General features: G+C 51.3%; 3 protein-coding genes and 1 pseudogene across 5 annotated transcripts; 2 read left to right on the top strand and 2 right to left on the bottom strand.

Moving 5' to 3' along the window:
• The first annotated feature begins 19,086 nt into the window (after positions 1-19,086).
• Positions 19,087-118,288, top strand: CDC42BPB (CDC42 binding protein kinase beta). 2 transcript variants are annotated; one of them, XM_070358024.1, is made up of 37 exons: positions 19,100-19,659; positions 62,687-62,778; positions 68,383-68,466; positions 71,224-71,319; positions 73,677-73,825; positions 79,344-79,437; positions 81,265-81,465; positions 83,100-83,348; positions 84,742-84,821; positions 87,111-87,277; positions 87,353-87,472; positions 88,181-88,314; positions 88,678-88,920; positions 90,994-91,104; positions 92,107-92,351; positions 92,426-92,531; positions 92,906-93,030; positions 93,409-93,514; positions 97,412-97,560; positions 98,789-98,883; positions 100,728-100,807; positions 103,793-103,882; positions 104,160-104,237; positions 105,386-105,491; positions 105,989-106,125; positions 106,649-106,788; positions 107,920-108,001; positions 109,107-109,323; positions 109,437-109,499; positions 110,423-111,019; positions 113,323-113,420; positions 113,496-113,580; positions 113,664-113,781; positions 113,856-113,973; positions 114,323-114,428; positions 114,522-114,592; positions 117,082-118,288. In XM_070358024.1, the coding sequence occupies exons 1-37, from the start codon at positions 19,485-19,487 to the stop codon at positions 117,211-117,213; spliced, it is 5,139 nt and encodes a 1,712-aa protein (XP_070214125.1). In that variant the 5' UTR covers positions 19,100-19,484; the 3' UTR covers positions 117,214-118,288. The 2 variants fall into 2 exon arrangements, 1 of the variants encoding a protein (XP_070214125.1); XR_011461580.1 differs by lacking the exons at positions 113,856-113,973; positions 114,323-114,428; positions 114,522-114,592; positions 117,082-118,288 and having other exon boundaries at positions 19,087-19,659; positions 110,423-110,835.
• A 1,725-nt stretch (positions 118,289-120,013) lies between these two features.
• On the bottom strand, positions 120,014-131,792 carry AMN (amnion associated transmembrane protein). The gene is made up of 12 exons (XM_070358564.1): positions 131,750-131,792; positions 130,910-131,028; positions 130,765-130,809; positions 122,171-122,258; positions 121,858-122,075; positions 121,588-121,725; positions 121,297-121,405; positions 121,094-121,176; positions 120,737-120,914; positions 120,463-120,649; positions 120,257-120,350; positions 120,014-120,185 (listed from the first exon to the last, which is right to left on the bottom strand). Exons 1-12 carry the CDS (start codon positions 131,790-131,792, stop codon positions 120,099-120,101), a joined length of 1,389 nt encoding a protein of 462 aa, XP_070214665.1. The 3' UTR covers positions 120,014-120,098.
• Positions 131,793-139,433: 7,641 nt separating this feature from the next.
• TRAF3 (TNF receptor associated factor 3) lies at positions 139,434-257,901 on the bottom strand. Of its 2 annotated transcripts, none has more exons than XM_070358023.1 (12): positions 257,653-257,901; positions 193,382-193,502; positions 169,842-170,087; positions 168,185-168,236; positions 165,181-165,285; positions 164,409-164,576; positions 159,616-159,696; positions 157,033-157,107; positions 155,193-155,285; positions 150,382-150,522; positions 145,213-145,387; positions 139,434-144,654 (listed from the first exon to the last, which is right to left on the bottom strand). In XM_070358023.1, the coding sequence occupies exons 3-12, from the start codon at positions 170,084-170,086 to the stop codon at positions 144,083-144,085; spliced, it is 1,707 nt and encodes a 568-aa protein (XP_070214124.1). In that variant the 5' UTR covers position 170,087; positions 193,382-193,502; positions 257,653-257,901; the 3' UTR covers positions 139,434-144,082. The 2 variants fall into 2 exon arrangements, with proteins under 2 accessions (XP_070214124.1, XP_070214123.1); XM_070358022.1 differs by lacking the exon at positions 257,653-257,901 and adding an exon at positions 255,582-255,674.
• LOC102276106 (ferritin light chain pseudogene) lies at positions 211,625-212,317 on the top strand (annotated as a pseudogene).
• Positions 257,902-264,395: the final 6,494 nt, after the last annotated feature.

Raw genomic sequence — 264,395 nt, 5'->3', positions numbered from 1 at the left:
GGCAGGCAGGTCTTCCAGTCAGCTATGTGCTGAGACGGGACCCCCATACACACATCCACCTCCTCACTGGACAGAACTTGAACCTCAAGGATGGTGGGATGCTGTTCTAGGGTCATGCAGCAATGCTGGGGCAGGCTCTGGCTGCAACTACACCATCGCAACACCCTGGCACCCTGTGTCAGGAGAGTGCCTGCTGGCATGCCCCCACCACCACCCCATCCCCCAAAAGGCCATGTCACTTCCTTTCCACCTGGGCGGGATTTTCTCTCCCTCCTTGTTAACGAGGGTGTCAGCTGTCACCCAAGGTGCTGCCTCTCACCCAAGGTGTTAGCCGACAAGGGCTCCTAAGAGGGCTCTCGGGAGGTGCTCAGGGCCACTGAGGCTCCAAGCCCTGGTGGAGGAATAGCGGAATGGGGACAGGGAGCCTCTTTAAAGACAGACCTGGAGGCCCAGAGCTGAGCCCACAGCGGCCATCTTTGGGGCCGGTCTTTGCCTCCAGCCTCCAATTCTGCTTCTCCCCCTCCCTGCTGCCCTCCACCGTGGGCCCTTCTCCACTAGGGACAGACAGATCTGGAGGAGGGAGCTGTGTGTCCCGGTGGCGCCCTGCCTTCGCTGTGTGCCCTTGGGAGGCCCTGCCTGCTCTGGGCTGTGGTGTTCCTGCCAATGCAGTAAGAGAGTGTTGTGCCAAATGAAGAGTAAGGACCAACCATCCCTGAGGCTCCCTGGCCTCAGCGAGGCTGCAGTTCTCCTACCGGTCCCCTCCCCTACACGCACCCTCCAAAGCTTGAATGGAGGTGATGGCACCGCGCCGCTGGGGGCACTCAGAGTGGGTGGAGGCCTGGCTCTGGGACAGGGAGGTTTGCTCTTGGCGCCCTCTTGTGTCAATTCTCGTGTAAAACACCCCAGACCACAAAACAAGAGCAAAGGGAAATTCCGGTGTTAATTTAAAGTGAGCACCATGGTCCAGGGCTTCCCTGGTGGTTCAGACTGAAGAATCTGCCTGCAATGCAGGAGACCCAAGTTCGATACCAGGGTTGGGAAGATCCCCTGGGTGTAGGGCAGTGGCTACCCACTCCAGTATTCTTGCCTGGAAAAGCCTGGCGGGCTACAGTCCCTGGGATCAAAGAGTCAGATACCACGGAGTGATGAACACTTCACTCTCACCTCGTTCCTATACTTTGTCCTCAGGTGCTGATCCTCTGTGAGAGGCAGGGCTGGGACGCACTGCCTCTGCCCTTGGTGGGCTGCTGGGCGGAGGGTCCTAAGTAATGACCCCAAGGGAGGAGTGGACCGGCCCTGGGGATGGGTTGACAAAGAGGCAAGAGACAGCTCCTGGCCGGAGCTGGAGGGAAGGGCCCTGAGGAGGGATTTCCAACTGTCTAGCTCCAACACTGAATCCCCAGCCCCTAAATTAGACTGGCTGACCGCACAATGTTTCTGGACGTTTCTCTTTAACGTAAACAATCCGATTTCAGCCTTTTAAATGCAGTAATAAGGGAATCACACCAATAGAGGCAGCCCCTGGAGGCACCGGCGCCCTTCCCTGCGGCTCAAGGTCCCCAGGAGCTGCCGACGTGGCCATCAGTCCCATCACAGCACCCCTCGAGGCCTGTGACGTGTCCCCCCAGGCTGAGAGCCGCACCAGGACAAGTGGGGGCTGGGGGAACCTGTCCTCCCAGTGAAGCTGCAGTGGGGATGGGTGGGGGGGACCCGGGCCTGCCCCCAGACCCGAGCTGCCCTCCTTGACCTGCACTGCGGCTGCCCCGAGCCTGAGCGGGGTCCGGGCATCTTGGGGTCCTGAGTCACGCGTCCGCCGAGCAGGCCGACGGCCCCGAGGCTCTGGGGTGCGGGCGGGGCGGTCCTCGGGGCCGCGGGCCTTCTCTCGAGCGCGGGCTCCTAGCCGGCTCCCTGCGCGGCCCCGGCTGCTCGCACCCGCGAGCCCAGACTCGGGACAGGCAGCTTGTGGGCTTGGGGGCCTGGCCCGCCTCCGACGGTGGGGGCGGGCGGCGGAGAAAGCGCCCAGCGCCGCCGGACACGCGCTCTCGGCTTGGACGTGGGCGGCCCGGAGTCTGTCTCCCTGTCTGTCTGCGGGTCCCGGCCCCCGTTTCCCTCCACGGGGCGGGGATTCCGGTTGCGGGAGCCAGAGCGGGGGTCGGGCTGACCTTCCTTCCTCTCTTAGCGCCGCAGCCCTGGCCCGTCCGGAAAGACAGAGGCTCGGGGAGCGCGGGTCGCCTGGGAACCCAAGGCGGAGCCGCACGGGATCCAGGGCCCGGCGCCCTGACACCCCGCCCTCTGGCCGAGGAAGGGCTGGCTCCCTATTTCAGAGCCCTGGGGTGCTTGCTCGCCCCCGCCCCCCACCCCCGACCCGCGCAGGGAGCTCCGCTCAGGAGGAGAGGGGGCGATTGGGGTATGGCTCCACCCGCCGCGCCCGGAGGACAGGTGACCTGCGACGGGGAGGTGGGGGGCGTGGAGGGGGTGGAGCGGGTATGGGAGCGAGAGAGGCCACGCGAGAAGGGGAAGGCACCGCGCGGGCCAGGGGGCGAAGGGACGCTGCGGGGGGTCCAGAGCCCGGGCCACCGCGGTGCTGACCGAGGCCACCGCCGCAGGGGCCACCCGGTCATCCCGGCCACGGTGCTCCGCCTGCAGAAGGGACGGTGTTAGCGCCTGCCCCTCTTTCTGCCTCACCACAATTCTTCACGCTGTCCGCAGGGCGAGGATGGGGTTGGGCAGGGCTCCTGGTCCTGGGTTTTAGTCTCTAGAGCCTCCCAAGGGCTCGCCCACGGCCAGGAACAGAGGGCAGCACGCAGCAGGCCTGCACCCCGGAGGCTCCAGGTCTTGCCCCACGTGGCCACCCCAGCTCAGCCGCAGTTTCTGCTTCACAGGTCCGGGGGGCAGATTGCTCTTCAGGTGAGCGTGTTCCACCTGGCTCAGGTGTGTCCGACTCTGTGTAGCCCACCAGGTTCCTTTGGGATTTTTCCAGGGAGGAGGACTGGCATGGGTTGCCATGCCCTCCTCCAGGGGATCTTCCCGACCCAGGGGTCCAACCTGCGTCTCTTATATCTCCTGCATCGCCAGGCGGGTTCCGCTAGTGCCGCCTGGGAAGCCCGGCCGCCCTGGTCTATGAGCAGTGACTGTCCTGAGCCTGGTGTGTGCTTAGTTCCTAAGCTCAGTCTGACTCTGTGACCCCACGGATTGTAGCCTGCCTGGCTCCTCTGTTCATGGGATTCTTCAGGCAAGAGTGGGTTGCCATTCCTCCTCCAGGGGATCTTCCTGACTCAGGGATCGAACATGCCTCTCCTGCGGTCCTGAGCCCCTTTGTGTAATAAACAGAAAGTTTAAAATCTGTGCCCTTTTATGCATGTACATGTTTGTACAGCATTGAAATGTTCTGCAAGTCCAGCGATATTCTAGCTGAGCCTGCTTGGCTCTTCCTGTGTACAAGGCACGGTTTGGTGCTTTGCCAAGCTCATGTAATCTCGGAAACCCTGTGAGATGGTATCTTATGACCTCATCCTACACATGAAAAGACCAGGCGCAGAGAGGCTGAGGAACCTGCCCGGGGTCACAGAGCTGCGAGGCGGGGCTCTGCTTTGAGTGGGCACGTGAGACTTGCTGCAAACCCCTGGGCTAGGCTGCTGTCCTGGGGTGCGGGGCTCGAGCGGGCAAGGCGGCACACCTCTCCCCACACATCCATTTAACACTGTCGGGCCACAGGCTGGTCGGGGCCAGCCAGTCCGGTGGGTCCTCCAGATATCACAGCAGCCTGGAATCGAGGGGCTTAGACACCGCGACCAGAGACCAGAGCGGGAAATGGCTTGCCCCAGGGCTCCCAGCACAGAACCCAAGCTGGGACTTGAGTCTTCCCAGCCCCTCCTGCCTTCCAAGGGGAACCCTGGAGTCCCCCCGCTTCCCCCCACCATCCCTGCCCCAGGGGTGACCAGTCACTGCGGCTAACAGGATGGACGTAAAGTCCTTGACCTTGTGGAAACTGCCCACTCCCGTCTCCCTCTCCTCTGTTTACTGGTTCTCCAGAGCTGGACTCTAAAAGCGACTACAGTGAGATGTCCCTGGCAGGCCAGTGGTTAAGACTCTCCGCTTCCGCTGCAGGGGATGTGAATTCAATCCCTGATAGGGGGCTAAGAGCCCACAAGGTGCGCGGACAGAAAATTTAAAATAAAAAAAAAAGCCCCGGAGTGACTGCCCCGGCTACTCGCCTGGGGGCAAAGCACTGACTGCTGGAGCAAGTCCTGAGCAAAACCGAGGTGGGCGCCCGTGGAGAGCAGGCGTGGGCCGGACTCCTTTCTGGGACCCAGCCCTGCCTGCCGGTAGGGCGGAGCAGGGTTCAAGGCCCGGAGGCCTGGCGGAGCTGCAAGCCCGGGCCCGGACACCAGTCTCCCCGCTCCCAACGCCACGCCCACCTCCCGCTGGTCCTTCAGCCTCGGGGCCACCGTTTCCTCCTGCGTTCCTTCACCGAGAACCAGGGTGACATCCGCTGCTCCGGGCGCACCTCGCCAGTGGGAGCAGAGGCCCCCTAATCCTGCGCCCCAGGACCCCGCGCTCCTGGCCCTTCCCAAGTTGGGCGGGAGGGTGGGGGAAGGCTGGAAGAACTGCTGGGAGGGGTGACCAGGCAGCAAGTCCCCTGAGCTGAGACCCCCAGACTCAGGGGAGTCAGCAGGGGGCCCGGCTCTGGGTCCTGAAGGCTGCTGTAGGGAGATTATCCCTGAGCTCTGCTAGCAGCCGCGGAAGGTGGGGGGTGCGGGTGTTAGTTCCACCGTAAAAATAGCGATTTTAAAGGTAATACGGCCGACACCACCCTAATGGCAGAAAGCAGCGAGGAGCTAAGGAGCCTCTTGATGAAGGTGAAAGAGGAGAGTGAAAAAGTTGGCTTAAAACTCAACATTCAGAAAACAAAGATCATGGCACCTGGTCCCATCACTTCATGGCAAATAGATGGGTAAACAATGGAAACAGTGATATACTTTATTTTCTTGAGCTCCAAAATCTCTGCAGATGGTGATTGCAGCCATGAAATTAAAAGACACTTGCTCCTTGGAAGAAAAGCTATGACAAACCTAGACAGCGTACTAAAAAGCAGAGACATTACTTTACCGACAAAGGTCTGTCTAGTCAAAGCTATGGTTTTTGCAGTAGTCATGTATGGATGTGAAAGTGTGAAAGTCCCTCAGAAGTGTCCGACTTTTTACGATCCCATGGACGATACAGTCCATGGAATTCTCCAGGCCATAATACTGAACTGGTAGCCTTTCCCTTCTCCAGGGTATTTTCCAAACCCAGGGATTGAACCCAGATCTCCCATATTGCAGGCAGATTCTTTACCAGCTGAGAAACAAGGGAAGCCCAAGAATACTGGAGTGAGTAGCCTATCCCTTCTCCAGCGGATCTTCCCAACCCAGGAACTGAACCGGGGTCTCCTGCATTGCAGGTGGATTCTTTACCAACTGAGGAAGCTGCATGGATGTGAGAGATGGACTGTAAAGAAGGCTGAATGCTGAAGAATTGATGTTTTTGAACTGTGGTGTTGGAGAAGACTTTTGAGAGTCCCTGGAACTGCAAGAAGCTAAAACAAGTCAATCCTAAAGGAAATCAGTTCTGAGTATTCATTGGAAGGACTGATGCTGAAGCTGAAGTTCCAATACTTTGGCCACCTGATGCAAGAGCTGACTTATTAGAAAAGACCCTGATGCTAGGAAAGATTGAGGGCAGGAGGAGAAGGGGACGACACAGGATGGGATGGTTGGATGGCATCTCCGACTCGATGGACATGAATTTGAGCAAGCTCTGGGAGATGGTGATGGACAGGGAAGCCTGGCGTGCTGCGGTCCACGGGGTCACAAAGAGTCGAACACGACTGAGTGACTGAGCAACACCAACAATGGTGATGGAGAGGTGGTTTAGGAGGAGTCCTTTGTGCCCACTCCACCCATTACCTCCCTTACTGCTCACAACTTTGGGAGGTGGGGACGTGCAGCAGGGAAGAGGGATTGGCTGTCAGGTGTGATCATCCCTCGGACTCAATCAAGTGAAGTGGGGACTGGCTGGGCCGTGTCCAAACTAGATGTCCCCCCAGAGGTCACCGGGGCTCCCCCCTCTCCTTCTCACTCAGCTCTGGGGGACTGAGGGGGGTAGGCGGGAGGTGAGTGCCCACCAGGGCCCAGGGCAGAGGCCCTGGGAGGAAAACAGCTCCTGGCAGTCCCCAGGCTTGATCATGGAACAGAATGGCGTGGCGGCCCCTGGCCTGGTGGTTCTGGGTCCTCAGGTCTGGGATGCATTGGTAGCAAGTTCCCAGGGGTTAGACGGAGCCCTGGCCCCTCCATCCACTCCGTGTGCCCCCACACAGGCCTCTCACCCACTCTGAGCCAAGATCTCCTTGTCTGCAGTGGGGAAGAGGACATGCTGTGTGCAGATAAGTGCGAGGCCCTGTGGAAAGGGCTGGCACGCAGATGGCACTGGGGCTAGCGTTCCTCACCCCCAGCCTGGGCTAGAAGGAGGCAGGGAAGGCAGCACAGCAGTGGGCCAGGGTGTCTGGGCTCTGAAGCAGGCCCTGCCATGTCCCAGCAGTTACTTCACCTCACCCAGCCTCAGTTTGCACCTCTGGAAAATGGGGTGACTCCTGCCCCTGCTTCATTGGGTTCTTAGCAGGTTAGTCTGTAAAGAGCTGTGCATCAGGCGCGTAGAGTGCTTGTAGTCTTTGCTGTGACACCTTGAAGTCCCCCGAAGCCCCTCCACCCTCACCCCACCCCGCCCCACGCCTTCTCCCTGACTTCCTGGTCGGCCCTCCACACCAGCCTCTGGCAGGGCAGTGCTGTAGGCCCTGGGAGGGGGTGGTTGAGTTGCTCAGACGTGTCCGACTCTGTGCGACCCCATGGACTCTAGCCCACCAGGCTCCTTTGTCCATGGGATTTCCCAGGCAAGAATACTGAGTGGGTTGCCATTTCATTCTCCAGGGGGATCTTCCTGACCCAGGGATGGAGCCCAGGTCTCTTGCATTGCAGGCGGAGTCTCTACCGACTGAGCCACCAGGGAAGCTCCTAGATTAAAGGCTCAAGAGGGCACCCTTATCCTTGAGGGAGTGGGGAGCCATGGAAGCAAGAGAGAGCTGTGGTCAGAGCCCACCTTCGGAAAGATATGCGTGGCAGCCAGTGGCGGGTGGGGGACTCCTGGCCCCAGTGGTGGGAGCAGGGGGAGAGGGGGCCGCCTCCGTCTCTCGTCTTCCACTAGCATCACTGTCGTTAGCTCTGGCCTGGTCGTGTGACCGGGCGAGCTGCCATCAGGTGCCCAGTGTGGCAGCAGGCTGCACCCGTGACTGCGAGTCAGGGTCTCCAGCCCCCTTTCAGACGGGGAGCTGGGTTCCCAGAGTTGGCCCGGGTCTCGTGCCCTCACCCAGCCCGTGGAGCATCCCGCGTGGGCAGCTTCGGAGGATGGCTGGGGGGGACGGGTGCTTTTGGATGCAGAGAACATTCCAGGCGTTTCCTGCAAGGCTGTGCCTGAGGGGACCAGTGGGGCGGGGCTCACAAACCAGGCCTGGGTCGCTGCCCCGCCCCACCCTGCGCCCCCACTCCCCACCCCATTGCTTCCTGCACACACATCCAGGGGGCACTTTTTTCGGGTCCACCCTTGGCAGAGGACTTGTTCATGCCCCTGACCTTCAAAGTCCTCCACGTCGTCAGCTGGGAGGCTGAGAAAGAGGAAGAGAAACACCCTTCAGGAAGAGCTGTGGCCTAGTGAGCCAGGCAGCAGGAAACCTCAGGAACCCCTGGCGGGGTCGCCGTGGCCAAGGGACCCAGGTGGCGGCTGGCAGGGAAGCGGGAGTCGCTGGGCCTACCAGCCAAGACCCGCCATGCACATGCAGGCCTGCCTGCCTCTCTGCTGGGCCGCCTGGGCCGCCTTCGGTTCCTGCTCTGAGCCGGGAAGCCTCACGGGGCTGCTTCTGCTTCCTTTCCATTCGCATCTCAGTGACAGTGTCCTGGTGGCAGGAGTCGCCCCCATCTGCAAGGCAATCCCCCTACCCCCGTCTCATCACCGTGAGCACGTCCTCACAAGCCCTCACTCTCTGAGATGCTCTCTTTCGACTCCTCTGTGCGCTGCTCTGTAATCTGTCCCTGGACCAGAGAGGACGCTCTGGTGACAGTCTTGGCTCTTGCCATATCTTCAGCGTGTGGCATCTCAACAGGGATCGAACCCTCGCCCCCGGCATTGGGAGCATGGAGTCTCAACCACTGGACTGCCAGGGAAGTCCCTGTTTCATTTTTTTGGTGGCTCCATGGAATTTCATACTTTGGAGGTACCATTATGTACCTATTTATCTACTGAAGGACACTTTAGTTTTCATTCTTTTAATTGTAAGTAACCGGGTCATGAGTATTACTGTACGTAGGACTGCACTGATCAGAGTCCCAGCAGAGGCCCACGGAAGCGGGCGAATCCAGGAAAGCATAAAAGTGGGTTTATTTACTGGGGTCTGAGCAGGATCCCAGATACTCGGGGAGGGACGGCGGCTCCGAAGGTGGTGACAGGTAGGTGGGGAGGGGCCGTGGAGGGAGGAGTGGCTGGAACCTGGGGGCAGGTGTGTCAAAGAGGGGCCCGGGGCAGGCTGTGGCTGCAGCCATGGGACGGGGGATGGTGGGGACAAGATCCCAGTCTTCCTCTCCTGAGCTCCCCCTCCCACGGGTATGGCCCGTCTGGAACACAGAGCAGGCAGAAAAGGGCGGAGAGTGGCCCTGGAGGGGCACCCAGCCCACAGCCTTCAGCATCCACCCCTGTTCCCTGGGGGACACGTGTCCTCAACACTCAGGACACACGGGCTGCACCAGCCTCTGATCACCTTGGGTGATAACAACCAGGAAGGGGGCTGGCCTGAAGCTGGAGGCACCCCCCCCAATAAGGTCTCAGGGGGTGGAACCGGACAGCTGGGAAGAACACAGCCACCCCCCACCCCTCCCCGGGGGGTGCTTGCTGGGACAGAGCCTGCTTCTGACATGCTCTGCAGCCGCTGAGCCCTGGGTCAGGCCTTCAGTGGCACTTTTTTTTTTTGCAGCTTTATTTATTTATTGGCTGTATTGGGTTTCGTTGCTTCGAGGGCTTTTCTCTAGTTGCAGTGAGTGGGGCTACTCTCCAGTTGCGGTGCGTGGGCTTCTCATCGCGGTGGCTTCTCTAGCTGTGGAGCACGGGCTCTAAGTGTACGGGCTTCAGTAGCTGCAGCTCACCGGCTCAGTAGTTTTGGGGCATGGGCTTAGTTGCTCTGTGGCATGTGGAATTTTCCCGGACCAGGGATCGAACCCGAATCCCATGCATTGGCGGGTGGATCCTTATCCACTGATCCAGCAGGGAAGGCCAGCAGCGCTTATTTTTTAGCCTTGGTGGGATGACCCAAACTTTTGTTCCCTCGGGACCTGAGTGCTTTCCGAGCCTATCTTTAAGGAGCGCCCTTCCTTTTGCCCAGTAAAAAGCATTGAGCGCCACAGTGAAATCCCAGGGTGCCACACGTAGTCCACCTGGCCCCAACATGTAGCTCAGATCAGATCCCCTCTGATGACTGGAATCAATATGCCCTTCTCTGCCTGCTGGTTCAGTGGCATGAGGAACCAGAAGTACCCGGTTGGGGGAGGAGACAGCCTCAGCTTTAATTCATCCGAAGCATGAATGCATTTCCTGATGGAGACATTCCTTTCTTGGACACTAGTCCAAGGTCACAGGAAGGAAAGCAAAAATTCCTCCAGTGTGTTCTTTGGTGTAATTGTGGGAGGGACGACTCCCACCTCCACTGCTGGATTCCTGGAGCCAGGCGTTTGGGCTGTGGGGGAAGGGCGCCCTGCAATGCCTGGTGGGTCAAGGCGTACCCCACACCCTGGAGAGCAGCACTTAGACCTTGCAGGGTGTTGTCTCTCACCCAGCATGGTAAGTAACCTCTGCAGACCGTCCCACCGTTCTCCCAAGCCAGCTGCTTCTGGAGGATGGGGCATGGGGTAAGTCCAGGGAATTTCTTGGGCAGGAGCTCTCTGCCTCACTCTCTTCATCAGAAAGCGAGTCCTTCAGCCCGAGGCGATGTTGCCTGGGTTGCCATGGTGATGGATAAATAAAGCATTCTCCCAGTCCGCAAATGGTGCTGCCGGTAGAAGAAATGTGACTGGAAAGGCCTCACCTGAAATTCCCAAGGGCAATTTGCTGCCCTTTCCATGATGAAAGGAGTCCTATGTCATCAAGCTGACCACCAGGCACCAGGCTTGTCCCTCTGGGAAATAGTACCACATTAGGAACTCAGTGTGGGTCCCCACTGGTGACAAAGTGGGCACTCAGCCATAATGGAAGCCAAGTCAGCCAGGGTGAGGGCAGTTCATACGGCCGAGTCCCTGCATAGACTCCATTTCTGCCCTCTTGGTCACTTGTACATGTACCTGATGAGCAAGCACTGGGGCAGGGGAGGGGAGAGGCTGACGTCCTCAGAAACAGATCGCCTTGTTCACTCGACACTTGAGAACTTGCTCCCTGGCAGATGTCCTTTGGTGTGTATTCATTCTCGATTTGTGCCCTTTCTGACAGTTCCATCTGTGTGCCTTTCCCCCAGATCTCCAAGGAAAAGTTTATTCTTTCCAAGTCTCTAATCAGCTGGCCAACCTGTTAACCACTGCCCATGAGTCCACATCAGTTCAGTTCAGTCGCTCAGTCGTGTCCAACTCTTTTGCAGCCCCATGGACTGCAGCACGCCAGGCCTCCCTGTCCATCACCAACTCCTGGAGCTTACTCAAACTCATGTCCATTGAGTCGGTGATGCCATCCAACCATCTCATCCTCTGTCATCCCCTTCTCCTCCTGCTCTCAATCTCTCCCAGCATTGGGGTCTTTTCCAATGAGTCAGTTCTTTGCATCAGGTGGCCAAAGTATTGGAGTTTCAGCTTCAGCAGCAGTCCTTCCAATGAATATTCAGGACTGATTTCCTTTAGGATGGACTGGTTGGATCTCCTTGCTGTCCAAGGGACTCTCAAGAGTCTTCTCCAACATCACAGTTCAAAAGCATCCATTCTTTGGCACTCAGCTTTCTTTATAGTCCAACTCTCACATCCATATGTGACTACTGGATAAACCATAGCCTTGACTAGACAGACCTTTGTTGGCAAAGTAATGTCTCTGCTTTTTAACATGCTGTCTAGGTTGGTCATAACTTTTCTCACAAGGAGTAAGCATCTTTTAATTTTGTGGCTGCAGTCACCATCTGCAGTGATTTTGGAGCCACACAAAATAAACTCTGTCACTGTTTCCAGGGTTTCCCCATCTATTTTCCATGAACTGATGGGACCGGATGCCATGATGTTAGTTTCCTGAATGTTGAGTTTTAAGCCAACTTTTTCACTCTCCTCTTTCACTTTCATCAAGAGGCTCTTCAGTTCCTCTTTGCTTTCTGCCATAAGGGGAGTGTTATCTGCATATCTGAGGTTATTGATATTTCTCCCGGCAATCTTGATTCCAGCTTGTGCTTCTTCCAGCCCAGCGTTTCTCATGATGTACTCTGCATATAATTTAAATAAGCAGGGTGACAATATACAGCCTTGATGTGCTCCTTTCTCAATTTGGAACCAGTCTGTTGTTCCATGTCCGGTTCTAACCGTTGCTTCCTGACCTGCATACAGATTTCTCAAGAGGCAGGTCAGGTGGTCTGGTATTCCCATCTCTTTCAGAATTTTCCACAGTTTATTGTGATCCACACAGTCAAAGGCTTTGGCATAGTCAATAAAGCAGAAATATATGTTTTTCTGGAACTCTTGCTTTTTCAATGATCCAACTGATGTTGGCAATTTGATTTCTGGTTCCTCTGCCTTTTCTAAAACCAGCTTGAACATCTGGAAGTTCATGGTTCACGTACTGTTGAATCCTGGTTTGGAGAATTTTGAGCATTACTTTACTAGTGTGTGAGATGAGTGCAATTGTGCGGTAGTTTGAACATTCTTTGGCATTGCCTTTCTTTGGGATTGGAATGAAAACTGACCTTTTCCAGTCCTGTGGCCACTGCTGAGTTTTCCAAATTTGCTGACATATTGAATGCAGCACTTTCACAGCATCGTCTTTTAGGATTTGAAATAGCTCAACTGGAATTCCATCACCTCCACTAGCTTTGTTTGTAGTGATGCTTCCTAAGGCCCACTTGACTTCACATTCCAGGATGTCTGGCTCTAGGTGAATGATCATACTATCCTGATTATCTGGGTTGTGAAGATCTTTTTTGTATAGTTCTTCTGTGTATTCTTGCCACCTTTTCTTAATGTCTTCTGCTTCTGTTAGGTCCATACCATTTCCATCCTTTATTGAGCCCATCTTTTCATGAAATATTCGCTTGGTATCTCTAATTTTCTTGAAGAGATATCTAGTCTTTAGAATCAACATATTTGCCTTCTGGAAGAATTGCTCTTCACCATAGTCTTTCAGGGCTTCTCCTGAGTGTGTCTGTAAAGCCACAGCCATCCATCTTTTGTGGGAGTCACCACACCAGGCAGACCAATCTTTAAATCGGACATGCATGTTTTCATCCTCCATTGATTGATCACAACACTTCCCATGGGAGCATAGCTGTGGGGTTTTTAAGAGTTGGTAAAACAGATACCATGGAGTCTAAGTCACCTACTCATGAAGTTTACTTGTTCCTTCCAAGTCTGTTTGGGATCAGTTTCATTTTACAGTGGAATGCTATGTACATATCTACATTTAAGATTTAGTAGGTAAGACAATATCTATTTTATGATGGACATCTTGAGTCATAGTTTCTTGGTTATCCATGGTTAGGCATTAAGTCTCCATCTAGACCCAACAGCAAGCCAGGAACAGACCTTGAAATGGAGAAGAGTTGTTGGCAGAAGAAGACATGGTCTGCAGCTTCCCTGGTGGTCCAGTGGTTAAGAATCGACCTGCCGATGCAGGGGACCCAGGTTCGATCCCTGGTCCTGGAGGAGTCCACATGCTGTGGGGCAGCTAAGTCTGTGCAGCACAACGGCTGAGCCCACGTGCCACAATGACTGAAACCCCCACACCTTAGAGCCTGTGCTCCACAGCAAGAAAAGCCCTGCGTGCAGCAGCAAAGACCCAGCACAGCACTCTCCCCACAGACAAGCAAACAAACCCAGGGTCTGTTGGGTCTTGGGGCTTAACTGCTTATGTGGCAGGGCAGTTTGCACCAAAGCCTGGACCTGCATTGTTCTGAATCCACTTTTTCTCTGGGCTTCCCTCAAAATTGACAGTCTTCATGGGTACCCAGCAAATGAATCAGAGAAGCTTACCCAAGTGGTAAACATATCTAGAAAAGCCAAAGAAGGCAATCAGGTACTGTTCCTCTGCCTTCTTGGTGGGCCTTCATATATTTGAAAATGTCTTTATTTCCACCTTCATTTTTTGAAAGATATTTTTGCTGGGTATAGAATTCTGGGGGTGGCAGTTATTTTGCTTTTATTTTGGTACTTTAAAGATGCCACTCCAATGAGACGTCTTCTCATTTACACAATTTCCAATGAGAAATTTGATGTCATCTTTATTCCTCTGCATATAATGTGTCTTTTCTCCCCTCTGGCTGATTTTTTTTTTTCTCTTTATCAACAGGTTCTGAGCAATTTGATCATGATGTGCTTTAGTATTACTTGTTTGTTTGGGGGGTTTTATTGTTTTTTCTTATGTTTCTTGTGCTTGTGATCACTGAACCTCTTGGATTTGTTATTTATGGGTTTGATCAAGTTTGGAAATTTTTCAGCCATTACTTCTTCAGATTTTTTTTTTTCTGTCCCTTCTCTTTCTTGTTCTTCTCCTTTGGAACCCCAATCCATATATTGGATCACTTGATATTGTCCCACAGTTCAATGATGTTCATTTTTTTTAATTAAAGATTTTTTTTTGGCTGTTCAGGGTCTTCCTTGTGGCACACAGGCTCACGAGCTGCGGCCTGGGCTCAGTAGTTGCTGTGCAGAAGCTTAGCTGCCCCACGGCTTGTGGTGGCTCAGTTTCCCCACCAGAGATAAAACCCACATCTCCTGCTCTAGAAGGCAGACTCCCAACCACTGGACCACCAGGGAAGTCCCTTATTTTTTTTGTCCTCGCTTTTTAATTTTTTTGGATAAGCTCTACTGCTGTACCTTCAAATGCAATAATATTTTCTTACACAATGTCTAGTGTGGCATTAATCCCATACAGTATGTTTTTCATCTCAGAAAGTATAGTTTTAATCTCTAAAAATTCTATTAGGTTTTTTTAGAAAATGTCTTTTATGATTCTACTAACGTTTTGAACATGTGGAATACAGCTATAACAACTGCTTTAGTGTCGTTCTCTGCTGATTCTAACATATGTGGAAGTTCTGGGTTAGTTTTGATTATTTGATAATTCTCTTCATTATGGGTTGAGTTTCCCTGACTGTTTGCCTAGAAGTCTTTGAATAGATGCCAGACATTGTGATTTGATCTTTTTTGGGTGCTGGATAGTTTTTGTGTTCTTATAAATTTTCTGGAATTTGGTTCTGGGATTCGGTTAAATTACCCGGAAACAGTTTGATACTTTGGGGTCTTGTTTTTATGATTTGTTAGTAGGCAGATCTGGAGCAATCCTCAGTCCCAGGCTAGTTTGCACACCCAAAGCACAAACTTCTAGGGAATTCTGCCCAGTACTGAATTATCGAGCTTTTCTAGTCTGGCTGCTGAAAACCAACACTAGCTCCAGTATATGTGAGTACCAGGCGCTACCTGCTGCAGCCCTTTGAGTGCTCCTTTCCCCAGCCTTTGATAGTTTCCTTCTGCACAAGCACTGGTCGGTATGCTGCTGGAAACCTGGGGGACCCCCTGCAGATCTCCAGGGGTCTCTCTCAGTGCAGTTCACTCCTCTTGGGTACTCTGTCCCGAGTCTTCTACTTGCCAGACTTTCAGCTCTGCTTCCTCATCTCAAAACAGGTTTCCTTGCAGTTTCAGAGCTGTGTAAAGATGCTCTTAAGACACACTGTTCAATTCCATGAGAAAAGAAGTTGGGGGAGAGTGTTCCGTGAGTGTTGACTGCCATACCTGTCGTTACCTTTATTAGGCGAAACTGTACTATTGGACGGAGGAGCCTGGTGGGCTACAGTCCATGGGGTCGCTAGAGTCGGACATGACTGAGCGACTTCACTTTCATGCATTGGAGAAGGAAATGGCAACCCACTCCAGTGTTCTTGCCTAGAGAATCCCAGGGACGGGGGAGCCTGGTGGGCTGCCGTCTATGGGGTCGCACAGAGTCGGACACGACTGAATCGACTTAGCAGCAGCAGCAGCAGTACTATTGGAAGACTTCCCGGCAAGAAATGGCACGTAGGCTGTTTCAGAAAACTCAAATACTTGAAAAAGTTGTTGTTGTAAAGAAGAGAAAAATGAACCTGTGTGTTTTTCTGGAAGGAGTGAGGTTGCAACTATCCAGCTTTCACGGGGGAAACACTGCTTTTGGAATCGGGCCCCCTTTCTCAGGTTCACAAAAACAAGTTTCCCTACAGTTTCAGAGCTGTGTAAGAAGAGAGGTCAGGCGAGAGTGTTCTGTGAGTGCTGACCTGTTGTTACACTCATTAGGTGAAACTGTGTTGTGGCTTGATTACTGTATGTTGTGCATGTTTCAGGGCCTAGGGATAAGGCTAGGCTTAGTGTGATATTTAGGAGGTGGGGCTTTGGTAAATGATTAGGTCATGAGGCTGGAGACCTTGTGAATGGATTAGTGCCTGTTTATAAGAGGCCAGAGCTACCCTTTTCCATCATGTGAGAGCACAGAAATACAGCCTTCTGTAACCAGGGACAGTGCAGTCACCCAGAACCAGACCACACTGGCATCCTGATCTTGGACTTCCAGCCTCCAGAACTGTAAGAAATAAACTTCTGTTGTTTATAAGGCACCCAGCCAATGGTGCTTTGTTATAGCAGCCCAAAGTGATTAAGAGACACAGAGGAACCTCAAGGATGGATGCCTGAGGACACTGGGATTCCCTGCTTTGGGGAACCCAAGACACTCCACCCATAAGCTGGTCACAGAGCCCCTGCCCCTGGTTTTAGATATAACAATTCTAGTGCATGACACCAGCTATCAGTGTGTGAGCATGTGAGCCAAAAGGCAGTTCAAGGTGCTCTTGGGGTATTAATTTAGTTCTTCCAGAAACTTACTGAAACACTGGAGTAGGTCCTATTATCATTCTCTTTCTTATCTTTGAAGAAACTGAGGCACGGGAAGATTTCTAGTATCCTGACTAATGGGCAAGACTCACGGGTACCCACTTTGCCAAGTGCTAAGGAAAACTATGGAGTGGTGCCTGGGGAGTTAGGCAAGGCAGCCCTGAAAGGACAATTCTGAAACAGATTTGCTCTGAGCAGACAAAGTGAAAATGGCCAGAGAGGGGCACCCAAGCTGAAGGGCTTGGCAAGTGCAAAGGCCCCGAGGCAGGAGGGAGCAGAAACGGCAGAGGAACAGCAAGCAGGCAGTGAGACTGGAGTCAGAGACCCAGGAGAAGAGAGAAGGACAGGGCTAGAGGCTGTGGGCTGCTGTCTATGGGGTCGCACAGAGTCGAATATGAATGAAGTGACTTAGCAGCAGCAGAGGACTGAGCAGGCCCAGGCCACCCGTGCTGTGTCTGGGGATGAGAGAGCATACTGTATAAATGGGGGCATGGCGGGAAGGAAGGACATTGTTATATGTACGCTGGGACAATGGCAAAAAATGGGGACTGTCCCAAATTCAGACATTTGATCACTTAAAACGTAAGGTGTGCAGCAGAAACTAACACAGCCTTTTAATTCAACTCTACTTCAACAAACAAACAAAACCAGGTAAGGTGAAGAGTTTGGTCTTCACCCAAAACCAGTGGGGCGTCTTTGGTTTTGGGCCTTTTGCTGGCTCGGCCTTTTTTTTTTAATTGAGGTATAATACATGTGTTTGTGTGATGAGTTGCTTCAGTCATGTCCAACTCTTTGTGACCCTGTGGACTGTAGCCTGACAGGCTTTTCTGTCCCCGGGATTCTCCAGGCAAGAATACTGGAGTGGGTTGCCAGGAGGTCTTCCTGGCCCAGGGATTGAATACGCATCGCCTGCATTGGCGGGTGGATTCCTGACCACTGAGCCACCTGGGGAAGCTCCATAACACACACGAGAGTACAATATTTAAGAGCATGGTCATTGCTTTGTTTTGTACCCTGGTGGCTCAGTCGGTAAAGAGTCTGCCCACAGCAAGGGAGACTGGATTCGATCTCTGGGTCAGGAAGATGCCCTGGAGAATGAAATGGCAGCCCGCTCCCGTATTCCTGCCTGGAGAATTTCACGGACAGAGGAGCCTGGTAGGCTACAGTCCATAGGGTCACAATGGGTTGGACAGGACTAAGTGACTTCTAAAAATTTTTTTTTCCTTTTTCTTGATTAAACTTTATGTATGTATAGACCCATATAGCAAGATGGATCAAGATACAGAATGTTCCTAGTCCTGCAGCACATATTTCCCCTGACGTATCCACTACTCTGACCTCTAACACCAAAGATTGTTTATGCCTGCTTTTTAAAAATTAAGGTATGATAGCAGTGACGTGCACTACTCAAGTGTACAGTTTAAGACTGTTCTTTATATGGAGTCCTGCATAAGCACCATCCAAGTCAGATTACAGAACATTCCTAGAAGCCCACAAGGCTCGCTGCTACCCATGGCCCTCAATGCCTCCCAACAAAGGTAGCCGCTATTTTATGTCCGTAGGTTAGTTTCCTCACAGGCTTCTTTAGTGCGCTGTCTTCAACCTCGTCTGCTCCGCCTGGTTGGCCCGGCTCCTCCTGAAGCTGCCCGCTCGCCCCTCCTCCCATTTCAGGGATCCCCTAAGTTTGGGTGAACTCCGGGAGTTGGTGATGGACAGGGAGGCCTGGCGTGCTGCAATTCATGGGGCCGCAAAGAGTCGGACACGACTGAGCGACTGAACTGAACTGAACTGAACTTCCGACGCCATTGGAAAAGACCCTATGCTGGGAAAGATTGAAGGCAGGAGAAGGGAACGACAGAGGATGAGATGGCTGGATGGCATCACCGACTCGATGGACATGAGTTTGAGTAAGCTCCAAGAGATGGTGATGAACAGGGAAGCCTGGCGTGCTGCAATCCATGGGGTCGGAGTCGGACACGACTGAGCGACTGAACGGAACTGAACCCTATATCCTCAGTAGGGTTCCTCACTGTGATCCCCACGAGTTCTAGGCTGCCCCTCCTCTTCCGATGCCAAGGGTTTCTCCGGATGCAGATATTCACCATCACCCTCCTTCCCCAGACACACGCAATCTGAGTACCAGCCCAGAGGGAACGGCAGGCCGCTTCCTACCAAACTGCCACCCCAAGGCATCTATCTGCAAGGGGGGACGGTCGGCAGTAGAGTTTGAAGCGGGTGCATCACGAATTCATGGGGCGCCGGGTGGCCCCTCTCCGGCAACCCCACCCAGCCCGGGCCTCAGTCTCCCGCCCGTCAAGTAGGAGCAGGGCCCGCCTTTTCCCAAAGGCCGCTCCCAGCTCAGAGGTGGCCCGGCTTTAAAACACCCCGTCGTGAGGTCGACGTCGCCAGCACTGCGGGAGCGGGGCAGCCTTGACGCTCGCCTCAGCGCACCAACCCCGAAGCCCCCGGGCAGGCCAGAGCCCGCGGGCGTCGCCTCGCGCGCCTCGGGGCCCCTCCTGGAGCCGCGGCGCGCGCACGCGCGGCGGGAGCGCGGGCCCCGCACATAGGCGCCGGATCCCGCACCACGCGCTGGCGCGCGCCGCCCGGCCGCCCCCTGCGCGCGTGCCGGCCCCGCAATCTCGGCGGCTCGCTGGCCGCTCGCTCGGCCCGCCCCCACCAGGCGGTGCTGCCCTCCAACCCCGCCCGTCCGGCCTTCCCAGCATCCCGGCCCCGCTACGGCAAGCGGCGAGGTCCGGCCCCGCCGGGAGCCGGGAGCCGGGAGAGCGGGGCGGGGCGGCGCGCTGAGGTCAGCGCGGCGGCGGCGGCCGGCCCCGCCGTGGTTGGCTGCGCCCGAGCTGGCCGCGCCCTGGTTGGCTGCGGGCCGCGGGGCTGGGCCGCCAGGTCGGGGCCTGGGGTCGAGGCTCGGGCGCCGGCCGGGCTTTGCGCAGCAGTGCTGGCCTCCGCGCTGCTCCAGGCCGACGGCGAGCTGCGGCGGCGCGCGGCGGGGAGGGCGCGGCCGCGGGTGGGGCCGCGGGGCGCGCGGCGGGGCGAGGCGAGCGGCGCCGGGCGGGGCGGGCGGCGGCGGCGAGGGGAGGGGAGCGGCCCATGGACCCGCGGGGCCCGGCGCCCCAGACGCTGCGCCGCCGGGCCCGAGCCCAGGAGGTCGGCCTAGGCCGGGGCGCGACGACGCGGACGGGGCGGCGGCGAGGCGCCGCGGCTGCCGGGGCTCGCGGCCGCCGGGCCCCCGCGGGCGCGCCCTGACGGACCGGCCGAGCGGGCCGGCAAGAGGCCCGGCGTGTTGGGAGCGGGCCGCGCGGCACCATGTCGGCCAAGGTGCGGCTCAAGAAGCTGGAGCAGCTGCTCCTGGACGGGCCCTGGCGCAACGAGAGCGCCCTGAGCGTGGAGACGCTGCTCGACGTGCTCGTCTGCCTGTACACCGAGTGCAGCCACTCGGCCCTGCGCCGCGACAAGTACGTGGCCGAGTTCCTCGAGTGGGGTAAGTGACCGGCGGCCCTGCGACCCCTGCCCGGACGCGCCCTCCCGGTCCACGGGCGGCCGCCCGTCCCGCCTCGTCACCGCTCCCAGGCCCGCCCGGCCGCTGCTCGCGCCCTTGGCGGCTCTCGGCCCGTCCCTGCCCTCCTCCCCGGCCTTCGCACGTCCGCGCTGGGCCGTCCCGCCCCCTCATCCTGCCCCTCGGAGCCACATCCTCCGTTCCCACCCCCGCCCCCACCGCCCCGCCGGGCCCGCGCCCCGGCCGCTTCCTAGATCCACCCTCCACGAGCCTGGATATCGTTTCCTGCAGCCCTCCCCGGGATATCCGTCCCCGGCCCCCGCCTTTGGGGTCCCGAGTCCGCGTCGAGTTATTCGCTCCCCTCACGCCACTCGCCCTCCTGGGTCGTATGGGCAGCGGCGCGTGCCTTCTGCATCCGCCTCCCCACCCCGCGCGTCTCCTGGGAGCCCCTCCTAGGTGACAGCCTGTCCGCATCCCTTGGTGTCCAGGGCCTGAGCATCCATTTCACTGTACCACCTCCAAGGGAGTTTTAAAGTTGAAAGCCTTGTTTTGAAACGCCATGGGAGAGTCGGTTGATTTTTTTCATTGTAATTTTGCCAGACCCTGGTAATGCTTGGGGCGGGGAGGGCAGCTGGAACTGTTACTCTATGGAAGGCACTGTGAAACTTTCTTCACCAGACCTCTGCATGCTTTTTAATAATTGGTCAGCTAAATTATTATGTTCTACTAGGACAGAAATTTGATTAAGCTGTGTAATGGTTAGAACCCCAGAAACAACTACACGTGTAAAGCGACATCTTATCTTTCTCTCTCTCTAACTTGGGCGTCTTGTCAAGACCCTCAGCCTCGTTTAAAACTGCCTAGAAGGAAGATGACATGCTTCTGTTCAGGGTTCAGGTCAAAGCTATGAAAATCTTAGCCTTGGGTCGTTTGCCTCGTTGGACTCAGACTGTGTCGTTTGGACCAGTAATTTCTAACCTTTGGGGCTGATAAAGCTGACTTTTTTACATAAAGAAATGAATGTGTTCTGTAGTTAGGACCCCTGGTCTGCCAAAATGGTAATTGGAATTTGGGATTTTGTTTACCAAATAAAACTTAAGTTGTTACATTTTTAGAGAGCTTTCTCTTCTTCCCTCTTTAGTGAAATTTTGAAATTTTTTGAGAGCAGCAGGAAAAGGAGGCCCACAGCCCCAGGACAGCCTGCTTGGCTTTGCTTTGGGCTTCGTTTTGGTGCTGACCACCCTTCCTGGTTAGATACAGTATCAATAAAATGAAAGTACTATTCATTTTCTGGCGTCCTTCATTAGTGATGTGACCGCCAGTTGAATAATGAACTTGACTTCACAGTTGCTTTAAAAGTGAAGTCTTTGGGGCCTCTTACATCCCAGCCTTCTGAGGATCCTGTTTGCTCTTCCTTGCTGAGCATTTGATCTTGGAATCCAGACAGTTTCACAATCAGGTTCAACTCAGTGCTTGGCATGTGAGTCAATGTGTGACTGAAAGGAGGAAGCAGATGGAAGCTTGAGTTAGCAGGTGAGGTGTGGTCCCAAAATCCTCTGGCCTGGGAACCTGCAGTGCCTAGGAGGGGCTTCCTTATCCCGAAGGCTGAGCCAGTGGTTGCCGCGCAGCCCAGCCACTGTGAACTGGTGGGTTTCATTGGAGGAAGCTCTCAGCATGTGAGGAGGTCTTATTTTATGAGGTTTGAATTTTCCCAAGTCTAAATAGAAGCTGTGTGGTGTAGTATAGAAATATTTTGACTCTTTGGAAATTATGATTACAAATAAATGACATTATCTCCTAAGAATTCGGTCTGCATTGAGCTTTAAATTACAGAGAAGAGGAATGGACTCTATTTTAGGTGACATTTTTCATGGAATAGTAATATATTTAAGAAGCAGCATTTAATGTCATGTGTGTTAACATATGCACCATTGTAACTCCACAGTGTGTATCACTCGTTAGGATGTGGGCGGTCATTATTTAGTGTTGCTCGGAACGCCCAGTTATTGCGTTGGAAAGCAAAGAGTGGTCTTTCAAATGGAATTGTTTGTGGAGCATTATTAGGTACTCTGACTTCCTAGTGGAATTACTTCTACTCTACTCAAGAAACATATATATAGGCTGTCACCCTGCGAGTTGTTGATTTATACCTGCATGATGTTTGCGACCTCTACTGTATCGAGTGCTGGCATGCAGAGGACCAACCTTGGTAGGTATCTGCTGACAGTTATGTAGAAGTCTGGAAGCTCAGTGAAGAAAAATACCCGATTCAGCCCAGATTTGAGAATTATTGGGGATTTTTGAGGAAATCTGGAAGGTATAAGTAATAAAGTTTTAAAAGAGAATTTTCTGCAGTGGTTGCATGGGACTAGACTCATCCTAGCCTTCACTGTAGGTTTTGCCTTTAATTTTCCCTTGATTATGTTTATAGTTTGATTAGTTTCCTCTATGAAATCCTGGACCTTAATTAAAAGTTGGAAGTACCCTGCTTTGCATGTGTATTTCTTTAAGCTATTTTTCAAATGCAAATTTGATACCGTTTGAAGCAGAGCATGTGAAACACTTTGAAATTTCCACAAGTAAACAGCGACAAATATGGACGACTAGATGAGGTGAAGTTGTCTTTCATCTTCGTTATATAAAAATACTTGTACATGTGTTAAAATTTTTTTCCCTGACTTAAAAAAATAATGCCGGCTATTATGTTTGGACAGAGCTGATGTTGGAAGTTCCGGCCGATTGGCGTTGGATGGACCATGGTGGTCCTCTGCCCCGGCCCCCATGTGGCTTGCAGACCAGGCCGGAGGCAGGCCTCAGCCTGGTTCCCCGATGCCCAGTCCAGGCCCTCTTCTCGCTCTGTGCCACCATACTTCCTCTGGAAGGGGTAGAATTCATCTCTGTAGCCCTCTGTTTAATTTCCTCATTGGTGATTTTTCTTATGAATGAAGCATTACCTTGTCGGAGTTCTCTCTCATCTGTGTGAATTCCTGTAGCTTTTGGCATGGGGATGCTCAGCACCTAGTGTGAGTGGGATGTCTCTACCAAATTGAATGTGTTCAGGGCTTAACTGATGGTGCTAAATATCTCAACATACATTTTAATCTTAAGTGGCTTCTCGAGATAGAATTTTTGCATGACATGGGAACACTATTTTCTAAAGTAACAGATATTGAGAAACATTTTTTGAATAATAAGATGTAGCTTAGTAGAGGAATACTGGGATTGTGTAATAAAAATTAGGTTAACACAATTTGGATTGTAAATAGCTATTTGAAGTACAGAGCGATATTGACTAGGCACTGTGACGGAACAGCTGAAACCGTTAAACATTAACCAGCCAGCCTTACCTTTTCTCTCTTGAAACCTCCTCCACTGACAGTTGGACTTTAGCAGTGTCTCTGTTAAGTCTAGACCTGCGGTAAATGAAACTGGAGTTGGAGCGAGTTGCCCTCACTTGAAGATACCACTGCCTGAAAGAGCTTAGGAGGTGTGGTGCATTGCTCTTCAGTTGCAAATGCACGTAAGGCGGAAACTCCCAACACAGTGCAGTGTGGACGGGAGCCCCCTGGCCTTGCCCTGCCTGCTGCTGTAGCACCTGCTGCCCTGGAGCCCCCCTGGCCTTGCCCTGCCTGCTGCTGTAGCACCTGCTGCCCTTGAAGTCTCGTCCTGTCTGTGCTGACGTCAGTGATGCCGGATAAACATGCGAGCAAACAGGACTGTTAATTCCAAACTATATTAAGTACAACAAAACTGTTAGACTCTTTTCTTGGTAAAGAGGCAAAACGTATTTTTTTGAGAGTAATAAAGTGAAAGGATCATGCTGGAAGAAACCAAATACATATTTTTACCCTTTTTCTTCCCCCATCAAAAAGGTGATAAAATGCAAGTAAAGAAGATTTTGAAAGAATTAAAAAGACAAAATTCCCTGTAATTCCCTCACCCCAGCCCCCATAATATGACATCTTTTAGTCCCTGTCCTGAATTTGATTCTTAAGTTCCAAATGACAGTATGTTAGTGTTACCTGAAATTTGTGTGAGAAGCTCTCTTGCTAATGAAAATGCATGAGAGGAAAATACACTTTCCTTAGATTTAAAATCATAAGTATTTGGGGACTTCCCTGGAGGTCCAGTGGTTAAGACTCAACCTTCCATTGCAGGGGACGGAGTTCCACCCCTGGTTTCGGAACTGAAGTCCCGTGGACCTTGAGGGTGTGGCCAAAATTTTTTTTTTTTTTAATTAATAAAATCATGAGTGTTTGGCCAACATAAACTTTGTATGGTAATTTTTGAAGGGTTTATTTAGGTTTAAAATCTATTGGAGAAATTTTATTAAGTCAATAGAAGCTAAGTCACTTCAGTCGTGTCCGACTCTGTGACCCCATAGATGGCAGCCCACCAGACTCCCCCGTCCCTGGGATTCTCCAGGCAAGAACACTGGAGTGGGTTGCCATTTCCTTCTCCAGTGCATGAAAGTGAAGTCGCTCAGTTGTGTCCGACTCTTAGCGACCCCATGGACTGCAGCCTACCAGGCTTCTCCGTCCATGGGATTTTCCAGGCAAGAGTACTGGAGTGGGGTGCCATTGCCTTCTCCTTATTAAGTCAATAAGACAGATACTATGTATGAGATGAGGGTCACACGTGATTTTAAATGTGTTTCATATTAGGTATTTGGTCAGTGTTATTAAGTGGTAGGTAACTGCCAACAAAATTGTTTTCAGATTAAAACTTTGTGAAAAGGATCAGTATGTAATATAATAGGAGACTTTGGATATTTTGTTATCTTTAGGAAAGAATTAGAGATTTGAAGAAAAATTTGAATTAGATTTGAAGAAAAATTTGAATTAATATAATTTCTTTTAATATAAATTTATTTATTTTAATTGGAGGCTAACTGCTTTTACTGGAGCATCTTTGAAGACATATGAGATTTACTCTTCTAAGGGCACCACTGACATTACTGATGTGATGATGCTTCCTGTCGCTTCCAAGCTATGGGTTTGAAAACTGTTGGGAATTTGAGAGATGGCATGGTCTGTCCACCACCCACATCTCCCCTCTCTGTTGGGTAAACCAGGCTCTGGACTTTTCCCCTGAACATTTCTGAGCAGCTCGCTCTCCAGCCAGGGTTTCTCTCCTGCATGGGCTCCTGGTCAGCCGTGGGTTGCCTTGCCGGCACCTGCTATGTAATATCTCTGTTTTATTTTAACCTTTTTTTTCCCTTCATTCCCATCCTCACTGGCCTAGCTGAAGGTCTTAAGACCTAAATGAAAGCCTTTCTCCCTTGAAGATTTCAGTATCTCTGCTTGATTAGTCTTCAACACTGCCTTGCATTTCATCCCTCGCCTTTTCAAAACTTCTGCTATAACTGTGGATTCTGTTGCCTTGAGAAAAATTAGATCTGAAATCTGCAGTCCAACGTTGGAATTTAAAATTGAACTAAAGGGGACTTCCCTGGTCGTCCAGAGATTAAGAATCCACTTTGCAACGCCAAGGCCTTGCGTTCTATCCCTGCTCAGGGAACCGAGATCCCTCATGTTGTGGGGTGGCTTAGCCTGTGGGCCATAACTGCTGAGCCTGCACACCCCAACCCAGAGCCCGGGAGCCGCAGCAGAATATCCTGCAGACTCAACGACGACCCTGAGTGTTGCAGCTAATACCTGCTGCAGCCACACACACAAAAATGGATGAATGAACATTACTCTTTCAAAGTAAATAAATAAAATTAACCTGAGAGACTTCCCTGGTCCAGTGATGAAGACACTGCACTCCCAGAGCAGGGCATGGGTTCCATTCCTGGTTGAGAAGCTAAGATCCCGCACACCGCACAGCACAACAGAAAAAGAAGAGAGAAGAGTAAAGACCTAAAGAGATACAGCTAATCCTAGTTTTAGACGTTGAGATGAACGGCACATCTGACCATACCCTGTGGAGTGATTTTCTTTAAATGTAATTTTACTTTTATCAAAGTAATGCATTTACTCAGTTTTAAAAGTGAAGTAGTTCTACAGAGTTAGGATGAAAGACAAAAGTCCCTTTACCAGCCGGCCTGCTCTGGGTTCTCACTTCTCAGAAGCAACCAGTTTTAACCATTCTATTTCTCCTTATAATCAACTGTCTTAGGCTGCCAGTGACAGAGAACCAGATAACAGTGACCTAAACAAAATCAGGGCTTCCCTGATGGCTCAGTTGGTAAAGAATCCACCTGCAATGCAGGAGACCCCGGTTTGATTCCTGGGTTGGGAAGATCCACTGGAGAAGGGATAGGCTACCCACTCCAGTATTCTTGGGCTTCCCTTGTGTCTCAGCTGGTAAGGAATCCACCCGCAATGCGGGAGACCTGGGTTTGATCCCTGGGTTGGGAACATGCCCTGGAGAAGGGAAAGGCTACCCACCCCAGTATTCTGGCCTGGAGAATTCCATGGACTGAATAGTCCATGGAGTTGCAAAGAGTTGGACATGACTGAGCAAGTTTCACTTCACTTCAAACAAAATCAAGGTTGATTTGCCTTTCATGCGGCTTGTGAGCAGTCCATGGCTGGTTTGACAGCCTCATTCCAAGAAGTCTTCAGGGACCTGCCCTTTCCTGCTCAGTCCACTGTCTGGTCTGAGGGTGACCCTCCGACCTACATTCCAGGCAGAGGGTGAAGGTGTTATTAGGTCAGGCAGAGGGTGAAGGTGTTATTAGGTGGATGGGGGAAGAGCCTTGGATGCTGATGGTGGGGGTTGTTGAGTCGCTAAGTCGTTTCCGACTCTTTGCAACCCCATGGACTGCCGTACACCAGGCTTCCCTGTCCCTCACTATCTCCTGGTTTTTGCCCAAGTTCATGTCCATCGAGTCGGTGATGCCATCCAACCATCTCATCCTCTCTTGTCCCCTTCTCCTGCCCTCTTTCCCAGCATCAGGGTCTTTTCCGGTGAGTCAGCTCTTCGAATCAGATGGCTGAAGTATTGAAGCTTCAGCATCAGTCCTTCCAGTGAGTATTCAGGGTTGATTTTCTTTAGGATTGACTGGTTTGATCTTGCTGTCCAAGGGACTCTGAAAAGTCTTCTTTAGCACCACAATTTGGAAGCATCAGATCTTTGGCAGTGATGGTTACTTATTTAGCAATTCCTGCCTCAAATTTCATGCATCTCTGTAGCATGCTTATGTTGCTTATTTCTGATTTTCCATTTCATATGCTATCTGTTAACTTCTCCTGTGGAAGAGAAGGCCATAGAATTTTAGGTGTCTCCTCCCCTGCATTGCCGAGACACACAGACCCTTCCTTCCTCTTTGTTTTTCCAAATCTGGCTAGATAATAATTACTGTTTAAATTGATATTCAGTGTTTGTTACCATTGGGTAAACATCTTAATGGCTAAGCCACATAGGATGCAGTTAATTCCCAGTCTACTAAGACAAGGAATTATTTTTGTGTTAATTGGGATGAATTACTTTTTCTCTCCCTTAGTGTGGATGCAAATGTATAGTCATGAATTCAGTGCAGGTTTTAACTAGAACTCCCCAGAGCAGTCAGCCACCTCGAGTGATCTCTCACTTTTCAGCCCTTGGAGAGCCTTTCATTTTCCTGTTCCACTTGAGGCTGTGTCTTCTCTAGGCCCGCTGCTTCGCTGCCATCTTGGGGTTTCTCTTCATTCTTTATGGGAATTCTTTCTGTGCCTCTCCTCTGTTGAATGGGAATTCCAGGACCCCATGTCTTAGGAGGAAAAGGGGACGACAGCGGATGAGATGGCTGGATGGCATCACCGACTCGATGGACATGGGTTTGGGTGAATTCTGGGAGTTGGTGATGGACAGGGAGGCCTGGCGTGCTGCAGTTCATGGGGTCGAAAAGAGTCGGACACAACTGAGCAACTGAACTGAACTGAACTGAATGTCTTATGTTGTGGTGGCTTCCCTGGAAAGAGTCCATCAGAGAGAAATTTTTTGGAGAACTAAACTGTCTGAAGATGCCTTTTCTTCCTTTGTATTTGAATGGCAGTTTACCTGCATACTGAATTCTAGGTTAAAAGTCATTTTCCCGCAGAACTTTGAAGGCCTGACTCAGATGTCTGCTGGCTCTTGTTACAAGGGGAGGCCTGAGACCGTTGTGATCCCCACGCCTTGGTGAGATTTGTTCATCCCTAGTGTTCCTTGGGGGTCTTTCTGGGGGGGGCTGGGCCACTTGGGTCCTTCAGCTCTCTAAAACTTTCCTGTATTCTCTATGAGCTCTGATTTCTTCATTCTAGCCTTTTTGATCGCCTGTTACTCATATGTCAGATCTTCTGAGTTTTCTGTTAATTTCCTTTCTCCTACTTTTTTCTAGCTGTTGACCTTTTATCCTTCTTTTTCTGGGAGAGAGCTTCGACTTTATCTTCTTGTCCTTACATTGCAGTTTTATTTCTGCCATCATCATATCTTTCATTTCTAAATGTTTTTGTCCCTAGTATTCCTTTTTATAACATCTTGTTTCTGTTTCATGAAGGCAGTCATCTTAAAAACCATTTCTCTTTGTTGTTCATTCGCTAGGTTGTGTCTGACTCTTTGCAAGCCCATGGCCTGCAGCATGCCAGGCCTCCCTGTCCTTCAGTATCTCCCAGAGTTTGCTCAGACTCATGTCCATTGTATCAGTGATGCCATCCAACCCTCTCATCCTCTGTCGTCCCCTTCTCTTCCTGTCTTCAATCTTTCCCAGCATCAGGGTCTTTTCTAATGAGTCAGTTCTTTCCATCAGGTGACCAAAGTATTGGAGCTTCAGCTTCAGCAGCAGTCCTTACAGTGAATATTCAGGACTGATTTCCTTGGGGATTGACTGGTTTGATCTCCTTGCTGTCCAAGGGACTCGCAAGAGTCTTCTTCAGCACCCCAGTTCAAAAACATCAATTCTTCGGCACCCAGCTTTCTTTATAGTCCAACTCTCACATCCTTATACGACTACTGGAAAAATCACAGCTTTAACTAGATGGACCTTTGTTGGCAAAGTGGTATCTCTACTTTTTAATATGCTGTCTAGGTTGGTCATAGCTATTCTTCCAAGGAGCAGGCATCTTTTAATTTTGTGGCTGCAGTCACCATCCACGGTGAATTTGGAGCCCAAGAAAATAAAGTCTGTCCCTGTTTCCATTGTTCCCCCATCTGTTTGCCTTGAAGTGATGGGACCGGATGCCATGATACTCGTTTTTTTAATGTTGAGTTTTAAGTCAGCTTTTTCATTCTTTTCCTTTCATCAAGAGGCTCTTTAGTTTCTCTTCACTTTCTGCTGTTAAAGTGATGTCATCTGCGTATCTGAGGATGTTGATATCTATCCTGGCAGTCTTGATTCCAACTTGAGATTCATCCAGCCCAGCGTTTCGCATGATGTGCTCTGCATGTGCACACACTTGAGTTATGTAGATGTTTCCTTTTGTTCCCTTCGTTGTCTCTGTTTCTTCTGAGTCCTTTTTATCCGGTTTCCTACTTTGGTCTTTGTCTTTGATGTCAGAAGCTCTTCAAATGCCTGGTGATTATTGGCTGTCTTCCACAATTATGAGCGGACTGATTGGAAACTCTCTGTGCATAAACTGTAAATGTGAGCCTCACCATTAGGAAATGGGACGGGGACCTGGCCCATCTGAGGGGCACTAGCAGAGTTGCTAGAGTAGTTCCTTCTCTGGGCCTGTCGGTTTTCCCAGAGCAGGGCTTCTGGTCTCCAGCCTAGATGGTGGCGAGTGTGGTACAGGCCCAGCTGCCAGCATTCTGGGAAAGTAGGGCGAGCTGGGGATGGGGGGCAATAGGTTGAGGGTGGGAGATATCTGGAGTGTAACTGCTCCTCCTGCAGACTGACAGCCCGTTCTGTGCCCTGTCGCTTACTGTTTGTGTGTTCAGTCACTCAGCCCTGTTTGACCCACTGTAGCCCGCGAGGCTCCTCTGTCCATGGAATTCTCCAGGTAAGAATACTGGAGTGGGTAGCCATTGCCTTCCCCAGGGGATCTTCCCCATCCAGGAATTGAACCCACGTCTCCGGTGTCTCCTGAGTCGGCGGGGGGTTCTTCACCGCTGTGCTGCCTGGTGACACTCACCTCTGTTTAGTCTGCAGAATACTGGTGCTGTGGGTGATCGCTGTTTCTTCCCCTCCTTCGCATGGTTAACTTCCACTTTTCTGTCTTCGCTGAATTAGATGCTGCTTGTCCATTTCTTCTGTGCAAAACTGTGTTGACTTTTCTAGTCTTCTAGAAAAGTCACGTCATCTTCTGTCGTTTTTTCAGCAAGTACTCTTTAGGACTTAAGGAGTGCCCAGGCACCGCAGTGATGAACAGAATTCCTGTTCTCTGCAGCCCATGTTATCCTTGAGGCTACGTCCCATTGTAATCCATGCGATCACTTTAGTCGGGCCTCCAGATGGTGCAGAGATACGGCTCTTCTGTACACTAGAGGTAACTGAAAGGTACCCTGGTTTTCATCTCTAAATGAAGTCAGGGTGTATAGTTTCCATTTTAGTTTTATTGGCCAGATTGTGTTTCTGGTACATTGACTCATTTATTAGAAAGCTTCCCCTCTAAGTAGAAGGGAGAAATGCAAATATGGGAGGGCAACATTTTTTTCCGGTAATTGCACAGCATTGGAAGAAAAAGAAAGGAGAAAGAGTAAAACGATGTGAAGACAGGGGACTTGGATGTTTTGAAAGCTGGAAAGTGGCTGGAGGGACGCTGGGGCGGCGCCCTGGGTGGGCTGGGGCCGAGGCAGGGGTGGTGTCTGAATTGGCCGCTTGTGCCTCAGGGACCCTGTGTGTGAACTTGATCTTTCTTGAAGTGATACAGACTGGTTCTGTTTAACTCCAAGGCTTTTGGTACGTAGGAAGAAATCACTAATTTAAAACAAAAAATAGAATAAATGCTCTTGCCAGTCATGATTTTCTAAAACCATAAATAAATGAAATCCAAAGGTAGACAGGCCTCCCTTAACCATGACACCCAAACTGCATTTTAAGACTGTTGTTCTCTTGTGCTTTACTCATTCATATGAAATAATTCATTTGAAAACACTGAGTTACTCTCTTTCTTTGTTTAAAAAATTTAAATTAGGGGGCCAAATTAATTTTTTAACTTACTATTTTTAAGGTGAAATAGCATTTGTATTGATTCTTTGTTGAGAAAGGTGTTGATTTTATAATTAATGGGTTTGCAGCAATTCTTAAAAAAATAATTTTGCAGCTCAGATTTGTTTCTTTTTAAACTCTGTTTGAAGTCAGATTGTTGAAACATCTTTAAGTATATTAACAAATCATCTTTCAGATGAAGCTGGGAGAATGCTGATGAAGTATTGCTTTCAAATATGTAGGATATATTGTCTAATTGGCAGCAGATTGGGAAATTATTGAGAATGCTCTATGCCAGTTTCACCAATTAAGCTGTCATGGGTAGCATTTATATTAGACTGTATTAGGACATAAAAAATGTTCTCAAAACGTCAGGCATTATTGTGGTTTTATGTAATCAAAGTGATAAGCCTGGATAAATTTTCTTCTACAAATATATAATTTTTTTTTAAAAAAGCAAGATTTGTGTTCATGAAGAAGTTTTGATAATCCTTGTGAAATGATATGTTAAGGTTACTGAACAGAAACAAGAAGTCTGTCGACGATATGAAGCTTGAATTGAACTGTACAGCTAACTGATTATTTTAGTGAAAAGAAGATTTCTCTGCCATTTACAGTTACCAAATGATTTCTTTTGTTTGTAACAGTTTTATTGAGATACAATCCACATGCAAATTACCTATTTAAATTGTAGAGTTCAGTAGTTTTAGTATTTCACAGAATTGGGTAGCTATCTCTGTTATTTATTTCCAAATATTTTCATCACCTTAAAAAGAAATCCTAACCCCTTTAGCTATCAGTCCTAACTCCTCCTTTCTCTCACCACCCCCAGGCAGCCACGCATCCAGTTTTATTACATACTTGCACATTCTGGCCGTCTCCTACAAAGGGAGTCATTCAGTGCGTGGTGCTTTGTGACGGCATTCTTTTCACTTAGTGTGGTGTTTTCAAGGGTATATCTGTGTTTGCTTCCTTTTTATTGCCGAATAATGTTCCGTCGTATGGCTGTGCACATTTTGCTTGCACATTCATTCCTCAGTTGATGGGCATTCGGGCTCTTTCTACCTTGGAGCTGTTGTGAATAACGCTGCCGTGCACGTTAACGCGCCAGTTTTTACGCGACACGTTTTCCTTTCCCTTGAGTGTGTGTCTGGAAGTGGAGTTGATAGGTCCTCTGGTAAGACTATGCTTAGCACTTTGAAGACCTGCGGGTGGATTTCCACAACAGCTGTCCCAGTTTACATTCTCACCAGCAGCTTCTCCTCATCCTCACAGACGCCTGTCGTTGTTTGTCTTTCTCCTTCTAGCCATCCTGGTGTGTGTGTGAAGTGGTGTTTCATTGCGGTTTTGTTTTGCTTTTTGCCTAAAGGCCAGTGATGTTGAGTATCTTGGATATTGTTTTGTTATTGGCCATTTGTGTATGTTCTTTGGAGAAATGTCTGTTCCGTTTCTTTGCTCATTATTTAATTGTGTTGTCTGTTTTGTAAGTTATGTACCTTCTGGATACAGATCCTACATCAGACGTGATTGGCAGATATTTCCTCCTGTAGGTTGTCATTTCACTTTCTTACAGGTTTCCTCTGAGGCCCAAGTTACTAATTTTGATGAAATCCTATTTAACTTTTGCTGTGTTTGGTGTCATATCTAAGAATCCGTTGCTAAATCCAAGGTCACAAGGATTTTATACCTGTGTTTTCTTCTAAGAATTTCATAGTTTTATAGTTTTAGCTTTCACATTTAGGTGTTTAATCTGTTTCGATTTTTTTCTTAGAAATAAGGTGTGAGATGGGAAGTTCTAATTCATTCTTTTTCATGTAGCTCTCCTGATCTCCCAGCAGCATTTGTTGAAGAGACTTTTTTTTCCCCCATTGAATAGTGTTGGCCCCCTTGACCATAAATGTGTGGTCTTATTTCTGGGCTCTTAGTTCTGTTCTGTTGATGTATATGCCTGTCTTTGTACAATATACTACCACACTCTCATGATTACTGTTGCTTTCTGCTAAGTGTTGGAATCAGGGAGTTTGAGTTCTCCAACTTTGTTCTTTTTTAAGAGTGTTTCACTATTCTGGGTTCCTTGACTTTCCATATGCATTTTAGGATCAGTGTGTCAGTTTCTATAAGGAAGCCATCTGGCATTTTGAGAGGGATCACGTTGAATCTCTAGATCACTTTGGGGAGTATTGCCGTCTTACAGTATTAGCTTTTCCTGTGCATGAACATGACATGACTTTCCGCTTAATTACATCTCCAAATTGAAATGTGTATATATATATTTTTTTTGTAGTTTTCAGAGTTTAACTTTTTTTTACTTTTTTATTGTGGTAAAATATATATGATACAAAATTTGCCTTTTTAAGTGTTCATTTAGTTGCATTAATTTCATTTTGCAATGCAACATGTAAGATTTGTACTTATTTTGTTAAATTATTCCCAAATGTCTTTTTAAAAATTCTATTATAAGCAGAATTGTTTTCTTAATTGCATTTTTGGATTGTTTGTTGTAAATTTATATAAGTACAATTAAAAAAAAAAGTGATTCTGTATACTGCAAAATTGCTTAACTTTTTTTATTAGTTCTAGTGGATTTTTTAGTATTTTTATATACAAATTCATTTTATATACAAATTCATGTCACCTGTGAATACAGGTTGTTTTATTCCTTCCCTTCCAAAAGTTTGGGTGCCCTTTGCTTATTTTTGTTGCCTATTTGTCCTGACTAAAACCTCTAGGACAGTGTGGAATAGAAGTGGCAAGCATGGGCATGCTTATTCCACCATTAAGTATGCTTTTTTCTGTGTTTGATAAAAGTCAGCTATGAAGCCAGCTGGGCTTGCTTTGTGATCAGTCTTTTGATTACTAACTCCGTCTCTGTACTTTTAGATCTGTTCACGTTTTCTGTTCCTTCTTGAGTCAGTTGGTAGGTTTTGTCTTTTTAGGAATCTGTTCGTTTCGTTCACGTAGTTTGTTGGCATACAGTTGTTTGTCGTATTTCTTAATCCTTTTATCTCTGTAAGATCTGCAGGAATGTCCCTCTTTCAGTTTTAGACATTTGAGTCTCTTTTTTATTTTTTAAAAAAGATTAAAATGGCAACTTTTATGTTATATATCTTTTACCCTAACAAAAAGTAATTGCAAGTAAAAGTAATTGAAATCCATCCACGTTATTGAGTGTAAGTAACAACAGCTAGTTCTTTCTGGTTGCTGTATTCCACTGAATTCCTTCCCCACAGTTTATCCATGCATTCACGGTACATCTCAGCTATCCAGCTTGGGGCTATTAATGAAGAGTGATCCTCCCAGAAATTGTTTTGGCTTTTAAAATTCTCCAGAGAGAATGAATGATTTTTCTAAATCCACTGCCTGTTTCCCTTAATGTTGAATTCTGTTATTGTTTGTGGAGGGTGGACACAGACGGTTCAAGTCACAGTTCTTTGTCATTTAGGATTGTCCTTTGTACCGAGTATTAAAAATGTCAGCACCTGTATCACAGAAATTGTATTTGGCCAGTACAGTTTTTATTTTAATAGTGTTAAAATTATAAAAAATAACGCATGCTCATGCTTTTAGTGAATTCAAGCAGTATAAAGGGTATGTCACAGTAAAGAGTCTTCTTCCCTCCAGTTGTGTTACAAATGTTTTAACTTCTTTTTAGATTTTAGAGCATAATCTAGAGTTTCCATTAAAATTAAATATTGACTTGAAAGGTTTTTTTTAACATCAAATTTGTTTATATTTATTTAAAATTTTTCATAAGAAATTAATGTTGGAATATGGCTTCCCTTGTAGCTCAGCTGGTAAAGAATCCACCTACAATGTGGGAGACCTGGGTTTGATCCCTGGGTTGGGAAGATCCCCTAGAGAAGGGAAAGGCTACCCACTCCAGTATTCTGGCCTGGAGAATTCCATGGACTGTATATAGTCCATGGGGTCGCAAAGAACTGGACATGACTGAGCGACTTTCACTTTCACCAATTTTATGTTGTCAGTTTATAGCATTTATGTTATGTTGTGACTTAGAGAAGTCTTTTTTGTTTTGTCTAAGTTGGTTGTACGATTTGGAAACTAATAAATAGAATTTAAAATATGCAACGGCACCCCACTCCAGTACTCTTCCCTAGAAAATCCCATGGACGGGGGCCTGGTGGGCTGCAATCCATGGGGTCGCTGGGAGTCGGACACGACTGAGCGACTTCACTTCCACTTTTCACTTTCACGCATCGGAGAAGGAAATGGCAACCCACTCCAGTGTTCTTGCCTGGAGAATCCCAGGGACAGGGGAGCCTCATGGGCTGCCGTCTGTGGGGTCGCACGGAGTCAGACATGACTGAAGCGACTTAGCAGCATAGGTATGTAACTGTTATCCACTGTAAAACCCAGCTGTGTGACTGGACCCAGAGAGAAGGCACCCGTCCTGTGTCTTGAGCGGGAGAGTCATCTAGGTGCTGGTGTTGAAGAGTCCCTGGACTTCCTTCCTAACTTCCTTTGCTGCTTCTGGGTCATACACAGCTGCCTCTGTTTCTTATGCTCACGTCACTTTCTTGGATTCTTTCATTTTGATGATTGGCTAGAGCCTTTTCCTGGTGGACTAATGCTGAGTTGCTTCAGTCGTGTCCGACTCTTTGTGACCCCATGGACCGTACGTAGTGTGCCAGGTTCCTCTGACCATGGCATTCTCCGGGCAAGAATACTGGAGTGGGTTGCCATTTCCTCCTCCAGGGGATCTTCCCTACCCAGGGATCGAACCCACATTCTCTTAGTTCTCCTGCATTGGCAGGCGGATTCTTCACCACTAGCGCCACCTGGGAAGCCTTTCATGGTTGTTGGGGGGAGGGGGAGATATGTATATGTTACACATACACACACACATAAGTGTATATAGCATTTCCCCCCATGTAGGATCAAGGGTGGTAATCTTTCCAAGTTACTGCATTTCTAAAAATGTCTTCCCTTACCCTCATTTTAGTGGTGTGTGTTTGACTGAGAATGGAACGCTGGGGTCAGAATGTCTCCCTCTTGGAGAAGACACTGCTCTATGATTGTGGTGAGGTGCGGGGTGGTAGGAGGCTAGAATCTCTCCTCTTTCTGAGAATATTAATCAGATTTTTTTTTTTTTTTGGCTGCACTGGGTCTTTGTTGCTGCAGGCGGGCTTTCTCTAGTGAATGGGGGCTACTCTCTAGTTGCGGGCTTCTCTTGGGTTGTAGAATGTGGGTTCTAGGTGCATGGGCTTCAGCAGTTGTGCATGGGCTCTAGGGTGCAGGCTCAGTAATCCCGGCCCATGGGTTTAGTTGCTCCACGCATGTGAAATCTTCCCAGACCAGGGATTGAACTCATGTCCCCTGCATTGACAGGCATAGTCTTAGCCACTGGACCACCAGGGAAGTCCATTAATTAGAATTTTTTAAAGTTTTCTTCTTCCCGATTTATCTGTTTTCTCTGGAGTCAGTTCTTTGTTCACCTTGGAACTTTTCCTCTTAATGATTTTCCTTCAATTACTGATAATCCTTGGTTGTTCTTTTTGCCTGTAGTATTTAGAAAGCTTCCCTAAAAATAATATAGAATTACTAGTTGTCCCTGTTGAGGGGTGATGTTTTTGAGTACTTCTAGATCCTTAGTCCATCAGGTTTGATAGTTTTTCTTCTCTGATAGCATTTTTGTAACAACTCTAGTTTGTAATGTAGATAAAACTTCATAAGAATAAAAAAAAAATTCATGCCATTCTTAATGTCCATTTCGCAGTACCACGCGTGTATCTTATGACTTATTTTTTTCCCTACTATAGTAATTATTTTGGATTGTATTGTAAGTTTAATGATGCTTAAAATATTACATTTATTATCTGAGAAAAATATCTGGCAATAAAATGAATTTTAAATGTTTTTTAAAATGAAGTTTGGAGTGGAGAAATTTAACTGTTTTCCCCACTTTTCCCATAGCATTCTCATTTCTCCACAGTGAAGGGGATCCTTAGGTAAACATTGAGCGGTCAGAGCATCACCTGGCCCTTCTGAAAGTGGAGTCTAGAAGACTCAGTGCTCAGCTAGCATCAGTCAGGTCAGGGGAGAGATTTGTTACACCGAATACTGAAGCTGTTAGTCATGGCAGCTTTTCAGAGTTTGTATGAAATGTTTACCAGCTCATAAAACTGTTTTATGACCCAGAAGGAATTCCAGCAATAAAGCAAACGAACTCATAACAAATAACCTGAGCATGTAGTTGATTTTCGTGCCCAGATACGCTTCCAGTGAGGAAAACTGCTGTGTGGTTTGTGACAAGAGAAGAGCTCTGGTGATCTGGATTCATTCTGTTTGGAATTCAATTGGTTTGAGTATTTGTAAAAGGAAACTAATTTTTCAAAAACTTGTAACCTAATATCCCTTGTCATGCCTTCAACTGTCCTCCATTTAGATATGAAATAGTCAAGGACACCATGTTTGAAAACGTCATTGTTCCTTTTTGGAGGGGCTTAAATTTTTCATATATTGATACTCTGTTTTTATAATTAGTGTTAATAAAAGTGATAGCTATTAATTATAATTCCATTTAAAGTTTTTATTATAGGGACTTCCCTGGTGGTACAGTGGATAAGAATCCACCTGCCAATGCAGGAGCCACAGGTTCTGTTCCTGGTTCGGGAAGATCCCACCCGCCATGGGGCAACCAAGCCCATGTGACGCAGCTGTTGAGCATGTGCTGTAGAACCCTTGCTCCGCGACAGAAGCCACCACAGTGAGAAGCCTGTGCGGCACCAGGAAGAGTAGCCCCCGCTCACCATAACTGGAGAAAGCTTTGCACAGCAACAAATACCCAGTGCAACAAAAAAAAAAATTATTATAGGAATCTTGAACATGTTAAAAAGTAGATCAGATCAGATCAGTCGCTCAGTCGTGTCTGACTCTTTGCGACCCCATGAATCGCAGCACGCCAGGCCTCCCTGTCCATCACCAACTCCCGGAGTTCACTCAGACTCACGTCCATCAAGTCAGTGATGCCATCCAGCCATCTCATTCTCTGTCGTCCCCTTCTCCTCCTGCCCCCAAGCCTTCCCAGCATCAGTCTTTTCCAATGAGTCAACTCTTTGCATGAGGTGGTCAAAATATCGGAGTTTCAGCTTTAGCATCAGTCCTTCCAAAGAACACCCAGGACTGATCTCCTTTAGAATGGACTGGTTGGATCTCCTTGCAGTCCAAGGGACTCTCAAGAGTCTTCTCCAACACCACAGTTCAAAAGCATCAATTCTTCAGCGCCCAGCCTTCTTCACAGTCCAACTCTCATATCCGTACATGACCACAGGAAAAACCATAGCCTTGACTACACGGACCTTTGTTGGCAAAGTAATGTCTCTGCTTTTGAATATGCTATCTAGGTTGGTCATAACTTTTCTTCCAAGGAGTAAGCGTCTTTTAATTTCATGGCTGCAGTCACCATCTGCAGTGATTTTGGAGCCCAGAAAAATAAAGTCTGCCACTGTTTTCACTGTTTCCCCGTCTATTTCCCATGAAGTGGTGGGACCGGATGCCATGATCTTCGTTTTCTGAATGTTGAGCTTTAAGCCAACTTTATACTCTACACTTTCACTTTCATCAAGAGGCTTTTGAGTTCCTCCTCGCTTTCTGCCATAAGGGTGGTGTCATCTGCATATCTGAGGTTGTTGATATTTCTCCCGGCAATCTTGATTCCAGCTTGTGTTTCTTCCAGTCCAGCGTTTCTCATGATGTACTCTGCATAGAAGTTAAAAAGTAGAGATAGTTGACCAATGAACCCTTTGTTTCAGTCACTCCCTTCAACAGTTGTTAAGTCACCCCGTCTCCATTTTGATACCCTTTTCCCCCAAAAAGAGTGATTTTGAGGCAAATCCTAGACATGTGTCACCTCATTTGTGAGTATTTCCCTGTGTGCCTCAGGAAGATTAGGCCCTAGCCATATACACATAACATAACACAGAAACGTAGTAGTGTCACGTCACTGAAAACATGACCATAAGTCCTCAGTACAATCAAGTACGCAGTCAGGGTTTAAATTTCTCCTTTTTTGCTGCTGTTTTCAGTTAATTTGTTCTGTAGCAGCCAAAACAAAGTCACTCGGGGCGTTTGGATTGCCCGCCTCCCGGTTCTCCTTTAATCTATAGGCCCCCTCTCTGTCTTCTCCCCAGTTGCAGTTTATTTGTTGAAGCAACCAGGCCACTTGTCTTGTTATACTCTTACCATTCGAATTTATTTCTAGCTGGACAAATTTGGCTTTTGGCAAATCATTTCTATACTATTGGCCCTGTATATTTTGTGGAAAATAGAGCTATTAGGGGACCAAACTGATGTAAAAAAATAAGATACTTCTTACTTCGTTTGAAATCCCCCTTTTGTGAGGAGTATTGCAGTCAGTACCTGACTTGGCCTAAGATCCTGAGTGTGGGCTGGGTGCCCGAGGGTGCTGTGCCAGAGGTCAGTGGTTAGCATTCTGGGTGGTGGTGCAGGGGCTTGGTGGGGGCTGGGGCAGTTATTGCCTCCCTTCCCCTCGGTCCCTATGGAGACGTGGAGGCACCAATTTGGCAGTGGGCACCTGCCTTTCTCTGGAGCCCATGTGTCTGATTTGCCCCTTCTGTCCCCTTGCCCCTCTCCCCCAATGAACACTGTGTGACTATTTGAAGAGTTGACTAGTGTCTAGCTGACATCCTTCCCCTTTCTCCACACTTCATATTGGATTGTTGCTAGAAATTTCTTAAAACTTTATGTTCTACCACTACTACTACTACTACTACTACTACTAAGTCGCTTCAGTCGTGTCCGACTCTCTGCGACCCCAGAGACGGCAGCCCACCAGGCTCCCCCGTCCCTGGGATTCTCCAGGCAAGAACACTGGAGTGGGTTGCCATTTCCTTCTCCAATGCATGAAAGTGAAAAGTGAAAGGGAAGTCGCTCAGTCGTATCCGATTTTTCCCGACCCCATGGACTGCAGCCTACCAGGCTCCTCCGCCCATGGGATTTTCCAGGCAAGAGTACTGGAGTGGGGTGCCACTGCCTTCTCTGTTTATGTTCTAATATTCCCTAATATATCCCTGTTATATTAGAGGAATTAGCCTAGCCTCTTTTCTGTATTTTGTACTTGATAGTTTTCCTTTGGTTTTTGTCAACACTTATTGGTGTTTTGTTCTTACTTTTAATACTGCAAGTTGAAGTGGAGGGTGCCAGGGTCTGACGTTTCCTGTTCTGGCCCCTTCCTGTGCCGTATGCTCCCACTTCCTGTACCGAATGCTCCCACTTCCTGTGTCAGATGCCCCACGTCCTGTGATGGGTTCCCCCACTTCCTGTATCAGATGCCCCACATCCTGTGGTGGGTTCTCCCACTTTTGTGTCAGATGCCCCACTTCCTGTGGTGGGTTTCCCCAGTTCTGTGTCACATGCCTCGCTTCCTATGGTGGGTTCCCCCACTTCCTATGGTGGGTTCCCGCGCTTTTTGTGTCAGATGCCCTGCTTCCTGTGGTGGCTTCCCAACTTCCTGTATCAGATGCCCCACTTCCTGTGTCACATGCCCGCACTTCCTGTGGTGTGTTCCTCCACTTCCTGTGTCACAATCCCCGCTTCCTGTGGTGGCTTCCCCACTTCCTGTGTCCGATGCCCCACTTCCTATGGTAGGTTCCCCCACTTCCTGTGGTAGGTTCCCCCACTTCTGTGCCAGGTGTGCCCCGCTCCTTTTCCGTGCCGGATGGTGGGTAGGCTAGGCCCTGTCACCAGCTCCCTTAGCAGCTTCCTCCATCTGGAGGAGAGGCCTCGCTGAGGTGAGCTAGTCCCAGGGGAAGATGGAGTTTTGCTGGGTGGTGGGGAGCGGGGTGGCGGGGGTGACTGTAAGGTGCCAAAGAGGTTCGTGGAGGTACAGCCTGGGAGGCAGGGAAGGTGGGTCAGGGCAGACGGAGGAGCGAGAGCCGTCCTCACAGGGCGGCAGCCACTTTGGGAGGGGAAGGAGGTGTAGACAGGTCTGGAAGCCACTGCCTGCCTCAGGCCCCCGCGTGTGGCAGCCAGGCCAGCCCCAGGTCATCCCACCTGCCGTCCCCCGGCAGTCGCTCCCTGAGGGACCCTGGGGTGATGGGAGAGGAGGTGGCACCGCACACCCCCTCACCCGACTCCAGACTCCCCTCTGCCAGTTCTAACTGCTAGCCCGCTCACGCCAGTGTGGCCCCTCTACTCGGGTCTGCACCTGGGGGTGCCCTCTCCGCCCGTCTTCCTCTCCGTCTTCCTCTAGGCTTCTGGAGGGCTGCGTGGGATGCAGGGCAGACCGGAGCCCAGCCGGAGGCGGCGGTAGACGGGGCTCGGGGTCCCTCTGTGCCGCCTGCCCACCCCGCCGCTCAGCGTCCAGTGTCGGTCGGGTGCTCCATTCCCCGACCCGCTGCAGAGGTCCAGGGCCTCTGGGCGTGCGGGGGCTTGTCCCACGGGGAAGTCACCGTGACTCTCAGGCTCTCCTCTCACACTGGGGCTCGGATGGTCAGGGTCAGGATGGGACGAGTCCGTGAGGCCGGTTGGGAGGTTGAGCGTGTCATCTGCACCTCCCCATGGGGACTGGGATGGCGTCCTGAGACCAAGCCCCAGCGTGAGAAGCGAGAGGTGCGGTGTCGCTTCCCCCGGGTCCTTCGTGTCAGAAATTCCCGCGCTGCCCTTTCAGATGCTTGTTCAGCTTGGGTGACCGGCAGGGAGCTCTGAGAGACACCCTGGGCTCATAGCATCAGATATTTTTTTAATACAAGACAGGTCTTACACGGAACATAACAGTTGTTTGCTGGAGACACTTTGGAATTAACATTGTGACTTCTCAGTTTTTAAAACATCTTAAGGTTTTGTCTTTTTAATCTGACTTCCGAAAAAGTGTTTCCTACTTGTCGGTGTCTGACAGTGGTGCTGTACCCTGCAGTGCATCCAGGTCTTACTTTTTCTTTAATCCAGCTCTGAAAAGTCAACAGGCCGGACAAATACTGTGCTCTGGAAATACTAGGACAGCCGGGCCGCTTCCTGCTGAGAACATTCAGGGGAAGAACTAAGTAGGAGTGTGTGTGCAAAGTCAGTTCATTCAATCACCAGACATCCTGGGAAAGCATGTTTCAAAACAACAACAAAAAATCGACTAACACTTGTAATATAAATCTTTCATTTTTAACGAAGGATTGTTTAAGAAGAAGGCTGTTTTTTGATTGGTTCTTAGAGCATGCAAATGTAGGCTGCACAAAGCTAAGTGTTCTTTTTTTGAAATGTTAAACATGTGCCCACCTTTCAGTAAAATTCTTTTGATTTATGGGAAGTTTTTGTCATTTGCTAATTTTCAGTGTGTCTCATCTCTGGCCGCCTAGTGGGAAGATGACCAGCTTACCAATGGCTGGATAAAACCAGAGTGACACTTTAAAAAGTCTTATGTACAGAACAGCTTTCTTCCTACATACTAACTCATTTATTTTGTGATGGTGAGCTAAAGATAAAAGACAAAGGAAGGCATTTACCCTCTTTCTCTACTTCGTGGCTTGATTATTTTCCTTTGTGTTTCATTCTCTTTATGCTGACATTTTTTTATTAAAAAATATGAAGCAGGGGGCTTGTTTGCTTATTTTTTAAAAAGTGCCTCAGATTTTTAAGGAATCTCCACACTGTTCTCCATAGTGGCTGTACTAGTTTGCATTCCCACCAACAGTGTAAGAGGGTTCCCTTTTCTCCACACCCTCTCCAGCATTTATTATTTGTAGACTTTTGGATCGCAGCCATTCTGACTGGCGTGAAATGGTACCTCATAGTGGTTTTGATTTGCATTTCTCTGATAATGAGTGATGTTGAACATCTTTTCATGTGTTTGTTAGCCATCTGTATGTCTTCTTTGGAGAAATGTCTATGTAGTTCTTTGGCCCATTTTTTGATTGGGTCATTTATTTTTCTGGAGTTGAGCTGTAGGAGTTGCTTGTATATTTTTGAGATTAGTTGTTTGTCCGTTGCTTCATTTGCTATTATTTTCTCCCATTCTGAAGGCTGCCTCTTCACCTTACTAATAGTTTCCTTTGTTGTGCAGAAGCTTTTAAGTTTAATTAGGTCCCATTTGTTTATTTTTGCTTTTATTTCCAATATTCTGGGAGGTGGGTCATAGAGGATCCTGCTGTGATGTATGTCGGAGAGTGTTTTGCCTATGTGCTCCTCTAGAAGTTTTATAGTTTCTGGTCTTACGTTTGCCTTATGATCCAGAAATCCCACTGCTGGGCATACACACTGAGGAAACCAGAATCAAAAGAGACACGTGTACCCCAATGTTCATCACAGCACTGTTTATAATAGCCAGGACATGGAAGCAACCTAGATGCCCATCAGCAGATGAATGGATAAGCAAGCTGTGGTACATATACACAATGGAGTATTACTCAGCCATTAAAAAGAATGCATTTGAATCAGTTTTAATGAGATGGATGAAACTGGAACCTATTATACAGAGTGAAGTAAGCCAGAAAGAAAAACACCAATACAGTATACTAACGCATATATATGGAATTTAGAAATATGGTAACAATAACCCTGTGTACGAGACAGCAAAAGAGACACTGATGTATAGATCAGTCTTATGGACTCTGTGGGAGAGGGAGAGGGTGGGGAGATTTGGGAGAATGGCATTGAAACATGTATAATATCATGTATGAAACGAGTCGCCAGTCCAGGTTCGATGCATGATACTGGATGCTTGGGGCTGGTGCACTGGGACGACCCAGAGGTAGGGTATGGGGAGGGAGGAGGGAGGAGGGTTCAGGATGGGGAACACATGTATACCTGTGGCAGATTCATTTCGATATTTGGCAAAACTAATACAATACTGTAAAGTTAAAAAATAAAAATTAAAAAAAAATAAAAAGTGCCTCAAATGCCTAGGTTCATCAGATAATTCAGTGCAGATAGTGTGGCGTCCAGTCGTGGACACATCTAATTGTTGATGTTCAAATGAACAGTACTGAACATGAGTGAAGCTATTTTTGTCACATGTAAAATACAACTTCTCCTTAAACAAGCTTCTTAAAAAAAAAAAAAAATCACACAACTTTGTTCTTCTGTACATTCATGAGCATTTTGAAAATGCACGGTTTCCATCTTAACCTTGCAGGGCAAAGGTGTTGAAACTGCCTTGAGCACCCAGAAGCACAGGCCTGTGTGGGACTGAGGTGGGTGACAGCCGGTGAGAGGTCAAAGCCGCCGGGGCAGGCGGAGGGGCCGGCCGCTCCTCATTTCCCGCTGTGGGAAGGGAAGTGAGTTCGTTGCTCGGAGGGCTGCTTGCTTGGTTCTTCCTCTGGTTCAGAAGCAGTTGCCTTGAGAGTAGGTTAACGGCTGCAGTTGCTGGGCAAGTTACCATTGCTGTTTTGAATGTTTTTGTTCTTCATGTCTGGCCACGGGGGGCTTCAGGCTACCGTAATTTTGTCTCCTGAGATGTCTCACATAGGATTCGGTTCTGGAAGATGCATATAATTTTTGGTAAAAACACTTATTTTCCTTCCAGAGATAGTTATTCCTTGTGTAAAAATATACAAAACTAGTCACTAAGTGTGGTAAACAGCTTAAACGAATTTTGGATAAGAGAAGATTACCTGTGAAAAGATTTAACTTTTTTTTTTTTTTTTTTTTTAACACCACAGTACTCCTTGCAACTCAGAGACTTTGTCAGATTGGACTTGGATCATTTAGTATTCAGCTCTGTACAGTTGTTATGAACACTGATGTTGTTTAGGTGGAGAAAGTTTAGGAGCTTAAATAACATGTCCTGTTGGTCTCAGGACGTGTGCTAGAAATTTTTTTTTAGAACCGTGACATAAATTTGTTTTTCTGTTGTTTTCAGTTGTATGAGTTTAAGAATAAATAACACTCCTGTTAACCAAGAATTCCACACACTTGCGCCCAGACAGGAGAGTCCACGACATATGCACAGACCACCAGTACAGAGTATAAAGAGGGTTACACGGTGGTGTTGGGAAAGCCTTCTTGGAAGCAGTAGATTCTGCTTTATTCAGCCTGGGTCAGCGCTCAGGGGCTCTTCCTCAGGGCCGGGCAGGGAGTGGCCCTTAGCAGAGCAGAGCGGAGCAGGCAGTGCCGTGGGGCCGGGCGGGGCTTGATGCAGCAAGGCAGGCGGGGCCCAGGACACCTCCCTGGGCGTGGGCTCACCCTGGGAGGAGAGTCGAGGTGGGGGGCACAGTGAGTCTTCTCTGGTGAGCCTGCGATCACACACGAGTATAGGGACCCGAGTCTGGAGACACTGAGCTCATGGTCTCCGTCCATGGCTCTCGTAATTCTCCTGATAATCCTCAGTCCTGCATTATCCCTAATTTGCCATTGAGGAAGCCGGGGCTCGGATCACACATCCTGCAACACCAGTGGGGCATCTAAGTCTTAGCTCAAGTGCATGCTGTCAGTCACTGTCTGCTTCATCTCAGTAATTTTTTTTTTTTTTGGCTGCACTGGGTCTTTGTTGCAGTGCACAAGCTCTCTGGTCATGGCAGGCAGTGGCTCAGTTTCCCCTCGGCACGTGGGATCTTAGTTCCCCAACCCAGGACTGAATCCACGTCCCCTGCACTGGAAGGTAGATCCTTAACTAGGGAAATCCCAGTAGTTTCCTTAAATATCCCTAATACCTTGTGAATGAATGAATGAATGAGTCAGGGACCCACACAGGCTCTGCTGTGCCCTCTTCACCCCTCAGTGTACGACTCTTCCCCAGAGTGGGGAGCACTGTGTGACCTGCATCACACGTTAGTTAATGCCCGGGTTTTTTTTCAAAGTTTATTTTTTTCATGTGTATACAATTTGGTGTTTTTTTCTTTTTTTTATATTCACAGAGTTGTACAACCATCACCACTGCCTAATTCTAGAACATTTTCATCACCCCTCAGAGAAACGCTATACCCATTAGTAGTCACTCCCCATCCCCCTGCCCCTGGCCCTCGGCAGCTAGTAGTCTACTTTCTGTCTCCATGGGTTTGCCTGTTCCAGGCATTTCATATAAATGGAATCATAAAACACGTGGTTTTTGAAACTGGCTTCTTTCACTTAGCATAACATTTGTAGGAGTCATCAATGTTGTAGTGTATATCAACATTTCTTTTTTATGGCTTACTAATATTCCGTTGTATGGACAGACCACATTTATCCAATTAAAGAAACAGAAAAGAAATTTTCCTTATAATATGATAAAGAGGCACAAACTTTCAGTTACAAAATAAATGAGTCACGGGTATGAAATGAACAGTATGGGAAATATAGTCAGTAATTATGTGTAATTATGTATTCTAAGCAGAGAAGGCAATGGCACCCCACTCCAGTACTCTTGCCTGGAAAATCCCATGGATGGAGGAGCCTGGTAGGCTGCAGTCCATGGGGTCGCTAAGAGTCGGACACGACTGAGCGACTTCACTTTCACTTCTCACTTTCATGCATTGGAGAAGGAAATGGCAACCCACTCCAGTGTTCTTGCCTGGAGAATCCCAGGGACTGGGGAGCCTGGTGGACTGCCGTCTATGGGGTCACACACAGTCGGACACGACTGAAGCGACTTAGCAGCAGTGTGTATCCTAAGAGTTCTCATCACAGGGAAAAGTACATTTTAAAAAATTTGTTTAATGTCCTGTCTGTATGAGATGATTGTTGTCACTCACCTGTTAAGTCATGTCCTACTCTTTGCAAACCCCTAGACTGCAGCATGCCAGGCTCCTCTCTCTACTGTTTCCCGTAGTTTGCTCAGATTCATGTCCTTGAGTTGGTAATGCCATCCAACCATCTTATCCTCTGTCATTCCCTTCTCCTCCTGCCTTCAATCTTTCCCAGCATCAGGATCTTCTCCAATGACTCAGTTCTTCGTATCAGGTGGCCAAAGTACTGGAGCTTCAGCTTCAGCATCAGTCCTTCCAATATTCAGGACTGATTTCCTTTAGGATTGACTGGTTTGATCTCCTTTCAGTGCACGGGACTCTCAGGAGTCTGCTCCAACACCACAGTTCAAAAGCATCAGTTCTTCGGCGCTCAGCCTTCTTTATGGTCTAACTCTCACATCCATACGTAACTACTGGAAAAAACATAGCTTTAAGGACCTTTGTCAGCAAAGTGATGTCTCAGCGGTTTAATACACTGTCTAGGTTTATCATAACTTTCCTTCCAAGGAGCAAGTGTCTTTTAACTTCATGGCTGCAGTTACCATCTGCAGTGATTTTGGAGCCCAAGAAAAGAAAGTCTGTCACTGAGATGTCCATGAGATGATGGATATTTACTAAACCTGTTACAGTCATCATTTCACACTGTATGTAAGTCCGATCATTACTCTCTGCACCTTAAACTTGAAAAGATTTTAAAAAAGGATTTACTCTTAACATCTTGCATATATAATGTACAGCAATGTTAGTTATATTTATAATGTTGTACATTGCACCAGAGTACTTATTCATCTTAGGACTGGAAGCATACATTTTTAGTTTTGATGAAGCCTAATTAAAATTTTAAAATATTTTCTCACTTGTGCTTTCAAAAATTCATTGCCTAATCCAAGGTCACAGAGGTTTATAGCATTTTTTCCCTAAGAGGTTGATAGTTTTAGCTCTTACTTTAGGTTTTTGACCCACTCTTAGCATCCTTAGTTGGTTTTCGTCTTTGGTCTGAGGTAGGAGTACAGTTGTTTTCCTGCGTGTGGTTGTCCACTGTCCTGCACCATTGGTTGAAGAGACTTCTTTCAACCCTTTGAGTTTTCTTGAAGTTGTGTCTGTTTTGAGCTTCATACAATGAAATTGAGTATTTTGTGTCTGACGTGTGTCTTTTTTTAAAAATCATAGTGTGTGCTTTATTTTTGGCTGTGCTGGGTCTTCCTTGATGCTCTCAGGCCTTCTCTGGTTGGAGCGGGGCGGGGGGGGCTGCTCCCCAGTGGCGGCCCCTGGGCTCCTGGCAGTGACTTCTCACCGTGGAGCACGGGCTCTAGGTGTGCAGGCTTCGGTAGCTGCGGTGCCCGGGCTCTAGAGCCCAGGCTCAGGAGTCATGGCACACCGGCTTAGCTGCTCCGTGACATATGGGATCTTCCCAAGGCGGGGATCAAACCCGTGTCTCCTGCATTGACAAGCGGGTTTTTTTTTTTTTTTTTTTTTACCAATGAGCCACCAGGGAAGCCCTGTGTCTGACTTCTTGAGCGTCCCGCTCTGCCTTCGAGGTACATCAGTGCTGTGTGCCGCAGCGGGTCACTCTTTCTTCTTGATGAGAAGTATTGCACTGCAGGAATAGGATTATTGTATATTATATATTATAAATAATATAATATTGTTAAATCATTATTATTATAGTAACAACCTGTTATCACAGATTATTCTCCATTCCCCTGTTAGCGGACATCTGGGTTGCTTTCAGTTTTTGAGGGTTATAAATAAAGCTGCTGTGGAAATTCTTGTATCTTTTTGGTAGATGTAACTAACTAGGTCATAGGGTATGTTAACTTAAGAGATACACAAATGGGGGAATGGAAGGACAATAAATCAAATACTCTGTTTAGAGGATAGTGAAAGAATTGTTTACTTGGATTACCAGTTTTCAAAGAATTTGAATGAGACAGTTCGCTTTCACCTAAGATGATACTGGCTACCATTGACTGTTAGTTCCTCAGAAGCTTTACTAATCACGAAATTAGAAGCAGCTATTGCTTTCCTGTACAGAAAGAAAACCAGGCTTTTCTGAATTGCCAGCAATAGTACACAAAATTTTGATAAAATGCTACCTACTCAATGATTAAGTTAAGAACAGCAAAAATAGTGGAGTTAATTTTTTCCTTTGATTTTTAAAATTGAAAATTTTTAATGTTTATGAAACATGAAGAGTCACTTATGTGGGAAATAAAGATAAATAACAAGGGGATAAAAATGCTGTATATTTATATGAACTTGGGCTTTGTGTTTTCAGTTTTTTTTTTTTAATCAGAAGCAGATGGTATCTATCCTGCAGGTTTTAGAGACTATTTTATGAAATTCTTGAAACGTATGTAGATGTTCAGAAAGTGGTGATGATTTTATAAACTATTTGGGGTGCAAGAGAGAGTAAAAGACAAATTTAAAGTATTAAGTCAAGATTTTATGTTCTTAGGTTTCTTAAATTGAACCATGCCGTAAGTTTGATGTAATCATAACGGAATGCCAGTGGATATTTTTGGTTGCTAAAAGTTCCCCCAAATGACTGATTACTGAAAATAAGTTGCCTTCTTTTCAGTGTATCAATTTGCTGGTGATTTGCAAACTTATTATTTCACTCTTCCCACTCCTTCTTAGTTGCCCTTTTTTTCCCAGATAGTATTTTTTATCAACGTCCTTTGTTAAAGAGCAGTGTCTTCTAGGAATGTGCCAGCAAGGCTGGGAGTTGGGGGCCAGGAAGAGCGAATGAGGACTCGCTCTGGTACAGGGTTCTGGGGGTGGGAGCTTTGAGCTCCTGTGTCCTCCTGTCTCAGTCTGGCGGGCTTTGTGAATCCGACGCATCCTGGGAGGAAGAGCTGCAGACACCCCCCTCCTTGTCCTGCTCACACCTTCTTCCTGCCTGCGGGTCGCCGCCCAGTTGTCAGTGCGTGGGAGGGCGGCGGGTCTGGCTTTGTGCTGGGAAAGGGTGAGGAATCAGGGATTTCTCTTCCTGCTCCGCACAGCACTCAGCTCATTTCCTGATCCCTCTTCCTGGTGACGGCCTCGCCCTTGGAGGGCGTCTCATCCTGGGCGTGTTCCGCCTCCTGACCAGGTGACCTGCAGGGCGTCATCTGTCACCACAGGGTGCACTCGGTGCTGCCTTCTGTCTCCGTGGGTGGTGGTAATAGCTCAGTCGTGGTTCCCACACGACTCTGTGACCCTGTGAACTGTAGCCCAGACTTCTCTGTCCATGGGATTTTTCCAGGCAAGAATACTGGAGTGGGTTGCCATTTCCTTCTCTAGGGGATCTTCCCGACCCGGAGATCGAACAGGAAAAACTGAAGAAAAACAATTTGTAAAATCACTCGTTTCTCCCCCAAGGCTCTCGGGAGGGTGCCTGGGCAGGAGCCTGACGCAGGCTAGCAGGCCTATCCGGGAAGGGCACTGCCAGGCTCTGGCGCTAGCCAGAGACGCATCCTGGGCCAGAGACGCATCCTGGGCCGTTGAGTTCGTTTTAAAGAAATCGCTGTGTTCTGTGGGTTGCTATGGTGGGAGCTTGAGACATTGATCTTTGTAACCTAGAGTCATGCCAAGCCAGTGAAAATGAACTTTTTGTTTACAATCTCTGATACGTCAGTAATACTCACCCCAGCCCCATGCTGGTGGGCTAGGTGGTCATTGTGATGCCAGCACGGGTTTGGAGTAGACGGACTTTCCCCCCACTCCAAGATGAGTGGGGATATGGCCTGAGGGATCTTAGGATCCCCACCAGGAACTGGACCCCTGGCCTTGGCAGTGAGAGCACAGAGTCCTAACCACTGGATCACAGGGAGCTCCCCTCGTTCCTTAACAAAACATTTGGTGAAAATGAAGTCAGACATTTAAACTAGGCTCCCCTCCCCCCGTTTTTTTTCTTTAAAGCAGCAAGCTCTGTGGAGTTGTCTGTTCTGTATCTTCACTCCCGCTTCCCCATTCGCAGCCTAAGTTTAATCAGACTGCTGCCCCCTCAGACCTTAGTCAGGGCCGCTGGTGGCCCTTAGTTCTCAGCCTCAGGTTGGAGTCCTGGCTTCCTGCGCCCATGCTGGCCGCTCCCCCAGGCTCCCGCTGCTTCCTTCTCTTGGCCTGTCCTCCTCCTCCCAGAGCTCCCTGGGCTCCGTCCTTGCTCTCCTCCTTTGCCCCACTGACTCCCCGGGGCCTCGTCCAGGCTCCTGACCCTGATGCAGTTGGGTCCCAAGACCCCAGTTCCCACCCCCAGCCTGGTCTCTCCAGAATCCACACTTGCAGCGGCCACCTCAGAGCGCCCGCTGGACACAGCAGCTCACCCCTTGGTTCGAGCGCCTCATCCGAGGCAGCTCCCTCCTCCTGCTTGCTTAGGCCACGCCTTGGATAATTCTCCCGGACATCTAGTCCAGCAGGAAATCCTGTCGGGTCTACCTTCAGAATACAACCAGGATCCGACTGTTGAGACCACTGTCACCCTGCGAGCTGTATGTGAATCTCCCTGCCCCACCACACTCCCATTTTCCCTGCCTTTTTTTTTTTTTTAATCCAAAGGGTTTACTATTTTCTGTATCATCTACTTGTTCCTTATACGTGTTTTTTCTTTTCTGTCTTATTCCACTAAAATGTAAGCTTGATGACGTTAGGGATTTTTGTTCACAGGTGTATTCACGCCGCTTAGTGTCGTTCTCTGCAAGTAGTGGGCGCGGTCCTTTGTAAAGGCTGTTGTCCCTGCTCTGGTGATACAGTGGCTACCACCTAACCAGTAAGAACCCAAAGGGCTTTGTTTACACATCGCAAAATCAGAGTCCATTAAATAGATATTTATTAATCGCCCACCTTCTTTTCCGTTATGGCTTGTCCCAGGATGGTGAGTCTAGTTCCCTGTGCTGTACAGGAGGACCTCACTGTCTGTCCATCCTGTACGGAATAGTTTGCATTTGCTGATCCCAAGCTCCCAGGCCAGCCCTCTCCCAGCCCCTTCCCCCTTGGCAACCACAGTCTATTCTCTGTTTCCCTGATTATGTTAAATTGTGAAAACTTTTTGAGTTAAATTCTGGAATGGGGTACATTAAAGGGTAACAAAACCTAAAGCTTTTCTCCATTTATATCTGTTTTTCCAGTGTATCCCCCAAAGCCAGAAGGTAGCTTGGGTGGTCTCTTGGGGAAGATTACTAGAACTGACCCTCCTGACTCGGCCCTAGCACCTCCTAAGCTTCTAGCTGGCGCCTCGTTTTTCTTCCGCTGGATTATCTACGACACAGAAGGGCGAGACAGCGCTCCCACCAGCCCCGGAAACCTGACCGCAGGGCCCTGAGAAGACCCAGGCCTGAGGCGCTGCGCCGGCTTTGGCTTTGAGAAGCTCTCGGGTGAGGGTGCAGATCCACACTCCTCTCGCTCATAGGACACGGTGAGGCTGCCAGGCTTGTGGGGCGGCGGGCGTGGGGCTCAGCCCATACCTGCCCAGGTCTGGCGCCCACTCAGGGCTGCCGTTCAATGGCCATTCGGCCGCTGGCTCAGCCGAGGACATGCTAGGAAAGTCTGAGTCGGTGGGGTCCTGTTTCACAGTGACGCTTCCTGTAGACTTCGCCCTCTTCTCTGCCCTCTACCTGTCTTACCAAAATGAGGTCAAACAGAACAGAAAGAGAGCTAAAACTTTTATATCAGAAATTCTATTTACTGCAGAAAAAAATACAAATCTCTTGAAAGGTTTTTGTCCCATTTTCCCCATAAAGCAGAAGGGCGACGTACCCGCTGTGCTCCTTCAGGCCTGTCTGCAGCACCTGCATTTTGCTGGTCACCATACTGTGATTAATGCCGAGCCTTTGAGCAGGTCTGGGAAGCTGACAGCGGCTGAAAGCCCTGACCCAGGGGCCTATCGGTCTCTGCCTCAGGCAGAAGTTTAACTTTAGTGACCCTTTGTGTTTTAGGTTTAGAAATAGATTCTTAAACTGAAGGAAAGTAAGTCACGTGTGTGGAGATGTGAAGGTCATTACAGCAGTCAGAAGGTTCTGCCACGCCTCCCACGAGTCAGAGCTGCTGTGCTGTGTCCAGTGCGGGCAATAGAAAAGCTGATTAAAGTGGGGGGTCAGCGACGCTAGTTCCCTGGGGGTGGGGGAGGCAGAAGGGCGCTGTCGGTGGTCTGGACCTTGCGGGTGAAGTTGCCCTCCCTCCACTAACGTGGCAGCTCCGCTCCATGGCAGCACTGCTGGGTAAGGCGTGCCTGTGAGTCGCATCACACCCTTCTCCTGGAGACCATCCTCCAGGGCTGTGTAGGGCCCTCTTGGAGTACTTGGTTTGCAGGGCTGCTCAGTGGCAGTTACTGAGTGCTACCCAGGAGTCTTCTACATGTAACCTGCCTGGTAGAGCTTGTTCATAATGCGTGTACCTTCTTGGTTGGTAATATAGCTGGATTCTAGGATAATGTAGGCGGTGGCATCATTTGTTGATTTGCTGGTTGTAGTTGTTCAGTTACTAAGCCATGTCCAGCTCTGTATGACCCCATGGACTGCAGCACGCCAGGCTCCTCTGTCCTCAGTGTCTCCCGGAGCTTGCTCAAACTCATGTCCATTGAGTCGGTGTTACCATCCAACCATCTCATCCTCTGTTGCCCTCTTCTCCTTTTGCCTTCAGTCTTTCCCAGCATCAGGGTCTTTTCCAATGAGTCGGCTCTTTGCATTGGGCGGCCAAAGTATTGGAGCTTCAGCATCAGTTCTTCCAGTTGAATATTCAGGATTGATTTCTTTTAGGATTGGCTGGTTTGATCCCCTTGCAGTCCAGGGGACCTGTTGGTAAATATGACATATAAACAAAAACAAAAAGAGACGTGTCACCCAGTAGTAATGGCAGAGCTCCCGAGCAGTGAGAATGCGCCGTGTGCTGGCCCGGTGCTGACAGCTTTGTGGGTGGATTGGGTCTCACGCTCCTGTAACTCCTTGGGTGCGCACTCTTACTCTCGGTCTGCAGGGGAGGAGACAAGCTCGGGGATGCCTTGTGAGTCTGCCAGGCTCCTGCAGCGGCCTGTGCTGTTGGGGCTTCACCCCTGGACCCACAGTGGTTGGAGTTGGCCTGGCCACATGGGTGTGCATTCCACTGAGTGACGGGAGAGTGATCTTCAGCGAGCTTCCCCCTCCCCCGCCAGCTGGTTACCCACTATTCATTCTGTACTCCTGAATTTTCTTTTTCTTAAATTTAGCAGGTAGGTGGCCAGGATGACTATGGCTCAGATGGAAGGGCCTGGACGTGCACAGTCTGCATGGTCCACCCATCGAAGCATCGTGCAGTCGTCTCTTGTTCTTAGGTCACATTTTTGCAACATGTGCACAAGTGTTCCCTGCTCGTCAAAAATTAGGTTTTTGTGCAGGACCTACATTAGTACCTGTTCTTGGTAACGAAGAGAAATTCTAGGACAGTTTTCATGCTTAGGAAAAAAAGTCAGAAAGTGAAAATACTAAAGAGTGTTTGTGTTGCAGAGCACCATTTATTGAGGCAGCACCCCCAGCAGTGAGGGGGCCCCGCCAGGCTCCCTCCCCAGGAGCCCCCCAGCTCTGCAGTGTCTGTGAGTGTCTCTGCATCGTCTCTGTGGATCACTTAGCAGACGTGTCCTGAGGCGATGGCATCTCAGCTTAGGAAAGATTTCCATTCCCTTCTCCAAGGGGATCTTCCCCACCCAGGGGTTGAGCCCAGTGTCCTACATGGCAGGCAAATTCTTTACCATCTGAGCCATCGGGGAAGCCCCAGGGAAGATTTCCTGGGAGCACTCTCTTTTGGGTAGGGGGGAACCTGTGTATGACAGTTGGCTTTTTCATAACGTGGCATTGTACACTGGGATTTTTTTTTTTTTTTTTTTTAACAAAACATATATTTGTATTCACATCCTCAAGGGATCTGGCTTTAGAAAAGAGATTTGTGTTGTGAAGGTCACTCACTTTACACAGGTCTTTGCTTTGACAAAGGAACCCTAAAGGACAGGGCCGTGGCGCTCGCTCGGGGAAGACTTCGTAGTCTCAGAGTCACGGCCTCCTTGACTGGGAGCTGCAAGCAGGAAGGCAGGCAGTTCTGAGTGATGCCTGTCAGTGAGGCAGCAGGATTTTATTGCAGTGATGTCAAAGCAAGAGGGACCACATGAAGAGGAATTGAGGAAAGCAGTCCATCAACTCTGGAGTGGAGGCAAGGATGCAGGGTCACGTGACTGACCCCAGGGTCAGTCTGGGAAGGCTCGCCGCCTTCACATGACAGCAGGCAGTTGGAATGAGATTTTTCCTGGTTTTCTGTTGACTCACTGTGGCCTCCCACCCCTTCCCCACCCCTGCTTCTCAGATTTTCACTGACTCAGTCTGAACCTTACTTGTCTTCTGAGTCAGAGCATTAAAGGACTTCCTTCTCAGTCCTCTAAAATCTTACACTGCCTTAGGTTAAAATTAATGTGTGTTCACTTCACAGTATTGTAGTCCCTGATTATCAGCTTATCTGAAGAGTTCATGGTTGGAGAACTTTTATTTGGGAGTTAACAGGGTTTCTTGGAAGCTTCCACTTTCTCAGCTTCTTATGAAGTATAGTATTCTGTCATTTAACAAAAGATCATCGTTGCTACAACAAGTAAAGTCCATTTAATGTAACATAAGCACATTTTCCACAAACTCTGGGACAGGTGTGACTCCCATTGGGGTGTCGGATCTGTGCTGTGGGGACAGACTTCACTCTGTCTGGGAAGCATGAGCTCCCCGGAGCCAACGGACCTCCCCAGGATTGGGGCTGACTGTTCGCAAAGGAAGCAGAGCTGCCCCTTGCATCCTCTGCGTGTCTCCTGGCCCTTGGGCTCGTGTTTCCTCCCCAGTACGTGTACTGTTTGGACTGGGTGATCTGAGAGGCCGTTGCCAGTTCCCCGGGTGTGAGTGCCACGGGGCTCAGGCCGGGCCCGGGGGTGGGGGCCCAGCATGCCCCACCCTGCGACACCAGGCCGCCCCTCCAGGCACCCCTTCCAGTTGGTCTGCTCTTTCCTCTCTAGATAAACAAACCAGAGGGTGGGGCATCAGTTTCTCATTTCACATTTTGAGTCAATTTCAGCTAAAGTGTCTCCCTCTGCCCCAGTCCTTCCTGGTAAAGCCAGTCTCTGTTTAGAGGGAACATGGGAATCCCCGTTTTCCCTTGCAGTTGGGACCTCACATTTGCCAGTGGTTGTCGTTGCTTGGTTGATTGATTCATTGCCCTTTAGAATCATGAGAAGTTCTGTGAAAGAGTCTTAGATTGTAGAATGAAGAGAATAGGAAAATTTTTTTCCTAATCAAGGTTTAGCTGTCTAAGGGCTAAGCTTTATTCTGTCTTTTTTGCTGGAAAATATCCCAAGTTGTTGAATGTATTCTTAGAAAAAAAATAAAGGCGCTCCCAGTGGAGATGGTCACCTTTCCTGAAGACTGGTTGCTGAGGCAGCTGTGTTTGCTGGTTCCCTTGTGTTCCACTTGTGGGGGGCGGGGTACCCCTCACAGGGCCCTGCTTCGGAACACCACATTCAGGCCCGAGGCACTGAAAGGTGGGTGTCGTGGAACTGAGGGGGAGGGGCGCACGGGGTGTTGTGGGGGAGGGGCGGCGGCAAGCTCTGTTGACGGATGTTCAAGAGTCTGCAGCAGGGAAGTGCTGGGACGGTGCTGGTTTGGGAGAAGATGGTGCTGGGGGCTGGAGGGTGCATGCAGGCCAGCACCGGAGGGTGGGGTGGTGGCTTTGTCACTGCCTGATGGGGTGGGCTCTTGGGGGCGTCTCAGGCCGCAGCTGCAGGTCACCATGCGTGTGGGGTGGGGCTCCAAGTGGTGCCCACCCCAGCAGTCGCTGAGCGAGGGTCCCCACGGGCCGGCCAGCCCGTGCCCGCGGCACTGCCTCAGTGCAGGGGCCCTCCTGTGTTTGCCGGTTGCTGGCATGAGAGGAGAGGTCACCTTACTCTTTCTAAGGTTTGGAGTATTTGTGTTGTTTTACTTCAGAATCTACGGGTTCATTATTACTGTGAAAAAGCAAATGTTATCTTAAGCATTATAATGAATCTGTTTTCTTCAAGCTACCCATAATATCTGACTTTGGAGAGAATCTTAATATAAATTATGTTTAAAATGAATCCCTAATGGTGTTTTGGTTGCTGTGATTTTGCTTTGCAACCTGTCTGTTTTAAGAGTGTCATGACAAGCTGCTTGCTCCCCATTGGGCACAGCTCATAGAATCCTGGTCTTGTATTCTGAGGAGCAGCGGAGCTCTAGGCTTAGTCAGTCAGTGGAGCAGCCTTCAAAATGCTGCTGCCCGGCTCCCTCCCAGTGAGCTCCAGTTTCCTCCCAATAGGAAGCCACCCTGGGGTCAGCTGGCTGCTCTGAAGTGAGACTCTTGTTTGAAAACATGAAACAGCAGTAGACTCTTGTGAGAACAGTGCGTTTGGTCTCGTCTCTGTCTCCGACTCTGCAGCAGAGTCCATCACTGCCCCCCCCCCACTCGCCCTGGAGTCTCCCCTGCTCCGCCCACGTCGCAGGCAGTGCTCTTCCAGAGCGTGACCCGGTGCAGCATCGTCAGCCTCAACTGTGCTCCGTCTCGTGGTGGGAGGCGGCCCCCCCACCCCCGCCTGCCCCACAGCCGCACCCGCTTTCCAGATACCAGCTGATGATCTTTAAAAAGAGGTTAAATTTTTTGGAAACAGTCTCAAACTTACAGAAAAGCTGCAGATAGCGGTATAAAGAATTCCCTCAACAACTTGAGGGTGAGTTGCTTACATAACCCCCCCCGAAGGTTGAGTTGAGTGTGTGTTCCCTGGACCCCGTAGTCTGCACCCCCAGATCAGGACTGTAGCACTGCACTCCCCCAGGCCCGCCGTCCCGCCTTCTCCCGCAGCAGAGGGGCTGAGATCCCAGCCCTGCACTTCCGTCCTGTCCCTCCCTCGCTGGGGATGTGCCTGGCCTCGCCTAACTGTCACAGCTGAGCCCTCTGTAAGCCAGTCATTTCCTGGACTGTCTCCACAGCTTAGGCTTCCGTCCTGTGTCCTCGCGATTGAATTCAGGGTACAGAACTCGGTGATTCTCGTTGTGTCCCCTGGGTGGCGCAGTCTCACTCCGATCCCCGGGTCGGCGGCGTGTCGGCCAGGCTGCACTGTGAGGTCACTGTTTCTCTGTTTGATCCATTGGTATCCGTTTGGATGTACTTTATTTTATTTATTTATTTTTTTTGGATGTACTTTAAAACTGTAAATATCCCATTTCTCATCAGATTTTAAAACTTCTTGATGAATTTATTATCCATGTGTATTCCTAACCTTGTTTTATTTAATGGGCGGGATGATCTGTGACTGTTTCCATTCACTCTCATTCGAGTGCTTGCTTACTTTTGGGCACAACAGGGGGCTCCAGGCTCACCTGTGCTTGCCTGACCCAGCTCTGGAATCGACGGAGGAGCCCTTAGCTGGAGGTTCCTTAGCTGGAGAATGGTGTTTAGAAACCAAGATCTTTCCCTAATGATGCTTCTTGTTGAGGTGATGCTGCCTCCTGGCCCTCCATGGAGACAGAGCGGGGGGGTGTGTGTGTGGGGGGGTGGGTGTGGGTGTGTGTGTGTGTGGGGGGTTGTGTGTGTGTGGGGGTGTGTGTGTGGGGGGGGGTGGGGGTGGGTGTGTGTGTACAGCCATTACGTCCACACATTGAAAGCCATGAGTTCTCCCTGCTGCCTCCACTGCTAATCCAGTACTGCAGGACCTTTGTTCTCCCTTTTCTGACAGTCGTGACCCTGGCTCCCATTGTCCTGGGGCTGGTCACTGAGGGCATGAGGCTTTCCGTGTGTAACAAGCCCCCTGTCCCTGCTGTTACCATGTCCCCCGCACGGATGTCTTCCTCACCCCAGTATCACCCAGTTTGGGCTCTAAACCTGCTCCTTGTTGGGCTCTGCCCAGGGCGCACCGGAGGGAGACGGAGAGGGCTGGAGGAGGGAGAATGGCCTGGCAGCTTCCTGCCGGCTCCTCTTCCTTCCAGGGGCATTTGTGAACCCTGGGCAGAATGCTCCGCACAGCTGAGACTCCTTCCCGAGTTTCAGAGTTGAATCTGGGCTCACCTCTGCAGGGGACACCTGGCCCCCAACTTCCTCCTGGCAGGAAGTGTCTTCCGGTCGTGGGCCGCGGCCCCGGTTTGGGTGTTTTCCCACGCTTGCAGAGACCTCAGCAGCAGCTGGCCAGTGTCCCTCTCAGCTTGCGGGCCTCCAGCCCCTACAACCTGCCTTTGTGCTCAGAGACGCTGGCAGCCAGCCCCAGCCGCCGCCCACCCTCCGAGTCCCGAGTGCGGAGCCCTGTGCCCGGCCTCACCAGTCCTGCTTCTCCCCGTGGGTCTCCTGGTCCCCGGGTGTATCGGCTGCTTCCTGCTCCTGCTGTTTCATGATAATCCCATGCGCTTCCGTCTTTTTGGTTACCTAGCCACCAGCCTTGTCTGTTACGTTTTCCTCAAACACCCCCGTGGGCTCTGTCCCTAGACGCTGCCCGGTCCGGACGGCAGGGTCCCCTGGTCTCTCCGCTGACACTGGCGCCCTGTTGGAAAGGTGCCTCTTTCCCCTTTCCTTGTCTTCCTCGGTCCTGTCCCGCCAGAGCAGTTTCTGGCCTCAGTGCTGCTGTGGTTTCAGGGGTCTGCTGCTCTGGTGTGATTCTCTGTTCAGGCTCCAGCTAATGCAGTCTCAATGGTTGTTTTTTTAACCTAGCACTGTAATATTTTTACTGTGTCTTCAGAACTGTTTGAAAATATTTAGGATTCTTCAGAGATGACACTTTCCTTCTGGATTCTTTTTAGTGCTCTTTATTTTAAAAATTAGATTTTTTACCTAGTTAATTTCCTATTGCTTGAGTTTTACTTCCTTTATCTTTTCAAGCTTTCATTTGGGGTGTTTCCATGTTTCTTCCCCTGTTTATCAGGCTGGACCTTGTAAATCCGTGTTCATGCATTTCAGGGAAGTTGTTCAGAGCTGTGTAGAATGCATAAGCAGTAAAATGGTTCCATCAAGAGAGTAAGAGGACACCTTGAGGAACATCAGGTAGGACCGCTGATGCGGAAAGAAGAGACGCCGAGAAAGCCACCCGGGGCTCCTCTGCCACAAGGGCCTCCTGCACCCCTGCCTCAGCCCTCGCTGCGGATGGGTCCCTGAGGAGGAGGGGCTTTTTGCCTGTTCTATGGAAAATTTAGTCAGAGGAGCAGATGCCTTTTCTAAGGTAGCAGGGCTACCAGTGTCCCACTTTGAACTTGACTCCCCTGAATGGAAGGAAACCAGGACTTTCCCTGGTCCCCGCAGCCGCGTGGCCGCCTCCTGCCCATTTGGGAGGAGTGATGTTTCCCAGAACTCGGGATGTTTCCCTGGACCGTTTACGTGCTTATAGATAGTCACCCCTGGCAATCAAGACAGACACTTCACACCAGGTTCCGGAGTGCTCTGAGCGACAGATGAATGGTGGGTTGACTGTTGTAAGAAACCGTCTAGCCAAAAGTAGGGTTGACTATCAGATCTTTATTAAAGAGTTACAACTTTCTAAGCCCTAATAATAGGATTACAGGGAACGTGAAGTTGGTTTTATTAAAAGTAATAATTGCTATAAAATAAAAATAGCGCAATTCAGATGAAAAGAGGCAGCAGAGTGGAGGCCTGGCGTTTACCGTTGTACATCTGACAAAGCCAAAGTAGAGTGCTGGAGTACAGTTGATTCAAAAGGGTGAAGCAGATGTCATGAGATCAATGAGCAGATGTCATAAATGGATAGTTAACATCCCAGGGCATACAGCCGGATATGGGAGAACATTACCTCACCAGGCGTCAAAGAATCTTTTAATTTCAAAGGGAGACGAGGCATCATTGTGGGGTGAAAGGCAGGTTAGGAACAGGATAAAATGTTAGCACCCAGAGGAGAGTCCTGGAATTTCATCCTAAAAATTAACTTAAAATAGTTAAAAAAAAAAAAAGAAAAATCTGTGTGTATGAAAAGTTTATTGCAAATTTATTCATCATAAGGAAATAATTTTAAAGAATTAAACCTTTAACCTCTGCATTAAGTAGACACAATTTTAAGTTGTGGGTGTGTCAGCTTACTGAAATGTTATGCAACTGTTAAAATGATAGTTGAGTGGTTTAGAAACATGAAAAATGTGAGAAATTGAAGACAAAATATGAAAAATAGCTATATGAACACTTACTGTGTCTACAATCAAGGGCGGGAATGGGAACAGGGGAAGTTACAAGGATTTGCAGCACAGTTAGGGGTGGAGTTGCCTTTGACCTCCATGAACACTGCCTTTGGACCTGCGCGTTTATGACAGCGGCCAGCAGGCTGCGTGAGTCTTCGGGGTTTTTGCAGCAGAGTGCCGCGCGCCCTGCCAGGAGGAGTGTCTGCCGGGCACATGCCGCATGCGCGAGGCTCAGCTCCTTCCCAGGAGCGCCGCAGCATCGCCTTCCCAGGCTTGCTCTCCTGCTGGGGGAGGATGTGCTGGGCACGTCAGCTTTGCCGGGAGTGTCTTCTTCACGGTAAAACGAAGGTACCATGTGGTTCCCCCAGAAGATGCCGAGAGAGGTGATGGTCTTCAGTGGCTGTTGAAAGTCTGCATTTCCATGAGGATTCCTGGGAATGGATATTTTGGGTGATGTTTGAAATAAATCATGAGGCGCCATAGGGGACCTTTTAAGTTCTAGCTCAGGGGTTTTCTTTAGCCTTGCTTTTTGCCCCTACATAATTCAGACCTGGTGTGTTCTGTTCCCTAATCTCAGTGCTGATGGGTGTTTACAGTGGCGGCGGTGGTAATTTACTACCAGCAGGAGCCAAGAACCTTCTGCTGCTCTTTGTTCCTTGGATCAGCAAACCTTGCTTGTCAAACCTTGGTGGACTAAGCAGCTACTTAAGGAGAAAATAATTGAGTTAGATTAAGAATGTGGAGCTCAATTGGAAGTCCAGAAGAGATGAGATTTGCAGGATTTGGGGGGAGATAATGTAGGTGCACATGCAGTTATAACAGACAACCCAGAGAGAACCTTCATACGTGTGCCCACGTTCCCCCAGGGCAGTGCTCGTGAAGCTGTCATCGTGGAGGACCTGAAAGAGAGCTGTGGAGAACAAGTCCAGGTCGGCCGGACACAGGGCTGTAGGCCTGAGGGTGTGAGCACTGTGACAGGCCAGGCGAGGGCGGGGCGGACGGCGGTCACGCTGCGTCCTGCGTCGGTGGGCTCCCGGCCCTGGGGCTGCTCTGACAGCTCACCACCAGCTGGGGGCCCCAGAGGAGCAAGAGAGTTCCTGTTCTCCCACAGCTCTGGGGCCAGAAGTCCCAAGTCGGGGTCAGCAGGGCCGTGCTCCTTCTGCAGGCCCTTGGGGAAAGCCTGTCCCTCCCTCTCCCAGCGACTGGCAGCAGCAGCAGTTGGGGGCGCCCCTTGCTTGTCGCTGAACCCCTGGACTCTGTGCCTCCATCTTCACGTGACTCCCCTCATCATCTCTCTGGTTTAGGTTTTTTGTATGCGCCAGTCATGCTGGGTTTAGGGCCCACCCCGTTCCTGTTTGGGACCTTCTCTTAGCTTGATGACATCTGCAGAGACCGCACTTCCAAGTCAGATCACATCCACAGGTTGTTGGGGAGACACTATCTGACCCAGTCCATGTTGCACAGAAACCTGGCTCCATTTTCTTCTCCCTGAAGCGTGGGTGATCACACAGTGAACCTCGAGAATGGCGTGCGGCCCGTGTCGGGGTGCAGTGTTCCCAGCCTGCCCCCGGCACCGCCAGGGGCTCCAGCAACTCAAGGTGGTTACCGGGAGTCCCGCAGGCTGATTCTTGGCACCCAGAGCTCACGGACCTGGTCCGCTGGCCTGTGCTGCCCTGTGGGAGAGTTGAGCGTCCACAGCTTGCTCGGGGGGAGAGCCCCACTGCCCCGAGTTTCCCAGGGGGCCGTTGTTGTGATGGTGTTTGTTATGACACATGCTGAAGTGCGTGTCCAGTACGGATGCCCACCTTAGTCTGGTGTACTCGCCGACTCTCCAGCTGTCCATGACTTCTCAAGTGTTGGTGTTAGGCGCCACGTTGTGTCTGACTCTTTGCAACCCCACAGGCTGTCCATGGCATTTCCCAGGCAAGCATACTGGAGTGGGCTGCCATTTCCTTCTGTAGGGATTGAGCCCACTTCTCCTACGTTGGCAGGTGGATTCTTTACCACTGAGTTGCCAAGGGAATCCTTACAGATATATTACATGTTTTAAAAAGTATTCATTTACAAAGTAAACTGCTTCTAAGTAAAATATAACTTCTTAGAATGCCCCAATGATAAAATCTTTATCTGTTATCAACTTACTAGAGTAAACTGTTAATTTGACTTCTTTTCGTTTGTAGCAAAACCGTTCACACAACTGGTGAAGGAAATGCAGCTTCATCGAGAAGACTTTGAGATCATTAAAGTGATCGGAAGAGGCGCTTTTGGTGAGGTGAGCTGGGCTTCTTCCTCCCTCTTCCCTTCCCTCCCATCCTTCAGTTTTGCCTATCAACTGTTAGCTAGCGTTTCCAGGGTCCTGTACGTTGATTTTTGAGATGAGGTAATTTATTGGTATCATTTGGAGAGTTCTTGGTGGATAAAATCTGAAAGATAGAATTAAGGAGAAAAAAAAAAAAAAAAGGAGAAAAAAAAAAACAAAAGGTGGTGACTGGTGAATTACCCTAAATATTGTCTGGACCAGAATAGTTCTTTCTGACAGAGTAAGTTTTTAAAATTATCCATTTGTCAGCTGAAAAAAGTCTTGGCAGCCATTTTAGAAAAAAGGAACGATCGTCTCGGCAGTGCTCACTGTTGGTAGCCTGCCCGCCGCCCGTCTGTCCTTGTGGGGTTGAGTCCAGGCCTGTGTGTGTGGGGGGGGTACAGATGGGAGCAGCCTGTGCACCCGGGCCAGAGCCGCTGACCTCCTGTCTCAGCACCCAGCAGCGGGCCGGGATCCGGTGCGTTCGCAGGGGGCCCTTCACTGAACGGCAGTAATGCCGCTCCTTCAGATTTGCTTCAGTGCTCCTGGGCCGGGAGCTGTGTGTGTTGGTGAGCCAAGTGCCCTGTCACGTCCCAGCCACGCGTGTGCTCTGCTCGCCAGTGACTCTGCGTGCACGGCGTACACTTCACACTACACGCGGAAGGAAGCAGAGCAGGGTTTAATGAGATGGCTTCTTTGCCCTGGAGCTTCTCATGACTGCTGCGGACTGGCATCTGTTTTAGAAAACATCTCAGCATTTTTGATGATTCTTGCGCTGCCAGCACCTGAGGACAGCCCTGCTGTATCTGCAGGGCTTGAGTAGAATACACAGAAGGAGACAGCTGCGATGAAAACGCCTTCAGAGTACCTGCGTGAGAAAGCCTGGCCTGCTGGCATACACGTGGGTGGCTGTGTGTCGCGCTCTTTTTCTTCCGTGGAAACCCCCGGCCTCGCGTCAGGCCCCGGCCCACGCTCTGTGGGGGACCTGTCGTCCTCATACCTTCCTCTCCCCCCGAAGACCTGAGAGCAGATCTCTCCAGGCTGCAGAGGGAGGGGGAGGCCTGCCACTGGGGGCAGCTCTGACCCGGGGCGACCCCCGACCGGCTATAGGCTGGGGCGGGACGGGGACGTTGGCTGTTGCTTTCAGATACTGAGGTGTACCTCCCCATGAGATGCATAGATCTGGGTGAACGGTTCTAGTTACGACAGTCATCTGCTCCTCTGCAACCAGCTCCCCAGTGAGTATGGAGCATCCTGTTCCCGGAGAAGTCCTTCCCCTTTCTCCCCGGAGCCCCCACCTCCTGGGAGCCCTGCCCTCCCCCAGCAGGGAAAAAGAGAGCTACACGGAGAAACAGCAGATCTCTCTTCAAACTGAAACCCAGCTCAGTTCAGTATACCCTTCCACCGACTGTCTCCCCTGTGCCAGGAGCGGGGTGGTCTGCTGGGCACAGCGCTGGCCACGCAGAGCTCCACACTGACAGCAAGCCCTGTAGGGTGTCAGGGTGGGGGGCAGGAGGAGACCCCAGGGCAGGACAGGGATGGCCTTCGGGAGGAGAAAACAAAAGCACCAGGGGGGACGTTGTTGTGCCAGAAGACTTGACAGTTATCTTCAGTGCTCTTTTTTGCCAAAGAACTTAATGCAAAAGTCAGTTTCCGATTTTCATAGAAGATAACGTTGATCACTTTTCAGTTCCTCCCGGATCAAGAGAGATGCATCCTTGGAGTCCAGCCTTGGCTCCCTCTCCAGGTTTAGCAGCTTCTCTGTGAGAGGTACATCGTCAGCCCTCCTGGGCTCTGTGGCCTGGGCCCCCACACCAGCCCTCCTCACCCAGCTCCCCCGGCCAGGCGTCCTGTGTCCGTCGGCCCGCCTGTACACGGGCGCCGCCCTCACCAGCGCAGCTGGAGTTCTGGGCTCTGCGGCTCCCCTTCCCATCACCGACGTTCCTCCCAGGAGTGGTCTTGTCATCACGTGCCTGAAATGTGGCCCCGTTTCAGCTCCTCTGTCTCCAGAGCACCCAGCGGATAGTGGGAATGGGAATACCCTAATCATTGTTGTGTCCTGAGTGTTCTTCACACGTGGTTCTAATTGAATGATTGCTTCCTCGTGACAAGCCAGGGATGGGGGAGAGTCTGTGTGCAGATCCGCCTTGTGTGTGCAGCTGTACACAGATAGGTGTGTGTACCGTGCGTAGACAGGTGTGTGCACCTGTGCCTCTGACACCATGGCGGCACTGTTCAAGAGCCCTGCCTGTAGAAAGAACTTGCAGAGTCCGCTTGGAGTGGAGTATGTCCCTCTTATCTCAAAATTGTAGCAGAGCTCAGTGAAATTTCTAGGTTATTATTCAGCCAGGGCTTGGAGTCTCAGGGTGTTGGCTTGTTGCTGAGCTTTGAACACGTCTCTGTCCTCCCCTCAGTGTGGAGAAGTGGCCCGGGAGGTTCTTCCGACCCTGTACTGCAGTGGGGGCTTACTCCCCAGCTTCCGCGGTGCGGTGCCCAGGGCCATGGCTTTGGACGTGACGGCAGGTCCCTGAGGGTGACCGTGTGCTGGGCACCACAGGCCTCACATGCTTTCATGGACATGGAGAAGGTGCGAGGCTGAGTCGCAGAGCGGGGGCCTGGCCGCAGGTGGGCGGTGGGGGGCAGCGCTGACCCCTGTGCCTGACGCAAAGCCCGCGTGTCCAGCCACCCTGCGCTGCTGCCTCTTGTTCCTAGGATGACTTAAAGAAGCAGAGCTGTGAAAGCTTTGTTTAGAAACAGGTTCAAATTAAGAGAACAGCTGTGTGCATAGAGCGGTTCAGAGACCGGTCCAGCCCTTTACTCAGATACCGTTTTGTTGGCGTTTCATCTCATTTTCTTGATCGTGGCATAGCTGTGCTGCTCTCGCCTGCGCTCCCTCCCCCTCCTCCCCTGCCTCTGTGCGCGTGTACTTTATCAGAACCGTCCTGGGTGCTCTCTGAAAGCTTTCTGTGCCCCGGCAGGGCTCCTCTCGAGAGCCGCGCTCTCTTGTGGTCTGCGTGTCGTTCCTGGTAAGGTCTGGGTCGTCACTGATGCTTGTCGTTTTCAGAATCGCGTTCTTTTTCTCAAAGGTCAGCAGCTCTGCCTTGCTTACCAGGTTAAACTGTTTCTGTACTAAGTACTAGCAGGTTTTTTTCCTCCACTTAATATCTTACCCACCCAGATTATAGCTGATTCCCAGGAAGAAATAGACACTCCTCAGATGATGACAGCGTGTGCTCAGAGTTCCTGTCCTTAGACGTGTTGGAGAGCCCACTAAATGTTCATTTGTTGTTGTTCTTAATTTATTCAGAATTGTAGTGAGTTTGGTCAGTGATTTCTGAATCGGCAGCGGACAGACAGCCGCTTAGGTGTGGTGTGAGGGGAGCGGCCCTTGGAGTGGCGGTGACGAGGTGAAGGGGGTGAGGGCCAGAGGGTGGTTGTGGGCACTCATGCGGAGGGGACCCTGGCTGGGAGCCCAGCCGTGCAGGGCACGTACCTCCGACCCTCTGCAGGCTCTGGGAGGATTATATCTAATTGTGACCATTGTGCTAAGACAGTCCTTCCCAGCACTCACCTGTGGGAATGAGGCTCTGCACCTCAGATGGCACACCTGTGACGGTATTAGAAGGAGCCATCATCTAGGACTGGAGAGGGCGAGCTGAGGGAGAGGGTCTGCTGCTCCGCACAGCCCGGGCACAGGCGGTGTTCTGTGCATGTCACCCCTGTGGCCGCTGCGATGATGTTGCTGTGTGGTGGTGATTAGAAAGCAGGGGAATAAGTGGTTTGCTTTTGTAACTCTCTGTCCTATCCCTGTGTGTGGCAGTCCTTGGCAGCAGAGCCCAGGTGCAGGGGTCAGTATCACTGCTTATGGTTTTGTGATGGGGACTTAGGGCAACGAGTGAGTGATTTGTTTATATAGGGTAGGAGGCGCCGTACGACGGTGCAGACCTCACACCTCATGTGCAGCAATGGAAGGGTTCATTTCAGATTTGATGGGACCAGGAGAAGGCACTGGCGCCCACTCCAGTACTCTCACCCGGAAAACCCATGGACGGAGGAGCATGGTGGGCTGCGGTCCATGGGGTCGCTAGGAGTCGGACACGACTGAGCGACTTCACTTTCACTTCTCACTTTCATGTGTTGGAGAAGGAAACGGCAACCCACTCCAGTGTTCTTGCCTGGAGAATCCCAGGGACGGGGGAGCCTGGTGGGCTGCCGTCTCTGGGGTCGCACAGAGTCGGACAGGACTGAAGCGACTTAGCAGCAGCAGCAGCAGCAGCAGTCCAAGAGGACTTCCTGGACGAGGTGGCATTTGAGTTGTACCTTGACGAATATGGCTGACAGCCAGCATGTTGAGGGCTAATACCTATGTTCCTAAACCACCCTGAGCCGTGTTGAGCGTGTCGAGTCTTGATTCACACGGCAGGCTTAGGACAGTCCTGCTGTTGTCCATTTCCTAGTTGTAGAAACTGAGGCACAAAGAAGTGAATCTGCCCAGCTTACACTTTGGAGCTCCCTGTAGGAAAAGAGCAAATTAGCCGAGACGGTGGTGCTCAGGCTATCTTGTCCCACAGCCTCTCACCCTCGTTTTGTAAATACATGGTTATGTAACAGCTGAGACCACATACAGCACCGCACGTGCGTGTCGCGACATACCTCATGGGCCACTTTTGTTCTGTAAACGTGTATAAGCTCCACCTGAAAAGCCCTTGGAGCTACATGATGGTCTGCGGTAGGGCTGCTGCACCAGCCCAGAGAGAGCACCAGCTGCTCTGCCCAGTGCGTCTTGCCCACACTGGGTTCAGTGAACAGTGAGATATAGGAAGACATCCCCTACCCCAGTTACTCACTGCCCTTGTGAAGAAAAAATCCCAGAGGCAAGTCCTGGCATGTGCAGGGCTGGCCATAGGACTGAGAGGTGGAGGGGGGTGGGTGTGCCGGGAGATGAAGCCCCAGAATGCAGGAGGGGAGCTTGGGAGCCCCTGACAGAATGCAAAGCCATCGCTGTGTAAATGTGCAGACCCCAGAGAGAGGCCAGCAGACCACGTGCTCTGGTGCTTCAGCTCCGAAGTGATGGGGGCTGAGCCGGCGACGGAGGTCATTCAGGCCGCATGTGGCTAGAACCGACTTTCTTTTTAATCAATTTATTTTTATTTTTGTTTACACTGGACCTTTTTTGCTGCTCGGGCTTTCTCTAGCTGCGAGAGAACAGGGGCTGTCTTGGGTGTGGTGCTCAGACTTCTGCGGTGGCCTCCCCTGTGGCCGAGCACGGGGCGTGGGCTCTGGGGTTTCGCATCGGGCTGTAGTTGCCCCGAGGCACATGCAGCCTTCCCAGGCCGGGGATTGTCCCCGGCGTTGGCAGGTGGGGTCTTACCCGTTGTGTCACCAGGGAAGTCCTAGAATCGAGTTTTGATGCTTAAAAGGGCAAATCTTCACTTAAATAGAAAATTTTACTTTCCTTAACAGCTCATTTTCCAGGGTTTCCAGGCAGTTAAGTTTTCTCTGTAATTAATGAAATGTGCTGCTGACCTTTTGTGCTTCGTTAACTGAATTTTTGTTGAACTCACATTTGTATGACAGGTTGCTGTTGTCAAAATGAAGAACACTGAACGAATATACGCCATGAAAATCCTTAACAAGTGGGAAATGCTGAAAAGAGCAGAGGTAAGTGAGGCGCCTTAAATAAATCCATAAACAGGCAGTTTCTATGTCAGGAAAGGTCTGACGGAGCCCAGATGGTGAGAACCACAGTCCTTGCACATCTGGACCTTCCTTCTTTCTGTCTGTCCTTCCTTCTGTCTGTCCGTCCTTCCCTTCTTGACAAGAGCTGCTGCTTTCTGTCAGCAGGCCCTCAGCCTCTCCCACCCATCCCTCTCGGTGTCGGCTCTGGCCAGGTGCCTCTCTCTTGAGAGCCCCCTTGGGTGTGTCTGCGGGGGCAGCAGTCCAGTGGTTAGGACTCCCAAGCTTCCACTGCACAGAGCGTGGGTTCAGTCCCTGTCAGGGAGCTGAGATGTCACGGGCCTGATGCAGCCAGGAAAAAACCCTCAGGCATCTTATCTCAGTTCTGCTACCGGTGCAGAAGGATTCTTGAATCTGGGAATGTTTTGCCCTCCCTCCTCTAGAGGAGGGAAGGTTATAAATAAAAGTAGGTGACCACTGCAGGGCAGCCTGTTTCTTTTCCTTGTCCACCTGGGTGGCGGCTGTTTCATGCCCCTGGCCTCACTCTCCCCGCCCCGCCCCCATCCCCCCCCCAGGCCGCTGCTGCCCTTTGTCTGCCCCGGGCACTCCCCTCCAGAACCACCCCCTCCTCCTCTGGAAATTCCTTCTCATCCCGTCACTCTGATGCCTCCTGGTAACTCCAGGTGGCCCCTTTGCTGTTTTCATGGATGTTTACCTGCTGATGCTAGTGGCCACGCCGTGTGGACAGTACACACGAGGCTCTCCTGAGCGCAGGCCGTCCCTCCTCCCTCACCAGTGCTCCCGCCTCAGCTCCCTGCTGGCCACCCAGCTCTGTCCTTTTAAACCACATGCTGCTTCTCCCCTCCCCTGTCCACACTCGTGTCCTCTTTCCATCTGCAGCTGGACCCGTCACACGGCCTTACACGTGTCATTGTTCAAACGTGTGTTGTCACCAGTGTCAGGGTCACCCGACTCGAAATGCAGGCGTCCCGTGACTCGGCCTTCTCTGCCCCCTTCTTGGCCCCACCCTGTCCACTCCGCGTCCCCCCCCCGGCCCCACCCTGTCCACTCCTCGTCCCCCCATTTACCCTGTCCACTCTCGTCCCCCAGCCCCACCCTGTCCACTCTGCGTCCCCCTCCCTGGCCCCACCCTGTCCACTCTGCGTCCCCCCCCCCTGGCCCCACCCTGTCCACTCTGCGTCCCCCCCTCCCTGGCCCCACCCTGTCCACTCTGCGTCCCCCCCCTCCCTGGCCCCACCCTGTCCACTCTGCATCCTCCCCCCTGGCCCCACCCTGTCCGCTCCACGTCCCCCCCCCCGCCCCACCCCGTCCACTCCTCGTCCCCCTCCCCTCCCTGGCCCTACCCTGTCCACTCCTCGTCCCCCTCCCCTCCCGGCCCCGCCCCGTCCACTCCACGTCCTTCCCCCAGCCCCGCCCCATCCACTGCGTGTCTCCCCTCTCCGTCTTTATCCATCACCAACGGCCCCAGCAGCCCTTCTTCCTGTCATCGCTGGCAGGTCAGTGAACACAGGAAAGTCACTGGAGCATTTCTCAGGGGAAAAGATACTGTTACATGAAAGTTTGGGGACTGAATAAAGTACTCGGGGAAAGAAATACTAGTAGCAAATTCTATTGAAGTTTAAGTTTTTACGGAAGGGATTGACTTATGAAAGAAGCTAGTTGGGCCACATGTAATGTAACTTGTTACGTTAATCTCTAGTGACGTATGTGTAAGGTAAACATTAAAAATTATAAAAGCTTTAGGCGTAGATGACTCACCTTATCACACTGGTCATGGTGCGTGAGCACATTTACAGAGTTGAATATTGCTTTCTAAATTTAAACCTGGTTACACAGAACCTGTAATTGGCATACTGTGCACCAAGTCCAAGTGTGAGCTGGGCTGAATCTCACGTGTTGGCCCTGGAAGGGGCGTGTGGAGGGGTGGGTGCGAGCCCCCTGCGGGGAGGTGACTTCTCAGCAGCCCCAACACACTTGGGGTGGGGCCACGGGGGCAGGAGAGAGCAGAGATCCCGCTGCTGCTGTGGGAGCCCTCACGGGGAGACGCCATGCGCCTGGTCCCTGCGTCCTGGGGGGTGGGGGGTGGGGCCGTGGTCTCGGAGCCAGCGTCCACTCAGAGCCTCCGTCCACTGCAGGCCTGAAGGGCGGGGGCTGTGGCCTCAGAGCCAGCGTCCACTCAAAGCCTCCGTCCACTGCAGGCCTGGAGGGCAGGGGCCATAGCCTCGGAGCCAGCGTCTGCCCAGAGCCTCCGTCCACTGCAGGCCTGGAGGGCGGGAGCCGTGGCCTCAGAGCCTGCGTCTGCTCAGAGCCTCTGTCCACTCAGCCTGCATCCGCTCAGAGCCTCCGTCCACTGCAGGGCGGGGGCCGTGGCCTCGGAGCCAGCGTCCACTCAGAGCCTCCGTCCACTGCAGGCCTGGAGGGTGGAGGCCGTGGCCTCAGAGCCTGCGTCTGCTCAGAGCCTCTGTCCACTCAGCCTGCATCCGCTCAGAGCCTCCGTCCACTGCAGGGCGGGGGCCGTGGCCTCGGAGCCAGCGTCCACTCAGAGCCTCCGTCCACTGCAGGCCTGGAGGGTGGAGGCCATGGCCTCAGAGCCTGCGTCTGCTCAGAGCCTCTGTCCACTGCAGGGCGGGGGCCGTGGCCTCGGAGCCTGCGTCTGCTCGGGGCTGCGCCCTGCAGGCGCCATCCCAGTGGACACAGCCTGGCTTTCTCCCCACTTCACAGACGGCCTGTTTCCGGGAAGAGCGAGACGTGCTGGTGAACGGGGACTGTCAGTGGATCACCACGCTGCACTACGCCTTCCAGGACGAGAACTACCTGGTAAGTGTGGGCCCCGAGGGCCCCGGCCCGTGACGTCATGCCAGGGGTTCTGACTCTTGTGTGCCAGCACTGAGAATGAGCAAGGCTCTCTGGGACTGTCACTGCCCAAACGTGCATCTGACGATAAAACCGAGGGTTGGTTGCAATGTGATCATGCAGGTGAACTTCTTCCCTCTGATCATTAGATAGCGTGCTTATTTTCTTCACTTGGTTTATTATGAAATGGGGGTTTTCTGTCTTGAATTATATGTAAGAATAAGAAACTGGGAATTCAGAACATTGGCGCCTTGACCTGAGTGGCTTTTCCGTCGAGTTTCCCTGGCGGGCGCGTCGAACAACAAATGCTGGTTTGCAGCCCTGCCCACTGGGGCTGCTGACATAGGTTTGGGGGTGACTCTTGGTCCCCGTGTTCTTGTCAGCTGTTTGTTCCAACTGGAGCTGGGGCTTACTTGCAGTGTCAGCTCATCACTTTGTGACTCGTGCGTGTGGGTAGCATGAGCTTGGACGTGTAAGAGAACAGGTGCAGAAGACACACAGATAACTAACAGACACGTGAAAAGATGCTCAGCATCATTCGTTATCAGAGAAATGCAAATCAAAACCACAACGATGTACCGTCTCACACCGCTCACAACAGCTGCTATCAATAAGTCTACAAACAGTAAACGCTGGAGAGGGTGCAGAGAAAAGGGAACCTCTTACACTCTTGGTGGGAATGCAAACTAGTACAGCCACTATGGAGAACAGTGTGGAGATTCCTTAAAAAACTGGAAAGAGAACTGCCGTATGATCCAGCAATCCCACTGCTGGGCATACACACTGAGGAAACCAGAATTGAAAGAGGCACGTGTACCCCAGTGTTCATCGCAGCACTGTTTATAATAGCCAGGACGTGGAAGCAACCTAGATGCCCATCGGCAGACGAATGGATAAGAAAGCTGTGGTACATATACACAAGGGAGTATACTCAGCCATTAAAAAGAACACATTTGAATCAGTACTAACGAGATGAATGAAACTGGAGCCTATTATATAGAGTGAAGTAAGTCAGAAAGAAAAACACCAATACAGTATATTAACGTGTATGTGGAATTTAGAAAGATGATAACGACAATCCTATATGTGAGATACCAAGAGAGACATAGATATAAAGAACAGACTTTTGGACTCTGTGGGAGAAGGCAAGGGTGGGATGATTTGAGAGAATGGCACTGAAACATGCATATTACCATATGTGAAATAGATGACCAGTTCAGGTTTGATGGAAACACGGCACTCACAGCCGGTGCACTGGAACCACCCAGAGGGAGGGGATGGGGAGGGAGGTGGGGAGGGGGTTTGAGATAGGGGGCACACGTACGCCTGTGGCTGATTCATGTCGATATATGGGAAAAACCACCACAACATTGTAAAGTAATTAGCCTCCAATTATAATAAATTAATTAAAAAAGCGAACAGGTGCAGGACAACCAGTTTGGAGTGAAAGGTAAATCAGACCTTTGGCTTGGGCCCCGAATGACTCATGATGGCTTTGTTAGGACTTTTAACTCTGAGAAGGACTTGCCAGGTTTGCCTGAACCTGGAAATGTCCACGCCACGGAGCTCTGAGTGGACGGAGTCTGCACGGACCTCGGGGAAACTGGTCTTAGCCCAGCTCCTCCGCCCGGGGAGCGGCCGGCACGTTTCCCCAGCCGTGGCCGCACGGGACTTGCAGGGCAGGGCCTCAGGTGACATGTGAATTCACTCTGAGTGGTGGACTCCATGTGCTTCCAGGAAGTGGAGTCATGTAGAATTTCTTTCATTTATCTTAAAATAATCTCTTTCAGACCTCAGAGAAATCCATTAGATTCAGTAGGCCAGGACTAGGTAACATGGTGTGTTAGACTGTTTAGATTCGAAAAAATACATGTTTGTTTTGAGGGGGACAGCTGGGGTTTATTGGGCACAGCCTGTTGGTTATCAGTCAGTCTTCCCAGTGGCTGGGCGAGTTAGGCATCCATGGTTTTTCACCATTGTATGAACAGTTTCTGGGTCCAGGGTTAGGGTTAAATCAACAGTCCTCTGATCAATTTGTAAATTGAGTGTGGTTTCTGTATTGATACCATCTGGTTATGTTGTGCAGGCAGAAATTTTATTGACAAGAATAGATATTTACTGAGCTCTGTTCCCTGGTGGATGTGTCACTTCACACCCAGAGTGCCTCAAGGTCCACATTCCGGGGGCGCGTCCTGGGCAACAGGAGCCACTTGGGTGCCGTCCCTCCAGACTCCGCGGGTCCAGAAGCTCTGCGGCAGGAGCGTGGCCTCTGATCATGAGGTCTGGTGGTGATGGATGCTGTCTTCCCTGCCTATTTGCAGTACTTGGTCATGGATTACTACGTGGGTGGCGATTTACTGACCCTGCTCAGTAAATTTGAGGACAAGCTTCCAGAAGATATGGCAAGATTCTACATCGGTGAAATGGTGTTGGCGATCGATTCCATCCATCAGCTTCATTACGTACACAGGTAATCACCTTGTTAGGTGTTTTATGGAAACCACCATTAACGTGTTGAAGCATTCCTTTTAGAGCCCCATCGCCAGGCTCTGCGGAGAATTTGGGAGGTTGGGGTCCTCCCTTTGGCTGCCACAATGTGGGGTGCCTTCCCGGGTCACTGCTCTGTGGCAGCTGCTGTCAGCTAAGGTCACCTTGTCCTTTGGTGTCTGCCTGCCATTGGCTCCTGCTCTGCCCTGCCCGCCCCCCCAGAGCTCGTTCCCGGTCACCCACAGAACATTAGGGGGGTTGAGTTGAGGGGGCTCCCATCACAGCAGTATAAAGGACTCGAACGAGTGTAACTGCTCCTGCGTGGCAGACGGGGGTGGCAGCGTGGGACAGGCCCCCTGCTGCTCGCCGCACGGCCCCCGCCGCCAGGACCGCGGCCTTAGTCGTTGCCCAGCCTGCACCTCTGTGTCCGTCTCACTCTGCTGTTTAAGACAGGGATTCAGTCCTGCGGGGTTGGGTGGTGGTAGGGGCAGGGGTTGTTGGTTCTGTTTTACTTCTTTTCATCAAAATGTTTCATGGCGGTAGTTTTAGAAATTCAAATAGTTGTACAGGGCTTATAACAAAACATGAGTGTTCAGTCCTGCTCCACACTGACGCCCCTGCCATAGGTAACTATCGTCAATTTATAGTTGTTTCTTCTGGTATTTGCCTGCATATTTCCAACTAACAGAAATGTGTTTCTATTGCTGCTGCATTTTGTGGGGTGAGGGCGGGGGTCTCAGAGCACGTCTGTTTAAGTGGAGGTTTGACTGTTTTACATAAGTAGGTACATCTCTCTCATCCCTCCTTCCCGCCTGGGCCCAGTTAGTGTCACGCGGTTCCCCCTCGAACACCGTGAGTGTGAACTGAGTGTGAACTGCACGGGTCGCAGATTCTACACCGGCTTCTTTCACTAAGCACTTTCCACGCCTCTGAGCCTCTCAGGGATTTTCCTAACCAGATGCAGCTCGTGCTTCTAGGGTGGCGATGGTGCCCAGTGTCAAAGGAACAGCCCTTCAAGCCCTGCCATGAGTGGGACCGTGTTGCCCTGGGAGGGGGCAGCTTTCCAGGGGCCACGCGGTCCTGCCCGGGCACTGGTCTCTGTGCCACGGGGAGCCCGGGGTACTGCCCCCTAGCGGGTGGTGCTTTCAGGGCACCGAGGTCTGGGCCAGAGGTGCTCTTCCCTCTCCTGTGTCCTGTAATGTCACTATGCCTGCTTTTATAACAGTCACTGTTTCTGTTTTCAACATCAGATTTTATACTCTTCTTGATGGAATTTTGCTTAATTCACTACGGAGAGATGAATGTCTTTGTAGTTGTCACAGATCTCCAGGGAAATTAATTTGACTGCCTTTTGAACAGTTTATTCTTTCCTGTTTTTCCCTAAGTAGAAGGCTTTCTGTTGATTTTCTTAATTGGTTGTGTAGAAACTTTGCTCTATCTTTTAACTTCAGGGCATAGTAGGAAACATTAAAATGCATAATTTGACATTCTTAAAGTCAACGCAGTATTCAGACCAAGTGCTTGAATGACCTAGTCTAACAACACAGTTCGCAGAGTTAGATAGAACAGGAAGTCAGTCCTACCCCTGTCTCAGGGGTGTGCCTGAGTAAGTTAAGGCTGCCTGTGGTGGGGCCGGAGGTGAGTGACTCCCATCAGAATGACGGGAGGTTCATAACGGCGGGTTCAGACCATAGCTTTGGGCCCCTTTCTCATGGGAGGATGTGGGCCATGGCGACTTCTTAGGGCAGTGCCCACTGCCCCCGAGCCGGGCTCCTGCAGACAGAGCGGCTGCGCCCCGCCTTTGGCAGCTGGACCCCTTCGAGGCTCACTGCAGGAAGCAGCGGTGACCTCCGACCTGGCCGAGCACGCCAGTGGGCACCACCGTTCCTAGGAGGTCAGCCTCAGAAACCAGCAGAGCAGAGACCCAAGAGGCACAGGCTCCCAGGGATTGTAGCCTGGCAGGGTTTTGTTTTTAATTTTAACATTTCTATTCAACTCTTTGTTTTAAAAAAAAAATTGTTTATTTGGCTGTGCTGGGTCTTACTTGTGACACGAGGGATCTAGTTCCCTGATCAGGGATTGACCTCAGGCCCCCTGCACTGGGGGCCCAGAGTCTCAGCCACTCCAGGGAGGTCCCACAGGCAGGTTTTGTAATGTATTAAATTTATTGGTTGTTTTCTTCTAATGGTTTTATTTTTTACATAAACTCCATTTGGAGTTTATTCTTATATAAAGAATGGATCTGATTTTATCTAATTAAAAGGCTCTTCGGTTGTCCCAGCACGAACTTAGATGTCTTTGCCCACTGATCTGAAGCAGCATCTCCATGATACGCTCAGTTTCTCTGAGTTTGGTCTCTTCTGGATATGTTATTCTGTTCCATTGTCTTTCTGTCTCTGCTCTGGGACCACATCATGGAGGCTTGAAATTCCATGGGGCCAAGTCTCCCATCACACCTCTTTCTTTTCAGTGTTTTCCTAGCTGTTCTTACATGTTGGTTGTTCCATATCAGCTTTCAATATCAACTGGTCTGGCTCCAAAAAAAGCAGGACACTTACTTATTTTTAAATTTGATGAGCCTTTCAGTCTGTAGATTCAGGTCTTTTTTTTTTTTTTTTTAATGTCTGGAAAGTTGTCTTGGGTTTCAGGTTCAGATATGATGTTTTATTGTTTTGATTCTTCAGGGACTCTTGTTATGTATATGTTGTGCCTTCTTTACCTGTCTTCCATTTCAGTCTCCAGCTGCTTTGTCCCTGACCCTTTTTAATTATTTGTCCCATTTTTACTTTTTCAGATCCTTTCCTCCGTTTCTTCACTGCCTTTCATTTGATTTTTTTTTTAATTTTTTGTTTATTTTTGGCTATGCTGGGTTTTGGTTGCTGCACAGGCTTTTCTCTGGTTGCAGAGCGCGCGGGTGGACCTCATCAGGCTATCTTCTCTCGCCACGGAGCGCGGGCTCTAGGGCACGGGGCTTCAGGAGCTGTGGCGTGCACACGGGCTGCGTTGCTCTGAGGCACATGGGCTCTTCCCACATCAGGGATTGAACCTGTGTCTTCTGCATTGGTGGGAGGATTCTTTACCACTGAGCCGCCAGAGCAGCCCTAGATTTTTATTTACATTGATTCTTCTGTGGCATCTTACACTTTAGTTTTCATTTCTGTTAAGATCGTCTTTTTCTTCTATTTCTCCCCTGGGTTAAATCAAATCTCTTTTCTCTTCTCCTTATTTTTGTCTAGTTCTGTTCTTTGGTTTTGCCATGACTTGTCACAGGTGGGATCTTAGTTCCCTGACTGGGCATCAAACCTTTGCCCCCTGCAGTGGAAGCTCAGTTTTAACCACTAGAACAGGAAAGTAGTTTTTATTTTTCTGAGTCATCAAGGGATTCTTTTTTTTTTGGAGGAACTGGTTCTTTATTTCAAAAAGACATTTATCAATTTTCAGTATCAAAACGGTTACACTATTGGTTTTTTTTTTCTCCCAGTTGGTCCCCAAAGAGACACCAAAGGAGAGAACATTTTAAGCCAATTAAGCTGCAGGATGCACACCTAACAGACCTCACTGAAACCTCATCAAAAAAGGGGGATTGGGTAGGGAAAGAAACTTTAAAAGATCAGCACACTGCTAGCCCACAGACTGTAGAGAGCTCTTACAGGCAGAGGGGTGACCAGTGTGCCTCAACCCCAAAGAAGCAAAGTTCCAAAATAATATAAAATTTAAAAGTTTTGTACATATGCTTTTCAAGATTTCTCCAGCACTAACCGATGCAAAGCACAATGAGATGGCACTTTTAGAGACAGCAGCTTCAGACCCAGAAAAGGGTGATGAGATGAGTTTCATATGGCTAAATCAGTGGCAAAACATAATTTTCTTTCCTTTCTTTCAAGGAGGCAGGAGAGCAAATAAGTGGCCACTTCAACATAAGGGGCACATGATCCATTCTGTGAGCAGTTGGGAACAGGGTAGAGCTGGGACAAGGATTTGGTCTCAGAGGTTTCACCATCTTAATTGTTTGGTCGCTTCTGATGAAAAAAGAAAGAAAAGGTTGTCCAGAGATACTGTAAAGCTGAAAACCTGAACAGCACTTTTTTTTTTTGGCTAACTCCTCCTGTAATCATCTTTCTGGTTTGGCAGGTACTTTTTACAGGGCACTGAGGTTTCCCCAAATGGAGCCTTTCTCTGGACTGCTAGGCTCTCAGTAAGGCAGGCCCAAGCCTTTTCTCTTTCTCTCTGGAGAAGGCAATATGCATTAAGCTGAAATGTACCTTCCAAAAGTGAGAAAGGGATTAGACTGCTGCTTCAGAACTACGGAATTATCTGGAATGTTTTTTTACAAATGGTTGTTTTCTCTTTCGTACTCCTGAGTATTTATTTAAGATTTATTTCAGTCTGGAGTGCTTGGCTAGAGGGATTTTGGGTTTGTTTTTTTTTGCTTTACTTTTTTTGGATTAATCATCTTTTGCTCACATGTGTTTGTGAGACTTTCTGTGTTGTGGGAGTAGCAGGGGCTTTTGTGTGTTTGCATCAGGGTGTAGCATTGTGTCAGGCCAGAGTGGCCCGGCTTCTGTGTCCCTTCTGCAGGGGGACTTGAGGTGGTCCATGCTCAAGCCCCCTTGCAGAAGGTGGGCCTTGTCACAGCCCCTCTTGGCGGCTGTTACCAGCTGTGCTGCTGGGAGCATCCTTGCGGTCTTCTTGGTGAACACCTTCCTTGTAAAGTTTGTGTTCCTTGTCATGCTGTCTGGTCACACAGACTTATTCTGCCAGGAAGGAGGACTAGTCCCTTGAAGTCCACCGCACCGCCCCCCACTCCCCGCCCGGTGTTGGCCAGTACACAGGACGGTCGGTAGGATGACGGCTTGAGTGAGAGACTTCCCTTTCCTGTGCGGGGTGACTGGCAGACTGCTGCGCTCTGAGCTTCCCTGTCATCGTCTATAACATACACTTGGGGAGGGGCCCGTGGTGCTCCGGGATACACGTGCGACACCGTCCTGCCCCGGCTCCTCATGCGACCCGATATGCATCAGGTCCCGCCCAGGCGTCTCCTCGGTGGCCTCGGCCACCTGGCCCCCTTTGCACGCTGTCCCTCTGCCTCCTCTGTTCGCTTGTGTCTCTTTGTAGCAGTTGCCACACGGCTTGTGCCTTGTGATGCCGAGGCCCTGTGCAGCTGTGCCTGGCGTGTTCATGTCTTGACATCCTGGCCGGAGGGAGGCTTCCTGAAGGCAGGAAGTGCTGTCCAGCCCCTGCTGTGGGCCCGGTCGAGAGCAGCGCCCAGCATGCGGGAGGCCTGGGCTGGCGGGGGCGGGGGCGGTCCGTGACCAGTCCCAGCGGTTAATGGGGGTTCACCATTAACTGCTGCACGCCAACCACACCGCCCCAGGGGTGCTCTCCTAGGTCCTGTCGTGACGAACTAGCGCTTCCTGTGGTGATTCTCTACTAGTGAAGGGCTGTGACCTACCTGAGTGTTGCATGGAAACGGTTCACCTGTGTATTTATTTTACTAACAGAGACATTAAACCTGACAATGTCCTTCTGGATGTAAATGGTCATATCCGCCTGGCCGACTTTGGATCCTGTTTGAAGATGAATGACGATGGAACTGTAGGTATTTTTGTTGAAACTTTTCCATTTGGTTTTGTGTTTTGCTTGCAGTTAGAAGGGGCTTGTTTGCATTTTCAATTTGAGATACAATTAAGAAACCAAGTTTATTAACGTAAATTAAGAAGACAAGTCCATTTAGAAAACAGTTGAAATTTTCTATTTACGGTTAAAACATCTTGATTGCTTCCTGTGTTCGAGAAAGTGATCTGTGTGCCTTCTGCAGAGAGGAGTTCAGGTGTCCTCAGATCCCCGGGGCCACTCCCGGGCGCCGACCCCACGGTGAGAGAGGGGCAGCCGGCCAGTGGGCAGACCTGAGCTGGGTGTTGGTGCCTTCTCGTTTCTGTCTGGGGCAGGACTTCCTGAATGGGGGTACCCCCCTCCCAAGGGCCAGCGGACGCTCCCTCTGCAGAGCGGGAGGACACCCCCAGAGTGGCCATCCCGAGCCCGATGGCCAGGTGGCCTCGGTGGGCCCCCCGCCTCCCTCGGCTGGCTCCAGCACGCAGCTCCACTGCGTCAGGGACTCGTCTGCATCCTTCCCGGTGGCCCCTGTCGCAGTTTGGGTTTTAGGTGTTTTGGGAGTCTTTTAAAAACCTACACGAGTCATAAAGTCTACTGTAACTGCTTCTCCAGAGAGAGCAGCCCCTGCCCCACCCCTTGCTGTAGGTTTTCAAGCAGCAGTAAAAGAACATAAAGCTGGCAGCACGTGACAGTGTTTTAAAAAGAGCGAGTCGGTTAACTCTCTCCACAAAGCCAGTCTCTTATTTCTAATGTGATGGGTCTATTGGTGCTGTCCCCAAAGCCAGTCTTCTAACGAGGGAGCTCTGGCCTTGGTCTGAGCCCGCGCGCTGGGCACCTTTCCCCGGGGGCTCACCCACCTCACCTCCCGGTAGCTGTCCCCTGCTGCCCTGTCCGACTCCTGAGGACTCCCCACTGAGTCCTGCCACCGGGCCCTGGGCTGTGACCAGGGAGAGGCTGGTCTTTTCGAGGACAGGCCTTCTTGGCTGTTGTCGTCGCGTCTTGCTGACCCCAGTCCTTTGGACTCCACATGCTCTGAGGCCGGTCTGTGGCCTCTCAGCACACCCAGCCCCCACGTTGTCTCCGTGATGGTTGCAGCTCCCCACGGAGGGCGTGTCCAGCACCCAGCGGGTCCCTGGACCTACTTCCAGATGTTCCAGTTTGGAGCTCGAGGGTAGGGTGTGGGTGATCAGCCCGAGCTTCCCCTGGGAGCGTGTCAGAAAGGCAGGATCTTAGAATCTCTCTCGCAAGCGTGTGGTGTCCATGCACGTACAAGTCTGAGGCGGCCTGGCCTGGACGCACGGGGTGCCTGGACTGCACTTTGAGCCGCGATGGGGAATGTGGGGCTCCAGTGCTGTGTGGGGCTGGGTGGGCATCTAGGGATTGAAAAACCCGGCGGGCAGGAGAGTCTGGTGCATTCTGGAAACTGTCCGATGTTTAACGCTATAAAAATAGCTCTAAGTTGTCTCTGACTCTTGCGATCCCATGAACTGTAGCCCACCAGGCTCCTCTGTCCATGGAATTCTTCAGGCAAGAGTACTGGAGTGGGCTGCCATTTCCTTCTCCAGGGGAACTTCCCGATCCAGGAATTGAACTCAGGTCTCCCACATTGCAGGCAGATGCTTTACCGACAGAGCTACGCGGGAAGCCCCGGTTTAGTGCTATAGGAACATTTATTTGCATTGAATTTTTCATTATGAGGTTTTTAAATCATGACCATGTGCCAGGTTTATCCTGTGATTGTTTCTTCATCCACTGTCTCCTAGAGACGTCCTCGGGTTTCCCTTCACCTTGCCTGCCCTCTCCCCTAAGGTGCAGTCCTCCGTGGCCGTGGGCACCCCGGACTACATCTCCCCAGAGATCCTGCAGGCGATGGAGGACGGCATGGGCAAGTACGGCCCCGAGTGCGACTGGTGGTCTCTGGGCGTCTGCATGTACGAGATGCTGTATGGAGAGACCCCGTTCTACGCCGAGTCCCTTGTGGAGACCTACGGGAAGATCATGAACCATGAAGTAAGCCGTCGCACTTCCACCCCGTGTGTGTTCGAGTCCCTGGGGAAGAGGGATGGGTGGAGCAGGCTGGGCGGCCAGACGGGTGTCCAAGTGGGCTGCTGACCCGGGAGACGAGAGCGGAGGGGGACGCTCCCGTTCCCTGGTGGAGGGTGGTGGGTCCATTGGGCCAGAACCCCTGCAGGAGATGTGGGCTTCGGGAGCTAGACACAGGTCCGTGCGGGGCCAGGTGGGCGGGAACTGCCCAAAGGGGCTCTCGGGCCCCTGCCGCCTGTGTGCCCGCCCTTCCTTAGGCGTCAGCTCTGCCCCTCCAGCCTGTTTGCCCCGAAGTCGTCAGGAGTGGATCACACGTCTCAGCACAGTAGTGCTCTTAGTCCTTTCTTGAGCCTGTTTCTTTTCCTCCTGCTTTCCCCCCTTTTCCCAGGTACTCATTTTTCACTTCTATTTCCCTCATTTTCTGTTTATTATTTCTTCTTCCTTCTAAGATTTTTGTCATCTGTGTTTTTTCTTTTTACACCTTTCCCCATGTCCTTCTGACTCCAGGGTCAGCCTCTCTGCCGGTTGGCTCACAGCACCCTTCCCCACCTGCTCGGTCACTCACCCAGACAGGTGCTCACTTGTCTGCTCTCTCCTCCCAGCCTGGTCTCCCAGTATTTGCTCAGATAAGGAGCAGATTAACATTAAAGTCCTAAAGCATCTTTCTCTTAACTCAAGAAAAGTTATTCCTTAAAAAATTTGTTTTCAAAGTAGGAGTGTATTTTTATTTATAAATTAATATATACTATTAAAAACTTCAGACATGCCGAAGTGCATGCAGTAAGTTGATGAAAGGCACCCTGTGAACCTCTGGTGGTAAGCGTGGTGAAGGGAATAAGTGGGACTTGCTTGCATTCTAAGGCCCGCTGTCTCCCTGAGCGCCTGCCGCCTGTGGGCACCCCCACCCCCACCCCGGTGGTCTCTGATCATTTATTCCGTCTCCGCTGCAGCCCCGTGAGGCAGCGCTGCCGTCCCTTCTAGAGATTACAGGTGAGGCCTGAACCGCAGGGGTGGCTCAGCACACAGGCCCACGGTGCCCTGGTGCGTGTGTGGCCTTGTGAACCTCCTAGCATGTGGGAGGTGGGGACTGTTTAAATAAATGGGATCTCGGTCACATATGGCCAGGGTTCCGCTCGTCTTTCTCCTCAGTGCTCAGAGGCAGACCTTACTTACCGTGTGTATGTGTGCAGTGTATCTCGTTTTAGCAAGTCCCTCTGTGATGAGCTTTGAGGTACTTTTCAATTTCCTTGGTCAGAGCAGAATGGCGTCACGAGCATGTGTGTGTTCTCATTGATGCTGTGGGCAAAACGCGTACTGGAGGTGTGCCCGTTTTTCGCCCACCTGCAACCTGCTGTCGGTGTTCTTTGCCACCTTGATAGGTGGGCATTTATCACCGTTTTAGTTCATGTGCAGGGTGATGACAAGTCCACCGTGACTAACCAGCGAGACTGAGGGTTTTCTGGAATGAAGCTCCATCAGCTTCGGCTGCGCTTGGCCACCGGGATGCAGAAAGGGACTGTAGCGCTGCAGCTGCGCCTCTGCTCTGTTCCCCGTGATGCCTGCGTGCCGCGAGTCCCCTGACTGCCCCCCTGCCCCCCCAGGAGCGGTTTCAGTTCCCGTCCCACGTCACAGACGTGTCCGAGGAGGCCAGAGACCTCATCCAGAGGCTGATCTGCAGCCGGGAGCGCCGGCTGGGGCAGAACGGGGTGGAGGACTTCAAGAAGCACGCCTTCTTCCAAGGGCTGAACTGGGAGAACATCCGGAACCTGGAGGCGCCCTACATCCCGGATGTGAGCAGTCCTTCCGACACGTCCAACTTCGACGTGGACGACGACGTGCTGCGGAACATCGTAAGTGTGGCGGCACCCTGCCCTCCATGCCGTGTCTCAGGTCTGCGTGCACACGGCTTGCTCATCAAGGTGGCGAATCTGAGAACTGTGCCAACTTCCGAAACTGTGGCGGTTGTCTCAAGGAATGCACCTCTCATTCTAGCCTTCAGCTTGGTCCTTAAAGAGATGGCTTACTCAGTTTTAAATAGCTGTTCTGTTTTAGGATTCATCAGAATTATTTGATGCTTTTGTGCCTTTGTGAACAGTGTCACGTTCTCTGTTGCATCAGAGTGTCCCTTCTGCCTTGTCCCCCTGCCAGGGGCCTGCCCGTGGCCCCACGGTGGCATGGGTCTCTGGGTCTCCGCTCCTCCTCACTGTCCTTGTGCTCGAGGACATGTCCACTCTTCTGCCGACACGTGTGTTCAGCATGTGCGTGACCGTTTGCTTGCATGGCCGGAGGTCGGGAGCAACAGGGATGAGAGGCCGATTTTGAGGCGCTGATATCTCAGGTCCTGAGTTCTCCACATTGGGTGCTGGCCGTGGGGCCCACCTAGTGTATGTCTCAGATTGTGGTTCTCCACGTTGGGTGCTGGCCGTGGGGCCCACCTGGTATCTGACCTGGTCTCACAGGGCCGCTGAGGAGCTCTTCATTGTACTTTTTGGGCCCGGAGAGTTTTGCTCACGTGTTGTGAAATTATTTTGGTCTCATCAGACTCAACATTCAGTATGTGTTACTTTAAGCCCTTTAACATGAGTGTTGGGGATAGAGAAACTGAGGTTTAACCAGGGAAAAGAAAACTGTGTTTGATTTAGAGGCTTTAGAGGCTCTTTCTTAGTAAAATAAGAGTGGAACTTTAGATGATGTGAGAAAAGACCGAGGAAAGTATTAATATTATTTTTGAAAGGATTTTTCCTGAACTTCAGATAAACGTATTTCCACACTGAAATTTCCCAGGTAAATAACTTTGCTTTTATTTTTAATAGAGAAGGATCCTCAAACTGAAAAATAGCAGTAAACCCATGTAAAACAGTCTCCCCTTGGGTTCCAGACCCCGCTTCTGGCCTGTTTCAGGGCAGGAACCCAGCACCCCTGCCTCCGCCCCGTGTCCCCCCTGCTCAGGGTCACGGTGAGCAGCGGCTCCTGCCGCTTTAGAAGGTTTGCAGTTACCTGATCCCACTTCAGCCTGAGCATCGCTGTCTCAGAAGCAGTGTGTTTATCCCCTTCACAGCCTCGTGCTTTGGCTCAAGCTGGGAATGAAGCGGGAACCGGCCGGCACCCAGCCCCGCGTGGGCAGTGTTCTGAGAGGCCCTGTGGGGCTCCCCGCTGCACCGTGACTCCCCTGGAACGCTCTCCCCTCCTGTTCTCTGTTGGTTTGAACATGGTTTTGTTCACGTCGGCTGTGTTCTCCTGCAGGAAGTGTTACCTCCTGGTTCTCACACGGGCTTCTCTGGATTGCACTTGCCGTTCATCGGGTTCACGTTCACCACGGAAAGGTGCGTCTTCGTCTGCCTTCCCCGCAGGTGGGGGTCTTCCCGTGGGGTGGAGGAGCCTCCATGTGGGGCAGAGCCCCGTCAGAGCCAGGGACTTGGACGTGTTCTGTGCTTGAGGGAACTTCTCTTTTAACAACCCATTAAAAGTGGAAAAGCCGTTTTTACCTCAGACTTGAGGGGGTTCAGCCTGCAGGCCCTAGTTTGCTGGCCATGACCTCTGCTGGCCACTCAGCCAGACAGGGTTTGCGCGAGGTGGGACACCGGGGGCCCTGGCCGGCAGCAGGTTGTCTGGTCACCCCTGCTGAGCGTCCCCTTCATCTGGGCTCTGCTGGCTTTCGTGGGGGTTTTTGCTGCAGCCCTGGGGTTCCCGGGGGCACGGGGAGGGGCTGTAGATGAGAGCTGAACCCCGCCTGTGAGCACACCCGCGGGAGCCCTGGCTGGGGGTCGTGTGTGTGGCCTGTCTCCAGGGGCTTCTGCAGAGTTGTGGTGCCCATGGTGCTCTAACTCGATTTTAAAAGGACACTGGGCCAAGCAAAGGGGGCTGAGGGAGAAAGGCAGTAAAATAAGACAAATGGGGCTGCCTCGGCGCCTGGAGCGAGGTCACTGAGCTTGGTTCCTGGCTGCCTCCAGCCACGGGTGCCTAAATGGGTATAAATTTCTACGGAAGCGGCCTGCTGCTGCTGCTAAGTCGCTTCAGTTGTGACCGACTCTGTGCAACCCCATAGACGGCAGCTCACCAGGCCCCGCTGTCCCTGGGATTCTCCAGGCAAGAACACTGGAGTGGGTTGCCATTTCCTTCTCCAATGCATGAAAGTGAAAAGTGAAAGTGAAGTCGCTCAGTCGTGTCCGACTCTTAGCGACCCCATGGACTGCAGCCTACCAGGCTCCTCCATCCATGGGATTTTCCAGGCAAGAGTACTGGAGTGGGTTGCCATTGCCTTCTCCGCGGAAGCGGCCTACTTCTGCCCTAGCTTGTGAAAGCTCTCTTCAGGTGTGATGCTGGAGTTAGTAGTGCTTAGACCAGAGTGACGGCAGATGCCTTCCAGCCCAGTGGCGGCATTCTGGGTGTGCTGGACGTGTTGACTTGTTAGCCCCTCTGCAGAGGCTCTAGGCCCTTCCACCTCGTTCAGCTCACTGGGTGCCTGTCACACCTGCGGACCTTTGGCCCCCAGGGAGGCTCCAGGTTTGGCAGGTTAACCCAGGGACCTCTTCCTGAAACAGACCCCAGCAGTGCTGGCCGGCCCAGCACCCTTGGGCCGCCTTTGAGAAACACCAACCAGGCCCTTCTGTGAGGGAGAGTGTGTGTGTGTGTGTGTGTGTGTGTGTGTGTGTGTGTGTGCGTGCACGCACAGTCACTGTAGAACTCAGAAAAACGTCCCTGACTGTCCTTCTGTGTATGTGTGTGTGCACACTCACTGTGTAGAACTCAGAAACGCCCCTGACATTGTCATCACGTTAAAAGCAAGAGGAGCTAAGTGGCTTGTCCCCAAGTTCAGCTCTGACGGAGAGAACCTTCCTCAGCCCGAATCTGTGTATCAGAGTGCGCTCGTGCAGAGGCGCGTCGTGAGTGGCTGCTGGTTGGTGAGGACCTGGGCTGTGCTGGTCCAGGGGCTGGACTGGAAGGAGCCATGCAGGGTGCTGACAGTATTCGGGGGACGACAAGCCCCAGAGGCTGAGGGGACGGTCCCGGTGAGGGCAGAGCCAGCGTGCCCTCGCCCCTCATCATGCTGCAGCCGCCACTGAGCATCAGGGCACCTCTGCCCACAGCCCCCCAGGCCCTGCCAGCCCAAGCCCTCGTGCAGGAGGCCTTCTCCCTCAGTTCATGGTTAGGTGTGCATGGTGACTTAGAGATTACACTCGGCGCCATCACAGTGAAGTGAATCCACATCGTCTGTTCAGTGACTAAGTCACGCCCAACTCCTGCAACCCCACGGACTATAGCTCACCAGGCTCCTCTCTCCGTGGGATTTCCCAGGCAAGAATACTGGAGTGGGTTGCTATTGCTTTCTCCAGAATCAACTGTACTTCAATAAAAGAAAGAAAGAGAATTATACTTCCCAGCCCTGCAGAGGTGCTCTGTCTAACCAGCCCTCTCACTACCCATTGCCACCCAGTGGTTTGGGGCAAGGAAGACTCTTGTCTGGTTTTGGCTCCATAAACAATAGTTTTTTCACAGGTGATTTTGTTTGCCAGTTTGAAAAGGCTTATCTTTTACCCCAGAAAGTTTCTAAACATTAATGAAGTCCCCGTAAAGTCTCCGTGGGTGAGAACATGCTGTTGCTTTATCTGCAGCTGCTTCTCTGACCGGGGCTCTCTGAAGAGCATCCTGCAGTCCAGCACACTGACCAGAGATGAGGGCGTGCAGCGCGATCTGGAGGCCAGCCTGCAGGTGGAGGCCTACGAGAGACGCATCCGGAGGCTGGAGCAGGAGAGGCTGGAGCTGAGCCGGAAGCTGCAGGGTGAGGGGTGGGGCCTCTGCTCGGGGACCGCCCTCTGCCCCCCACGGCCCGTGCTCACACGTGTCTCCTCCCCAGAGTCCACACAGACCGTCCAGTCCCTCCATGGCTCAGCCCGGACCCTGGGCGGTGCAGCCCGGGACAAAGAGATCAAACGGCTGAACGAAGAGATCGAACGTTTGAAGAATAAGATAGCAGGTGAGTGTTCTAAGGTCACCCTGCTTAGACTCTCTGTTCTCAGATCTTCCTTTCTGCAAAGAACATTCTCGGAGTCCTTTCCATTGGATGGAAAAGCAGGAAAAATTAAACTTTAGCAAAGTTTTGCCAGTTTATTTTAAATGATTTCTCTAACGTGCCTAACTTTAACACTATAGGAACTGATTTGAGCTGTTAGAATTAATGCTTTATATATATGAGACAGAACAGCCATAACTCTCTCTTTCTGGAGCTCTCTCCCACAGCTGGGCTTCCTCTTCAATGTTAAAGTGCTAGATCTGGTGTCACCAGAGTCATGTTTTGTGGCTCCCAGTTATCAGAGCTTCCTGAAGACTCAAGGCACCGTTAAGTCCCAGCCCTTAGCCTGACATGTGGGTCGGTGCTACACCTGACTCATCTCAAATCAACCCTGAGTCAGTGGCCGTCTCTCTGCTTCCTTCTGGGACCCACCTTCCTGATCCGAGAAGAGGCTGCCATTGAGTGCCTTACTCACCGAGACCCTCCCACACTGCCCAGCTGTGCTCGTCTGTTACACGGGAGCGAGGGCCAGACGGGCCGCAGGTGCCCCGGGGCTCATGTCCCCGGGGAGAGGGTGTGGACACACGTCAGAGCCAAGTCTGGGGGGTCTGTCAGATGTGCTGGCGGCCACGCGCGTGTAAGGGATCCCGGCTTGTTTCCTGTTTCGCTCAGATTCCAGTCGGCTGGAACGGCAGCTCGAGGACACGGTGACTCTCCGCCAGGAGCACGAGGATTCCGCGCAGCGGCTGAAGGGCCTGGAGAAGCAGTACCGCGTGGTGCGGCAGGAGAAGGAGGACCTCCACAAGGTAGGCGGGCCCGTCTGTGGGAAAGTGCATGGCTTCGCGGAGTGTGCAGTTGCGTTCGTGGGAACGTCGGAGACTTGCAGGCCTTCATCCACCTCTGTGATGGTGTGATGACATGGGAGAGGTCGGGATTCCTGAGCCAGGCAAGCTTGGGCACCTCGTGGGCTCCCTGGGCCCTGGTGGCCTTCAGGCTGTGCTGGGGCCGACAGAGGGCCTTCCCGGGGAGCTCAGTTTTCGAGGCTGAGGCTGCAGCTTTTCACCAGCATTTGCTGTCACTTCAAACCCTTGACACAGCAGCAGGTGATGCTTCTCACCTTCCGGTCCTTGTTAGGCAAATGTAAACAGCCTGTAACTCCTTGTGTTCAGCAATTGATCGAGGCTTCCGAGCGGTTAAAGTCCCAGGCCCGAGAGCTGAAAGACGCCCACCAGCAGCGGAAGCTGGCCCTGCAGGAGTTCTCGGAGCTCAACGAACGCATGGCCGAGCTGCGCTCCCAGAAGCAGAAGGTGTCACGGCAGCTGCGGGACCGAGAGGAGGAGGTGGAGGCGGCCATGCAGAAGATCGACGCGCTGCGGCAGGAGGTCCGCAGGGCCGACAAGGGCCGGAAGGAGGTAGCGTCTCGCGGCATCGGGCTGTGTTGATGGGGTGTCTGGAGGGTCCCGGTAAGGTGGCTTTGAGAGCTCGGGCTGCATCCCGTAAATCACTGGGAAGTAAAATGGATCTTAAATTTCATGTGAAGCCAAGTAAGTTTCTCTGCCAAGTGTTTATCTTGTAGTAGTACAAGATACATACATACATTTGTGAAATTATTAAAACTGGTCTCTGTAGTACAAGATACATACATACATTTGTGAAATTATTAAAACAGGTCTCTATAGTAGTAAAGTTTTAAAGTAAAGTAGAGGGCTTTGTGCCCCAGAAGTACCATAGAAACATGCCGTGACATGATGTGGCATGGCTTCCAAGAACTGAAGGCTAGAAGCGGGTGGAGGGCCCATCTCAGCCCAGGGACCGAGACTGACTCTGGGACCCTCGACACTCAGAAGGTCACCAAGGCCCCAGGGAGCTTATGTGTATTTGGTTACAGGCCTTAATGTTTAACAACTTAGAAGTTAAAACTGAAAAATGTTCACATAACCACAGACTGATTCAGTTCAGTTCATTTCAGTCGCTCAGTCGTATCTGACTCTTTGCGACCCCATGGACTGCAGCACACCAGGCTTCCCTGTCCATCACTAACTCCAGGAACTTGCTTAAACTCATGTCCATCGGTGATACCATTCAACCATCTCATCCTCTGTTATCTCCTTCTCCTCCTGCCTTTAATCTTTCCCAGCATCAGGGTCTTTTCCAAGAAGTCAGTACTTCGCATCAGGTGGCCAAAGTATTGGAGTTTCAGCTTCAGCATCAGTCTTTGCAGTGAATGTTCAGGACTGATCTTTAGGACTGACTGGTTGGATCTCCTTGCAGTCCATGGGACTCTCGATAGTCTCCAACACCACAAAAGCATCAATTCTTCAGTGCTCAGCTTTGTTTATGGTCCAGCTCACATCCATACACGACCACTGGAAAAACCACAGCTTTGACTAGACAGACCTTTGTCGACAAAAGAATGTCTCTGCTTTTTAATATGCTGTCTAGGTTCTTAATAGCTTTTTTTCCAAGGAGCAAGCATCTTTTAACTTCATGGCTGCAGTCACCATCTGCAGTGATGTTTGGAGCCCAAGAAAATAAAAGTCTCTCACTGTTTCCATTGTTTCCCCATCTATTTGCCATGAAGTGATGGGACTGGATGCCATGATTATTTTTGTGCATTTCTTTAATGTCTGATTTAGTAGAAAGCACCCAGATTCTCATATGTGTTTCTGTGTTGTCTGTAGTGATAACCTTTGCTGTATAATTTACATGAAGAAAACCTAGCTCCTAAGATAGGGAATTAGAGGAGGAAGGCCTTGCAGATCCTCAAGGGCCTCAGGACCCCACTTTGAGAACTGCTATCCTAGAAGGTTCGATATGTTCTGCTCTTAACAGGCAGCATATTTCCTGCAGCCCTACCTATAAATTTGTTGGGGTTCCCTCAGTACACTGCCAGGAGGGCCTGAAAATACCTGTTCTGTTCATTCATGTTCAGGGCTCTTTGTCCTTTGGCCTCAAGATGGCTGTGCTTTCTTCTTAGACAGTTGGTTGTGGAACCCCAGGACACTTGTGTTAATAATTACAGCCAACCACAGCTCTCTTCAGTGAACCCCTGGTTGGGCACAGCCCTTCTGGTTCTGGGGATAGCCCTGCAGCCAAAGCAGCTGGGCCCGGGGTGCTCAGCTTGAGGCAGGGTCATGGTACACAGACCTCCTTACTCTCTCCATGCTGGTGTGTGTTTGGAATCTCCCCTTTGGACAATGAATCTGTGTTCTGCAGGCATCAGAAATCCTTGTTTTCACAAACTTGTATCTTTTCTTGAAATTCAGTTTCAGTGTATCCGTTTAAATTAGAATTTAAGCTAACCAGCCATTCTAGTTAAGTCCCAATGTGTATTTCTCAACCATTAACTTGTGATGGAATCTGAGGGAGCGTGAAGAATCAGGAAGCTTTCTGGAGACTCGGTTCCCTGGGACTGCCTCCCCAGGAGGGCTCCAGCCACGGTGGGCCTGGCGGGTTGCGGTAAGCAGCGCTCTCTCCCTCCTCAGCTGGAGGTGCAGCTCGAGGACGCGGTGGCCGAGGCCTCCAAGGAGCGCAAGCTGCGGGAGCACAGTGAGAACTTTTCCAAGCAAGTGGAGAGCGAGCTCGAGGCCCTCAAGGTAGCGCTGCGAGTCTCTCCTCACCGAGGGAGCGGGGCAGGCCGTGGTCCTTGGCAGCCGGTGGGTGGGAGTCCCGGGATCCCGACGTGGAAGCTCGTGGGAGCTTTTCGCTTTTCAGAACCAGATCCTTCACTTGACCTCCTAGAACCAGCCCTCGTACACTGACACCTCTTGCTTTCTCTGTGTCTTGGTCTGTGAATTCAGTGCAGGTCATTCTGGAAGGGCTCCTCACAGCCCATGTCCTGCTGGTTGTCCGCAGGGGGCTGAGGTGGGGTGGGGCTGTAGGAGCTCCCTGTTAGCTGAGAGACCTCAGATATGGGCCTCCACTTTCTGAGCCTTTCTCCTCATCTGTGCGATGGAGACAGCAGTCTCCTCCCTCTCATAGCTGGCCCTTCGCCTAGACTTGGTGCCGTGACTGCGTCTCCCGGTCCCTCTCTTCACCTCTGTAGTCTGTCCTCTCCAGGCAGCGTGTCACTCCAGAGTCAGAGCCCGTCACGCCTCTACTGGCCGCTGATGGCTTCCTGCGCTCTCCAATAACCCCGACCCCACCTTCCAGCCTCCCGACGCCCTCCTGTTGTCCAGCCTCGTGCAGCTCGCCCCCCACCCCGCTCTCCTCACCCCCTCACCCCTATGACCCTCCTAGCCTGACAGCTCAGTGCCCACGTCACCACCCATGACAGCAGAAACCCTGTGTGACCCTGTCAGCAGGAGGTGCCTGACTCAGGGCCCTCCAGAGAATCCTCTGGTGTGAATGAACAGACCACATGAGGAGACCTTGAGGGCCACTCACGTCAGAGTGTGAGCAGGGCCTTGGGGTCCAGGCAAATCTGGACTCAGCCTTTCCAGGGCAGAACCCCCCACCCCCGCAAAGCCTGCCCTGCAGCCGTGGGAAGGATCAGTGTGTGCCGTCGGGAGCCTTACTGTGTCTGCTGTGGGCGGGGTGAGGCGGGGCCCTCGAGGAGGATGCAGAGATTTCTGATCTGTCCCAACCTTTGTCCTCAGATGAAGCAGGGGGGCCGTGGGCCAGGTGCCGCCCTAGAACATCAGCAGGAGATTTCCAAGATAAAATCTGAGCTCGAGAAGAAAGTCCTGTTTTATGAAGAGGAGCTGGTGAGACGCGAGGCCTCCCACGTGCTGGAGGTGAAGAACGTGAAGAAGGAGGTGCACGACTCCGAAAGCCAGCAGCTGGCCCTGCAGAAAGAGGTGATGGTGCTGAAGGACAAGCTGGAGAAGTCCCGGCGAGAGCGGTGAGTGCGTGCGTGGGGGCAGGGCCGGGGGCGCGCCGCGGCCGGGGGCCCTGACGCCTGTCCTGCGTCCTCAGGCACAGCGAGATGGAGGAGGCCGTGGGCACCATCAGGGATAAGTACGAGCGGGAGAGGGCGATGCTGTTCGAGGAGAACAAGAAGCTGACTGCCGAGAACGAGAAGGTGATCGAAGGGCTGAGTGTCGCTCTGTGGAAGCTGCCATTCTTTTCACTCTTGAGTCTTAGAAGTTGGGGTTTTAAGTAACTTAATTTCTAAATGATGGAATACGTTTAGTCTTCAAAGTGGAATGTCTTCATTTAGTTACAAGCTGCTGATTATCTGTAACCACTAGCTCTGATCACTTTGGCACTCACATTTCTGTTGAAGCAGGGCTTAAGTTACATATGGCCAGGAACCCCACATTGGAAGTTAGGTTGGCAAACCCTCATAATGGTGAATGAAAATGTGAAGACCTTTCAAAAGAGCCTGCAGTTTTGCGGTGCTGACGTCATGTGTAAACGAGTAATGAATCGTGTGTCCCGACCGTTTCCCGCCAGCTCTGCTCCTTTGTGGACAAGCTCACGGCTCAGAATAGGCAGCTGGAGGATGAGCTGCAGGATCTGGCAGCCAAGAAGGAGTCGGTCGCCCACTGGGAGGCCCAGATTGCGGAAATCATCCAGTGGTACGTGCCCGAGGGCCTGGTCACGGTTCCCCAGCCACCTCCCCCGCCTCCACACCTCACGCTGCTCCTCTGCGGGCTCGGTACCCAGTTCACCTCGTCTCCCCCAAATCGGTAACATCCGGGGGCAGGAGTTCAGTCCTGTGACCGTGACGTGGGACTGCAAGTGGGAGGCAGCACCCCACCTGGCCCACGGTGTGGGTCGAGCTGGCCCCGCATGTGGCGATGGAGCAGAGCTTCCAGGAGCCCAGAGAGTGAGCTGGGACTGTCCTGACCAGGGGTCAGCAGTCACGGTGCCTGGGTGGTGAGGTGCGGAGCCTCCATGTCTTGAGGAGGGACAGCAGGCAGTGCTCGCTCACAGGACGGCCCTTTCCCCTCTAGGGTCAGCGACGAGAAGGATGCCCGGGGTTACCTCCAGGCCCTGGCCTCTAAGATGACCGAAGAGCTCGAGACGCTGCGGAGCTCCAGTCTGGGGTCGAGGACGCTGGTAGGTCTGGGTCTGGAAGCCTCGTCTGTGTTGCTTTGTGACTGTCAGTGGCTCCACCTTAGTGTGAGTTCAGTGACATCAGAGGCTCCTGTGAGGCCTGCGTCTTTTCTAATTTAGGAATCGATGGCTGTGTGGGGTCTTAGTGGCGGCACGGGCTGCTCTCTGGTTGCGGTGCGTGGCCTCTCGCGGGGCGGGCCTCCTGTGGAGCACAGGCTGCGATGGTTGCGGTGCGTGGCCTCTCGCGGGGCGGGCCTCCTGTGGAGCACGGGCTGCGATGGTTGCGGTGCGTGGCCTCTCGCGGGGCGGGCCTCCTGTGGAGCACGGGCCGCTCTCTGGTTGCGGTGCGTGGCCTCTCGCGGGGCGGGCCTCCTGGCCTCGGGCGCGCTCTCTGGGCGGGCCTCTCCTCCTGTGGAGCACGGGCGCTCTCTGGTGCGGTGCGTGGCCTCTCGCGGGCGGGCCTCCTGTGGAGCACGGGCTGGGCCTGGCCTCTCGTGGGGCACGGGCACGGGCTCTCTGGTTGCGGGCGTGGCCTCTCGCGGGGCGGGCCTCCTGTGGAGCACGGGCCGCTCTCTGGTTGCGGTGCGTGGCCTCTCGCGGGGCGGGCCTCCTGTGGAGCACGGGCTGCGAGCACACAGGCGTCAGTAGTGGTGGTGCACAGGCGTAGCTGCTCTGCGGCAGGTGGGGTCTTCCCAGACCGGGGGTCAAAGCCACGTCCCCTGCGTTGGCAGGCGGATTCGTTACTGCCTGCAGCCAGCACCTTGTCAGTTGTCAGGGGATCACAGATTGCTTCCCCACCATTCATTTGTCTAGCAAATCCCTGTTGAGTTAGCAGGCTTAAGTTAGCATGGGACTCTGCCCTTGTATGGAGAAGGCAATGGCACCCCACTCCAGTACTTTGCCTGGCAAATCACACGGACAGAGCCTGGTGGGCTGCAGTCCATGGGGTCGCTAAGAGTCGGACCAGGGACTTCACTACTTCACTGCATTGGAGAAGGAAATGGCAAATCAGTGTTCTTGCCTGGACCCAGGACAGAGCCTGGTGGGCTGCAGTCCATGGGGTCACAGAGTCGGACACGACTGAAGCGACTCAGCAGCAGCAGCGCCCTTGTAGCGGGTGCTTCGTCAGTGTGATGATCCGGTGTCCGGTGGCCCGTGTGACTCTGTGAGCCCAGAGTGTGGCCAGCGCCAGGCTGCTGGTGCTGGTCCCTCTCCTCTGTCCCCCTTGTTAAACATGCGAGTGTGAGAATCGCAGAGTAAGAGTGCAGGGAAAGAGGAACAACCTCATTAGAATTCCAGCTAGAATTAAACTTCGTGGACCCACAGTTTTATTCTATGTTCTGGTTTGAGGCGGGGGCCAGGGAGACCGAGCTGCCTGTCCCAGCACACAGAACCCGCAGCACACCCGGCCTGTAGACCCAGAACCTTGGGAGCCCCTCCCAGACGGGTTCCAGCGCATCCTCACCTCTCACTCTTCTCACGCTTCCATCATCAAAACACAATACTTTGGAAAACATTGACGGTTCATGATCTTATTGAAGGAAAAAAACAGCTGTGTTCTTTGTGATTGGAAGCATTTTCGTATTTACATTTATAAACACCGATTAGAATAAGCAGTTTATGTTCCTCATTTCTACTTTTTTCTTGCCATCATGTTTACAAATTCAGTTCAGTTCAATCGCTCAGTCATGTCCAACTCTTTGCGACCCCATGAATCGAAGCACACCAGGCCTCCCTGTCCATCACCAACTCCCAGAGTTCACCCAAACTCATGTCCATCGAGTCGGTGATGCCATCCAGCCATCTCATCCACTCGTCCCCTTCTCCTCCTGCCCCCAATCCCTCCCAGCATCAGGGTCTTTTCCAATGAGTCAACTCTTTGCATGAGGTGGCCAAAGTACTGGAGTTTCAGCTTTAGCATCATTCCTTCCCATGAACACTCAGGACTGATCTCCTTTAGGATGGACTGGTTGGATCTCCTTGCAGTCCAAGAGACTCTCAAGAGTCGTCTCCAACACCACAGTTCAAAAGCATCAATTCTTCGACACTCAGCTTTCTTTATAGTCCAACTCTCACATCCATACATGACTATTGGAAAAACCATAGCCTTGACTAGACGGACCTTTGTTGGCAAAGTAATGTTTCTGCTTTTTAATATGCTGTCTAGGTTGGTCATAACTCTCCTTCAGAGGAGTAAGCATCTTTTAATTTCATGGCTGCAGTCACCATCTGCAGTGATTTTGGAGCCCAAAAAAATAAAGTCTGACACTGTTATCACTGTTTCCCCATCTATTTCCCATGAAGTGATGGGACCAGATGCCATGATCTTAGTTTTCTGACTGTTGAGCTTTAAGTCAACTTTTTCACTCTCCTCTTTCACTTTCATCAAGAGGCTCTTTAGTTCTTTGCTTTCTGCCATAAGGGTGGTGTTGTTTTTGAGATTACATCCAAGTACTGCATTTCAGACTCTCTTGTTGACTATGATGCCTACTCCATTTCTTCTGAGGGATTCCTGCCCGCAGTAGTAGATATGATGGTCTTCTGAGTTAAAGTCACCCATTCCAGTCCATTTTATTTCGCTGCTTCCTAAAATGTCGACATTCACTCTTGTTGTCTCCTGTTTGACCACTTCCAATTTACCTGGATTCATGGACCCGACATTCCAGGTTCCTATGCAATATTGCTCTTTACAGCATCAGACCTTGCTTCCGTCACCAGTCACATCCACAACTGGGTGTTGTTTTTGCTTTGGCTCCGTCTTTTCATTCTTACTGGAGTTATTTCTCCATTGATCTCCAGTAGCATTTGGGCACCTGCTGACCTGGGGAGTTCATCTTTCAGTGTCCTATCTTTTTGCCTTTTCATACTGTTCATGGGGTTCTCAAGGCAAGAATACTGAAGTGGTTTGCCATTCCCTTCTCTGGTGGACCACATTTTGTCAGAACTCTCCACCGTGACCCATCCTTCTTGGGTGGCCCTACATGGCATGGCTCATAGTTTCATTGAGTTAGACAAGGCTGTGGTCCATGTGATCAGATTGGTTAGTTCTCTGTGATTGTGGTTTCTGTCTGCCCTCTGATGCCCTCTCAGCGCCCTACCATATTACTGGGGTTTCTGCGACCTTGGACGTGGGGTATCTCCTCTCGGCCGCTCGCCGCTCCAGCGCCGCGCAGCTCGATGCTCCATCCTTGGAAGTGTTACCTGCTTCCTCCTGGGTCTGCTCACCTGAGCCTCCCTGTGGCTGGTCCCTTCGTTGCCAGTAGGTGGCGCCCCACGTGCTCCCCACACCCCCGTCTCCTCTTTACTCCTACGGAGGAAAAATGAAAAATTCTTAACTGTTTTCAGTGAAAACGTAAATAAAAGCCTACCAAGACAGTCTCTCCAGATTTCTCTTATACTCTTGAAAGTCAGTGAAATACATCTGGAGTCTCAATAAGAAAGAAGCTGTCCTCAACTGGTTTATTTCCCTGTAGCTTCATCCTTCAGTTCATCCCATCGCGCTTCCTTTCTCTTATTATTTTAGTCTTTTAATGATGTAATTACTAAGATGATAACAGGGCATGATGTTTCAAGAAGTAGAAAAATAAGAATAACTCTGATCCTAGAATATAGCTTAAATTGGTAAAAGAGTGTACTGGGACCATGTAGAGAAATTACCCTATCAGCTCAGTTTTATTTTTAAGAAAGTAAATTTTATTCTTTAGAAGATCTCTAAGAAAGAACTTACAAAATACCAAAACTAAAATTGGGTCCCATGGAATTTAATAACATCCGAGAGTTAATATTTAAATATAATAAAGTCTTAAGATTCAAAGAAGATAAATTGCCTGTTAGCGTTAATGTTGTTAAAGGAGTGAGTTGGTTCAGAATGTGTTTTAACATCTGAAACCACCTCTGCAGGACCCGCTCTGGAAAGTTCGCCGCAGTCAGAAGCTGGACATGTCTGCACGGCTGGAACTGCAGTCGGCCCTGGAAGCGGAGATCCGGGCCAAGCAGCTTGTGCAGGAGGAGCTGAGGAAGGTCAAGGACGTGAACCTCTCCTTTGAAAGGTGCCTGCCAACCCGGGGCTGTTGGGACGAGCAGAGTGCTGTTCCTGGCGCTCGGTGCTCAGGCCTGGGGCACGGATGAGCATGTGCAGGGTTTTCAGGACAGAATGAGCGTGTGTGAGTCTGCAGTTTTGAAGCGTCTGTGTCTCTTTCTGAGTGTGAACAGGGTGCTTGCCGCCCTGAGCTGGGTGACAGGACCCACATATCCATGGACACCTCTCTGGCCTTCCTGTCCACCTCTTCAGCTTAGCGTTTTTTCCTTTAAAAGCTAAAATCAACACACTAAAATATTCAGAATTTTTCCCCACCTTCAAGCAGTCATAGAAAACACTGTTTGACAAGGCAGTGAGTTCAGCAGACGTTTGATGAGAGCCTGCCGTCTGTGGGTTCTGTTCTGTTCCCTCAGGATCTGTAATGAGCTGCAGCCTTAAGAAAGCTGGGCCGACCTGCCTGCGGTGGACCTGTCCACGTGGTTGGCCAAGCCCTGACACGTCTTCATGGGGGGGACCTGGAAGTGATGGTGTTACTGACAGGAAATCGTGTCAGTTTGGGGCTGAAAAACTGATGGTGGTAACAGCTGCTGTTTAAATATACTGCCTCTGCTTGGAGCTGCTGTGAGACCGTTACTGTGAAAACACATGACCCTTCCAGCATCCCTGTGAGGCGAGCGCGTGTACACCCCCCGCCTCAGGGTGAGGGGCGGGCGGTGACCGGTTCCCCTGGCGTCACCGTGATCACCACAGGGCTCTGAGCGAGGCTTGCTGCCTGCCTCCCCGCCGGGGTCCCCTGGGCCCGGTGCTGGCCCGTCCTCGACGCGCTGGGAGCAGAGGCCCCGCTGTGCGTGCAGTGGTGCGGCTCTTCGGTGCGGCCCACTGTTGTGCTCATTCCAGGGAAGACGCCTGGGGCCTGACAGCTGAGTGACTCAGCCGTGCGTCCTCAGAGGTGGGGCCGTCGGGGACTCCGTTAGGGCCTCATGAGATACACTTTGTAAACTGACTTTTTAAGTGAAGCTCGTGTATGATCCATGATGCAGTGAGCAGCAGCTGATGCTGAGAGTGGGCTTGAGTGTCTGTCCAGTGGGTCTGGGTGCTTTCCCAGACGCCTGGGAGAAGCAACCCCCCCAACACACACACACACCCCCTTCCTACCAACCTGCCTACTTTGACACTCTGAACCAGCACAGAGATGACCTGAGCTCAGGGCACTTAAAGCCTTTTATTTTGTATTTTAGCAAACTAAAGGATTCTGAAGCCAAAAATAGAGAACTACTAGAAGAAATGGAAATTTTGAAGAAGAAGATGGAAGAAAAGTTTAGAGCAGATACTGGTAAATTAGTATCATAAGCTTCTGAATTGTTTACATATAAACCTTTTTTAATGAAATGGTTTTATTTTAGATTTAATTTCTTTTAATTTTAATGGTTTTTAGTTCTATAAGGAAAACGCTTACCCTAATCCCAAAGCCCAAATTCTGAAATAGGGTATGTCCAAAGATGCCTTCCCAAAAAGGCAGCACAGTGTTCGGTGTATTCGTCCCTTTGTTCCATCTTGAAAATATAAAGCAGGTGCCTGTGTCTGTATCATTAGGCCTCACAGAGGCCTGGCCTGCCCTGACCTGTGCTCGGGCGAGGCCACGACCCTTGGCTGGCGGCCCGGGTCTTCATGCAGCCGGCTCGGCACAGTACCCGCTGGGAGTCCTGCTGCTCCAGTCCCCTGCGGCGGGGCGTGCCGCGTGCGTGCGACATTTGCTGCAGGGCTGCTGGTGGAGGGGGAGCGTGCGCACAATCAGGCTCAGCCGTGCCGGCTCTGGGTTCTGCTCCTGGGCTGTGGGTTTGTGTCCCCGGCACAGGGCAGGCGGGGGTCCCTGCCCTGCAGCCTCACCCACCAGGGGTGACCTCGCTTGGAGCGGGTGAGAAGTAGCACCACATTCACATTTCTTACGAGCAAGGTTGCGCATCTTTTCATGTGTTTGAGGGCAGTTTGTACCTCACTCTGTGGTTTATAGATTGGTATTTTCTACCCATTTGTAAAAGTTCAGACTGTGGCTTTTTCTTAATTCTTAGAAGCTGTTTATATGTTGAGGGCTAGAGTCTTTTGTTTGACAAAAGTTGCAAATAATCTTAGTTTGTCTTTTTGTCTTTTTCCTTGGCTTATTTTTTTTTATTTTATCTGTCCTTGGCTGTGCTGGGTCTTCGTTGCTGCGGGAGCCCCTGCGGTGGGCTCCTCATCGCTGTGGCCTCTCTCGCGGCAGAGCGCGGGTTCTAGGGCGTGTGGCCTCCCTCGCTGCGGTCCTTGGGCGCTAGAGCACAGAGCTCAGTAGTCGTGGCGCACAGGCCTAACTGCCCCTCGGCCAGTGGGGTCTTCCTGGGTCAGGGGTCACACCCGTGCGTCTCGCGTCTGCAGGCAGATTGTTTACCGCTGAGCCACCAGGGAAGCCCGATTTTTTTTTTTTTTTTGCCAAGCATTAGGTGTTTTTTTGTTATCGTTTTCATTTTGTTTTGCTATTTTAATTTTTATGTGTCAGATTTGTTAGTTTTTTTCCCTATTTTAAGTCATAGGGAAATATTCCCCAAATCCCCAGTTGTTCAAGTAATTCACCCATGTTTTCTTCAGATACTTCTGTGACTTCATTTTTAAAATTTAGATTACTGACCCATTGGGAAGTTACTGTGACATACAGTTTGAGGAGGACCCATTCTGTCTTTTTTTCTGAGACTTGTTAGCTGTCTGATACCAGTCATTAAAAAGTTCCTCTCGATGCCGACTTCAGATGTCAGTCTCACCGTAGATGAGATGAGTTGCCATGGGGGCTGAGGGCTGTTTCTGGGTTTCTACCTTGTTCATTGTCCACGGGCAGGACCCATGCTTCTAATTAGAACATGTGCTTCAGTGAATCTGCGTCAGTATTTGGTAGGTCTCCTCCCCTACCACCCCCTAATTTTTAGAGGGGTGGTAGGTAGTCTTCCTACCACCTTTTTGCCAGGTAGTCTTCCTTGGTTACTTCAGATGTCCAGCTCTGGGGCAAGTTTAATGGTATTTTTACTGTAATCGCATCAGATTTGTCAGTTCACTTACAGAGCATTGCTATCTTGATGATACTGATTCTTCCCATAAAGCTTAAGAAACAGTCTTAAATTTTGTACCTTGACAAGTCTCGTTTTATTCTTACAGGACTCAAACTTCCAGATTTTCAGGATTCTATTTTTGAGTATTTCAACACTGCACCTCTTGCACATGATCTGACATTTAGAGTAAGTATTTTTTTAAGTGACAAATGAATTTATGATAAATTAGAAATATTAATAGTTTAATTTGGTTTGGCTACCTGTGACCACACACGTACCAGTAAGTTAACATGTGCCAGTTTGAGACAGTTAAGGTACGTGAAGTGCACCCAGAGAAGTGTTCCCACTTCCTCAAATCACATGGGGTGAAGGAAGTGCTTGGCACCTTCAGGAAAGAGACCCCCGCCAGCCTCCGCCTGGGCAGTGAGTGTTTCAGACAGTTTTTAAAACACACATTCTCCCCCTGCAGCTGGTCACGTTACCCCTTCAGGGGCTTCTGTGTAGACTCGCCGATGGGTGGGGTGGGGGGTATGGAAGAACAGCCCGGCTCCGGGCCCCCTGTTGAGGTTCTGGTGGTGCAGCTCAGCGCCTCCGCTCGGGGTGACCGCGCCGGAGGCAGCCAGAGCCCCCGTGACGCGGGAAGCAGCTCCTGGGAGCGGCTGGGCCGGTCCTTCTCGGCCGCTGAGGCTCTTCACGGCACCCCTTGGAGGCGGGGCAGTCGGTCCTTCCTCCAAACTGCAGGGTGGACCCCTCCTGGCCACCCCTGAGACGAGCCAGTGAACATCGTGACGGCAGGTCTCACTAACGGGCCCCCGATGTGTTTGTCGTTGCTTTTGTTTCCTTTTTACCAGAACACTGTACACCTGCAGGAAGGCGGAAGGCAGCACGGTGAACACACACGTGCCTCCCGCCTGGCGATCTGCCCCTTGCTTTCTCCCTCTCTCTGTACACATGGAGCTTTTTGAGCACGAGCTTCGGGACCCCCAGACACCAAACTGCCCGGTGCTTCTTTGCTGAGGTCACTGAGCACAGGCCGCCCCCTCTGCCCAGGAGCCAGCGCCTCTCTGGTCTCCTTCCACCTGGAGTCGCGCCCCCCACCCCCTCTTTATAACCTGATATTTTTGTAGTGTCCAAACCGGTTGTCTTGTAGATTGTCCTCCACTTTTCCTCTCGATTAGACATGGGTTGGAAGTTTTGACGTGAACTCTATACCGGAGATGGTGTGTTCTTCCTGCGAGTGGAGGCCACTTGGCTCAGCACTGGGGATGCTAAGCTTCTTGGCCCTCAGGTGGAGGTGGTGTCTGCGGACCTGCCCCAGAGGGACTCAGGAGGCACCAGTGGTCATATGCAGGTTAGCGGACCACCGTGATCCTAGCCTAGACCAGTTGTTACAAAACCAAAGCAGATCTGTGTTGCTCTCAGCGTTCTGGGCACCCACCTATTTACATTCACCTGTCAAGAGGGGTTTTTATCGAATGTGTGATGCTGCCTTTTCCCTTAAGTCCTCAGTTTTTAAGAAGCAAATACATGTAACTGTTCACGCTGGCGGCTCTTCCAGACACAGGCTGCTGGTCAGCCCCGTGCCTCCTCCCAGCACTGCAGGGCCAGACACAGACTCCCGAGAGGCTGAGACTCGGGTTGTGGCCAGGATGGGGTGGCTTTTCTCTAGAGCTCGTGGACGGCGGCAGGCCACGGGCCAGGTGGCCTTTAGCGCGTCCCTTCTGTCACAGGGGGCGGCCGGAGGGGCAGGCTGTGCGTGATCTGAGACCCCGTCCCCTGTAGCCAGCACTCCTGCTGTTTTTCACGTTTAATTTTCGTCCCTCGCTAGCCCGTGACTTAAGTAGGAAGAACAGTTACTGATGAAAAACTCCTTGGTCAGAGTCGGGTGTGTTAGGAGGGTTTGCAGACCTGAGAATCTTCTGATAGAAGCTCCTGGTCTGCCTTCCCCGTGCGAAGCTGTGGTTTACACTAAAATGCTGGCCACAGCACTGAATCAGTAGGTTTTCCTGGAGGTTTATATCGGGTGGGAATGCTGGTTTTCGTTCCTCCCGTCTGTCACAAGCAAGGGCTCTGTCTCCTCCCGCATGTCCTCTCTGCCAGCCTCTTGGGAAGAAGTCAGTCACTGCCGGCGCGGGGCCCGTGCTCATCGCCTCCGAGTGCGGACCCCTCCCCATCCCGTCTGCACCCTTTCGGTTAATTGTCCGGCCAAATGAAACTAGCGGGGCTGTTCCTTGGCTGCAGTTAAATTACGAAATGTTCTTTTGCCCTTCGTTTGTCTAAAAATGCATTTATCTAAAAACTCATTTGTATACCTCGTTTATGGGGGAAAGTTGCTTATACCTGTGCCTAATGGATCTGGCCTTTCTCTGACGAGTGTGCTTAGGATTTACACACCACAGCACGTAGTCGTGCGTGTGTCTCTGTGTGCCCCCTGCCTTCCCTGTGAGTTTGGCTCCTTAGGCAGCAGCCTGGTTAGTTCGAGCCAGTGGAAAGTGTTTCTCTGATGTGGTTTGATGGGAGTTCAGTGTGGAACTACCTGCCCAGCTACCCTGGGTCACCTGTTGACAATGCTATGTAAATTGTGTGTGTTTGTAAAACACGGTTGCTGGTGACGAGGGAGTGTTCAAGTTGGGAGCACTCCTGAGGTTATCTGTAGGTGGTTTTAGAATGTGGCTTTAGCTTCAGCTTGTAAAAGTAATTTGAGAGTCTTGAATTCTTAGAACCAAGCATTGCTTCCCTGTGTCATGGAACTTAAAGGGAAATTCCTCCTTCTGGTCATAGGTCCACAGCCCTTTTCAATGTTAGAATTTATTCTCGGTCCCAGAAATGAGGTTCTGGAGCATGTGGCCACTTCAGCTTAGGGCTCCCGGATGTAGAGTGAGTCACGGCCTGCGAGCTCAGAGGGTGGGCGGACCAGGCTGCGGTTGGAGGGTGAGACCTCAGCGGTAACCCTCCCTCACAGTCGCCCCCACCCCAGGACGCTGAGGGCAGTGGTCTCGGGAAGGCAAGACAGTTGTGAGTGAGGTGGGGTCCGTGGTGGGACTGAGTCTGGGCTGGGACCCCAAGTCCCGAGTGAAACGCGCTTTTTAAATGAAGAACGTGCAGTTAGCCTCTGACTTCCACAGGATGAGTTCCCTTATCCCCACAGTGTTTCTCTGCCTTTGTTTTCAGACCAGCTCCACTAGTGAGCAAGAAACACAAGCTCCAAAGCCAGAGGCGTCCTTAGGGGTCTCTGTGGCCGCGGGCGCAGAGCAGCCGGAGGTGAGCATCGCCCCGTCGACCCCCGAGAGCCGGGCTCTGACCCCTCCCCATGTCTGCGCGCCTCGCAGACCCTCACAGGCGCTGCCCTGACAGCTTGTCCCTCTGAGGCAGCCTCGTTTGAGAATTCCCGTTGGGGCCTCAGCCTGCTGAGGGCGGCTCCACGGCTGTCCCGACAGCACAGTAGATTGAGACTGCAGAACGGTTCCTGCTCATCGGTGCTGCCGAGTGAGGCGTGCGCTGAGCTGGACGCTGCTCACCTGTCCCCGCTTATCCCCAGGACGTGGCCCGGGCCCCTCCGAGGCTGCCCGCTGTACCGCTGCCCAGCGCACAGACCCTCGCTCTGGCGGGACCAAAGGTAGGCCTGCTTGCTCTTCGCGGGGCGGCGGGGCTTTGTGTGAACACGCTGAGCCTAATGTTTGCGTTTACAGAGTAAGGTTTTGTTCTGAGTAGTGTGTTGAGCCATAAAGGGTCAGGACCCTGTGTTTTCTTAATTAAACCAGTGACACATGAGCGCATTTTAATTGGAAAATTTCAGAGTCTGGTCTCCCCGGTCCTCTTCCCTCTCCCCAGACCACGTCTCCCCGCCGGTAGTGTGCCGCTCTCCGTTACGTGTCGTTCAGTCCCTGCTTCACACATATTCCCATGTATCTGGTTGCACTTGGAGCCCTAGAGAACCACGTGGTTTTTGGGAGGCAATTTTCCCCCCACGTAAATGGAAAGCTGCTGAACATGCCGCTTCCTAACTTGTGCTCGTCAGTGTATCTTGGAGAGCTGAGCCCGACGTTGAGGGTGTGATGAGGCCCTAGGTTCCCAGCTGAGCAGGCATCTGGCCTCACATGCTGGGTGCTTTTCTTCTTTAACGTAGGCACGGCCTCTCTTAAGGCTGAAGCTGCAGACAGCCGTGCCTGCTAGAGACGGGGCTTGGTTTCACTTGAGTCTAGCCGACAGCCAGGCTGTGGGCTTGCAGCTCTCAGGGAGGCAGAGAGCAGACCGGGCTCTGGGTTTTGCGCTGCTTGAGCCCTCATTCTGAGAAACGGCTCCACGTCTTCTGTGCCCTGAAGGGCGCTGATCCCTCCTCCTTGCTGCCTTAAGCTTCACCAGCGCCGTGGTTCCCAGTGAGGAGTGTTGGGGTTTTCCAGACTCTTCCTGGGAGGAATGAACTGCAGTGGGGGGGCTGTGCACCCCAAAATGTGGCCCAGGCCAGCCCTGGAGCCCCTGCAGGCAAGGGGCTCGCGCCAGTGTGTTTTCAGCGGTGTCTCTGCGGCGCCCCGGCCCACCAGCCTCACTGGCGTGAGCAGAGAGGGTGCTCACTGTGGAAGGCGCATGTGGGCTCGTTCTCTGGGTCAGCCTCTCCGTGGATGGCACCCCTGGGAGCCATGTACCTCATGGTGAAAGCACGTGATTCAGCCTCTCGAGGTCGCGCCCTGGAGGTTGAAACGTTTGCTCACGAGCAGGTGGCCCCATCCCCACCTCCCTGTCTCACCCTCGACGTCCTTCCTACAGCCAAAGGCACACCAGCTGAGCATCAAGTCCTTCACCAGCCCCACGCAATGCAGCCACTGCACCTCCCTGATGGTGGGGCTGATCCGCCAGGGCTACGCCTGTGACGGTGAGTGCGCCCGCCCGCCGCGAGGGCCCGGGGTGAAGGGGTGGTGAAGGCCTGGAGCCCGGGGTGGCCCAACCGGGAGGGGGCACCGGAGGCTGAGCCGGGCCCAGCCAAGGCTGAAGCCCTGCTGCAGCGGACAGTGTGCTGCTCCGGGGTGGCCAGGGTGCCTGCTCGTCCTTGTTTGCTGTAAAATTAACGTCCACATCTGTTTTCCAAAGTAAGTGAAAGCAGAGTAAAAAGAGCTTTAAAATATTTCACTACCAAGTCATCTGGAGAAGCACCGCCGTGTGGCCTGTTCTTCCGGGTCTGTCGTTACTAGCATTTCACGCCTCCGAGTCGTGTGCCTGCCCTGTGCCAGGGCCAATGAGTGTGCAGAGAAGTTAATTGACACCCGTGTCCCCGAGTGTCTGTGGGAACTGTCCCTTTTGGGGGTGCCAGGCGTCCCCTGTGACCGCCGCTTCGGGGGCGTGGGTCTCACGGCGCCTCCCGTGCCTTTGCAGTGTGCTCGTTTGCCTGCCACGTGTCCTGCAGAGACCGCGCCCCCCAAGTGTGCCCCATCCCCCCCGAGCAGTCCAAGCGGCCTCTAGGTGTGGACGTGCAGAGAGGCATCGGAACAGCCTACAAGGGCTATGTGAAGGTAGGACGTGACCCACGGCCATGCTCAGGTGGGTGGCCAGCCTGCTGACCATAGCCACGCCCGGCTGCACTGGAAATCCATCCTTTTGCCCCATGTGCCGGTTCCGGGTGCCCTGTCCTCCTGGGTCCTTCGGACCCCGCAGAAACACTCATCCAAGGCCTCTTGTCCCACCTCCTGGGCTGATGGGCTTTAAGCCCAGTGCCATCTGAAGGGGCTGCGCCGGGCCCAGCACTCCATGACATGCCACGTGTCACAGCACGCCACGTCTGCTATGAGCACGCCCATGCACTGAGCCACCCACCTTGTCTCCTGCAACCCCTTCGATGATGGGGGGCTCCTCCCCAGCAGCGTCCCGAGCTTTCCTGGGCCCAGACGCAGCTCTGCTCCCAGCCTCAGCCGGCCAAGCAGCAGCGGGGGAGGACCTTGGCACGGCAGCCGCCTCCAAGAAGTCTCCCGGGCCTGCCTTTCCACTGCCTGCGGCTGGCGCCCTGGCCCTGGGGAACACGGTCACTTTGATCTGCAGATCCCCAAACCAACCGGGGTGAAGAAGGGGTGGCAGCGAGCCTTCGCGGTGGTCTGTGACTGCAGGCTCTTCCTGTACGACCTGCCCGAGGGCAAGTCCGCCCAGCCCGGCGTCCTGGCCAGCCAAGTCCTGGACCTCAGGTCAGTGTGTGCGGCCCGCCCTTGTCCTGGGCCTGTCACCTGACCTGCGCATCTTACAGCGGGGGTTCACTGCTTGGTCGCTTTAACCTTGTTCCTTCCTTCACATCCTTAGTCGTCGTGCCACTCTGAAACAGGGGCCCGCTAGAAACCTTCCTGCTGTGGATGTTTTTGCCCTGAAAGATGTGCCAAGTAGGCATCTAATGAGAAAATTATGCACCCCGGAACAGAGAGAATCCAGCCCAGGCAGCGCGCAGCTGGGGTGGCCTGTGTGCTCTGCCTCTGGGAGCCCTGACTCCCTGGGGCCGCCACTCCAACTCAGCGGCGCCTCTCGTAACCCCCTCGTGCCTCGTCAGCTCCCTCCTGCCATCAGCACAGGAAAGCGCGGAGCCCCCATTAACACCTCAGTCCCTGGAATGGGCAGAATAGCAGCACTCTGAGGCCTGGGGCTGTGGGAAGGCTAAGCCAGTTAAGAAACAGGGCGAGCTTAGCTTGGAGCTTGGGGGTGCAGCTGCCACGGCGGCCACATCCCCCACGTGGAGAGCCTGCCCCTGTGCCACCTGCCCCAGCCACCTGCTGTGCCACCTGCCCTGCAGCTGCCTCGGCAGCATTGGTACCTGGGGGCCCGTGGGGCAGGGGTGACCGGGGGCACCTGCGGTTTGGAAACGTCCCCAGGTGGTCCTGCCCATCCCCCCCACACGCACACACACGCGTGTGCACACACACACACACGCACACAGATGTGCCCAGCCCAGCCGTGCTGAGGATGCACTGGGCGTCCCGGGCATCTGCTGCTCACAGCCCAGGGTCGAGAGTGGCTGGGATTCCCCGGCTGCCACAGCAGACTTCATTCCCCTGTTTACGGCCAAGCAGAGGACACAGCAAAGACGTGGTGTGTGCCTGCCGAGCGGCCTGGCACGGCCAGAGCAGTGTGGCTTGGGGAGGGGTCAAGTCCCCGACGCCCCCCACCATCGAAGTGTGTGTAGGAGTCTCACCCTTTGTAGGCTGGCTTTGTCAGTATCAGTGTTTCATATCCGGGTGGAGGCAGGGAGGTTTTCCCAGAGGTGTCCTCTCTCATCGTGGTCCCATGGGTGGAGGACAGGCCCTGTGTTCTGAACGTGTTATTTCTTACAGAGATGAAGAGTTCTCTGTGAGCTCCGTCCTGGCTTCAGACGTCATACATGCCTCACGCCGAGATATTCCATGTATATTCAGGGTACGTTTTCTTCCTGGTTTTTCAACGTGTTTCATTAATCATTAAAGAAGTGCATGTGGCTAAAATGAAAGGGTAACGTTACTGAGCATTTCCTAGTGTGGTAGCAAGGGGCCCACATGAAGGGACCTCCTGTTTCTCTAGACTGCTGGCCTCGGCTCATCCAGCCACAAGCCCCCCAGTGCCAGGCCTTCCAGCTCCATCCTCATCTGCAGTCTGTCCTGGCCCCTCCGTCCAGGGCACTGGACACTGAAGTGCCTCACGGGTTGGCTGTAGGGAAACGGGCCCTTCAGCCTCCCTCCCAGGACTCACTGGCCATTAACCTGAGCAAAGCAGGAAAGAAATCAGTAGATGCTGCTGTCAGCAGTCTTGTTGGCAGAGGTGGGGCGCACCCTGCTGGGCTGGTGGTGGGTGCTGTGGCTTCAGGAAGCTTCCAGAAGACTGAGTTCCCCCTCCACTGGGAATTTTCACAGCTACAGTAAAATCTGGTTGACCACAAAACCAAGACCACGGGTCATTTTCTGTTAAATCGCGTCTCTATTCAGAACCTGCCTCTGTATGTGGTACAGAGAGTCGCCATCACTGTGCCCGGATGATTCTGTGGCAGTGAGGGTCGCTCGCGGTGCCTGGTGTTTGGGGAGCCCCCAGGGAGGTGGGTGTGTGAGAGTCCCTTGTCCCTGGATGTTGTTTTGTGTTGTTTTTCCCCTTTCTTTTTGTCTTTTTTCTTCGCTTTGGCTGCACCGTACAGCTTTTGGGATCTCAGTTTCCTGACCTGGGGTTGAACCTGGGCCCTTGGCAGTGAGAGTGTGGCATCCTGACCACTGGACTGCCAGGGAACTCCCACTCTAGCTGGACGCATTCTGAGAGTGGGTTTCCTGGCTGTGACGAGCAGTTAGAGCGAACAGTTAGCCGGTTTTGGTGAGAGTGGAGTGCCCTGCACTCAGAGATCAGGCTGCGCACGGCCCCTGCGGGCGGCTGGACCGGATCCCAGCGGCCCCCAGAGGGAGCGCTCCAGGCAGTGGCCTTGTGCTGGCCCCTCTAGGCTGCCTGGCACTGGCTCCGTGTGCCGTTGTCTTATGAATCGTTTGTCTTGTTTTCTGTCCTGAAGGTGACGGCCTCTCTCTTAGGTGCCCCTTCTAAGACCAGCTCGCTGCTCATCCTGACGGAGAACGAAAATGAGAAGCGGAAATGGGTGGGGATCTTGGAGGGCCTGCAGGCCATCCTCCAGAAGAACCGCCTGCAGAGCCAGGCGGTGCACGTGCCCCAGGAGGCCTACGACAGCTCGCTGCCCCTCATCAAGGCCGTGCTCACGGCCGCCATCCTGGGTGCGTGTCCCACGCTGCGGTGCCCACGCAGGGGGCCAGGGCGGGTGGGCAGCGTGGGGACTCGTAGTTACTCCGGAGACAGAGGATCGTGACTTCCGTTGCGTCGTTCACAGACGGGGACCGGATCGCCATTGGCCTCGAGGAAGGGCTCTACGTCATAGAGGTGACCCGGGATGGTGAGTGTGTGGCACTTGGGCCGTCCACTCTGTGCCGCAGGCAGGGGTCAGCGGTGGGGACGCGTGGGCATTAAGGTGGGTTCCCTGGATGGCGGAGTTCGGTCTCCGCATCAGAGAGCTTCACAGAGAAGGTGATTGGCCAGCGGCTGAGGAGAGGAATAGGCCACAAATGAGACCGACGGTGGACAGCTGTCTGGCGCTTGTCCACCTGCCCCAGGGCCCGCCTGGTCCAGTGAGATGCCGAGAGCGGTCTTGAGAGTCCTCCTGGGAAGAACGGGGCGAGGGGAGACGGGTCCTTAATTCCCAGGCACACGGAGGTCTTATCAGACAAAATGCTCCTTCCTTCGCTTCACATTTTGACTTTTCATTCCTCCCAGAAGAAGAAGCAGGAGTATCCCCAAGTCTGCCCGGGCCTGGCTCCAGGGATCTCCCTGGTGAACAGGGGGCTTCCCTGAGAGGGCAGTGGCCCCTTCCCCGGGAGCCTGGGGTGTCGGCACTCCTGCCCCAGGGAAGAGTGGGGAGCATGTGTGGCTCTGGGGTGGTGGCTGCTCTTGCGGAGCTGTTCCCCATCAGGATCCAGACCCAGGGCTCTGACTGAAACCCCAGTGGAGGTCCTGACCCAGGGAGGGTGTCGAGGGTCCTGGGTTGGTCTGGGGTCCCCAGGAGGAGGTGGCTGCATCCTCTGAGTATATCTAAGGGTCCAGTGAAGCTGGTGACAGCCCTTTGTTTTCCAGATGCAGGGTCTTGGGTTCAGGGATGAGGGGAATCCAGGGTGCACCCTCAGAGCCTCCCTGCACTCAGCACCTCCCAGCCAGGGGTCTGGGCCAGGGGTACAAGAAAGACGAGACAGCAGGGCGTGAACCGGGAGGCCTTCCGGGGGGCGTCCGCAGAACCCTGGCCTCATGCTCCCGCCCCGTCCACAGTGATCGTCCGTGTGGCTGACTACAAGAAGGTGTACCAGATCGAGCTCGCCCCCAAAGAGAGAGTCGCCGTCCTCCTCTGCGGCCGGAACCACCACGTCCACCTCTGTCCGTGGTCCTCCTTCGATGGGGCCGAGAGCAACATGGACATCAAGCTTCCGGAGACAAAAGGCTGCCAGCTCATAGCGACTGGGACGCTGAAGAAGAGCGGCCCCACCTGCCTGTTTGTGGCAGTGAAGCGGCTGGTCCTTTGCTATGAGATCCAGAGAACTAAGCCTTTGCACAGGAAGCTCAGCGAGCTTGTGGCCCCTGGCAATGTGCAGTGGATGGCCGCAGTCAAGGACAGGCTCTGTGTTGGCTACCCTTCCGGGTTCTCTCTGTTGAGCACCCAGGGAGATGGGCAGGCTCTAAACCTGGTAAATCCCAATGACCCCTCGCTTACGTTCCTCTCACAACAGTCTTTTGATGCCCTTTGTGCTGTGGAGCTCAAAAGTGAGGAGTACCTGCTTTGCTTCAGCCACATGGGACTGTACGTGGACCCACAAGGTCGGAGGTCACGCGCTCAGGAGCTCATGTGGCCTGCGGCGCCCGTTGCCTGTAGTATGTATATGTTTTCTGTTGCCATACCCCGTCGCCGCTGCCGCCCCGCCGGTCAGCACGTGTCCTCTCTGCCTTGGTCTGTCCTCCTGCCCCTCAGCCGAGTGCTCAGGGTGGGCGGCAGGAGAGGCGGACTCCCCAGCTTGCTGCGGAGGACAGGGTGGGCCTGGGCCATTCCCTGGCCGGTCAGCGGGGCTTGCCCACCCCTCCCTTGGGGGGCCCTCAGCTGAGGAGCCAAGCAGCCGGCTGGCCTCGCCAGGGGGAAAGCAAGGCGAATGGGAGAAGGACCTGCGTTGTTTCACTTTTTAAAAGACATTCTTGATGACGTGTAAACTTTACACAGTCATGACAATAAGCTAAAGGTTTCCTTGGGCAGAAAGTACACGGCCCTGACCTCTGGGCCGGGGTCCTCTCGGGACAGACGCCGTGCTGCAGGCAGGAGCCACTCTGGGTGGTCAACCGAGTGTCCTTCTGCCAGGATGATGGCGCCGGCCACTGGAGTCTGTGCTCCACGCCCTGCTGGCCTGCCGTCTGCTCTTGTGTCAAAAAGCCTGACCTCAGATCCCACCCACTCAATACAGGGCGTAGCAGGTGGTCTGCGTGGTCACCCGCGGGTCACACGTCTATTTCAAGCTGGCAGGGTAGGAGGAGGTGTTCCGTTTTTCCCTGATTCCCTAGAAGTACTTCTTGGGTCTGCCTTGTCGCTGGCGTCACCAAACTGGCAGAACACCCACGGGCACTGGGACCAGGAGCCGGGGGCCAAGGGGAGCTGGCTCTTTCTCGGCCTTGTTCGCCTTTGGCCGGGGCCCGGGCATGATGCGGGCAGCTGTGGCCTCAGCATCTCCCCTCCTGGTCTCCCCCGCCGTGCCCCCTTGTCCTTGTGGGTGGCCAGTGCAAGAATGGGCTCGTGGCCACCTGGTAACTCCAGCAGGATACAGGTCGCTGGGAGCCACGCATTCTGATCTCGGCCGTGAGGTTGCTGCATTCTCTTCCGAGTCCAGCCCTCTCCCCTCCTCTGTGCTCGGTTCATCTGTGCACAGTACAGACTCCAGCCAGTTCTAGAGCTGCAGGACTCATTCAGGAGCTCTCAGGGTGGAGACCTAGCCCTGCTTCCTGCTCATCACGAGCCCCACGTGAGCACGCGCATGTCCTCACACACAGACACCACCCCACCCCGGTCACAGGAGCCCCATCCTTCCGGGAGCCACACAGGGCAGTGACCTGCCCACCAACAGCAGGGGCCTTCCTGCTGATTGAACTGGTTACTTTTTTTTTAACTGGGCAGCTGAGTGTATCAGTCTGTCAGTAAACTGTCTGCAGATGGAGCCCCACGTGCTCCGGTGTGAGGGGAGCGGCCCCCGGAGCCCCCGCGTGGGCGAGGTCTCTGAGGTCTCTCAGGGCCCTCTGGCCATCTTCGTCAGGTGTGGCACTCAGCAGGCCTCACGGTTTGTCTGAAATGTCACCACCAGGACGGTTTGGCGACTAGTTTAGCGTCTTTTGTTTCCTAAACCCTGTTGTATTTTGTTGTGCTCCAAAGAACAGGTGTGATCAGGCGGCCCGTTTGGAATCTAATATCAACATAGCAGAAGCTTTTTAGAAATTCAGTTAAGTGTGATGTGGCGAGGAGTGACTTTCAGCCCTGGGACGTAGGAGGACAGGAACCTAGGCTGAGCCAGAGCCCCCTGCCTGCTTGGCATGACAGCTGCGCCCTCCAGGATGCTCTCTGGGCCGGCTCACGTCTGCCCCGCTGTCCTAGCAGTGGGAAAGTCCCCATGGACCGCAGGTGCCGCGGGCCAGCAGGCCTCCGTCTCCTAGTCCTGCCCCAGGAGGGTTTTCCATCCAGACCTGTGGGGGGAGAGTGATTGTCATCGTGTATGTTCAGACCGACTGTAGGAGGGCGGCCTGCAGACAGCTTCAGGGAAGGCCAGCACCTCACTCAGAGCACAGCGATAGTTTGGGGGAGATTTTAACTGTTTACTCAGAAGTCTGACTCCTGGAATCTCAAAGGAGTTGTTTGCCTTAAGGAAAAAACGTTAGGTCCCTGTCTGGATTTGCGATGCATTCAGCCTGAACAGTAATAAGCTTTTGCTGGAACTGTATAATAAGCAAGCTAAATGAAAAATGAAGTTTTGAGTAGGTCGTCGTCAGTGCTCAATGTGCGGTGGTATTTAACGCTGTCAGATGTCAGGAGCGGAGGTTCCCTCCGCAGTGGGGGCCCCGGGGCCTGGGCCAAGGCACGCCCGTGCGGGTTGGTGGCCTCTGGCACCGGGCGGCCCGGGCTCACCCCTCTGCTCCGTGTGCGCCAGGTTGCAGCCCCACGCACGTCACGGTGTATAGCGAGTACGGCGTGGACGTCTTCGACGTGCGCACCATGGAGTGGGTGCAGACGGTCGGCTTGCGCAGGGTAAGGCTCGGGGTGCGTGCACGGTGCCCGCCGCCCACGCAGGGCAGCCACCTACCCATCTGGTTCCCAACACAGATCCGGCCCCTGAACTTGGAAGGCAGCCTCAACCTCCTCAACTGCGAGCCTCCCCGCCTGATCTATTTCAAGAGCAAGGCCTCGGGTGAGCCCTTCTTGCAGAGGATGGAGGGGGTGGGGGGTGCTTCCCAGGAGTCAGCAGCCGTGCGACCCTTCCCTGGCCCGCAGGAACCGTGCTCAACGTGCCCGACACCTCGGACAACAGCCGGAAGCAGATGCTGCGGACCCGGAGCAAGAGGCGCTTCGTCTTCAAGGTCCCGGAGGAGGAGCGGCTGCAGCAGCGGCGGTAGGAGCCGCGGGAGTGGGACGGGGCCGTGGGGGGTGGGGGTGGGACGGGGCCTCATGCCCCTCCCTCCGCAGAGAGATGCTGAGAGACCCGGAGCTGCGGTCCAAGATGATCTCCAACCCCACCAACTTCAACCACGTGGCCCACATGGGCCCGGGCGACGGCATGCAGGTGCTCATGGATCTGCCTCTGGTGAGCCCCGGCCGCCCCGCCACACCCCTCCCCACGGCTCCCTAAGGGTTTGCGGCCTTCACCGCTTCTTACGGTGTCCTGAGGAAATCGCTGTCAGAAATGACAGCTGGAACAGCGCAGTAAGGGCAGGTGGCGTACTGCCCTCACTCACCGCCAGTTCTTAGCCCACAGCTGGCCCAAAGCAGCTGTCCAGAGGGCTTTCCCAGCCTGTTTCCCCACGGAGGCCCAGGGCCTCCGCCTGCTGGTGCTGCAGGCTCCACACGTGGCCTGCACGCTCTGCCCGGGGCCTGGCTGCCCGCCTCCGGCAGCCGGTGCGTGCTCCCGAGCTGACGCACTGCTCTCTGCGCAGAGCGCCGTGCCCCCCGCCCAGGAGGAGAGGCCGGGCCCTGCCCCCGCCAGCCTGTCCCGCCCACCTCCGCCCAGGAACAAGCCCTACGTCTCGTGGCCCTCGTCAGGTAGGGGCCCAGAGGGGGACCTGGAAACGGGGCTGGGCTTGCGGTTCTGCTCTCAACTGTTTCCCCAGGGTGATGGCCGTCTTTGTTTTGTAGGGGGATCTGAACCCGGAGTGGCTGTGCCGCTAAGGAGTATGTCTGACCCTGACCAGGACTTTGACAAAGAGGTGAGGTTCGCCTGGCGAAGGCGGAGGCCTGGGGTCTGAGGCTCTGTCTGCCCTGGAGTGGCCACCTCGGGCCTCCGTGGTCCCCAGCCCCCCAGAACCGCCTTCTCTGGACTGCTCAGGCTGCACCCAGAGGGGAGGACACGGGCTCCGCTGCCGTGAGTCTTTCGGGAGAAAGATGAGAGTTCTCCCCTCCTCGTCGTGGCCTCAGGAGACCAAGGCCGCCTCCAGGCCCGGCTGCCCCGTGGCTTGGCCCCCTGGCCTAGCTGAGGAGGGTGCAGCCAAGGGCCCCTGAGGTGCTGGGGCCCATCTCTCCTCCCGGGCACTGACTGGGTGGGCGTCCGCGTGCTTGGAGCATGCAGGGAGGCTGCTCCCGTCTAGACTTTTCTGGGTGGTCTTGCACATACGGCTGGAACGCCAGAAGGCGCACAGGTGGCCTGTGTGTCTTGCCCTCTCTCCTCCTCCGACAGCCCCGTGGGATCGGAGTGTGGAGGGTCAACACAGTGCTGTCGGGCGGTCCCACTGCAGACGGCAGTGTCCTCAGTCCCCCTGTGTGGTGGGGGAGGAGAGCAGGAGGCAGGGTGGCCTGAGGGCTGGGCCCTGGCGGCACTTCCGTGACAGGAGGCCAGGGGTGCAGGGCTGCTGAGCTGACGGTAGAAATAGGGCTCCGCTGCATGAGTCCCTCACCTTCCTGGCACGCCCGGAACTCGGGGTGTGTGGGGCGGCCGCTCGCTCCTCCAGGTCCAGCTCTGCACCCTTCACCTGGCTGCTCTTGAGGGACTGTGTCCTCCTCCTTGTTCACAGAAACTCTTCATGGATTGTGGGTATTACCTGTTGCAAGTACTTTTCCCAGTATCACTGACATCTTAATTTTGTCTTTAATTGTAAAGGTGCTGTCATGTAGAAATTTAACACATAGAAATGTTTAGTTCTTATACAGTCTAGTCTGTCTTTTTCAATTAAGGTAGGTTCTCTTTTACTCTGAGAACTTGGCAGGCTTTTCCTTCGTCCCTGTGTGGTGAAAGTGTCTGAGGGAGTGAGAGTGTGTAAGTGTGTCTTCGCGTGTGTGGTGAGGATCTGCGCCGCCTTCTCTCTAGAGCACGTGGCACCACTTACTTCCCTCTGTCTTGTGGGGTTACCCTTTAGTAAATTCTTCTGTTTACATGTTTCTATTCCCGGAGCCTCTGCTGCAGCACCTGTAACCTGAGAGCTAGCACAACGCACCTGTTCATCCCCCATTTTCAGGAGTTGCTCAGCTTCTCATTCAGCTTTATTTACTGGTGGCTGCCCGGCTTTCTCTAGCTACAGTGCGCGGGGGCGGCTCTCCAGTCGCGCACAGGCTTCTCATCGCGGTGGCTTCTGCTGTGGAGCATGGGCTTAGTTGGCCCGTGGCGTGTGAGATCTTTGTTTCCCAACCAGGCATCGAACGCATGTCCCCTGAATTGGCGGGCGAGCTCTTAGCCTCTGGACCGCCAGGGATGTACCAGTAGTACATTTTGAAGTAGTAAGTTTGGGAAGTGTGAGTCCTCCAGCTTTTTCTTACGCAGTTTTCTTTTGACTTTTCTGGGTCCTCTGCAATTCTATGTGAATTTGAGGGTTGGCTTTTCCAGTTCTATGCCTCCCCCAAAAAGTCCTTTAGGGTTTTGGTAAGGACTGCATTGAATCTGTAGGTTGGTCACGTGGGAAATGTCGCCATCTTAACAGTAGTCTTCTGAGCCATGAACACGGGGTGCCTTTGCTTTACTCACGGGGTCTTTTTAAAAGGTTTTCAGCAGCGTTTATAGTCTCAGTATACAGATCTTTCACCTCTGGTTAAACTTATTCTTAGATATATTTTCTCCTTTTGGATGCTATTGTAAATGGAATTGTTTTCTTAGTTTCCTTTTCAGATTCCATAGAAGCAGAACTGATCTTTGTGTTGACCTTGCATCCTGCAGCTTTACTGAACTCGTTAAGGTCTTTAGCGTTTATATCCCTACAGAGTCTGGTCAGCCGTGAGCAGAGATGCTTTTCCTTCTACCGTCCCTCGTGGACGCCGTCTTTACTTGCCCGGTGGCTGGACCTTGTAGCCGGTATTGAGCAGCATGACGGCAGCAGCCTGGCCTCGCTCCTGCTCTGAATGGGAGCTTTGCCTCTCGCCACAGGGCGTGCAGTAGAGGGCTGCTCCCTGACGCCTCTGTCCTGTGGAGAAAGTCCCTCTCTATCCCCTGTGCTTTTACCATGGAAGAGCCTTACGTCTGTGGCCTTGGACCACTTGGCTGCCACACCGCCTGGTTTCCTCACGGCAGGTTGCTCCTTTTTGTGACAGTTGCACGAGTCGTCGGTGGTGGTGGGCCTTGGTCTGTGATCTCTCCTGCAGGGGCCACATGAAAAGTCTGGAGAGGGTGTGTCCTCGTATCTCGGAAGGAGACAGCGGGGCCGCCCCTGCCCAGGCAGCTGCACTCACAGGCCCAGGCGACGGTTCTCACGCTGGCCCCGTTCTGTCTTCACAGCCTGATTCAGATTCCACCAAACATTCGACTCCATCCAACAGCTCCAACCCCAGCGGCCCGCCGAGCCCCAACTCCCCCCACAGGAGCCAGCTGCCCCTCGAGAGCCTGGAGCAGCCGTCCCGCGACGCCTGAAGCCACCGGCTCCCGCCACAGGGCCGGGGCCCAGGCGGCCCCCAGCGCCAGTGCCAAGACTGGGCTGAGCCTCCAGTGTCGTCCCAGGAAGCGTGGAGTCGACGTGTAGATATGGAGATGAAGAAAATGCTTTATTATAATAGTGACCAGTTCCGTGCTGCACTGTCTGGCGGTAGACCAGATCACCCTCTGCGCGGCTGTGAGGCAACGCAGCTCCGTTTGCACATGAAGGACGCCCCCGGCCTCTCCCGCCCACCCAGGGCCAGCCGCGCGCCCCGCGGCCTCAGGCAGCTCAGGACAGCCTCAGTGCCGCGTCCGGCCCGTTCCCTGAAACTGTTTCCTAGGCGCTTAGGAGCATCGTAGGAAGTTGTGTATCATTCCCAGTGTCACTAGAGTCTTGAAGACAGGAAACGTGGAGGTGAGGTTGTGGCCTTTTTGTTCATTTAGCCCGTACATAGTCAAGAGGCGGAAGTCCTCCTGCCGACCTTGTAGCCGTGGACAGAGGCCTCTGGAGTCAGTCCATTCCCAGTCACAGCCACACGTGTCACCAGTCTCTACTACTGTGAAGTCAGCTGTGCTCTGTCCTGCTCGCTTCCACCGCTCAGCCTCCTGCCCTGAAACCAGTGGGTGGCGGGTAGCTGGGCCCTGTGCCCACGGGCCGAGAGGCCGCGCCCGGGGGCGCCCCGCCCCGCATGGAGCCCCATGATTCGTGCCCTCTACTGGATGGTGTAGACACCGCCACACTCCACCCCGCGCGCTTCTGCCTCCCCTCCCAGCGCCAGGGCCCGGGGCGGCCTCTGAAAGCTCGCCGTGAGCCACCGGCAGGCTTCCCTCTGCCCTCTGCCAGCCGACGTCCTCGTGACACTGTGGAAGACGCGCATTTTCCATGAGTCGGCACTGAGCAACATGGGCACCACAGCCTGCCTGCCCCCCGGGCCTTCCGCTGGGGCTGGCACCTGCTGGGGGTTCTGGTTTTTACTTTTTTAATGTAAGTCTGAGTCTTTGTAATTATTGAATTGTGAGAACATTTTTGAACAATTTACCTGTCAATAAAGCAGAAGACGGCAGTTTTAAAGTTCTGGGTGGTTTGTCTCAATGGCATGTGCAGTCAGCTGGTGCCTAGTACCCCAGCACTGGAAGGCCCACCCTGTGCTGGAAAGAACCCTCTTGCCTTGGAGCGGCAGGGGACGGAGTCCATGTGGCAGGAGCCGGCCTCCAGGGCTGGGACCTCTCGCCTGTGCAGATCCCAGGGGGCCTCCGGGGATGCCCTGCGTGGTGTGTAGGCAGGGTTGGGGTGGGCTTCTGGCTGGAGGGAGGGGGCTGTCTGGCCAGTGTCCCTGCTAGGCTTCAGAGAGAGAAAACAGGATGGGCCGACCACCCCCTGGAGGGGGTGCTCATGGGGAGGCAGGGGTGGGTACATGGCACTGGGCGGGGGTCTGGGGCCCAGGAGCCTGTGGCTGGCTGGGTACACTGTTTGCTCTGACCCGCAGTCAGCTCTTGGTGACACTCGGGCAGGGGGCGCTGAGGATGGACAGGACGCAGAGAGCTGGTGCGCCGTCCCTGGGGAGCGGTGTCCCGGGCCCCCTGCAGCTCTGCCAGTCAGCTCGGCCAGCGGGCCCGCCACCGCCCCCGCTGGGGCAGAGGCACCACGAGCTGCCTCCCCCGTCCCCACACAAGGCACAGGCAGATGCCCCCGAGGCAACGTCCAGCACCTGGAAAACCAGACGCAAGTGCAGGCCACAGCGGCAGGCGGTGGGCAGCCAGGCAGCCGGGTCAGAGGGCACGGTGCATTGCCCCCACCCTGCCCCACCCACCCGGACATCTGCCCCACAGGAGCACCTGTTATCGGCCTGAAACACAGGTGCTCAAGTGTGAGCCGTCTTTAAATGAAATACTAGCTATTGTAAGTAACCACCGCCCACAATGTGGGCGAGCTTCAAAAGGTACTGGCCACAGAGCACAGAGCCACGGGAGCTTAAGAGCGAATTCACCGTCAGAAGGTCACGGGTGGTCACCCTCGGGGTGGGGGGGGGGCGGGCAGGTGTGCCCAATGTTGGTCACACAGGTGTCTCCCTGACAGTTCAAGCTGGCACGCATCCGTACACACACACACACACCCACACCCCACCATCCATCCCACGCCGGTCTGTCATTACCTACCAAGTCAGAGTGGCTCAGCTCTCACCCACCGCGGACCTCACAGCCGCCCACAGGAGCGGGGCACGGGCCAGGCCTGGCCTCTGACACCAAAGAGCCCCCACCCAGCAGGACACACACCAGCGCACCAACGCCTGTGACCACGGTGAGCGGGCAGCTCTGCCCCCGCCCGCAGAGGGGACAGATCCACTGTGCTGCTGGGCCAGCCTGCTGGGCAGGCCAGTGCCCAGCCCGTTGGAAGTCCAGGCCAAACTGTCTGGCCCCAGCACAGCCCATGCAACCTGGGCCTGAGCAGCTGGCAGCCGGCTCTGCCACCCTCTTCGGTTCTGCTCCCGACTCCCCCCCCACACGCCCCCAGTAAGGGCTTCTTCCTGGGCTCCTCCGGGACACAGCAGGCCCGTCCTAGTTCTGGGAACACCTTCTCAGGCCGGAACCTTGGGCCGCCCCAGCCGACAGGCAGCACCCAGGACTGCCCTGGGTGGCTAGGCGTCAGCGGGCATGGGCTCTGAGGACCACCCCTCACCATTTGACCTGGCCCTCCCAGCTCCGACCAGGCAGGGCCAGACGGGCGCGGGACAGGCGCGGGGAGTCCACGCTGACAGCAGGTGCAAGAAATCGCTTTATTTGGCCAGGACACCCCCATCCTAGGCCAGCAGAGAGTGGGGGATCCCGCGGGGCCCGCTGGATGGGGCTGGGGTCGCGGTGCGACGGGCCGGTCACGTGGCCGCTCAGGCCTCGGCCTCCGCTTCGCCGAACAGCGGATTAAGGAAGTAGCTGCGGCTGGAGCTCCTTTGGTCCGACTTCGGGGCCGGGAGCTGCGGGAGCGCAGAGTCAGGGAGCCCGGCCGCAGGGAGGTCCCGCACCCCCGACCCCGGGCGCCCCTCACCGCCTCCCCGGAGTCCGCCGCGTAGAACACCGGGTTGTGGAAGCCCAGCGGCGCCCCGGCCCGAGCGGGGGCCGCCTCGTCGCGCCTCCTCCACCTGGAGGCGAGGACACGTGTGAGCCCGACACACTCGAGCCCCGAACCCCTGCCCCGCGTACCGGAGTCCCGAGCCCCCAGCCCGCGTCCCCGAGCCCCCGCGCCCCGCGTACCTGAGCCTCCCCTCGCGGCGCAGCAGCAGCGCCCCCGCCAGCAGCGCCGTTAGCACCAGCAGCCCCGCGGCCGCCAAGCCGCCCGCCAGCCCCGCGCGCGCCGGCGCCTTCAACCCCGCCGCCGAGCCACCCCAGACGGGCGCGCCCGACTCTCGAGCGGTCGCCGAGAGGATTCCGAGGGCCTCGCCTGCAACGCAGGGCGCCGGCTCAGAATCCCGGGACGGGGCGGGACCGGGGCGGGGCGGGGGGCCGGGGAAAGGGGCGCCGCGGTTACCGTGCTCCGCGATGTCCGCCAGGAGGGCCCGGGCCAGGCGCCCCGCGCCGCCGGTCTCGGGCCCGGCCTCTACCAGCACCACCTGGATCTCCGTGTCCGCCTTCGCGTCTGAGGCTTCGCGGAGCCCGGGCGGGCGCGGGACCTTGGACACGGCCACTTGCAGCCCCTGGTACTGGGGCTGGAGAGGGAAACAGAGTTGGTCGAGGGACTCCGTCCCTCGGACCTGTGGGGACAAAGCGGGCAGGGACAAGAGCTTTGCAGGCGGAAAGCGGACGCATCAGGGAGGCGGCGGAGGGGGTGCTCCCAGACCCCGGCGGCAGAAGGGTGGGGGCTGGGCTGGGGGCGCGGCCTCAGTACCAGAGCCAGGAAGGCGTGCAGCAGCCGCGCCCGGTACTGCTGCAGGTCAAAGGCAGGGCCGTGGGTCAGCGACACGACAGCTCCTGCAGCAGGAAGGGAAGGAAGGGTCAGCCCCGTAGGTCCGAGCCCGGCAGGGAAGCAGGCTGGGGCGAGCCAGGGTGGCCGCGCCGCCCCAGCTCTGAGGGGCGCGGCGGGGCGCTCACCGCAGAGGTCGCAGCACTGCCCTTCGGGCCGGAGGGGCTCCAGGCAGGCGGCCTGGGGGCAGCCGCCACCCAGGGGTTGGAGCAGTGCGGCGCAGATCCACGGCTGCGTCTGCAAACGGGGAGCGGGGGTCAGCGTGGAGAGAGCGAGGGCCAGACCGGGAGAGAGCGCCGCGCGCCCTGGGAGAGAGCGAGCGGGAGACGGCGGGGCGCGGCGGCAGAGCCCCGACCTCCCGCCCAGCGCCGGGCCCGGCCGCGCGCCACTCCGGCCGCCCAGCGGCGGGCCGCCCTCACCTCGGCGTTGCCGCAGACGCAGCCCGACGGGTCCGCGCAGGCCTCGGGGTCCACGCTTAGAGCGCCCGGCCCGTGGAAGCGCAGGCGGCCCGCGCGGGACGCCAGGAAAGCCGTCAGGTCCTCGTCGCGCGCGAACGTCTGCAGGTGGCCGGGTGAGCCCGGGAGCCGGCCGGAGCAGAGACCGCGCCTGAGCGCCCGGAACCCACCAGGCTAGCAGGGTGGGAGGCGCTCCTGGGAGACCCCCGCCCGCCCCGCGCGCGCCCGGCCCACCTGGCCCAGCGCCTGGACGCTGCGGACGCGCACGGTGCCGGCGCCCGGGCCCAGGCCCACGCGGAAGGAGGCGTCGGCCGGGAAGACGACGTCGTCGTGGCGGCAGGGCACGCGCTCGGCGTCCACGGAGAAGAGGCCGCGCCCCGCGTCCCCGGGGCGCCACAGGCGCGGATCGAGCCACAGGAAGCGGTCGGGGTCGAGGAAGCGCGCGCGGGCTCCTGGGCGGGCGCGCGACCCTGAGCTGCGCCGGGAACGCGCCCTCCAGGCCGGCCCTTCCCGCGGCCGCGCCCCGCTGGCCCCGCGCCCCCCTCACCTGGGCCGCAGTCCGGGCGCGAGCCGGCGTCCGCGGCGCCGAATCCAGCTCCCGAGGCCAGGACGAATTCCCCGTCCAGCGGCAAGAGCTGCAGGAGGCACGGGTTGAGGCGGCGCGTGGGCACCGGAGGGTCCGGCTGTGCGCCCACCCCCGAGCCCCGTCCCCGTGGGCGGGAGAGTCTAGGCCGCCGACTGGGCCGCTGAGGTCGGGGCCGGGGGGCACTTCGCCCGGGCTGAGGGTCCGCCGGGCCGAGGGAGCGGGGAGTTTGCGGCAGCGTGGCTCCCGTCAGGGCGGCCGGCCCCCTGAGAAACTACAATTCAAGGGCCCGTCGGCTCCACGAAGCCAAGCCGCCGGCGCCCCTGGAGCAGCCCTCACCGTGAGGAAGGGCAGCGGGGCGGCTGGGGAAGAGGGAACTGGGGTGGTGGGGCCGCGGAGCCGCGCGCCCCCTTCGGGCGCGGGCAGCTCCTTCACAGACGCCCAGGCCTCGGTGTCAGAGGCCGCGCGAAGGCCGGGAGCGGGGGACCCCACCCCACCGTGGGGTCGGGGCGGAAGTGAGGGCGGGACCGGGGGGCTGCTCGGTGTGGGGGTCCCCGACGCTTAACACCTCTGGGGAGAGGCTCCAGCCTGCTCCGCAGGGTCTGCTCTTCAGCCCCCCAGGCACTGGGCCTGACCGGCAGGCTGACACCGGGCAGAGTGAAGGTCACGGGCCAGCCTCGTCCGCGGCTGGGGGTGCAGTCCCGTGCCAGCCAGGCAGACCCCCCGCCCCCCACCCCTGCAGGCGCCAGGGCCGAGCCCTGGGGACCGAGGGGCGCAGGCGCATCGGGAGGGGCGGTGGGTGTCCGCAGTGTGAGGCTCCAACAAGAACTTGGTTTTCAACCGAGCCAAAGAGGGGGAGTGTGAATAATACACGATGAATGCCATAGTTGGAAGACAGTAGGAAAGGGCCGAGAGAGAGAAACCAGGAGAGGTGGGAGCTCGACACCAGCGCCAGCGTTCGGATACGAGGGCAGGGTGCGTCTGAAGAAACCGGGAAGAGGAATTCTCCACATCCGAGGAAAGCTGGGAAACCGCCTGCAAGCTCTCACTGGGGACTTCCCTGGCAGGCCAGTGGTTAAACCTGCTCCCAGTGTAGGGGCTCCGGTCCATTCCCTGGTCAAGGAACTAACATCCCACACAGCACCACCAACCATGTATGTAAAAAAGAAAAAATACTTTAAAAAGGAAAGGTCTCATTGAATGCCAAATAAGGAAAATCACAGAACGCTCTGTTTATGAATATCAAAGACAAGAGGACGCTGTAAAAGCGGCAGAGGGAAAGAAATCACCCAGGAAGGAAAAACATTCAGGGATTGGGTTTCTCAGCAACGATGCACGCAGACAGCGGAACAGGCTGCCTGAAGACGTCCCAAGTCCGTAGAGCAGACACTGCCCTGGACATGGCTCTGCCCTCCAGAATAGTGTGTCATATATTAAAGGATAATAAAACAATCTCTAAGCCTGAAAGAATTTCCCACAGTTTATTGTGATCCACACTGTCAGACTTTATTTTTTTGGGCTCCAAAATCACTGCAGATGGTGACTGCAGCCATGAAATTAAAAGATGCTTATTCCTTGGAAGGAAACTTCTGTCCAACCTAGATAGCATATTCAAAAGCAGAGACATTATTTTGCCAACTAAGGTCCGTCTAGTCAAGGCTATGGTTTTTCCAGTGGTCATCTATGGATGTGAGAGTTGGACTGTGAAGAAGGCTGAGCTGAGCACCGAAGAATTGATGCTTTTGAACTGTGGTGTTGGAGAAGACTCTTGAGAGTCCCTTGGACTGCAAGGAGATCCAACCAGTCCATTCTGAAGGAGATCAGCCCTGGGATTTCTTTGGAAGGAATGATGCTGAAGCTGAAACTCCAGTACTTTGGCCATCTCATGCAAAGAGTTGACTCATTGGAAAAGACTCTGATGCTGGGAGGGATTGGGGGCAGGAGGAGAAGGGGACGACAGAGGACGAGATGGCTGGATGGCATCACTGACTCGATGGATGTGAGTCTGAGTGAACTCCGGGAGTTGGTGATGGACAGGGAGGCCTGGCGTGCTGCGATTCATGGGGTCGAAAAGAGTCGGACACGACTGAGCGACTGAACTGAACTGAAAGCCTGAAACACTTCAGACGGATTGCCGCAGACAAACCTACGCTGAAAACATGCTCGGAGGAAGTAAGGACGGAAGCTAAGAAGAGATATGGGAAGCAGTGTGATGAAATACTTTTGTGACATACTTTCGTGATGAAATAACAAAAATACTTATTGCTGTCTCTTAATAAATGTTTAAATCAAGGACTAAAATGTGATGGGGGAGGGAGAGACCGAAAGGTCATGGACATACAGTAAAGACCTCACTTGTTCAAGGGAAAATACAGATACTGAAAAGGTTAAGAAATCAGTAAGACTGCCAAAAACCTAGATGAAATATACCAATTTCTAGGAAAGTTTAAAATATAAAAATTGATGCAAGAGGCAATAGGGAATTTGAACTGACAAGTAAGCATTAAAGAATTTTAAATGTCAGTCAAAGACCTCCTATTCCCCAAATTCCCAGTCCAACCAAGGGTTTTACAGGTGAGCTCTGCTAAACCTTCAAGGAAAATTTAATTTCTTCTTCCCGAAGTTGTTCTGGAAAACAGAAAAAGAGTGAAAAATCACCAGTCCATTTCATGAGGCCACTGTAACCTTCATTCCAAAACCAAATGAAGGCACTTCCTGGTGGTACAGTGGGTAAGAATCCACCTGCCAATGCAGGGGACACAGGTTCGATTCCTGGTTGGGGGAGATTCCACATGCCACGGAGCCACTGAGCCCGTGCACCCTGGAGCCTGCGCTCCGCAAGAGAAGCCACTGCGACGAGGAGCCATGCCCCAGAAAGAGGAGCAGCCCCCCGCAACAAGAAAAGTCCCCGCAGGAGCAAAGACCCACTGCAACCAACAATAAATAAACCAAAACCAAATGAACGACAAAAGGAAAAAACTTATAGGCTCAGTTGACTTACAAACAGAAATGTGAAGATTCTAAATAAAATATTAGCTGATTGGATCCAATAATGTATCACGTCCCAAGAACGCAGGAAGGAAGGGATAAGAAAGGCCCCCATCCCAAGTTCTCTGCAGCGTGTGCAACGGTGTCCCAGCAGATGGCAGTGGAGAGTCTTGTGCCACCAAAATCAGTGTGACAGGGAAGGCAAGTGTCTGGAAGAGGCGCACTTCAACCTGTACCCGAAGGAAGGTGCCAGGAAGGCGTCCGGCTCACAAGGACGGTTCCGCCTCAGAAAACCCCATTAACAGGCTACCGGGGGAGGGGAGTTACATCTCAGTCAATGCAGGGAAAAAAAACTGGGAAGTTCAGCAACCCATCTATGATTTTTCAAAAAGCTGCCAGCAAACTAGAAATAGATCAGAAGTTCCACAATTAAATAAAGTTATCTACAAAATACTACAGCAAACATCACACAGTGGAGAACCTCGACATGTCTTCTCTTTTGTGCTGGAACAAGACAAGAAGGCCTATTTTCGTCACTTTTGTTTAACATAGGGGTAGAGATCCTGGACAGTGATATAAGGAAAGAAAAGGAAATAAAAGGAGTCTGGACTGGAAAGGAAGAGGAACAATGGTCATTGTTTACAAAGATAACCACATAGACGATATCATTCTTAAAAATAGGGCACCATTCACAACAGGAACCAAATTATATAAAGGATTTATAAATTAGCCACTACTACACAAAACCTCTACATGCACCATTTTAAGACTCTAGTAAAGAGTTTTATAGCCATCGACCTGAAATATTTGAAGAGAAAATCCATGCTCTCAAGTGGATGACTTGCATATATAAAGTTGTCATTCATTCCCAATCAAATTCCAGGGTTTGGGTGGCCAAAATCACTGCAGATGGTGATTGCAGACATGAAATTAAAAGACGCCTACTCCTTGGAAGGAAAGTTATGTCCAACCTAGACAGCATATTCAACAGCAGAGACATTACTTTGCCAACAAAGGTCCGTCTAGTCAAGGCTATGGTTTTTCCTGTGGTCATGTATGAATGTGAGAGTTGGACTGTGAAGAAAGCTGAGCACCAAAGAATTGATGCTTTTGAACCATGGTGTTGGAGAAGACTCTTGAGAGCCCCTTGGACTGCAAGGAGATCCAATCAGTCCATTCTAAAGGAGATCAGTCCTGGGTGTTCTTTGGAAGGAATGATGCTAAAGCTGAAACTCCAGTACTTTGGCCACCTCATGTGAAGAGTTGACTCATTGGAAAAGACTCTGATGCTGGGAGGGATTGGGGGCAGGAGGAGAAGGGGACGACAGAGGATGAGATGGCTGGATGGCATCACTGACTCGATGGACGTGAGTTTGAGTGAACTCCGGGAGTTGGTGATGGACAGGGAGGCCTGGCGTGCTGTGATTCATGGGGTTGCAAAGAGTCGGAGACGACTGAGCGACTGAACTGAACTGAACTGAACTGGTGTTACCTGATAAACCTACGCTATGATTTCTCTCCAGTCAGATCCACAAAGAACTAGTCAACCTTGAAACAGAAGGGTGAAGGTGGCGCAGGGGGGCCGGTTTCCACCTGGGTCCTCTGAGGGTTGGCCTCTCAGAGTCGGGGAGAGGCGGGGGAAATTGACCCAGTGGATTTTAAGACAACTCACAGAGCCTGAGTGGGGACACTGTGGTGCTGGCAGGAGAACAGGCAGAAAGATCAAAGGAACTGCCGGCAAAGCTCGAGGAGAACCCCCACCACACCTTGGGCAGCTGGCGAGCAGTGACCCCAGTGCTGAAAAGCAAGGGGCAAGGCTGGTGGCTGGAGGAGGACATGAGAAACTGGGCTTAATCCAAGGAGAAGAATACAGCTGGTTTCCTAGTTAGCGTCTGACTCAGACATGTGCCCCTGATGGGAAAACCATGACCCGATAGACATAATATATGGCTGATTATGGTTGTGGCCGAGAAAAGGGGAAGAGACGCTTAAACAAAACACCGAAAACACAGGTTTAAAGCAACCGATCTTGCATCTGATAGATTAATAACAGGGGTTTCTTATCAGCAAAGGGAAACACAGGCAGAATCCATAGTGAGAAGACATTTGCAGTAACTCGACAATTAATGGGTAGAAAATAATAGATTCCTAGGCAGTCTGCCCAGAAATGGGAGGGGAGGTGTTCAGAAAGAGAAAAATCCCAGGGAGAGAAGTTCCAAACCAAAGTGAAAAGTGAAAGTGTTAGTCGCTCAGTCGTGTCTGACTCTTTGTGACCCCATGGACTGTAGCCCGCCAGGCTCCTCTGTCCATGGGATTCTCCAGGCAAGAATACTGGAGTGGGTTGCCATTTCCTCCTCCAGTGGATCATCCTGACCCAGGGATTGAACCCAGGTCTCTTGGATTGCAGGCAGATTCTTTACCGTCTGAGCCACCTGGGAAGCCCAGGTTCCAAACCAAGAGAAATGCAAATTAAATCACTGAGTTGCTGTGCCTCGTTACAGGCGACATCTCAGCAGCTGGACCACACTGGGGCCCCACGGGTAGGGCTGGAGGAGGGCCCTCAGACAGCACTGGGTCCTTTCGGCCCCCCGTCTCTGTGCCCCTGCGCTGTCTCCACCCAGGACCTCTGGGAGCTGACCTCTCTGGGCAGAGCATAAGCAGGGGAAGTGAGGGGGGCACCCCAAGGGACCATGCAAGGGGTACAGACATGCGGGACAAAGAGGAGGGCTGGCTGGGCCACTGAACTGGTGTTACCTGATAAACCTACGCTATGATTTCTCTCCAGTCAGATCCACAAAGAACTAGTCAACCTTGAAACAGAAGGGTGAAGGTGGCGCAGGGGGGCCGGTTTCCACCTGGGTCCTCTGAGGGTTGGCCTCTCAGAGTCGGGGAGAGGCGGGGGAAATTGACCCAGTGGATTTTAAGACAACTCACAGAGCCTGAGTGGGGACACTGTGGTGCTGGCAGGAGAACAGGCAGAAAGATCAAAGGAACTGCCGGCAAAGCTCGAGGAGAACCCCCACCACACCTTGGGCAGCTGGCGAGCAGTGACCCCAGTGCTGAAAAGCAAGGGGCAAGGCTGGTGGCTGGAGGAGGACATGAGAAACTGGGCTTAATCCAAGGAGAAGAATACAGCTGGTTTCCTAGTTAGCGTCTGACTCAGACATGTGCCCCTGATGGGAAAACCATGACCCGATAGACATAATATATGGCTGATTATGGTTGTGGCCGAGAAAAGGGGAAGAGACGCTTAAACAAAACACCGAAAACACAGGTTTAAAGCAACCGATCTTGCATCTGATAGATTAATAACAGGGGTTTCTTATCAGCAAAGGGAAACACAGGCAGAATCCATAGTGAGAAGACATTTGCAGTAACTCGACAATTAATGGGTAGAAAATAATAGATTCCTAGGCAGTCTGCCCAGAAATGGGAGGAGGTGTTCAGAAAGAGAAAATCCCAGGAGAGAAGTTCCAAACCAAAGTGAAAAGTGAAAGTGTTAGTCGCTCAGTCGTGTCTGACTCTTTGTGACCCCATGGACTGTAGCCCGCCAGGCTCCTCTGTCCATGGGATTCTCCAGGCAAGAATACTGGAGTGGGTTGCCATTTCCTCCTCCAGTGGATCATCCTGACCCAGGGGATTGAACCCAGGTCTCTTGGATTGCAGGCAGATTCTTTACCGTCTGAGCCACCTGGGAAGCCCAGGTTCCAAACCAAGAGAAATGCAAATTAAATCACTGAGTTGCTGTGCCTCGTTACAGGCGACATCTCAGCAGCTGGACCACACTGGGGCCCCACGGGTAGGGCTGGAGGAGGGCCCTCAGACAGCACTGGGTCCTTTCGGCCCCCCGTCTCTGTGCCCCTGCGCTGTCTCCACCCAGGACCTCTGGGAGCTGACCTCTCTGGGCAGAGCATAAGCAGGGGAAGTGAGGGGGGCACCCCAAGGGACCATGCAAGGGGTACAGACATGCGGGACAAAGAGGAGGGCTGGCTGGGCCAGGGGGGGGACAGGGCAGAGAGAGGGAGTGAAGAATGAATGAATGCATGACTGTTGTCTCTTTTGAGATCCCCAAGCACGCCCCAAGGAGATCATCCAGGCAACTAAGGGCCAGAAGGGACGGAGACATTACTTTGCCAACAAAGGTCCATCTAGTCAAGGCTATGGTTTTTCCAGTGGTCATGTATGGATGCGAGAGTTGGACTGTAAAGAAAGCTGAGCGCCGAAGAATTGATGCTTTTGAACTCTGGTGTTGAAGAAGACTCTTGAGAGTCCCTTGGACTGCAAGATCAAACCAGTCCATCCTAAAGAAAATCAGTCCTGAATATTCATTGGAAGGACTGATGCTGAAGCTGAAACTCCAATACTTTGGCCACCTGATGCAAAGAGCTGACTCATGTGAAAAGACCCTGATGCTGGGAAAGATTGAGGGCAGGAAGAGAAGAGGACGACAGAGAATGAGATGACTGGATGGCATCACGACTTGATGTACATGGGTTTGGGTGAACTCCAGGAGTTGGTGATGGACAGGGAGGCCTGGCGTGTTGCGATTCATGGGGTCGCAAAGAGTTGGACACGACTGAGTGACTGGACTGAACTGAACTGAACAGAACTCCCCAAGGAGATCGTCCAGGCAACTAAGAAGGCCAGAAGGGACCCCCAGGTCCCAGCACCCCCATCTTCAACTGACTCCTCTATACGCGGGTTCCTGCCAGTTCCAGGCGCCCCCTGCCCTCTCCAGGCCCCTGTCTGGTTGCCACGGTTGCCAGGGCCGTGGGGGCTCCTGAGTGTAGCCACGGTTCCCCCCTGGCTCTGCCACTTCCTCGTCCCCCTCACTGCCCCCTCCACACCTGAGTCTTTGGGTTGGACGCGTGGGAAGGGCGTCTGGACCCGGGATCTATAGGAACTGGCACATCCCGCCCGAGGCCCCTTCCCAGGCTGCAGGTGAGGGCTGGGGTCTCTAACGCCCCCTGCCCTGTCTCCTGTGGGGCCAGACTCCCAGAATTGATGCCGCTTTCGAAAACCATCAATTAACTGAGCTGCCTCCAGGTGGAAATAAGGGGTACCCAGACCCTGCATCTGGGCAGCCGAGTGAGTGGTGCCCAGGCCTCCTAGGCCACCAGCAGCCCCCCCTCACCGACAAAGTCCAGTGGCCTCTGGGTGAGGACCTCGCCCTGGAACTCACACTGTGAAGCGGTTTGAGAAAAAGGCCCCCTGATGGAGTTCCGAGGCACAGGACGGGGAAAGGCTTTGGTGGGGCAGGGAGGGGACTTCCCTGGGGCAGACCTAGAGAGGACGGACTCCTGGGCGACAGGACCCAGAGGCAGGGGCAGGAGGGACAGGAGGCGCCCCCACCTGCTCCGAAGCTGGGCACAGCCTGGGCTGCGACTGGACGACCGGGGTCCCCTCCCTGTGGCTCCCCACCCTTCCAGAAACCCCTCCACAGGCTAAGGGCCAGTGGATTGAAGGGTCTGCCCCCCAGGTGGAGGCCAGTCAGGAAGAGGCCTCGAGTTGACCAGGGCGGGACCTGTGGGCCCCCTTCTGACTTGGGGGCCATTCCCAGCCCTGCTCACCATGTCTGAGATGCTGTGACCTTCTCGCACCAGGACTGACAGCGTCTGCAGGCAGAAAGGACGTCAGCGAGTGCCCCCCTCACTGGGCTCCATGGGCCTGGACCACGCCGGGACCCCCCACGGCCCCAGGAGTGGGGTCAGGCACCTTGTCCGCGGGGAACTCCACAGCAGCGCCCGCACACGGGGGCCGGTTCTGGCTCCAGTTGGTGGCATCGTCAAAGTTGGTGTTGGGGACCCAGACTTTGTAGGCGGCCCGCGTCAGGGCTGGGGAGAGGACGGCTGAGCACTGGCGTTCCTGCCCAGAGCCCCCAGTGCCCAGGAAGGATGACCTCGCCCAGAGAGACCTGGAGCTAGAGGGTCCAGGCGTGGGACCAGACCCTGTGGGAGCCTGGCCCCGAGGCTCCCCAACTTCTTCTGAATTTGCAGAGCCCGTTCAAACGTGCCTTCCTCAGGGTCTCCCCGCCCCAAGATCACCTCCTCGCAGGCCCCCAGTTCGCCCTGCCAGAACGGCGGCAACCACAGGACTGAGGCCATCGGGGCAGGGAGGCCTCGGCCCAGGGGAAGAAACTGGGGGACCGGGCGGGGGGCGGCCGGCAGACCGGATCTGCCCAGGGCTCAGAGAGGGGAACCGGGAAGGGCTGCAGTTCTCACAGCTCCCAGGCGTAGGGGGCCGCCCCGAGCACACGCCCCCGCCTAGGCGCCACGCGGTGGTCAGAGGCGCCCTGGGCCCGGGGGTTGGGGGCGGGGGCGGGGGCGGGGTGGGGGACCAGCTTCGGGCGGGGTAGGGGCGGAGGGCGGGCGCGGCCGGCCGTCGGTCTGGCCCGGGGGCTCCGGGGAGCCTCCCGCTCGGCCCCGCGGGCGCTGCGCCAGGAGGAGCCCGACGGCTGGCCGGGTTTCGCAGCCCCTCGCGCTCCCGCTGCGCGCCCCCCGGGGACATGGGTCTCCGGGTGCCTCGGGCCTCCAGCGCACCCCCCAATTCCCTTACCGCACAGCTGCAGCCACAGCAGGACCAGGCCCGGTGCGCCCATCCCGCCGGACTTCGGCGTCTGGGACCCTGAGACTTTGCCCTGCGGGGCCCACGTGACCGGGCGGGGTCGGGGGGGTGGGGGCGGCCGGGAGGGTTACACATTCACCTCCGACCCGCCCGCAGCGACTCCTTGGCTCCTCCCACATACCCAGCTCCAGGACCTGAAGACCTTGGGCGCTCATAAAGGAAGCTTGAGGGCACCACTTCCCAAGGAAACGGTGCGTTGCGGGCGGGGCGCCTCTCTGCCCCAGATGCAGCTCGGACTGCACTCAGCTGCCTGCATTTTGGGGCCGTGTGTTGGCTTGTCCAGGGGCCGGGTCCAGGCAGGCCCTCCTGCCTCCTAGGCTGGTGGACTGTGGATGGTGGCAGACGGGTGGCACCTGGTGTCTGGTGTGTGGAGGATGGTGGGAAGGTACAGGCCTCCCTGTCCATCACCAACTCCTAGAATTTACTCAAACTCATGTCCATTGAGTTGGTGATGCCATCCAACTATCTCATCCTCTGTTGTCCTCTTCTCCTCCTGCCCTCAATCTTTCCCAGCATCAGGGTCTTTTCGGATGAGTCAGTTCTTGGCATCAGGTGGCCAGAGTATTGGAGTTTCAGCTTCAACATCAGTCCTTCCAATGAATATTCAGGACTGTTTTCTTTAGGATGGACTGGTTTGATCTCCTTGCAGTCTAAGGGACTCTCAAGAGTCTTCTTCAACACCAGTGTTCAAAAGCATCAATTCTTTGGCGCTCAGGTTTCTTTTGGATAAGGAAATGGCAACCCACTCCAGTGTTCTTGCCTGGAGAATCCCAGGGACGGGGGTGCCTGGTGGGCTGCTGTCTATGGGGTCGCACAGAGTTGGACACAGAGACATTACTTTGCCAACAAAGGTTCGTCTAGTCAAGGCTATGGTTTTTCCTGTAGTCATGTATGGATATGAGAGTTGGACTGTGAAGAAGGCTGAACGCCGAAGAATTGATGCTTTTGAACTGTGGTGTTGGAGAAGACTCTTGAGAGTCCCTTGGACTGCAAGGAGATCCAACCAGTCCATTCTGAAGGAGATCAGCCCTGGGATTTCTTTGGAAGGTATGATGCTGAAGCTGAAACTCCAGTACTTTGGCCACCTCATGCGAAGAGTTGACTCATTGGAAAAGAGTCTGATGCTGGGAGGGATTGGGGGCAGGAGAAGAAGGGGACGACAGAGGATGAGATGGCTGGATGGCATCACTGACTCGATGGACGTGAGTCTGGGTGAACTCCGGGAGTTGGTGATGGACAGGGAGGCCTGGCGTGCTGTGATTCATGGGGTTGCAAAGAGTCGGACACGACTGATCGACTGAACTGAACTGAAGTGACTTAGCAGCTTAGCAGCAGCTTTCTTTATGGCCCAACTCTCACATCCATACATGACTATTGGAAAAACCATAGCTTTGACTAGATGGGCCTTTGTTGGCAAAGTTAATGTCTCTGCTTTTTAATAAGCTGACTAGGTTGGTCATAACTTTCTTTCCAAGGAGCAAGCGTCTTTTAATTTCATGGCTGCAGTCACCATCTGCAATGATCTTGGAGCCCAGAAAAATGAAGTCTCTCACTGCTTCCAGTGTTTCCCCATCTATTTGCCATCAAGTGATGGGACCAGATGCCATGATCTTCGTTTTCTGAATGTTGAGCTTTAAGCCAACTTTTTCACTCTCCTCTTTCATTTTCATCAAGAGGCTTTTGAGTTCCTCTTCACTTTCTGCCATAAAGGTGATGTCATCTGCATATCTGAGGTTATAGATATTTCTCCCGGAAATCTTGATTCCAGCTTGTGCTTCTGCCAGTCCAGCATTTCTCATGATGTACTCTGCATATAAGTTAAATAAGCAGGGTGACAATATACAGCCATGACATACTCCTTTCCCGATTCAGAACCAGTCTGTTGTTCCATGTCCAGTTCTAACTGTTACTTCTTGACCTGCATACAGGTTTTTCAAGAGACAGGTCAGGTGGTCTGGTATTCACATATCTTTAAGAATTCTCCATAGTCTGCTGTGATCCACACAGTCAAAGGCTTTGCTGCTAAGTCACTACAGTCGTGTCTGACTCTGTGCAACCCCATAGATGGCAGCCCATCAGGCCCCACCGTCCCTGGGATTCTCCAGGCAAGAACACTGGAGTGGGTTGCCATTTCCTTCTCCAATGCATGAAAGTGAAAAGTGAAAGGGAAGTCGCTCAGTCATGTCCGACTCTTCGAAACCCCATGGACTGCAGCCTACCAGGCTCCTCCATCCATGGGATTTGCCAGGCAAGAGTACTGGAGTTGGGTGCCATTGCCTTCTCCAAGGCTTTGGCGTAGTCAGTAAAGCAGAAATAGATGTTTTTCTGGAACTCTCTTGCTTTCTCAATGATCCAGCGGATGTTGGCAATTTGATCTTTGGTTCCTCTGCCTTTTCTAAATACAGCTTGAACATCTGGAAGTTCATGGTTCATGTACTGTTGAAGCCTGGCTTGGAGAATTTTGAGCATTACTTTCCTAGCGTGTGAAATGAGTGCAGTTGTGCAGTAGTTTGAAGTTTCTTTGGCATTGCCTTTCTTTGGGGTTGGAATGAAAACTGACCTTTTCTAGTCCTGTGGCCACTGCTGAGTTTTCCAAATTTGCTGACATATTGAGTGCAACACTTTCACAGTATTATCTTTTAGGAATTGAAATAGCTCAACTGGAACTCCATCACCTCCACTAGCTTTGCTCATAGTGATGCTTCCTAAGGCCCACTTGACTTCACATTCCAGGATGTCTGGCTCTAGGTGAGTGATCACACCATCGTGATTATCTGGGTCATGAAGATCTTTTTTGTACAGTTCTTCTGTGTATTCTTGCCATCTCTTCTTAATATCTTGTTTCTTTTAGGTCCCTAACATTTCTGTCCTTTATTGAGCCCATCTTTGCATGAAATGTTCCGTTGGTATCTCTAATTTTCTTGAAGAGATCTCTAGTCTTTCCCATTCTATTGTTTTCTTCTATTTCTTTGCACTGATCACTGAGGAAGGCTTCCTTATCTCTCCTTGCTATTCTTTGGAACCCTGCATTTAAATGGGTATATCTTTCCTTTTCTCCTTTGCCTTTCATTTCTGTTCTATTCACAGCTATTTGTAAAGCCTCCTCAGACAACCATTTTGCCTTTTTATATTTCTTTTTCTTGGGGATGGTCTTGATCACTGCCTCCTGTACAATGTCACGAACCTCTGTCCATAGTTCTTCAGGCGCTCTGTGTATCAGATCTAATTCCTTGAATCTATCTATCTATATATAATCTATATATATCTATATATAACCAATATAATAACATAATTTTATATATGATGTTAATATACATTATATATTAAAATATTAATATTTAAATATTAATATATATTATATATAGTATATGTATATAATATAAATATAAGTAACACATACATAATATATTATATGTAATATATATGTAATATATGTATGTATTACATATATATGTAATATATAATTTATATAATATATAATATATATTTAGATATATCATATATAATATATATTTAATGTATTATTATATATAATATATATTATATATCATTATATATTTTATATATAATATATTAATATAAAATATTGTTTATATATTTAATATAATCTATAAATATAAATTATAATATATTAATATATTTATATTATATAAATTAAATTACATACATATTATATATACTTTTATATACTATATATTATAAATATATATTATATATGTAAATATATATTATATATATATAATTCCTTAAATCGGTCACTTCCCCTGTATAGTGGGATTTAGGTCATACCTGAATGATGAAAACAAGTCTGTGGATTTTTGATGGTGAATGGATGGAAATGGATGGTAAATGAGCTGAATGGTGGATGAAGGTATCGATGGCAGATAAATGAATGGCAAATGGACGCAGGTGAATGAGCGTGGTCGATCAGTAGAACGGTGGTGGCTGGCTGGCTGAGAGTAGAGTGGTGACCGGATATGAATGGATGGGTGGATGGACAGGTGAGCAGAGTGAATGAGTGCAGGATGGGTGAATGGGTGGAGGATGGGAGATGTGGAAGGAGGAGACCGGGTGGACGGCTGTGTTTAATCAGAGAGAGGGGTGCCTGGCTCTCTCTATGGGAGACAGGAATGGGGGTGGGTGGTGGGGAGTGGATGCACTTGCTGGTGATGGGATGGCAGAGAGGGAGTGGGTGGGCAGATGGATGGCGCTTGGCAACCTGGACGACGGGTTTATGGGTGACGGGTGGGTGGTGAACTGATTGTTAGGGGACGGGCTGGGAATGAATGGCGAGATGAATGGGGTGATTGGTGGATGGTGGGAGACCAACGCATGATGCCTGGTTGGTTATCATTGATGGGAGGGAAAGGAATGGCGGGTGGGCCCCTGGCTTCAGGATGCCCTTGTAGTTGATGAATTAACATGCAAGGACGGGTCAAAGGGTAGACTGTGGAGGTGGGTGTGCAGGCGGAGTGAAGGGGAGCGGCTCCCCCCGCCTGTCTCCAGGCCACCCTCCCTGCAGACCTCCTGTCCTGGGCGCTTTTCTCCCTGATGGTCTCTGCTTCTCCCCCACACAAGGTATCTCCTCCAAGGATGGAGCCCACTGCTGGGGGCACTCAGATCACTTTCTGCCGTGGCACAGCGACTTCTCTGACTGGGAGGGAGGGAGCGAGCCCACCAGCTTGTCCCACCCTTTCTCCTGGCTGGGATGGGGCACTCAGGAGCTCAGCGGTGCAGGATCTACCTGATGGGTTGGCCCCCAGCCCAGCCTGGGATGGAAGGTGGATCTTTGTGGTCCTGAGTTTGACTTTGGTCACCTGTAGGGCTGACAGGAAGCTCCATCCTCCACAGCAGTCAAGGCAGGCTTCCTGGAAGATGTGGTGGTAAAGCCAGACTGGAAGTATGAGGTCACAGCTGAAGCTCCAGGTCGGACTGACAGGGGCAGTAGAGGAGGAGCCGGGGCTGCTGGGCTCGGGGTAGGAGCATCCGTTGCCCAACGCGCCATTCTGAGCGGAGGCAGGACGGGGTCAGAGTGGGGAAAGACACACATCCCGAAGAACTTCTCCCAGTAACTAGGAGGTCCACTGCACAGCTGCTTTGGGCACGGGTGGGTCCAAGGTCCCCGTGTGTGTCCGGCTCTGCCTTGGCTTGACTGCCCTCTGCGGTCACCTTCCCCTGGCAGAGCTGGAGCGCCCCCACCCCCGTTAGGCCACCGCGCCCCCTTGAAGGGTCCAGTTTCCAGCTGAGTACCAGTCCTGTGGCCTCAGCAGCCACCGCAGCGCCCCTTGGCTGAGGGCACCGACTGCCCCGCTGCCCCCAGGGTCGGGGTGGCCCTCCCCTGCCCGCAGCCATGGTCCACAGGCTTCCCCCCGCACCCCCACTCCGTGGGCACAGATCCACCCCAGGCCAGTGTCCCCGCTCCTTCTCCCGCACGTTTGTTCCTGACTCGCTGTGCGACCCTGGGCGGATTCCCGCACCTCTCTGGGCCTTAGTGTTCCTCTGGAGGGCCCGAAGCTCCGACTCGCAGGTTCGCTTCCTGGATCCCGGGAGGAGGGGTGAGGACGGCCCCCATCAGCAGGGCCCCCTTCTCTCAGTGTCTGCACAGGGCCACCCCCCAACCCTTGCCACACACACACCCACTGTCAGCGTCCGCCACTGACCGCTGCCCGGTGGGGCTCCTGGGGCTTTGTTCACACTGCACGGGAACTGCCTGGAACACCAGAAGCTCAAAAATATTCACGAGGGGGAGGGAAGGCTGGCACTCCCCCAAGGCTGGCCGGACACCTCCCAGGCCTTGCTGTCCCGCTCAGTCCTGCCAGCCCAGGGGTGCGGAGCCCTGGGAAACTCCTTCCTGTGGCCTGCAGCCTCCCTGCAACCTCTGGGCCTCGAGGTGGGCCTCTCCTTCATCCACAGGCTTGGCACCAGGCCTGCGGGGGGCAGGGCGTGTGCGAGCCCTCAGGCAAGGTGGCCAGGCAGGCCTGTGTGAGGAGGGGCTACACCAGCCCCACCTGGGCAGAAACCGCTGGCGCAAAGAGCCTGAGGCAGGAGCGCGCAGAGGTGAGGCGGGGCGTGCTGGGGGCTGGGCTCGGCACTGCCGGAGCGCAGGAGGGAGTGAACCGGGGTCTCTGCCCGGCTTGGGAGGGCCTGAGCGGACCGCCCGTCAGCCAGCGGGGCCCAGGCGGGCGGCTGGCAGCTCAGTGGAGGCGGGGGTGTGCCAGGCTCAGATGCGGGCTGTGCCCGGTGTGAGTGCTGTGGGCCGGCGGCTCAGCTGGTCTGTTTCCTCCTCCGCCTGCAGAGCCAGGCAGCAGTGCCCGCTCACAGCCTGGGGGGCGCGGGGTGTGCGAGGGCCACCCCAGGAGGGCCTCAGTCCCGGCCAGGCCGCCCCTTCCCCACGTGTGCACGCCAGGCAGACGACACCCAGGAGACCGCCCCCAGTGGGTCGCTGAGCCCCCCACCTTGGGGAGGGTTCTGGCAAGGGTCGGTCAGGGGCCTGCACTGTCCTGCCTGCCCACCCCTCCAGTGGGGGTTAACTTGTCGCCTGCCCCCGCGGCCTCTGTATGCGGGGGGTGGTCACTCAGGGGAAACACCACGGGCCGCTGGGCCCAGGGGAGCCACAGCCAGAGTCAGAGACGCTCCCAGCCACCCAGGGGACCAGCCGGGCCACGACAAGCGAGTGGACCTGGGGGCTGAGTATGGGGTGACCAGGCTCCAAACCCGGCAGGGGGTCGGGGGGGCGCCCTAGAGCCCAGTGCTGTGCTGAGGGTCCCTCCCACCCCCATGCCATCCATGGTGGGAGGACTCACAGCTGAATGACCAGAGCCTGTGTCGTGGCCGGCTGCCCATCCTGTCCAACAGGCCGAGGTCGCCCCGAGGCGCTTCCTCCCAGGGGTGTGGGCACCACTGGCTGAGCCTGTCCCCCCCGCTGCCCCCTGCCCCTCCCCTGGGTCTCCTGCGGCCTCATGAATGTCTGGGAGCAGAAGAAACAGAGGTGCCCAGGGCGGGGGCCCTGCCCACAGTCCTGAACCCCCACCTGGGGCCAGCAGCCCTCCGGTCCTCAGATCCCGGGTCTCTGTGCTCTACCCTCCGAGGCCCCACCTGCGGCCCTGGGGTTGCTCAGGAGCAAGGCTGGGCGTGGGGTTTGGGCCCCTCACAGCTTCCCCTCAACCTCCAGCGTCTGATAGAATGACCCAGGCTCGGGGTGCGGCCCCCAGCCCACTGGAGCTCTGCAGGGACTCAGGCCACCGCCGGGCCAGCGCTGATGCTGTGTGTGGGGGGTGTGCAGAGGCCGTCAGTCCTCACCTGGAAATACCCCCACGAGGCCCCGGCGCCCCACAAGCCAGCCACGCGGAGACGGCAGAGCGCAGGGTGGGCTCGCGGGGCCACACGGCTGTGGGGGTGACACGCGGAGGAGCAGGGGTTGTGGGGGGCTGGGCAGAACCCGGGGCCTTCGTGCTGTGCCTGGGGTACTGGGGCAGCCCCGACGCCTGCTGACTCAGGGGGAGCCTCAGGGGAGGAGCGGGGCTTCCTGTGCCAGGGCTGGGCCCCCGTGACCACCTGGGGACGCTGGCCCCATGGTGCTGGGCCTCCGAGAGTGAGCTGAGAAAGAAGCCGAGACTCCTCAGTCAGGTTTATTTTCCTCTAATGAGACAGTTTCAGCATTTCAAAGTTGGGCATTCTACACTCTTACAAACTTCAGTTATTAGCATCAGGAACACAAAAACGTTGCAAGACCTCAAAACACAAATAAATACCAAATAAAACCACACAAGATATACAGTAAACAAAAATATCAAACATAATAATGCTATCAGGAAGTCAGACATGTTGTTGACCCACAGTTAACAACATGATTATTGCTGGGCAATAACTCACACGGTCCTTTTGTGTTTTTTTCTCAGAAGAGCAGAAGAACACGGGACGTGGTCACTGGTCACAATCACTTGGACTGTCAAGATGGGTCCTCACAGCGAGCGGCTGTACAGACGCAAGGTTTTATTTTTTTAAAACAGGCAGATTAAAAATACAGAGTCACACAAGAGATTGGCCTTCTTTGGTCTTTGTTTTGGGTAAGAGAACTGAACGCAGAGGTGTGCCATCAGAGAAAGAACCGATTCTCAAAAGTGTCTACGTGGATGTACACTTCCTTGACCACAGACTCTGTTAACTCTACAGGTAATTCTCATAGAAATCCTGGAAAATAATGCCAGCTTTTTGTGTTTACCAATTAAGTCGTTGAGTTTGCTGTGGAAGTTATCTTACTGGTCTAAAGGGACTAGTTGGGAACAGATCGCCACTGACTGCAGGAGTGGTGCAGCCACCCTGGACTCCACCTCTTTTGTTGCGAGTTCACAAGACAGACTAGACGCAGCAGCAGCAGCAGCAGAAATGAAATGCGGGCACTGCTTCGAGCCACTCATCCGGGCCTCTGCCCGTGGGCCGACCCCCACGCCCCGGGCACTGAGGCCAGCAGAAACGCCTCCACCCCCGCCGCCCCAGCTCCCCGGGGGGCAACCAGCGCAGAGACGGCCGGCCACCTGCCCTGGCTGCAGCCCCCAGCTGACCCCATCCGGCCTGGACCCTCGGGGACATGATCTACTTTGGAAGAAACAGAGCTATCGAGATTTGCGAACAGAAAGCAGAACCATGGTCTTGGGCTGAGCAGCAGACTGGGTGACGGACCCCCCGCCGCCCCCTGCCCCGCCATCAGGTCACGGAGCAAAGGAGCGCCTGGATTTCCCCCAGCTCTCCTCGGCGGCCAGGTCAGTGACAGTCTGGACTAGAAGTTACAAAGCGGGGTTACCAGCTCTGCCTGAGCCCTTTCCAGCCCTGCTGGTCAGCACCAGCAGAGGGGCGGGTTTCGGAGGGCGGAGGTGTGGCTGAGCCCCACGTGGCTCCTGGTCCCTGGCCAGCGCCCGTGAGGGCGGGCAGAGATGCTGGGGCTGGAGCCGTCCACGCCCAGCTCAGGGTGACAGTCGCCCCTCCGAGCGTGGGCCGGGAGGCACAGCGGGCCTGGGTGGCTGGAGGTGTGCGCCCCTGGGGTACACTCGGGGGCCCGCACCTGCTGTTTCAGGGTTCGGCCGGCTGCCCGCAGGCTGCAGGCTGGATGCCAGGCCCGGCATGGGAGACCATCCCTCGACACTGAGTGCCGGGGGGCGACGGGGACGCGGGACCGCAGGTGGCTGGGGACCCTGCGGAGACGAGCTGTCAGGAGACCGCCCGCCCCTTTCTGGCCAGGATGGCCACGTGGGCCCCTGCCGCCGTCTGAGGGCCTGGTGGGGCCCGCCTCCAGGACAGGGGGGCCGCCGGCTGGGAGCTGCCTGCTCACCCCGCGGCGGGGCTCTGGGGCTGGGCAGGGGGCAGACGGCGGCCCTCCTCACCCACCTGCACAGTGACTGTGCCACCCTCCCGTGGGACGGGCTTGTGAACAATTCACACGCGTCCCTGCTGTCTCCGTGTCACCGATACAACCGCCGACTGAAAACCCCTGACCTGTGACAGAGGCCCAGGTGGGCCAGAGCCCAGCCCCCCGGCCCCCACCCACAGGCAAGACCCTCAGCCGGCCGCTGGGGCCCTGCAGGTCTCCGTTTCCACGACAGGCGATGGGGCTGGGACGCAGGCAGGCTGACCCCGCGTGGGACTCACCGCGGTTCCTCTAAAGCACTGGAACGGCCTGTTCCGTGGGGAACTTGATACTGAGTTAATGCGGAAAACGCATCTGTGCGCCGTGTCTGAAACCCGTCCCTTGGCCGGGGCCTGGTGGGGGTGGGGCTGGAGGGGGCCCAACGTCAGATGGACCACGAGAGCGGCGCCCCCCTGCGTGGCTGGCTTCCCCTCGGCTCACCGCGGCCTGAAGCTCCCGCCACGTCCCAGCGTCCACCCCGGGCACAGTGAGCCGGGTCCCACGGCTCCGGGGGTGGGGTGGGGGTCCATCTCCCACTAGAGGCGCTCCTGGAAAGCCCCCTCACCACTGGCCAGATGCTTCCGGAGTGCTGCCGACAGGCCCCCCACCCAGGGCGGGGAAAGAACTGGTTTATAACAGACCGAGATGCTGCTTCTGTCAGTACTGTCCGTCCTTCTAGTGAAGCAGGAGGAAGTGGCAGGCGGTCCCCGTCGGTCACCTCTGGCCTCCCGGGAACACCGTCTGGAGGTGGGGGCCGCCCGAAGCCCCGGGAGTCCAGGCACCTTCGAGGGAGCAGTGGTCCCGCAGCACCTGCAGGAGCCCCTCCTCTGTGAGCGGACGGGGGGGGGGCGGCGGGACCGAGGACGCGATCCGCCCTCGAAGCAACTGGGGTGGGGGCGGGGAGGTAAAGAAACGGAGATGAAGACGACGGAGCTGTAACTGCGGGCGGGCGGGTGCTGGGAACCCATGAGGTCACTTATGGAAGCCCAGGGACGCGGTGGAGAGGAGGTGCTTCCAGCAGGCACTGGGGCGAAGGCACACCCAGGGCGGTCGGCAGCACCAGAGAAGCGGGGCCGCCGGGCACCCCTGGCCGCCCCCGCGGCCGCCGGCAGCCCGCGGCAGGCAGTCTGGGGCGCGCGGCCGGCTGGCCCGTCGTGGGCGCGTCTCTTGGACGAGCGGCACAGATGCGCGGTTCACACACATTGGTTTCGCCTAAGAAGCACCCGTCACGTGTAGCACCCATCAGTGTAAGAGCACCCATGGAGCGGGGTGCATAGCAGGGGCACAGGGCAGGCCCGCTCTTCACAGTTGGACCATTGAGAGAAGGGGAACAGGGTGAGAGGCGCCCCGGGCGGGCGCGGCCGGACGACGGGCCCCGGGGCCGCCCTACCCGTGAGAGGGCGGCCCCAGGACGCCCGTGGCCCAGCCCTGCGGCCCGGGTTGGCGGTCTCTGGAATGCTCAGAGGGCCCCGCGGCGGGCGTCTGGGCCCCGCGCCCGGGACTCGAAGGCGCAGCTCCTGCCCGGCCCTGCCTGCGCCCGTGGGCCCGAGAGATTTGGAATCTGGGATGACGAAGCGGCGGAGGCTCCGGGGGGCGGGGCCGGCGGACGGGGCTGTGGGAGGCCCCCCGAGCAGGCAAAGGTCTAGTTAGTGGTCAAGAGAGAGTCTGGCTGAACCATCGCCTTCTGGAATCACGGGGAACACAAAGCTGGGGTCGAGAAGCAGCAAGTCACATCTAAGGCACGTGTACAGGATGCCACCATCTCTACGCAAAGGCTGGAGCGAATGCAGCAGTTATGACTGGATGGGGAACACGGTTTCTGCTGTGGCCGCCGTCAGCGCGAAGTCGCCTGCCCACCCCCAACACTGGACACGGAAGTCGGTGTTGTCAGCAAGAGAGAGCGTGTCTGAACACATGGGGCAGAATTTTAAAAACCTACAGGATTTTGTTTAGAACTCCAAAGTTCAACTAATGCCCTATTTTAGGGTGAAAACAATTATAAATCTGAAAATGATGCACAGCATCCATGAGCAATTTTCCTTTCATAGTAATTTTGAAGTAGTGTCATTAACTACGACAGATATTGAAGGTTTACATTTCTAACGAGAAATAACAACAGATTGAATATTCTCTTTCCTATCACAAGTGATAACCAGTGTTTGATATTTTACATTTTCTTCCAAGAAATATCAGTCTATCAACGTTTTAAAATAAAATGTTTGCAGTAACAATTATCTTAGAACTTTAAATTAAAAAATGATTCTGAATTTAGAGACTTTCAAAAAAGACCTAGGTGTACTTCAGGGTCTTCTGACAAACAAATTATTAAAACAGAGACCAGATGAGGCCTTAAAAATAGACAATATACTATATTTGAAACAAGATTGCACTCTTGAATTTTAGAATGAATATATCAGAATTGCATTATTTCATAAATTCTTCTTAACATGCTGACATGTCCAGCTATCCCCAGGTGTGTGTGTGTGTGTGTGTGGTGTGTATGTGTTCTTTTTTTTGGTGTTCAAGTTTAAGGAAGAAAAAAATTCATGGTTCTTTTCTTTAGCATATATGTTTTCCACCTTAATTAACTAGATCTTTAAAAATGAAAATGAAAACCTTCTCTGACAGCAGTATTTATCTCGTCGAAGGATAAATAATTCTCCAGAGTGAAGTGTCGCTAGTCTATTACAAAACGTGTTGGGTGAGTCCTCACGCGTGGCTCCTCCCGCCGGCCCGCGGCCGCCTTCTGCTGCTTCCTCCGTCTCCCAAGGTCCTTTTCTGAGCGCGAGGACCTCGGTGGAGACGGCCGGTTCAAACCCCCCGGAGGAGTTGCCTTCTGCTCGATCCGCCGCCCCGGGGACGCGTCAGGGGTCCGGCAGGTCCGAAGTATCCACTATGACTTTGATAAAAATGGTGTCGTCTTTGATGTACGTCCCGTTCTCCAGCACAGTCTGGGCCACAAAGACGGGGCACCCGGAGGCGATGTTCATCTCCCCAGTGGGCTTCTTGAAGCTGCTGCTGTTGGGGTCCGGCTTGAACGCATCCCCCAGGTGCCGCCGCGAAGACCCCTGGTCCATCAGCATGAGCGTCACTTTCTGCTTGAAGGGCCAGGGCAGCAGCGCGTCGTACTCGCCGCGCATGATGACGAAGAAGAGCGACAGGTGCGTGCCCTTGCCCATGCCGTCCCCGTTCAGGTAGACTCTGGCGCACATCTTGTAGCCGAAGTAGCCGGTGTAGAAGGGCTGGCTGTACAGAGACAGCGTCTTGCCCATCACGGCCTCCTGCTTCCGCCGCTTGTAGTCGCGGATCTTCCAGATGAGCACGCCGTTGTAGCTGGCGGTCTCCAGGACCTGGAAGCGCAGGTCCATGTCGGCCAGGCGGATGTCGTGCACGCTCAGCATCTGGTCGTGCCGGCTCAGCTGCGACTCCAGCAGGCCTGGCGGGAGACACGGCGGGCGCGCGCACGTGACCCACGGAGGCCTGCCCGCAGGGTCGGGGGTGGGGGTGCCCGCGCCCACGGGGGGCCGGAGACGCACGCCCCGGACCCCCAGCCTCAGCCTGCGGGGCAGGGACACCCCGGAGCACCGGCCTGCTGCCCCCGGCTCCCCAGCTCGGGGCGATCCCCCCGGAATCGAAGCTGCTCGGCTCCTTGGCCGGCTTAATCCGGCCCCACGTGCATCCCCGTAATCGGGCTCCTCCCGGTTAATCCTGCTCAGGCGGTTTTAGGACGCTCGCTCAGCAACCCCCTCCCCGCTCCACGCCCAGGCGGCTTCTAGGCATCAGCCACGCTGCCGGGCTGGCCGGGTCCCCTGCCGCCTGCTGGTCACCTTCTGTCCCCTGGCCTTCCTGCGCAGCCCCGCACCTCCGCCCGCAGGCCCGGCCCCGTCGGCGTCCGCCCTGCGCTCTGTGCCTGGCGCAGGAAGCCGGTCACCTGCAGGCGCGCCGCTCTCCCGCACAGCCGGCCCCAGTACCGGCCTGGGACGCGCGGGCTCACCTGTGTTGCGCGCTGCCTGCCCCGCGCTCTTGTCCACGCTCTCCAGCTCGGTCACCCGGTTCTGGAGGGACTCCACGCTGCTCTTCATGCTGTCTGCCTCCTCCCAGTTCTGCCGGAAGGGCCGGATCTCCTTGTCGAGCTCCTTCAGTTTCTCTGCTTGGCTGTCGATGACTCGCTTCCAAATCAAAGTTTCAGAAAGGCAGAACACGGTTAGGACCTGCTGTGAGGGCCGCACCTCTGCAGACCCCCCGCCGGCCCCCACAGAGCGCCTCAGCTCAGGCCCATGGGCCCTCAGGGACCTAGGTCCGAGGTGCAACTGCAGGGCATGCAACCCCCATGTCCCTCTCCCAGCGTCTCAGCTGGGCCTGTGAAGGCCTCTGTCCCATAAAAGATCAAGTGACCAGCAGGGGTGGACCTGTGAGCCTCCGGGGCCACTGTCTCTGTGGCTGCCAAGAGCGCCAGAACCCCTGAGTCCCCACACTGCCCCTGCTGCAGAGAGAAACCGCCCCCCAGTAGGACAGGGCCCGGGTGGGTGGTGGGTCCTCGGGCCCCCAGTGAAGCCAAGAGGCCAGTGCCTATGGGGGGAGGGTCTCTCCCTTGATGCGCTCGGTGCCCAGTGCCCTGTGCCCCCCTGTGGCAGAAGAGCTTTGCTCACAAACTCGTGGCTGTCGACGTGAGGCTGGATTTAAACCACTCAGAAACCCCCTCTTCCAGAAGCACGTGACCAGCACACCTGTAACCGTCACAGGAGGGGGCCTGGGGCTGAACGGAGGGGTCCAGTCAGCAGGTCTGGCCTGCCCACTTGTAGATGAAGCCAGGGACCTGAAGGGTTTTCACCTCTAAAAACAATCTGCATTTTTGAAATAGAGCACCTGAAGTGGGGCGGCTTAGTCCCTGGAGCTGTGGGGCGAGGGGGCCACCCCCAAAGCCGTGGGCCAAGCAGGGGGAGCCCCGGGGGCCTGCCAAGATCACTTCTCCTTTTGGGGGCCTATTTTTAAACCTCAAGGTTTCAGCGCCTTTGCTGGCTCTTAATAGCTGTGAAAGAACAAACACGTAAGCATGTGTTACTTTTCGGGGTAAAAAGTACAGCGTTAATGTTCCTCATGTTTCCAAGAAACCCTGATATCAGCTAACATCTAAAAAGTAAAGATGACTTCTCCAAAGAACACGGCTTTGCACACTGGGAGCACTTCATTTTTAAATACACATGGCGAGGCACGGCCGGCTCACAAAGCCTGTGTTCTGGGGCCAGTGCTGTTGACACGCATGAACACTTACAGCCACCATGAGTGTCTGACTGCCCTCGACCTGCTCAAGTGACAAAGCGACCACCCGGGCTGCCGTGGGGGCTCGTGAGGATGGAGGGCGCTGACGGACATCTAGACGGTCAGCGCAGCTCCGAGGGGGCCCGTGGGGCTGCTGGAGCCCGGGGTGAGCGCAGGGCGGAGCGGCCGAGGCTGGTGCTCCTCACTTCTGAGCCCCCCAGCGGGGACCACACGGGACAGTGGCCCGAGGCCACAAGGCGCTCTGGGGACAGAAGTGACTGCGACGCCCCCACTACACACCAGGGGCGAGGAGTCAGCGGGCGGGGCCGGGCAGGAGGGGACACGGGACCGCAGGCGCGCGCACACACACACACACACACACACACACACAAGGCCCACCCACTACCTAGGAGGCGCTCCTCCCACACCAGGGGACCGTGTGGCTGTCGAGCAGCCCCTTGGCTGGGTGGAGGCTGTGGGTGAGGGCAGCATGTGGACCCGCCCACCCTCCCTGGAGGATGCAGCGAACACGACCTCATGGTTGACGAGTCGTCTCCACCCAGCTGCCGCAGTGTCTCTGTAAACACAGACCTTAAATGCAGGTGAGGGTTTTATCAGAAAAAAGGGCTCAGGAGCTGAGACACATGGCACAGACTGTTCAGAACTAAGTACACCCTCATCAGGAGACCTGCTCACAGGGCGCCAGCCTCTCCGTCTCGCGCTTGGGCCCCTTGGGGCTCACATCCCCATCTATCACTCGGGCGACGCGGGTGGGTTCCGGGCTCAGCAAGGGGCCTGGGGACAGGGTGGGACTCACTGACTGGGGGACCACCGCGTCATCCAACTGTTTAAGGAGAAAGGGACTTCCCTGGCGGTCCAGTGGTTATGCCCGTGCGCTTCCAGTGCTGTGGCACAGGTTCAACCTCCATCAGGGAGCCAAGACCCACATGCCGCGTGGCACAACAAGAGACAAAACAGAAACGTTCTTTACGAGTAAAGTATTAACAAACTACCCTTCCAGGGATGGAAAACCAAACACACTCTTTGGTTCCACTTCTTTAAGCCCCTCTGGCTGCCCTGCCCAGGGCTGTCAGGACGCTGCACTCCGTGTGGACTCCTTCCAAGTCCGTCCTCAGGGTTCAGACAGGGAGGACACCACGCAGAGAGCTACAGGCTGGTCACCAGTAAGTGGTCCGAGGCACAGGCTGGGCAAAGGCTTCCTGGAGGATTTGGCGTCTACCCTGCCATCTGAGGTGTCCCAGGAGGAGCCAGAGTCGGGACAGGAGGTGGGAAGAAGGTCCGGCCCACCGCGGACAGAGTGGCAAGGTGGCCACATGCAACAGCGGCCAGGCAGGCGGCGTCCTGAACCGCAGTCCAGCCAGTGAGCCCTCCCCTGGTGGCTGGAAGGCTCTGCGGTGGCGACTGAGGGGCAGGGCTGAGCCAGGCTCTGTTGAAACGGTGGTGGAGGGCACCCATGGCCTCAGTATGGACTCTCATTTTTTTTTGGTTATAAATGAACCTACTTCTTCATACACACAATGGAATACTACGCAGCCATAAAAAGAGTGAAATAATGCCGGATGGCAGCAACAGGGATGAAAGTAGAGATTATCAGGTGAAGTCAGAAAGAGACAAATACCATATGATATCACTTACATGTGGAATATAAAATCGGACAGAAATGAACTCTTCCACAAAACAGAGACAGTCCGACAGACACAGAGACAGACTGGTGGTTGCCAGGGAAAGGGGGCTGAGGGAGGGATGGCGTGGGGGGCTGGGGTCAGCAAACGAAACTATCATATGTAGACCGGACACACAGGGCCCTGCTGTGTCACACGGGGAACCGTGTGCAACGGCCTGAGGAGAGTCACAACAGGAAGAGTGCCAACTCCCCTCACTGCTCACCTGGCCTGTGGCAACACTGCTAACTGGCTATACCCCAATACAAAATCAAAAGTTAAACAAAGGCAGAATGTATACACATCACTTTACTGACAGAAGCATCTAGTCAAAGCTATGGTTTTTACAATAGTCACGTACAGACGTGAGAGTTGGACCAGAAAAAAGGCTGAGTGCTGAAGGATTTATGCTTTCCAATGTGGTGCTGGAAAAGACTCCTGAGAGTCCCTTGGACTGCAAGGAGATCAAACCAGTCAATCTTAAAGGAGATCAAGCCTGAACATTCACTGGAAGAGCTGATGCTGAAGCTGAAGCTCCAATACTGTGGCCACCTGATGCGAAGAGCCAACTCAGTGGAAAGGACCCTGATACTGGGAAAGACTGAAGGCAGGAGAAGGGGGTGACAGAGGATGAGATGGTTGGATTGCATCATGGACTCAATGCATATGAGTTTGAGATGGTGAAGGACAGGGAAGCCCGGGGTGCTGCAGTCCAGGGGGTCGCAAAGAGTCAGCCCCGACTGAGCAGCTGAACAGCAACATACGGATGTGTAACTGAGTCACTCTGCCGTACAGCAGTAGTTAGCACAACGCTGTGAACCAACTGCACTTCAATAAAAAACTTTGGAAACCATTACATTAAAATAAGAACTAAATAAAAAAAAAAATGAACCCCTACCTACTCATTCTTCCTTCAGTTGCCGATATGCTTAACAAGTGGTTTCGAACACGGGGTCACTTCCTCGGCCCTCCCACGCACCTCCAGGCCCTGGGCCGCCGCCAGCCTGCGCATGCGGGCCCTGCTCACGACGGCAGCGCAGGCCTCGGTCCCAGCGTGCTGACCGCTGTCTCCGGGCCCGCAGCAGCACCCGGGGCTTCCCGCAGCAGCCCTGCGGTCTTTCACGCGGCACCGTGCTTTCCTGGCTCGATTCAATACCTGTGTCTGGCACCTTTTCGACTATAACCTAATGTTTCATAGTGCTTTTCCTTGTCTCTGGACAACCACCAAGTTTAATACAAGTGAAATTAATTTAATAAATCCCTATGCAATTCAAAGCATTATAACTAACCTCAACAATAAGACGGGAGGCAAGATGATCTCCAAGATGCTGTGACTCTGAGCTATTAGAAATATTTTATCTTCCAGGTAATTTAGGGAAACACTGGCCACAGGCACGAGAGGACCATTCTGGCGACACAGGAATGATTCTCACCCTAGTGTGTGACACACACAGAACGATCAGCCTGAAGGCACCCCGAATCGGCCAGTGGGAGGACGCTGTCTGGAAGAATAACCTACAACAAGCACCTGATGGAATCCTGAGCGGGTCACAGAGACAAGGAGCCACAATCTAATCCGGCTGTTTAGGCGTCACCCTTCTCAGAGCAGCGAGGGCCTACGTGTTTGGGATGGAGGTACCTTTGGGTCACTCTGGCGAGATAAAATGATGTGAGTACCTGCGTCGCTGGAAGATTCAGAACAAAACAGCTTGGCTTCAGTTCACTTTAGGAAGTGAAACTTGACACACAGCTACTCAGGAACAACATGAAATCTTAGATAATATTCATAAAAGCAGCTAATTTTAAAAAACCTAGGCTTTGGTCTCATTTCACCAACAATGAATCAAAGGCACAGGGGAGAGGGGATGGGGCTGGGCCTCCAGGAACAGGCAGAAGGGGCGCCTGCAGCCTTCCAGGCCAGTTTCAGACCCAGGTGCCCCACAAACCCAGGCTGCCCTGTGAACCTAGATCACCCATGAACCCAAGCCAGCCACAAACCCAGGGTGCCCCACGAACCCAGGCCATCCTGTGAACCCAGGGCGCCCCACTAACCCAGGCCACCCATGCACCCAGGCCACTTCCCCGAGTTTCACTTAAGCAAGAGAAACAAGCTGCCCTGTGGACAAAGGTCAGGGTTTTGGCTCAGATGTCTCCCTGAGAAAGTCCTGGCGGAGAACACAGACGTATTCCCTCCGACCCAGCCATAGTCTTACACCTCTTACCTGTAAATGGAGTATTTTGGATTCATTATTTCGAAGCATTTCCTTCTGTCTCTCAATTTCAATTTCGAAGCTGCATATCTGGTTGTGCAAACTCTGTATGCTCTTGTTTTTTTCTACACTTTCGTTTTGCAGCAAGGAAACCTGAAAAAAGAGAGCCTCCAATTAAGCAAACACCACGGTCTTAATGTGAATTGACAACAATTCTAACATGAGTCATGAAATGCTGACAACACGGGCCTTCTGTGCACTCACTGGAAGGAGTTCCAGGAACAAACCCCTCCCCACAGGAAAGGGGGGTTCTGGCCGTTCAACAGGGACCCAAACCGTGGTTCTCAGAACCTTTCCTAGGAGTCAAGTAAGATGAGCCGAGTGCCTTTCAGAACAAGCAGGACGCTTTCTAAAGATTTTGCTGAAAACACATAAATCTTTTATCAGAGTGGCTTTCAAACTCTGATGAGAAAACAGTGGGAAACGCCTCCCTGCAGCTCAGCTTCTCGGTGCGTGCCTTGAACACAGGTGCCTATTCCTAAAAACAGGATCCCAAAACCAACCTGTCCTAATCAACTATAACGTACCTGGCACTTTCTATTTTATTCTATTTTACTTTAAAAAATGCTAGTTGCAACCCACTAAATTATTTCACAGCTACCAGTGGACCACTCGCCGCCCTGTGAGGAGCTCTCAGCAGAATGAGGGAGCAGGAAGGGGAGGGTCCCACACGTGGCGCAGGGAATCCTTGGGGCAGCCCGCCGCCCCAGAGAGGAGGCGCAGAAGGCAGAAGGGGGTTCCGGGGGGTGGGAGTGTCGGGGTAACTGGGGGTGCCAGGGGATGGCGGTGTTGGGGGGATGGGAGGGACACCAGGGGATGGGATGGCCGGGAGACCACGGTGGTCCAGGAAGGGCCTGCTGGGGGCAGTTCCAAGCCCACCTTTGACATTTTCAAAGTTCCTTTCTGAAAAATAATCAGCTCCCAAGAATCAATTTACACAGGATTTAAAAGCCCCAGGGTGAGAAATTCAAGGACGACTCGACAAGGCGTCTCCTCACAATGTTCCCACAAGGGCACTCGGGATGGCCCTGGAGGCTCAGTGGTTAAAGAATCCACCAGCCAATGCGGGAAACCAAGGGCAGACCCTCTGAAAGCCTCCCTCTGCCCGTGGCCTTCTCTGCCCACAAGCGCTGGGGCCCCCCACCTCCCTCCCCCCACCCCGAAGACAGCACGCTGCGTCGCGGCTGCACTCGGAGGTGCCCTCTAATGTTGCCAGCACCTGAGGACTGCCTGGCCACGTGACAGCTCACAGGCATCTCGGGCGGCATCTGGCTCCTGACCTCATCCCTGTGAGGAACCACCAGCCCAAAGTCAGCATCCTGCTGGGAGGCAGTGCCTTTCGGGCACTGTCTCAGTCTGTTTTATTTATAACAAACGTATTTACAAAAGAATACAAAACCCGCAATATATATTTCAACTCCCCTAGGGTTTCATGCAGCACAAACGGACTCTCCTTCCTAAAATAGGCTGCCTCACTGGTCCCCGGCTTCCCACACAGGACCAGCCTGCAGCATCCAGCCTGGGGCATGGGTGGCTGGCAGCGGTGTTTTGCTTTTTCTAAAGTTACAACTCCCTCATTCCCATCTGCTGAAGATGGACACGGTTCCTGGGCCCCGTAGCCTCACAACCCCACAAAGAGCAATCGTGCACACGGGCCAGCCGCCTTCACAAGACTCTCGGTGATACTCCCCACACCAACGGCAACTTCTGCCGCGGATCAGGCCACCTGACCTACACTGACCATCACACATCCTGCCACACCAAACTCTCCCATTTTAAAATTTTTATTTATTTATTTAACTTTATCTTTGGCTGTGCTGGGACTGTGCTGCTTGCTGCACATGGGCTTTCTCTGTTTGCAGTGAGCTGGGGCTACTCTTTGGCCACCTGATGCGAAGAGCTGACTCACTGGAAAAGAACCTGATGCTGGGAAAGATTGAAGGCAGGAGAAGTGGGCAACAGAGGACAAGATGGTTGGATGGCATCACCGACTCCATGGACATGAGTTTGAGGAGGCTCCCGGAGTCAGTGACGGACAGGGAAGCCTGGCGTGCTGCAGTCCACAGGGTCACAAAGAGTTGGACGTGACTGGGCGCCTGCACTGACTGACTGGGGCTGCTCTGCGGTGCCAGGCTCTGGCTCCCCACTGCGGTGGCTCTCCTGCTGCTGAGCATGGGCTCCAGGGTGCGCAGGCTGAGCTGCTTGCTCCACAGCATGTGCGATCTTCCCGACCCAGGGATTGAACCTGTTTCCCCTGCACTGACTGGCAGATTCCTACCCACTGTGCCCCCAGGGGAGTCCGCCTCAGCAAACTCTTAATGTCTTGATGGAGGGATTGTCCTTAAACTCAGTTTTATTTACATATTTTAATCAAGGATCCCAGCCCCTGGGTGCCAGCAGACCCCCGCTTTCACCTGCCTGCCAGGTAGACGCCGCAGGCACAGGGAAGCCCACTGGCAGCCGTGTTTCCCAGAATCCACGCAGCAGACCAAGCAGGGTCCCCACCGAGACCCTCCTCCCTGAGCACACCCTCCACCCCCACCTGTCTGGGGGCACTCTAAGACTTCCTTGTGACTTAAGCTTTCCTAAAATGTAAGATGGGTGTTTTCAGGTCTGGACTTTATAAAACAGTTTTGTTGTTGTTTTTTTTTTTTAAAGTTTGACTGTGAATGTAGTAATTGGTCTTTCTGAATCAACTCAAATATTCTATTTTCTACCCTTGATGAACAAAATATCAAGATCCAACTGAACAATTCCATGCTGAGAAACAAATTCCCACTTTAAGAAAACACAAACATCTCCATCTGTTGTCCAGGTCTGCTCTTGGGCCCAGAGAAGAGATGCCAGCTCCTCATGGACACGAGGAAAGATGTGCAGGGCAGGGGCCTGGCTGTCCCTAGTGGGGGGCTCAGGGAGGGGCTCACCCCTGAGCAAAGCCACGGGAACAAACGTTTCAAATCTGCCCCCCACTGGCTGGTGTGTGGTGTGTGGGGGAGCACCGCCGGGGAGGGCATGTGGGCCGTGCAGCCGGGTCCCGGGGTTTCCAACAGTGCAAAGAGGATGCTTTCAGGGTGCTGGGGTGGCAGGACAGGAGGGCGTAGGATGGGATGACCCCCATCTCCCCCTCCTGCACCCCTGGAAGCCCTCCTGGTGACAGCCCCACCTACAACTGAGGGGGTGAGCACACCCCTGAGCCCCGCACCGCGGTTACATAACCAGCACAGCTGGAACAAAACCAATTCACTTTACAGGAAAGGAAGAACCTTTTAGATAAATGAGAAGCTGTATCTGTGAGAGACCAAAAGCCCTGCGATCCACGCCTATAGTTTGAAAACGCAGAAACAAAGCATTCTTCAAAAAGAGGAGAAAAAGGGATTTATAGGTAAACCATCGCTGAACTCAGAGCAAATATGTGCTCATGGGAAAGTTATAAATCATTCATGTGACACAGATTCTATCTCACGGTCAAACAGAAGCTCCTCCTGTCCCACGCGCGTGTACACACAGCACACAATGCCTGTCACAGCTTCTCATCTCCAGCTTAAGCATTTATACTAAGAAATACTTAATGTCATATTTAATAAACATCTTTTGATTTAAAACTTTACACTCCTTCAAGCACATTTACATTTTAAATTGCTTGGGTTTAACACTCAAAACAAGATATTCAAATCTTTACAAACCTTTAGAAAGCAAACATCAACTCCCGGGGCCGCCGTAACTCATCCCAGCGGCCTCCTATCACACGTTCTCAACACATGTTTGCTGAATATCAAATTAAGTTCTTATTTTTGTATACAAGCCACAAGCCACAGTGGGAGATCTATAACCTTCTTCTCTGTCAAGCCTTGGAGGTTTTCATCCTTTCTTTGAGAAAACAGGCCTGGCGAGCTGAGCACCACAGAACAAACTCCCCCAGGAAGGAGTGTTCTGTGGGCAGGCGCCTGCTAAGGAGTGCAGACCCCACAGCGGGGCTTCGAGGAGACGCCCAGGAGGGCAGGTGTGTCTGGGGAGGGGCTGTGTGGCCCCCAAACTTCCACAATCAACTGTATCCCTGGTCGGGGAAGTAAGATCCCACGTGCTGCAGGGCAGCCAAGCCTGTGCGCTGCAGTGAAGGCCTGAAGATCCCACGTGCTGCAGGGCAGCCAAGCCTGTGCGCTGCAGTGAAGGCCTGGCACGGTCCAAACACAAAAACGGAACAGGAGTAACTGGTGATGTGGAAACGTCCTTCCCTCCCATCTCTTAGAGGAGGGTCACGCACGGGACACCGGTGCCCTTCCAGATCGCGGCTGGCGGGCTTTCTGTAAACAACCAGAGAGCAGTGACTGGGGGCTGTGCGGGCCACACGAGCCCCATGTCAACGCTGCCATCCCGGTGTGAAAGCAGCCATGGGCCATACTGACGAAGTGTGCGTAGCCGCATTTCAATAAAGCTTTATTTACAAAAAGACAGCGTTGGGGGGTGCAGGCTGGAAGCGACAATCCCTGTTCTAACTCAATACTAAGAGAATCACCATGTGAGTTTTTAAAAAGCACTTCATACACACTTGGCAACTGAAAAACAAAGAGCAAGCTAGCAAGCTAACAAAACCACATACCTTCATTTATAAACTCAAGATCGCTTGAAAAGAACTTTACTTTTTTGACACTTCATGGTGTTTCTTTTATCCAAAACCCCTTACTAAATAAAAATAAGATTTTCTTCTTCACACAATATGAAGAAATTATTAGAAGCCGGTAGAAGCCAGAAACGGCAGGGCGTACCTTTTTCTCCAGGGAGTTGCTCCACTCCTTGAGCAGGTTGACATGCTGCACCGCGGAGCTGGCCTCATGGGCCTTGATCTGCTGGTTTGTCCCCTGAGAACGAAGAGGAGACGCGGTCAGCCAGCCTCCCTCGGTCAGAGGCTCAGACCCTCAGACGACCTCACGCCAGCACCACACATGAAGGGGGACTGAATCGGGGAAGGGTCACAGGGCATCTCCAGCCTCAGGAGGGCTGTGCTCAGTGGCCCCTGAGCTACTGTGTGCAGGCAAGGGGGCCGTACCGAGAGGAACCGAGCAGCTCAAAGATGAGGCGCTGCGATTCTGCGCCCACTGCCTCGAGGCCGTGGGCTTCACTCACCCCTCAATTTACCTAGGCTTCAGACTTCCAACATTAAGAAATTAAATTTCAGACATATCCCTTTTGTTCCTTAGTAAGTTTTCTGCACTAAAATATAAATGGAAAACGTCAAGACATCTGCAAGTCGTAACTAGATGGTCCTACAATAATCTAGTGAATGTGCAATCCAAGTAGGATTCTAAGTCATCTATTAGGATATTAACTTACTAGTGAAACACTAGTATCAGAAAATGTACTGTCCCTAACTATTCTAAGTATACTTAGAAAGTTACGTACAGAACATAAACAATCTACAGAGTACATAAGATGTAGACCATCTCAGAGTCGATAATGAGCACGTGAAACAGTACTTCATATATTTAAGAAAATAATTGGTATAAGAATGTAATTTGTTTTGGATACTGGAAAATTTAAAAGCCATGGAAAGCATTTTGATGATCTCCAAAACATATACTCTGTACATAGAATATTCATATATATATGTTCATACAAGTATTGCTAAATATCAACATATATATATACATACACAGAATGAATGGTGTGTAAGTACATACGACATAACAGCAGTGAGGGCTCAGTCTCTTTGAGAGCCGAGCAGAGGGCAAGCTACATTCGTCCTCACTCTCAGGCTTTTTGCTTTCTAAGAAAATGCTGAGATGCCAATATCTCTGCACTGATTTCACAATAACGTATTGATAATACATAAAAATCAAATATAAAGTGCTTTAATTGAAGTATATACTGCCCTTTGATAGTTCTAAAATCAAGATATGCATTTAAATGAAAACTAGTTCAAATCCACTAGCAACCTCAGGTGTGTTAAAAAAAATCACTTTCTAAGAAAATGTTGAGATGCTAATATCCCTGTACTGATTTCACAATAATGTATTGATAATACATAAAAATCAAATATAAAACTCTTTAATTGAAGTATATACTGACCGTTGATAGTTCTAAAATCAAGACATACATTTAAATGAAAACTAGTTCAAATCCACCAGGAGTCTCAGGTGTGTTAAAAAAACAAAAAAACCAGGAGCAGGCACAGGCGTGGCAGTGGAGGCGACTCCTCTCCGCCCGGCAGTCCGGGAGGTGTGGCGTGTGCATGGGACGCACTAAGGACACACGCATGTGCAACGCTCACGGCCGTGCGCTGGCACACATGTGTGCTGCCGAAGCCATGTCCGGGGCGCCAGTCTACCTAGAGACCCCACCCCACGTCCTGCTGGTTTCAGTGTGATCCTTCTGCTAAGGCATTAACTCCCCCTCAGCACAGGTGTCCACCTGAAGTCTCACGACACCCCCGGCCTGAAAAGTGGGCCCAACGGCTGCTGCACGCGGCTCTGCCACCGTGCGCAGCTGGTGACTCGGCGCCATAACAGAATGGAAAGCTCGGAGCCTGCACGTTAAAATGTCAACAGAGTTAACTTTCTCTCATGGCGGAATGTCAGCGACTGGGAAGGACGAATGTCGGATACTGACCTGAAAAACGCAGCCATAGCGCTTAAAACTACAGGTGCTGGGGGCATTGACACACTCTGACAAGTGTGCACTCAACTGCAACGGGAAAGAGACGTGAGTTGTGGCACAAACGTTTGCATGAAAATGTTCAAACATATCAAGGGCACAGGTAGCATCTGCGTTCTAATATCACGAATGGGGCTTATCAGCAGGTGTGTTTACACCACCTGCTTCCTGGACTTCTACCCAGTAAATATACAGTATCACCACGTGTATACACATATATACACCATATACAGAAATACATTTACTGTAACATTTCTTACACTTGCGGCTTTTTTTAGAACAACTTGTTTTGTGACACGCTGTCCGCAGAATTTTAAGAAGGAAAAAAAAAAACTGAAAAGCACATTTAAAGACTATAAACAAAAAAATTGCATGAAACACAAAAAATAGAAAGCATTCCGATGTAGCTGGGCCACACACCTGTATACAGTACACAGAAGTAGGTGTCTCTCTCTCCAGGGAAGCGCACACAGGCGCTCCCGGCCCCCCACACTCACGACAACTGCAGAGGGGACTCTCCTTCTGAAAAGACTCCCCTCCCTCAGTTTGCCCAGAAATTCATGTGGCTTTTCAGAGACCCCTGAGTCATCCTAATGGCATGGATCTGAACGTGCTCCCCTCCACTTCGGGAGGACAACCAGGAGGAGCCACGTGCTCCGCTTCAACGTCGGCAAATGGCCAAACACACACCGCTTGGGATGCCCCGCAGGGGAGGAGGGAATGGAAACATCTGCATTTTATAGACACGGAGTTTTGCGTTAGACTAACACAGTCTAAAAGATAATCTCTTTCTTTATTGGAAACTCAAGGGACAGATTTTCTTTAGAGAAAACGATCAGACCCTGAATTAGCAGAGCAGCTTGTGAGCGCAGTGCGTGGGGGCCCGGGAGCGTGTTCTCCTGGGAGCCAGCGCGTGTAGGACTTCGCTCTGGTGGGTGAAGGTGGCCACGATGCCTTTTCCTCTGTTCTCTGGGACACAGTCCCCTCCCGCCAGGTCTGTACTCAGGGCGAGAGGGAGAGGCTCAAAGCACAGCCTTCCTGCCGGCTGTGCCAGTTACAGGACAGGCCCGAGGGACCCAGCTGCCCGCTGCCAAGGCCAACCCGGAGGAAGGTCTGGGCCTGGGCAGGTGGTGGTGGCCGCACCTGGAAGAAGCACCCAGGAGGCACGTGGCGGATGACAGGTACAGAAATTCAACAGGTGGCCGTGTGTGCAGTGACGTCAGTTTGAAAATCGTAAAACATTTTCTTTCACTGCCATCGGTACAGTCATAAATCTAACCAGCTAATGCTTGTAATGTTAAAATTGGGGACATATCGAGTTTAGCACTATTTTCTACAACTATAAACTCAGGGTTGTACTTTCCCTAAATTGGCTTCATCATCATTATTCTCAGAGCCCTACAGAATTTAGGGGAGCTCGAGACTACAGCAAGAACCATCTGTAAAAGGGCACCTTTCACCAGAAACCCGAGATCAATGCAGGTTTAAACATTTTTTAAAATAAAGATAACTTAAAGGCAAATGGAGACAATTTTGTTCCTAATATAGATAGCCCTGCGTGAGTCAAAACTGAGGAAAGCATATGGAACCCTGGAAGTTATTTCCACAGCAGCCTCTTCGTACGTTCACTTTAACAGAGGGGCTTCCTAGCTGTGGAGACAGTGCCCTCGCTGTTCTCTGAGGCATAGCCAGGGGCCCAGGAACCACCATCACACCCGGCAAGACCTGCCCCTTCCCAGCAGGGACATTCCGGGACAGGGCACCTCGGTGAGAGGGGCTCCGGGGTCCTGTTGCACCCGTGTCCCTGGCCTCAGGGACGGGAGAGACCGACCTCCTCCACCACTGCAGTACCTGCAGTGTCAAATCCCAGGTGGCTGAAAAGGGCTGAGGTGAGCAGGCTCCTCAGGTCAGAGCGCCCAGGCCCGAGGGCGCTCGGTGTGGGGACCAGGCCTGCAGGCACCCCGAAGCCCACAGGCGCCCCGCCAGCTCCCAGAACAGCAGCCAAAGGGACCCAGGCCAGGGCCAGGTGCAGAGCACCAAGAAGCCTTGGAACTGTTCCACCTGGATATACCCTGGTCAGACAAGGTGACCGCAGGATCTACCTGCCTCAGGGACAGTGGGCCCGAGGGCCACTGTCCAGGTGCCCCCCGCCACCTGCCACCCTCTCACCCCAGGGCAGACCCTGCACGGCCCGTGTGGCGGAAACCGCTCATGAGTATCTCTCAGTCAACTGATCTTCCTGAGACAGTCATAGAGTAATTCCTCTTCTACAGATTTAAACCTAAAAAGTGTCGCCCACGCTTGCACTGAATATATTCCCATTTCCTCAGTTCTCAATATTTTTGCTCTGAATCCACCACTCTGTAGCTTTTAACTGCTTGTTTCTGAAATATCTGATTTTCAAGAACAGCAAGAGGTTTTTCATCGTTCTACTCTATTACCACCATGGACTGTGATGACCTCAGGCCTCGGCGTCAAGGGGGAAGTGGGGACCCGTAGGACCCCCAGCCCCTGCAGGGGCGCAGCTGCAGCCCTCACCTCGCTCCTCAGGAGGGTCTGGACGCTGCACTTGTGTGGGCAGGACACTGCCACGCAGGGACACTCCGTGTCTTCGTGTTTCTGGAGGAGAAAGAGAGACCGTTGCTAACGCTGAAACACAAGACCTGCCTTCCTTCAGAGGCCGCCAGCGCCCCCACGAGGCCCCAGAGGGTGCGCCCTGTCCACAGTCATGCCCGTGTGTCCTGAGACTCCCATCACACCTGCATGGGCCGTTGTGTTACAGAAGTGTGAGTGCTGACAAGGCGGGCCCTCCCCAGAGCTCCGCAGACCTGACTGGTCGGAGTGACTTAAGAGGGGGACACTCTAGGACAGTCCTGCCCCAGCCCACCTGCATGCCCTCCAGCCGTGTCCCCCGGGCCGACGCCGCCCTGCCACCTGCGCCCAGCAAGCTCGCTCACACAGGGGTGGATGCCGGGGCCCAGCCTCTGCTGGCTGGGGTGGACATTTCCCCTCTTGCTTCTCAGCTTGGAGTCTGGAAACAATGCTTCTCAAGAGCCTGAAAACAGTGTGATCCCCGGGAATTTAAATTCTGTCCTGAGAACGTGCCTGGATTCCCTTTAATGCAAGGACGATGTAGGTATGTTCCAGTGTGGCCATTCTCTGATGGCACAGATTTCAACATAGAGCCTGGGTGATGGCCACTGCCAAACTCGGTGCCATGGGCACCTGCTGGCACCTGTCCGGTACACCTGCCACCGGCAAAGCATGGGCCAGAGCTCCCGCGGGCCAGCAAGCCCAAGCGGGCCTGGAGACAGCACCTCCAGACACGTGACAGAGGCCACACAGGGAGATCCTAGACCTGCCATGAAACACAACTGCGGAGCCAGGCCTCAGAGGGCAGCACTTGGCAGGAGGAGAGATGGTGGGCTTCCCTCAGGCCTAGGACACTCCGGTTCTGCTGGCAGGGCCTCCAGCCAGGCTGCATCGGGGCAGCGCTAGCCACGGGCTGTCTGACCGGGAGATGTGTGGGCCAGGGACACGGTGCCCGCAAGGACGCTTCTCTGGCCCGCGAGGCCAGTCATCCTGCCGCCAGCAGTCCCTGGTCTGGATCAGCCTGGTAGGTGGGCAGTGTGGAGAGGACCCCTCTGCTCCTGAGCATGGTCCTGGAGGCCCACAGAGCCCCCAGCACCTGCAGTGGGCGAGCCCATAGCTGTCTGGAGCTCATTGGAAGGCTCTTGGCTGGACTGAGCCTGACCAGCACCTCCCATGAGGGGACCCCCCCGGGTACTGCTCAGAATCCCTACAAGTTCCCCGGTGCCAAGTCAAGGCTTCCTGCATCTTTCAGTGGGACGTCTCGGCCAGACGGTGTCATCTATAGGCAGGGAGTGACCAGATCTCCCTCGGAGGGCAGCGGTAAGGATGGAGTCAGTCCCGGGCCTGGAGAACGGATGTGGCCAGTGCTCCAGGTGCCACACCCCCCTCCCAAAGCTCCCATTCACCAGGCCGGGCCTGCCCTGGCCTTGGGTCAGCCTGGCCCAGGACAGCGAGGAGCATGGATGGACAATCACCCCGCGGCAGGGGTGCGGGGAGAGCGCCTGGGGGTGGGGTCGCAGGGGGAGCGCTGAGACAACTCAGGGGAGGGGCCGTGCACTGGGGAGGGCAGGCAGGGGGCAGCGGGAGGAGAGGCTGGGGCCTGCACGCCAGGCCAGTCAGGAGCTTCATGTGCAGCCTGCAGACTTGTGCAAGGATGATCAAAACAGGCTTTTCTGGCTATCGGAGGGTAAGCGTCTCACATGGGATTTGGGGGGTTTTGCCAGTTCTGTCAAACCTTCCCATCTCCAACAGCGATGGGTGAAAAAGGCAATGTGTGACTTCCAATTCTTTAACGTGTAGCTATCAGCACGCTCTTTACTTTAAGCATTTCTATTTCCTGTGAATTGCCATTTATAGCTTTGCCCACTTCAGTGGGTTGAACAGTGACCCCTGAAATATCTCCCCCTGGACCTCAGAGGGTCTCTGTAGATGTAATGAGTTAAGAGGTGACCCTTGGCCACCCTTTACAACTCTTGACTTTTAACAAATTAACAGAACTGTTCAAAGAGAATGATACTCTATAATCTCTGGGCTAAATGGAAGAATTTTTTTTCTGATGCTTTATGCTAACAGATTAAAAACACAAACACAAAAATACCTGGCACGCCAATACCATGGTTTAAAGATAGAAAAGAACTGCTCATAAGACCCTGAGGGTCTCCGTGCTGTATCAGTCTACTTTTATCAACACTTGATGTACTTGTCACACCACAGGACGCAGGACAAGGAGGAAAGTCAGGATGACCTGGGGCTTCAGGCCTAAGTTAAACAACTGTGCTTTTGAAAAATAGACTTAAGGCCTGAGAGGACGAGACTGTATGCGAGTTGAAAGAACAAGACTTGGGAGTCGAATTCCGCCACCACTGACAAGATGAGGGCCCTTTCCTGGCGGGGCAGGAAGTACGGGTGTGGCTGCCTGCTGGCGCCAGGGCCCCGGGGCCCAGAGCGGGGGCACCAGCATGCTCCCCACAGTGATCACAGGCGGACAGAAAGCAAGATCTGCCCCAAGACGCACTGCAGGGTCAGCACCCTGAGGACACGCCAGGATGCCCCCATCACTGAAGGGTAGGAAGATTTATGAGGAAGGTTTCCTTGTACAACTCAGGCCCCAAACTTGCAATTACTGCTCTGTGCTTCTGCACCTGCCTCCTCTCTGCAGTCAACACATTTAAGACCCCCCGTCAGGTCAAATGCCACTTCCTCTTGACTGCCCTCACCGACCCCGTCAGGCCAGGTGAACCGGCCCTTCCCACACCGGCATTTACACAGCTGGCTGTCTCCCCCGCCAGACGGTGGCGTGAAGGGGCGAGACTGTGATATGCTCTCTTGTGTGTCCTGGGCAACTAGCTCGGGGTCTGCTGCCCCAGCGTTTCAAGCCACCACCAGCGATGCTGCTGTTCCAAAACCCGCCTCTGCGCAGGCTTGACTGAGCTCAGAATCGGTTACTGACAAGCTACTTCACTCACATGCTCTACAATTCTTTATCAAATGAAAATTAATTTCTGAATTCTATTCTGCAAATAGAGGTAATTGATTTTTGCAAGAAGCAAAGTATAACTTTGATAGCAACATGGTAATATGTGTAAGGTCGGGAGGATTGCTCATTGGGTACATGTTGCCTTCACTCAAATTGAATTACTGAAGAAGTTATTCAATTATGAAAAATACTATTGCTATTTTACAAAGGGGAGGTCACTTAAAGGTTATTAATAACCAGAAACAACAATCATACAGGAAACAGACTTCATGAGGGAAGAAAGTCACAGGCACAGAAAAGTTAAGCAAAGAAGGTAAAGTGGAGGTTACGGTGATTATTCTCACTTCATACAGAAAAACTAAGACAACCATTTCTAAATGGGGTCAGTATGTGCTCCTGAACATCTGCCAGGAACAAGCTGGTGGTCCTCAGGCCTGGCTGCCTGTCCAGGGCCCCTCTGTCTGCTGACCCACCAGTCACTGGCCTGCTGGGTTCAGAAGCCCTGCCCAGCCCCAGCTCCACCCCCACCTGCCCTGCCACGCCCCACATCTCCCTCTGGGACGTTCCCCTTGGGGCCCTCCCAGGCTGGCCGCCCCTCCGCTGGATGACCCCCTTGCTTTGCAGGCTGTAAGCACTGGGCGCCCAGGCCTCAGGCCTTGACTGGCCCTTCTCTCTACTCGCTCTAGGGCCTGGGCTGCCAGGACCACCTATTCACACACTGTGGCCCAGACCACTCCCTCCTCCCCAGAGCCCACTCTCTCCCTCTGAGCCACACCTGGACAGGGCACTCTGGTTCATCCGCTGCTCTAGTTACAAGCGCTGGGCATCCGCTCAACTCACAGTCTGTGCTCAAGCCACCAGCTAATCCCACTGGCTCTGTGTAATGCTGACCAACCACATCTGCCCCTTGCTCAGGGCTGCCCAGACACCCACCTCTGGTCTGCTCCCATCAACTTCCCACCTCGCCCCTGCCCCGTGCGAGGCAGCCCCTGAAATCCACCTGCTGAGTGGGCTCCGTCTTGGAGCCAGAGCTGCCTGTGGCCGCTCCCCCTGCCCCAATGCTCTTCCTGCATCGTCCCGACGGCCTTGGAGGGGCCCACCCTCACCACCCCTCCTCCCGTCTTTGTCGTACTTATGACCTCTTCCCACTGGAAGATGAGGTCACCCTGAACCCCTAGAACAGCGCCCAGCACACAGTAGGCATGTAGTAAATATGTACTCAACAACCAAATATTCAACACTGTCCACACCACTGACTCTTCTGGAAGCTTATCCTTCATCCCAACATCTGTTTCTCTTTAATTTACACGTAAGTGATCTGATTCTAACATGCGCACAATATAAAACCGTGCAGAAACAAGGGAGGCATGAAAAAATGTTAACTTCTCCTCTCTCTCCAAGAGAGACAGCTGTACTTCAACGCTGTGGGATCAATCACCCTGTTGAAGTGACGGTTCTGTCTCGGAGCCGTAGAATGGTTAAGCGATCCGACAAGAGGAGGCTATTCCCTGGGACAAGTGGTAAATTCTACCTTTTTTTTTTTTTGGCACCCCAAATGACAGTCGATCAAGGCAATGAAAAATGCTAATTGCGTAAATCAAAATGGGCAAAACAAATACAGCTTAGCTCTGAAATAGTCAGATGAAAGTTGCTGGTTACACCTATCTCTTCTCTTTATTTCTGAGAGGACAGTCACTGGGCGAGCGATCCTATGGATGAGCGGGCTCTGGACAGAGCCAAGGGGGGGTGGGGGACACCGCACCTGCAGCGTGACCATGGGGACCTGGCTCTTGCAGTGGCTGCACGTGGCCTCGCGGTATTTACAGGCCTTCTCCACGTGGTCACGCAGGTCCTTCCTCAGCACTTTCTCTTTGCAGTCGGCACGGACACACGGGAGCTCCTCAAACTGGCAGTCATTCTTCAAATGCACCTGGAAGGCAGACCATCCGGAGTTCTCAGCCGGCAGGCCTCCAGGCTGAGATACCAACCGCAGCCTCTAGGGTGTCAAATCCTATGCAAGCGTCTCTTATCGGCCGCTAGACCAGTTTCTCACCGAGAAGAGTGACCAACCTATCAAGAGATACTGAATTTCATATTCCATTTAGTGATTACTCAAACTATATTGCTTTTGAAGAACTAAGTCAATTAACCTTTCTTCCTGGATAAATAAATGGTTATCCGCTAAGGACTTAGTTTTATTCTAATTCAAATATCCTTCCAGGATTAAATATGACAGTAATAAAAAAAAAACATAAGAAGTTACATGGAATTTTATGGTTATAAAAAGGAGGAGGTTTAAATGGGCCTTCTATAATTAACAGTCAATTCAGATTTCTTTCTACTCTAAATAGGGTAGGGTGCTCAAAAACCAATTGACATTTCTGCCTGTGATATCATAAAAATAACACTTGCCACCCAAGTGGCTCTGTCTGCTCTCCTATTTGGTTGTGTCTGAAAGGCAGATGCAGACGTGGTCTTGGGGCTCCACGGTGCTGACCGGGGGCCGTTGTTTCTGGACGTCTCACCGCACTCACCAGCAGGTGCCCCAGGGCCAGCTGCTCCGTGCAGCCCCGGCCCTCGTTCCGACAGAATATCTGAAGGGCCAGAATCTCCCTCTTGCAGCAATTATCCTTAAACACCTGAAATTGAAAGACAGCTATTTTAGAGGATTAAGATTTCTTAATCTCCACATGCTGCTACTTTAGACAAGGCAAGACCACTCTAAAAAGTCACGAGCACATCTCTGAAGAGGGCTCACAAAGCACTAAGGACCGTTTTAACGTCTAAGTGAGCAGAAAGAAGGAGCCATCCCCACTAAGAGACACAGTTTACATGATACAACCTTAACTACCAGCTTTTCATGGATAAACCCAGAGTAAGCAAGCTGTACTGAACAACTGAAGATCACTCTGGAGCATCCAAGCGTTTTAGATGGACTCACATTCTCAGGGCGAGCCCACACCTGGACCGAGTTCACATTGGATCCTGGACACTGCCAGGCCCCAGCCTTGCTGGGAGCGGAACGTCCCATGGAGGAATGGGGCGGTGGGAGTGGGCGCTACAGCGGGAGGCCTTGCTAGATCCTCGCCGGAGGAACAGAGAATCAACCCTAAAAGACAACGAGCTGCAGACGGTTTATACAACATTTATCTTGGTTCCTGCTCTGAAGGGTATTATCACTTGTAACTAACTCATTTTTCACCAAAAAGAAGGCATTAGCGTGCTATTTAAGCAACTTTTAAAAACATGTTGCAAAGATATAGTTAATCCAACAATGAAAATGTCCCCCTTTGAAAATGAAAACCCTCCTTGAATTTTCTTTTTCCCTTAGAGAGCAAGTACTCTCAGTCCTTCTAACAACACAAGCTACACCACCCTAGTACTCAGACACTTCTAAGAAACCCCCACACACTAATGCTCTGTAACAGCAGAAAACCAGAGAGCTCTTTCTTGACTCCAAAAGTAAAGAAATAGAATCAACAGCTGCTAAGAGTTAAAAATAAACTAATTTGGAGCCAAATCTAATCTTAGGTAAACATGACTTTTTTTAAAAGGTCATAATTTAAGATGTTGAAGTCAACAGAACAGGTATTTTGAACCAGTAAGAAATAATGTGATCACAGAAAATGATCTTTCTGTGCTGCTAAGTTTATTTTCTTTTCTTTGGGCTGCCCCTCATGGCTTGTGGGATCTTAGTTTTCTGACCAGGGACTGAACTGGGTCCACGTCAGCAGAAGCACAGAGTCTTAATCGCTGGATCACCAGGGAATTCCCTAAGTTTCTTAAATCACTTGAGTTTAACTTTGGTTCCCCAGTGGCTCAAATGGTAAAGAATCTGCCTGCAATGCGGAAGACCCAAGTTTAATCTCTGGGTTGGGAATATCCCCTGGAGAAGGGAATGGCAATCCACTCCAGTATTCTTGCCTGAAGAATTCCGCAGACAGAGAAGCCTGGTGGGCAGCAGTCCATAAGGTCACAAAGAGTCTGATACAATTGAGCAACTAACATAACTTCATAACTTAGGGAGGAAAAAACATAGATTGAAAACCTAAGAACAATAAAAGTACAGAACTTCAGGGCTGAGAAGGAGCTCGTATCATTTCTGCAACCATCCCATTTTATAGATGGGGAAGCGGAGGCCCTGGGGCGGTGCCCGCCTCAGTGACCTGCCCAGTGGCTGAGGTGAGTCTCCCGGGGCCCAACCAGACCTACATTTCCCCATGAGGATCCCTGGCTTATTCAGTCTCATTTACGAGTCTTCATCAAACTCCATAATCGTTCTTCAGCTATCAATGCCATTGAAAAACAGGGGTAACAACTCTGAATAATGAAATGAGGCACTAAAAAGTTCACCTCAGCCCACTGCTTCAACCTCCTCTCCCAGTCACATTGGTTTGCTGTTGCTATTTAGTCGCTCAGTTGTGTCTGACTCTTTGTGATCCCGTGGACTGCAGCCCACCAGGCTCCTCTATCCATGGGCATTTCCCAGGCAAGAATACTGGGGTGGGTTGCCATTTCCTTCTCCAGGGGATCTTCCTGACCCAAGGATTGAACTGTATTGTGTCTCCTGTATTGGCAGGTGGGTTTTTTACCACTGAGCCACTGGGGAAGCTTGTTACATTGGTTAGATAATCGCTAACAGGTTGCCGTGTTAAAACAAGGGGTAGAGCCGAGTGACCTGTTTTTCTTACAAAAAATCCCCTCCCTACTGCTGGGCAGGTAAATGCTGAGGAGGCACAGGTATGCAGATTTCGGACAATTCTGTCTCTGACCTGCCTGGAGCAGCTGATGCTGGGGCCCATCCTGGCAGCCCTCGGGCCCCCGTCACCAGCAAGCCCCAAGTCCCCACGCGCACCGGTGCTGCCAAACAGCAAGGCCACGGGAAAACCCGAGTGAGAACTTCACTGTACAATTTAATGGCCTACACTTAAAAAATGGTTAGGTTCATTAATCAAAATATCAGAACCACGTATTTTTATTGATCTTTTAAGTACTTCAAGAACGAGTGGTTTCAAATGAGAAGTGTGCCTGGGAGGGCTTGGCAGGGTGCAGACGACCACATGGTGGGTGAGAAGGGCCCGGGATCCTGGGTGCTGGGCTGCGGGACCCTCACAAGCTCTGAGGCACCCTCAGCCACGCAGGGGACGGGAGGGCTGAAAGCGCATGTGTCTAATGACTTCCAGGCGCTGCGTGGAACGGGAGACAGCACATTCGGTGGGGTCTGCAGACCAGCACCGTCTGAAGCCTGAGTGCAGCCATCTGGGAGGAGGACCTGAGACAACAGTGCACATCCCCCACCTGGGGTCTTGGGAGGTGAAACCATGACTGACCCAGGGGAGGAGGCAGGCTCGGGGCTGAAGCACCTGCCCAGCGTATCTGCCCGGTGTGCCGGGGTGCTTACAGCCCCCTGCCTCGACCCTGCTCTGCCAGCCATCAGAGCCAGGGAAACTCAGAGCCAGCGCGCAAGATGCGAACCTTGCGGAAGGCACCACCCAGAGCAACACGGAGACTAAACAGCTTTTTAAAAACCAGGAATACCTTGTCTTTGATGATGACTTCTTGACAAGCAGTACATTTTGGGCTGGAGGAGCTGAGGGGAGAGACACAGTAAACGTGTTAGAGGGTGAGCACCTTCTCATCTGAACCCACTGGGAACACTGAGCCATTCACTTAGGGGTCGTGTCTGCTGTGCAGAGCTCAGAGCACCAGGGCTTCAGGATGCCAGGGTAAGTTTGGTTTAAATACGGTTTAAGTGGGAGAAAAGGGCTAAGATTCTTTTTTAGTAGTGATTTTTCATAAGGAAGTTTTTCAGCAGAGCAGCTTAGATCAGTCCCTCTTGGAAAGTCCCTTTCAATTAAAAGTGAAATTTCATTTCAGAAACCAAAAGCAGCTCCGCGCGGAGGGGCTCTGTGGCGTGAGTGTCCCCAGCTCCCCGGAGGGCCTCTGAACAGTGCTGCCTTACCAGCACAGAAAGTGCTGGATCCACAGGCTGTCTCCTTCACAGCCGCTGAAAGGCTGATGGAATTCCACGGACTTGAATCCCATGGGAATCGAAAGCTGAGCCTGTCTACAGAGACCACGAGTCTCCTACATGATTCTTGTCCCCAAACTCAGGACACGAGCCACTGCTCCCTAGCTGCCCTTTTTTGGACTTGAGTCTCACCCCCATCCTGTGCTGGAAACCACCTCCGAGAGATTAAAAATAAAAAACTAATTTTGAGTGCTCCTTCCTTCCAGGGCCCCTGCCCTCGACAGCCTGAGAGCACCTGGCATCCAGGCCAGGGGCACTGTGGGGGATCCGGGAGCAGCAGGCAGGTGGGCAGGGGGGCCCTGGGGAGAGGGTGGGAGACCTGAGGGTTGGGGGCAGGGACATTAACAGGCTTTAAAATGATAGCTCGCTCATCCAGACTTCACCAGCATGGAGCCTGTGCTCACCTGTTTTAATCATGGGACTTTCTGAGCGCCCTTAGAGCCCAGGGCGCCTGGGCGGGATCCCCTGACACCTGCCGAAGGCCGGAGCAGGAGGAGTGCCAGGAGCAGAGGAGGGCAGAGACTGGAAGAGACCCCGCCCCCGGCCCACGGTGCCCCAACAGGGAAAGCAGGCGCCCTGGGGCTGCGCCACTAAACTCCGTTCCAGAGCTGAGTCCTCAGTCTGGGGGGAGAGGACGAGAGCTCAGCCGCAAGTCCCCAGAGGGAGCCCTGGGGAGGGAGGCTGCTCCCAGCGGAGGGCTGGACGAGCCAGGGCAGCCTTCCCGGTTCCCACCCGCCGGTGGGGGCCCAGGCTGAGCACAGTGCTCAGCACCCCGCCGGGTGAAACCTGCGGGATGAACCAGCACGCTCTGCTATACAACTCCAGCCTCCCTGACGCTGGGGGCTTTGAACGCGTTAATTCACAACGACATGCCCGCGAGGGCTGCTGCGGACTCCCTGACACTCAGCTCCAGGGCGTCCTGTCCTTACCGAGGACCTACCCCCCACATCCCGAACCGGCTGCACATCCCCTATCCTGGGGGATCGCCCTGAAGGGCCCCACCATCGTTGGTGGACGGGGTGGCTCCTCCCCAGAACGTGAGCGCCTCCAGCAAAACTGGGCCAGGCAGACAGGGGACAGGGGCCCCAGGGGAAAGACCTTGCGGGGGAGTTGGGGGGGCGCCCCAAGTCTGCAGCCGGACCCAGGCCCTCCAGCCAGACGCACCTGAGCAGGGCGCCCATGCAGGTCTCGCAGAAGCGGTGCCCGCACTCCGTCTGCTTGGGGCTGCAGAGCACCAGGCGGCACTTCTCGCACTTGTACTTGTCCTCCACGGCCTTGACGAAGCGCTCCTTGTAGCCACCCTGCTCGGGGACCAGCACAGCCGGCCCGGCTCCGCGCTCGGGGTGCAGCTTCAGCGGGGGGTTGGCAGGCAGGGCGCCGGCCGCGTCCAGCTTCTTACTGGGCTCCATCCTAGGAGAAGGGGGTCCATCAGAGCAGGGACGTGGCGGGGGGCCGGCAGCCGGCCAGGGCTCCCCGCGGGCTTCCAGCCTCCAGCACCCAGGTCTCCGCCCGGGGCCTGCTGCGAGGCGCAGATTGCATTGTTAAGGCTCTTCAATTTAAAATGCAGATGATGCTCTGCGTCACTTCGGATTCTATGGACCGGACCGTTCTGACGGTGCGGCTCCTGTCACCCAGCAACCACTTCCCTTGGGCGGGCTGCCCGGCCCCCTTCTCGAGCCCGCCCTGCAGCCTCGGACCCGCCCTGGGTGTGCGGGACCCGGTGCCCAGGACTGGATGCCGGCAGGGATGCTGGGCCTGGCCAACCGCACAGTGACACATGGCCAGTCCCCACCTGCGAGGCCCTGTCCCAGCAAAGTAGAAGGCGCCTGGAGACACAACAGAGCTCCTTTCAAAACTCACTGGGTCTCTCAAGACCAGCTATGCTCCTACTCAATCCTTCTACTTCTGCTACTGACACAACTAAGGCCCAAATGCCTTCTCCTTATGAGGTGCTGGGCGCCCCCCCCTCAGCCCGAGGCTCCCCAAATCCTTCTCATGAGGCGCTGGGCGCCCCCCCTCAGCCCGAGGCTCCCCAAATCCTTCTCATGAGGTGCTGGGCACCCCTCCCTGCTCAGCCCGAGGCTCCCCAAATGCCTTCTCCTTATGACGTGCTGGGTGTCCACCCCCGCCTCAGCCCGAGGCTCCCCAAATGCCTTCTCCTTATGAGGCGCTGGGTGTCCACCGCCCCCCGCAGACCGAGGCTCCCCACCAGCCAGGCCAGGCCGGACTCGGGTTCTGTGGGAATGGGGCACACTGCACCCCCGGCCCCAGGGGACCTGGTGGGCCGGGGGCAGAGGCCGCGCTGCCCAAGGCTCACTCCTCACGCTGCCTCTTCCCGCCCCTGGACAGGGCCGAAGGGAGGTGCGCCCGTGGCCGGGACGAGCAGGAACCACGCAGGAGGCAGTGCCCATGACAGGAAGATGACCCGTGTTCCAGCCACACGGGGGTTACTTTTAACAAAACAGTACACTACTGTGCTAAGCGCAGGAGCCTCCTGTGGCATCTATTAGTGACACCAAAAAAAAAAAAGATTTCAAAGTGACCCCCAGCAACCCTTTGCTCACCATCACTGATTAGTATCCTGTTTGTCAAGACACTAAACGGGAAGGTGCCTGTCTGGGAAACGGATCAACCAGGAGTCAGGCTGTTGCCACGGGTCGCCTGCCCGTCCTCCTGCAGATGCTGACCCCAGCTCCGCCGCCCTCCTCTCCACACCCCTCCCGCCTTTTCACGGAGCCCACCCTGGTCAGCCCACTCAAGGCCCACCCCCGCGGTCCATCCTCCCAAGCCTGCTGCTTGTGGTTTACTTACTGCCTCACTCCCTGAGGCAGGGCGTGGGTTTGGATCTGCTTTGTTGAACAGACCCTGGGCACCTGGAATCACTAGGGCCTGAGGTAAAAGATTCTCATTACACATCTGCTGAGTTAACAGAGGGAAAGGTGAGGTCTGAGCCACTCATAGCAAACTGTGTTTCTGTGAAGTCAGAAAAAAGAAAACTTCATTTTTCAGAACTAATCTCATAGCTTCATGCCTTGAAAACCTGCGCTTAGATCAGACGCTACTTGCAACTGTGGTTCAGTGTGTTATCCTGTAATGCGTGAGGAACGTGTGTTCCATAAGTAAACAGTTTTCAGTGAGACATGTTTGATTCTTTGGCTGTGAATTCCTACTTCAAACATAAGAGACAACTCAGGATGAAGCTCAGACAAACAGTCACTGCTTGTTTGCGTGTAACAGGTGTGGGTCACACGGCCTCTGCAGACACGTGAAGAACGCAGGGTTGGCTCCTCGGTTTTTACCGGCTGCCTAAGACAAGTGAGCACACGCCAAGAATCGCAAGCACATGAGGAGAACCTCCCTGCAGCCTGTCCTGAAAGGCAGAGCACAGGCCTGTCAGGACTCCCCTGGAATGTGGGGTGCTGACCGGGAACACACCCCAAGGGCTGCTCGAAACCCCGCCCAAGGCCCCCGTCCCGCCCCATGCACGGTCCATTCCTGAGCTGAGCTGCTGGCTGGATAACGAGCTTCCAGGGATGGAGGGAAAGAAGCACCTGGGCAGGACAGACAGGAAAAGCATCAGCCCTCCCTGAATACTCGCAAGTGAGGTCAGAGAAGATGATCTGAACACGATGCACCCAGGACAGGCAAATCCCAGAGCCCCAGAGCAGGTGCTCAGTCGGCAGGGGTGGGCGCACCTATTAACGGGAACGGGGCTTCCTGGGTGACCCGAGGGTTCTGGAACTGGGCACAGAGGTGACCGCACATTCTGTGAAGAGACTAAAAACCAGTGAGCCGTACGCTTTAAAGGGGGTGGACTCTATGGTATGTGAATGATACTTCAATTTGAAATCTAAACAAAGAATATGTCAAAGTAACTGTTTAAGCCAGTTCCATTTAGGTTTGGTTAATTTGTGACATTTATACGTGGCGTCATACACTTTAAATGTAAGACTAGAATCTAAGTGGCTATGCCCGATGCTGGGGAAGGGCCTCAGGAAGATTTCTCTATGAGAGTAGACACTCGCAGAGAAGACAATGAGGCCCAGAGGCGGATGCTCTGCTGGTCTCCGTGCGAGTGTGCAGACACCTAGGATCAGCACACATACGTGGAGGGAACGCATCTCCTCCTTCCTCCACACAAACCACACTGCGTGTGCAACACATGCAAACTAACCTACGGCTCTCCTGCATCACCAACCGCATCCCGGGCATTTCTCCACAGCGGCCTGTGAACAGGCACCGTATCACGGGGAAGGCCACACGGCATGCCACGTGGGGTTCTCTAGTTCTGCTCACGGACAATGAGGCTGGTTTCAGCTGATATTATAAACGACCTGCAGAGAACACTCCTGAACACATCTCTGCACACTTAGGCAAGCACACAGCAACATGGCCGCTGGGTCAAAGATCACGTCCGTTTTAAAATATATTGTTATTCAGTAGCCAAGTTGTGTCCGACTCTTTGCGACCCCATGAACTGCAGCACGCCAGGCTTCCCTGTCCTTCACCAACTCCCTGAGTTTGCTCAGACTCATGTCCATATAGAATCATTGCCCAACATCTTTCTAAAAGGGTTGCCCACTTTATACTTCCTCCAATGGTTAGTAAACTGTTAAACAAACATTGTTTTAGAGGACAACAGCCAGTTTTGCTCCAACGCTGAAGCTCTGACTTTGTTTCAGCCTCAGCCGTGTTTTCTGGAAGGCACTGCTAGCCGTGCGTGAGCAAGTCTCAGGTTCTCCCACGGGTGTTCGTCTCCTGAAGAGCCGCCAGTCGGCTCGGCCGTGCAACGTGGGAGGGCATACCCACTGGCCTCCCATCAGGCGGGAGAGGCCTTCTCAGGTGAGTGGCTCTGCAGGGGTTGCCGAACCAACCACATTTCATCTCAGCAGATAACCAGGTACCTCCAGCGTACATGGCACTCTGCCTTGCTTGTCAGGGAAAGGTGGTGAGGGAGACTGTCCCCGCCCCTCGGGAGCTCTGCGGGAGTCCTGAGGAAGGGGGGCACTCCAGGGTCAGCAGGGGTAATGGCGGCAGGAGCGGGAAGCATCCCCTGAGAGCTTACAGGGGCTGCGGATCCTCAGGCTGGGAGGCTTACACCCCATGTTGGGGAGATGGGGCTTCCCGAGCGGGACTTGGGGCAGGATGATCCCACCTCTAGCGGAGGGCAAGGCAGACACACACAGATGCAGCACAGCTGGGTGGGTGTGGCGGGTGGCCAGGTCCTGGGGGCTCTGGGGGTCAGATAGGCAGGGCGTCCAGCTGCGAGTGGCCTGGCTGGGAGGGCAGGCCTGGCGCTCCTGCCCTGAGGCAAGTCCTCGGGCACAGCTTTTATCCTGTTTTTCTTTTCCCATGAAAAGCAGATGGCGCCCCCGATTCTCTGGCATTTTCAGGCATCACTGAGGCATCGCATGCAGGATCCCCTGTAAACTGCAGCACTGCACCCAGAAGACACACTCTCCTCCCGCTGGGTCGGGGAGTCCACGGGCATCAGCTGCTTCCTCACTCTGGACAGCTTAATGCCTTGTCAAAAAGCCCTTGCTCAGCAATTAGGCAAGAAAAATAAGAAATAAACAGCTTCCAGACTGGAAAGAAGAAGTAAAACTATTTCCATTTTCAGATGATATAATCTTGTGCATAGAACATACTAAGGAATCAACTAAAAACAAGCTGAACTAATAAACTTGTTCAGTAAAGCTGCAGGATATAATAGTTCAGTCAGTCAGTCATGTCCGACTCTTTGAGACCCCCATGGCCTGCAGCACGCCAGGCTTCCCTGTCCATCACCATCTCCCACAGCTTGATATCAACATATAAAGCCCAGCAGCATTTCTATACACTAGCAGTGAACAATTCAAAAATAAAATTGAGAAAGCAATCCAATTATGAGTATCAAAAAGAATAAAATATATTCTGAAAATGATAAAACATTGTTTTTACCCTAAGTGGAAAGCTACCCCATGCTCACAGACCGGAACACTCAGCATTGCTAAGGTGGCACTGCCACTCAGCCTGACCTACAGACCCGTCTATACCCAGACCTGGATCCTAGCTGGGTTTTTTTTTCTTGCAGAAATTAATAAGCTGAACCTAAAATTCACATTGAAATATGAGGGACTCAGAATAGACAAAATAATCCTGAAAAAGAAGAACAAAGTCGGAAGACTCACACTTCCTTATTTCAAAACTTACTACAGATGAATGAGGATACTGTAGTACTGGTAAGAAGGACAGACAGACAGTCAATGAAGCAGAACCAAGAGTCCAGACAGAAATGCTCACGTTTATGGCCAGCTGGTTTCAGACAAGGGCGCCAGCTCGTTGCTGGGGAAGGAGTAGGGTGTGCTCGGGCCGGCGAGCTCACGGCCGCCACAGAGTGGAGAGGGCTGTGCCCCAGTGTGTCTCTTCACGGCTCTGGCAGGCCATGCTGGCAGCCACTGCCCAACAGCTTCGGGACACCTGCGTCCTCCTTCCCAGGTGGGCAATCCAGTTCAACTCTGGTACAGAAAGTGCGCTTCACGGAGAACAGCGGGGTGGGCTCTAAGTCCTTCCGGGCTGATATCCTTCTCTGCCTTTCAAGAAAACGTAGTGTGTGTTCAGTTCAGTTCAGTCAGTTCAGTCGCTCAGTCATGTCCGACTCTTTTCAACCCCATGAATCGCAGCACGCCAGGCCTCCCTGTCCATCACCAACTCCCGGAGTTCACTCAGACTCACGTCCATCAAGCTGGTGATGCCATCCAGCCATCTCATCCTCTGTCGTCCCCTTCTCCTCCTGCCCCCAATCTCTCCCAGAATCAGTCTTTTCCAATGAGTCAACTCTTTGCATGAGGTGGCCAAAGTACTGGAGCTTCAGCTTTAGCATCATTCCTTCCAAAGAACACCCAGGACTGATCTCCTTTAGGATGGACTGGTTGGATCTCCTTGCAGTCCAAGGGACTCTCAAGAGTCTTCTTCAACACCGCAGTTCAAAAGCATCAATTCTTCAGTGCTCAGCTTTCTTCACAGTCCAATTCTCACATCCATACATGACTACTGGAAAAACCATAGCCTTGACTAGATGGACCTTTGTGGGCAAAGTAATGGCTCTGCTTTTGAATATGCTATCTAGGTTGGTCATAACTTTCCTTCCAAGGAGTAAGCATCTTTTAATTTCATGGCTGCAATCACCATCTGCAGTGATTTTGGAGCCCCCCAAAATAAAGTCTGACACTGTTTCCACTGTTTCCCCATCTATTTCCCATGAAGTGATGGGACCAGATGCTGTGATCTTAGTTTTCTGAATGTTGAGCTTTAAGCCAACTTTTTCACTCTCCTCTTTCACCTTCATCAAGAGGCTTTTTAGTTCCTCTTCACTTTCTGCCATAAGGGTGGTGTCATCTGCATATCTGAGGTTATTGATATTTCTCCCAGCAATCTTGATTCCAGTTTGTGCTTCTTCCAGCCCAGCGTTTCTCATGATGTACTCTGCATATAAGTTAAATAAGCAGGGTGACAATATACAGCCTTGACGTACTCCTTTTTCTATTTGGAACCAGTTTGTTGTTCCATGTCCAGTTCTAACTGTTGTTTCCTGACCTGCATATAGGTTTCTCAAGAGGCAGGTCACATGGTCTGGTATTCCCATCTCTTTCAGAATTTTCCACAGTTTATTGTGATCCACACAGTCAAAGGCTTTGGCATAGTCAATAAAGCAGAAATAGATGTTTTTCTGGAACTCTCTTGCTTTTTTGACGATCCAGTGGATGTTGGCAATTTGATCTCTGGTTCCTCTGTCTTTTCCAGACACATAAAAATGATGCTGGGCGATGTCCATGCAAGGTGAGAATAGGAATACAGCAACAACAAACCCCAACACCCAGCACCCATGTGACAGTCACCATCGCCCAGCACGCCCCACCTCAGCCATCCCCTGCCTTGCTCCAAGTCCATGTCAGCCTCAACTTTGCAACTACAGTTCTCGTACTGTCACACATTTTTCTTCTTAAAACATTTTTGCCTCTTTTTAACCTCATAAAAATGATATACCATATACAGGCCTCTGCAATCAGTGTTGTATCAATGTTATGCCACGTGTGCTGTGTGTAGTAGACAGAGGTCATTCATGTTTTACTACAGTGTAATACTCCACAGTGTACTTACCTATCTTTTTATCACACTGCTTTCTGCTGGCATGGACACTCTGTTCTGAACATTCTGGAGCATCTGTCCTGGGGAACTTTCTCTAGGGTACACACTCTTGATCACGAGACTAGGGTTAAGCAAACTGTAAGCTGTGGGTTATATATGGTCAGTCGCCGGTTTCTGTTTGGCTCTCAAGCTTAAAACACTTATTCTTAAAGAGTCAAACAAACAAATGAAACCAAGGCAACTACGTGACATGACCGTGCACATTACCCACAAAGCCTAGGATATTTACCTCTCGGCCTTTAGAGAATTTGCCAACTCCTGCCCTGAGCTTCACATCTAGAGTTCACAGGAACGGCTGGTTTGCAGGGTGTTGGCATGGCCAGTTCACAAGCTTCGCTAACCCACCCTCTTACCAACGCTGGGCACCATTGGACAGCTTAATTTCCACCAATCTAGCAGGTACGAGGGTCCCTTTTCTTCCTTACTCTGATAATTAAATAGGTTTAGCATATTTTCATGTGCTCACTGGCCATTTGTGCTTTTCCTTCTGTTGAAATGCCTGACTGTGTCTGAATTTTTTAATTGGGTTATTGGTCTTTTACAATATTGATTTGTAGCGGTGATTCATATGTTCTGACTGCTAATCTCTTGTTAGTTATATGTATATGTTTTCCCCTTAGGTTGTGGCTTCACTTTAACTTTCTGCATTTTAATGAAGTGAAGTTCTTAATTTTAATGTAGTCAAATGTATCCTTTTAAAGGATATCTTTATCTGTACCTCTTGGCCTTTTAAAAAGATTCAGATTAGCTTATGGGTGATGCTGATGAAAAAGGACAACCTAACATATAGGGAACCAAACTGAAAGCAGTTCTACTTCTATCACAGAATCATTCCCAAAAGAAGGGTGTTCTGCTCAAATAATGAGCCACCAACTATGTCAAACAGACTCACATTACTCAAGGGAAATATTCTACCTAAACAAGAACTCGTTTAAAAAAGAAATTACATGGACCCCGAGCAGGGCCCAGGGGGCAAGCCCACGCCCTGCTCTGTCGGTGAGATGGCAGATGTGGGCCTCAGCTGGCCCACGGTCCTCCCTGGTACCAGGACAGGTGGATGAATAAACCCACTCAGGTTTACCGCCAATCCCAGACTCCCCGACGATCAAGGTCACTGTAAGATGCCAGTTCTGATTGAAAGCAAACCTAATTTCTGATTGAAATCACCTAATCACCTCCTGAAACAACCAAGACAACAGGATGGTATCTTAAGTCTTAAGACAATTATCCGCTGACTGTGTCCTGAGGAAAAGGAAGTTTCGGATCTAGGAAGACCGTCACTGGAGGCGAATTTTCCCCAACAAGCCCAGAGGCAGACGGCAGTGAGACTGAGCACTGTTCAACCTGGCCGCCGATGGGTGTGCCATTCTAAGGCCACACACAAGGTTGGGCAGCGGAACCGCCAGAGTGAACCTGCTTCAGGTGCCCGCCCATCTGCGTGGCAGGGAGGGTGAAAACCTCAAGATCATCAAAGGAAATAAAACGTCTATCTGCAAGACCAAAGTTTTCAAAAGCAACCAGGGAGGACACGAATATTAATTTATCTCTCATACTGTTCACCACTGTAAGCCAACTTAACTCCTTTCTGAAATCAGGTGGGGTGGACATAAATGAGGTAAATTCAAAATTGGTCGCCAGGTTAAGAACAGACGTGAGTGATGTCAGTGAAGACGGCTGAGTACATAACTCCAAAGGTTCATCCTTCAAAAAAAGCAAGAAAAAAGATGGCAAGATCTGTCAGAAACAACCTGTGTGGAATTCTAAAACCTAAACGGAAAGCTTACAGCAATCAGAGGGATGCTTAATCAACAGAAACCTGCTGCATCTCGGAGAGGACAGTGAGCTCTGCAGCGCTTTCCCCAGCCCTGGCCCTCTCCCTAAGAGGCAGTGGCCTGGAAGACAGAAGCCTGCAATCCCAGCACGGGGACTGGCTGGATGCCGGGGGCAGGTGGAGCGGAACACACTCACGTGCAAAGAGTTTCAGGAGTAGTTACGACCTATCTGGTGGCTCCCCAGAAGACCCACTCAAACGGCTTGACCTCATCAGACTCAGGACTCTCCCAGCACTGAGGCAGCCACGGTGGGGCTGGGGGACTGTCCTAAAAACACTCAGAGACAAATGGATTAGTCGCTGCTGGCTGGGCCAACGAGTAATGGTAGAAGAAAACGAGAGACAAACCAAAAGGTTGACAGGAAATGCTGGGAAACGAGGGCTCTGAAGAGCTCCAACGTGTTACCAGGATCCCAGAAGGCCATGCACATGCTCAGGGCTGTGTGCACGCTCAGGAGAGATCCAAGAAGACCCTGAACTCTCACCTCTGGCTGATCTTCAGGTTCTGTACAAGCAGGAAGTAATGCTAAGGCAAACTTGCCAACTGCCTGGCTGGGTGCTGAAAACATACCCTGATGCCCACGTATACCCTGTGGGAAGAGATTCAGAGATAATTTTGGTTCCAGGCACTTATAGAAAATCTCTATCTGATTCTTAGCTGACTACTACACTGGTGGAACAGAGACTTCGGTGACTACTCATGATAAAGCATGTGGACTTTACAAAATCAGCTCAAAAAAGTCATTATGCAAATAGTAACTAAAACAAGCAGCAAGAAATACTGGGGAGAATCTCATTTCTATCTTTGCCATATTATAATATTCAAAATGTCCATTTTCAATAAAAAATTGTCAGTCAGGCAAGAAATAAGGAAGCATGGCCCACATACAGGGGAAAAAAAAAAAAAAAGGCAAGTAATAGAAACTGTCTAGGAGGAAACACAGACATGAGACTTACAGCTGTGCATGAGCTCAAAGAGACAAAGGGAACCGTGTCCAGAAAAGCAAAAGGAACCATCTGAACAGTGTCTCATGAAACACAAAATATCAATAAAAATCAATAAAGTTTTAAAGGAACCAAATGGAGATCCTGGAGTTAAAAAGCACAATGATGGAAAAGAAAAATTCAATAAAGGGGCTCAACAGGAGAACTGAATAGATAGAAGAAAGAATTAGAGAACTTGAAGACAGGCCAATTGAGATTTGAAGATAAGACAATCGAGTTTATCCAGTCTAAGTAACAGAAGGAAAAAGTAATAAAGAAAAATAATAAAGAAAAATGCAAAGAGCTTAGAGACCTATGGGGCACTATCAATCATTCCAACATATACATTATCCTGGGAGTCCTAGAAAGGAGAGGAGGGAGAGAAAAGGTGAAAAGAATATTTTAAAAGATAATGGACAAGAATTTCCTATTTTTGATGAAAAGTATTAATTTGCACATTCAGGAAACTCAACAAACTCTATGCAAGTTAAACTCATCTATACTAATACACATTATTGTTGAACTGCTGGAGGAAAGAAGGAAAATTCTGAAAGCAGCAAGAGAAGTGACTCCTTACATAAAAGGATTTCCTCAAGAAGATTAACAGTTGACCTCTCATCAGAAACAATGGAGGACAGAAGACAATAGGATAATATTTTTGAATGGCTGAAAGAAAAAAATATCAACTAAGAACCCTCTGTCCCCGCCCCCCCCAAAATACCATGTTTCAAAAATGAAGACTCGACAAAATACTAGAAAACTAAGCCCTAAAGCACATTAAATGTATTCTACACCATGATCAAGTGGAATTTGTCCCAGGAAGGTTAAGAGTGGTTCAGTATAAGAAAATCAATCAATGTAATATACCCAGTAACAGAACAAGGGTAAAATACACACGATCATCTCAACTGGTGTAGAAAAACAAGTGGACAAAATTAAATACCCTTTCATTAAAAAAATCCTTAGAAACTAGGAACAAGAGGGAACTTCCTTGATATGGGGCTTCCCTGGTAGCTCAGATGATAAAAGAATCCATCTGCAATGCAGGAGACCCGGTTTCAATCCCTGAGTCAGGAAGATACCCTGGAGAAGGGAATGGCTGGAGAATTCCATGGACAGAGGAGCCTGGCAGGCTACAGTTCTGCTGCTGCTGCTGCTGCTGCTAAGTCACTTCAGTTATGTCCAACTCTGTGCAACCCCATAGACGGCAGCCCATCAGGCTCCCCTGTCCCTGGGATTCTCAGGCAAGAAGACTGGAGTGGGTTGCCATTTCCTTCTCCAATGCATGAAAGTGAAAAGTGAAAGTGAAGTCGCTCAGTCGTGTCCGACCCTCAGCAACCCCGTGGACTGCAGCCTTCCAGGCTCTTCCATCCATGGGATTCTCCAGGCAAGAGTACTGGAGTGGGGTGTCATCGCCTTCTTGAGGCTACAGTTCACGGGGCCACAAAGAGTCGGATACGACTGAGCAATCAATACTTGCATCTTCACTTTTCCTTTACGTGATAAAGGATAAAAGGGATTTGTGAAAAACCCACATTTAATGGTGAAAGATCAGGAAGAAGGGAAGGATGCAAGCTTTCACCACTGTTACCCAGTATTATATGGAAATTCTATCCAGAGCAATTAGGCAAGAAAAAGAAATGAAAGGCATCCAAATTAGAAAAAAAGAAAGAAAACCAGCCCTATTCACAGACGGTATGATCCTATGGATAGAAAACCCCAAAGACTTCACAAGAAAGTAACCAGAACTAATAAAAGAATTCACCAAAGTTGCAGGACACAAACGCCAACAAAGAAACATCATTTCTGTTTCTACACAACAGCAACAAACTGATTTAGAAACCAACTCCATTTATAATAGCATCCAGAAGAATCAATTACCTAGGAATAAATTTAACCAATATGTGAACAATTTGTTCACAATTGCTGAAAGAAAGAACACACTATTAAACGGTAAGGTATGTGTCTGCTCCAAAACAAATCTATGTACATGGACTGGAAGATAATATTATGATCGCAATACTGCTTCTGATGGTTAATTTTATGTGTGAACTTGTTGGGGTCACAAGGTGCCTAGATGGCTGATCAAATATTATTCTAGGTGTTCCTGTGAGGGTGTTGGATGAGATTAACATTTAAATAGGTAGACTGAATAAAGCAGACTGCCCTCCCTAATGTGGGTGAGCCTCATTCAATCAAATACCTAAATGGAACAAAAAAGTCTGCCCTTTCCTCAAGTAAGGAGGAGTCTTTGTGCCTGTCTTCAAATTGACACACTGGCTTTTTTTCCTGCATTCAAACTGAAAAGGAAATATCAGCTCTTCCTGGATCTGAAGCCTGGGTTTTGGATAGAAAACACACCCTTCTTGTCCCTTTTGATGAAAGGGAATGTTTCATGCAAAGATGGGCACAATAAAGGCAGAAAAAGTATGGACCTAACAGAAGCAGAAGGTATTAAGAAGAGGTGGCAAGAATACACAGAAGAACTATACAAAAAAGATCTTCATGACCCAGATAACCATGATGGTGAGATCACTCATCTAGAGCCAGACATCCTGGAATGCAAAGTCAAGTGGGCCTTAGGAAGCATCACTATGAATAAAGCTAGTGGGGGTGATGGAATCAAATCCTAAAAGATGATGCTGTGAAAGTGCTGCACTCAATATGCCAGCAAATTTGGAAAACTCAGCAGTGGCAACAGGACTGGAAAATATCAGTTTTCATTCCAATCTCAAAGAAAGGCAGTGCCAAACAATGTTCAAACCACCGCACAATTGTACTCATCTCACACGCTAGCAAAGTAATGCTCAAAATTCTCCAAGCCAGGCTTCAACAGAACATGAACCGTGAACTTCCGGATGTTCCAGTTGAACTTAGAAAAGGCAGAGGAACCAGAGATCAAATTGCCGACATCTGCTGGACCACAGAAAAAGCAAGAGATTTCCAGAAAAACATCTACTTCTGCTTTATTGATTATACCAAAGCCTTTGACTGTGTGGATCACAATAAACTGTGGAAAATTCTTCAAGAGATAGGAATACCAGACCACCTGACCTGCCTCCTGAGAAATCTGCATGCAGGACAATAAGTAACAGTTAGAACTGGACTTGGAACAATGGACTGGTTCCAAATCGGGAAAGGAGTACATCAAGGCTATATATCGTCACCCTGCTTATTTAACTTACATGCAGAGAACATCATGCGAAATGCCAGGCTAGATGAAGCACAAGCTGGAATCAAGATTGCTGGGAGAAATATCAATAACCTCAGATATGCAGATGATACCACCCTTATGGCAGAAAGCAAAGAGGAACTGAAGAGCCTCTTGATGAAAGTGAAACAGGAGAGTGAAAAAGTTGGCTTAAAACTCAACATTCAGAAAACTAAGATCATGGCATCTGTTCCCATCACTTCATGGCAAATAGATGGGGAAACAATGGAAACAGTGACAGACTTTATTTTTGTGGGCTACAAAATCAATGTAGATGGTGACTGCAGCCATGAAATTAAAAGATGCTTTCTCCTTAGAAGAAAACTTATGACCAACCTAGACAGCATATTAAAAAGCAGAGACATTACTTTGCCGATAAAGGTCCATCTAGTCAAAGCCCAAACTACTGGTTTTTCCAGTAGTCATTTTGGATGTGAGAGCTGGACCATAAAGCTAAACGCTGAAGAATTGATGCTTTTGAACTGTAGTGTTGGGAAAGACTCTTGTGAGTCCCTTTGACTGCAAAGAGATCAGAGTCAATCCTAAAGGAAATCAGTCCTGTATGCTCACTGGAAGGACTTATGCTGAAGCTGAAGCTCCAATACGTTGGCCATCAGATGGGAAGAACTGACTCATTGGAAAAGACCCTGATGCTGGGAAAGACTGAAAACAGGAGAAGAAGGGGATGACAGAGGAAGAGATGGTTGAATGGCATCACCGACTTGATGGACAAGAGTTTGAGCAAGCTCTGGGAGTTGGTGATAGACAGGGAAGCCTGGTGTGCTGCAGTCCATGGGGTTGCAAAGAGTCAGACATGACTGAGTGTGTGAACTGAACTACGCCATTAGCCCTCTCGATTTTCAGGCCTTTTGACTCAGACTGGAACTAAGCCACTGGCTCTTCTAGTTGCCAACTTATACTGTAGATCTTGGGACTGGCCTGCCTCCATAGTTGTGTGAGCCCCAATTCCTTAGAATAACTATCTCTTTACATACAAATTGCTTCTCTTTCTCTAGAGACCCATAACAAACATATTGCCTGAAGCAATCTACAGAGTCAATGCAATCTCTATCCGAATTCCAGTGGCCTTTTACAGAAGTGAGAAATCTGATTCTAAAATTCTGTAAAGCAATTATCCTTCAATTAAAAAATAAATTTAAAAAATTCACATGGAATGGCAAGAGTCAAAACAGTATCGAAAAAGCAAAACAAAGTTGAAACACTTTTCAAGCTTACTACTTCAAAACTTCCTACAAAATGACAGTAATCAAAATAGTGAAATACTAGCATAAGGACTGGCACATAGAAAACAGAACTGGGAGCCCAGAGACAAATCCATACGTCCACAGGCAAACGATTTTTGACAAGGATGTCACTACTATTTAGTTGGACAAAAGCAGTCTCTGAAACAACTGGGTATCCAGGGAGACGAATGAACTTAGACCCCTGCCTCACTCCAGACACACAAAGTAACTTAAAATGGATGAGTAACTAAAATATAAGAACTCACGCTGTAAAGGGCTTCCCAGGTGGTGCCAGTGGTAAAGACCCACCTGCCAATGCAGGAGATGTAAGAGATGCAGGTTTGATCCCTGGGTCAGGAAGGTCTACTGGAGGAGGTCATGGAACCCACTCTGGTATTCTTGCCTGGAGAACTCCATGGACAGAGTAGCCTCCTAGGCTATAGTCCTTATGGTCGCAGAGTCGGACATGACTGAAGTGACTTAGCACGCATGCAACACCATAAAGTTTAGAAGAAAACATAGGGACAGGTTTTCATGATGCGGAATCTGGCAAAGGATTCTTAGATATGACCCTAAAAGCACAGGCAATGACGAAAAAGAAGATAAATTGGTCTCACAAAATTTGAAAACTTTTGTATATAAAAGGACACTACCAAGAATGTGAAAAGACAAAAAAATGGGAGAGCTGTTTATTTTCTTGGGCTTCAAAATCACTAAGGACGGGGACTACAGCCATGAAATTAAAAGATGCTTGCCCTTGGAAGGAAAGCTATGACAAACCTAGACAGCATTATTAAAAAGCAGAGACATCACTTTGCCAACAAAGGTCTGTATAGTCAAAGCTATGTTTTTTCCAGTAGTCATGTACAGAGGTGAGACTTGGAAGGCTGAGCGCCAAAGTACAGATGCTTTTCGAACTGTAGTGTTGGAGAAGACTTAAGAGAGTCCCTTGGACAGTAAGGATATCAAACAAGTCTATCTTAAAGGAAAGCAACCCTGCATATTCATCAGAAGGACTGATGCTGAAGTTGAAGCTCCAATACTTTGGCCACCTGATGCAAAGAGCCAACTCACTGAAAAAGACGCTAATGCTGGGAACGATTTCAGGATGGAAGAGAAGGGGACAACAGAGGATGAGATGGTTGGGTGGCATCACTCACTCAATGGACATGAGTATGAGCAAACTCTGGGAGATACTGAAGGATGGGGAAACCCGGTGGACTGCAGACCACGGGGCCGCAAACAGTCAGACAACGCAGTGACTGAACAAAGAACAACAACAAGATCTGCAAACCGTGTATCCGGTCAGAGTCTAACACCCAGAACATACGAAGAGCTCTTACAGCTCAACAACCAGGAGACGAACAACTCAACTAAAAAACGGGCAAAGGATGTGCATAAACATTTCTCCAAGAAAAACACAGAGACAGCCAATAAGCACATGAAGAGATCTTCAACACCATTAGTCACTAGGGAATTACCAATCAAAACCACAGTGAGTTATCACTTCACACCCACCAGGATGGCTATGATTTTTTTTTTAACAAGGTAAAACAACAAGTATTGTTGATGATGCAGAGAAACTGAAATCTTCATATACTGCTGGTGGAAACAAAATGGATTAGTTTTTTGTGGAAAACATTTTCAGTTTCTCAAAAAGTTAAACACAGAATTACCAATCAGTTCAGTTCAGTTCAGTCGCTCAGTTGTGTCCGACTCTTTGCGACCCCATGAATCGCAGCACGCCAGGCCTCCCTGTCCATCACCAACTCCCGGAGTTCACTCAGACTCACATCCATCAAGTCAGTGATGCCATCCAGCCATCTCATCCTCTCTCGTCCCCTTCTCCTCCTGCCCCCAATCCCTCCCAGCATCAGAGTCTTTTCCAATGAGTCAACTCTTCGCATGAGGTGGCCAAAATACTGGAGTTTCAGCTTTAGCATCATTCCTTCCAAAAAAATCCCAGGGCTGATCTCCTTCAGAATGGACTGGTTGGATCTCCTTGCAGTCCAAGGGACTGTCAAGAATCTTCTCCAACACCACAGTTCAAAAGCATCAATTCTTCGGCGCTCAGCATTCTTCACAGTCCAACTCTCACATCCATACATGACCACTGGAAAAACCATAGCCTTGACTAGACGGACCTTTGTTGGAAAGTAATGTCTCTGCTTTTTAATATGCTGTCTAGGTTGGTCATAACCTTCCTTCCAAGGAGTAAGTGTCTTTTAATTTCGTGGCTGCAGTCACCATCTGCACCCAGCAATTGTGCTCTTAGGTGTATACCCCAAACAACTGAAAATAGGTACTCAAATCAACATATGTGCAGACATGTTTATAGTAGTATCATTCACAGTAGAAACAACCCAAATGAGCATCAACAGAAGAACGAATAGACAAAATGCTGCTACTGCTGCTGCTAAGTCACTTCAGTCGTGTATGACTCTGTGTGACCCCATAGATGGCAGCCCACCAGGCTCCCCCATCCCTGGGATTCTCCAGGCAAGAACACTGGAGTGGGTGGCCATTTCCTTCTCCAATGCATGAAAGTGAAAAGTGAAAGTGAAGTCGCTCAGTCGTGTCTAACTCTTAGCGACCCCATGGACTGCAGCCTACCAGGCTCCTCCGTCCATGGGATTTTCCAGGCAAGAGTACTGGAGTGGGGTGCCACTACCTTTTCCGAAACAAAATGGGGGGAGTGTAAATATTACTCAGGCATAAAAAGAAATGAAGTGATGGCGATACAGGCTGCAACATGGGTGAACCTGGAAAATGGCATGCTATGTGCAAGACGTCAAAAGCCAAAGGTCACACATGCACGACTCCATTCGTATGAAACGTGCATAACAGGCAAGTCCAGAGCCAGGCTGCCCAGGAGACGAGGAGAAGGCAACGAGGGCTACCTGCTTAATGGGTCCAGGGTTTCCTTTTGAGGAAATGAGAATGTCTGGGACCAGAGGGAGGTTGTGGTTACAACCTGTGAACGTACTATATGCCACTGAATTGCTCACTTTAAAACAGTTAATCTTATGTTCTGTCAATTTTATGCCAATTAAAAAAACCTACTTTTTAAAAAAATAAACCATCACGAGATACTACTTCACAGCTACTAGGGTGGCTGTAATTAAAAAAAATGGAAAACTTCAAGTGTTGGTGAGGAATATGAAGAAGCTGGAACCCCCATACATTGCTGAACATAAAATGGTTCATCATCACTGTAGAAAACAATTTGGCAGTTCCTCAAAAAAGTTAACAGAGAGTGACCCTATGACCCAGTAATCCCACTCTTGTGTATACACCCAAAAGAAGTGAATAATGTACGTTACACAAAGACTTGCACATGCAGGTTCAGAGCAGCAATCTTCAAAATAGACAAGATTATTCAGTCCAAAGGTCTGTCAAGAGATGACTGGATACACAAAAGGTATATGTGTCTATATAATGTACTATCATTAGCCATAAAAAAATAAAGCGCTGACACATGGTGCACCATGGGAAAACCCTGAAAACGTTTCGCTAGAGTAACAGGAGCCAGAAACAGAAGGCCGCGCACCGCCTGCCTCCACCTGTGTGTCATGTCCAGAACAAGCAGATCCACGAGACGGACGGCAGAGCATGGCTGACAGGGGCTGAGGCGAGCCGAGAATAAGAGAGACTGAATGGAGCTTCTTCTCAGGATGAAAATGTTCTAGAAATAGACAGCGATGATGGCCATACAACACTGTGAATATGCTAAATAAAACCCACTGACTGTACATTTTGAATGGTTTAAATGACATTTTTCGTAATAAAAAACTGTAAAAAAAAGTTTTAACAAGAAGTATGGAATCTAAAGAGCTTGGACACTCTGATGTCTTTCTTCATCACTGAGCTTGATAACCACTCCACACTGACCCTGGCAAAAAAATAACAGAACCCCTTCTTGATCTTCGGCTGGAACAATATCTGCTCTAAGTGCAGCAATAAGAGCTAACACTATGCTCAAAGACCCCCAAACTAAAAACCACTGTTAAAAAAAAGCTCCTTGGTTCTAATTATAATTCTCTAAAACAAACATACAAAATTAACCTGCTCATTTTATCTAGAATACCTGTGATGGTCATTTCTCACCTACATCTGTATCTGTTCATTCACGCCCACCTGGGCGTGGCCAGGAAGCCTACCTGTGCCCCACGCAGAGGCTGACCACCAGAAGCATCGGTGAGTAAGCAAAGTCCCATCTCTGGAAGCTTCTAAAATGGGGGACTTGTGGAAACCTTTGACTAGATTTCTTGATTTAAAATAAATACCTTTATTTCACTTACTTATATGTGGGTATAAAATAGTTAAATTTTCTGTTAATCCTAAAGTTTAGATGTGACAATTACAGGTTAACAAAAATTATACTTAAAATAATGATTGTGCTGATGAAGAAAAATGATGCAAACGCAGTCAGAGGCCTTAAAGAGATGGTGGAGGCAGCTTTCAGGGACCTGCAGACTGGTGCTGAACAGCCTGATCTGGGGAAGAGACTCAGGGGCTGCAGCACCCACAGACGGGAAGCACGTGGCGCCAGTGAGCACACGGGGTCATGGGACATGGAGCCCCAGGCCCGGTGGTCGCTTCACCTTCCCGGCCTCACCCCAGCGTTAGGTCTGGAAAGAGGACATCTGCTTCCACACACAGAGAAACGTCCTGCCCAACAGGAATGGCAGACACGCCAGGCGGAGACAGCGCAAAGGGAGAGACCGTGAAGGGCAAGCGTGGGCTCAAGGATGGCCCCCACGTCGGTGCGCCCGGAGGACCCGGACAGGAGGCGGGGCTGGAGCCCCAGGAAGCAGCGGCCTAGGTGCGGGCGCAGGCCCACACCGCGGGGAGATGGGCAGGAACGAATGTGGGGCCTGGCGTTCACAGGGCGAGAATTCCGACGCTGCAGCTTCCGACGGAGCAGAATTACTGCTCTGTTACTATATTATTTACTGCTTGCTGTGTGTTTAGGTATGAATTTATTGTATTTTGAGGCCATATTTTTATCCAAATGAAAAAAGTCTCTATTTGAGAAATCGGTTTCATAAAGTTTTAGCTTCTAACCAGCTCCTCACTCAGTTGAGGCATCACTCACTCAGTTCAGTTGCTCGGTTGTGTCTGACTCTTTGCGACCCCATCGACTGCAGCATGCCAGGCTTCCCTGTCCATCACCAACTCCTGGAGCTTACTCAAACTCATGTCCATTGAGTTGATGATGCCATCCAACCATCTCATCCTCTGTTGTCCCCTTCTCGTCCCGCCTTCAGTCTTTCCCAGCATCAGGGTCTTTTCCAATGAGTCAGCTCTTCACATCAGGTGGCCAAGATATTGGAGTTTCAGCTTCAGCAGCAGTCCTTCCAATGAATATTCAGGACTGATTTCCTTTAGGATGGACTGGTTGGATCTCCTTGAAGTCTCCAAAACCACAGTTCAAAAGCATCAATTCTTCAGCGCTCAGCTTCCCTTATGATCCAACTCGCACATTTTTACATGACTACTGGAAAAACCATAGCTTTGACTGGACGGACCTTTGCTGGCAAAGCTGAGGTGTACCTGGACTCAGAAACACAGTGAAGAGCGACTTTGCTCTGCATTTCCATTATGCTGATGATTTATTTTATGTCCCTTGCTTTGGTGGTTTAAGTTGAGCTACACTTGGAGATTAGAAACTGGAAACAAACGCACATCTGCTGACAGAAGGTGCTCCAAGGGTTGGAAAGCCCGGGGAAAACCAAAAAAGGGAAGCATCAGATAAACAAAGAAAATGGCTCCTGCCAGCAAGAAAGTGCTAAACAACAGAGACGCAGGAAAACCCGCTCCACGTCAAGCCCACGAGGGAGATTAAAACATCATCCATGCGAGGCCGAGGAAGGGAGAAAGCCACAGGCAGACAGGTGTGCCCTGTTGATAAAAAAGCGCTCTGGCAATCCACAGTTATGCAGACATTTCAGCACACTGACTGCTCAGGACACCTGATGCCCGACGCTCTGCAGGGAGCCGCCTGTGGCTAACTCACTGGGAAGGCACAGAGGGGCCTGGACTCTTACCCAGACAAACAGGCCGCTCCTCATCGCACATGAAAAAGCCCCACGTAGGAGAGAGGGAGGGGGAGAGAGAGACTGACGCAGGCAGATGGCTGGCAAGGAACCTGATCAAACCATAATACGAAACTTGGTCTCAAATTCTTTAGGAAAACAATAGCTGCCTGAGACCCAGCACTGCCAATATCGCTCGGTGCAAATGACTTAGGATGTTAAACAAGGGTTCATTCAACTCTGGCCGCTTCTGGACCAGAGCCAGAGCCCAGCCATCTGGACAGGAAGGAGCTGAGGGCTCTGTCCGCCTGACAGCGACTCAGAGCGGGCAGCACCTTTCCTGGAGAGGCTGCCCCAAGCCATGCCCGGCCTGGAGGCTCTGGGGCTGCAGGCTGTGAGACGGCGCGCTTTCCTGAAGCAACGACTTTACTAGGAAATCGGAGTGAAAGCATGGAACATGGCACCATTCAGGAGTGGATTACAATATTTAAATCACTTGGAGAATACGACATGAGATGCCAAAAGTCAGCGGCTCTTAGCTCTGAGCTCCTGACCCCTCTCTTTCACCAGCTCCCCTTTTGCCACCGGTGGTGTTGAGGTGGGAGCTGTTCAGGTGCTGATCCAGGCCCCTTCTCTGTCCTGCTGGGTAATCAGACCCGCACAGAGGAGCCCCCGCTCCGAGCCCCACGCTCGCGGAGCTCCCGGACAACCCACTCCCCCTCAGCTGCACAGGAGGCCCGTGGTCAGTGCAGCCCAGACAGAATCTGCTGTCTTTGGCGCTTCCCATGGCTGTTCGGCACGCCTCGACCTACTCAGAGACCCGCTCTCATCTCGGGGAGTGACGCTGTCACCCGGCTAGCTGCCCACGGCAGACCTGCCCTTGCCTCCCTGATTCTGACATATGATCACTCAACAATACCTGCCGATTCCATGGCACGTCACAACCCTGGTTATAGGGTGCTCACTCCGTGGCCAGGGAGATGCTCTGAGGTACAGTTTCCTCATCTGCAGTCTCTTTCAGCTAAAATAACTCATCCTGAGCTTCTAGTCCAAGTCTTCTAGTTTACCCATAAGGAAAACCAGGCCAAGATTAGCAATGTACTTGCCTGGTCCCAAAATCACTGGGAAATCTGCAGCTGGACAAATTGATGACTTTTATATGCAGGAGAAACACATATTGAATAATGCCAACATATTTTTAAGTTAGTCTTCTTCTATAACAACCAACACAGTGAACACTAAACAGCTGTTAAAATGGATGAGGAGAATCCCTGTATATGACTATGCCACAAGCTCATGATATGTTGTTAAATTTTAAAAAATATGGAGAAAAGCTTGTACTGTACACTACTATTTTTAAGGAAAGAGGGCTGTGGGCACAGACACACACAAGTACTTATATTATACTTAGTAAGTGTTAGTTGCTCAGTTGTGCCCGACTCTTTGCAACCCCATAGACTGCAGCCCACCAGGCTCCTCTGTCCATGAGATTTTCCAGGCAAGAATACTGGAGTGGATTACCATTTCCTTCTCCAGGGGATATTTCCAACCCAGGGATCAAACCTGGGTCTCCTGCACTGCTGGCAGATTCTTTACTGACTGAGCTACAAGGGAAGCCCATATTACAGTAGATAAACCAAAAGTTTTTTAAATGTTACCTGTGGAAGAGAGAAGAAACAGACTATAAGGATCAGGAAAGAGAGCTAGATTTCTGAAAATACTCTGGCCGTCCACCAAAAAGGTCCAGGACAGTAACCAGCCCTGCGGCAACGATGATTCCGAGTGTACAGGTTGTGGTCGCAAGACACCATGTTCTACAAGAGGGAGGCAGAGCTGCTTAGACAAACAGCCAGTTCCAGGTCTGGGGTGAAAAAGCACACAATGAATCTACAACCTCTTACCATTTCAGAGAGCGAAGGACAAGGAGTCAACTTACAGAGGCTCCACCGCAAAAGTGGCACAATCCTCGCATCTATGAGAATAATAGCTACCGTGTTCTGAAACGCACCACATATGTTTACATTCACGAGTTTATACTGGCCCTTCTTCCCTGGTCACTTGTGAAGCGGCTATGAGACTGTCTCATTGTCTTGAGAACCCATAAGGAGAAAGAATCAGGCATTCGTCCTCCTGCTTCTATCTAACTGTCCCTTAGGGTAACCAAATAGGATTTCAGTGAATCAAGGCAAAGTAAAGGATGAGACTTTCACCATCATCATTTATGACCCCTAACGACCACGGGTCCGAGTGCCGAGCGCCACGCGGACCAGAGCAGATGCACGTACCACCACCTCCGAGCGCTGAGCTCAAAGGCTGAGCCGCTCGAACCTCTAGATCCACCTCCCACCTCCCAGGAAATAAAAGGACAGAAGAATGTGTTCCACGTAAACGGGGACACCCCTGACTACAAAACAACCGACACAGAAAATGCCAGGAAGAAAAGGGACGGGGTGGAGCAATCAGCTGAGTGACACTTAGGAGGCAGAGCAGCTAAACGCAATTGTTTGGACCCTGTTTCAAACTAAAAAAACTGAGACGATTGGGGAAAACTGAATGGTGCTGTGATTATGAATAAAATTTTAAATACCAGTTTTCTTGATGCTTCTGAATGTTATCAAAAATAGCTGTGTATTAAATCTAACTTTGGATGCAAACATTTCAAACCTATTTTATATTCACGTTAATGTTCTAAGATATGAAAGAGTTCTTAATTTCAAGAATAAAATGCCACTCAATCACAAATTAAGAGATTAAAACACAGGGTGTTTTGTTTCCTTTCAAACTCCCAGAGAAAGACGGTGAAGGAGTAAGCAGTTCCTGTATCGAAGATGCAACCCCGGCTGGGCAGGCCTCCACGCTCAGCACCGACACCTCTACTGCAGCGGCACCCTCCCGGGGCAGGCGCACGCCACCAGCCCCGGTTTCCAATCTCATCAACTGTCACTAAGCCATCAGGGGTAATGTCTATTACTCACAGAGTTTAACGCTGGTTTAAAAGAAAAGAAAAGAAGTCAGAGACATACACTCAAATACGCTGCCACGGATCCAGAAGACACTCAGATACACCTGTTATAGAAGGATACTGCTAAAGTCGAAAATGAGTAAGTTCAGGATGTTTCTGAATTTAATTACTTCACTGTCATGCAAAGGCACACCAGGAACAGCTGGAGAAGCAAAACCTACACAAATGGAGATTTCTAGTGACATACCTGTGTGTCGTTTGCTGCAAGAGGATATATCTGAGCTTGACCAGGCAGGAAGAGACTTCAGTAAAGAAGCAAAGCAGAGTCAACTTTATCCTTCTTCAGATAATGTAGTGGAGTCCCTCACCTAGGAAGTAAGACACGTGGTTAACTCACACGCGGAAAAATTTTTTAAAGCTTTTAAAAAACTGAATTTCAAAAATGGAAATTTCTAAAACGTGATAAAGTAAGAAGCTTAAGAGAAAACATTTTTAAACATTCTATATAAACATATGCTTTGGATTTTCTGCATTTTTTGAGGTGAACATAAATTACAAAGGCTGGATAACTTCAGGTAAGTTATTTTAAAATCACTTTTATCATGAAATACTATATATACATAGTAAAGCACAGGAAGCACGTATGTACAGTTTCATAAGGTTATTACACAAACAGAACTCCAACTACCACCCAGGCCACGGAATGGGGCACTGCTAGAATCCCCAAAAAGCTGGGTGCCTTTCTCTGATCCCTAGCCCTTTCCTTCCCCTGTAAGTATCAATCCCTCTAACTTACTGTGATCTTTCCTTTGCTTTTCTTTAGCTTATCTTTAGCTTTTCTTTAGCTTGTAGCTCTGGTCATTTATCTTTGCCAGCTCCTGACTTTTACACAGGCATGATCACATAGTGTATATTCCTTTGTCTTGCTTTGGTTTTGCTCCGTTGTTGCTGCGGGCCCTGCTGTTTATTTTCACTGCTGTATATGATTCCATTCTGCGACACACCGTCGTTTACTTACCCATTCGGTTTCTGCTTTGGAGCCAACATAAGCACTCCTAAGATCTTTCTGGCACAGATTTCTTAAGCATTTGGGGATACATCCAGTGCATATATACACGCAAGAGCGACTGCCAGACTGTGAGGTAAGCGTATATTCAACTGCACTACACTTCCCAAAGCAGCTGTAGTAATTTACACCACCACAAGAAGGGCATGAGAGTTTCCACTGCTCAAGGTTTTCAAAACTTGTCAGACTCCTTAATTCTTGGTAACTGGATGGTTATGTCCTAGGGTCCTAAAAATTCTTTATCATGTAGAATTTTATAATTATTTTGACGAAAAACTCATTAGATTTTTCATCTGACAGCTGCTGCGAGATAGTATTTTAAAACCAAACACTCGTGCACTTTTCCAGGTGTTACCGCACTCCAATTTCTGACCAGTTGAAACCCCGCACTCTCGGTCCACCAGCTTCCAGAGACACTGGTTACAAATCCCAGGCACAAGGGGATGGTGTGTGTGTGTGTGTGGCTGGCCAGTAAGAGCATCCTACTACTGGCCAGAGCTGGTTCGTCTCTGTGAGCACACAAAACCCAAGTCAAAATTAACCAAGTCTTTTCTTCCTCCTCTGGGACTTACAGAGATTCCCCCTCTTTCCTGAAGAACTTGAACATGAGCACATGGGCGTCAAGAGGCTCTTTGAGAACAGAGCAAACAAGGAGGAAGACAGCAGGGGAAGGACCCAGCTGCAGCAGCCCTGCCTGGGGGTTCTTAATTAGGTGACCAATAAATCCCCCTTTGCTGATAACAACTAAGGTCCAGGTACATCCCAAAGAGCCCGAACTGATATGATGAGTCACTATAAAACATGGGTGTTAATCTGCCCAGTAAGCCACATAGGTCAATTAAGGCAACACGTGTACATACACAACCTTAATATTTTTTCAATCACATTTTATAAATCAAAGTGGTTTATCACTCAAACTTGGACTATAGTTCTTGCCAAAAGGCAAGTTAACTCTGAATGTTTCTTTGGCAAGAGAATGAAAAATCAATAGCTGTAAAGTATTTGTCCTTGTCTGCTATAAACACACTAGTTATACCATCCCTACTGGATTTTAGTAACAAAGTTATGATAACCTCATAAAATAAACTAGGAAGTGTTCCCTGGTTTATTCTGAGGAAGTATTTGGGTAGAACTGGAATTATTTCTTCTTTGAAAGTCTGGTGGAATTTAACAATGAAGCCATCTGTGCCTAAAAATTTTAATTACTGATTCTGTTTTTTTTTAGTGGTTACAGGAATTTTTTCTGTAGCTACTTTTAGAAAGTTACATTTTCCAAGGAATTTGTTTATCTCATCTAATTTTCAAATTTACTGACACGATGCTATTTCAAATCATGACTGTTGCTGAAACTCCAACACTTTGGTCACCTGATGCAAAGAGCTGACTCACTGGAAAAGACCCTGATGCTTTCAGAAAGATGGAAGGCAAAAGGAGAAGGGGGTGGGCAGAGGATAAGATGGTTAGATGGCATCAATGACTCAATGGACATGAACAAACTCTGGGAGACAGTGGAGGACAGGGAGGCCTGGCATGCTGCAGTCCATGGGGTCGCAAGGAGTCGGACACAACTGAGCGACTGAACTTAACAGCAACGCTGTGCTGGGAGCTCAGAGTCTTAGCCACGAGACCAGCAGGGAGGTTCCCAGTCTTGGGCAATTTTTATAAATGTCTACACGTGCCTGAAAATAAAGTATACAATGCAGGTTTTGGATAGAATATTATTTACGTGTACATTAGGCCAAGGGTGTTGATCCTATGTAAATCATCTGTGCTTACAGGCTTTTTTTTTAATCTATCGATTAGTGAGACATGTACTGAAATCTCTACTATAAACTGTTGTTGTTCGTTGTTCACTAAGTCAGGTCCAACTCTTTGAGATCCCATGAACTACAGCACACCATGTTCCCAGTCCTTCACTGTCTCCCAGAGTTTGCTCAAACTCATGTTCATTGAGTCAATGATGGCATCCAGCCACCTCATCCTCTGCCGCTGCCTTCTCCTACCCTCAGTCTTTCCTGGGATCAGGGTCTTTTCCAGAAAGTCGGCTCTTCACATTATGTGGCCAAAGTACTGGAGCTTCAGCTTCAGCATCTGTCCTTCCAATGAATATTCAGGGTTGATTTCCTTTAAGACGGACTGATTGGATCTCCTTGCAGTTCAAAGGACTCTCAAGAGTCTTCTCCAACACCACAGTTCAAAAGCATCAATTCTTTGGCGCTCAGCTTTCTTTACAGTCCCACTCTCACATCCATATGTGACTACTGGAAAAACCATAGCTCTGACTAGAAGGATATTTGTCGGCAAAGTAATGTCTTTGCTTTTTAATACGCTGTCTAGGTTGGTCATAGCTTTCCTTCCAAGGAGTGTCTTTTAATTTCATGGCTGCAGTCACCATCTGCAGTGATTTTGGAGCCTCCCAAAATAAAGTCTGCCACTGTTTGCATTGATTCTCCATCTATTTGCCATGAAGGGATGGGACCACATGCCATGATCTTACTTTTTGAATGTTGAGTTTTAGGCCTACTTTTTCACTCTCCTTTTTCACTTTCTTCAAGAGGCTATTTAGAGTGGTTGTCATCTGCATATATGAGACTGTTAATATTTCTCCCAATAATTTTGATTCCAGCTTGTGATTCATTCAGCCCAGCATTCATTCACTCTGCAATATACAGCCCTGACGTACTCCTTTCCCAATCTGGAACCAGTCCATTGTTCCACGTCCAGTTCTAACTGTTGCTTCTTGTCCTGCATACAAGTTTCTTAGGAGGCAAGTAAGGTGGTCTGGTATTCCCATCTCTTGAAGACTTTTCCACAGTTTGTTGTAATCCACACAGTCAAAGGCTTTAGCATAGTCAATGAAGCAGAAATTTTTCTGGAATTCCCTCGCTTTTTCTATGGTCCAACAGATATTGGCAATTTGATCTCTGGTTCCTCTGCCTTTTCTAAAACCAGCTTGAACATCTGGAAATTCTCGGTTCATGTACTGCTGAAGGTTAGCTTGAAGGATTTTGAACATTACCTTATTTGCGTGTGAAATGAGCACAACTTTGCAGTAGTTTGAGCATTCTTTGGCATTGCCTTTCTTTGGGATTGGAATGAAAACTGACCTTTTCCAGTCCTGTGGCCACTGCTGAGTTTTCCAAATTTGCTGGCATACTGAATGCAGCACTTTCACAGCATCATCTTTTAGGATTTGAAATAACTCAGCTGGAATTCCATCACCTCACTAGCTTTGTTTACAGTAATGCTTCCTAAGGCCCACTTGACTTCACACTCCAGGATGTCTGGCTCTAGGTGAGTGATCACACCATCATGGTTATCTGGGCCATGAAGATCTTTTTCGTAAGTTCTTCTGTGTGTTCTTGCCACCTCTTGTTAATATCTTCTGCTTCTCTTAGGCCCTTACTGTTTCTGTCCTTTACTGTGCCCATCTTTGCATGAAATGTTCCCTTGGTATCTCTAGTTTTCTTGAAGAGATCTCTAGTCTTTCCCATTCTATTGTTTTCCTCTATTTCTTTGCACTGTTCACTTAGGAAGGTTTTCTTCTCTCTCCTTGCTATTCTTTGAGAACTCTGCATTCAGATGGTAAATCTTTCCCTTTCTCCTTTGCCTTTCGCTTCACTTCTTTTCTCAGCCATTTGTAAGGCTTCTTTAGACAACCATTTTGGTCACTGCCTCAGGCACTCTGAGTCTACCAGAGCTGCTGCTGCTGCTGCTGCTAAGTCGCTTCAGTCGTGTCGGACTCTGTGCGACCCCATAGACAGCAGCCCACCAGGCTCCCCCGTCCCTGGGATTCTCCAGGCAAGAACACTGGAGTGGGTTGCCATTTCCTTCTCCAGTGCATGAAAGTGAAAAGTGAAAGTGAAGTCGTTCAGTCATGTCTGACTCCTAGCGACCCCATGGACTGTAGCCTACCAGGCTCCTCCGTCCATGGGATTTTCCAGGCAAGAGTGCTGGAGTGGGGTGCCACTGGCTTCTCCTAACCCCTTGTACATGGTGCAGTTTTGGATGGAGTGTTACTTATATGTACATTAGACCAAGGGCATTGATCCTACATAAAACATCTGTGCTTACAGGATTTTTTTTTTTTTTTTTGCCTGCTTATTCTATCCATTACTGAGAAGTGCTGAAAACTCTACTGTAACTGCAAATTTGTCTATTCCCCCCCCCCAACCCGCCCGTACTTATGACAAGTCATATTATGGCTTACCCATAATATTATAGAATTATTATGACTTCCTTTTGAATTGAACCTTTTATCATTACAAACTGCAGCAGAGACTACATATTGACCAGGTTTTTCTCTTCTACCTCCTGGGCACAGCCTCCCCTGCAGTGAAATCTGGTTTACGACCTGGGCTCCGCCTAACAGGATGCAATCCTAATGTGCACCGCCCTGCCCTCCAGCCCAGCTGTGAACACCTGCCTGATTCACTCCTTCGCCCCACACACAGGCGCCTGCAGAGTATTCCGGGCCTCAGGAGATGGCAGAGATGGGGGTGGGGAAGCAGCTAAATCCCCAAACGACCATCGAAAAAACATCTGCCAACCAGCACTATGTGTACTGAACTTCATGCAAGCAAGACATGAATTTGCTTAAACTACTGACTGCTTTGTTAACAGAGCCAGCTGCCAACTGTATTAAGTGAAATGACACTATCTCCAGAACTGCTTTTTGCTTTAAACTGTGTTTTCTCTGACACTACACAATCTTGCTGTTGGCTAGAGTTTGCAGTTTTGTTTTTTTCTTTTCTTTCAAATCTCTTAACCTTCATCCTTTAGGTGGGTCTCTTATAAACAAAATACAGTTGATTTTTTAAAAAACCTTATTTGATATCTTTTTCTTTTAATTCATTTCAGTTCAGTTGCTCAGTCATGTCCGACTCTTTGCAACCCCATGAACCACAGCACGCCAGGCCTCCCTGTCCATCACCAACTCCTGGAGTCTACCCAAACCCATGTCCATTGAGTGAGTGATGCCATCCAACCATCTCATCCTCTGTCGTCCCCTTCTCCTCCTGCCCTCAATCTTTCCCAGCATCAGGGTCTTTTCAAATGAGTCAGCTCTTCGCATGAGGTGGCCAAAGTACTGGAGTTTCAGCTTCAACATCAGTCCTTCCAATGAACACCCAGGACTGATCTCCTTTAGGATGGACTGGTTGGATCTCCTTGCGTCCAAGGGACTCTCAAGAGTCTTCTCCAACACCGCAGTTCAAAAGCATCAATTCTTCGGCGCTCAGCTTTCTTCACAGTCCAACTCTCACATCCATACATGACCACTGGAAAAACCATAGCCTTGACTAGAAGGACCTTTGTTGGCAAAGAAATGTCTCTGCTTTTGAATATGCTATCTAGGTTGGTCATAACTTTCCTTGGAACATTTAATTCCATTTACCTTGGAAACAATTACTCACATTTAGGTTTAATTTTCTTTTATTTTCTTTCTATTTGCTTCTTTTGGATTACTTGCTATCATTCTAGTCCCCCAGTAGTCTGCAAGTTACATACTGTTTCTACTCTTTAGTAATTGCATTAGAAATTCTAATGTACAGGTTCTTATCAAAGTCCAATGTTAACCAATACATTTACCTTTCTCTTGGACAGCAAGAGCCTTGAAACATTAACCCCATTTATCATAATTTCCAACTTAAATTTTACTGTTGTAGAACGTGTATGCATGCATGTGTATGTGCTCTTGTCATGATTAACGTTTTATGCAATTTATGCAATTATCCTGCCTTCCCTTCATGTTTCCCACACCCCCGTTTCTGGGCCTCACGCTCCCTTTTCTCCTTTTGGTCCATGACTGGGGTTACACTGATTGAGTTTCTAATGTTAAAACAACCTTTATTTCCTGAGATAAACTTTTCTTGATTATTATGTACTATGCTTTTTATATATTGCCTAGTTGGTTCTATTTGCTAACATTTACGGAGGATGTGCGTACGACAAACAGGGCTTGGTGGTTCTCCTTTCCATAATGGCGCTGCTTTTGCTTTCAGGGTAGTGCTGGCCTCACAGGAGACAGGAAGCGTTCCCTCCTCTTCTGTCTTCTTAAGAAGCTTTTGTCAGATTGGTATTCTTCTTTAGGTGTTTAGTAATTATCGGTGACGCTATTCGGACGTGGAGTATTCTTCAAGGCAAGGATTTTAACTACAAATTAAACTTCTTTAATATAGTTATGAAAGGTTATACACTTGCTCTTGAGTAAATTTGGTGGTTTATGTTTTTCAACGGGCTTGTTCATTTTATTGAGGCTGTCAAATTTATTAGCATATCATTATTCACAATACTCCTTATTACCCTTTCAAGGTCTACAGGATCTGTAACAATGTCCTCTTTTACATCCAACTAATCACAAGCTGGAATCAAGATTGCCGGGAGAAATATCAATAGCCTCAGATATGCAGATGACACCACCCTATGACAGAAAATGAAGAACTAAAGAGCCTCTGAAGAGGAGAGTGAAAAAGTTGGCTTAAAGCTCAACATTCAGAAAACTAAGATCATGGCATCTGGTCCCATCACTTTATGGGAAATAGATGGGGAAACAGTGGAAACAGTGGCTGACTTTATTTTTCTGGGCTCCAAGATCACTGCAGATGGTGATTGCAGCCATGAAATTAAAAGACGCTTACTCCTTGGAAGGAAAGTTATGACCAACCTAGATAGCATATTCAAAAGCAGAGACATTACTTTGCCAACAAAGGTCTGTCTAGTCAAGGCTATGGTTTTTCCAGTAGTCATGTATGGATGTGAGAGTTGGACTGTGAAGAAAGCTGAGCACAGAAGAATTGATGCTTTTGAACTGTGGTGTTGGAGAAGACTCTTAAGAGTCCCTTGGACTGCAAGGAGATCCAACCGTTAGTCCATTCTAAAGGAGATTAGTCCTGAGTGTTCACTGGAAGGACTGATGCTGAAACTCCAATACTTTGGCCACTTCATGCGAAGAGTTGACTCATTGGAAAAGACTCTGATGCTGGGAGGGATTGGGGGCAGGAGGAGAAGGGGACGACAGAGGATGAGATGGCTGGATGGCATCACCGACTCGATGGACATTAGTTTGGGTAAACTCAGAACTGGTGATGGACAGGGAGGCCTGGCATGCTGTGATTCATGGGGTCGCAAAGAGTCGGAGACGACTGAGCAACTGAACTGAGCTCAGCTGGTAAAGAATCCGCCTGCAATGTAGGAGACCTGGGTTCAATCCCTGGGTTAGGAAGATGCCCTGGAGAAGGGAAAGGCTACCCACTCCAGTATTCTGGCTTGGAGAATTCCATGGACTATCCACAGGGTCTCAAAGAGTTGGACATGACTGAGAGAATTGCTTTCACTTTCAATGGCAATTAATGTTTTTTTCCCCCCCACAGACAAGAGATCTTTCTGGATGAAATATGCATCTTTAACTTATCAGTTTACCTTCAAATGATACCACTGAGACACAGTGACTGCACTTCCCTTCTTCGCTCCCAGACTCTGTGCTACTATTGTCATTCCTTCCCTCTACAAGTATTGTAAGTTCCAAAATACATTGTTAATTTTGCTTTAAATAGTCTAAAACAAAAAAGATTCAAGTGTGAATATTCACCAATCCATGGACTATTCCCAATTCTTTTCATTCCTTTGGGTACAATCTCCATCTGCTATCATCTTCCTTCTACTTGATCTTCCTTTAAAATTTCTTGTAGTGCACTTCTGCTGGCAATAAATTCTTCCAGCATTTCTTGGTCCAGAAATTTTTATTTCACTTTCGTTTTGAAAGATATTTTCACTGGGTACAGAATGATAAACTAACAGCTTTCTTCCTTTTGGTACTTTAAACACGGCAGTTGTCTGCTGGCTGGCAACCGGTTCTGATCAGAAGTCACTGACCTGATTTTTGTTCCTCTGACTTTTTTCTCTTCATCACTGATTTTTCAGTAACTGGACTGTGTGGACCTTGGTATGATTTTGTTTACTCTATCTGGAGTTTGTGAGCTTCACGGTTTGCAATCTTCATCAAATGTCGACATCTTTCAGCCACTACTTCTTCAAATACTGTTTCCATTGCTTCCTCTTCTTCTGGAACTCCAGTTACGTGGATCTTAAATCCGTTGATTTTGCCCCACAGGTCACTAATGCTGTCACCGTGTTCAGTCTTCCTTATTCTTTGCACCATATTTTGGATAATTTCTATTGCCATGTCTTGAGGTTCACTGATCTCTTCTTCTGTACTGCCAATTTGCTATTAGTCTCTGTGTTTTTCACCTCTAAAGTCCTAGTTCAGTCTTTCTCATATCTGTCACTCATGCTCATCTTCCTCATGAACGTGTACAACTTATTTATATCAGTTATTTTAATGTCCTTGTCTGCTAATCTCACAGCTTTCTACTGACTGATTTTCCTCCTGGTTACTATCATATTTTCTTGCTTCTTTGCATGCCTGGTAATTTTTATTAGATGCTGGACACTGAAACGTTTTTACATTGTTGGGTGCTGGATTTTACCATATCATTGTAAGTACAGCTGGGGCTTTATTCTGGAAATGCAGTTAAGTTACCCGGAATCAGTTAAGGCAGGTGTGTAGTGGTCTTTTAGTCCTGGTCTAATTCAGCCCCATTACTGCAGTGATACCCTTCTGATGCCCTAAACCGAAGAGCTGTTCTGAATCCACCCTCACAAAGATTAAAAACCACCCTTGAAAGGGCCTGCCGCACCCCCGGGGGTGGTGGGAACACAGACCATCTCAGCTCGTGTGGTGTCCACTCCTTTCCGGGGCTTCTCTTCCTGGTTTTGAGGTGCTTTCTCTGGTGATTGTGTAGACCAACACTCAGCCCAAATCTTGGAGGTGGGGATCCTTCTGCAGACCCCTGGGTTTCCCTAAGTAGCTCTCTACTCTCTTATACTTTGCCCCTCAAATTCTAGCTGCCTGTCCTCCCCAAACTCTGATCTCTTTTGTCACTTCAGTAAGGCTACGGGGCTCTGTTTCGTTTCTCTGCCCCTGACCTGTAACGCAGAAACTGTCTCTAGACCAGAACTGGCAAACTATAGTCTGAGGATTAAATGCAACTTGCTACTGTTTTTATAAATAAAGTTTTATTGGAACACATCCATGGCCGCTCATTTACATACTTGGTATGAAAGCAGCCACGAACAATACCAGAGTTGAATGGGGGTGTGATAGGGACCACCTGGTCTGCAAAGCCTGGAGATTCACTAACCAGCCCTTTATTTCAAAAAGTCTGTTTACTCCTAGCGCTAGAGAATAACCTAGAATACTTACAGGGCTCATTCCACTTGTTTCCCTTATTTCAGGAAACACAATCCTAACCTTCCTGTTAACCAATGTCTGAAAACTATTGTTCTATACGCTGTGTCCGGTTTTCAAGTTTGTTAAGATGAAAGTCAGGTTTGGGGCCAGGGTGAGGTTAGTGAAGCACTTTCCTCAGGTACAAATTTTCAGGGAGTGACAAAAAACTCAGTAATAGGGGTAAAATCAAAATTAATGCAAAAAATCTATGTGAAGCAAAATATCAAAATTTTAAATAAGGATAGTATCAGTAATAGTGTGGAGCCAAGCCATACTGGAGCTGAAGCAAAAGGAAAAATTAATACTGACCCTGTCTTTATTTAAAATTTGACTTTTTTCCAACATGGATTATTTTTTTTTGCATCAAATTTGATTTTCTCAAAGTATTGCATTAAAATGTTATCGATCTCAATTACTGAGTTTTCTGGGGCATCCTGAAATTCGGCACCTGAGGCCAGTGACTCACTCTCCTTAGCCCTCCTGCTGTGTCCAACTCTTTCCGACCCCATGGACATAGCCCACCAGGCTCCTCTGTCCATGGGATTCTTCAGGCAAGAATACTGGAGCAGGTTGCCATGCCCTCCTCCAGGGGATCTTCCCAACCCAGGGATCAAACCAGCGTCTCTTACATTGCCGAAATGGCCAAGTGGGTTCTTTACTGCTTAGCGCCACCTGGGAAGCCCCCAGCCCAATCCCGGTGGACAGTAAACCCGGTGTCTGTTATTCCATCAAAGGGGGAATGGACGACTCCAGGAACAAGTCTCTTGCCAAGCAGAATCATACTAATGTGTTACAACTACAAGGGTTTCAATGTTTTCTTTCTCAGAAAATGCTGCAATGTGAAGAGCCATTCTGCTCTAATTACTTCTATCTGCAACTGCAGTCTTCTGTGAACAGTTCCCATACGTATCCATGTTGTAGACAGGAACACAGTGTAAGAATATAAACACTTACCATTAAATAATATATATGCACACAGACAATGGGACTATAAAACAATACCATAATTATGTAACATCTAGTCAACACATCTGCATTATGACACATAACAAGAACACCATCCACAGCAAGTGCTACCGAGTCAATGTATTGACTGGTGAAAGCAGGAGTCCAGCTCTGAACACACGAATCCAACTCAAAGCAAATCAACCAGCAAAGTCCCTGTCCTGGTGCTGTAGGAGCACCGTCTTCGGAAGCCAGCCAGCTCATTTCCCAAGTATCCCCCGCTCCCGCTCCTCTATGGCGAATGGAGCAGAAGAGCACTGCGCAAACTGAAGACGCCCATCCACACGGGCCAAGTACAGAGCTGCTACACAGAGTCCAGTTTCTGCATATGATCTATTTTATTTTCTAAGGCACAGGTGCAAAAACATGCCTGCAAGTGTGACGACCAAAAAGAGCATTTTTCTTTTCAAAAGATTTGTTTGGAGTAGTTGCTTTACAATGTGGTGTTAAGTTTCTACCGTACAGAAAAGTGACTCAGCTAGATCCTCTCCTTTATGTACATCTAACCTCTTCGCTCCGGATTTCCTTTCCATTCAGGCCACCACAGCGCACTGAGAGTTCCCTGTGCTACCCAGCAGGTTCTCGCTAGCTCCCTATTAGTCTCTCAGGCATAGTACCAACAGTGTGTGCGCGTCAGTGCCCGTCTCCCGGGCCCTGCCATCCCTTCCCCCTTGGTATCCATTCGTCTGTGCTCTCTACATCTATGTCTCTATTTCTGCTTGGTAAGTAAGATTGTTTATACCAGCTTTTTTCAGATTCCACACATATGTGTGAATAAATGACATCTGTTTTTTTCTTTCTGACTTACGTCACTCTGTACGACAATGACTGTCTCTAGGTCCATCTATGTCTATAAATGACCCAATTTTGTTCTTTTTTGTGGCTGAGAAATATTCCATTGTGTATTGTGTGTATATACATACACACACACACCCCCACATCCTCTTTATCCGCTGCTCTGTTGATGGACATTTAGGGTGTTTCCATATCCTGGTTATTATAAACAGTGCTGCAGTGAATATTAAGGCTCGTGTATCTTTTTGAACTATGGTTTGTTCGTTTTTTCTGGGTATGTGTCCTCCAAAAGAGTTTCTTTTCTTAATTTAAAACATTATGCCAGCAACAACTATGGATCTAGAGATGATTACACTAAGTGAGGTAAGTCAGACAAAGACAAATATATGGTATTACTTATACGTGGAATCTAATTTTAAGAAAAAGATACAAATGAACTTACCTACAAAATAGAAGCAGACTTACAGATCCTGAAAACAAACTATGGTTCCCAAAGAGGAGACGTGGCGGGGAAGGATACACTAGGAGCTGAGGATGGACATGGGCCCACTCCTCCATGTGACTCGGGCAACCGAGGACCTGCTGAACAGCACAGGGGACGCTGCTCAGCCTTCTGTGACAATCTACACGGAAAAGGAATAAATACGTGTACACGTGTCACTGAATCACTTTGCTGTACACTTGAAACTGACCCCACACTGGAAGTCAACTCTACTCCAATAAAATCAAGATATTTTTGAAAATATTATGGTGTTAAATTTGGTGAAGAAACAAAAAACTATGAAAGGAAAGGTTTTAATTTTTGTGAAGAAACAGTCTAGAACTCATGAAACTCAAATACATGTAACAACACAATGCACACTCATGAAGTGCTTCACACCCTGCTCTCCCCGTGTGTCCTGACCCGGCCTGAGGCCAGTTACCCCCCAGCGTGCTCACCTGCAAGCCTGACCGGCAGACCCCGCCCGGCGGAGACCCAGCCCCGCGCACCATGAGGGGGCTCACCGCACCCCCGCCCGCCGTGCCCCCTCTCTCGCACCCTCCACTGTCCTGGCAGATGCTTCATCCTCAGGATTACATTCAAGGGCCTTGAAATCTAACTCTTCACACTAATTCTCAGTTTTTCACTAACTTTAGGGCTGGGACCACGGTCCCTGTAGTCTCCCCCAGGTGCCAGGCACACAGGGCAAGCCCTTGATTTCCGTGGAACGAGACTCCTCTTAACGAAGGTGGATTAGACCCGCGTCTTTCTGCCATCCTTCCCTCCCAGGGAGAGTGACCCTCGGCGTACCCTGGTCTGCACCACGAGGACGCCAGTCGCACCTGACGGTGGGCCTCCTGAAGACACAGCCATGTCCCCTGCAGGCTTGCATCCTCAGCACTTGCAATGCGCCCACCACACTGGACACACTCAATACATATTGCAGCTTCTATTTTAACAGTTATTATTAACTCAACCTTGCAGCTCTTCGTTTACTCCTCACAACTCTACAAATACCTTTCGCCTTCCCACCTCCGTTATGGAGATGAAGACACAGAAACAAAGATTCAGCAACTTCGCAACATCACCCACGAGCAAGTGAGGGGCGCTGTCTGCCCCCGGGACCTCTCTTCTTCACCTGCGTGTCTGTCACTGGATGGTGGTTGACTCAGGTTGTCGTGGGAATCCATACAGATTTATGCCGGAAAATCCGATTTGCTATTTGCACACTCAAATTATCTGTAAAAGGTAATACAGTCCAAATTCCTCCTTGGTCTATTGAGGAACTAAAAGAATGACATTTAGCAACCTGTCCAAAGTTCAGAGTCACCAGGACTAAAGCCTGGCGTCAAGGACCAGTGCTCCCTCCGTGCGAGCTTGCCATCGTGGCTCTTCAAGAAGCAAAACACACACCTCAAAACTCCCGAGATGCCAGTAATACCTAATGGAAGCATTTGCGCTTTTTAAAACCAAGCATCTTTCTTCACTGTTTAGAATGTCAGCACTGACATCCCTGGGTTTATTTATTCCCTTACGACTAACATATGGCATTCACGACCAGATGGACTTGAAAAAGCACCTTTAGCTGCACCAAGCCAGGCTAGTTCTGACTTCAAGGAAGATGCTGAGACCTTGGTGAGGCTAAAATGAATTTTCTCACATCATTTAAATAATTGTTTGCTTGGTTTCCAGCTACTTTAATATGAGAACTGAATAGAATTGCTTTGCTTACTTTTGAAAACCATTATCCAAATAGACTTGAACGAGGAGGAGGAAAAGAGCTAGCTAAGAGTAAAATGACTACCCCATGCTGCTGGGTAACAGAGCTAGTGAAAACTGCCCTTGGGTGCAACAAGCCACGGTTTGGCACTAAGAGGCAATGGTGAGTTTGGTTTTGTCTCTGACATTGTCGTAAGTTTCTCTGAAGTCTTCTTACTCCCCTGAAATGGTGAATGAACACCCATTACCACTCCATACTCACTTTAGTCTTAAAATATACGCCTGAAATATTTTTATACAGTCATGTTGAAAATTTATGATATCAATATTTAGTGTAGTATTTTTGTCATCACTTTGAATTTAATATTCTTCACGGTACATAAAGCCTCTAGAATAAACGTACTTCCTAATCAAATGTGACCCCTGTTGCTAAGATTGCTAGGCCCCCCAGTGCAAAGTTTCTGAAGTGGCACCTGCCTGTTCACATCATTTTAACTTAGATCTATACAAAAATGTGAAACTTTGTCAAGTCACCCTGAAATTTTCACCTAATCGGTCTTTCAAACAAACCCCATTCTGCAATGTTGGCTTTTGCTTAATAGAGTTATGATTCACTCAGTGAATTTAAATAGAGGTTTACGCAACATCAAATCTCTTAGGTTTTCCCCCAAATTAATATTTTGAACACAAAATACTCTGTCAACACTTTTTATATGAATAAAATACTTACATTAATAAAATTTTCCATCAGAATAACATGAAAATAAATCTTTATTTGCAGGTTAGAGCAGTGCCATCAGCGACGCCAGGACAGACAGGACCTGGCCAGCCAAGCACGCCCTGACGGAGGGCAGGGAGCACACCCGTCCACACTGGGGTCCCAAAGCGCTGGCTCCGTGCCCTGCACCCAGCCCCCGAGGCCCAGGTGGTCCAGGGCAGGTGGGGCAAAGGCAGGCCTGTGCGACCCCAGGGGCCATTCTCACAGGTGCCTGATAAGATATTCTTGAATGACTTGTCCCTTCCCACCATCTGGCACCTGTCATGAGAAAAATGAAGGAGAATTTCCTGTAAAGTATCGAAAGTACGAGGACAGGTTTTACTAGTTTCTCAAAACTACCTCATCCTCCTAAAGAATCTTTATTGCTGAACTGGAAGGATCCCTCCACCTCTGTCCCCCTACAATCCACTGGTCCACTTAGATGAAGAAGAACCTGAGAGAGAGCAAAGGAGGGAAGAACCCACACAGAGTCGTCTATTCTTAGTGGTTTCCACGTTCTTGGAGGAGGAAGAAAATAGAACTATTCAATGACTTGAAAAAATAGGAAGCTAGTAATGGGAAAAAGAGTTCTTGGCTGAATCAGAAAATACTTGAAAACCTCCAAGACAGCCCCACAAAGGCAAGATGGGTACAGATCACAACCACCTCCCCGGGAATTCCGGAGCATCCAAGTGCCCAGGGCGGGGCAGGCTCAGCACGAGGAGCAGGGGGAAAGCAGCAGAGGGCCTGCTTCCCAGAGCTGCCTGCCCAGGGGGGAGTGGACTCGAGCAACATGAAAACCGCCCAAGGGAGGCACGCCTCATCCAAAGGAGCAGAAGAAATCAACGATTTCCGAAATTCTCAAAGGGGCTCATGCTGAACATCAACTCAGTTTCTGGTTTTATAGGGGAAAAAAAAATCCCATGATAATCCTAGGGCATCAAACATTTTGCTATACTTCTGCTTGATTTTGATGAGTGTGTGTATGTATATATAATGAGCGTATATATATTTATACATACAGTAAGTGTATAACACATACATAAACATATACACTAACATATATTTAGCACAAGGATGTAAGTACATATACAAATATAATAATATACTATATTAACAAACATTAGTGCTTGATAAATACTAATAAATATTAACTGAAAGAGTGGGTTGCTGGCCAGAGCTTAGAAAATATGTTCATTGAAAAGATATTTTTCGGGAATTTCCTGGCAGTCCAGTGGTTAGGACTCTGTGCTTTCACTCCTGAGGGCCCAGATTCAAATCCCTGGTTAGAAACTAAGATCCCACAAGCCATGCTGCACGTGCAAAAAAAAAAGAAAGATACTTTTTTTCTCACATTCTTTTGCAAGGGACAAACTAAAACCTTCAAAGTAATTCACTTTCATGCATTAAATTACATTTCAAAAGTATCTTATTAAAGGTGATACAGGAGCTGTTGTCAACAACTCATTAACAGAAACCTTGTTCTAAATTAATATCATAAACAGAACTTTTAGTGGTGCAAATCTGAATGTAGAAAACAAATGTGTTGCAACAAGCCACACTACTCCTGGTGATGAGTGACAAAGCCGCCCAGCGCAATTCTCCAAGTCCGAGGCAGAACAAAAAGGAAAGCCATGTGCTATGAACTGTGGGTTTGGACTTGAGGTTCCAGGCTAAGATCCCAATACCCTGGGCAACAAGACCTATGGCTGGGGGTGCGGGCGAAGCTCACCCCGGGAGGGGGATGGAAGCCCAGAGGCCAGGGCTCAGACACGCCCCTCTGCACCCTGGGGTGGGTTTCAGTGAAACAGAGGGCTGGGGGGAAAGACAGAACGAAATCCTTTCCTGAGGTTTTAACATTTCACAATCGAAGTCTCAATCCCCCAGAGTATCAAAGGTGTGTCTTCAGGGCGTGGCAAACCCAAGCCCCATCCTGACTAACCCTTCCTCTGTAAGCTGGGAGTTCAGGGACACAGTTAGGGTGCAACAGTGGAGCCTCTCAGGAGACAGGAGTCACCTCGTTTCAGATGTCCTGCCGCCGAGCACAGGCTACCGGGGAAGCGTGTGAAAGGGGTACTTGTGCTGACAAGCATCTGAAGACCCCTGCGAAATGACCCTAATCAATGAATCTGCCTGTGAAACACCATTTTGTAACATGAAGGGAGCTTCCCATGTGGCTCAGAGGTTGGGAAGAGCCCTTGGAGGAAGACACGGCAACCCACTCCAGTATTTTCGCCTGGGAAATTCCATGGGCACAGGAGCTTGGCAGGCTACAGTCCACGGGGCCGCATAGAGTCGGACAAGACTGAGCAACTGAGCACGCACACATCTCAATAGGCACGGCCTGAGGACCTACTAGGTCCCAGATGCACGGCAGCACAGCTTAACACAGCGCACACGAATGCTAATCTTCCGCTTGTATTTGTCTGCTGAATAAATTAGGTGAAGAGTCTGATTATCATTTTGAGGTGATAAAATTGCGCTGGATGAACAACTGGGAATATACAGAAAACTACTGAACTGTGCGCTAGACGAGGGTAGAGCTTACATTATGCAAATTATCTCCCAAAAGCTGTTATTAAAATTTTTTCTATAGCAAATTATTTTTTTAAAAAACAGTAATTTCTTAATTTTTTTACATCTAAAATGGCAACCCACTCCAGTGTTCTTGCCTGGAGAATCCCAGGGACGGGGGAGCCTGGTGGGCTGCCATCTATGGTGTCGCACAGAGTCGGACACGACTGAAGCGACTTAGCAGCAGCAGCAGCAGCATGTAATAAAATGCCGTTATCTAACACTGGTGAATGGAAACACTAAGGACTGCTGTAACTAGGCTTCTAAGTCATATCCAACTCTTTGTGACCCACGGGCTGCAGTGCACCAGGCTCCTTTGTCCTCTACTACCTCCTGGAGTTTGCTCAAACTCATGTCCAGTGAGTCGGTGATGTTATCTAATCATCTCACCCTCTGCTGTCCCCACCACCTTCTCCTCCTGCCCTAATCATTCTCAGCACCAGGGTTTTTTCCAATTAGCTAGCTCTTCATATCATGTGGCCAAAGTATTAGAGCTTCAGCATCAGTTCTTCCAATGGATATTTGGGGTTGATTTCCTTTAGGATTGACTAGTTTGACTTCCTTGCTGTCCAAGGGACTCTCAAGAATCTTCTCCAGCACCACAGTTTAAAAGCATCAGAAGTGCGCTCGGCGGCCCGCGGATCTGTCTCTTGCTTCAACAGTGTTTGGACGGAACAGACCCAGGGACTCCCCTTGCTCCAGCCTCCGACCTCCCCCCAACCCTTTTTCCAGTCGCAACCTTCGGAGTCAGCCACTCAGCTGTCCGCGATCACTGGGACGAGCCACCATTTTTTAACTCCTTATTATTACCGACCAATCATGAGCTCCCAGATTCGTCAGAATTATTCTACCGAGGTGGAGGCGGCCATCAACCGCCTGGTTAACATGCAACTGCGGGCCTCCTGCACCTACCTCTCTCTGGGCTTCTATTTCGACGGCGACGATGTGGCCCTGGAGGGTGTGGGTCACTTTTTTCGCGAACTGGCCAAGGAGAAGCGCGAGGGCGTGGAGCGTCTCTTGAAACTGCAAAACCAGCGTGGCGGCTGCGCCCTCTTCCTGGACGTGCAGAAGCCATCTCAAGATGAGTGGGGTAAAACCCAGGACACTATGGAGGCCGCCCTTCTCGTAAAGAAGAACCTGAATCAAGCCCTGTTGGATCTGCATGGCCTGGCTTCTGCCCGCGGAGACCCCCACATCTGTGACTTCCTGGAGAACCACTTCCTAGATGAGGAAGTGAAACTCATCAAGAAGATGGGTGACCACCTGACCAACCTCCGCAGGCTGGCTGGTCCCCAGGCTGGGTTGGGCGAGTATCTCTTCGAAAGGCTCACCCTCAAGCACGACTAGGAGCTTCTGGAGACCAGTGGCCAATGAAGAACCCACCTAACATCAGGGCTGCCTGAAGCCGCTCTCTGCAGCTACTAGGCAGCTTTTTTAACACCCTGGAGCCCTCTCTCAAGCCTTGGACCATATGGAAACAATAAAGCTTTTTGCAGCATAAAAAATAAAATAAAATAAAAGCATCAATTCTTCGGGCTCAGCCTTCTTTACGGTCCAACTCTCACATCCATACATGACTACTGGAAAAACTATAGCTTTGACTTTATGGATCTTTGTCAGCAGAGTGATGTCTCTGCTTTTTAATGTGCTATCTAGGTTTGTCACAGCTTTCCTTCCAGGGAGCAAATGCCTTTTAATTTCATGGCTGCAGTCACCTTCCACAGTGATTGTAGAGCCCGAGAAAAGAAAATCTGTCACTGCCTCCACTTTTTCCCTTTCTATTTGCCATGAAGTGACAGGATCAGAGGCCATGATCTTAGTTTTTGAATGCTGAGTTTTAAGCCAGCCTTTTCACCCTTCTCTTTCACCAAGAGGCTATTTAGTTTCTCTGTACTTTCTGTCATTACAGTGGTTATCATCTGCATATCTGAGGTTGATATTTCTCCCAGCAATCTTGATTCCAGCTTGGGATTCATTCAGCCTGGTATTTCTCATGATGTACTCTACATATAAAATAAATAAGTAGGGTTACAATATCCAGCATTGTCATACTCCTTTCCCAATTTTGAGACAGTCTGTTGTTCCATGTCTGGTTCAAACTGCTGCTTCTTGATCCACATACAGTTTTCTCAGGAGGCAAGTAAGGCGGTGTAGTATTCCCATATCTTTAAGAATTTTCCAGTTTGTTGTGATCCACACAGTCAAAGGCTTTAGCATAGTCAATGAAGCAGAAGCAGATCTTTTTCTGGAATTTCCTTGCTGTCTCTATGATCCAACGGATGTTGGCAATTTGATTTCTGGTTCCTCTGCTTTTCCTAAATCCAGCTTGAACATCTGGAAGTTCCAGCTTCATGTACTGCTGAAGACTACCTTGAAGGATTTTGAACATTACCTTATTTGCATGTGAAATGAACGCAATTGTGCAGTAGTTTGAACATTCTTTGGCATTGTTCTTTGGGACTGGAATGAAAACTGACCTTTTCCAGTCCTGTGGCCACTGCTGAGTTTTTCAAATTTGCTGGCATATTAAGTACAGCACTTCGACAGCATCATCTTTTAGGATTTAAAATAGCTGGGCTGGAATCCCACCACCCCCACTTGCTCTGTTTGTTGTGAAGCTTCCCAAGGACCACTTGACTTGGCACTCTAGGACGTCTGGCTCTGGGTGAGTGATCACACCATCCTGGTTATCCAGGTCATTAAGACCTTTTTTTGTACAGTTCTTCTGTGTATTCTTGCCACCTCTTCTTAATATCTTCTGCTCCTATAGGTCCATACCATTTCTGTCCTTTATTCTGCCCATCCTTGCATGAAATATTCCCTTGATATCTGCAATTTTCTTGAAGAGATCTCTAGTCTTTCCAATTCTATTGTTTTCCTCTATTACTTTGCATTGTTCACTTAAGAAGACTTTCTTATCTCTCTTTGCTATTTTCTGGAACTCTGCATTCAGTTGGGAATATCTTCTTCTCCTTTGCCTCTCGCTTTTCTTTCCTCAGCTATTTGTAAAGCTTCCTCAGACTATCGCTTTGCCCTGTTGCATGTCTTTTTCTTGAGGATGGTTTTGGTCACCACCTCCTGTACAAAGTTACAAACCTCCATCCATAGTTCTTCAGGCACTCTGTCTATTAGATCTAATCCCTTGAATCTATTCATCACCTCCACTGCATAATCGTAAGGGATTTGATAAATCACCCCAAACAGAGTGGCCTAAACCTCCACCTGCCTCAGCCTCTGTGGGCTGCAGATCTGGACTGGGCACAGCTCTGCTCCATGGTGTCTGGGGTCTTGGCTGAGAAGCGAGAAGAGTAGAACGCAGTCACCTGCCAGTCACTGGCAGAAACACCTGCCAGTGTTTCTCGCCTGCCAGGAGGCTGCTGACTGGGGCCTCAGGACGGCTCGTTTAGGGCCTTGCCACATGCTCTTCCTGCAAGAGCTGGCTGACCTTCACAGCACGGTGCTGGCTTTCCCCACAGCAAGTGTCCTCAAAGAGAAGCCAGGCGAAAACTGGACCGTGTTTTTAAGATCTAGCTCGGAAGTCACACAGCATCACTTCTGCCACACCAGCGGGTGAGGTGGGTCACACGCCTGGCCCCGGGGTCACAGAGAAGGAGCAGAGACTTGCCTCCTGGCCAAGTCCCATAGTGAGGCCGTCTGCAGGACGGGAGGCGCCACTGGGGCCACTGAGGAGAACAGAGTCTGTAATGCAATCTCAATCTTCCGGAAGACCAGCAAATTAAAAGTCTGGGTTGGTGGGCTCCCCTGGCGGTCCACTGGTTAAGACTCCGAGCCTCTAGTGCAGGGGGCGTGGCTTTGATCCCTGTTCCGGGAGCTAAGACCTCGCATGCCAGGTGAGGTGACCAAAATCTTTTTTTAAAAAATCTGGGTTACCCAGCATTTAACATGACGATGATGTGTCAGTCGCTCAGTCACGTCCGACTCTTTGCGACCCCATGGACTGTAGCCCGCCAGGCTCCTCTGTCCATGGGATTCTCCAGGCAGGAATACAGGAGTGTGTTGCCATTCCCTTCTCCAGGGAATCTTCCTGACCCAGGGATCAAACCCAGGCCTCCTGCATTGTAGGCAGGTTCTTTACCATCTGAGCCACCAGGACCCCATCAAGTTGTACTTTACACCTCGTGAGTGAACCTCTTATTACCTGTAACAAGGTGTAACTTTGAGGCTGCACCCAATATTGCTAGGTTGCTCTGCCCCAGTGAACACAGTATTGTGACCCTGAGTCAACAGGTGATGATTCAGCTTCACCCCCGGTGACCACTGGGCAGCGAGCTTCTCTGGAAAACACCTCAGACAGGCGAAAGTGCCGCTGTGGAGGCAGAATCATCTGGGCCCACAGGCCGCACGCCCCACGCACAGGGCACTAACCTCTCAGGATGGCACGTGGCCTGGGGGCAGAGCTGTGCCCTCCTCCACCCCACCCCTGAAGTCTCCAGCACACCGTGCTCACTGAATGGCGGAGGAAAGAAGGAGGGGAAGGCAGGAATATTCACAACTGTGAATTAGAGAGCACTACTCCAGTCCCTACCGTCGGTCTCTTTGGATAAAAAGGAAAGCAGAAATCGGCGGCCTGAGAGCACGCCTCTACTGTCAGAAAAGGACCCTCGGGAGGAGGCCGGGCAGGCTCTGGTCCCCGAGCTGGCTGTGACCTGCCCTGAGACCCTGACCAAGCGGCCTGACTTGTCTGGGCCTCAGTCTCCTCCCTGCGAGATGAAGGACTGTCAGATGATGACTGTGGGCGGCACACCGAGTGGCACGAGCCTGGAGGCCGAGTCTTCTTCAGGATTAAAGTTTAAACTGTACGGTCTGCACGTCTGTGAACAGCGAGAAGGAGGGTGAAGTGTCCTCCGGGAACCCGAGGGCTCTCTCAGGAGCCGTCCTTGCCCCGGGGCTGCCTCAGACCTCAGCCCTCCGGGCAGCAGGCTGTCTAGACTCCCTTTACAAAATAAAAGCAAACAGGTATTTCAGTCCCATGCAGTCAAGACATCAGTACAGTTTCAATGCACAGGGGAACTGATTTTCTAACAAACAGACTGCACACATTTCCAATGAAGATAGATACTAGGCCTTTGCTTATTATTTTCACAAGTTCAGCATTTTGAACGCAGGTCTTTCTAACCAGGGCCTCCCTCTCCAAAACCAACCTCTTGGACCTCCTGGAAGCAGAAGCAGACAGGGCCGCCTCCCTGGAGCCAGGCGCTCCGGGTGCCCCGCAGTGTCGCTGGAGAGATCCTCAGGTGGACGGAGCTTGGCAGGCCCGCACCAGCACACGGGGCGGCGACCATGCTGGGAGCCTTCAGGACAGCCAGCCCACGCCACGGGGCCAGGACACTGCACGCACGCACACACGCATACACACACACACGCACACACAGGCAAGTCGAAAAACCACCTCTCAACCGGAGTCTGTCACCAGGAAGACCGAGGCGGATGTCAGCAGAGGAAGACCTGAGCCAGACGGACAGCTCTGGTAACGGGCGGGGGGTGCGCAGCTCCGGGGAGGCTGGATTCATTTACACTCATCCTGAATGCAGGCTCTCGGCTGGAACATCTCACTTAAAATGCCAGAAGGTTCAAAACCCATTCATAAGCTTTCCGGAATGCATGCAGTCACCATGGCAACCCTGACATTATATTTCTTGGCACTGCACATATAAATTACCACCCATAATGCATTTAATACAGTTTGGGGCCACCAATTCAAAGCAAAATAAATCTGAGTTCTGACTCTCAGCCTGCCTCTTAGATAAACAAAGAGGAACAGCTGGAGGGAGATCCAGCTGGCCCCGGGCTGGGACGAGGCTGCACACACGGAGATGCTCAACTGAAGGCCGACGAGCACTGAGGACGCCAGACCTCACCGTCCGGCCGGACGCTGCGATTTTGAAAACCAAAACGTTCCACGCCAGATTCACGGAACTGTCGCTCCCTAAGTTAAAGATACAGCATATTACATCCATAGCTACATCCCTGAAATTCGACCATGGCTGTTAGCAAGGCAGAGAAAATGCAGATCCCTTTAAAGAACATATTTTATGATTCATTTCCAGCGCATCTGTCAACACAAATAAGGTGGCTGTTCAAAGGTCCAAACTGTCCTTAATAAGAAACCAAAGTTTTTCTCTCTCAGGTTCAGAAGACATCTACTCAGTCATAATTCTTTGCCTTCATCGGGGATATTGATAAATATTTAAAATACTTATCATGCATGGTTTACAGAGTCCCTTACCTTCTCAAAATCCACCGTGAGCACAGAGAAGGAAACAAAATTGCCGTGCACAGACTGCAAAGGCATCTTCAGCTTCACGTCCCCCGGCAGCCCACTGCATCAGTAACTTCACGGAGCTGCTGCAGGACAGGCCTGTGCTGGCCACAGTGCCCACAAAACCCACCTCCAGCCTCACCACTGACCGGCTATGTCCAGGGGGGCATTGCCTTCTCAGTCTCCTCCTTCAGACTCCAGGCCGCGGGCCGCGGCTGTGGAGGGGGGCAGAAGACCTCCCCGCCGGGTGCTGCCATATTAACAGGCACTTTGGTAGCCGCTGCATTGCAGTCTTTCTGAAGCAAGCCACCAAGCTCAGAAGCAGGAGCGCCAGAGAGAGACTCCCCAGCACAGGAAGCTGCCTTCTGAATCACAAAGATTTTCTAAAGATCTTTTAAAAAATAAATGTTGCGAAAACCTGGGGTGAGGGGGAGGAGAGCATTTCTAGATTTCCAACCTGTTTCCTGCAGGCTGGCGAGTTCGTGGCTTTCGCTGGAGGACGGCTCTGACCATGTGCTGTGCTGGGTGGAAATGTGGAGAGGAATGAACGCGCCTGATGACACACCGTCCTCACTGCTCAAGTGTCCCGATGACAACCCTGCACCCCTGCTGCCTCCCGCCAGCCCCGGGGCCCGAGGGGAGCCCCCGGCAGCCAGAGGACTCAGGCCAGGAGGTGCGGGAGCTTCGGGCGCCCGGGTGGCAGCAATCACCCTGAGCGCCCAGCTACCGCCTCCGACAGCGCGCCTGAAATACTGAACCGCGACCACAGAGCCAGCCTCAGAAAAGACACTGAGAGTAGCAGCGTGCTTGCTAAGTGACCTTTAACTCTCGTTGCTCCACTCGGTCTGCTCGGTGACCCTTACCCACGTGCTGCCTGTGAATGGCCATGCCGAGGCCGAGCTCACCGTCCTGCTGGCGAGGGCAGGCTGGGGGTGACACTCCCAGGACAGGCCACCCTGGGCGTGGGGGCTGGGGGGGCGGGACGGCGGGCTGGAGGTGGGCCAGCTCGGCGAGGAGGAGTGCCCGGCAGTAGCTGACGGACGGGCACCCCCGGGAAAAGGGGGGATGAGGGCGGCAGCCCTCAAGATGGTGCAGTGTCCCCAGCACACATCTGCGACCCCCAGCGAGAGCGGTTTCTGCCCTGAAGCCCATGGGACCCTCAGCGCCACCGCCACCGCCTCACAGACACCCATGCACCCAGTCCCTGAAGCACACAGCCGCCCTGAGCGCCTGGCCACCAAGTGCAGGGGGCAGAGCCTGGACCGAGCGGGGCACCCTGCGCCAGCCTCCCCACACCGCCACCTCTCAGAGACGCCAGCTGCCTGCCCCGGCTCCGGCCGCTCCCCGCCAAGCCCCATGCTGAGCCGGGCCCGAGGGGCAAGTGAGGGGTCCCTCCTCCAGGGACACCCGCAGCTGCCTGCAGACGTACGCTCTTCTCCCGGGTGGGGGGTCCTGCTCCGCCTTCCCCTGCCCACCTGGCTCCCCTCACGCCTCCAGCCCCGGAATCTCCTCCAGGAAGCCCTCACCACTGCACCTCTTCCCACCACAAGCAGCAAGCAGCAAGGCCCTTCCTCTGGGCTCCCGTCTGCCCTGGAAGCTACCACACCATGGGGAAATGAGGCTGAGTGCCCACAGGGCCCAGCATCACTGGTGCGCAGGGGCAGGGGCACGAGGCAGACCCCCGGCCCCACACCGGGAGGCGCCCCCTGGGTCACCTCCACCCGAGGCCCAGAGGATGTCAGCCACCGCCCAGGTGGGAGCCCCAGCGTCACCCCACCCCTCACACGGGCCCCCAGCCTGGGTCCAGGGGCTCCGCCTGGGGAAGCCACCCTCCAGGGGCTTCACTCCGGGAGGGAGCACGTTTATGGGAACACCACAGTTTTCCCACCCCGTCTCTCCCCAAGGAGGGGCAATGTGAATAAATGAATATCCTGGATCAAACCAGGTCACCTCAAGTCAGCTCCTGACTGGCTGGATAACTCACAGCACGAGGTGGCTGATCAGAAGGGAAGGCAGAGAGAGGCGGCGTGGGGACACCACGCTTTACAGACACTCACTGGAGTGGTTTAATGGACTCAGAGGAACTTCCATCAAACGTGTCTAGGCACAGTTAGAAGCTCCCCACAGACTCTACCCCAGATGCTGCCTTTCAGATCGGGGATCAAGGCTGCTGTCTGCAGCTGCACCGCTGTCTGGCCACCAGAACCCAGTGCTCTGGCCCGAGCGGGCTCTCCCAGGAGGGTCTGGAGGAGGGGCCAGGGGTCTCACCTCAAGACGCTGTGCCTCCTGGAACAAGCAATACCTCAGGACAGGCCGGGGAAGCTGCCCGGGGCTGAGACCCGGCCCCCAGGTCCAGCACCGAGAGCGCTTTCAGGGCAGTGCCCTGGGGGAGACAGCATCCCCAGGGAGATGGGGGAGGAGGGGGAGCAGGCTACAGGACCCCACAGGACCGCCGGCCAGGTTCACTGCCTGAATACCAAGGCTGGTGAGCCAGGCCCCCGCCTCCCCGGCTTCCTGCTGTCTCCACCGTCCGCTGAGCAGGCAGCCAGGCTCCAACACGAGGAGCAACGTCGGGTGCACAGCTAGGGACCGAGCAGAGCTGCCTGCTGTCCGCCCTGGGCCTAGCACGAACCTCCTGGGGTGGGCACACAGCCTGCCGCCTCTCAGCCCAGAGCTGGGGCAGAGCAGAAAGGGCGCCCTGTCTCCCTCTGACACGGTCCCCCAGTCGACCGCTCGCTCTTTCTGAATCTGGAATTTCCTGCCGACAGAAAAGGAGTAAGGCTTGTCCTATGAACCTTAGTTGATTCGATTCACTGCTATAACACACGTGAAAAGTTGCTGAAAGCACAGCCTTCTCAAAACATAGACACAACCGTTACAAAATAAAGCCCGCATCCGCAGAGCGCTCGATCACTTCTCCAAGCTTAACTCAGTTCACATACACGATGAGAGGCCTGAAGGGCCCTCCCCATTCACTGAAATGACCACACAGAACCTGCTCCTTCACTAAAGAGCAGTGACGAAATTCACAACCAACTCAGGCAATCAGCTAATGCTGTTAACGTACATTTACATGAGCTCCATACAAATTATGGAAACATCCCTACAGGCCTCATTTGGATACTTACGAAAATGCTCAAGAGGATCATGGCTAACTTAAGGTGTTTATTACTTCAAAACAGACAACCCAGTTACCAAAGTTAACCTGAAAAGAGCCAAAGGAGTGAGCGTATGCTGCCTGAAGAGGACACAGATAAACCACTCACTCAGTCACCCTGTGCAGCTGGGGCCAGGGAACAAAGGGGTGTCCCTCAAGAAAAGCGGGGGTAAGAACCCAAGAAAAATACAAAATACAGGTAAGGGTTAGTTGGCTTAGAAGCAGAACAGACTTAATTAGCTGCAGAAAATCTACGGGGACACTCACTCGATGAGTGTCAGATGTGATGTGATCTCAGGAAAGAAGGCACTTCAAACATGAAACAGGAGCCACCAGGTCACCAACAAAGGTGAGAGGCCCTAGTTACAAGCAGCAAAGCCGCTTTACACATTTAAATGGGAACCTGGACAGTACAGCCAAGAAACACCCCCAGCTGATGCCAACACCTCCAGGTCTGCACCCGAGACACGACGTCCACCTCACGAACACCCGCGGGTGACTGTCCCGAGGCACACTGTTCACAACAGCTAGAAAGGCGACGCGGCACAAAGGCACCTGCGGACTGATGAACACTGCCCCCGACACACAGCGCGTCCACATGGAGGCGTATGATTCAGCACAGAAAGGAGCGGCCTGCCGACGCACAGTGCCACACGGGCGAACCCTGAACACACGACGCTACGCGAAAGAAGCCAGACACAGAAGGCCGCGCGCGTGCTGTGTGACCCCAGGCGTGTGAACCGCTCACAGCGGGCAGCGGCCGCACAGCCCTGTGACTACACTACACCCTGCTGAACTGGACGCTGGAAGCAGGTCAGCTGCGCGCTGTGCGGCTACAGTCGCACACAAGGCCACGTGTCTGGGAGGCAGCCTCCCTTACTGAGACTCAGCGCGTCATCTAAAGAAACAAAACAGGGAAAATGCTGTGAGTCTTCATTCTGCCCCCCCAAAATGCCTTATTCTGGGGGTGCCCCTTCCAAATGGTAGTAAATAAGCTTCTCACTGTTTAGAACAACTCACACTGTTTTTGGTAACTCCTTCTCCCCCAAATCTCAGAGTTCAACAGTTTTATAACAAGTAAATTGATTTGAACTTTCATGTAAAATAGAAATCACACCTACATGCAAATGTAGCACTTTTAAACACAAGGGAGGATGCTAATTAGGGAAACCAGGCACCCCACCACCATCACCAAAAAAGTGCTCATTAGTTTTTTCCGCTATGAAATAAATATGAGCACTGGGGTTTTTAACATCCAGAAATATTTATAAGACTTCAAGTCAATACAGTCAAAGAAAACACACGCGCTAACTGAACGTGAAACTCACAAAAACAAAAGCAAGCTTCTGTGTAAAGTAACAGACCGACAGAAAGACTGTTTCCTCTACACCCAGCAAACAGCTCCCACTCACCCCGTTGCCATGTGTCCGTCTCAACGTCCTCAACAACCCGGCCAACAGGGGGCGACGCGCCATCTGAGCGGTTCTGTCATTGGCTGAACCCGTCATCACGATAATCTGTGTTTCTATTTTCCGCAGGAAGAGAATCATGTCTACTCACAATTCACAATGAGTCAACCAGTGTGTAAAATATTTTACATAATGGGAAAATTTATCGTGACCCAAAAGTTCAGCGTGTTCTCATTAAGTTACCAGAAATTACAGATGTGAAGATTCTTCTGTTAACTTAACCAAAATCAAGAAAAGAAACTAACTCATATATACACACATTTTCGGTTTGGTAGATCTAATTTTTTTTTTTTAAACGCTACTGTATGCATTTCAAATTACTCAGACTGGTAAATCCATACTTTAAGTACTGAATAAAGAAAATCTGCATGCTGACAACATAGGCAGTTTGAAACTGGTTTTGACGCTGCGTCACTTGCTACCTAAACAGCTAAGCAATGTCAAGACCTGGCAGAGGAGGCTTCAGTTTTGTAAACACCCCTACGGTGAAGTGGTTTTTCCAGAACTATGATACCATCTAACGAGTGAATTAATGGAGCCTTCCCAGTGTGCCTCACTGTGAATAAAACCTTCTGTGGAAAATCTTACACGTAGTGCTGCATACACTTAACATTTTCTCACGTGGTACGGTCACTGGTGTGTGTGTGTGTGTGTGTGTGTGTGTGTGTGTGTGTTTAACAATCCCAGGAGGAAAAAACACATAAGCAATTAAAACACACACAACTTTTCTATTATGACCTTTTAAAAAACCCTCAGTCTTCTGTGATACTCTAAAGGCGACACTGGGAAACAGGTCTGTTCACACGCGCATGGCAGATGCAAAGGTGGGAACTGCACGCTCTACCTGTACACACGTCCTAAGAATCAGATGCTTCTAAGTCCATACACATAACTCCTCTGTAGCGAACGTAACACCACCAGATACTTTCTATGTTACAGGTTAGTCCCCCAAAAAGGGTAATTATAAAACACGAGGAGGCGTCTCTTTAAAACCCTGTTAAGTAAATTACTTGCAAATACTGACCACAAAACTCTGGGTAATGCCAACATTAATCACTCATAAAACCCCAGAATGTGTCTTGAAAGAAGATTTTACAATACAAACTCTATTCTTAACTATCTTAAAATACATCGCAAAAGACCATTCTGACAAGACTTTCTGAAAACTACAATATCTCTTATAAAATCTAAAAGACTGAAAGTGTGTTTCTGATTCAGTGTCATGGCTCATTAAATCTTAAGTCCAGTGCCTTGGACAAAAATAATTCTAAATCTTTGGAAAGGCTAATCTTTAATACACATGTTCAGATGAGAGTTAATACAATCTACATAATTTATCAAAGACCACAGAAAACTGTCAGAAATAATACAAAGTGACATCTGCTTCAGGAATAAACTTTTGGACCCCATATCCATTTCAAATGCCTGAAATATACATTTTGAGACATACTTCAGTCTTGGGTCTTCATTTTCTAACAAAAAAGGGCAGCCTTTCCTGCAGCCTGGCAATTAAACATTTTTTACAAAATGCAAGCACCATACCAAAAAGCAGGTAAAGTTTTTTACATTAAAGAGTTCCATTTATGCCAAAAATGCATCTTAAAGACAGTAAAGCAAAACTATATTCATATTTTAAAAGTCAGAAAACACCTATTAAATCCACTCAATGTTGAAAAGTCAAAGCTATGGTTTTTCCAGTAGTCATGTATGAATGTGAGAGTTGAACCATCAAGAAGGCTGAGTGCTAAAGAACTGACGCTTTCAAACTGTGGTGCGGGAGAAGACTCTTGAGAGTCCCTTGGACAGCAAGGAGATCAAAACCAATCCATCCTAAAGGAAATCAACACTGAATATTCACTGGAAGGACTGATGCTGAAGCTCTAATACTATGGCTACCTGATGCAAAGAGTTGACTCACTGGAAAAGACCCTGATGCTGGGAAAGACTGAAGGCAGGAGAAGGGGATCGACAGAGGATGGGACGGCATCACGGACTCAATGGACATGAGCTTGAGCAAACTCCAGCAGACAGTGAAGGAAAGGGGAGTCTGGCATGATACAGTCCACAGGGTTGCAGAGAGTTGGACGTGACTGAACTGAACAACAAATGCTGAAAACTCTTGGGTCAAGAGGGCACGGTGTGAGGGTACAGACAGGCCAGCCAGGGCGGAGGGCCTTCACGTTTTCCTTCCGGCCCCAAGCTTAACTTGCAGCCATGGAGAGCGCAGAGGTAAAAGGGTCTGAAACAGAAGACACCCCCCCTCCCCCACCAAACACTGTGCAGCACCCCTGAGCCCCCGGCCAGGCTGCTGGGAAGGGACCCAGGACGACCCAGGACAGCCGATGTCTGCAAGCCTGGCACCGACAGGCCCTGCAGCCACCTCCCTGGGGACACGCTTCTCAAAGCAAAGGAGGCAGGTGGGGACAGCAAGCCCTGTGACCACCAGAGGCGCCCTCCCCAGTGTGCTCCTCCCAGGATATCACAGGAGGGCTGGGGCCAGCTTCCTTCTTTTCAGCACCAATGCCTAAAAGTCAGACATGCACCAAACTGGCCCACAATCTCTCACCTGAGTCCCGAAATCCCAGAAGCTCTGAAAACATGTTTATAACACGCCCTGGCACGGCGCCCGCCCCACTCACCTGGACTGGTCACACCCGCTGCAAAGCTCTTACTGCCCAATGACAAGGTACTAGGCGTTCTAGTGTAGGGTCTATTCACTCATTCCATCCTAAACCTCAAAACTTCCAAAGTCCCAGACACCCTGGCCCCCAAGTCGTGAAGGGTCATTAAAGGACGACAGGACCAGCCCAGGCTGCACAGTGACCCGAGCGCCCATGGATGGCCAGGAGATGGCAGTGATCTGGACTCAAAGTCTGGGTTCACACACGCATTTGGTTCTTGTGTGCACTTTCTGGGCACACGTGTAGTAGACCCCTAGCAGAGGCTGGACACACCAGCTGAACACGAGGCTGCAGTCCCTGCCTTCGTGGAGCTCAGAGCCCCAAGGAGAGACCAGGGAGGAAAGAGAGAGTCACACCTGGCAAACAGACGCCAATTGCGGTCAGGAGAGGGTGGCCGCAGCGGAGACCCTGCAGAGGCACCTCGAGAGGCCCGGCAGGCCCTGCTCTGGAGCTCAAGAGGGCGACGGAAGAAGGAGCAGGTCCTCAGGAGGTCGGGAGAACTGGGAAGCAAGGGCCTGTGAGCCAGTCACGCACATGAACGTCCGGTTACAAATCAAGCTCCCTCTAAGCCCTGGCCATCTCATCTGTCAACACAAAGCGGGAAGAGTACGCCCCACAGGCTCCCGTCCCGCGGAACTGAAATGGCGGGAAAGGCAAACTTTTAGTCGCTCAGTCGTGTCTGACTCTTTGCGACTCCCATGAACCGTAGCCCACCAGACTCCTCTCTGTTATGGAATTCTCCAGGCAAGAGAATTCTCCAGGGTTGCTGTGCCCTTCTCCAGAGGACCTTCCCGACCCAGGAACTGAACCCGTCTCTACTGCATTGCAGGCAGATTCTTTACCGTCTGAGCCACCATGGCGGGAGGGGATTTAATTATATTAAAATTGTAAAGGAAGGAAAGAAAGCAGGCCACGCGATTACGTCTCTTAAAAGGCTGGCTGATGCGCTGCCCGCGGCTCCCCCAAACCACTCTGCCAGAATTAAAAGCCGCGCAGTGCCGTTGTCAACCGTTTAGCAGAAACAGGAAAAGGTTCACTAAAACGTCTCCGGTGGGTGTGGCGCCGCAGGGCCCACTTTCCTCCCCGTCCTCACCTGGGAAGGGGCGGAGCCGAGGGCGGCGCTTCCGACGGCCGCCCTGCGGCTTCCCCCACGCACAGCGCAGCGCCTGCCAAGCAACCATTAAGACGCACAAACAGGGAGCTTTGGAGCAGCTGCAAAAGCTCTATTAAGGGTAACAAAATGGGTAAGTGGATCTCAAACTCTTTAAGGTTAAATGCTCACTTGGGTGAGATTTAACAGCATAACAATAGAATGCCATAATGAAGTGGCTTCTCAAACTTTTCCACCAAAATACACCCCAAGGCACCGGAGAGAGAACCCCGAGGGTAAGCATTTTGAAGTGAAGTTTGAGGTTTCATATTAAAAATTCATGCAAATTTTACATCTAACCCCACAGCAACTCCTACCATGCCCTTCCCCTTCTCGTCACTCTTAGCTTTCGGAAACACTGGCAATCTGAACTTTCCTCATCCTCCCCCAGCGGAATGGAAGGCCTGCGAGGCTACTCGCCTTCTCTCTGGAGCCCATCAAGAAGCCCACCCTCCACCCTGGTCCTGGACCCCAGCCCCTGCGTCTCAGCCTCTCTCTGGGACCACTCCCACCAGCATGGGGCGGGCGGAGGGGAAGGTGGAAGAGGCTGTCTAGCCCCAGCTCCCCACCTCCATCATGCTGTTCACTCACAGCAAACTTTTCAAGGAGCTGTCAATACACACAACCCATTCTCCCTTAAAATCCTGCACCTGCCACCCTACGGCAGCTGACCAAACACCACTTGGGTAGAAGTCCTCAAAGACCTCCAGGCTCCCGAGTCCAGGGAGAGGGCGGCTCTCACTCAACCTGCCTGATGTCCAGTAGCTTTCCTGACTCCAGTCTCACCTCCCCTGTGACTTCCAGGCTGGTCCATCTCGTTACCAACTCAGCATCTCCATGTGAGCCCCCTGCCCGCGGACCCACCTCCAGCAATCCTTGGCTCAGGAAAAGGCCCCACACATGTGCTCAGGTCATAAAAACTGGCCTTCCCTCACACGCCCCACACCCGGTCCACCAGCAAAGACCGTCAGCTCCATCCAAGTATATTCCCAATCCAACTACACTTCTCCCCAAGCTCCAGCCCCCCTGGCCTCCTTGCTGTTTCTAAAACACACTTTCCACTGCAAGGTCTTTGAACTTTGACCTCTCTACTTGAAACCGTTCCTCTCCCAGATCTTCACATGCCTCCCTTCCCTGCTTCTGTTTCAGTCCCTAAATAACCGTGACCCGCTCAGCACGGCTTCCCAGATGCCCCTGCCACACGCCGGCCTACATAAGCCTACTTCTCCATCCTCTTCAGTCACTCTTCACCAGCCCCCGAAGCAGCTACCAGTTGGCTGACTGTCCCGTTCCCCCATTAGAAGACCAACTTCGAGGGGGCTAGAACCTAGACTCATTCACCACTGTGTTCCCAACTCTTGGAACAGAAGTCAGCTCAAAGCGAAGGTGCTCAGTCAATGTTCATTGAATCTGTCTGCAGTCTTATTTTGGAAGATTATTTTTTGTTCATATGAAACATTCATTCACTCATTCAACACTTTAACACAAGAGTTTGCATGCCCCTGATTTAGCAGTTCAGCAAACACGCTTCCAAAGTCCTCCTTATGAATTCAGACCCAGCTACACGGTCAACTATCACAACACTGGATAACGTGGAGAAACCGGAAACAGCCTAAGTGTTCAAACGACCGAGAACTGAAACAAGAAAACTGGCACAATCATGTAACCATGCAGCCTATCAAACAGGGTGCCCTTCTAGCAAAAGCAAGTCCGGCTAACGTGGAGATGAGAACCGCGTGACTTTAAATCTACTAGTAGCCACACTGGAAAGGTAAAAAGAAACAGGTCAACTTCAGTAATATCTATTATCTGACCCAATATAAAATTTGTTGTTTCAGTAAGTACTCAATATAAACAATTATTAATGAGCTATTCTGTGGGTTTCCCCCACACTCTCTGTTTCCAGGCTACACTTACAGCACACCTCAATCTGGACTGGCCACATTTCACGTGCTCACTGTGGTTCAGGGCTGCTGTGTCAGCCCAAGTTTAGACTAGGAAAAAGGAAAATGCTCATGATTTAATAAGTGAAACAGAGGAAGTTACATGTTGCAGAAATTGATCCTAAGATGCATGAGGGAATGCAAGGGACTCAGACAAAACAATCTTGAAAAACAAGAACAAATTTGGAGGACTCATTATTCCCAATTTTAACACTTACTATGAAGCAAGTAATCAAGACAGTATTGGCATAAGGACAGACATAAAGATCAACAGCAAAGAATTTAGAGTCCAAAAATAAGCCTTTGCATTTGTGGTCAATTAATTTTGACAGGGGTACCAAAACCATTTGATGGGGAAAAGAACAGTTTTTACAACTAACAGATAAGTGGATGTCCAGCTGCAAAAGAATGAAGCTAGACCCCTACCTCACACCGAACACAAAAATTAACTCAAAATGGATCACAGGCTAAAAGTAAGAGCTGAAAACAGGAGTCGATCTTTCTGATCTTGGATTAGGCAATGATTTGCCTAATCATAACCAAAACCACAAGCAACCAAAGAAAAAAAACCAATAAAGTAGATGTCATCAAGATTAAAAAATATCTGTGCATCAAAGGACAGATGGACACCATCGAGAAAGTGAGAAGACAGCTTACAGAATGGAGAAAATAAGTCATAAACCATATATCTGATAAAGGAATTGTACTCAGATTATGTAAAGGACTCTTATACTCAAGGACAAAAAAGACAACCCAACTTTAGAAATGGACAAATACACATTTTTCCAAGGAAGTTTATCTAAACGGTCACTAAACACACAAAAGGATGCTTAACATAACTAGTCATTCAGTTCAGCTCAGGTCAGTTGCTCAGTCGTGTCCGACTCTTTGCGACCCCATGAATCGCAGCACTCCTGGCTTCCCTGTCCATCACCATCTCCCGGAGTTCACTGAGACTCACGTCCATCGAGTCAGTGATGCCATCCAGCCATCTCATTCTCTGTCGTCCCCTTCTCCTCCTGCCCCCAATCCCTCCCAGCATCAGAGTCTTTTCCAGTGAGTCAACTCTTCGCATGAGGTGGCCAAAGTACTGGAATTTCAGCTTCAGCATCATTCCTTCCAAAGAACACCCAGGGCTGATCTCCTTTAGGATGGACTGGTTGGATCTCCTTGCAGTCCAAGGGACTCTCAAGAGTCTTCTCCAACACCACAGTTCAAAAGCATCAATTCTTCAGTGCTCAGCTTTCTTCACAGTTCAACTTTCGCATCCATACATGAGCACTGGAAAAACCATAGCCTTGTCTAGACAGACCTTTGTTGGCAAAGTAATGTCTCTGCTTTTCAATATGCTATCTAGGTTGGTCACAGAAACTAGTCATTAGAGAGGTGCAAACCAAAACCAAAATGAGCTATCATTTCACACCCACTAGAACGTCTAAAATAAAAACGATGGACAGTAACAGTGCCTGGAGAAGAGGCGCAGAAAGCGGAACTTGCATACACTCCTGACGGGAATGGAAACTGTCCCAGCTACTTGGAAAAACAGCCTTACAGTCTTTCAAAATGTTACACATAGAGTTACCACGTGAGCCAGCTTTGTTTACAACAGATACAAAAACTTAGGTTCTCACAAAAACTTTTATAGGATATTTCATGGCAGCATTATTTATTATAAAAATAATAATTTTCCCCAAAAGGGGAAACAACCCAATGTCCATCAACATGATGACTGTATAAACAAATGTGGTCTATCCATACAATGGAATAGTATTTGCGTACAAATACTAATTACTGTTACGTGCTACAACAGGGATGAACCTTGAAAAAATCACACTCCTGAACGACACAGGCGCGAAGGACCACATACCACATATCAAAACATTAACAGTGGGGAGGTGATGGGAAATATTTGCTTTTTCTAAGTATTCTACCATGACTACATTGGCTTTTTTCTTGAAACAAACAAAACACACCCCCACACCACTCTTTCAAGCATTAAAGTCCTGGTATGGGGGCAGTGTGGCTCTTAGAAGCTCAGCAAAAGAGTGAGTGTAAGCAGAGGCTGGCCGAGTGGATAAGCCCCTTCTGAAGCCCACAGGGATCCGTGTGTGTGCACCCTGAGCTCCAGCGGGGCTAATCTCCCAGACAAGGGGTCCTAACAAGGGCAGACGGAGCCACACAGCCCCACCAAGGTGATGGCTGCATCCCAACACCACGGCAGGTCTCGGGGACATGGTGCGGAGGGGGCTCCAATGGACAAGCCTGGGTGGGGGTGGGTTGGGGCCTTGCTCTCCCAGGACTCGCTGTCAGGACTCCTCAGGGATGACCCTAGTGCAAACAAGACCTTTCTGAAGAGTTTGGTTCAGAAAAGCAACATCTATTTGGCTGGAACAGTATCTCTACGAAGTCAGCCCATCTGAGCGACTTTGGATGACGCCAAGAGCCCAGATGTTAGAAGGAAGGCCTTCACCAGCTTCATACTCGTACAGAGACCAGGGTTCTGATTTCTGCAAAAAACAGTCCACACGCCAACGGTTCCCCATTAGTGAGGGCTCAGAATCAGTCAGGAGTGCCCCTCCTCTGCTCAGAAGAGAAGACAGTCTGTCCCGGGGAATCCAGAACGTCGGCCCTCCTCAGGGCACCCCTTCTACTTTTCACCTCTCAGAGAACACGCGCCTGGGGGGACTGACAGAGCACACAAGACCGAACCTCTCATGCAGGGGTTTACCGGTGGCCGTGCAATGCCGGGCAATGCCGGGCTGCAGCGAGGGCTCTTCCACCTTTCGAGAGACTCGTTCAAGTCCCTCAGCTGTCGTTATCACTGAGACCTCGCCATGTCTGCTGCTGACCAGGAAACACAAACAAGTGTGAAAAGCACGTGGGCCAAGCTCCAGTCTACACCAGCAATGCCGGACCCAAGGGCACATTGAGCGCCATCGAGTCAGAGGCCTATTAAGCAGCACAATCACTTCTGAAGAACTCTTTTACAGTTTGAGAGCATGACTCAGAGGGAAAAAAAAGGACTATGATTTCAATGTCTCACAATTAAGTCTAATCATGACATCAACGTTCTTCTACTCAGAAGCTTCTGGGGGCTCATGGGTGACTTCAGTGTCGAGTTCAAGCTTGCTGGTATTTAGCTCTGCCCCCTTAGGCCCCGCGCCCAGTCTCCAGCCCACTCTGCATGATTCCGGGCACCTGTGCTCCCCACCCCTTCTTCTCTCTCCCCCTTGGCCCTCCTGCAGCACCGCAACCATGCCACCTTAAAAAGCAAAATGTTGTTTATCCTATAAAATGTCTGCTCAAATTTTAGTCTTTGTAAAGCATTTCCCGACCCTTAAACTGACAGTCAGCAAACTCTACATTCTCTGTAAAGGCCAAATAAATATTTTAGGCTTCGCGGGCCACTATTTTAGGCTGTCTCTGGCACATACTCTTCTTTGCTTATTTTTACAACCTTTTAACAGCCTAAAAACCATCTTTAAGCCTGTCGTTTCCAACCGCGGTTCTCAGCACCGTGACCCCCACGCCGCCGGCCCCGCCCCAGCTATTCACACGCCCTCCACCACACCCTCAGCACTGCCGCCCTGTCCAACAGCTCACAGTCTTCGAGCCTGCGCAGAGCCTACTGTACTGTAAAATACTAACACGTGGGAGGGCTTTGTCCAGGAAACTTTTAAAATGATCCCCTTCGAATAGACTATGCTGAATTTTCAATTGCTTATTTAAGCATTTTCCATCACAAGTAGCTAAAGAACTTGTTTTTGGGATAGGAGATTTCTGCTGAGCCGCTTGAACACGTGAAGACTGCCTGGAGGCAGACGTGGTGAACCTCCTTGGTTTCATTTCAATGAGATGAACTCCTAAGCCAAATTGAGGTCTACCTTCAAAGATCTGCTTCTGTCCACACAGGTCTTTAAAATTCTATGCTGTGAAACATTTTATTACAAAATCTAAAAATAATCCTCCTGAGGTATACACACTCTGCTTCCAGGAGATGTATAATCCTCAATCTCATCAACAAGCTCAGAACAATGCAAATTGAGACCAGGACTCGAATTCTTCCAGAAATGATCAGGTGTTAGAGGATGTCTCACTGCCTCATTAGAAAACTGACCTTCAGCATCTCCAGCTTATTACTTCTTGTAAAATAGCTCTGTGTCCGGGGTCCACCTGCTAGACAGGCGCAGAAGCGTCTCTTGAGCAGCAAATCATTTTACATAACTTCTCTGCCATTTCCCTTCTCAGAGGCTGGGAATCCCTCTAGCTCCTGACTAGCTTGGGCCTTCTCTCATACTCAGCTTTCCCCTTGGAAACTTGTGAATTCTCCACCAGCAGCCTGTGGCAGAGGGGACAGGGCCAACTGGCCCCTTTGTGCCCACTTCCCACATCCTGCTCATCCGAAAGCCCAAGCCAGTTACACACACTCGGCTGTGAACGCCTGAAGTGGGCATTCTTTCTAACAAAACAAGCCTTCGCTTCTTCAGACCCGACTGGGGCCCAGCAGGGCATACACGGAGATGACCAGCCTTCCTTCTAGCAGCCATCTGCATGCTGGAGCAATCACACCAGAACTGTGGCACCAACTTGCCATTTCCTTTCTCTGGACTAGGCAAGGCCTGCTAGCTCACCACGCTTTACTGCAAAAGCTAGCAACAGAGTCCATGCAGGCCCATCTCCCTGTGCTGTGTGAAACGGTGGGATATAAGCTAGCTATAGGGATCAGAGGACCCCTGGGAGGTGTGGGCACCGCCGCCCCACACACTACTGCCGCAGCTGTTAATGCTCCAAAGGGGGAGGAAAAAATACCTAACAGAAAAATCCCCTCTGCAAAAACCCCAGCTCTGAGGGAGGAGGGTGGCTCCCGTGAGTCACCCACTCCTCCTCCCCGGGAACGCGCCAGGTGAGTGACTTCTCACCTGAATACTTCTGACTTGGAGGATGCGGGCTGCCAGGATGGGAATCCAGGCAGGGTGCGGGAGCATGGCGTGGGCCCTCTGAGGAGGATGCGGGCAGGGCAGGCGGAGTCCAGGGGGGGACGGCCATGGCCTGGCCAGGCAGGTTCGTACGGGAAGAGGTCTACAGGACGCCAGACCGTCTGGACTCAGCCAAGAAGGATGGTTCAGAGCCTGGTGAGTGGGAAGATGACTTTCTGGACAGCAGTGGGAAGCCACCGGCGGGTTTTCAGTGTAGGGCAGGAGGCAGCCTGGGCTTCTAAATGACCTCTCTGCCCACTGTTCAGAGCAGGGCCCGAGTGACCCAGGGAGAGGCAGAACTAGTCAGGGGCCGCCAGCGTCAGCGAGAGGCCCAGCCCGGGCGGGGGACCCAGGAGGTGGAGATGACCAGGATGTAGGCCCAAGCGCCTGCGAGGGGACGAGAGGGATCAAGGCCCGCTCCCCGGTCTCCTGGCCAAGCAGCTGCTGGGAGGCGGGAAGGAGTCAAGAGTTCTCTTGAGATCAGGTACGAGAGAGCCAGGTGAAACCAGGCAGCCTCAGGTGTGCTTGGTCCCGCCCGCTCGGGGCTCGCGGACAATGTGCCCCTCCTCCTCGGCACATGCGGGTCACCCAGCTCCTTGAGGCGCCCTGCTCTTGGCCTACCCTCACCTCCCCTCAGCCCACCAACCCTCTCTCCCCAGAACCCGCCTGTGGACGTCCCTCTTGTTCCTCACGGCCCAGGCCTCAGGACAACGGGGAGCTGCCTGCACTCAGAGGTACCTGGTACACGCCGAGGACCCAACCAACATCTGTGAAATCAACACTTGGGCCAGTCTAAAGCTCGAAGAGAGTTACAGGTCAAGGACACGAATTTGGGGAACTTGGGAACCACAGCAGGAAAATTCTTTTATTTTTCTAATGATAGCTACCAAAAAATTCCCATCCTGCTGACCAAAGTTTCAGTGTAAACTAGGGCATCATGAAAGGGTTTATCCAGTCTGACGTGAAGGACACCGGGCTTCTGTTCTCGCTGCTGACTGTAACGCACCCTCACCTTCAGCAGGACTGATACTCCAGGCCCTGGGAGCTGGAGAAGGCCCACAGCACCCTGCCCCATGCCCGCTGGACAGCAGCAGCACCCCCACCCCCTCCTACCACCCCCTGGTGAATCTCCAGACACTGCCCAGTGTCCCCTGGGGACAAAACCGCAGTCCCCTCCCCCAGCTGAAAATGCCTATCCAGCCTGAATAGTCTTTTCCGTATTATTGACATAACCAAGGAAACAGGGAAAAAATTCTAAGTTTCAACCGCTCACTTAAAAACTGACCCAAATTACATCCTCTAGTGAAACTTCCCTTGTAGCTCAAATGGTAAAGGATCTGCCTGCGATGCAGGAGACCTGGGTTCGATCCCTGGGTTGGGAAGATCCCCTGAAGAAGGAAATGGCAACCCACTCCAGTATTCTGGCCTGGAGAATCCCATGGACAGAGGAGCCTAGTGGGCTACAGTCCAGGGGGTCGCAAAGAGTCAGACACGACTGAACGACTAACACAGACAGTGAAACTGGAAGCAAAACAGATACTTACACACACACACCCCCCATCCTGGTGAGGTTCTGAACCATGACAGCAAGAAGTGGCTGGCACGTCCTCCTTCGGGGGGAGTCTGACTCTGAACGTTGGAATCTTTGGAAGGGCTGCCCCCTGCTTCCTGTGAAGAGCTCATCACAAGCCTGTCCACTTCCCCAGGACGAAGGTTCCCAAGGAGAATGCCCGCGTGCCCAAGGCCCTCTAGGCACATGCCGGAACACAGCCCCGGGGAGCTGTCCTTCTCACGCGCGCAGCAGGCGGAAGCACGTTAGCGTGCGCACGGGAGGCTCCCGGAGCCCTCAGCACCCTCCCTGTTCGTCAGCCAGGAGGGGGACCCCTCAGACAGCTCGGGCAGTTCTCGCTCCAGGCCCCACGGCACGGGGACCCCGAGGAGGGCTGCCTGCAGCCCAGGGGTGAGGCCCTTCTCAAGGGGGCTGCGAGCACCCCAGAATCCACGGACCACGGGCAGAGACAGCCTCTCACGGGTGTTCTCTCTCCCTGTCACTGCTCTCACGCTCACTGCTCTCTATAAAGGTTAGGAAGTCTTACTAAAATCACTGGAGGCTTTTGTAATATCAGATTCCCACATCAGTTTACCGGAGTTTTGAGGTTTTAACTTTTCCCTCCCATCTTAAAAGAGCACTCAGACACAGAGCCAGCATCCAGTTTCTCAACATGCCCCCAAGGTGACTGGTGATGGTGGTACCCAAATCAAAATTTTTAGTAAGCTCAAAACTGGCTGCCAATTACCTAAATTATCTAAATCAAAAGACACCAAGTAATCATGGAGAACAAACACTCCCTTAAGGATCCAAAGAAAAGAAAACTGAAGACAAGAAATGTATGGATTAAAGACACATCAGTCTCAACACAGACTGCTCTGCCCAAAGGTCAAGATTTTTCCTCTTGCCTGTCAAAGCGCAGGGGCAGGCAAGGGGGCCACGGGAACACGGGTACATTTTCTTGTCTGGAGGGTCAATTTTGATACACAGAAAAATTTTTTAGAGGTGTGTAATATTAGAACATATATAGGTAAATGCAAAATTCATACGAATTTCAGGAAAAAACAGACCACAAGAGCCCCGTGTGGCAAACGCACTGCTTTGGAACGTGAGCTGCGTCTCAGCGCTCTGAAGGGTACGCGTCCACGGTCCACTCTTCTGGCGCCGGGGGCCTCCTGGTGGGAAGGCTGGGACACGCTGACACTCAATATCCGCCACTGTGAACCAAGAACAGCCCGCCCATGTTCCTAGCCTGCAAGGGTCACGGATCGGAGGCATCCTGATAAACACGCCCGAGAACCCAAGGTTCTACATCTCCAGAGAGAAAAATCAGTGTGGGGGCGCAGGGGGTGGGGGTGTTGTTTATAAAGGCACAGACGTGAACATACTACTATTTCTGAACGTTTAGTCAATTTCATAGGGTCACCTCCTCCAAGTCAAGACTGATACTTACTTGTGCATGTTCCTATGGTACACGCAGTGGTCGGATGCTTCACAAACCAAAGGACAGACTGAGAGAGACGGAGACCGCCGCACCACGGTGGGAGCCAGCTGGCTCCCGGGCCCACGGCCTCCGCCACCACGTGGCACTGCCCCAGGGGCCTCCCCGGGCACAGGCCGCCAGGGCAGGCTCCATCATCCAAAGCCCCCAGGTCTCTCATCCCCAACAAGAACCCCCTCCTCTACAAAGGCTCCTCCTAAGGCACCTTCTTCCCTTGGCTTGAAATCTGATTAAGTAGGTGCCTTAAAAAAAAACAGCTTCCCCATGTTTTCTATTTCCAGGACTAATTTCTAAGCCCTCTGCCAACAGGGGCCATGTTATACACACACTTTTACTCTCCTGGGACATACAGCCCAGATACATGTACAGAAGAGATGATGGATACCCAGTTGCAGACTCAATTTACTTCTGATTCGTAGAAAATATTGAATTACCTGAAGAATAAAGTCTCGCATACCAAATATAAAGGTGCTGGGAAAACAAAGGAACCAAATGGGGAAAGTGTAAGCCCACAGACAGAGGAATTACAAGAGCATTAACAGCTGCGTCTGCAGGACGCCTGCTTGTGGCGGGGAGTTTCACACATGTACTCACATGTTAACATGATCTGTACTGACCGCTATGACCACCTATATTCGGAGTCTCTACAGCTCCACAAGCCCTTACCCCAAACTGAGGGCAGAGGTGTTTCAGAGTTCAGAACTCAGACGTGTTTCAGAGTTCAGAACTGTCTGGATTTTAGAAAGGAAATAGTGTATGTATTATACATTACATAACACTCCCACTGGAGTCTGGGACGGCTGCTGTAAGAACACACGTTCACTAACAGTCTGCAGTGAAGTACAGGGATAGTCATACCAAGCGGAATAAAGATTATAAAAAGCATCTCATCAGTTCAGGCCAGGTTTTGGCACCAAACCTGTGGCAAAGCCGGTGTGTTTTCAGAGCTCTGCGGCTTCAGACCGCTGGCTGAGGCACCAGGGGCCGCCGTGCTGTCCCTGTCGTGCGTGCGGGCCCAGGCTCGGGACGACGGTCAAGGGGCTCAAGTCCACTCGGCCCCAAAGCCTGTGCTTCACCTGCGCGCCTGCTGAGGCGCCCCTGGGACTCACAGGTGTGAGGCAGGCCTGTGACCCCGCCTTTCCAAGGGCCAGGAACGTCCTCTGGGGAGAGAGAAGCACGCCTTCTGACTTCACCACAGGCTCTCAGCCCCGCTGGGGGCACACAGCAGCATGCCCCTCGGGGCCCTTTAAAGATGCCCAGGAAATCTGACGTCCGGGGCCTTGGGAGAGCGAAGTAGTCTGAAGAGGCCCCCGCGTTTGTGGCCCCTTCTAACAGTCTAACGCACAGCTGGGACTCAGAGTCGCTGGGAACGGAAGCCTCCAAAAAGGCAGCCTGCCATCGTCAGGAGAGCCACTGAGTCCCCACTGCCCATCCGAGGGGACTGGGACGCTTCCAGGGACAACCAGGACACGTTACGAAGTTCTTCAGGGATGGATGAACAGTCCAGCCACACCGGGCTCTGTGGATCGGGAGTCTTCCCTCTCCTGAAACCAATGAGACCCAAGACACACCACAGCAGAGGCCACGCGCGAGGGGAAACCACACGTCGGTTCAGAATCAAGACGTCACCACCGCCCGCCCGCCGGGGGCGAGCGGCAGAAGGCAACGAGGAGAGAAGTTCAGGCGCTCAGGCTGCTGCAACATCATGGGTGACCGGAGAGAAACCGCACACAGCCGTCAAGCTGGACTTCGCCGTGTGTCCCCCAGCCTCTGACTCAGAGGGCTGTCGGCCTGCTCTTCCCGCCGCCAGGGAGGCCGGCGTCCGCTGAAGGCACCCGTCACGAGGAGGCCCCGAAGAGCCTCCGCCACACGCGTCTGCCCACCGCGGCCAGGGCAAACCCAATTCCATCTCCCAAATCCCAAGTGCACGGTCACCTTCCACGCAGACCCAAGCCACTCCCGAAGGGACTCGGACTCATTCCAGCCTGCTCACCACCCGGCCGCCAGGTCTCTGCAGAGGCTCCTTTGGTCAAAGGCCTCGTAGAAACCAAACAAGAATCCCATTCTGATCCCTAACTTACAGACCCAGCCTGTCATTCACCCCCTTTTATTTCTGTTGCACAGCTTTTTGGGCCACACAGGACAGCATCAGGGCTGCCTCCTTGGTCTCAGAGGAGGGTGGCCATCACCTGCGCTTCAAAAGGCCGACGGCAGCTGCCCAGCACGACCCCCACGCCAGCGACCCAGGAGGCAGAACGCCAAACCAGAGAGGGTGACCCTCGAGTCTCAGGCAAATGAATCTGCCGTGTCGACTCTGTGGACACGCCCAGGGCTTGTCACTACTCCTTCTCCCCTCATCCTCGCTTCTCAAAGGTGAATGCTGGGGCGCCTGTCCCAACATTGTATGTTGGAAGCACACAACCCGTCTGGGTTCACTGCTGCCAAGTCACTTCAGTCATGTCCGACTCTGTGCGACCCCATAGACGGCAGCCCACCAGGCTCCCCCGTCCCTGGGATTCTCCAGGCAAGAACACTGGAGTGGGTTGCCATTTCCTTCTCCAGTGCATGAAAGTAAAAAGTAAAAGTGAAGTTGCTCAGTCGTGTCCGACTCTTCGCGACCCCATGGACTGCAGCCTACCAGGCCGCTTCATCCATGGGATTTTCCAGGCAAGAGTACTGGAGTGGTGTGCCACTGCCTTCTCCACTGAGTTCACATGTGGAGAGGAATTCTGCTCAAGATGGATCATACCTCCCATCTCACCCACATGTTATTTAGAGGATATCTATCAGACTGAACACAAAGTTCATTCAGGTTTTTCCATACCATCTAACAACTCGAACAAACTTTGTGACTAACCCAATACCTAAGACCTTGGACTGTAGACTTCCGAGCTTAAGTCTTCTGTGGCTGTTGGGATGGAATGAATATATTTTACATGTCAGGAAACATGAATTTTGGGGTCCAGAAGAGAAGGCTATGGACTGAATTGTGCCCCCTCAAAATCCATATGTTGCAACTCTAACCCCTAAAGGGAAACTCTAATCCTAGAAGAAACTGATCCTCAATACTCATTGGAAGGACTGATGCTGAAGCTGAAGCTCCAATACTTTGGCCACTTAGTGCAAAGAGCTGACTCAATGGAAAAGACCCTGATGCTGGGGAATATCGAAGGCAGGAGAAGGGGATGACAGAGGATGAGACGGTTGGATGGCATCACCAACTTGATGGACATGAGTTTGAGCCAGCTCCGGGAGATGGTGAAGGACAGGGAGGCCTGGTATGCTGCAGTCCATGGGGTCACAAAGAGTCGGACACGTCTAAGCGACTAAGCAACAACAATTCTAACTCCTAGTGTGATAGCATTTGGAGATGGGCCTCTGGGAAATAATTCGGGGCCCAATAAGAGAAGATACCAGAGAGCCTGCTTCCTGTCTTCCGACCATGTAGGACACAGTGGAGAGGGGACACGCCTGCACGCCCGGAACAGGAGCTTCACCCGGAGACTGACCCGGCTGGCGGCTTCACTGCAGACATCCAGCCTCCAGAACTGTGAGAAATGAGCTCTGATCGCTTAAGCCACACAATTTATGATACTTTGTTAGGACAGCCTGAGCTAACACATGCCTCTTTCACAAAGTATAACCTCCCAGGTTGAAATGAGCAGTCTGAGTTTCTCAAGAACATGAGTGTCTCAGTTATTTATACATACACACACACACACACACCTCTAGCATGTAACAGAATAACTGGCATTCATGAAGTGCTTCATAAAAGTTTGCTGACTCCAGAAAGTAAGCAGAGAGGGAGCAGACCTCAACATAACAAAGACCATATATGACAAAACCACAGTTAATATCATACTCAGTGGTGAAAGGCTGATAGTATTTCCTGTAAGATCGGGAACAAAACAAGGATGCCCTCTCTCACCACTTTTATTCAACAGAGTTTTGGAAGTCCTAGTGAAAGCAGGCAAAGAAATGGAAATAAAAGGAATTTAAATTGTAAAAGAAGACGCAAAACTCACTCTTTGCAGATAACATGATACTATACACAGAAAACCCTAAAGACACCACCAAAAACTATCAGAGTTCATGAATGAATTCAGTACAGTTGCAGTATACAAAATCAATATACACAAATCGCCTGCATTTCTTATATACTAGCAAGAAGGGAAATTAAGAAAACAACCCCACTTACCATGGCATCAAAAAGAATGAAATACCTAGGGGGAAAACCTATCTAAGGAGGCAAAAGATCCGTACTATGAAAACGGTAAGACACGGATGAAAGAAACTGAAGATGGTACAAATAAATGGAAAGATATATTGTGTTCTTAGATTAGAACAGTGAATATGGTTAAAATGCCTATACTACTCGAGGCAATCTAGAGAGCCAAGACAATCAAATTACCAATGGCCATTTTCACAGAACTAGAACTAAAACAAAAAGAAAAAATTTTGAAAGACCCTGAATAGCCAAAGCCATCCTGAGAAAGAAAAAGGGAGCTGGAAGAATCAGCCTCCCTAACTTCAGATTATACTACAAAGCTCCAATACTGCAAACAGTACTGTACCCAAAGAAACACAGATCGATGAGACAGGACAGACATCCCAGAAATAAACCTATGCACCTGTGGTCAATTAACCTACAACAAAGGAGGGAAGGATGTACACTGGAGAAAAGACAGTCTCTTCAACAAGTGGTGCTGGGAAAACTCGACAGTAACATATAAAAGAATGAAATTAGAATGTTCTCACATCACCTACAAAAATAAACCCAACTGGATTAAAGGTCAGACTTTCCTAGTGGTCCTGTGGTTTAAAATCGACCTGCCTGCGCAGGGACCCAGGTTTGATCCCTGGTTCGAGAAAATCCCACATGCTAGGGGGCAACCAGGCCCATGCCTCACAACTACTGAGCCCACACTCCAGAGCCCGCGTGCTGCGCCACCGGCGCCCGAACACTGCCAACTGCTGAAGCCCGTGTGCTCCAGAGCCCATGCTCTGCAGCAAGAAGCCACCACAGTGAGAGACCTGCGCACGGCACCGGGAGAGGACCTCCGCTCACTGCAGCTGAAGAGAGCCCACGCACAGCACAGACATAAATAAAATAAATTAAAAAAACAGGAAAAGTCTTTTAAAAATGGATTGAAGACCTAAATATAAGACCAGATACTATAAAACTCCTACAGGAAAACATAGACTGAACACTCTTGGACATAAATTGTGGCAATATCTTTTCAGATCCATCTCCTAGAGTAATGAAAATAAAACAAACCAAAAAATGGGACCTAATTAAATTTAAAAGCTTTTGCACAGCAAAGGAAACCATAAACAAAACAAAAAGACAACCTACAGACTGGGAGAAAATATTTGCAAACAATGCGACCAACAGGGATTAATTTCTAAAATATACAAATAGCTCAAACAACTCAATATAAAAAATAAAAACAACTCAATCTAAAAATGGGCAGAAGACCTAGACATTTCTCCAAAGATATAGACAGCAAACAGCACATGAAAAATGCTCAACATCGCTAATCATTAGAGAAATGCAAACCAAGCCACACATCGGTCAGAATGGCCATCACCAAAAAGAATGGAGAAAAAGGAAGCCTCCTACACCACTAATGGACGTGTAAATCGCTGCAGCCACTATGGAGAACAGTATGAAAAGTGCAAGCGGCTCAATCGTGTGCAACTCTTGCAACCCCATGGACTACACCATCCACGGAATTCTCCAGGCCAGAATACTGGAGTGGGTAGCCTTTCCCTTCTCCGGGCGATCTTCCCAACCCAGGACTGAACCCAGGTCTCCCACATTGCAGGCGGATTCTTTACCAGCTGAGCCCCAAGGGAAGCCCAAGAATACTGGAGTGGGTAGCCTATCCCTTCTCCAACGGATTTTCCTGACCCAGGAATCGAAGCGGGGTCTCCTGCATTGCAGGCGGATTCTTTACCAACTGAAGTCCAGAGAACAGTATGGAGGGTCCTTAAAAAACTGAAAATACGAGCTGCCCTCTGATCCTGCAATCCCATTTCTGGGCATATCTCTGGAGAAAACTGTAATCCAAAAAGACGCATGCCCCCAGCATTCACAGCAGCACTGCTTACAACGCCCGAGGCGCGGAAGCCGCCTAAGCGTCCATCAACAGAGGAGTGGACAAGAAAATATGTTGTGTGTGTATATACCGAGCAGTGGCGTACTAGTCAGCCGTAACAAAAGAATGAAATAATGCCGTTTGCAGCAACATGGATGGACCGAGGTATGAGTACACTAAGCAATACAGAGGAAACACAAGTATCATGTAATGTCACTTACCTGTAGAATCTTAAAAATACAAATTAACTTACTTACAAAACAGAAATAGACCAAAAGACATAGAAAACAAATTTATGGTTTCCAAAGGGGAAAGGGTGAGAGAGGGATAACACATAACACACTATTATATATGAAATAGATAAATAACAGAGATCTACTGCACAGCACAGGGGACTATACTCAATATTTTATAATAACCTATGAGGGAAAATGTGTATGCATATATAAATAACTGAATCACTGCTATATACCTGAAACCAATGTCACTGTAAATCAACTTATACTTCAATAAAATTTCTTTTAAAAAGTTTCCTGAGCTAAACAAAATCTGGTCAGTGTTCATTTAAATGTTTTCCCTTATACTCTTCACACACACACACACACACACACACACACACACACAGAGCACTGAGCTCAGCCGAGCACCCAGCAGATAAACACGTGCTCAAACAGTGAGTGTCCGCTGGACACCTCCTCTACTCTCTCCTGGGCTGAAACTTGCAGGCTCCGTTAGCCTTAAGCACCGTATTGCCTTTCTCTGGTGACCTCCTTTTTTAAGGCTTACTATTCTGTTATCACAATAACCACTCCTGTCACCACTATTCCTGTCTAGCACGAAAGAAAACAGAGGTTCCAAAGGGTAACATAAGTTGCCGGAGGCCACAAAGACTGTGGGTCTTGTGCAGGGTCCCGACGCCTGCCTGAATCTCGTCCCCCTGCAGCAGGGCTTCTACTGCTGGGAGGCCCCTATCCCCTGACCTCCACCTCTCCAGACCCTGGCCCACCAACAGGTGGTCTCCATGCTTCCCATCACTTCACGTAACTGAGAAACTTTTACGTCTGCAGTGTTACACTTGGAACACAACGTCAATGCTTTCAGAGCCCTACCTCTCACCGTGAATGCCACTGCCCTCCTGACCCCTCATCCTCCCCAGTCCGCTCGTCTCGTTACCCTTCTTTAGCCCCTATGTTGGTCACCCCTGGGCCACAGTCACACAGTCACCGCCTTCTGGTACAGACTCCTACGGGTAATAATGAATGAAAAAAGTAAGTAATTCGAAAGAACCATCCCCACCAAACTTGCAGAGAGCAACTACTTTCTCCCTGATGAGAAGGCCACGGCCAGAAGACTTCTGGAATTCATAAAAGAATAAGGAACGGGAAGCCCACAGCCAGAAAATTTTATATATATATATATATATATATATATGTATGTTGAGAGAGAGAGGACTTCCTTGGTGACTCAGAGAGTAAAGAATCTGCCTGCAATGCAGGAGATCAGACCTGGGTTCAATCCCTAGGTCATGAAGATTCCCTGGACAAGGGAATGTGTACCCACTCCAGAATTCTTGTCTGGAGAATTCTCCATGGACAGAGGAGCCTGATGGGTATGAACGTGCAGGGGTGTGTGTGTGGTGTATAATATGGGTGTATGTACATGTATGTGTGTTTGTGTGTGCACGTGTGTATGCAGTATGTGTGTGTATACACGTATGTATATGTGTATGTGTTTATGGGCTTCCCAGGTGGCAGTCGTGGTAAAGAACCTGCCTGCCAATGCAAGAGATGCAGAGAGGAGAATTTGATCTCTGGGTTGGGAAGATCCCCTGCAGCAGGAAATGGCTACCCCACTCCAGTGTTCTTGCCTGGAAAATTCCATAGACAAAGGAGTCTGGCGGGCTAAGGTCTAGGGGAATCACAAAGAATTTGACACGACGGAGCAAACACATATATGTTTACATAAAACTTTACTATAAGAGGCCTCAGATCATCTAGACTAGAGGTTCTTACATCAGGCCTGATGGGGGGCATCCAGAGGCTCCCAGGACTCCCTAAAATCCCATGCATTAGTCACCCCAGTGTACCCACCCCACAAAGGTGGTGACTCTACACTCACACTACTTTGGACAAAGCTTAGATACCTAGGAGTGATGGGCATTTGGGAACATAGGTAAGCCACGCTTGGGAAACACGAACCTGGGCGGCTGTGGCACTGCCCCAGGCCAGGACACTGCCATGGCAGCACTGGGCAGGCAGGGCTCTCTGTGTGGGCGCGAGCAGAGGGCACACGTGGGACACAGCTCCACCCCTCTGCACCCCTATTATCCCGATATTTGGTGGCTCCACTGGAACCAAAGATGCAGACTCCTTGTTTCATGATTTAAATCCATTTCCTCCATCCTCTCTGACCTCATCACATTTGCTCCCACTCAAACAGTGTCGCAATCATCTGCTGAGATAGGCAGAGAAGGCAGACTTACAGAAAATGAGATTTCTAGTTAGAACCAATGCAGATGCACCTCTGCACATGCTGTCAAACCCTAACTTTATTCTAATAAATCCCTACTAGAATGATCTAGAGTGAAAAAAAGGAAATTTGGGATATAGGCTTACTAATACATTCTTGATGAAATTTTGTTTTAAGAACAGAGAATTGTAATACTCTTCAAAATGAAAGTGAAGTTTTTAAATAACTTTTAAAATGAACTAATAGGAGGGAAATTTCATAGACCCAAAATTATACCTGAGAAACCTCTGACAATAGATGATCAAGGATGCCCGATTAAATATAAATCACACATTTCATATAGGCAATTACCATTTTATGAATGGGTGTGTCCATTCGTGAATTCTTGGTTCAGAACACAGAATGCATTTTCTCACCAAAGGTCACATGCAACAGCTGGCATTTCCATTTTAGCCCACAGCAGCCTCTCTCAGAGAGGATACACAATACGCATATTGCTGCCAGCACCACGGAATCTAACCACCATACAGGTAATGGATTAAAGAGGGTACAAGCTCCCTGCCACTCCTCGCATCCACAGGCAGGCTGTGTCCCCTCTCCTTAATCTGGGAGTACGCTGTGGGCCCTTCAGCTGATAGACACAACAAGAGTAACGCTACACCCATCTGTCCGCTCCACCTCCTCACAGCAATCACTCTAGGAATCTTTGGCTGCCATGTAAGAAGTCCAACCACCCAAGCAGAGAGGTCACCTGACGAGGCCCTGACACTAGGTGGAAAGTGAGGAACCACTAAGCCTGGCCTTCTAACCATCCACACATGTGAGCACTGCCATTTTGGACCCTCCAGACCAGACCAGAGACCAGATAAATACCAGTTAGTAGCTTCAGTTAATGCCACGTAGAGCAGAAGAATCACCCAGCTGAGCCCTGCCTGGCCAACCACAGAACCATACTACCTATTAATAACAACAAATGACTGTGTTAGGTCACAGATGCTTAGGATGGTTTGTAACTCAGCAATCATTATCTAGAACAATCTGTGGTTTTTTCAGGAAACAACAGAAGCCCTGGTGCTGGCATCAGGAATAGAGTCCCTTCCTCCATTCTCCAGGGTTGACAGAGTTAAGATGGTAATGTCAGCCAGGATTTTGCTAATTATTAGCTACGGGGGAAGCCTCATGTTGGGAAGCAAGGAGGTACATAGTGTGATCATCAGAGAGCTTTCCTGTCTGCTTCAAAACCCTCCTAGAATTTTCTACACACTACTGAGGACAGGTTTCAAAATTCTGAAGAAATACAATGTACAGTCACAATGCAGTTGATTCCTTGATACCAAAGCCAAAGATACAAATAAAGAAAACGAAGGACCAATACTCTATATAAACACAGATGAGAAAATTCTCAACAAAACAGTAGCAAACCAAATCCAACAACACGTTAAGAGGATTATGCACCATGACAAAGTGAGACATATCTTAGGAAAGTAAGGGAGGTTCAACACACAAAAATCACCTAATGGAGCATACCACATTAATAGAAGGAAGGGGCGAAAACCAGACACAGAGAAAGCATTTGACAAAACTCAACCACCTTTCATCACAAAATAATCAGTATGCTAGGAATTTAAGGGAACTTCCTTAACATGACAAAGGGCACTTATTTTTTTTTAAACCACATATAACTTCATAATCACACCAAAAAGTTTTCCCCTAAGATCAGGAACAAGACAAGGATGTCTGCTTTCATCACTGCTATTCAAACTGCAGGAGAAGTCCTAGCCAGAGCAATGAGACAAGAAAAAGAAATAAAAGGTAACAACGTTGCAAAGAAAGAAACAAAGTATCTCTATTTGCCAATGACATCACTATATACATAGAAAATCCCATGGAATCTACCAAAAAAACTAATAGAGGTAATAATAACTAAATTCAGCAAGGTTGCAGGGTATATTATCAACACACAAAAATCAGTTGTGTTTTTATAAACCAGCACAATTCAAAAAGAAAATTAAAGAAACAATTCCATTTATAATAACATCCAAAAGAATACAATACCCAGGTATAAATTTAACCAAGAAAGTGAAAAATTTATATACTGAAACTATAAAATCTTACTGAAAGAAATGAAAGACATCTCACGGTCATGAATTGGAAGACTCAGTACTACATGGCAATTCCCCAAAGCAGATGCAATCCCTGTCAAAATTCCAATGACCTTTTTGAAGAAAAAGAAAAACTGATCCTCAAATTAATATGGAGCTATGAAGGGTGCCAAGTAGTCAAAGCAATATTGAAAAAGAAAAATAAAGTTGGAAGACTCACACTTCTCAAACTTACTACTTCAAAACTTTTCAAAAAGCTAAGATAATCAAAATGGTATGCTGCTGGCATAAGGACAAAAATACAGACCAATGGAATAGAACCGAGAGTCCAGACATAAATGCAAACACATGCTAATTCTTCTGCAACAGCGGTGCCGAGACCACCCAGCGGGGAGAGAGCCATCTCTCCAACAAACGGTGCTGGGGCCACGGGTAATCAAAAGACGGAGAGGGCGTCCTGCATCAGTTATACAGATTAGCTCAAAACGGACCAAAGATCTACATGTAAGAACTGAAACTATAAAATATACGGGCATATCTTCAAGACTTCAGATTTGGCAATGGATTTTCAGGTTTGATACCAAAAGCAAAAGGAAAAACAACAACAAAATAAAGTGGAATTCATCAAAATTAAAAACTTTTGTGCATCAAAGGACATTATCAAGAATGTGAAAGAACCACCAGCAGAATAGGAAAAATATTTGTCAATCATAAATCCATTAAGAGTTAAATACCCAAAACATACAAAGAACTCCTACAACTCAACAACAATAGAGACAACTTGGTTAAAACACAGGCAAAGGATTGGAAGGCATGTTGTTTCAAAACAGACATACAATGAAAATTTGTTCAATATCATTGAACATTAAGGAAGCACATAACCACCATGAGATATCATGTTACATCCACTAAAATAGCTTTAATCCAAAAAAAAAAGGCAAATGTTGACAAAGATGTACAGAAACTGGAATCCTAGTACATTGCAGGTGGGGACAAGTTAGACACAGAATGACCACATGACCCAGCAATTCCACTCCTGGGTATATTACGCAAGAGAAATGGAAACACTACGTCTACATAGAAACATATATGTATGTGTGTGTGTACACAAACACACACACACATATACATACATATATATATATATATAACTCGTAATAGCCAAAAAGTAAAAACCCAAACATCCAACAGTGGATAAATGGATAAATAAACTGATACATACATAAATGGAATACTACTCAACCACGAAAAAGGAACAAAATACTGATACATGCTACCCCATGTATCAGATGCACCCCAGAAACATTATGCTACATGAAAAAAGACACAAAAGGTCAGGGGCTGTATGATCCTTTTTATATGACATACTCAGCACAAGCCAATCTATAGCCACAGAAAGTAGATTAGAGGCTATTAGGGTTAGAAGAAAAGGGGGGATAAGGAATGATTACTTATTGAGTACAGAATGTTTTACAGGGTGATAGAAAAGTTCTAAAACTAGAGCAAGCCCTGTGGTTGCACAAAATTGTGAACAGACTACATACCATTGAACTGTACACTTCAAAATAGTTAACTGAACGTTATGTAAATTTTTCCTCAATAAAAGAAAATTTGGTTGAACCACTGATCAACTCATACAAACACCTGAGTATCTAACATACTCCAGGTACTCTTCTAGGAAATGGGTTAAGATGATGGACAAAAATTAAAAATGCAAGTAAGTGCCTAGAGAGTGAAGGCAGGGGCCATCTAACTAGGGTGTTGAGGGAAAACCAAGGAGAGCTGACATCTGAACAGAGATCAGAACAAGTTTCATATTATTACGCTAAATAACAGAAGAAAAGAATGTACTAAAATATAGTTTTAAACTTATCAAAAAATCATATATAAAAATTGCTTAAAAAGGGAGGGCCTATCTATAGACATTCTTTTTTGTGCAAATAGTGATTTCTAGTTTCCAGATATTTTATTCTTTGTTAAAAATAATTTCTTTACAGTCCAATAATGTGCTTCTTCTACCCCTACCTGCCTTCCAGTGCCAGGCTCACTCCCAAGACAGCTTACTGTTCACCTTGTTAACAAGCATGTTCTCCCTTCAGGAACCCACACAGGAAAGGAATTCCCACTCATGACCTGCCAGGTCCCCACATCCACTCACATTCTCACTTTCAGTCCTCACAATTGCCCCTGCATAGATGAGAAAACTGAGGTTCAGAAAGGATAAATAACTTACTTACCAGAATTCAAACTGGGTCTGACTTCAGACCCAAACTCCTCCCACACATAAATTCATCCCATTTGAGATGGCCTGAGAACATTTTGCGCCAGACTGGGAAAATACAATGAAGCAGCCCTGTCCTTAAGAAGCTTGTCATCACAACACTAGAGATCCATCCCAGATGCACTAGAACTTTCCTCAAGCTGGAGAAGGCAGGGCAGTCCTCCCCAGAAACATGAGGCCCTTGCTATCTCTCCCACACACTGCCTTAACCCCACTGCCTCTAACCTGGCCTAAGGACAAAGAAGACCTACCCTCTGCCGCTTGAGACCTCAGGGCCCAGCTGTGACCCCGAGTACACAGCCCTCCCCCAGCAGGCACGGATGGCTGTGTAACACGCCCCCGCCCCTCAGTCCAGGCATCGCCAGTTTCATGTTCAAACCTTTACAGTGGTTCTAGCAGAAGAGCCACGTAAAATCTTCAACAAAATACCAGTGACATCATTTCCTTGCTAACTGTGGAGGTTTCTTTGTCTTTAACTCGTATTCCCATAAGCAATCTGCAGTTATAATTAAATTCCACATGAATGGGTGGAATCTGTCCATGTTGGGCTGTAACTAGCTCTCTCTAGACTGACCAGGCCTCCGGGACTTGTTCACCACTAACAAGCTAATATTTGTAAAACCCTGTAAAGACATAATGACTACACACTATCGTTATTACTAGACACCGGTTTAAATGTAAATTAAGAGAGAAAGGGGAAAGAAAACACATTAGTAAATCAAGTTTGGGACTGCTCCTCAGCTAGAACCACAGAGCAAAGAATGCCTTCACTGATCTTATTGAAAGGAAGTGGAATGCAGGGTAGCTGCTGTAGGAAAATGAAAGAGAGAGGGGATGGAGCACCAGCAGGAAAGAAGTCCATACAGGCAGAACAGATGCTGGAGCAGAGGAAGGGCCGTGTGAAAAGCATATGCTGGAAAAACACACGATGTCAAATGTCTAGAATCTGAAAGCAAAACTAAGAAGTCTAGAATAAGAACAAGATCTAAAAACGGATTATAAATTCAGCCTAAACTGACCACAGAGCAGAGTGGTGAAAACATGGACTCGAGTCCAGCAGGCCTGAGGCTCTTCCTTTTCCCCATCTGTAAAGTGGGGACAAGTCTTCCCTCCAGAGCCAGGCTGGCACAAAGGCCTTCTGAGGCCGGCACCCTGAGGCACCCTGATCGGCAGCCACAGAGAGCCCCGCGGGCTCTCGGGCCCGCCCCTCTCGCTCTCGCTCACCATCCCCGGAAAACACCTCTGCGCCCGGCGCCCCGGCTCCCACGGCTCTGCCCCTCTGCCACAGCGCCCACCACGCGGTGCTGTAACCGGACCACTCCCCGGCTTACTCGCCTCGCAGAAGCTCCTTGAGGACAGTGCTCACACAGCGTCTTACTTCACTTTTAAGTGCTGGCAAACTAGCCTAGCTCTAGGGTAAGTTCTCCCCAAAAACGTGAGTTCATTAATTTTCAATTATCCCAAATTGGATAGAGGCCAAGCAGCTTCCCTGGGGCCAATCCTGGGGAAATGAAGACCGCAGGGGGCAAGGGGGGAAGAAAAAAAAAACACCATCTCTACACTGGGTGAACAGTGTGCACCTGCCAGACAATGGACTGACGTGGGAGCCCTCCTCACCCAACACTCAGCCAGCTGCCTCCCGTGTAAAAGGAGGAAACTTCTCTTGGTCCCGTCCATCTGACGCATTAGTTTAGGGTTGAGGCATTCTAAGGTCTCGACCCTCTTCCTCTATTAGCTCTCAGTCCTCTATTACTACAAAAATTAACATCAGTAGAAGGTTCTCTCACCCATTTCTTTCATAAGAAGCAAGTCTGTGCCTGCTGCTGTTCGTCCCATTTTACGGATGGAGACACTAATTCAGAGAGGCCCAGCAGCCACTTTGGGTGGTTCTGCTGGTGTGCGAAAGGGCAGGACTGGGATTCCGATCTTTAAAGCTGGAGCCTTCCACCATGCCCACACTTCTCAAGCCAGAAGGTGGATGGCCCCTAGGACTCATGGCAGGAATTCCAGGGGACCCCTCACCAAACCTGGGGGAGCCAAGGATGAACACAACGCATGTTCTGGAGAATCCAATGCACTCAACAACTGAAGGGGGCAACATATGTTTACAGCAAAAGAAAAAAAAAAACCAGACATATCACTGAGTACAGTGTAAAATTCCTATTAAATTTTAAGATAAAACTTAATGGGCTTGGACTCCTATCAAGGGTTTGAGACATACTGAACTAAAACCATGCCCTTCCCACAGAGAAAAGCCTTCTGAAACCAGAACACTTAATTTACCCCATAATAACATTTCAAACACCAGGCTATATTAATCCAAAAAAGACAGAATTTAATTTCCAGAATAAAGTTGTGACTCCCGGGCATTACTGGGCAAGGCAGGACTCAGGAGAACAGATTTCCTTGCATTTCCTCTTTAAGTCATTCAAAGCACCCAGGGAAGTTAAGATGCTGGATGAAGACCCCCATCTTACAAGCCCCCTCACACAACCAACCTGGGAGCTAAGCGCTATCAGAACTGGGGGTGGAGGGGCACAGTCCAGAGACACGGCCACAGGGCATCCCCACCTGCAGACACATATGCCAAACCACACGGAGCCACGAGGCGAGCATCTGTTACATCCCTCTTCCTTCCCAAACTTGCGGATTCCTGACACAAGCACTGACGGAGGCCGGCGTGCCGGGGCCCTGGGGGCGTCTAACCAGCACCCCGCTGCCTCAAGCATATGCAGGCCTCCTACCGGACGTTAGCATTCCAGGGCACAGTCACTGAAAACCTTCGCTACAATTTTGACTCCTGGAAACTAACGTTTTAGTATTTTTGATGCCACTGTCATCCTGAAGATTACATTATCCCAATCAATTAATGAATTTAGCTTTTCTCTCCACTCAAAGAAACCAAGTTTCCAATAAATATGCTTATGGTTTTTGCCACAGAATGGGTGTTTTAATTGGAAAAGAAATTAGGATATCAGAACAGCAGGCATGATATCTTTCTTGGTAGAATGGCCTCATGAGAGAAGTTACCAAGTAGCCCCCATTAAAAAAAATACATGGAGTCAGGAATTCCTTGATGCTCCAGTGGTTAGGACTCTGCACTTTCACTGCCTAGGGCCCAGGTTCAATCCCAAGATGGGAAACTACAAACCCACAAGCAGTGCGATGCAGGCAAAAACAAACAAAAAAACCCACGGAGTTATGCATCAGCATGGAGGAACCCTTATAAAAAGTAAGCCATGAAATGAACTTACAGGGAGATTTTTTATTTCTTGAGAATTAAAGATTTACGTCATTTCAGCATGGATGACAGAGCAGCAGGTTTGGGGGTGTCCCCTGGGGAAGGGGCACTCTAACACTCACTCCCCTCCCCACCACCTTTTGAGACCTTCCACCTACAGTGAGAAAAGGCAGGGACAGCCAAGTGCAGCCGCCCAGGCCAGGTACCACCGCTCCGTCTCCCGCCAAAGACCTGGTCACAAAGGGCCTGGCGGGGGCCAGGGGACAGCATGGGAATCATTATAACCGGAAGCATGACCAGCATGACCACCAGCATCACCAAGACCGTGTCTACTGGCACAAACAGGACCACAAACCGTCAGGTGCTATCTTCCCAAAACTAAGTGGAGCACGGAGAAGTCCTCTTCCTGCCAATCTCAAGGTGGGCCCGTTGCACCGGCCTTCTTGGCACTGGATCTCAACACCCACTCCCCAGAAGCTGTCCCTGACTACCCCGCCAGCCAGGAGCTGTCTACCCTTTCCCGAACTTCCACCATACTTCCAGTCCTCCGCACGACCCGCTAATCCACTTTAGTCTACTCTGTAGGACTTTTCTTGCCTCTTCCGAATGGAACTGCACTCTCCAGCTGAGCAGCCAACTTCCTGAAGGCAGGATGGTGAAACCTTCATTTTCCCTCTCCCTTCTGGGCACAAGCTTCAGTCCTGGTGCTACCTGGTCAAACAGCGCTGGTTTCCGGCATCTTCCTCCACCACGCACAGGGGCTGAGACCATGCTCTCAAAGGCAGGTGCTGCAACTCCCTCATCCCAGCACTGGAACCAGAGAGTTACGAGAACTCAAGGCACATTCACTGAACATCAAATTCAAGGAGAAAAAGACTCCCCCATTCCAGCTAATGATCTACTTATCCTGCAGAATACAGATACTCAGCAAGGGATTCCAACCTGATTTCTAGAGTTGACAGAAACCCACAACAGTCACCTGCATTTATGACATCTCACCACCTGCCAGCCTCACCCCCAACAAGCCTGCACAGGGAGACAAGCAATTCTGGCCCAAAAGGAGATTTTGACGCTTGATGACAAAAACATCACCTTCTCCTTCCTAGAGTGGTCAGTCCCCAACCCCTCACTGTGCTGTGCAGACCACAGTCGACGAAGGCCCTCTAAAGTGAGAAAGCCATTTTGTACTGTTTAATTATGAATACTAGACCTTACACGAGCACACATGTTTTCTTACATTTTTTTCCTTTTCTGTTGAGAGCTGCTCTGTCCCCTACTCCATGAGCAGCTGTGGACCTAAAGCCAGCTGCGATGGCACGAGCCATCCTGTCCCCATTCACCTCTCGACCGCCCTCCTGCCCGCAGGCATCCAGCACTCTCTCGCTGGCTCCATTCCCTCTGCCCAGAGCAGGTCTGAGCATCATCTCCACATTTAGGCCTCGGCTGCCTCTCTCTGGTCACCTTCCAAAACCACTGGCCTCGCTGCCTTCTTTTCTCACTTTGGAGCTCTTTCCTCAGTGTCTCTCTGTATCTCAAGTCAATATGATGACTCTCCTCCACCAGCAAAATAATAATAATAGTAATTTTCCTTCCTCACAGAACATTTGTAAAGAAGCATGCAGGGGGTCCAGAATCCATGGGATTGACACAGAGGCCCTGGCTATATGAGGTCTCCTCTGCTAAGTTAACAATTCTTAAACTGACCATTACAAGGAAACTCAGCTATTGCATAATATTTGATAGGTTAGATCACTTGCTGTTTGTAGAGTCTTGCTCTACAGAGATGAGAAAACAGAGATGGACAAATTTAACGCAATTTCCTTTGTTTGCTTGAGCTAGCCCAGACTTGCAACACCACAGTGACAGTTTTTCTTAAAGTACAGCTTTAGCATCATCAAAAAGGACTTCACCAGAGTGATAAACCATTCTTGTCCTTCAGCGTATTGGCGTATCTATCTATCCCCGACAAACCCCCTCCTCCTCCTCAAGGTCCTTCCCGCTTTGCACAGTGAAAAATTAAAGGGATTCTAGTAGGGGTCTTTACGGAATCAAAACCCCAAACACAGGGGAGAACAGCTAGAAGCAGCTCAAATGTTTCAGTTAAACTAAGGACTCTCTTCAAGACACAAAAAAGAGTAGGAATATTTTGATTGTATTAACAGAAACCACTGGCCAGCTGCTACTGCTGGTTTCCAGTGGAAGATCTTTACATCCTTCTGTACAGCGAGTGAGGCCATCTTATTAGCTCCAAAATGAATGGACAGCATCCAAGAAAAATAACTGGTTTTCTTCCCCCTCACAGAAAAATTCACATGAATGTCTCAGAAAAAGAAAAAAAAAAAAAATGCTGGAATTCTCCCTGCCAGCTCTCTGCTTCCCTGGCTTCTGCATGGTGACAGCTGGAACAGATGGCGTCTGGGTGAGACACCTTACATCTTAAACCTCATCCCTGATAAGGTCTGATTTTGACTAGTGGTGCTGGAATCCTAGGTCTGTCAAGGTTTCTGTCCTGAACACCTACTCACCACATTTCCAACCTTGTCCATTTTAGGGTTTTCACACTAATAAGGCTTATTTTTGTTTTGGCCAAAAAATTCTTCATCTTGAACTGATTTTCAGTATGTATATACTGTCACCACACAATAGTGAAAAAGCAAACACTTCCTTTCATTTGAAAAACGAACGTACACAATTTTGCCAGACATCCTACACATGATGCAGTCTTTTGAACAGGCCATTTTCAAAGATGTGAAAGACAGGAAAAGATTTTAGCACCAACTGATGGTCCACTTGGTCATTTCTTTACATACGGATTTTATACACAAATGCAAGATTACAGAACACACAACATTCCCAAAAGCTTCACCAGCAAATGCTAAGAAAAAATAGAAATTATGGCTCCCCTCGGTTGTATGCTGTGAATGGAAATTAACAAGCGGCAACAACGCTCAACACAGCCTTTATGAATCCACAAAAATAAATGAATAAATCACACACACACCCTCATCTCATTCTGAAAACTAATTATCAGCTTAAAATGAAAACCATGAAATAAAACTGCTTCCTTCAACGTACAATTATATGAAGGCTTCTTAGATTTCAAAGCACGTCCACAACACTCCATTGATTACCATTTTGTTGCTATGTTTTTCAGAGAAAAGGTAAAGAATTTTTTTCCCACGAGATTCTGTCTAAAAGCCTAAATATTAAATAGATGTCCCCAAACGGGGTGAAAACGTGGCAAAGTGTGCCTGAGCAATTAACCGAAGGCGGAATGTGTGCCTTTCGCCCCAAACTGGATCCCAGTACCCGGCTGCCTCCGAGGCCGCTGCAGCTCTTCGCTTATGAATCAGTCAGAGGTTCATCTGCAGAGGAATGACTCAGTATAAACTTTTAAATAATGGCTTAAAAAAAAAAAAAAGAACCCAAGCCAGCCCAGGGTGAACATGTTCGGCTATGGAGACACCCGAGACGGTCCGCTCCTCACCCCGCAAAACACACAGCCTCGTCGGAGATGCTGGTCTCTCGCCACCTCGGGGTGAGGGGGGGGGGTCACGTTCCAAGCGGCCTCGGCGCCCCGTTTCCTGAAAAGCTGCGGGAGCCCGGGCCCGCGGGGCCCTCGGCCGGGCCGGGCCGGAGGACAAAGTTTCCCGAAGTTGAGGCGTCCGGGGGGCGGGCGGGCGCGGGCTGGGGCGGGGCGAGACGGCGCCGCACCGGGCACTCGCCGCCGGGCGCCGGGCCTGCGCCGCCCGGCCCCGCGCCGACCGACCCCGCGCCCGCCCGCCGCCCGCCGCCCGCCGCCCAGGGCGCGGGATGGAGCCGCCGGGGATGGAGCCGCCCGCCGCCCGCCAGGCCCCTTACCCGCGTCCGCGCCGCCCGGCCGGCTCAGCAGCGCCGAGCGCGTCCTCCGCCGCGGTCCGCAGCGTCCTGCTCCCGGGCAGCCCCATGTCGGGGGCGGGAAGGGCCGGCGGCCGCCGCCGCCGCCGCCGGCTGGAAAGTCCCTGCTGGGCTGCAACCCGGCTCGCGCACGCGGCGGCCGCGCCGCGCCGCTCCTCCTCAAGGTCCTTCCCGCTTTGCACAGTGAAAAATTAAAGGGATTCTAGTAGGGGTCTTTACGGAATCAAAACCCCAAACACAGGGGAGAACAGCTAGAAGCAGCTCAAATGTTTCAGTTAAACTAAGGACTCTCTTCAAGACACAAAAAGAGTAGGAATATTTTGATTGTATTAACAGAAACCACTGGCCAGCTGCTACTGCTGGTTTCCAGTGGAAGATCTTTACATCCTTCTGTACAGCGCAGTAGAGGCCATCTTATTAGCTCCAAAATGAATGGACAGCATCCAAGAAAAATAACTGGTTTCTTCCCTCACAGAAAAATTCACATGAATGTCTCAGAAAAAGAAAAAAAAAAAAAAAATGCTGGAATTCTCCCTGCCAGCTCTCTGCTTCCCTGGCTTCTGCATGGTGACAGCTGGAACAGATGGCGTCTGGGTGAGACACCTTACATCTTAAACCTCATCCCTGATAAGGTCTGATTTTGACTAGTGGTGCTGGAATCCTAGGTCTGTCAAGGTTTCTGTCCTGAACACCTACTCACCACATTTCCAACCTTGTCCATTTTAGGGTTTTCACACTAATAAGGCTTATTTTTGTTTTGGCCAAAAAATTCTTCATCTTGAACTGATTTTCAGTATGTATATACTGTCACCACACAATAGTGAAAAAAGCAAACACTTCCTTTCATTTGAAAAACAGACATACACAATTTTGCCAGACATCCTACACATGATGCAGTCTTTTGAACAGGCCATTTTCAAAGATGTGAAAGACAGGAAAAGATTTTAGCACCAACTGATGGTCCACTTGGTCATTTCTTTACATACAGTTTTATACACAAATGCAAGATTACAGAACACACAACATTCCCAAAAGCTTCACCAGCAAATGCTAAGAAAAAATAGAAATTATGGCTCCCCTCGGTTGTATGCTGTGAATGGAAATTAACAAGCGGCAACAACGCTCAACACAGCCTTTATGAATCCACAAAAATAAATGAATAAATCACACACACACCCTCATCTCATTCTGAAAACTAATTATCAGCTTAAAATGAAAACCATGAAATAAAACTGCTTCCTTCAACGTACAATTATATGAAGGCTTCTTAGATTTCAAAGCACGTCCACAACACTCCATTGATTACCATTTTGTTGCTATGTTTTCAAGAGAAAGGTAAAGAATTTTTTTTCCCCACGAGATTCTGTCTAAAAGCCTAAATATTAAATAGATGTCCCCAAACGGGGTGAAAACGTGGCAAAGTGTGCCTGAGCAATTAACCGAAGGCGGAATGTGTGCCTTTCGCCCCAAACTGGATCCCAGTACCCGGCTGCCTCCGAGGCCGCTGCAGCTCTTCGCTTATGAATCAGTCAGAGGTTCATCTGCAGAGGAATGACTCAGTATAAACTTTTAAATAATGGCTTAAAAAAAAAAAAAAGAACCCAAGCCAGCCCAGGGTGAACATGTTCGGCTATGGAGACACCCGAGACGGTCCGCTCCTCACCCCGCAAAACACACAGCCTCGTCGGAGATGCTGGTCTCTCGCCACCTCGGGGTGAGGGGGGTCACGTTCAAAGCGGCCTCGGCGCCCCCGTTTCCTGAAAAGCTGCGGGGCCCGGGCCCGCGGGGCCCTCGGCCGGGCCGGGCCGGAGGACAAAGTTTCCCGAAGTTGAGGCGTCCGGGGGGCGGGCGGGCGCGGGCTGGGGCGGGGGCGAGACGGCGCCGCACCGGGCACTCGCCGCCGGGCGCCGGGCCTGCGCCGCCCCGGCCCCGCGCCGACCGACCCCGCCCCCGCCCGCCGCCCGCCGCCCGCCGCCCAGGGCGCGGGATGGAGCCGCCGGGGATGGAGCCGCCCGCCGCCCGCCAGGCCCCTTACCCGCGTCCGCGCCGCCCGGCCGGCTCAGCAGCGCCGAGCGCGTCCTCCGCCGCGGTCCGCAGCGTCCTGCTCCCCGGGCAGCCCCATGTCGGGGGGCGGGGAAGGGCCGGCGGCCGCCGCCGCCGCCGCCGGCTGGAAAGTCCCTGCTGGGCTGCAACCCGGCTCGCGCACGCGGCGGCCGCGCCGCGCCGCGCTCCCTCGCCCTCACGCACCCTCTCGCAGGCACTTCCTCTCGCGCGCTGGAAATCCCCGCCGGCCTCCAGAGCGCGCCCGGGCGCGCGCGCCCGCCCCCGCCGCCGGCCCGCGCGCGCGCGCGCGGGGGCGCTGCGGGAGCCCGCGAGGCGGCCGGCTCTCCGCGCCGCCGCCCCGCGCGCCCCCGCCCGGCCCGCGCGCCCCGCCGCCCGTCGCTAAGGCCCTCCCCGGCGCCCGCCGCCCGGCCTTAGCAACGGCGCCGCGGCGCGGGCGGGGCGGGCCCGGCCGCCCCAGCGCCGCCCCGCCCCGCGCGCGCCTCGCAGCCCCCGCCCCGGGCGTACCCCCCTTTCCGGGTCGAAAAGCCACGCAAGCCGCGTGGGGGCCCGAAAGGTGCAGGTCCCCTTAGGGTCGGGAGCCATGGCGTCACGCGTTTCACCAGCGCGGCCACCCTCAGTCACACCGACACACATTGAGCACAGAGGCTCGCACAACTACTCACACTCACCGACACACAGCCAACTCGCGTTTTTACACATGCTCAGACACACATGCTCACAAAACATACACACGCTCGCAGACACACAGTTCACACACACTCCAAGACACACTTGGTCACAGACATGCTCTCATGCGCTCACACTTGTACATGCATTCACACACTCGCTGACAGCCATGCGCCGTCACGCCTGTGCACACTCACACATACACACTCGCTCCTCTACACTGCTCCCTCTCCTACACAGGACCAGGTGGTGGGGCTAAGGGAGACTGTCTGGGCCCTGCTCCCCATTGAGGGGGGCTCCTAACCCTTTGGTTGGCCTTTCCTTGCTGCCGGGGCCCCTCCCACACCCAGGAAGTTGGGTCTTGATCGAGTGTGAACAACGTGGCCAGTCTGCCACAAGCTCCCAGAGCGCCCTGCTGGCCTGGGGGCCCCAGGACAGAGTCCGCTGCCCTGTGAACCCCCTCCCCGCCCTGGGCCCCAGGCCTTCTGGGCCACCCGTTTCTCCACAGGCCTCGGCTCTCTGCCCGCCCCCTGCCCCCCACAAGCCATCAGTGATTCCCCAAAGTGCTCTAGGTCTGTGTATCTGACCTGTTTGGCCTGGCAAGATGGGCAACGGCAGAGGGCCTGTCTCTCCGTGAGGCTCCAGGCCAACCAAAGAGCAAGGCCATCTCTGCACCAGTTGACAGTCAACACAGAGGGGACAGAATGGACTGCCCCGTTTTCTCTTCCTCATAAGGTTCATGGAGATCTCCAGACAGAGCCAAGACCAGTGTCACCAGCTTAAGCTAGTGTCCCTTCTTCTCCAATGACTCGTCGAATAAAGGCAGGAAGTTCAGCATCTCCTCCAGAGGCTTTCTCAGTGGAACGTTCCAGAACCCTCGACAGTCTGGGCAGGCTGCTGGAACCCCGGCTCTGGCTCCATCAGCCCGCCGGGTGTGCTTGTTCTCCAGCTGCAGAGGTGGGGCCTCGCTCTCTAGACTCGAAGTCTGCAGCAGCGCCCCTGCTCGGGCCACTTGCTGAGAGGGCACAGCTCCCTGAGTTCAACTCGGAGAACCCAAGATGGCTGTCGTCCGCCCAGCAACCATGTTGAGGTGGCGGGTCAGCCTCGGTCAGCCCTGCGCAGACCGTAGGGCTCTGACTGGAACCTCGGGCACCAGAGGAGCTCCCCTCTCGGCGGCAAGGGGCGCTTTCCCTTCTGCTCCCGAGCCTTGGGTGTCCTTTCCTGCCTGTCAGAAGCCTTAATGGCTGCCGCTGCTCCTCAGACCAGGGCCCGGGCTCCGAGCCTCTGTGTATCTGCTCATCTCCTCACAGGTCTCCAGGGCCGGATCGGGCCGCACTCCCACCTCCTGCCTCAAGCTAGACTGGGGTCTTTTTAGGACTTGGCCAGAAATTCTCTAGGCTGGACCATTTTTTGGCTCTTTTAACACAAATAACAAGGTTAGAAGTTTCAAAGACCCGTCAGAAGGGTTTTCTACAACTCTCTCTGCTCTCCACCAAAGCGGTGCCAAGAAGCAATGCAGGGTGAACAGGCTCAGGTACGACCGTGGCTGAGCCCCCTGCTGGGCAGTGAGGACCTGCTCCCTGTCTTCTCCCCGCTTCCTCCCCGCTTCTTTCTCTTCTCCAACTGTCTGAGCAGTTCTGGACCCCCTGCTTTGGGGAGTTGGAGGGGGCTGCAGCACAAAGTTTGCCCCGAAGCAGGAACCCGCTTTGGGGGGCGAGCGTTCTGTCCTCCGCAGTTACGGCCGCTGGGCAGCAGTGACGGACAGCGAGGCTGGCCAATCACAGCGCTCCTCACTGCATTTCAAAGGCTGAGCTCTCTGTTCCCTATGGCAACGTGAAACAACAAGCTGACACCATTTCTGGACAAAGAAATTTCTCGCAGGAATTTATGTAGCATTACATGTTCTGTTTGCTGCATTTCTGGGAGCAGTGCACACAGGATATTGGAGTGACTCACTTAAGTACAATGGCTCAGAAGCCATTCCTGTTTTTCTTCAGAGAGAAAGGGAAAGTGTCCACTGGTTAGTGTTAGGGTTCTAAAGGGGGTTTCCTCAGACTCTCCCGGACAATCAGACCCGCAAGGGACAGCTCCCCACTCAAATGCCGGTGGCCGGTGTGTCCGATTGGACTCAAATGTGCTGGCAACTTCTCCCACTCAAACGCCTGGGCACCTGGCAAAATAAAAAACCGTTAAACTAATTGTTCAGACAAGTGTCTTCCAAACTTTTGAATGCAATTCACTTTACAAACCGGTTGTGTGTAACATGTGTGCGTTTATATACACACATATATACACATACATGTAGCAGATGCTTCATCTCAAACATGTATTCCGATATTTTCTATTTCATTCCATTTATTTATTAACGCTGGTTTTGACTGTCCCGACTCATCGTGGGTTCATGGCCTGAAGTTGAAAACACCACGTTAGATTAAAAGAGCTGCTGAAGATGGCGGAAGGGGCCCGGGGTTTGGGGTGGTCGTCGTGGGAAGGCACCCCTCTTCTTCCTGCTCTATGACACATTTGCTGTGCAATGTGGGGCTGCAAAGCCAAGGACACCAATCCCCCTTCTCCCGCCCAGGCCTGTCCTTGAAGTAGGCCCTGGCTAACATCAGAGGTGTACCAGCAAAGAAGCAGGCTGCCAGTCCCCCTTCTCGGACAAGGACTGCCAAAAACAAATGCAGAGGAAATGGGGCCTGGAGAGGCCCAGGAGGCCTAAGCAGGGTATGCAAACACAGCCATGGGTTTCATGCAAGTGATGAGACAAAGGGAAGGCAAGGTGGGAGGTCTGGGTAACTGGCCACAGGTTTTAATTTCCTCTCAGTTCTGTGGGCCTCTTGGGGAGATGAAGTTGTCCTTATTTTAGGGAAACCTGTTTTGGGACTTGTGTGCACAACTGTACACACATCACCACCGCCACAACCACCACCATCTCTGGATCTTTCCCCCAATCCTTCAGGAGAACAGGAGTTCCAGGTAAGGCCAGCCTCCCACAGGCAGCCTTGATTGGAACCCCCCACTCATACTTCACTTCTGAAAAATAGACTCAATTCCACCAAGAAAAGGGACTTTTGTTATTGCAGGCCTCACGGGAGACAGGGAAGAGGGTTTGTGTCAAGGTCACACAGCAAAATCCCAAAACCCATGGAAGCTCAGTGCCTGCCTTCAGTCCCACTCAGAGGCTCCACCTGTCTTTGTGATCGCTGTTCCTCTCCTCCATCCAGGGTTGGGGGCTCCTCATAGCCTCTGTGTTCCCCCACCTCAACAACTCAGCTCTGGCCTCAACTGGCAGACCTCACTCAGCAAACAAAACCCAGGGGCTCCTGGAGCCGCCCCCTTGGGGTACCCAGCTCATCCCACTCTGGCAGCTCCACAGTGAGCGGTGCTCCCCCCGACACACATTAGAAATGAGGAGGGAGAAGATGACCGGGTCCAAATCAAGTCTTGGATTAATGAGATAAATGGTCTGAAAAGTACAAGGATTCTAAACTGTCAGAAATGCAATATACCATCTCCCTAGGAATAAAGGCGTCTCTCAAGGCTGGTGACGGCAAGCCTGAAATGTCACAGGCTGCTGGATCAGGACAGCTTGTTCCCCCTTCGCCTGGTCCTTCCGTTCGTGTGGTCAAGACCTGCTTGCTGATCGTGACCCCTGCTCGCCTCTCTTCTAGCATGAAACCAATTACGCACTTGTCCTTTGGGAGTTTACCTTCTAGCAGGTGGATACCGAGCAAACAAATCACAAGCGAATCTGTAACAGGAGCTGTGGCAACAGCCAGAGCCGAGGAGGGGAAGAGGGAGGCCTGGAGCGGGTGGTCAGGGGGCCTGGCGCATCAGGGGCCATTTGAGTGCAGGCCCAAGGGCAGAGAGGAGGGCACCCTGTGAGTATGGGTGGGGAAAGCATCCAGGCAGAGGGAACAGCGTAGGCAGACACCCTGAGGTCAGCAAGGCCTGGGGAGACCAGTGTGGCCTGAGCCAGTGAGAAGGAGAGTCACAGAGGATGGGGGTAAGGAGGCAGGGCCATGTGGGGTCATCAGCAGGATCTTGGTTTTGCTCCAAGGTGGGGGCCACTGTGAAGTTTGATGGATAACGTGTTCTATCCAAACGAATCCTGTAGCTGATCTTTTTATTGTCCTTCAGCACCTGGCAAATCCAAACAGCGGGGCATGACTTGGCTGTGGGGTGAACAAGGTCACAGCCGAGGATACTCAGCTCCGGCGAAGATGCACACAGGTGTGAGCCTGCAACTGGAGCACTGGACAGGGAGGGGAGCCCTGGGACCCAGTGACCCCCATCCGGGACGCTTCCAAAGAAATAAGACCACACACTAGGAGACTACTAGGCACCTCCCACCTTCAAAGCCAAAGAAAGGGAGCGGGCCCTTTTCTGGCAGCCAGCAGGGCCACGCGCTGAGCCCAGGCGAGACTCAGAGTGCTGGATTTGCCATCAGATGGGGGCGAGAACCTACGGCCCATTGCCTGGAGCCAAGGTTCCAGCCGCAGCCCGCTGTCCCCACAGAGCAGCCTCTGCAGAGCGGCTCTCAGTGGCCAAGTCCCGTGGTTCTCACCTTGGGCCCCATGGCTGCCTGTGCTCACCTGCTCCCCCCACACTGGTCTCCAGGGAACCTCGTGGACCCAGGCTGATTCAGCCCAGGGCCTTGGCCCACGCCACTCCCTTGGCCCAGGACGCTCCCCCCAGCTAGCTACAGGATTTACTGTCTCTTCCTTTGGGTCAGAGCCAGCTGTGAGGATTCTAGATCAAAGATTTGACTCTGGGGCTTACCACAGTGCACCTCCAAATGCCCCCTGGCCCGACACAGTGGAAAGAAGCCAGGGACGAGCTCCCTAGATATCCTAGTGATGAGTTCCCTTGGAAAGGTGAATGGGAGGAATTCACTCAAGTGGCAGAATTCAAGACCAGGAATCGAAAAAGCAGAACTCAACTCATGACTAACTGATGTTAGGAAAGCACTTTACCTCCCTGGCCCCGGGTTTCCCCTTTTGTAGAGCGGAAATATGATGGCCTGCCCGACCCCAGGGGGCTTTGAGAAGATGCCTGGTGCCAGTGGGGACCATGCAGCCAGCGTGTCCCTGGGAGGGACCACGGTCCCCGGAAGGGAGGCAGGGACTGTATTTCTGATGCTGTTGCTTTTATTACATGCAAAGGATGCACCCGGCTTTCCCAGAGCCGGAGGGATTGTTTTATTATCAGGTGTCCGTGATCAGTTGCCATGAATAAAGATCAAATGCTCCACTTTTTTTCAGGGATGTTATTAATGCTTTTCCATCACACTTTGCCAGCCCTTTGTGTGATTTAAACTGATGACAAACTTCCTTGTCAATTCCCTGAAAAGGATTTTCTGGGGGACTGGTCCTCAGACCCACACAATGGATACAACAAGCTGTTGAAATTGCGCCAGCCCCTTTACCGGAGAGGTGGTGTTTTTCAAACTGCAGTTTGCAATCTATTAATTGGTTGAAAAATCAGTTGAGTGGGTGTGACCAGTATCTTTTTAAAAAAATGAAATAAAACAAAAATAGGAAATAGCAAAACGCTTCACGCTTACTAGGTGTGAGTGACTAGGATCAGTGTAGTTTTGTGAACTTTGGTTTTTTGTTCTGCATGGGTATACACAGCTAAGCTGGGCTGTCTTGAGGTAAAACATATTTCTTGCTGTGGGTTCTGGAGCAGACGTTTGAAAAGCCGCCATGCTAATGGAGTCACGACTCGGGTGCCTTGTTTAAAAGTTATTTTCCTCGTTACCTGCTGACATCTGTTTTGTGTGTCCTGCCAATTGGAACTTCCACCTGCTCTGGGTGAAATACTCAAAATTAGCAGAGTTTGAGTTAATGAGGTTTGTTATATTAAGCAAAATAAACGATGGTGCGTTTGGACTCGCATGCATCCTCCTGAAGATTCCTGAGTGGAGGACGCTGGGCCCACTTCTCCACAAGTGACTTCTCCATGTCACTGCCAGAGGCTTCGGTCCACTTGGCCAAAGTGGTTTCCTCGCTCTTTCCCTGGTGGAAAGCCCTGGGCAGCCCTTAA

The sequence above is a fragment of the Bos mutus genome, chromosome 21 (assembly GCF_027580195.1).
Source record: "Bos mutus isolate GX-2022 chromosome 21, NWIPB_WYAK_1.1, whole genome shotgun sequence".
Classification (NCBI taxonomy): domain Eukaryota; kingdom Metazoa; phylum Chordata; class Mammalia; order Artiodactyla; family Bovidae; genus Bos; species Bos mutus.
This window is presented reverse-complemented; position numbering and strand designations above follow the sequence as displayed.

Coding starts and splice junctions, on each gene's coding strand:
- CDC42BPB (XM_070358024.1), top strand. CDS start 19,485: ATGTCGGCCAAGGTGCGGCTCAAGAAGCTGGAGCAGCTGCTCCTGGAC. Junction 68,467..71,223: donor AAATGCTGAAAAGAGCAGAG/GTAAGTGAGGCG, acceptor CCCACTTCACAG/ACGGCCTGTTTCCGGGAAGA. Junction 100,808..103,792: donor CACATGATCTGACATTTAGA/GTAAGTATTTTT, acceptor CTTTGTTTTCAG/ACCAGCTCCACTAGTGAGCA.
- TRAF3 (XM_070358023.1), bottom strand. CDS start 170,086: ATGGAGCCCAGTAAGAAGCTGGACGCGGCCGGCGCCCTGCCTGCCAAC. Junction 168,237..169,841: donor TGCATGGGCGCCCTGCTCAG/GTGCGTCTGGCT, acceptor CTCTCCCCTCAG/CTCCTCCAGCCCAAAATGTA. Junction 150,523..155,192: donor GCAACTCCCTGGAGAAAAAG/GTACGCCCTGCC, acceptor CTCTTTTTTCAG/GTTTCCTTGCTGCAAAACGA.
- AMN (XM_070358564.1), bottom strand. CDS start 131,792: ATGGGCGCACCGGGCCTGGTCCTGCTGTGGCTGCAGCTGTGCG. Junction 122,259..130,764: donor GTCACAGCATCTCAGACATG/GTGAGCAGGGCT, acceptor TGCCTCCTGCAG/CTCTTGCCGCTGGACGGGGA. Junction 121,177..121,296: donor GCAGTGCTGCGACCTCTGCG/GTGAGCGCCCCG, acceptor TTCCTGCTGCAG/GAGCTGTCGTGTCGCTGACC.